Below are 263,647 nucleotides of genomic sequence, written 5' to 3'. Positions count from 1 at the left end.
ATGCATGGATACATGCTGCACAGCTGTCCAGAAATCCTGATTCCTCACCCTACCCTATTCCAGTTATTGACTGAGAATGCACAAACACACCATGCCTAGCTCCTAATAGCATTTAACAATTTCCATTGTCCATATAAATTAGGAGAAGCATTTGCTTTCTCATTTTATGACAGATAAACCATTATGTACATGCATTAAGGTTTTGGCATTGTTGGTTTTTTTTTATTTTCCAGTATAAACACTGGTGTTGTGAGATTAAAACCAGATGTTTTTTTCCTGGAGTTTTTGTGTCATTTTTGTACAAAAGTTTAAAAAGGACAGTGGAAACACAAAAAAACCTCTTGGCATACAAAGCCTTAGTTTTAGTGTTGTACATTTTATTCTCAAATAAAAATTTTTAAAAAGCATGTGCAGTAATTATGAAGAAATAGCACCAGGATATCTGTCCTAAGTTTTTCCTTGTTTCTGCAACTGTCAAGCACATCCCAAACAAAGCTGGCAAACATTCTAATCTTTGTATTGGCCATAGTTTCAAGGAACACACCAGAATTGCAGAGATTCTGTAAGATGGGCATCACATAGGTGGGTGCACTGCCTTCCAGGGAAAAGCTCAAGGAACTGCAGAGAAGGCAAGAACAACACCAGGTGTTGTGGTTTAACCCCAGCCAGCAGCCAGCCCCATGCCACCGCTCACTCATTTCCTTCCTGTCAGAATAAACAACAAAGTTGGAAAAGTAAAAGCCAGAAAACTCATGGGCTGAGATAAAGACAGTTTAACAGGGAAAGCAAAAGCTGTGCATGCAAGCAAAGCAAAGCAAGGAATGAATTCACTGCTTCCTGTGGGCAGCAGGTGTTCAGCCATCTCCAGGAGAGCAGGACTCAGTCATGCGTAACTGTGACTTGGGAAGACAAACACCATCACTCCAAATGTCCCTCCCTGCCTTCCTCTTCCTCCAGCTTTAATATGCTCAGCATGGCACCATATGGTATGGAACGTCCCTTGGATAAGTTGGAGTCAGCTGTCCTGGCTACATCCCCTCCAACTTCCTGAGCACCTCTTGCTGGTGGGTGGGGGGAGGAATAGAAAAGGCCTTGGCTCTGTGTAAGCCTTGCTCAGCAGTGGCAAAAACTTTCATCACCCTGTTTCAGCACAAATTCAAACCATAGTCCCATACCAGCTGCTGTGAAGAGCTGGTATGAAGAGCTGTGTGAAGCAAATTAAAAATCCCAGTCAAGACCAGCACAACTGGCCAAAACCAAGTCAAGAAAGAGGAAGGTCTTGAAAGGCTGTACTATTTTAAACTTTCTGACACCATCATAGTATGAAAGTCCCAGGAAAAGCATTCCCCAAGCAGATTTTGTTGGAAGTTATCTGCAACCAGTGCAAAACATTTCACTTTTGAAGGTGAAATGACAATTCATAGGGACAAATGTGAAGGCTTATACTTTTGAAATGGAGCAATATCCAAGCAAGATTACCATGGACATAATTCTACACACAGAGTGGCCATTGAGGATATCTGGGATTAAAGCAACAACAGCTATAATATTTACATGTTACCTTCAAAAGACTCTCAGTATGAAAATCAATACAAGCATCTCACACCCTAATATCCAACCACCCAGTTCAGACAAGTGAATTTATTCTGCATCTTCTTTCCTTAACTTAAAAGCACATGGTCCTCACATGCCTTTCAGTGGGAGACACTTTAGATATCTTCTGCTGCTGTGACTACCACAAAAAAGTGACAGTCACATTCCCATGTTCTAGAAAAACACTTCTAACAATTTACCTCAGTTTTAAAAGAAAGAGGTTTCAGCTGATAATTTAGGCAGCAGTGGAGTAAGAAACAAGAAAAGGGCTGGTGCTTGATTTTCTGGATCACTCTCCTATCTCAGTAACAGGAATTTGCCCAGCTGTCACCAATTCAAGTAGCCTATATGGTACTGAGTCTTTGCTTCACTCAGAAAATCAAGTAGCTTGTCTCAAGAAAGCTAAGCTCATCTCATTCATTATCTGCAAATTGTCAAAATAGTTAGATACTAGTAAAAAATAATTCACAGCTGCAGGTTTGCTAGATAATGCCACATGCAAAATCAGTTTTACTCCTTTCAAGATGATCATAAAAATCATATCATCATTCCCAGACCAACCACTGATCTTCTGTGTATTGTATAAAATTCTCTTCCCAGGGTCTCTTCATTTCTCCTATCATACATTGTCAGTGGCGACAATAATGACAGGAAACAGCAATTTCTGGTTTCAAAACCACAAAGAAATGCCACAGATCTGATCCTTTCATTTAGAGTAACTGGATTATGAAAAGAAAATTTTATCTACGTACCTTTTTACTGGAATTTCCAAGTCTTTGGAAATCTCTCAAGGAATCAAGTTAATAATGTTTAAGAGTTGAAAGACTCATGTCAATAAGAACTTGGAACCACAAAAGTTGTGCAGGAGGAAAAGCAGTACCTTCCTCTTTCAAATTGTTTTAAATTTTAAGATTTAATATGGATCCTTACATTTGTGCCTTGAGGTGTGCTTTAAGTCTGTGCATTTATTTCCAAGAGATTAACACTTGAATTTGTTCTCTCTTCATAGATCTTCTGGAACCCACTGATTTTTTTTCTGTGGTAAATCCAAAGGTCTTATACATGACCAAAAAATGGAAAGGTAGAAAAAAAAATATTGAAGGTCTTTATCTTCAGTGACACTGAATTTTACAAATTATGCATTGCAATCGTAAATGGCTAGTATGTATTTAACCATAGAATAAAATACCAACAGAATTAATATGACATGCAATAAATTCTTCCACCAACTCAGGCTTCTGAGAAATATTTCCTCCGTTTTCAAATTTTATTATCCTAGATGCTGTGTTATCAACCTCACATACTCAAAGCTCTCTGATAGGGTCCCTAAAAGAGCTACAACTTCAGACAACTATTTGAATTCATTCTCTTTTTCAAATGCCTTTGATCTATTACATTGATTTCTCTCAAAATGCAAAGTGGTGCAAGAGTTAACACTGTCATAAATGACAGCTGTAGGAACAGCTGCATAAACTTGCAGTTTTGCCTGTTGCCAAACATTTTCTTTGTAACTCTTGTGATGCCTCAGGGTCCTTTGTGCAGAAGAACCCTAGGGTCTTAGAAAACAATGGTGGAAGTTTTAAGTAAATCAAATAACAATAGAAGACTTCTCAGGGAAATATGAAAATATATTGGGGATTTTTTTTTTAATTAAAATCTCATAGGCCTTCACATTTAACATCCACAAATTCTAAGGATTTTTAGGACAATCAATGCAAATTTCCAAATGTCTAAGTGCACTTTATCTGCACTTAAATGTCACATTTCATATGTAGTGGGAAATATTATATGTATGTATTCACCCTGTCCTGGCCTACATAGTAACTATTCTGATTCTTTATTTTTAGTGTAGTCTACCTCTGACTTCTTCATGGAATTAAATAGACTATGTGGAATTAATTAGACTATGTTCTTCTTCTGCTTACGCTAATACAACACAAAATAACTGTAGTGGCTAAAAATCCACAGATTTGGAGGGGTTTTGCCTTCACGAGGCATGTTAAAGAGTTTGCTTCCTGTTCAAAATAACCAAAGCTTCCTTCAGGAAGAAGGAGATTTTAAAAAGCCCACGCAGTGTTAACCTCCCTGTGTACAAACAATCAAATCCCACATGCCAGCTCCTTCTTGAGTCTGCAGTCAGACACAGGACAAAAACAGCAGCACCCTGAGCCAAACTGGAAGCACAAGCCTCAACAGGCAGTAATATTACAAGATAATTATACCTTTTTAAAGGCCAGCATTGTCAATCATTTACTTCCTGACTTTCCTTACATGATTTTTTTAACTTAACACATATATCTAGTGCTGCTGGATTTCATTTCCCCACCCCTACACAGCACTGATCCACCGAAATACAGCTGGTATTCTTACCAGAAAAATGCCAACATTATTTCAGAAACCATGCAAATAGCTTCTAAGTAGAATTTTAAATACTGTAGTATGCAAATGAATGAAGGGATTTCTTGCATTATACTTGTTTCTAGGAAAGGAATACATTAACCTCTTAACAGAAAATATTTTTCATCTCACCCACAGTAGTCTGAAATTTTCCAAAAGTAAATAGCAAAAGTCTTTTCTGTGCCTTTGCTTGCAATGAAATTGTGGGAGGCAAGGACATGACACAGGATGGACAGGAACAATGCCAGCAATACACACATTCTCTGAATGCTACACTATCTCATAACAACATTTTTAAATGTTACTGAGTCATGACTGTCAAGCAGCTTAAATGTGTTCAAAGACATGCAATCACCTGCTTATTTTTTCCCATACAGAATTACCAGTTTGTGTTACAGATTGTGCTAGAGAATCTCTGATGAATGTATATATAGAGCGTAAAAATAGTTACTGGCACTTGTACCACAATAACAGAGCCGGCAAAAATTCCTTAAAAATTCCTTATTACCAATCTCTCCAACAACATGAAGAGCTTTTTTTTAAAAAATAAAATTGCTGCTTGGTCTTTTGTAAAACATTATACATGTATTAGGTTTGCATGGCCAAGTTTTGGTAGCAAGGGGTGGCTTCTGTGAGAAGCTGCCAGAAACTTTCTCCTTGTCCAGCTGAGCCAATGCCAGCCAGCTCCAGGATGGACCTGCCACAACCAGAAAAGGTGGGAATACCTCTGTGATAACAGATCAAAAAAGAAGGAATAAAAAAATTCTGGCATAGAGGGAATTGTGGTCAAAGAAAAGCAGGGTAAGGATACGTGAGAGGAACAACTCTGCAGACACCAAGGTCAGTGGAGGTGCTCCAGGCACCATAGCTGAGGTTCCACTGAAGCCTGTGGTGAAGACCATGGTGAAGAAACTGTACCCCTGCAGCCCATGGAGGTCAACAGGGATGCAGAGATCCACCTGCAGCTATGGTGGAGACCCACACTGGAATAGGCTCCCGGCAGGAACCTGCAGACCCAAGGACAGAGGAGCCCACAATGGAGGAGGTTTCCTGGTAGGACTTGTGACCCTGTAGGGAACTCAGGCTGTACCCAGCTGTGCCTGAGGAACTGTACCCCATGGAAAAATGACCCACATTATAGCAGTTCATAGAGAATTGTTGCTTGTGAGATGGACTCACTTTGGAGAAGTTCAAGGAGAGCTGTCTCCCATAAGGGAGTGCATGATGGAGCAAGGGAAAGATTCCTTTCCCTGAGCAGCAGCAGGAACAATATGTGGTGAACTGACCATAACCCTCCTTCCCTGTACTGCTGAGGGGGAGGAGGTAGAGCTGGGAAGATGTTTTAAGGTCTGTTTTTACTTCTCGTTACACTGCTTTGATTTTCATTGTAAGAAATTCAAATAATATCCCAAAATTGAGTCTCTTTTGCCCCGACAGTATTTGCTGAGTGATCTCAGACCTTATCTCAATCCATGAGCCCTTCATTATGTTTTCTTTCTCCTGTCCAGATGCAGAGGGGAGAGACAGAGAAGCTTTAGAGGATGTTTGGTATAGAGGGTCACCTCACTAGACTTTTTGGGGCTGAAACCCAGGAACATAAGATTTTGAGAAAAGGATGGTAATTGGGAGAGGCAAAAAGGAGCTCTGCCTCAGCCAGACCCAATGCAATCCTTAATATTCTCCTTCAGGACCAAATTCTCACCAGTAACAAGTATAGGGCATCCAAGATGATAAGCTGCCTATTCCTGATGCATACTAATATGTAAATGTTGTGTTCTTTCAAATGTTGGTAAGAACAGAGTCTTCGAACAACCAGTTGTTATGAAAAGCTGATGTCTATATAGCTACTTACTAGCAGAAAAATGAAACAGAAGGATTGTAAAAACTCTCAGGGACATTTGACAATATCCTTACCAGAGGCATAGCACAGCTCAGAGTCTTTTGAAGCATTGGTCACCCTTTGCTTCAATAAGAAAATTGTATTTGAAAATAAATGGCATCATATGGAGCTTAGTTTAGCAATTATTCACATTGCTGGAAACTGGAACACTTAAAAGAGTTCAGGGGTCTGTTGTATTCACTACAGTATATGGAGATAATACAAAGTTCAGGGAGCTTTCAAACTAACAAAAAAAAAAAAAAAAGGAGTTGCACAAAGAGACAAAGGAGCATTAAAAATTTATCCAAGGTCCCACAATGGCTTGCAGGGAGGCAGGAGCAGAACAGCTGGCTGCCTGAGCATGGGTCCCTCTGCCCAGCCTGGAGGCAGCAGGCAGGGGTGGGCTCCCTGCCTGCCCTCCTGCCCAGCAGTGGAGGAGCACCAGGAAACAGAGCCCTAGGAGAGCAGACTATGTTTCCAAGCATAAATGCTAAAGGATTCTCAGGACTATGCTCTGCAAAAAGTAGAATAGCTACAAACAAGACATATGGGAGGGTTGTCTGTGGTGAGGGCTGTATAGCAACAGCAGTTTCTGTAACCGAACTTATTAAGTTTCTGAGAGCAGGTGCTTGAATTATGCCAGCCAGTTTGATAATTAATTAGCTTTCTGTGTGCAAGGTAGAATAAAAGGAAATCTCTGAAGGCCTTGTGTAAGGTTTAGATTGCACCTGCAATCCCAGGTTAGCAAGAGCAGCACAGCAGCCCCTTTCCTTAACCTGCCATCAGACATAAAAATCACATCTGAAAAATACCAACCCATGAGGATAAAGTTTGCCTCAGTCAAGTATTTTCAGGGGCAAGAAGGCAGACAGTATGTTCCAACAATATGCAGCACATCTGCTGACTCTGCAAGCACAGCTGTGTGGGCCATACTGCTGCTACAGTCAACCTTGCAACCACAGGCAGCCGAGTCCTTGAGAGGCATTTTATATCCTGTGCTTTCACCTCTTCTACACCTTTTCCCCCAGTCATTGTGCAAGCAGTAGTCAGAAGACTCCAGGCCCTATCTGATACCACAAATAAATTATCACTTGGGAAACACTGTAATAAAAAATTTAACAAACTGGGGAAAAATGAAAAAATTATGCTCAGTATTGCCTCTCAGCATAGTCTTTGTATGACTTAATAACCACTGAGACACTCAACAAGGTAAGGAAAAATTGACAGCTTTGGGAGTGGGAACAGGCTCTCCCCACATCAGCAACAATTAGGTCCTTTTACAGTTATTTACAGCCAAACTTCAAATTTAAAATTTGAACAAATTCCATATTGTTAACACAGTTGGATAATTCAATGTTTAACTAATTTGCCAGGTGATGCTGAATAGGCTGATGTAGAGAAAAATTCTTGTGTGGATGAAGATGTTAAAACTGGAACCTGCCACTTAAAAGACGTGTTTTTTCCTAGGAATAGGGAGTTTAGATATTTTGTTGTATCTTTGATTTGAAGAAAAGCAAAGCCTCCTCAGCATTCATATACTTAAGCAATTAGGTTAAACTAACTTCAGATTGTCATATGCATATCATTTCAGACTTTTATTTTACATTTAATTTAAACTCTCTACATGTGGTCAATTGGTCCAAGGTTACCTTCTGCAATGCCCTGGTTAGAAGTCCAAAATAGACCTAGGTACAGGACCTTCCTCTTGTTTTTTTTTTTTTTTTCAGTGACCATTTGGTGATTAAATATGCAAGCTGTCGTCTCTCCAACATGTCTTTTGCCTACCACTGTTAGTGGCATTTGTTCTCCAAACTATATTTGAGAAGTGAAAGTTTCCAACAGTGAAACAGTTCCCAGTTCTCTTTCTCTCTCACAAATAACAGCACTGAACTTTCCAGACACACCCAGTCTAGCCTAGAGACTTTATGACTTTATGACCCTAATGTTTCTAGGGTCCATTGCCAGCTCTAAGCTGAGTTCTTCAGGGTGGAAGAACATTTCAGGGGTTTTTTCAGTCCTAAATGCCAGTGGTAGAAATTAATATTTTTTTTTTCTTTAACTACATCTTTATTGTATTTCTTCAGCCAGGGTATGACTCTCTTACAGCCTGAGCTTTCCTGAGTGAACTCTTAATTCTTAATATTGATGAGAATCCATTCTCACTTCCTACTTTCCCACTATTGTTTTGTTTAAACCAGAATGTGGTGACTTAGAAATAACCTTTTTCCTCTCCACAGGGAGAGCTCCTGCGTTTGTTTTATGTTGTGTAAACTGTCATGTGAGCAACATTGGTATAAAATAAATGGCTTAATTGCAAGATAAAAGTAATTAATTGTCTTATTCAGATTCAGCCAAATATTAAAACTGCTGATCTACACAGAGTCTAAATCTATTCTTTTTAAATCAGTGCCAAATGAACGCTGGTTTTAATATTCATTGTATGTGGGTTCAGTGGCTGTTACAGCCTTTATTTACAACAGAGGTGCAAGGTGGCCTGGAACAATGTACTTTACAAATAATGACTATGAAAAGGACACACATTTCAGTTTGCTATTGTTCTTATTAATAAATAAAGAAACCCTCAGAGCAGTGGAAAGCAGATAAAGTAGCACAAAATGATTCATTGCCAGCTGGAAAACATTTAACAAGAAAAATCTGTAAAACAACCAAAGACAGACTAACTGCAAGGGAGGGGAAAGAATCACCAACACACAGGAAGAGGATTGCAAAAGCCTATAAATGCGAGGTTCATCAGAAATCTGTGGCATAATCCTGAAGCTGGGATGGATACAAGAGGCATCTGAAATAAATGAGGAACCTCAGTACTTAAGATTTTAGTGCTGAAGCCTTCTCTTGTTAGTGTCAATAATAAGAATCAGACAAAAATTCTGACGCCCTTGTTTTCAGCTAATGACCCAAGGAAAGCAATAACAGAAACCCAGGACCTGCCTTAAGTCTGGTTGTTTAGGGTACATCGGACCGCAACTGCTCAGAAAGACTTTTTCCCACTAGACACTGTTTTCTTAATCTTGGGTCCTTGTTTTAATTTCCCACACAGGTTCTTAATCTACATTCCAGTTTGTTAGCTTATGTTTTCATAAAAGCATTTCTGGAGGTTTTCTATTTTTTCTCTATATGTTTGGTTATTCCATTTTTGTACCTTCAGGGCATATTTCCCTTTCATGCTGGTTGTTGCCCATAAGAAAAAAAAATTATTGCATATTCTCCAGCTAATCAAAGATGGAACATCCCTATCCATCGTATTAAAGCTAACATAGCCTCTGCTTCACATAATATGAAAAATTGATATCTTTCTTCTGCTTTCTACTTTTTCTTTTTAGGGTGCAATGCATTGGCATTTATGTGACTCAACAGCAATCATATGAAACTCTCAAAACCACCAGAATTAGGTGTCCACTCAAATTAGTGGGCCAAAAGCTGTAGACTAATAACTTAAATACACATACAGCAATGTATTTTATGTGCTCATAAATCATGAAGGTCTGTCAAACACACTTGCTACACTGCGAATTTTCAGGTGAAACAAATTTAACTGAAAAATTTAGACTCACTGAGCCTGAAATTATTTCCATTGATGTTTGATAAAACCAAGACAGGTCCCAGAAAATAAGCCTGATAGTCTTTGGGCTTTCCAAGTCTGCTTTTCCAGGGTAGCCCCTGCTATAGACAATACCAGAGGATTTCACCTATGTGATACCAAACTGTGGGTGCACTGGAAATTTAGATCATGTATATTAAAGAACCCTAAACCCTAATTTCTAATCTCAAGGACTTTGAGAACTCAGCTTTGAAGTTTCAGAAACTATGTCACATGCACACTAGTAAATAATTCAATTTCCAATAACTACATAAGAAAAGATTTTGAAAAGCTTTAAAAAACCCTCCTGTTTGCTTCAGATATAGCTAAAACACCAACTGCTGGTATTTCACATTGAAAAGAAGTTCCAGCTTTGGACCACCACATCCCAGGTATCTTGCTAAGGTCTACTTTATTGATGCTGCCTCACCAAATAAGTATCCTTCTTTGTCATGCTCATTCTATCCGAACATTTCAGAAAATTATTTTTAGCTGTTATTTTTCCATTAGTAACTACTATAGAATACTGAAAAGCCCCTATCCCTTCCTTTCTTGAGCTATTGTGAAGAGACCATTTTCTTTCTGCCAGTGCTTTCAGCTAGCTGGGTGTGTGAAGGTCAAGGACGGGTGCGTTCTCTCTGCAAGCAGAGCCAGTCTGCAAACCACAGATACCACTTTCCTATTGTCTTCTGGTCCAAGCAGGAGCATGCATTTCTCATCTATTACAAGAGTCAGAAGCAGCTCACTCTCTAAGCAACAACTTTTTGAGGACACCTGAAAAATTATATTAATCCATTGTCCAGGGAGGAACATTTTTTACAGACCTTAGATCCAAAGATAATACTTCACTCAGATGGCTGCCAAATGAGGCTTTATAATATATAATCAATCTCTCTCTCTCCTTTACATATACAATCAGCATGATACCAGAAAAAGCTTTTTCACATGATTCTCTAAAATTGTTTTTAGATAAATTTCTAATACGTCATGTGTTATTAACAATTTCCTTTCCTTTGATAATTCCTTGCCTTTCACTTAACAAGTGATGTGCTGTAGGGATGGAACACAAATTTCCATCCTGCAGGTAGTTTTCTGTTTGTCTATTTATACAATACTTTTGTCATCAGGTGCAGTTCCCTGAGAAGCCTGAACAGTCACAGCAGAATATTCAGCTAAGGAAAGCATCAGACCCCACCCTGGCCAGACCCATACAACAACAATAAAAAACTTCTCCTCTCTCACCTCTGCCCCTGAACTTTCTAAGGAATCACTAAGCATCATATGAAGAAAATAGTTACTTGAATAGCTAGTAAATGTCATTATAACTGAAAGCTAAAATTGTCTGAGGTAGGCTCCACTTCAGGAAAAATCACTAAGTAACAGTTTCCAGCAAGAGAAACAGGACTTCTAAGATTCCAGTGCTGTATCAAGCATATAGCTGTGCTGTTAAGACAAGTTTCGTGGTGTTTCAACCATTTCTTTCCATTCATTTTAAAACCAATGTAGAAAGCCTGAAAGCAGAACATTGCACATCTACTTAAATGTCAAATATTTTCAAACTTCCAGTTCAGCAAAAATTTCAAAACTAATTTTTTTTTGTTCAAAGTGAGATAGTCCCCAGCCCAGCATTTACATTTTCAGTGAACTAAAAGCATGTTCCTTATTTTTTGTCTTCTATGCACTTCTGCAGCTGATGATAACTAAAATACATTTAAATTACAAATAATTCAGGATTAGACTAAAATCTGTGTCTGGAAAGTCAAGCTAACCTAGGAAAAAAAAGAAGACAAAATTCAAAGCAAAATCAAAACAGGCAGCCCAGGCAGAGCTGAAATTTCTTCCTACTTTCTTATTTTTCCTACCTATCTTCCCTCAACTTCATTTCACTCCACACTCCATTTCACAAGAAGGAAACAAACAGCCTCCAAATTAAGCTTTCTTAAGGAAGACCATTAACAACTGGATCAGCTTCCATCAAGTTAACTCAGACTCAATGGCTCCTTTGCCCACAGAGCAAGTCTTGTCATTCTCACCTGAGTACTCCAATGTCCAGGATATAAAGGACTTTGAGCATTCTTTGGCTGCCATTTTAATTTGATTCCTACCCAAAAAGATTTTTAGTGAATTGTGAATTGTGATAATCCTTCAAAAGCAAAGTCACAGCAGTAGGTAAGAAGCACCAGCAACGAACCTCCAGGGAGGGAGGAACTTCTACTGCAAAGAGGAGAGGAACAAAGAAAGCCCCATGAGAAGCAAAAAATAAAAAACTGAGAGGACCGTGTGTGTGTATGTCTTTATGAGTGAGTTAAAAAATAACGGCAGTGGAGCTGGTAATTGCAGGGAATGGAAAGAAGCAGGCAAAAATCCCAAAACAGGAATGGACAGAATGGCCACAGCAAAACATTCTGCCAGAGAAATTACAAAAGGTTTTGACAGCTGAAAATTCTCTGGAATTTTTGACAGCTCACAGCAGTGCCTTGTGACAGCAAGACACAAATGCGTAGTGCATACTCTGTGACAATGCATAATCCATGACTGGACAGTCTGTGACAATCTATACCACCAAAAACTTCCTTTTTAGTAAAGAAGATACATAAACTGCCAAAGTAGCAACAGCACAGACAGGAAAAGCAACTTGCCAGTGAGAGATACCCAGCAGTCTGGCAAGGAAAGAAGAAGCAGGCATGAACTCTCTGGATTCACAGGACAGACCCCCTCCAAACAGCCCATACCATCTCCTAAACATTGCTAAGCACTTCACATGCCAGCTTACATTCAACCCACCTTGGTACCAGTGCACATCCTGCATTTGTTTAGCAACAGTCTGGCCACCAACACCAGCAAGAGAGTCCCCTGACAGCTTGCACAAGCCATTCAAATGCCCAAGAATTAAATGACCCATATGAAAATTGTACCAGTCCCCATCCCCGTGTTCCTGGTGACACTCAAGGTGAAAACTGTGGCCTCGTTATCTTACTCAATTACAGTAAGAAATGGATGCAAGCTCTCTCTACTGCTCTCCAGGCAATTTGCACATTTCCTGAATGTAATTTTGAATGCTAGTAACACCCAATCCCTGCCACAAAGAAAGCAGCAGGTAAAATTAAAGAAGGCAAAAACAGTCAAAATACACGTGCCTAGAAGGACAAAAAATATGATGAGTGTCTCTATCAATATATGGATAACAGGAAGAAATGTTAGAGTGATAAGAAACCCTGAACTAAAATAAGGGTATTTAACAGGGTCATATATATCTAGATACTCAGATTTTTTTTTTAATACCACATAATTCATAATATGAAAGGACCCTGTTTCACAAGGTATCTATCTGGTTCTGATATACATAGATCAAAAGCATATGCAGAAACTTACATGAGTATATGCAGTGTGAAAACGGGTGATAGCACGTTTATAGTGTAACTTCAAACCTTTTGGGGGTTTGTAAGCAAAGATCAAGTTAATTAAAGTTAAAGCCATCACGGACAATTCTTTTTCAGCCTGACATGAACACTGTGTTAAATCCAGGTAGCACTTTACAGCCTCTCTTTAACACTGCAAAAGAAAACTTGCACACCTATCATAGCTTAGAATGAGCATTTACTCTTCCTAACATAAGCTTCCAGTCTCTGCTCCTCTCCTGGCTGATGCTGTGAGCATTGTGCCCTCTTCACAGCCACTCTCTGAAGGCCATGATGCACTGCATTACTGGAGTCATTTGCAATCTGAACATCCACATGACTTTTATTTACACAACTGAACTTTCATTTTCACAAGAAACTCTTGCTTCTTTTGTACTAGAGGGATAATGCTGAGGTTCAAAGAAGTTGCACGTTTCTGTCATGTCCCTTGAGAGGCACAAAAACTTCAACAAATGAACAAAAATAATGACCATCTTCTCTATGACTTTTCTTCTCTTTAGTACCCTCCCTCTTGCCACACCCTTACTACAGTTTTATTATGCAGTTATAGTATTCAAATATTAGTATAGTATACATAGTATTTATAAATATAAATAATAATATAAATATATATATATAGTATTTCTTTCACATATTTGCATTTTTCTTCCTCCACATTTTTTATGGCCAAATGCTGTCTAATATTTATTTGAATAGCAGATGTTACCAAGAGGAATAAGTCATGTCCAAAGACACTTTTAACTCACTCATGCATCACTAGCAAATGACTTGTAATAGTGGTTTGTAATAATACTGTGTACTGAAGCATTTTTGAGTAGTTTTCAAAAGGAACATGTCTATTTATCATCTCTCACTTTCACAGAAAATCCTGGATAAGAAAATTCTCATTTGAGTGTTTGCCACTTCTCTTAAGCTCTCGGAAGAACAAAGCAATTACTGCATATTGCCTCTGACAATTTTACTTTGTCTTTAATCTGCTGCTGAAAATCTATTCCAGTTATCAAGGGAAACACCACATAAAATCACTACATGAACCATAAAGGCACAGTAGAAGAAGTGCCAAGGCTTTTTCTTCACAGGAAAAGCAACTGGGCTTTGGAATGGGCTGCCCAAGGATGTGGTAGAATCTCTGTGCTTGAAAGTGTTTAGGGAAAGACTTTATGTGGCACTTACTGCCGTATTATAATTGACAGAGTGGTGTTTGGTCATAAGTTGGACTTTTTGACCTCAAAGGTCTTTTCCAACCTAGTTGATTCTGTGATAACAAGGAACATCCAGAAAACATATCCAGCCTAGCATATGAATAATAAAAAAAAAAAGAGCCTAGAAACTGAATTGTGATGTCCTCTTACCCTTTTGCTGCCTTATGAAATTATTCAGAGAAATTCAGATACAGAGAAACAAGAAGCAGGTAAACAACCTGGGCCTGCATACGTTAAGAGATTTTTTATGGTTACACCCAAGACATAGAAATTGGCTGAACACAGTATTTAGATACAGCAAACAAGAAAATGCTTCCAAGAACCAGAGACAGGCTTGGTTGCAGGCCATTAAGCTGTTTGCATTGTTTGATATCTTTTGAAAAGACTGAGGCTTTCATTTGTTTGAAAAGTAAATGCATTTGGCCTTCATATTAAGGTGAGCTCTGCTCTAGTGGAGCTTAGTGCAGCAGGCTGGAATGCAGAATCAGATCAAGGGAGCACCAAACCAGACTGCTGGGCCACCTTGAACACAAGACATCTAAATGTCTGCCCAAAAATCTTCTTCCCCATTCTGAGAAAAATCATTATGACCACACTCATTCATAAATGTGCCGTGTGCAATGCTGCATTCAAAATAAAGGTAGTCATGAAAGTGAATCAAAGCATTTGTTGCCTTTTGAATTCTGTGCCAAATTGGTTTCTGCTTTCCCTGACAACTCTCCCATTTTTAATAAGGAGTAAAGATATGAAAAATTCTTGAAGTCAATTTCCTTACAAACTTTACAGTCATTTTTCCTTCCATGGGAAATAAAGACTTGTATCCGTTCTCTTTTTTAGAACTTCCCACATTTCCCTCCGTATATGTTTTCTTTCCCTTTTACATCTTTCTCCTAGAAACCCATCCACCCTTGTGCAGTCCACATGCCAGATTATTTCTGTAATCACATTACACAAACGACTGTTACAAGAGATAAGAAAAAAGCCAGCAAACCATGATGACACCCATCTCCTCCTAGCACCCTTATCTCCATCATACTCTGTTTCCATATTGCAGAGACATGATTTCACACTTCCCCTGTCACAAGACCCAGTGCGCAATGTCATGTACGACAGCACACATGCAGGTCATGTAGGTCATCTCTGTCATGAAGAAAATTACAAGCAGACAAAAGAGGACAAGACAGGAAAGGTGAAAAGCGCCGCCTAGGAGAGCAGTAGAGGTCCATCCCCTACCACCTCTCTGCTGTTTCCATTCAACCAATTCTTCGTGTGCCAAGCCAAGTCTTGGATCATTACACTTTTTTAATAAATTTGTGCTGCATCTAGATATTTTGAAATAATTGTTAAAGGGCCACTTACTGATGAATTGTTTTTATAGCTGCAAGACATGCCAAACATTCAAAGGAAGCATATGCTTCAGCAGACGCAAAGACAACTATAACTTAGAGAAAACTCTGACTTTTGCATGACAGTTTTTTACTGGATGTAATTGTGGTTTGAAAACACCTGCCTTCATGCCACATAACTACCTTTTTCTTAATAATCTTTATAGTATAAATATATCTCTTTGAGCTGTGTTAGTGCAATCAGCTGAGTTACAGTACTTGAGCACATTATACTTTCTTAAAGCTTCTAATGATTGATTGTCAGAGTAGTTAGATAAGATTCTTCTGCGAACTTGCAGACTACACATAGCAGATACTCAGATCTGAATAATTCATGGGCAAAAAAAGCAGAATTACTTGCATTAACATTTTACGCGCTGCATTTAAGCCTGATCTAAGAAAGTTATCTTGAAAGGGATTGAATACTCTGAGTGGAATGCCTTGTCTCCTTCTGTGCTTGACATCATTTGCAGTAAAGCGATAACTGACTGTCTTAAAACAGATGTGTTTGTTTATTTACTTTCTGTATTCAAGACTGTCTAGTGACATACTTTAGAAAACATGTTTTTAAAAAGTATAGCTTGTCTCCTTTTGATGAATGTAATCAGATTAAACACAATGGAAAATTTGCTAATAGGATAGATTGAAAAAAAACCACATTATTGAAATCCACAGTATTCTTATGGTGTTCAGGTGTTATTTTTAACTACAGAAGTCAGGAGGTGCCATATGGCATTTGTATGTAATACATCACCCCACTACGTTGTGACCTTCTGATAGGAGACAAAAAAAATCTGCCAACTTTGGCACTCCCCACAGTGATGGCCTGTCTTCCTCATCTGTGACCAGCACCAGTGCTGCCCAGGAGGTCGCACAAGGGTTCTTAGCTCTCATCTCCCTTCAAGTAACTCTTCTTTTCCAATAGGTGAGCAATAACGCTAAGAATATCCTCGTTCCTCCCTTCCTTATAATACCATGACCTTCAATATTTACCCGCTGATCAGGACTTAGTAAAAAAATTGTCCCAGGACCAGGTGGAGTGTTTTACTTTGTTTGGAGAAGCTGAAGCCTTCAGTCAGAGTTCTTGGTGAGGCAAAAGACTAATCTCCCAACACCCTTCAGTTGCTGTTAAAGACAGATAAAAAGTCAGCCTCACACAATAATATTTCTACTTTTTGTGCACCCATTAAAGCAGAAGTAAATGAGCATGTTTTGTTCTGGCCTGGCCTCATGGCCCTGTCCTCCTCACTCAGACTAGCAGTAAACTCCAACTGCAGAGAACACATCAAGTTCAGAATCCACCCTAAGGAAGAGAAAACCAACACACAGGGGCTACTACCATATGAAAGACCACATTCCACAGATTTTAGGAATATTTGAAGGCCAAATGCGGAGAACAATTGAAAATAATAAGGAATTTAACTAGAAGACAAGCCAAATATACCTGCACAATGTCAGTTGCACACAATGAGCTGCTGAATCAGTCTTCTACCAATGACTCCATATCATTACTTCGATCTATGCATCATAATCCAAACTTTTAATTTACAAGCAGATCATTTTACAAAGAATGTAAGTCATGCCTTTATTTAAATTTATTATAGACTGTTAGCAATTATTTTATCCAAAACTGAATTTCACACCTTTTTAGCTACATGTATTTTATCTGTATAAAGCATACTTCTAACACCAGTTCATATTTGTAACAGTAATATAAAAATATCTTTTTTGAAAATAAAAATACACTGAGAACTGTCTTCAAGAAATTTAAGAGGATTTGTAGTATGTCATTCAGCTGGTTTGAGGAAAACCAGCTAAAAAATATAACCTAAATTACATGACTGCTCTTTCATTCACCTGAAGACAAATATTAGATTGCAGATTTAGATTTTTTTAATTGACAAAGGCATGCTGTCATAAGAAAGGACATTGCATGAGCCTACTGCAGTTCCAAACAAAAAGGCATAACCTTGTTACTTAGTTCCACCATGTCTGGATACAAGACACACAAACCAGAAAACTGAAAACACTCTTCCTGCACTACTCGTATTGTTCTAAGAGCTGTTAATACTCATTAATTAGGTGGATGCAGTCCTTTGAGGGCATGGATGGTGCTTTTGTCGACTTTGCATATGCATTACACTTCCCTACGCAGCCCTTGGTTTTACCTCCTTGATGTTTCTCAGTACTGCTGACATTAGTATCAGCTTCTTTGCATCTTCCTGCTTCCCTTCAGTCCTTCTGTCAGGCTGATCAGCAACAGCCTCTCTTTGGCACCCACAGCCCTTCATTGTCAAGCACAACAGCTGTTTATTTTTTTCAGTCTCACAAGCTTAGTTTGTTTTCCACAAGCAATTTCTTTTACATTTTAAATGCTTGAGCCAATTTAATAATCATGAGTGATAACCTGACAAACTTTTTCCTACTGAAAGGAGTACATTTAGAGAGTACAAGTTAGACTTGCCAAAATAGAGCAATGTTTCTTCATCTTCAATACCTATTTGTTTTACTCCTCAGATGATGAAAGCAGCTCCAGTCAATAAGTGATGGACCGTGAAGAAAACCCACAAGAATGTGAAAGGCCCATATATTATTCAAGTTGCTCTGAGACAGACTTGTGGTGAACAGACCTTGGTCTCATTTAACACAAACCACAAGATAATGAACAGTTAGTAACCACCCAGCAGGTGATCTATAAGTATAGAACCCTTAAAGTGGTAAAAAATTTCAATAGAAAGTTACTCTCCTATCAGCCATCCCTTTTGTTAGCATGTGGGTTTTTTAAAGAGGTAAGTACTTTACAAATGCTATTTCTTTTTAAAACCCTATCAGAAGAAATTTCTACAGATGTTATATGATATACAAATCAGAAATTTCCTTCTTGCACGGAGAAGTGATGTATGGCTGTGCAAGATGAGCTGAAACAGCATGTGCTTGGCTCTACAGTTTTGATTTATTACATTAAGCTGTGAGAAAACAAAGGTTACCTCAAAATACTGTAGCACATATGTTCATAGAGTTATTTTTAGACTTGCATAGATTTCACCTAAGAAAACAGGTTGGCTTATGCTGTGCTGTGTGTAAACAGTACCCTGTGGGCCTGAACGTACCTGAAGAGTCTATAAGCGGTGTGATTTCATTAAAGAATTAAATTATACAACAGGGAAAGATTCATACTTATTGCTGTATTGCCAGCATCTGCCAGCAACTCTTCAATATTCTGACAAGCATCAAGATGATATTGATGCTGTTACTTTTAATTAAAATTAAATTGATGTGTGCCATGTTTGGGGAAGATGATTTTTACTTTTTAGCAACAACTGTTTGTGCTTTTGAAATAAAAATATTCCAATTTAATTTTTTTTCTTTCATTATGGACTGCAAATATCTAGTAAACATCCATTTCTCGTCTACTAAAGAATTTTATTGTGGAAGGGAATGACAGATAAAATAGCTTTTCTACTAGCAAATTTACTCAAAGGTTGAAATAGTGAGGATATCATTACTGAAAACATTCCATTCAATCATTTGGTAATAGGATCCAACCCCATTTTCCTTCATTGATCTAATAAAAATTTGCATCAGTGCCAAAATTTTCAAAGCCTTGTTTGTGTTTCAAATAAAATGTATTTGTTAACTTCAGATAATATCATGAAACAAGTTCTGTGATTGTCCAGAACAAGACTGGGAAGCCATGTTTCTATGGCTTTCTCAGATTGGAAAGTTTTTTTATCACACCTGAGCAAAACTTTTGTTATTTAAAGCAGAGGCAACGCACATAATAGTTAAACAAATAGGTATAACCATAAGCATTCCAGGAAAATAACTTCACGTATGATCTACAGAGGCTGTTGTGTATGTGTTCTCAGTAAGTTCTTTTTATACTGGACTTGTTCTAGTGCAGACTTTTAGTTTCCCCTGCATTTGTTCTGTGAAAGAAATTAAACCCAGAAAAACTCACTATCTGCTGCTTGCTCAATGGTTCAAGCTCAAAAGCCACTACAGAATATACTGGGAGTAATAGAGACTGAGAGAACCTATGGAGAGCAAATATTGTGCCATGATGCATACTCACGAGAGTTCATATGCAACCTAAATCTTGTCCTTTTCCAATTTTCACTGCTTAATTTTCAACCTAAATTGCATACCATTATATTATTGCAAAGTTAAGTTTTTTTTTCTAAAATATGATCATAAAAAGATCTTTTTACCTACACATGTACTTTTCAAGATTTGCCAGCTGTCTTTATCCTTTCACATTTTTTTTTTCAGCAGTGGCTGCTATAGTTCTAGCAAAGTTAATCGAGAAACTAAGTTTAAATCCCTAGTTTTGTAAATTCAGTTGCCTGAGAACACAGCTGTGTAGCCCTGTGAATCGCCCCATTCACAGACGTGAACCTGATGTTTAGCCAACATCTAGCCACGTTCAGCTAGTTAGCCTTGGAAAAGACAAAGCAACTTCGCTGCAGGCTCCACAGGGAAGTGCAGGAGCTCTCGGCTGTGAGTTTCTTGCAGGGGATCTCAGCCTGCCCCCAGGCAGAGTGGGCAGTCATCCATGGAACACTGCAAAATGCTGCTAATGATTCCAGCTGCAGTCTCAGCTCCACCAGCTGCTGCCAGGCTAAGCAACAAACTGGATGAGACCAGTGGAGTGACTGTACCACTGTTCTGAGTTTTTTTAACATCAGCTTGGGGATATCTACTTATCATTTACAGGACATTTTGATGCTATGGAACTTATTGAGGATAACATCTAATTACATTAAAGTTTGAATATCTGATTTAAATGTACCTCAAATGTAAACAAAAATGTCTTGAATAGAACACTTGAACATTTAAGATAGCAACTATTATCTTTCTTCATTTCAAAGTTTCACTTTTCTGCCATTTAATGAAATATATATAAATATATATATATATATATATATATATAACATCTTTCTTGCTCACAGAATTTCTAAACAGTATTTTCAGAAGACTTTCTTCACTCTGATTATGACTACATGATTACTATCATTTGTGAGATGGAACATTTTAAATCATAGTAGTGTCATTGATAAGGAAATGTAGTGTTACTTGTAAGGAAACCAGCCAGCTTCCCATTATTTCTCCAGTGAGAACATTTGACTAATGAAACTGGTGATAGACCAATTGTAAAGGCTCCTCTGGGACACATTTCGCAGCAATACAGTGTACTTCCTTTCAGCCCATTACTCTCCTCTCTAGAATTCATGATGAAAATAAACTTGAAAGGAGTTCCAAGTCTGAATCTCATTTAAAAGTTTTTTGGATCTCCAAAAGACTAGCAGATGTGCTTGTCTGTTAACTTCTCTCATCCTCCTACCTCTGATAAAGAATTTCATCAGGTTATTAACTGCAATGAAATATCAATCATTGAATAAATATTAAAGCATTTTACAAGGCTTTAAAAATCTGTACATTCTGTTCTCCTCTGCCAAACAGTAACAGATGTTGAGCCAGCTTTCAAACAGATCAGTGACATGGAATCAATGTTTGTTTATACATATCAGTTCCCGAACACAAACGGTGTCAGACTGGTTTGGTCATGATCTTTTTGACAAAATATTTTAGGTCTTGGTTCCTTTTATTTTTGGTACAGACAAGGGCAAAGTGTTAGAAAATATTAATTTGTCAAAACCAAAACTGTTGAAAAGACATTAGAAACTACTAATATCAACCACCTAAAATAATTTAACACACTTGTTTAAAATTCTTTTAGGTCACACATGCAAGTAAAATATTTGAATTAGACTGATAGGGCTTAGACACTACAATAAAAATTGTAGTGCAATTATAAATAGCTGCTGTATATCAGCCACATCAAATCAGTTATCCACAAGCCTGCTCTTCCCCAGTTTTTCATCAGAGCAAAGAGAAAAAACTGTGACTTTAGACCACCTCGCATTTGCCAAAAGAGTTGTCCTGTATTCATAATTTTTTGTTGAACCACCAATACGTAATTTGCTCAGGTATCACAGTCTTTAGATTTCACTTGAGTTTTATTTACCACTTAAAAACTCAATTAGATCATTTAACTTCCTTTTGTATCAGCCACAAAAACTGTCCATCATAGGTCAGAAGGGTTGAGAGCTGCATGATGCAGGGGTACTTCCATTCCCCATAAGATTTTTCACTTCAGTCAAATCTACTTCCTATCTTCATCCTTTCAACTACATAGTGTCTCTCCCTCAATTATCAATCTGGCTGTCTCCCAAATCACAGTGCAATGAAAATCCTGAAAATTACTTATTTTCAAATTATACATATTAAGGTACAAATATTTTTTTTTAATCTGAATGTTTCCAGCAATAATCTGTCAATTTAGGTTTCCACATGTTCTTTTGGTTTACCCGAAGACACAGTCAGTCTGCTCCTTTTTGAGAGAGTAACACCTAGTGGCAATACCTGAGCACTTCACAGCACTTCTAGTACACTCAATGGGAGGGCATGGAACAATTTGTCGTATCTCAGCATCCTCACTTACTTTCATTGAACCAGAAAAAAATTCTATCTGCAGCTGGGTCAATGCTGCTGATTTTACTCTCAGCAAAATTTGCATCAGGACCTAAACCGAAAGCTTACTTAGTAAAGCATAGGATAAAAATTATTCCCTCAAAACCAGGAATTTGTTCAGGGTACTTGTGGCACACAGTTGGTCTCCTTCAACAGATCCTCTGTTGAAATATCAATAGTTTTTATTGCTGCTTAATACTCCAAGCACTCTTCCCTCTGTGATTCCCAGCATACACGAGTTCATCCTTATGGTACAGCTAGACAGGAGTTCTGGTGGAACACATGCCTGTGGTCAGTCTCATGGAAGTGGCCTATGAGCTTGCTGGCTTGGCTCAGAGTTACTATCCTTCCCAGCACTACTGGCAGTGGAGTTTCATGTCCAAAATCAGTTGCTGGGGATGATAATGCAGCAGCAGTGGAAGCTGTTGTGACAGCAAAACTTAGATGCAGCTAGATGATGATTTTAGGTGAAAAGGACATATTGTGATCAAGGTATCTGTTAGATCCTAGCCTATAACTTGGTAGCCAGAATGTGGAATACTGAATGAAATATTATTATTGTTATTGTTATTATAAATTGCTGTAAATAAAATTTTCTGTTCTGTATGGAAAAACAAAGCACTCTATAGTTGATTACTGTAAAAAGAAAAGTGCTACTTTTACATGTACTATCTTAGGAAAGCTTTCACAGGCCAACTACTACAGGACATGCTATAAAACAGACTGATTCATTTACACTCTGCTAATGGAAAATGCTCTGTTTCTTGTTAGTTGTCTGAGACCGAGTTAGGTGCTATAGGGTGCCCCTGAAATAATCAATCTCTTCAGATCTCTGCCGTGGAGGTCAAGAAGATTGCTGAAAGGCAAGGTCTCTGTTCCAGAGATTCACTACACAGATTTTTCTTTCTAGTCTCCTCTCAGAAACTGTGATGTAAGTATTCCACCATTTTCACTCTTATGGAAAAGCATCTTTTACACTATGCAGTAATTTTAAATTGTTCCTACTTGCACCATTCTAAAAATAATTTCCTCCAAAGCAATTTTAAGTTATACGATTTTCTTATATTGCCCTTTATGTTCATATATAGCTTTTGAGATTTGCATTACAGATTAAAGAATTTCTCTCCTACAGAAGCCAAACTTGTGCTATGTTTATGGCACTCTTCATCTTAGATTTATATTGTACGTGAATGTATCTCAGGCAACTTAGCATGGAAATTTTATTTTGACCGGGTATGGGAACAGAGCTTTCAGAAGCTGTCATAAACATGAGTCTCGCTCATGCTATTAAGTCCTTCTTTTTCACGTCTTTTCTCTTTATAGTACTCTGCCAATATGACTGCTCATCTGGATAAAACAGGATATTAAAATTGCAGCTAGGTTCAATGTAAATCTTTAAAACTTTCTCATATCACATTTTATTCTTCTTGTAGTCCTTTTCTGGGGTATTGCACTAAAAAAATCTTCTTCCTCCTTCCTTAGATAACCCAGACCTGGGTCTCTTCCCCCATTCTCCTTTGGGCCATGTAAGAAATGCTTTGTAAGCATGTGCATGGTTTTGCACTACTGTAGGCATATTTAGAGGTAATTTAAGAAACATAGGAGTCAGCAGTGATAAAAATTATTACCATGCAAGGAAGTGTTTAAACATCCCTCTCAAAGATTCTGAAGTCACACTGCTAGATACTATAAATTTCCATTCTTTTATTTATTCACTCTTCTAAAGAAAGAGAACTTAACTTCAGTTATATTTGGTTTTGAGTCTTTCCATCACTGACAAAAGATAGCAAAGACAAGTTAGGTAAGTGAACTTTAGTTAGGCAAGTCACTCAATGAAACTTATTTCTCTCCAATATGATAATTTTGAAGAACATATTTTGTGAATCTCTAGTTTCAGAAAGCATTGTAAGATCAGATGGAAAGGATCCTTGCAGTTCTATGACAATGCAGACAACAGGAAATGCCTAATTGCTATTTCACAATATCTGGAACAGTCTGACCTTCAGCAATGAAGGATAATCTTTCACCAAAGAGGCAGTGCTGAGGAAAGTACCTGACAGAACTTAGGCAGGGAATGCCAGTTAAGCATGTCCCCACAGGTAACATGTTGAACTGTTCACTCTTGCCTGAAATGTCAGGTGGGAAATTTTGGGTGAAAGGTATCTACATTTGAGGTTAACACAGACAAGGAGATGGAAGACATATGTGACAGACCATTTGAAAATGGAAAAATCGAGTAGTAGAGATAAGGTTTGCCCCTCAGAAGCATTATAGCCTGTGCCAACCTCCCTCACCTCCATTTGCAAGAGGCCTGTATTGTATAGTCCTTTCCTTGCACAGCCTTACCCTGATGCCTCTTGTTTTATTTCATTCAACTGTATTCAATTAAAACCACCCCACTGCAGATTTTACAGTTTCTGTGTAGAAAATCACTACTGAAATTAATGGATGATAAAGAAAATTACCTTTGGATACAGCAAAGCAAAATAAGAATTTCTGTAGCAGAAACTCTCAGAGTAACAGAGTTTTTCTGAAGAGCTCTGGAAATCGGAAATACAGTCATCCAAACAGATGCTGTCACCCATGACAACACTATTCACCATGCCAAGAAATCTGTACTGAAATAGAAGTCACTTTTTAATGTATCCCAGGGATAAGACATAATATAGCTATAGCCTGAACTGTGAACTTATTTTACACCCCTGAAGGACCTCATTGCCTCTAGAATGACACTAAAGGATTACAACTACTGTTTACTGTTGCAGAGTTTTCATCTTTATGCATTTCCACTGACAGTCTCAGTAGAATAATCTCTGGCAAGATGGAGCCAAAGAAGAGAGATTCCATTTGACCAGCAATTTTTTGCAGGAGAAAAAAATAAAAGGGTTAAAATTAAATTCATATGATAAATGCAGTTAAAAAAAAAAGTCATACAGAATACTTAAGTGTGGGAAATTGCTCAACAGCAGCCTGTGAAGCCCATAAAGGAGAAAACAAGAAGGGTGTCAAAAGCAGCTGTCAAGTACATGCAAAAAAGACAGAAACACCAGTCTGTCAATTGAACAAGCCTTCAGAGAAAAAAATAATTTGTTTATATGGTAAAGAATGTAAATTTTTTTAAACAGCTGTGTATAATTAAACTTGAATAATTTTTCACAGCAATTGTACACAAATTCCATATATACTGGCAACTGAGAAAGGCATACATTAGCAAAACTTCTTTAAAATGTGGCTTCTGCTACAGTAACAGAATCACAACGAATCACAGAATTTGCTAAGCTGGAAGGAACCCATGAGGATCATTCAATCTAACTCCTCTCCCTGCAGAGGACCATTCCCAAGAATCACACCATGTGCCAGAGAGTGCTGTCCAAATGCTTCTTGAACTCTTTCAGGCTGGTGCTGTGACCACTTCCCTGGGGAACCCATTCGAGCGCTCTAGTTTTCACAGAAAGAGTAAAAGCTTAATTTTCCTGGTTAGCTTTACTTCTCTAAAGCACATCTGCAATTGACCATATTTGCAAAAGCCATTTGCGAAAAAGAGAAAACAAGTCCACATAAACAGGTGCATATGAAGACTTACAGCCAAAGGAGTCAAATAATTGGCAAAGCAAATCAAACATAGCAGGTTTATTAGACAGGGATGAGGTAAAGAAAATTATATGAATGAACACTAGCTGATTCCAAAAAAAAAAAAAAAAAAAAAAACTTAGCAAAGATCAAGAGGGCAAGAAACAAAAATAGCAATTAGCAATGCAGGAGGGAGAAAGAAGTTGCTGCTGCATGCTAGGTCAGCACAGGCATCCAATCAAGCAGCAAGAGCCATGCTGGGGTTCACTGATAAAAAGCATAAAGTTACTCACAAAAATTATAGTATCGTGAACACAATCTACTTTGCAGCAGCAGAAAGATAGAAATATGGAAGTGAAAGGAATTAATCTGGAGGATTGGCAGGGCAGGAAGGGCAATAGGAGCTCACTCACAGGAACACTGTAGCAAAGGAGGACTTAGAATAAACACCAAGATTCACAGATTAGAAGTCTGGAACAGACTGGGACAACAGCTTGTACCAGCAGGAGTGGGGATGCTGAGTGTAGTAGGTGGAATAACACAGGACAGAGAAAACAAAGATGAATGATATAACTACAGATGGAAGAATAGTTGTCTTCATAAAACTTTCCTCATCACCAAGAGTAAAGGAAAAATTTAACAAGTACTGCTATAATTCGCAAATCCTAGAAGGCAGACACCATTGTAAAAGTTACAGACTGAACTTATACTTGGTCCACAAAGCACTGTGACAGCTTTAACAGCAACACAGCATGTAATTTAACCAAATGGGATCCCAGGTGCTGAAAACTGGTTTAAACACACAGAGACACAATTCTTCAAAGACTCAAATGAAGGGGAGTGCATGTGGAAAGGAAACACACGAAATTGTGCTCAAGTTCTATAACAACTCAGATTTGTAACATAAAGTACCTACAAGTAAAATATTTTGCCTTTGCCTATTGACCTTCTCTCTTAATTTGCTAAGGAAGAGAAAGACACAGAGGCAAGGAGCTAATTTTTGATGCAGATACATCCGACACCTTGAAAAACCCATCTTACAATTCATACTTCAAGCCCTGACACAATGTAAACACAATGACAGCATGGATTACATTAATGTGAAGGAGATAATGCCCTTCCTTCATAATGACCTTCCAGCAATGAGAGCTGAAAGAACTAGCAAAGTCAAACATGTTTTCAGAGAGTATGACAACAGATGTCTCTCCCCAGTGGTTGCTGCTGCCTCAAAGGAAAGCAAGATTTTAGCTCACGCGGCACTGCTAACATAAAATTGCCTCTGCCTGGCTCCTGGACAGCTGAGTGCAGCTTCCTGCATCTTTGACAGCTGGGGAGACAGGTTATGCTGCTCTGCATGCCTAGCAACTGAGGCCATTGATGGGCATTCATGTAAGATCAGCATGAGCAAGGCTGCCCAAGCTCCCTTCTTCAGGGGGTGGGATGAGAACTCAAGACTGTTCTTCACTTTTCTCCAGCTCCACTCTCAGAAGTATCAAAAGGTGCTGAGAGATTTAACACATTCCAAATTGCAAAGCAGCTTTAATTTATCTACATCAAGCAAGAATTTCATGCAGTGCCACCTAGACTTAAGGTGCCAAGCCAAAGCTTGGGCATAGAATCTCTGGTGAAAAACACTGAGTACATCTTGCTTCCTGAGTTTAATTGAGTACATCTTGATTCCTGAGTTTAATTTCTTCCAGTCCCTTGCTATCTCTTTTCCTTATTCTGTTTTACCAGCACTTTTTTCTCTGCCTCAACTGTTCTATTTTGCTAGTTGCTGCTTTCCCAGAATGCAGGTACAGCACACCCACGGTGTTTCCTCTGCAATTAAACTGTAAACTGTGGTACTGCACAGCCCGGCTAGCTTGGTGTTTACTAAACAAGAAAGCAAGATGCTCAACAAAATTTTTTTTAATCATTCATATCTTTCTGAGCAGCAGTGAACTCCCAGCACATCCTCTCCTGTGGACTTGCCACCCACTGCAGGTTCAAGTGCTGCTGGCACTCATTAAGAAAGAAGAATTTCATTGTTCTTTGGCAACAAATTAAAGTCATAGTTCCTGGTGAAAGTGATTCCCTGATCCAGCTGGTAGACTGCCCAATCCTCCAGTTTCACATCAGAAGCAGCTCTGAGGGTAAGCCAGGTTATTGGAATGATAAGGCACAAGCACAGAGCACTGGGAAATTTAACTTCATTTATTCTCCTCATCATGTGACAGACAGATCCATCCGCTGGGCTTCTGCTGACCCAAACACTGAACTCCCCAGTGGCTGTTACCACAAATAACTTTTATTATTTTCCACTGTTTTGGGTTATTTTGCCATATCCCGATTTCACCTGTGTGCTAAATTCCTGATGTTTAAAGTCAGAGTTTTTAAGGCAAGTCACAATTTTTTGATGACAGTTAAAAGTGTGGGTGTTTTCATGGCAAGCAGTAGCCCTAAGGGAAGGAGGAACAGCAGGTAAAGGGAAAACTAAGTCCTTCAGTGCTCGTTACTTAACAGGTATTGGATCTAAAATCATTAGGATACTTTAAAACCTGCCCATAGTGAACAGAGATAAATGTTGTGGAGTCACTTACACCCTCTATCCTGGACATTCAGTTCAGTAAAACAGAAGAATCCAGAATTCTGGGGCTGCTGAAGTCTAAGTGGATATTAGATAGTGAACACTTTTGATTGTACTATTTTGAATTATTGTTCTATTTATTTTGAATTACTGTGTTTTTTAGCCTAACTGTACTATTTTGTAGGCTGCTGTGATTTCAAGTAATTCTTATTACTTTACAGGTTTGAAGAGTGAGTGAAAACTGTCAGTTCTAGCCACCGGTGACCTCAGTTTTGTAAAAAAGAAGGATAAGAAATCAGTGCATTCCTAGGATTCCTGCTCTGGACTATCCCTATATTACATTGTGCTGAGTGAAAGTCAGTATAGTAGTTCTTGTTATCATCATACACCAAGTATCATCATGTGCAACTGCCACATGATTGTCACATGCTGGGCACGTGATTGCTGTGGGCCTCGATTCTCTTCTAAACCAAAACTTGCCACCACATTCCAACTATGTTTCTACCAATGTTCAGAATCTCTCATTTTTTCCAACTCTTCCATTTAATTTACCTTTTCTCTTCTGATAGTCTGTGACACTGTCAGCTTCTGTTCAGGTTCTGATCCACACTACCTCCCAGATTTTTTAGTGAACTGCTACTTGTGCAAGTTGTTCTTCGGGTTAAAATCGAGGGAGCATCCTCAATTTTGTCATCATAGCAATGGATAAAAACATTGAATTGTATTTCTGACAGGATGGATCCTTTAATCATTCTACTCTGTTTACTCATCCAGTCTGTCTTTTTGTCCAATGACTACTGAAATTCTTTTTTACTAGTTACAATTAAATGTATTAATCTAGTTTGCTTGTGGAAATATAGTACATATCAACAAGAAAGCTTTACTAAAGATATTCAGCATCTGTTTCTTTTTTCTATGCAAAGGTCAGTTACCTCATCATGGGAAGAAACTAGATTGGTTTGACATGACTGTTTTCAACAAATACACACTGAGTATTACAAGCCAAAAGTTTCCCACACATGTCACACTGGCTAATAAGATGCCTGTGAAAAAATGACATCAAGACCTTTAGCTTTTACATAAAAGGTAATTAAAGACATTTCCTTGGTATTATGGAGGTAGCACCTTACTCGCGTTGCATTTTAAATAGCTTTTCAAATGTTCCCAAACAAGCACATGAAAGAAAAGCCTGTAGGAAGACAGAGATTAAGAGAACTAAGCTGAAGTATTCTCAGAATTTTAAATAGTATCCATAAACAACAGAGATCTTAACAAAAATGTCCAGATTTTAGGGCATGCAACTCTTTCTTGAGCAGAGGAAAAAATATATATGTTCTTCTCAAACAAAAGGAAGCTATTTGAAATCTGAATGCTACCACTTCACCACAGTGGACCCTAGCTTTTATTCTGACAAGCAACAACTCTGCTACTCAAAGTCACTAAACTTATCCAAATTTTAAATCCACAATGGGTTCCATTGATATCAATGATCTCATGGGATTTGTAACTTGATTTTATGATGGACTTGATTGTCCTCTGGATTACTTAGCACTGATTTTTATATTAACTGCATCAGAAAGTTCTACTCAAGCCATTTTTGGCTGATATTAATATTAAAGAGTGAAAGAAGACATTTATGTTTCTTTCTGAGATAGTAATTTCTTCCTTTGTTTTTCACAGAATTTCGGACTAACGGTGGGGAGGTTGAGGTAAATACTATGTGCTCTCCTAAAACACACATATATCAATCAATAAAGCAATTAAAGACTTAATTCTTCTGATGTAACTGAAATATTTGAATTTTCAAGAAAATTTACAGGGCCAGATTTCCATTTCTAGAACCAAACAGGCTTTTTTTCCAATCATACCACCAAAAAGTCCTACTAACAAATCCCTCTTGATTCAAAGATCAACAGTGGTCTCGATAGAGGTTAAAAAGTGGGAGGTGAGGGTCTAAACAAAAATTAAGCACTTTCTTGAGTGCAAAGCACTCCTGATTATCCCCCTGGAAACACATCCGAGCATTGCAGAGGAGCCTGCTGTCAGAGGTGTGCATTAGCACCTTTTTCTCCAGATACAACCACAGAGGTAAATCCAAACACTTTTCTGTGTGAGAGCACTAAACCGGCTGACAGTCCAGGTGACAACTAAAAACCCAGACAGCTTTGATTGTAAGGATCATGCTGTTGAGATAAGAGAATTGGCTCTCACTCCACCTTGCAGCTTATACACCAGTAGTGAAATGGCTTCCAAAGCTGTTTAATTCTAGTCCCCACTGCTCTCTCCATAGGGTTTACTGCTGAAACCAACACATATAGCATTTTGCCTGTTCTCCATGACATTTCTCTTTCTCTTGGTTTTTAAATTACCACATGGTTTCTCATATATTTTTTTCAGGTCTGGGAATTATTTTGGTTGAATAAAATATTCATCAGCGTAGGTAGTGGGACAGAAGGGGATTTATTCATGTCTTTGAAAGTAAATATAAAGGAAGATTGTCTTTCCCTCCCCATCTCTTCTCTCAGTCAATACAGGAAGATAAGTATCCCAGGAGAGCAATTCAGAGCACCTCCTTCTCTGCAGGGATTATGTAGGTGTGTAAATTAAAACCAAGGCTCAGTTAGATACAGCAAATCTCACAGTACAAACAACTCTCCTCTTCAGAGACAAAAGAGCATTTAGAGCTGGATGAACAAGAGGAAGAATTACAGCCATCTTAGGAGAAGGCTGTCACACCTGTGGTGTAGATCTGTGTAGGTGTACAGGTCTGTTATACCTGTGCTATGCTCCTGAATGCATCTGACTCTGCATTCCTTGCACTGAAAAGCAGAATTATGTAAAAGCCACGTAATCTATTTAGACACCTCTGTACTATTAGACTATGTATTCCTCTGCAAGATCACATTATAATTCCCGCTGCTGAAGAACTGAGATTAATTCATCTAAATTCACTAGACTGGTTTAGAATCATACTCATGGGATGTTATAGGGCTGAGGGAGAGCATTCTGCTTTCAGACTGTTAATACAGAAAGGGACATCCAACCCATCTTTTTAAGTTTCCCTCTATGAGCATATTTTTTCCACTCCTCAGCTGTTGCCAGATGAAAAATCATTTGCACTGGTGGGTTAATACAATGCTTATTCTTCAAAAACCACTGGCCTATGGAGCCATACAATACAATACTCATTCTGTAGGAAGAACTGGAAAGCAACCAGCCCAGTTATGCCAGCTTTTACAACTTCACCAGGCAATCAGGTATGACTCTGGGGTCACCAACCACCAGGTCATGGGGGTCATGGGGTCACCAGGGACCACCAAAGAGACCCCCAGGACAGAAGAACACATGCACAGAGGGCAGGGAATATATGTTAATGCATTCAGAAAAACCTATGATTATGCATGTAAAATATACAAACAGGACCTTTTTCTGTACTAGCAGGCATGACACTCCCTTGTGCATCCAGCAAAATAAAGAATATTGGAAAAGGGAGTGTCTCCAGGCTGGGGGAAAGTTAGACAGGAAACCTAAACCCAGCTCTTCAAGAAATCAAACCCATGACCTTTAATGAAGATGAAACATCACCCTGAACAGGTCTGGGGGAATCTTCCTCAGCTGACCACCTGGTTACATTACTGCTGGGGAATGGAAAGGTATTTTTTTTAATTTATACAGAAACAACTTATTCAGTATTGAGCACTTGCAAATGAGAACGTAAATCGGAATATACTAAAACCCACTAAGAATCAATAGGAATGGTGGACAGCCAACAGGTTATAGTTCCATCTACTGTAATGAGGAAAATAATGGAAAAAGAACACAACAAAACCCGCTGGGGCATTGAGTCCATGATCTCTAGGCTCCAAAATTTAGTACTTTGTGTGTGAATGACTGAAATAGCAAAAATCAATAACAGTGAAATGTCCCATTTAAAAAAAAAATCCTATAAATCAGAAAAGGTCACCTCCTGCAACAGTAAACAGGAAAATTCACCTGGAGATTACTGGCAAATAGGTTTCTCTGAAATACCTAGACAAAAAGGGTACAGGTATCTTCTGGTATTGGTAGGTACATTTTCTGGATGGACAGAGGCCTTTCCCTGTCATGCATCTTTGAATTCTTGAAGGAAAAATGGAAAGGACCTTTCCAAGTCCTCCTGGTAACCAACACTGTACTCAAGGTAGAAGGACTTGAACCCTGGGTTCATCACATACAGGTCAAACCAGCAACCACAGATGAAATACAGCAAAAACAAGACTGACACTGTGGAGAGGTATTTTTCTTTTAGTTTTTGTGGGGTATTTGCATTGCTGTGTTTCTGTTTAGAGACATAAATCCTATTTATTGTTTTAGGTGTAGAATATATTTTTCTTGCTATTTGCTAGCTCATGTTCCTCCCAGGGAAGGCACCATTAGGTAAAGAGATTTTTAGCAAAACTCCAAGAATTCCAGACAGTGGCCTTGACTCATGCTGTTTACAAAGCGGAGCTCAAATATGAGTGATATTCTTAGAAGGAACAAAAGTGAAGAGAAATCTGCATTGGATAATGCTTATTGCAGAATGCCAAAGCTTCAGCAAGTGTACCTTTTCTAGGGGCTTGAATGTAATTATGAGTGACATAAAATTTCAGTTTCTGCAGTGAGCCAAAGCAGTTTTTCCACTTACATTCTTCTCTCTCTGACTTTTCTCCATATCAGGAGAAAGGATACATCCTCCTTTACTTCCATGACTATGCATGGAAAAGATAAAGTTTCTTTATCAGATTATATTGCAGCAGATAATAAAAGAAAAATGAAATGCAAGAGTATTTTCCATCTGCTATGTATGGCAAATAATTTTGAACTACAGGTTCAGCAAGACATGCCTGGAGGCTGACAATAAATTTATGCAAACCCAGAAACTTAGATTTTTGTTTTAATAAAGGAGAATGCCAAAGGAAATCCCTTCCTGAGATGGGCTATTGAAAACAGGAATGTATGAGAATGAGCAAAGAGGGAATGCCAGTGAAAAAGGGATGCATCAAGAAAGGATGGAGCCAAATATTTAATACTCAACACTTTCACTTAAATCAGGTGTGTACTCTCTGCTTTTAAATTCCATGCACAAGTGTGTTTGCTTTTCTGGAAAACGATAGCCCAGTTTGTGAAGGTTTTCTCTCCTTTCCCATCTCCTCACTTCCCTGTAAAAGCTACCACCTTTCTCTTGTTCAAGGTTTCTTTTCCTTCACCAAAACAATAACTGTGACCTTAATCTGCAGTTTTTACACTGCCTACATGAAAAGGCAACCATGGTAAAGCTTCACAAACTGTTCAGGTGTGTAAAAACTTTCCACAGACAGCAACAAACCAGGTAGCCAAATGCAGAAGTTGACTGACAGATTTAATAAAATTTTTCAATTTTCATTCATCCTAACTGTTATTTTTCCATTTTAATAGCTGTGATAGAAAAATGTGTGTGAAAATGGCCATGAAGATGCCAGAGAACTGGTTTTGCTGCCACGGCACTCTTATACGCATTGAATTACAATATCGAAGTTGAAACTGCTGTGCTTCATGGTCACGTTTGGAAATGTATTCTGAGAAACCTTTCCATCTTAAAATACCACCTGCAAGACTCAGAACATAACTGCACATTACAAAGAGTCTTATGCACTGTAGCTATTATATAAAATTGGGTTTTATCCGTTTGTTTTTTTTATAATGAAACAAAACAAAACCAAAATCCCTTGAAGTATCAAACATTAAATTTCAATTTTAGCTCTGGAAAATTGCAGGATCTAAGTTTTCAGACTAATGTATTTGCAAATACACCTGTGCATAGGTACAGCATGCAGGAACCAACAAGTCACCACATGATGCAAGCCAATGAATCTATTTTTTCAAAGTATTGATACAAATGGTTAAAGACACAACAGTAAGCTTAAAGGAACATACTTGTACTTAGCATGAAAGGCTGAAGGTAGTGATACACTGTAAATTAAAAATTTCAGCACAAACAGCAAAGGCTTCTCACGCAAATAAAGAACAAATTTAAGCAGGAATGTTTTGTTTTGAATTCTAACTTGGAGAGATGTCCACCTTGTATTGCTGCTCACTGTCCACTCCCCAAATAAAACAGAAACAATTTTGTCAGTGGAGTAATATATTGCCTCTCTTCCCTTCACAGCATGAAAATAATACTTTTAAATAGTTTCTAAATTTGAGTCAGTTCAGTTTACATATGCCCCCCTGCACCCCCTCCTGCTATTCTTGTATAGCTTCAGAGAAAGGGTGGGAAAGGCAACACTTAGGCCTTTTCTACAACCAAACCCAGAACCTCAGGTGTGAACAGAAACAGACTGAAAGAACATTAAGGCTAAAAACCTTTTAGAAGCATCAGTAATTTTTCAGTATTTCCCACACGCACCTCGCTTGCAGGCTTTATCGGAAACGTACACCTCTCCCCAAGGGCACAAAAACACCAGACATACCTTTCTCGTAAGTAAAAGCAACTCAAAATGTGGGAACAGGGCTAAAACAAAAGGTTCTAGGTGATGCAGTCTGGGGGATTTGGTATGCTAAACACACCTGCCGAGCAGAAATGTCTATTGCTTCCCTTCCTATTCAGCAGGTACACTGCCAATTTGTCCCTCATCCGCTTCCTTTCCCCCAGTCAGTTCCCCTTCATTACCAGCTTCCTGTGGCATCCACAGCAGCCGTTACTCTGCAGTGTGCCTAAAGCAGCAGCACTAGCCCTCAGGTAGCCCCCAGGGGCCAATGTTAGTCACAAATACAAACAGGAGAAATACACATGAAGTACACCTTAATGAGCAATATCCACTTTAGCCTCTCAGACATTAATTGCTTCATTCTTCTCAAAGCTTTAGGAACAGAAGTTCCCACAGGATGGAGGGTTAGCACGGTGTTTTCTCCACAGTAACTTCTTGTTTCTATTTTGTCCTCAGTGCAGTACAGCTGATGGGTAATAGCTTGCTCCTAGGTCAAAGCTGAGATATTAAAATGACTATCAATAGCCATTTACAATGCTGCTGTGTCTTTACCGTCCTTCCTTGCTTCATTTCATAAGAGAAAAACATACAAGTGTTCCAGGGGGACACTCTCTGGCAGGAAGTGAGGGGCAGTAAGACTGTTCTCTCTTTCCAGCTCACAAGATATTCTGGCAAAGGCAGCTGTTGGAATTAAGCTGGAAAAGCAAAGCAAATGTGTCCATACAGTACCGAGTAACTTCTAGAAGGTCAGATAGGATGAGAGGCCAATGCCTGTCTGTATGGCCTGATCTGCTCCCAGATCTCCTGTTCTGCTGTTCCAGCTCAGCAACAAGCAATAGATTTCAATGCATATTTGCATTGCCATCAAGGTAAACATTAGAGTTTGAATAGATGCATACCGCCCCTCCGAAGGTAATATTCACACACAGGGCAAAGTTTTGTGAATTGGTTTGTTTGGTAGAGTGTTTTTCTATTCCTTATCTCATCCATATCCCATCCTGCTCAAAAGGGGGCGGGGGGAAAAGTCCTCATTTGGGTTTGAAATCAGTATTTGAACAGAGGTTACTGGACTGCTGGGGGACAATATGTGAGAGAAATTGTTGGAAATTATCTGAGGGCACATGTGATGGATAGTTATGGGAGCATTGTTAAGCCATCCCACTGCTCTGGGGTTATAGTCTTTCTGTTATGCCTGTGACTCTCCATAAACCCTGCTTCCTTAAGATGCATTTGATGTCACACTGGAGCCCTGACATCTCAAAGTTACAGTAGCAAGTTAATTCACAAAGAGACTCTAAGAGCAGAGTTAATCTTGTCTCTACGTTGCTGACTAAATCAGTTAATATCACTGTGATGATTTCATTTTTAAGAAATCCATAAGGGAACAACCCATTTTGTCATAGAGGAATGAATGCAATTACATAATAACAGTAACAAGAACCCCTTCTTCCTTCCACACACACTAGAAACACTAGAATAGAATCAGAAGCTGGAAAAATTAATTTCAAATTTTGTGAAGGAAACAGACTCCTGATTTATCAAGATAAATAAAGGAGTCCTGAAAAGACAATGAAGCTACTGTTCTTACAGTTAGGGAAAAAAAAACCCAGCATATAACACCTCTTTTGAATTACACGCTTTCTTCTGAACAATTTGCATATTTTTCTATTGAATTTCAAAAGAGTTAAAAGCAAAATTAATGTGATTCACTGTGAATGCCAGGAATACAATTACAGCCCATCAAACTTGCACAAAAGAAGGACAGAATTGATGTGCACAGTAATGCAGACTTTTTTTAAGGCTTTCTTTACATTTAGCTAAGCACAAAACTAGAGGTTAAGTCTTTTTTATTCATGGTCTAACCCAGCTGTCCAGCTGTCCTTGTATTATCTTACAATGTGTTTGCTAGACTAACTTTCAGAGATCTTACATTAAAAGGCAATAATCTCTTCTTTAGCCCATCCAGAGTGAAACAATTATTTTCTCTGCTTGACATTCCTTTAAAAAACATTAGTCTAAATATCCTTCCTTCTGTGGATTTTTAGGATTGCAACGCTTTGAGTAGCATGATATAAACTTGCTCAAGACGCCATGCAACTGGTTCAGGAAAGGGAGCAACAGAGGTTTGACAGTATGTTCTGTCTGTGAAGGTATCTCATTTACTTTACTGAGGAAGGAACACCATCAGGTGTTCAAGCTCACGTTAGACACCCATTCTGTCCATTCACAGGATCCTTTGCACCACTGTCTGTGTGTGGTTTACAGCACATATGCACTAATAATATGCACCCTACATATAAGCATTTTTTCACATGTGTAACAGTCAGTAATCCACCCCAGAGGTAATAAAGACATTTTCCACACTTCTTTTTAACAGAGCCACCCAATCTAGTGCATATTTTATGGCAAGGGAGATGTTCAAGCTGAGATTCTAGAAGCGTGGGCAAAGGAGAAACACCAGGTTTCTTGTTCCTGTAGCCAAAGTTTTCAGTAATAGAAACAGCAACTTCATCCTAAAAGTTCATACAGACAGCATTAATAGACGGGTTCCTATTACCTTGATGCTTTCTTTTATGCTCAACATGTGAATCACTGGTTTTGACCTTATCTATAACATTAGTGATTTGATAGATACTTCCCTGCTTGCTTGAATCCTCTATGGAATGCACAAAAGTATGTCTCAAATGTCTCATTTGAGGAAAAGGTGATATTCTGTTTGAAAAAAGAAAACTTTTACACAAAACTGAAAGAGTTCATCATCAACCAGCCCTCCTTTTACTTAAAACATGGATCTCTTCTTAAATACTGAATCAAGTTTCCACTCTCAGCCAGGGAAACTCATCAATTCAGCATATGAAAATTCTGCTGTTGTAATCTTTACAACTCTTGTTCCAACAGGATCCAGTTAGTTTTACCAGAATGCTGCTCTGACTGACCAATATCCCACATGACAGCTGACAGCCTTTATACAGAGGAAGCTCAATTATTCCCATAGGGGAGTATCACAGTTGGGATAATATTTGTCTCCCATTTACAAAGCACCTGACCTTTTTTACTTATCCTAGTGCTAATAAAGGTATAAAGCAAGTCAAATACTTGCAAAAAAATCTCTCCTTAGCTCCTGGTCTGAAGTTCTCTGGTGTTTTTCCTTGTTCCAATGTTGAAAAGGGAGACATGATACAATATGCGTAGATCATGTCCAGGTCTTTAAAGTGTAGCAAGTATTAAACTGAATTATCTTCTGTCATTCAAGAGCATTAGTTAGATTTTTTTTTTCCCCTTTAGCAAACTAGTGCCATGTAATTTCCAATTTTTGCAGAAGTTCCAAAAGAAACTTTCACTGCTGGAAGATTTGTCTGTGTTGATCTTTAACCCAGTAGCAGAGAGTGGAATGCCTTGCCTGAAAGCAATGTATTCCTCCATTCACTTTCAGTTCCAAAAAGAATTGGGATTTTTCATTGGTTATTTTTGTTAGCCTAAGTGAATAGTGAATCTAACACCACTTTTTACTTACAGCATTCTTAAATGAGACAACTAAAAAAGCTGAAGGAAATTTGAAAAGAAAAATCGATTAAATGTCATCTTTCCATTAAATGTAAACTTTCCATTGCTTACTACTAGTTAAAAATCTAAATTAGGTCCCCAAAGTTCAGGTTTTATTTAGACTAAGCATTTGAAAATTAGTTTTCTGCTCTCAGAAGAAATTCTTGTCCTGATTTGGCTCTAAGATATTCTGTGGTGTATCTCCTTCAACAACATGTTTTTAATTTGATCCTTTCTATGCAATTATTAAATACTTAGAGACCTGTATTCACCATGTCCCTCATGGCCACAGGCATCTTATTTCCGTGGCTATTCATAGAACCATAGAGAGTTAGAACTTCAGACAAAAGTACATGATTTCAGTGAAGATCTTCTGTAATGTGCTTGCTGAAGGCAAAAACAGTTTGGCTGTATTCTGTTACTTCTTAAGTTACAAACAAAGAAGATATTACATAAACCAGAAAATGTAGAAAACACTGTAATCAAATTTTCCCTGGGAAAATTCTAGGGTCAGACTGCAACCTGTAATTCAAATAGCTAAGTAGTTTGAAGAGGACATTCAATATGTAGCTATTAAAAGAAAAAGGGCATATGGTCCCCAGTCATAAAAGGATTTGGTGATTTTCACAGCCCTTCTAGGTTTTATCCCATTAAATAGGAAAGATTTCAGCCATCACAGCAAGATAAGATATTCATCATTGCAATAACAAGTAAATTCTTGTCATGTATTACATCAAAATGTAATAGAGGATGGAAACTCTTCAAAATGGGGGAAAAACACATATTCCTTTGCTCTCATTAGGTGTTTAGCTGTGTTAGACAGACAGCTAAGGACCACTGCTACACACTACAATAGCCATTGTCCCAGTTTTCCAAGCTGCTAAAGGCTCACTATTATCCTGATTTCTGATTGCTGCAGCATTAAATATCTGATTAAAGAAAAGCCTTTCCAAAGCACTAACAATTGCTTTGTTAAAATGCTGGACAGCTTCACAATCCTTGCAATGAAAACTTCTATTCTTAATTCTTTATCCTCTGAAGCATTCAAAGAAATGCATTAAAAATAAAATAAAAACCCCTGAAGATTCAAAGGGTTTGAGGGGGGTGTTTTTTGTATTTTGAGAGTATGACGATAATATTTTATGCTTCTTAAGGAAAAAAATGCAAAAGGAACATTTTAAAAACAAGGCTGAAATATTAATAATAAGCATACGATGTCTACCCTAGAAGCAGCTTCAAAATATAAATTCCGTTGAGCCATTTGCATTAGTTTTATGCAAACACTTTAGCAATAAAATTGCAAAGACTTTAAAGACATTGTACTCTTTCACAAAACACAAATACATTAACTCCCTCCCAAAAATATACAGAACTAGATTTTTAGTGGCAAAAGCCTTATATAGTACAGATCAGAACAGATTATTTACTCTGTGTTGAAGTCTGATATGCATATTGAAATATAAGATTTACCCCAAAAATATTTTTTTACATTCAGCATAACAATTCACAAAATAAGAGGCTAAAGGTTTATGCTCTTAAGAAATACAAAACTATTTTTCTGAATATAAAATTCTGACAGCAGTTTTTTATTTCAGGAAAGGAAAAAAGAAACAAAAAATACACATACACACTCACACACACAGAATCTGTCATGTCGTAAGTCAAAAATCAACAAACTTTTCTAAGAGTAGTTTAATAATTCACATAAACAGGATGAAAAAAATAACGTTGTGTGTTTCAGATGGAAGAGCCCATAAAATAAAAAGCAAGATCTTTATCTAGCTCCATCTGTGCCACTCCCACACAGCACATATAGAGTTGAACAGACCACACAGAATATTGTGACATTCCAAAACTGCATATATTTAGGTAATTGTTCATCACCATCTCAGGGCTTTGGAGGAATACTTAGCTAATACCTGCTGAAATACTGAAGTACACAGACATGTGGCTCTAAAACCAAACCATTTGCCTGGATGCTATTTAATCCCCTTCTATCCAAGGAAGATCAGAAGCATTTGAGCCATATTCAGACTCAAGTATGGCTCTAAGAAGAAAGAAAAGCAAAGCAGCCTTACTCTGGAGATCTAAGATCTGGCGTGTCAGCAGCAGACCCAGGCATGCTATGTGATAACACTGAAGACAGTTTTCCTGCCTGTGCCTATCCCATCCATCTCATTTTTCCCCACTCACTGCAAATTCTATGAGAGTCACAGAAAGGGAGATCTAGTACTGTCTGACTGGTGGGCTGGTAACACCCACAGGCCACCAGAGGAAACTTTACAATTCTCTGCTGGAATCCAGCTCTTATTCTAGGAGCATCCAATCTCTGTCTAACAGCAACCACCCCATAAAGGCAATATATGTGTGGCCCACCATGGGGGAAGCTGTGATCTCAACTCCATTCAGAATTCAGTACTTTTTAGCTGGTTACTTTAAAAGAGGACATAAAACCAAAAAATACCAACAAATCTTATCTATTTTTTGTCACCGTCCACATCAAACAGAGAATGACACCCACAGTAGTTGTAGTTTCTGAGGTACCAGAAAAGAGAATTGAGCACACTTTTAAATAACCAAAATTAAACCCCAAACTAATAAACTATTTAAGACATTCTTTACCTTGTTATCTCTACATGCTATTTAATATGACTCAAACAGAAAATCTACTGAAATTGACAACTAACTAGAAATTTTTCTAACTCACAGCTAGGAAAAATCCCATTTGATTTTGCCAGTCAAAATGACCATGTTTCCTGTCTGCCTGCCTGTATAATAGAAAGTCATTATAAATTAAAGAGAAATGTGCAACACATTAACCTGGATCAGCAAATTCACAGTGGTTTGAGTGTACACACCTTACATCAAGACGAATTTGACTCATCTATATGTATACATCCACAGTTCCTTGTGAACTGCCCACAAAAATGAATCCTCACTGGCCTGAACACCTGAGATTTCATCATTCAACACCTAAAGCAGATTTCTCTGCAGTTTCTCATCTGAAACTAGCAATGTGCTGGAAGAGAAAAGCTGTTTAAGAGCAAAGGAGCAGATAGCTGCTCCTTTGTAGATGTCTTGTACCATATCCTACAGTTCAGATTCCCAGGGAGTTTATCATGCTTTACATGACACAGATAAATGTTTTAGTGTAATCAATGTGTCTTATTCAGATGAAGATGGAGGTCTGAGATAGATGTGCAATTGTCTGTGCTTTTCTAATGCCAGCTTCAAAAGTTGACAAATACCTATTACATTCTCTTCAAGGGAAAGGAAATAAAGAGTACCTGAAATTAAATTTCAAAAAATGTTAAGAACAAAACAAAAGGGATGGCAATAAAATGAGTTTTTTCATATTGTGATAAAACACTCTGAAACTGTAATCTGATTTTTTTCACCTATGAGCTGAACTGCTTTAATATGTATAAACTATAGTGCTTGTATGACAACAAGTGGACAGTATCAGGCCTGGAAGCTTGAATTAATTTTGATTTCCTCTGTATGGAAGTTTAAAAGTCAGGTTTGCTACAAAAACAAAAGAGAGAAACAATCCAGCACCCACAGAAACTAGAGAAGGCAAGGAATTTTATAGAAGTAAAATACCCTAGGTAAATCAAAATATATTTTCCAGTCACTAAACACTTCAGTTTTTTATGGGAGTATAGGTTTAGTGTTTATGTCTATCTTTTATATTGGTTATTCAAGTAACTTTGCTCAAGAAAAGTTATTAGTTCAGCTAATAAAAAAGAAAATAACTTCAACATTATTTCATTTCAACTTCTTTATTTTTAATGCAGCTTTCTGAGCTGCACATGTATTTCTTTCTCTCACTTCTGCTTCATTGGCCTGAAAGGAAGAACAAAGGATAGGACAGACAACAGCCAAAAACACATAAAAGGAAACATTTGTTACCAGCAGGGCACAAGGCTCCTACCCACCACTTGTTCCCTATCCTGCCAATGCAGCATTTCCTCTGAATTCACCAGTCAGAAAGAGGCCAGTTTATGAGATAGATGCATTGCTAATACAAATGATAAACAAGGAAACTTAACATGAGCAAGAAATTATTTATTCCAAGAGTCTCAGTTCATCAAGACAGCTGTCCAAGACCAATACTTAAATCTTCTGCCTCGTGGATACCAAAAACCCTTTTGTAATACCATTTAACTTTTAAGATAACTGAGGGTTGGAAGAAGGTGAAAATGTAAGTTTTTCCTTTTGTGACTTCAAATGCCCTCTTTGACATCTGACCTAATATTGTGGGTGGAAGGACAAGAGAGGAGAGAGAGGATGGAATTTGTTATCCAAAAGTCTTCATTGCCTGAGGCACACTGCTCTCTGCAGCACCTGGATCCCAATCCTTCCATGAAATACATAGCTCCTGTCTTCCCACTCTCTCCCCGACTCAGATCCCTCGAGCAGAGCATTTTTCTGCTTTGTCACTTTGCTGGGGTGGCAGGGAGCGGGATTCTGATTGGATACAAGAAGATGGAGTGGGAAAAAAGAGCAAGAAGAGAGTGAACAGAGCTCACCTCCAGCTCTCTTCCCTCTTCTTCTCCCTATGGCCAGAGCAGTTGGTTTGTGTATTGCAAAAGTGCATTGCCCTGGGTACTGATGCTTAACAATTTTTACGGTTTTTGACTTCACAATTCAAACATGAGCAATGGTACTCAAATAATATAATTTCATATTGCTATAAGCTATACCATATTATGTCTTTGTGAAGGATTCTGCAGTGGTGTTTCTCTGCTGTTTGGTCAGTGTAAAAAGTACCCGATCATTAAATTGACCTGTTTTCCCCTTCATACCTTTTTTTGTTTTGCTTTTGTGTTACCTCTGATCGTGCCAGACAAACTTTGTGCCTGCTTATTTAGTAGTGATCCCTTTACCTGTACTCTCTGACTATCTAATAAACTTAACCTAAAGCTTGCTCCTCCTATACTTCTCTCCTTTGGTTCATCTTTATCAGCTTCTCAAAAACTCCTTTACATGCTCATTTGTCTCCTATTTCCAGGCAGTATGGGTTTTATTCTCATTCTTAGAAAATTATCCTCTTTCTGTTCAGGCTCCATTTATCAGGTTTTACTACCTGGTTAACTCACGTGATTATGAGCTGCAAATTCCCTTCAAAACATATTTCCACAACACCTGCACAATTCACTCAACTGTGCAAAACCAAGGAATCCTGGGAAACTGTGTATCCCTTATGACAACAGAAGTGTTGCCTTTATCCTCATATAATGACCTCCCTCTGAAAGCAGAAGACTGAACAATGTCAATTCCAGAAAAATTAATTGAATTGCTTATGTTTGGAAGCAGTCTGAAGCTGAGAGGGAACTGGGGAAAAAACAGAAGGAAAGGAATCCTGAATTCCAGTGTCTAGCAAAAACACATTGTTCTCTTTTCTTCCTACAGTCTCCACACATTATTTTGTGCAACAGATGGACACATATTCATTGCAATATTTTATTCTCTTGTTGTTTGGTTAATGTGAGGGCCTAGATTTCCTTTACTTCATATATTCAACTTCAGTCCCAGGCCAGACTTACAGTTCCATTTCTACCAGATTTCTAGTTTATGTTACAAATTTTATAACTACAGCATTCATAGAATATACATATTACATGATCCAACTTTAAGATACCCATCTCTACTGTCCTCTCAAATTCTAGATATTTGTGGTTTATAGAAGAGGAACCAAGGAGACCAAGCCTTCCTTGCACTTGTGGAAAGTCAGTTTAAGTGGCTTGTTCTGGGCTCCACTGCCAGCACCCCAAGTCACCTAGACTCTTAACAGTCCTGAGATCTTGACTTAAAGCTCTTCAGCTACATTTTCTCCCCTTCAAACAGTATCTCAAAAGACTTGGGCACCAATACACTTGAAATTGTGATTTGCTCAGCGACTCTCAATTATTTCTCTGGCTTTTACAGGCTGTTCTTTCTTGAACTGCTGTCTTAATGCTATTGCTTACTAATCTTTCCTGATTGTCTGAATTGTCCTGATTGTCTTGATTCCTGCTTGTGAAGGAACAACTTTCCACAATGTAAATTTAAACACTCCAAATGAACTTGCTACAAAGATCCAGCCTTTTGATTCCTTCAATTGCTGATGAATAGCCTGAACACAAAATTTAAGAACATATTGGGTTAATACTACATTTGGACTAATCAAGAGACAGAGAAAATATCCCCTACTTTGCCACACTCGAAAAGACCAGTTTCACTAATAATTTGAACAAAGGTGGTTGTTTGAATCAAGAACTTCCCACACAGCGTGTCAGTTCAGACACTGAAACTTCATCTTTGAAGGGAAGGATGCGTAAAGTAGAAAAGGAGCATCTGGATCCAGGTGTTATCAGATGCTTTCACGGATAATTCTCATAATTCTCTGTCAATTGCAGTTGTAAAACAACTCTACTACCATCTTCTAGAGCACAGATGCACTACTGATGCTGAAACCCACTCACTGCAAAATTTACTGCAGTGCAGAACACTGACCTACAATGCTCTGTACTAGTTTATCACAGTAGGCGTAGTAAAAAATATAATGTTAAGACTAATTCATGCATCTCTAGTAATTAGAAGCATACACAGCAAAAAGACAAACATGAGCATTAACCTGGCTGAAAGAGAGGAAAAATATGGATTGCATTTTGTAACCAAACAAATATGCAAAGATGTAGTTCATGTAAGAGGAGAGAACGGTGAAATAAAAATGCTCAGTGGCTTCTTTTAAATGCAAAAGTTTTGTTTTTTTTTCATTGAAGCCAAACTCAATTGTTTTCATAGTACAATGTTTCAGAAATAATCCAGTTCCTAGCAGGTGACAGCCATCAGTTTAGGGACTGAAGAAGTACGGCAAACCAGCAGAAATGTTCAGACCATATGCTACTCCAAGACCTCAATTTGATCACTCCTAGTCATTTTGTCAAGGCACCAAAATATTTTGAGACCTAGTCTTTTGCAGCAGCATTTCAGGATGGGATACCTCCAAGTTACTTCACAGACAGGACAGAGTGACTCTGTCCTCTGTCTCTTTCCTTTATTAGGACCTTTGAAGGAAGAAGGGAGACGCTCATTATCAAATTTAGATTTTTTTTTTAGCTTTCTCCTACCTCCAAAAGCAAGAATACACCTGGTAAACCAAAATTCACAATTCCTCTGAAGCCTTTTTGCTTGTTTAGATTCTTTCTTCACAGCACTGTCATCATTAAAAACTTCAGATTTAAAGCTCTCTTCAGTCACCAATATAAATGTTCTACAATGTTCCTCCTCCAAAGCCATGGGCACTAGCCAAGAAAGTAGAAGGGCATTGGGTCAAAGACATTCTCCATGGGCACCCGGAAATGCTAGAATTGTAAAATGATTGTGTAAAATTCAGAAGGTTTAATCTGTCATATTGCACTTTTAAAAAAGGATTAACAAGTACTAACAGAGAAAGCTTGAACATGACATTTCTTCACACTTTCCTCTGTTTGCAGGTAGCCAAAGGAATTTTATTTCTAATTATGTTATTATACAACTTTCTCAAAAGTCACAAAACCTCTGTAGAGCACAGAAGACTGCAATATATATAACTGCCACTGTGCACATTGCTAACTCAATGATTTCTTCTTCTATTCAGTGCATTGTGCTCCTGACATATACTTTCTATAAATAGACTTTACTCTGATAGTATCCCTTTACAGTTATTTTGATATCACCACTGAACGTGCATTTCCCAGAGCTTTGACTTGGCATTTCCTATTTTTTTCTCTTTTCTTTTTTTTTTTTTTTAATATAATGTGCCAAGTAGCTTTGCCTCACAGGAGTCTATCTATGATGTATGAAGAGTTTTATAACACAGTTTTAATCATTATTAAATCAGGGAAGACAAGAGAATATGCAAAATGGAGATAACAGTAAACTTGAGTTTTAATCATTATTAAACCAGGGAAGACAAGAGAATATGCAAGATGGAGATAATAGTAAACTTGCTTAGGTGACTCTGACCACATAAAGGGATGTTGGCTTATGCTCGAGGGATTTTGTGCCACTACGTAAGACTGAAACTGTTTTACAAGCTTGTCCTGGTTGCAGAGAACGGGTAGAGTGTGTGTTTCTTACTCCATTGCTGTTTTGCTTTCAGTAAATTATTATTCAACCCGTAGTCTCTACCTTTGTCCCGCTCTTACCAGAAGGAGCAGGGGAAAGTGACGTGGCTTATTTGGAATTTAATTTCTGGCCTGTGTTAAACTACCACAGATATGTTCATTTTCAGAGAGTAGGGCATTCTCTTTTCTCCAGTGGCATATTTTTGGAAATAATATGTAACAAGGAAGTATTAATATCTGATTATGTGTGATTCTACAGTGGGATTATATTTCAGTAAATCTTAGAACTTATTAAAGAGTAGTAGTTTTCTGCAATACAAAATTAGTATCCTAAAAGGGATCCAACTGTGGTTGCAAGTGTTTTTGACAGCTCAAAAAATGAGAAAAGTTGATTAGTTTGAAAAAAAAGCACAAACTTCACAAAAGCTTAAAAAATTATAATAGCATCAACTTCATCGATCACAATGTCATAGTCACGTCAGTACGAAAAATCATTTTCAACTGTGATAAAACATCATACAATTGTTAGTACTTAACACAGAACTGTTTAGATTGTAAATTAGGATGCCTAGGAATAGACATCCTGTTTCAGAAAACAGTTTATCCATCAAAAACTACAAATGGCTAATTCAGAGTTTTTGCAAGAATAATTGTCAGGTCCAGTTCAGGAATAATTTGGTTGAATAGAAATGCAGTGCTGTGGAGATGCCTTCTGATATCCTTTCATGTAACATTTACAAAACTCACAGAATTAAACACATAAATAACTAACTTCTCTCTAGCTCAGCACATATTCCTGTCATGAAACACATGGTATTCCTGTGTTGAACCCCCTCTAGTTAATTTTGAATTAAATATTTGTCAAATTCAGGAAGAGAGCATGGGGTTTTAGTCCCCATTTATCTGAGTAAACTTTCATTTTGGTCTGTATTCTGACTTAGACAACAAAAATCTGTGAACCAAGCTGATCTGCTCTTAATCTTGAGTGTCCTCCAATGCTGGCTACGAGGGAGGGTTCAACACCACTGCTGCCACTGCTGTAAGAGTGTATTCACTGCATTTTATTTAAAACTCACAGAACCAATTCTGTTTCATGAGAAAATTGAGCGATTTGACTTTCCAAGAAGAAGGAATTCCTCAACCTATAACATATGCACACAGCTGCTGAGTGCAACCCTGAGGACAATCATGACTCAGAGACTTTATTCTATTAAAGGGTAGCTGAGCAATTCAGCTGAGAATAACCTGAATTTTGCAAGAGTTTTTCTTTATGAGTTGTTACTTTTAAGGAAATAAGGCAAGCTCTAAGAATCAATCTCCAGCTACCCTTACTCCGGATTTAATCCAGACAATGTTTATGTGATTAAAAAGCTTACAAGTTTACTGGCACATGTAGCATCCAGCAGAAAACTAAGCTATCAATAATCATGCAGTAGATGTTTCTAGGATTCTGATGCTGCAGTCCATCCACAATTTTACTTGTTTTAGTGTCAAATTTTATTTTTCTCCTCCTCAAAAAGGTACGAGTTTGCTTCCACTGAAAACTAGCTTTCCTGTGGAGTTACTAAAATTTGAACATTTGTTTAAAAAGACTTAAGTAGCCCCTTTTCGTTGTGCAGTGCCAGAGCCTCATTAGCTAAACATTTGCTCAGGAAGGCTCTAGATAATGAGGTAAGACAAGACAGTCTTAAAAGAGAATAGCAGGTGGCTTAGCAGGAGAAAGGGAATAAAAGGTGTCCCTGAGACCTCCTCAAATAAGTGGATGTTAAAAGGCAACATTAAAAGAACTTACACAACAAGGGCTATTAAGGGTTAGGTAGACAGGAGAGAAGGTGGCCTTGCTAAACATTAGGATTTGTGATGCTCTGGAATGAAATGTTAACTTCTTATTTGGAATCAAATTTCAAGAGATGTCAGAAGATGCATCTCTTGGAAGAGGAGTCACAGAAAAGGAAAAGGAAAAAAGAAACTGTCTAAAACCATTCAAAATAGATTTTTAGACAAACCATACAGCCTGCAAGCTTCAGATTGGAGTGTTTTGCTCAAACATGTACAATATTGATTCTTAACCTTAAGAATATTTGACTCTTCTAAATTAAGAAACTGAGCAGGATACAGAACATATTTGTCCGTCTCCAAAACAATAGGCTGCCATGCATAAAGTCCTTTGTTCCACAAAATTCTGTAAGCAAGTTGTCTGAAGATAATATCCTGTTTTATCTAGATTTTAAGCTGTGAAGCTCATGGTGATACAAGAGAGATCATAAAAAAATTTCAGAAAGATAAACTAAGCATACAGGAAGGAGAGGTTTCCCAAACATCACAGAATTGTTGTATGGCAAGGAACCAAACTTTTCTGCATTGCAGCCAAGTGCCCTACTTTGAGACCATACTGCTTGACAAGAACAGGATCTGCTTTGTTTAAACAGTTCCAGCCTTTCATTAGGTCACTTACACCCCTTACAAGGCTCCCACGGCTTTACAGATTAGAATAAAAGTTGTGAATGTAAATCAAAATTTTGCTGAGTATATTAATGCTATGTAGGGAGCCATTATTTGTTTCAAAGGTTAAGCACAAAGGAGTTTTGCCATGGATTCAGAGTCTTAGGAGACCACTTCCTCTACCGTGCACTCCTTGGTACAGAATGACTGCTCCAGGGTTATGTGCAGTCCCTTCACAGCTGCTGTAAGGTTTTCCTTGCCTATAAAATGCTTCCAGAAAAGAACTCGCTTGTTTACATGTGTATTCAGAAAACGAATGCAAAATGGAAGCTAAGAATTCTGTAAAGTGTCACAAGGACAGATGTACTTTTCTCTCCATTATGCTGTCTAAACTCATGTCTTTAACTCTTGAGTATCCTTGCCCCAAACAGCCTCAAGTAAATATATGGAAAACATGCCAAATCCATTCTTGGTATAGTTCCACGGTCCATTGGAAGCTCCCCCTTGCCTTTAGTGGAGTGCTTAACCATGTTTATCTTGATAAAATTCCAATTAATTTCTAATGAATGTTGTTAGAAAGTGTGTTTGGTTGTGGGCGCTGTTTCTTTTGTTCTTTTTGTAATAAAACCACTCTAAATATTCATTACCACCCACACTGCCACTCCATTCTCATAGAAAGAAGGAAAAAACTGCTCAGATATTTCCTGTAGGCAACTATCCACGAGGCTGAAATATCATTTAATGTAAATTAAATTTGTACAGCTACCAATGCTGTTTTGAGCAAGACATACTGTGAAAAACAGCAAGCACATAGCAGTGGATTTAACTGGCATGCAGTTAAATTGAATTAAGTTATTGATGGCCAATATCAATAAAATTACTGATGCTTACTCTGGCAGCTAGAGTCAGTGAAACCTGCCCTATGAGAGACAGCACCACTGATTTGCTTTGCCATACCAATGTCTTGTCTCCCTACTAGGAATCTCAACAGTTTAGTCCTACAGCTTATTAGGAGTTGTAAAAATCACAGGTAAAATAAGGATTGGAAAGCTGAAATGATGATTCATCTACTCCTTTATTTTCCAGACTGAGGAAACAGCTGGAGGTGGGGAAGGTGGAATTTATAAACAAAACCAAGGAAAAAACCCACAAAACAAACAAAAAACCTAACATGAAACCAAACAAATCAACATTACCCCTCTGAAGCACACCAGAAAGCAACACCTTTAGTCTTAGGGAATCATCATTCTCAAAAGGAGGGGTGGGGAAAGGAAATCCTACCACACATTTGCAAAGATCAGCTGCCTTTGTTGCAGAAAGCCTTTGACTACAAATAGGCTCCCCAGGTCCCTGATCTTAGGACCAAGAGTCTTTTCAGGGCTCAACTCCTACTGAGACAGCTGAGGCTTGTGTTGCAGTGCCTGAAAACAGATTGAAAAGCAATTTGTTCTGAGACGTGCAGCAGGATTCAGATAACCAGTAACAGGATGCAGGAACAGTCCTGTACCGTTTGTGCCCACCATTTCCTTCAGTTTCTCGCATTGTCATTGCAGAGAAACTGTTTAGCTTGAAAAATTTTCTGAACAGAGTAAAAATCTTTCAAATGGCAAGTACAGTGTTCTTCACACTGTCCTCACACAGTGTGGGGACAGCCAAATCCTATTTAAAACTGTTGTCTGGAAATGCTAAAAAAAAAAAAAAAAAAAAAAATCAAGAACAACAAACACTCCCAAAGCCATATGGAAAAACAAGACATGCAGTAGGGCCAACTCAGCCCTCAAATACCTCTCAAATACCTGAGGGGTATAAAATGCCAGCACAGAGAGACAGATTTTTTTTTTTCCATCTTCCTCTGCATAAAATCAATCTGCTGATTTGAGTGGATTCCCTACCAAGCCAGTTGACAGGTAATAAAGATCCCTCTCATGTCCCTCCAAGCCTTGTAGCATATCATGGAGACTGCTTGTTTTCTGGCTGGCCTGGATCTCAGCAGAGGTTCAGTAATCTGAACCACAGCACAATACAAGAGAAGCAGCATTCTTTAGTAGAATTGGGTATCTCCAGTGGTGATTTCTTAATATCTATACGGAGCAGTAGTCTGAGAACCTTAACCCCACACTACTACCTTCAAATTACAAAGAGCAAAAGGCAGACAAAAATCACGCTGGTTATAAATATCATAAAAGCAATGACAATGACAAATAATTAATGATCCTTTCAATGCCTAACTACCATTTTTTAAACACAGAATGTGTCACCTCAGGTGAGGTAGATGCAACCTCTAATATGGTAGAAATTAGCCACATTCCCGATGGAAAGAAAAATTGGAAGAGTTTATTATACTGCTAATTTTGTAGCTATACATCCACACCCCACTTCAATGAGTTATTAAAATCAGCTAGACCATTTTAAGCCACTGGAAAAGCATGGTTTAAGCTAGGAACATATATAACTCCAATGCAGAAGGAATTAAGTTAGAGCATATGGAGTTTCAACAACAACCTTTTCGTTTACAAATTCCAGAGCCTTTGCCCCCATGAGGACATTGCTGAGTTAATATTGTACAAAAGTGATGGATTTAAAGGTTACCTCTCTTTTTACAGACATGTGAAGCACACACATAATGTCACACCAAATCCTGAGCAAATGGATGCTTAAAGCCATTCTAATGAAAGAAAATAAGAATAAATGTCAGCCAACAGAAAATATCTATTTTGCCTTTTAGGTGCACTTGATGCTGTGCTTCATCCTCTGCAGAAATTCTGAACAAGCCATCAAAAGAAAAGGATTATTTTCTTTAATCACCAGATCTTGCCTGTTGGCAGCAGTTCCAGTCCACAGGATTTCAGAGAATTTCTTTTATGCAGACATGGATTTACTGAGGAATATAGATCTGGCCCTTTCCCTCACCCCTACTCATTGGTCCTGCTTGATGCTGTGTACGAACACTTCCGTGCCATGGTCAAACCACAATTGTCCCCTCACTCGCTTCATTTCATCAAAAACCAAAAGTCATTCACTTTTCCCAGAATGACTAACGCTCCCCAGTGTGGGATAACAGGGGCTAACAGAGCCTTACCTTCATACACTTAGCAGTTAAATCCATCCTGGACACTACAAGTGATAACCATGTTATAACCAAGCGATTGCCATGGAGCTCTCACATTTATCCTTCTAACAAGTTTGACATCTGCTATTAGTGTAAAACCTGAGCTGCAAGAACTCCTGTAGGTATTTAATCTGCCTCGGTGTCATTTAGATATGAATCACTTCCTCAAAATCTCCCACTCTTTATGCCACTTTTTAAAATATTGATTTTAAAAAAAGGCAGAATAAAATCACAAAAGAAAACAAAACATTCATACTAAATGTTGAGGGTTTTTAGAGACTGCTTTTGGAAATGCAGTTGAATGCAGTTGATATTCTGGGAATTTTTCTCAATTAAACATCTAATACTTAGTTGTCTACAGGAAGTCATATGGTCCTGTTCACCAGTTTGTATGAAAAATTCTATTCAGAGTAATACCACATTTCTGAAGTAAAACATCATTTAGGTTTGCAGATAAGTTCAGGAAAAAGGAGAACAGAGGCTTAAAGTTGGGCACTTTCTACAAAGAAGAGTAGAAGAAAATATAATCAGTCTTGTTGCAGTAGTTGATAAAGGCAGAAGTTTTCTTTTAAAGGGGGGAAAGTGGACATAAGTCCATTTTCTAGGAAGTTTCCTATTAGGCCAGCCCTGTCTCCTGCTGCACCCCACCTGCCAATTGTCTCTCCTGCCTCAGAGAACCACTGCTCACAAGTAGCAGCTCCCATTTGTCCCACTGCTTGTGACTGTCAGCTGTCATTTTGTCACAGCAGTAGCTGGCACTGGGATGGGTTGTGTTCTCTCTTACTGCAGCTCTAGGCCAGAAGGGGTGTGGAAAGAGACAGTGACTGATGCTGCAGCTGCTCTTGCTACCACCTGAAGGCCACAGTTCCTTTATAGGTGACAGACCCAGCAAAGCACAGCCTTTCCCAAGGCAATGAAGGGCCCTGGGATCATTTTCTTCAACCACAACTTTTCAGGCTGTAGTAACCTTTACAAGTGTTCAAGGAGTTTCACATTGCTCTGAAGACTGGTGTCTGAAATTTACTGTTATGAACCATATCAGGTGCAAATACTTCTGGAGATGCTCATAATAAGAGTAATCATAAATAACCAAAGATGCATTCAACCAACCACAATTAATACCAGCATTTTCCACATCAGCTTTACTGGGAAAAAAATGTTTTCTGTAAAATCCAGTTTTTAACCTTTAAAGTTTGTCATCTTCCTAAAGCTATAACAAAGCAAGGATTTTCAAGCTAGGTTAAATCATGCCTTGTGATGTTCACTTTTTTTTGCAAGCTGGCTATATTTTAAGCTGACTCTTGTGGCTCACTTTTATAGCATGGCTTCACATCTCAGAAATATATAATTAAACTTCCTGATCCCTATGAAAGCTTAAAATGTCAATGCTTCGTTGAAGATTTTTATGGACATTATATAATAAGTAAATTCAAATATGTAACACAATCTCATTCACCCTTTCTCCACATTTTTTGTAAAAGCTCAGGCATATCAATTTAAGAGCCACACAGAAGTTTATTTCTATTGTTTTCAGAAAATAATTCCTACCTCCCTCAAAGCACTCTCAAGAAGACGATGCTTATGTAGCCATTTCCTACATTCACTGCATTCATTAAAAAAAAAAAAAAAAAAGTACCATAGTCCAAATTCTTCCACATTCAGGAAAAAGAGGCATACTATAATTTAGTTTTCCTTATTACAAGGACCTTTCCAGACAGCACTTATCCCAATGACATTCTGAATTTTTTCCCCCAAGGGCCATTACTACAGCTCTTGTTTTGACCATACATTTTGTTTTCTGCAGCTTCTCTGTGCTATCATCTGTCTCTCTCTCTCTCCCTTTCTCTCTCTCTCTCTCTCTCTCATATATATATATATTTATATATATATATATTTACAGGTCTCTTTCTGGCCAGGGTTTCAGTGCCCTGTGTTTGACAATATATTTAGAACAAAGTAACTCAAACTGCTAAAAAAGGGTTTAATCTCTTCATGAACAGTCATGACACCACCCTTGGGGAGGGTTTACTCAGTCCACAGAGAACTGAGGAAGATGCTCCTACTTGAAGCAGCTACAGAAGAATTTGAAGATATTTGTTTCAGGCAGTCTCATTTAGGATGCTACCAACCTTTTCCACATGGCTTTTGATGGATTATCACGATTTGCAGTCTACAACTAGTAACCACTCAAAACCCAATTTTGAGACAAGACTGAGAATCTGAAGCAAAATTTAAACATTAAAAAAATCCCCAAACCAACAAACCACAGAGTGGAAGGACTAACAGGTAACTCATAACAGAGATGTTTTCCCTTAAAGAATGAGTCAACAGTTTCAGTAAGCACACAGCTTTTCTTTCTCCAAAGTTATTTTTGCTCAATCTCTGAAATGGAAAAATGTTTCTACTATGGCTTCAATATATCTGAAAGCTTTTGTACTTCCTTGCACAAATGTAACTATATAAATTAGATCTCCAATTTGTCAGCAGCATACATTATTTTCTGTTGTTGTTTAGTAAAAATCACAAGAAAGCGGTTGGCACTTTTTTTGTCTGAAAAGTATCGGCTAATATTTGGGCAGCAGAGGTGTTTGTTTTTGAGTCTTTCTAAATACAATAAAAACTGTCTTGAAAAACAGTGCTATGTTTTCAGAAAGAGATAAAACACATGGTGCAGCTGAAGGCTCTGAAAAACAAGTAGCTCACGTTTCCATGACTTCTGCAGGAAGATAGTGTGAGACCATCTCCCAAAGACTGATAAGCTCCAGAGACTGATGGCCCCATTGAATCGACAAGGACTGGAGAAATCAAACCACAAGGCTCAGCCCAACCTGTACAAGGCCACTAGCACACACCAGCATCAGCAAGGAGCTGGGCAAAGCAGACCAGGTGGAGATAAAGCCACAGATATTTGTGTGCCTGCTGGAAACAAGGTCTCTACAGTCTGGCAGCCTCTGGGCATCCAGCTGGGGTTAGCCCACAAAGGATACTAGAGAGAAGGTGTGAGTGAGTTAAGAGTTACCTACTAATTATTGTCTGATGAAAAAAGGCATTCTTAATAATGCTGGTGTTCTGTGACTTGCATGCCCATACAAATGGGAAAATGAAAATCACATTGCATGCAGTAATATCGTATTGATGTCTTTATAAGGAGAAACTGATCAAATATTTGCCACTGGTGCTTTTATAAACGCGTTTATAGATGTACCTGGAGACTTCTATTTCAGCGTATTCACATGTATTTAGTCTCCAAAAATACTCTCTTAAGTAATTATTATTGCTAATACACTGCATCGCAAAACCTCACTGCTTTCAAGTCCATTTCATCGTCCATTTCAGAAGCACACAGGGCCAGCTTTTGTCATTTTCTCCCTGCCCCCTTTAAGCTAGCAATGACTTTATGCTTTCACAACAAAATACCCATTAAAATTAAAGGAACAAGTCCTACTTGAATACTCTAATTTGAAAAATATCCACATTACTGGATGCTTCCACATCTTATTTTTATATCTATTGACATAATTCTAATTTGTTTCGTATCTGCTGTCAGTACATACGTTGCTTCAATAAATTCACATTGCATACAAGCTCCATTTCACACGTCAATGTAAGCAAAGACTGTCTCACTTAGCACCTCCAATCCAACTCAATAGAAAATACAACAGGCAACCTGCTTTCCATACACCATGCTGATTGGCATTAGCTGTGCTAACATTACTGTCTGATTGCATCCCATATCAGTCTCAATCATCTCGTCTAGTGGCGGTGTCCAGGCAACCAGCCCAGTTGCCGAGGTTATTTTGTCTATTTTGTTTAAGTGCTGATGAGATCTTCCCATTTCCTGGAACTTCTCCAGACTTGCAAGACTTTATATATAAAAGAAAATCACAACCAATATTAATTTTTTCAGCAATTCTTAGTAGAATTTCTCTGTAAACATTCAGAAAAGTTTTAATAATAGTAAATGAAAATTCCTCACAGCCCTGTGAATATCTCAGTTTGATATACATTAACATGCATCTACCCTTACTCCTCAGTAGTATAAATATGAATATTACAGATGCAACAAGCTGGTAAAAATGGTTGTGGTAGCTTGTTGTGTTACTCTCTGCAGGTCTTCATTCTGTATTTTGCTCCTTGCAGTTGCAGTCCTCATAGCAGGAGTTAAAACATACCTCAAAAAACCAGAAGTAGTTCCCAGAGCCCAGCTGTCACAGTTCATAGCATATTGTCTTAGGCAGTTAATATCCATTTACACTGAGTGCAACACTGGAGTCACAACTACACAAGTTTCTCCTCTTACACAGTAAGAGGAGAATTGTTGGGAATTGCTGGAGGAACACAACTACTACAAATGCTTACTTTGTGAGACCTTTGCAAGAGGCCTAATAGAGAAATAGTGTTCTGAAACCACTAGCTGCTACATGTGGCCAAATAGCTTTTTGGTCCCCATTTGCCCCCTGAAAGTTGTTCTGTAAGTTGCCACCTGTTTAGATTTGGATATTTTGTTCATTTTGGTTTTTCCTATTGCAAATGCTGTCAGTGAAACACTTTTTTTTCCTTTTATAAAATTTAAAGTCTGTATTTTGACATTAGTGGAGCATCAAAGTATTATTACAAAAGAGTCAGGGAATTCTAGTTTTTTTTCTGTATCCCATATTGGCCTGAGGAAGTAAAACAGGCAAGTTAAAATGCCAAACTCTTAAAGGAAGCTAAATAATTTGATTGATACTACAGGTGAATTGTGTATTCAAAAAACCAAACACCATTCCTCTGCCTTTAAAAAGAGCATCACTAAGCAAATGCAAATTGCTTGCACATGCTCTAGTTACAGCTGCTTTTTTTTTTTTTCTTTTGTTCAAAATTTGTGGCAGGCTGCTGAAAACCCTGGCAAAAATTACATTTGTTTCTGTTTGTACAAGTTATTTCTCAGTGACAGATAACAGTACATGAAAGAAAGAGAAAAAATTAATATAAACTAGAGACTGACAATCCCCGTCTCACTCTAATATTTTGTGATTTCTAGCATCTTTATTCTCTTGGATGAGCAGTTAGTCTTCCAGTTAGATTTGCTGATCATAAAGGCCTTTTCCAACTGTATTGGGCTGACCCTGGCTGATGCCAGACCCACCAAAGCCTCTCTATCACTCTCCTCCATAGCAGAATGGGGGAGAAAATAAAAGATTCACGACTTAAGGACCAGGAAAGATCACCCACCAAATACCATCACAGGCAACACAGACTCGACTTTGGGATATTAACTGAATTTAGTACTGACAACATCAGAGTAGAATAATGAGAAGTAAAATAAACCCTTAAAAACACCTTCTCCCCCACCCCCTGCTCCTTCCCAGTTCTACCTCCTCCCCTCCAGCAAAGCAGGGAATGGGGGTTGTGGTCAATCCATTCTGTGTTGGTTTTCCCCCTGCTCAGGGAGAAGAGTCTTTCCCCTGCTTTAGCATGGGGTTCCTTCCACAGCAGACAGTTCTCTGTGAACTTCTCCAACATGAGCTCATCTCATCAGCAACAGTTCCCCACAAACTGCTCCAACATGGATCACTTTTCCACGGGGTACAGACTTTTAGGCTGCTTCTGCATGGGCTCCCCATAGGATCACCAGTTCTTCCAGGGAACCTGATGCAGCATGGGCTCATCTCTCCACAGGTCTGCAGATCCCTGCCAGGACCCTGGTCCAGCATGGGCTTTCTTCCCATGGAGTCACAACCTCCTCTCAGCATCCACCTGCTCTAGCATGGTCTCCTCCATGGGCTGCAAGTGGAACTCTGCACTCCCACTGACCTCCATGCATTGCAGGGGCACAGCTGCACCACAGCCTGCAGAGGAATCTCAGGTCCAGTGCCTGGAGCACCTCCTGTGCCTCCTGCTCCACTGACTTTTGTCTGCAGAGTTCTAACATGAAGGAAACTTCTGTCAGCTTTCCACAGAAGCCATCCCTGTAGCCCCTCCAGCTACAAAAGCTTGGCCACAAAAACCCAATACATCAACCATTTCCACCTTTGAAATAACAGGTAGTTTTTCTTTTTTGAGTAGGAATTTTAAAACACTGACCTTTATTTTTAGGACTGTTTTAATACTTGTATTCTCAGTATTCCCCTCCTACTACAGAAAGATTAATAGTTCAGCAAGCTGTACTCTGAGCTGTAGTTCAGAAGCTCCCAGAATGAAATCCCCAAGTTATCACCCATTATTCAGTGAGACCCCTCACAAGCCACTACGGGAATAAAGGTCTAGAGAGATGTAGACAATAGATACCTGTACCACTGACCCCAGGCTATAAGACAGGTTAAATTCCTCAAGAAATGTTGAAAGTTCAGTAAATATCAGTTCAGAAATAACCAAAACATATCTAATGGAAAAAATATAAAAAATAAGGAGTGCAGCTCCCATCCATACAATCTCCTCTATTTTAGAAGAGCAATGCCTTTTGTTATCTTTTTATTGAGTAAACTTTGGTTAGTTTTCTCAGAGTTAATTTTCTAAGAGACTTAAGTATATGTAAGTGCTAGGGAAAAATTAAGTAGTCATGGTGTCCACGCCACATTATTGTTCATGCAGGAAATATTTTTGAAACATAAGGGTAAGGCCCTAGGCATTGAATTGTGTACAAAGACAATCAGGAGGTTTAGGAGCCATTGTGACATTGTAACATCAGTAGAACCTGCAAGGAGGACACAGAGATAATTCCTGGATGGGCAAGGTGCAGCAGATTGCTTTGCACGAAGCAATGGCTGCCTGCCTTTCCTGTCCACCTATGTGCAATGAAATGGGAACAAGCACTTTCATTCTGTTCTCTTCTGACTCATGGGGCACAAAGGAAGAACTGTCAAATCACACATTTTATCAGGGCAGTGTGACATCACTTTCCCTCTGAAGCATCAAAAAACCCATAGAAACAGCAAACACCTTCAGAACAGACCTGAACAAAATTACATAAAAGGACTCCTAATCTTTTTCTTCTGAGTGAGAAAAACTATATACAAAAGCTATAGCTACAATAGTTCATTTCAGGAAGCTTGTTGTAAGAACAGGTGCAGCATTTCAGAGTATTTGGAATCAATGTCATTCTTTCCACCCCCCTCCTTTAGGGGAAGGAGGCACAAAAAATAATGCCTCTGTAGTTTTCTTATCTAGAGAAGGCTAATATTCATATTTTTTTTCCCTTTAGATAGAAAGATGGGAAAATATTACATAAATGTGGATTTAAAACCTAAGGCCATTAGTGACATTAACTAAAACATTTACCCTTGGTGAGAAATATCTGGTGTTACAGGAAAAAATTAAAATAATTAAGAAACATTTCAGGAACATGTCAGCTGGATTTCTGCAACCTCATCTACAGGATGCTCTGCAATCACTTTATTCATGTGTTTACTGATTTCTCATCATTACTAGCTAAAAAGGTCTGAGCACCTTCTGTTCATTTTACATTTATTCATAACAGATTCACTGTTTTCCTGATATGAATGTTTTCAGCAGTTTATAAAAAGCCAGGACAGCCATTCAGTTAAAGAATTATAGTCCCTTCTCTTAAACTGAATAACCAGTGCTCAAATCTCCTAAACATATGGGGACCAGACACTGAGTTCAGAGGCACTAAATAATGAGTTGTCATGCATCCTCTGTCTCCTAGGATCACTCTGAAAATCAAAAACTGTTATCATTCTGTACAGCTGAACTCCTCATTCAGGACACCACTGAGGACAGCAGCACTGTCTGGTTTTGCACCAATCAAGATATACATTTGCATCACTTTTATCATGCTTTTGGTTTTAGCCAGATTTAAAGATCAGCCCTGCTCTCATATTTTTGACAACTTCCTTAAATTGTTTAGTTTCCTGTAATTTACAACCAGTTTATAACCATTGCTAGAGGCAGAACCAAATTCTTGACCTGGACAGCACTGAAGTGCAGAGGATTTGTAACTCAGCAGCTATGAAGGCCCTTTGAAATCCAGATGGCAGCATTTTGTAGTGCCACTTATGGTGTGAGGTTGCAGAGAATAGGCAGCTGAGAGTTTCAGAAACACTGACAGTAAACAAACAAAACTGCTTAGGCGAATGAACCAAAATAAATCTTGATGAAGTCTGTTTTGACATTTGTTAAGGCAACTTCTTGGGTCCCAGTGGGAAAGCAGAAACAAGGAAATACATATCCTTGAACCTGAAGTTCCAGGCCTTTGCCTCAGCTCTATATCCCAGTTTTGAGGGTTGTTTGCCTGACTTTGAGACCCTTCCAACTCAGAATATTCTGTGATCCTATGTGTGAATTTGATACATTTCATAGCATATTTTATAAAACATCATTAATTAGTCTTAGGAAAATAGCTCTGCAACACAGTATCCATATAGCATATTGAAGTAATCCTTTCAATTTTTTCTTTAAGGCTATAAGAATTTGAAATGTTATTATTTAAAGGAAAAAAAAGTCAGAAGTAAAATTTCCATTTCCCTCTAGGACTGCTGTTCGAACAAAAGCAAATTAACCCCATAGCTATCACAAGAATTCACTAAAAGACCATCACATACCTCTTTTCATTCCATCTAACATGAAAGCATAGCAGCACTGGCTGGAATCCCACCACAAAAAGGCAAAATCATCAGACCAAGGGAAAGCAGAAGCCTAGTTCTCCCATGCCACAGAGATGGGGAATTCTCCACCCTTTTCCCCCCATGAACAAGACCAGGAGATAAAAGCAACATCAGCTGAATAAGATTTCAACCACCTAATTGAGGAGAAACAAGGGGCTGTGGGGGGAGAAAGCCTTTTTCTTGTTGTCATCTTCTCATCTCAGTGTTATTTCCATTTAATACTGTGACTCTTCCCATGTGAAAGACCTTACCATATTCCCTTTCAGGCTGAGGGTAGGCTATTCAAAATAAAACCCCATCCCAGAGGAATTAAAGCACACATACCTGGCACAAAGAATAAAACAGATTGCAGGGGAATATGAGGGCTTAGTGAAGACTCAGTAAGATTGGCGTAAAACATCAGAAGTATGCCATAATTTCTATTAACCAGGCTGAAAATTAATGATTTCTCTATGTTGTTCATTTTTGTTCTAAAATTCCATATTTATGAAATTTGAGTAACCAGAACATGAACCCACAATACCTTTGTATATTTGAAGTAGTAAAACTTCTCTATTTAGTTTAAAGATTTTTTCACCTCTGAGGCACACATCAAGCCTAGCCATGTAGTTCAATAAACCTATTTTTCTTCAGTCTTTAAAGCAATGACGTAAGTACTGAAAATACAGCTTTGTTTCTCATTTAAAATTACAAAGTTATATAAGGATCACATTTTTATTTTCTTTAAGAGTACAGAAATCATACTAACACAGACTTCCTGACGATTTCAACTTATCTAAGGATTTAGTGAATTAATAAAAACATGTCATATTTGAATAAAATCATGTTGTTCTGAAGAACAGTAAAAGTAGATAAGTTGAATATAATAAAAAAAGAGGTGGCTGGACACAGCATTAAGTATTGCAGCCAGCCCATAAGTTTATTTACTATGGATTTCTAAAAGAAAATTGGAAAAAGTTGATTGGAAAATAACAAATAAAAAAGCAATGTAGCAGCCACATGTAAAACACAATGAGTATTAAAGAAATTAAAATAGAAATAGCTCGTTATTACTCTCAACATTTACAATATTTACATGTGTGAATTAATACTAATCTCAGTTCACTGCATCTGTTGATGCTGCTTGATGTGCTGGGGTAGTTAAAACCTAAAGGAAGTGACATGCAGAGATCTCAATAGCAAATGTTGCTTAAAAGCATTTCAATGCAGATGAAACAAACAAGCATAGAAATCCAGCTGAGAAATTTTACTGAGTTTCTGAGGTGTCTTTATATTTTAGGCATTTTTTTCTTTGGCGAAACTAACCACGAATTATTTTTAAAAATAATAATTTTCTCCCTCATTTTCTTGGGCACAGATGTCTGACATTCACTTTTTATTGTCTGTCATAACACATACAAAATATACATTCAAGTATTAGACAAAGCAGACACATTTTTCACCAAGGAAGATCAGTGAGAGTCTCATATGTCCTACAGTTCACTCTCAAGACAGAGAAGCATTGGTCACTCCAGCAATCTCTACAAAAGCATGAGCTCAACTACTTAATTACTTCATTATAAGTAACCAGTTTAAGCCCAAAATTTCAACATATTTTATTCATCTTCATCATGTTTTGTCCAAAAGCCACAGTAAGCAAGGAAGAGAGGCTTTAGAATGCTTTCCAAGGACCATATAAAGGACTCTGATGCAAGGCAGGCTCAAGGAAGGAAGAAGAAAAGTCCTTAGTAAGTTGTTAAATTTGTGCTCCCAGGAGATAAAGCAAAGTGAAACTACAAGAGTAGTTTGAGAGGGAAGACATGTAAAGACAAGTCTTCATCCTGAGACCATAGCTTTGGGATAGATGTCAGGAATCAAGGGTTTACAGAAAAAGGGAAGAACTAAAATTAAGCATCAGTTTGGGAGTCTAAGATTACTGTTAAAGATGACAGCCTCGGCAGCAAATACTTAACAGCAAAAATTAGTGAAAGGCATCATTTTGCTCGTGTCAAGAGAATAGTTTCCATTTAACCTAATTAGTTATACTTAGGAAGGCATCTGCATTTTCAGTAACCCTAAGAAAACAGTGGGCAGGTACATAACCCTTAATCAAATCACTTCAGTTCCATGTACAAGCTCACACATCGAACAAAGGATGAAACGTGGCTGGAGTGACTGGTACAGTGGTGTGACCATGAACCATTTGTCCACAGACTAATACACAGTGTCAGCCTGTCAGCAGCTTGTGTGTCACTATCATCACTTTCTGCAGCACTGCCGGCGGCAAGAGCTCCTGCTAACACGGAGACTTCTCTGCAAGGGCCACAATGTTTTGCTGGCAATGTTTTGCTTTGCTGGATGGCACTGGAGAGGATATGCTTTTGCAAGCAAAGCATGACTGTCATTCAACCCTAAGGGTAGATTCAAACTTAGTCCAAATACACTTATAGCTGTGTTTGCTCTTTCAGCTGAAATTTTAGAATTTTCACCAACTTTTAAGGAAAAAAATTAAAATTTCAGGCCACCTGACAACATCAGGACTAGAACTTGATTTTTTCCCTACATTAATCAGGAAATGTAATACACAAGTAGAGAATTGCAATGTTGTTTCAATTCCTCTGTCATAAGACAAAAGTGTCATAATTTTATTATTGCTTTATATTCATTTCTTTAAAAGCAGAATTTAAATTCAGGATCCCTTTAACAAAGTTAGAGTATGAATCACTGGAAGATCATAGATGAAGTATTATTAAGACATATTGCTTTGCTTGTAACGTCTCCTGCCTATGAGTGACAGCATGTCTTGTTACTTTGTGAGGAATTTTAATGGCCTTTAGTTTTATAAAACACTGGTAGCCTATAATTTCAAATACCAGACTTCTTAAAAAGTAATTAATTAACTTTTTAATTCTTAAAAGGTAATTAAAAAATAATTCAAGTAGTCCCAGAAAAAAAATAAAAGAATTAAAAAAAAAAAAAATTGAAAGCAGGTTAAATCTCCAGTACTTAAAAAAACCCTTTGTAAAAGAACTCCTGTTAAACTCAGATGGGTTTTCTTTCTCCATCTCTCTGTAACCTTACAGAAAGACATCTTTTGGCTTAGAGTCTGGGTGTTTGCTGGAAAAAGGAGTGTGAGATGAGGATTTAAGAGAAAAAAAAATTGTACACTTTCAAGATTTGTTTAATACAGGAACAATTTCATTGATTTTCAGCTCAATTTGTTTTGGTTTCATTTTGCTTTCTACAGAGAAAGACTGATAGGTTTTAATATAGTTCAATTTCAAGAGCTAGAGATGTGGCATTTCCCAGTTCTGATGCCATGCTCTGCAACAGTTCCTGGGGCCAGGTGTTTGGAGTGAAACTATTACTGTTCAAATTGGAGCATATTTTACCATGAAGTAAGCTTAGCATTGAGAAAATATAAAATATAAAAAAATATAATTTTTATTAAATATAAAAAATATAAATTACAAATGTTTGTTCAAGCAAGAGAGTGAATGATTCACTACTGAAAACATCATGTTTAGCATTACACAGCCAAATGGTTAGTCCAAAATATGTTTGTTACCGGTCACATCACTAATAAAACAGAAATAATGATTTTTTAAGGTACTTTTCCCATCATTTTAGTCCAAGAGTATTTTACATCATCAATGCTTAACAAATAACAACCAAAAAACAAACAAAAAAACCACCCCACAATTTATTTTTTCTTTTGATTGATCAAACCCTGTACATTAACACTGAAGACATAAGTATTCCCCTAATACATATACTTACTAATGAATCTTTTTCCATATTTATTTGGCTATTGTAAATTGTTATTGCAATACTGCCATAAAACCTGCAGTTGCTTTTGAGGAATCTTTTCGGGAGTTTTCCTTTTTCCCACTTTAATTTCCATTCACTGTGGCTGCTATATTTGTCAAATAAAAATCTTACCATTAAAGGAATAATAACTTTTCACATAACTTATGTATTTCATAGATATTAAAGAATGCATCTACAGATTTTTATATAGCTTTCATTGTTGCTTGCATCAGTGACAAAATGTGATTTTTCCTGAGGATCTCTGAGCAATGAACAAAGTCTGCTGCAGAGAGTAGCTAAGCTAACCTAACAGACAAAAATATTCTGGAAATCTGTGTGTTAGTTTAATATTTGTTGAACTTGCCTGAAAATCTTCTACCTGTATAAACCTGTTATGTTGAAATCCAGTCATATATATACTGCAAAAACCACCATAATTACTTACACTGATGTATGGCAGGGTAGGAAGTACAATAAGATATTTATTTACACATCACAACTCTCCAGGATTAGTGAATTGCATTTCTCCCAGGGAAGGTTACACAGACCCGAGTGAACACGCAACATTAAACATGCCCAAATTACTCTCCCCGCCTTAGAATTCAATGCGGAGGAAGGGGCGACATTTACTCTGGGCTTCGACAGAATGAGGAAAACACCGTCTGACGGTGTTGGCTTTGGAAAACACAGCGTTAGGCGATTCCTCTCGTCGGGCAGCAGCCCCACATCCCCGCGGGTCCGGCGCTCCCCGGCCGCGGCTCTGGAAATCCTGGAGCGCCGCCTGCCGCTGGCACAGCCGCTACCGCCGCAACCGAGCTGAACTGCTGAATGGCATCAAGGACAAGGATTTCCCCCCGCTCTTTTCACTGCCATCGAGAATAAGTAAATAGATTTAAATCGCATCAGTCACTAAGAGCACATGCGGAGGCAGCATCGTACTACAAGACAAGATGTTTTTTTTTTTTTAATAAAGTCGTGGATCAAACTCACAAATAATTTTAAGGAAAAATACTCTCTTCCACATGATAATAAAATGTACATGGAAATGGAAGGCACAAATGAAGACTAAGGACTGAGGAAGGTAAATCAAGTGCTGAGTCCAGAAACATCATAGAAACATGGTTTGGCTTGGAAGAGACCTTAAAGACCATCCAGTTCCAATCCCCCTGCCATAGGCCGGGACACCATCCACTAGACCAACCTGGCCTCAAACATTCCCAGCGATAGGGAATCCACAGCTTTGCTGGGCAACTTGTTCCAGTGCCTCAACATCCTCACAGTAAAGAATTTCCTCCCAATATCTGATCCAAACCTGTCCTCTTTCCGTTTATAGCCACCACCCCTTGTCCTTTTATTCCATGCTCTTGTAAAAAGTCCCTCTCCAGTTGTTGTAGGCCCCCGTCAAGTACTGGGAGGCTGCTCTAAGGTCTTCCTGGAGCCTTCTCTTCTGAGAAGAGAAGCCAAACAGCCCCAAACATCCACCAAGCTCATGTGCTTAATTTAGAGATTCTAAATCTCCTCTTACTCTTTGAATAGTGAGAAAAATATTTGAGAAATTAAACTGCCATGAAACTGCGCATCTTTCCTTCTGTTTCATGAGAAGGAACCTTTAGGAAAGTTGGTGCTTCAATAGATTGTCTGCAGTTAAGCAGAAAGACAGAGGGATCTTGTGCTTAACATCACCAATAATCCTATCTCACAAATACATATCTCAATTACCATAATATTTATGTTTAAAATGAAATATATTCTTAATTGCTGGGTAAAAACATTTTGTATGACTCACCATTCCAGAATATCATTACTAACTTGGAATCCTGGAATTAAAGATGTGAATGTCATCTAGAAATTCAAACAAATGGGTTGCTTGTCAGAAATGCAGTGGTTGCAGCTCTCAATTCTGACAGGAAAATGGATTTGAAGAAATACAACATATCCTCCCACTTGTATGAAAGACTACAAAATATTTAGGCAAGTATATTTTCTACATCACCCCAACAGCAGTCACTCAATAAAGTGATAATTATCAATAATCCTACTGTTTCCAAGGAAATTAAAGAGAATAATAAAGTACCGTACTTCTATTGCATGACTAACAACTTAGGGAAGAATGGTGATTTATTTTTATATTTATAGAGTCATTCAAAATAAAGAATGGGGAACACACTGTACTGGCACACTGCTGTCATACAATCCAATACACGACATTCCTTTCGATGTTTCAAAACATCCTTTAATACTGCAGAACAACTTCCACTCTACAGACAGCTACAATATGGTTTTTTCTCAAACCCCTTGCTATATTTCAAGGCTCAATGTCCTTTCAGGGCTTTCCCTTTAGGGAATCACATCTTTCTTCCACGTAGGCTCTTTGGCAGAAAAGGATGGAGTTGACTGAAAAGTCTTTTCATACTTTTGTTCTTCTTATTAAAAAAAAAAAACCCAAGCAAACTCCTTTTGATGCACACCTTTCTTAAAAAGAAAAATGTGCCTTTTCATACGTTACTCATTTCCAATTTCCCAATATTCTCCTATTTTTTTTTCTTATTGTGGTTTTTTTCTACTTGCTCAGTGGAACAAAATTAAAAAGGAGACACTCTTTTCCCCTACATTCTTTTTTGAGTGTTGATTTGGTTTTGCATTTAAGAAGGAAATAACCCACAAAAACTGTGTAACAGCATACAAAACATTCATTTCTTTTCCTTTCATTCCAAACAGAGTCAGTTTTCCCTACCAATTCTGTTAACTGTTAACCGGAGGGAGAATTGGACATGACACTTGACATCTTTCAAGCCCCAGGGCCAGAAAATCTTCAATTCATGCAAAGCTCTTTCCAGGATAGCAATCTGCTTCCCTAATTCTCCAGTGAAGCAGCAGTGGAAAGGGAAGCACTCATCACTCATCTGAACCATGCCTAGTTTTACGAACAAATGTTTGTTATGCAGAATTTTATTGAGTAATCTCTCAGTTCTTTTTGTTCTCAAATAATAAGACCAGTAATCATGACACTGGAACATTGTTAGCACATCTCTGACCACCTGCAAACACTATTAGGCTGTGTGTTCCAGCTATGTCAATCTCACAAGCCCGAAGTAAATTGTCTGAACAGAAAAGCTGACAAACACAATAAATGGTGGGAAATGAAGCAAAAAATGAGTCAGTAACAAAGTACCAGCACTTTCTGTGACAACATAGGCTACTGACATTGTTTCCAGCAATACAAAATAACAAACAACAACAAACACAACCCAAACAAACACAATTTTAAGAACAACAGCTATTATTCAAAAGATAAATATTTGGCAGGATATCTAAGCTTTTGGTCTCAATCTTATCTCTGCTATTGGCATTAGGTTTCTCATCAAAGCAACTTGAGAGGTGAACTGTGGGCTCTCTTAAGCAAGGATGTATTAATCATTGATGATGGTGGTTTAATAAGGGCTTACAGTGGTTTAACAAGGCTTGACTTAGCCACCTATGTGATTAAATTAGAAAAGAAAAACAGGTCTGTGACAGACAATTATATGCCTGCATGTACACAGAGACAATTGCCTACTGTCTGTAGTAGATGGCTGCACAGCTACAAATGCATTTACGACTTCTCAGAAAAATGGTAATACAAGTCTCTGTTTCCCCACCTGTAGAATAAGGACAAAAAAAGACTTTAAAAAAACAATACCAAAACAAACCAGCAAAAAACCTCCAATCCTACATCCCTATTCATCATGTTACTATTTTAATTGCAATTTAAGCCCAGTTCAAATGAGGTAATTAATCACCAGCTTGTTTTTTCTCTCAGAAATTTGTTGTAATGCTATCCATTCTAAAGTTGGTGCAAATAAGGTAAAAGGCGTTCTTATTGAAACATCAGAAGTCTGGAATCCATTTACATTTGGCTTTCAGCTGGACCGTCCTTTGAGTGAAACACTGTATGTGTGATATTTTGTTATTGATATAAATCTACTGGAATAAGACCAAGAAATGCAGATATAGCACTAGTATACATTCCCACTGCAACTGGACAACAACAGAGTATTTATTAAAGCAAAGCCATTTAATTTTAGGTTTCATCTTCCAACCTACACCTCCAAAGCATTTTATGAAAGAAAACACATAGAGTGTCCAGGTGTAAAAAGGGAACCAAATTCTATTCTCCAAGAAGCACGCAACCTGGAATCAAATCTACTTGACTCAGTACATAAGAGCAAAGCAGGTCATGGCGATCTTTGCAGTAAGCATACAATATATTACATGGTTGTTGCCCTCAGCAATGACTCCTGACTCAGTGCAAAATCATTGCACTCTTTTGAAACTGCCCCTGCTTCCATGCTTGAAATACAGTAGTTATTCCTAATACTTTTACTGGGGGAAATCAACTGAGAGTGCAGAGAAAGCTCTTTAAATAAATGTTCGCGGTACCTCAGAAAATGTGCTGCAGAATCAGAAACATCTCAGAAAAATATAACCTGTCAAAAGAAGACTTAGGAATAATATCTATGCAGGCAACAGGTAAGCAAGCAGTCCCCAGTCTGGACTTAGGAAGGATGTGACAAAGGTTTATAAATGTATCACTGTCAGTATTTGGAAATCGATTTGTTTGTTGTTTCTTCTAATAGCATGATCTTCTTACATCATATTAAGACCTTAGAAATGAGGTTTAAAATAAGCAAAGGAGATAGGTTTTCTGTTCAATGTATTTCTAAAGCTACGGAAATCCATGACAAAAGATGTTGCAGAAGCGAGAGCATCCCAGAGTTTCAAGGGTGCACTGGGGAAGTTCATTAAGAGAAACGTGTTTAAGATCTTTGAATGTTAAGAATGCTTCTCAGAAAAGTTCTTCCTTCCTTTCAACCACTTCAGGCTCAAGTAGTTGGAGCATTGTGAGACTGCTTGGAACAAACATTGAAACATTTGCCCTGGCGGGCTACTTCTCCATAAACATGTTTGTGACCACTGTCAGTTGGCACACTGGGCTAGATAGAACCCCTGGGCTGCCCTGTGCAGATATGCATTACATTTTCATATTATATTCATTGCTCACCAGCAAAAAGCTCTACATTTTCTCATGCACTGGGGAACACACTTGTAGTAAAGCAGTCATTTGGGATTCTGTATGTCTGTCTTTAAAATCTGTTGTAAACTACTTAACAATAATTAAAAAAAAAAAACCAAACCAAACAAAAAACCAAACCAAAACAAAAACCCCAAACAAACAAACAGACAACAACAACAACAACAAAAAAACAACCACCCTGTGATTAACTGGTACTACTTGAAAACCCTTCACTCTTATTTCAGTCCTTTGTTCCACCACAGATTTCACCCCAGGTCTGCTAGAACTAGCAGAATTCTAGAAAATTCTGCAGTTTCTAGAATGTGCAGAAAATGTCAGGCTTTTAGGAAAGCTGTTTCTAGAAGTACATGTTCTTAAGCTCCTCTGTCTACTTTTGATCTGATTGTGTGGTAGAACCTTATCTAGTGAATATACATCATACACAGTATTTTTTTTTTTTTTTGAATATAGAACATATGACTCTTATTACTAGAGGAAGAGAGCCTTCACAAAAGCAATGACTAAAACCTGTCAGTGGTGCCCAGGTCCTCTTTTCTTTCACATTAAGTCTTAGTTTTGCCATTTTCATCTACATCTAGGCCCTGGAATGAGAAGCTAGCTTTGAAAACACGCAGAATACAGTGTGTTTTGAAAACATGCAGAATACAGAATAGTTTTATCACAGAATTTAACATCTCATCTCTGTATACTCTCAGAATACAGCTGTGCATACCTGTGTCTCCAGGAATATAAATTTCCCCATTTGGAACTAAGAATGTGGACCCAGTTCTCTACATTCCTCCAGGCCTCAGAGAAGCCACACACATCTGGCGGAAATCAGCAAGCACCTGTCTTAGAAAATCAGAGCACAGTGGCAACTGTTTTAATCACCTTTCCCCTTGCAAATTAGTCCTGACCAAAGATTCCAAAATCTTTCCTACAGGTTTGCGTAATCTATGATGACATCTTCAAAATTAGTAGGATATTAAAGAGTAGTAAAGAAATTAAGACCGTATTGGAACTACTTAACCATGATAGCATTTAGTGTTTCTCTGGCACACCTAAACCTGTACCTAGCTGCTAGAAAAGCACTCTGGCCATCCACCAAGGTGAAGCCATGCAGGCAGATGGTGCTCTGTGACAGACTGTCAAATGCAAATAACTACTGTCCAAAGAAATGCATCCTAATGGCAAACAGCAACTAATTAGGCTGTGTAAGTCATTCCAAAAACATCATACCTGCTCCCATCTGTTGGCAACACAAAGATTTTAATCATCTTTCTAGGCACTTTTCCCCAGTACCTTTTCTGCTTAGGCATCCATTTGAAGTACTTTTCTTAGTATAAAAGATTATTAGCATTCTATTTAGCACACAAATAATTATACACAGCTGTTTAGAAACCAAATCAAATAAACAAACAAAACTGGCCATTCACTTCAAGGAATGAGTTCAAGGACCAGGACATTCACTTGATCCGATAAATCACTGAAAACCAGTAGTATTTGATCTAGTAATAATATCAAGGAAAGGCCTACATTTATTTGTACATACATTTCTATGGAAGACAGCATCTCAAACCAAAGTCATTGCACAGATGTTTTTTTTTTCATTAGAGAACTGAAATAATAACAGTAATAATAACAGAATAATCAAGTCCAACATCTGCTTTACTTAGCACAAGTCACCGCCAAGTAAGTCATACTAGCTGTGTATATTCATATTCACATTCTTATAAATTCTAATATTCACATTCTAAAGAAAAAGAGCCAGAAATACAGAATGAATGAAAAGTAATTTTGCACATTCAAATCTTCAACCTTATCTTTTACAGGTGTCTTTAGATATTGAAAGTCAGTTTCCCTGTCATGGCTTTTGGGGAGTAGCAAACACTGGTCTCTACCTCTGTATATAGGAAGAGCTCCCTGCTCTGATCCTGAAAACCAATACATCTGCTGTAAAATGAACTTTGTTCATTTGATAGAAACAATTAAAAATACATCCTTGTTAAATATGTTATTCTTCGGAATATTAATTACAGTGAAACAGAGATTAATGGAGAAATAATGCACAAGTATCTGAATGTGCTGTGTCTTTTATCCAGTGTCTATTTTTATGAAAATTCTATTAAGAAAATTTGACACAAAATCTACAACTCACCAATTTTTGACAAAATATTTAGCTTTGCTACAATTTACTGTTTATTAGTTTTTTTCACCATCTCAGTCAACATGTGATTTTTTTTTAAATATAACTGTTAACAGAACAAATTGCCTGAAGCACTAAATTTATACATTTACTCTTAGAACACATGGCTTTTGAGCTGTTTTCATATCTCTTCCCAAAAACTTTACCATACAGCCCCTGGGTTAGTGCAAGGTAGTGTGCTATCCTGGTTACACCAGCTCCATACCTAGAATCACACTAAAATATAGAAGAAAGCAAACCTTGTATTTTCCATCTTTTGGAATATATTGAGAGACCCACAAAAATTACAGAATACAACTTGCAGCTTTAAAGCCTAAAAATATGTCACTGAATTCACACATTGGGAAGTTAAACAGACATGAAACAGAAAAACCTGCACCAAAGCTCTGTGTACACAAAGTGTTTAACAAAAGGAAGCAAAAGAATTGGGGAACTCCTGAGAAGTCGCTGTGTCATAGTCATTAAATCTTTCAGGGACTTCCTAATCAGCATCGTGATGAAAAACAAGCACCTACAAGGAGACTTTACAGGTCTTTTCAGTAATTTATCTTTTAAAGCTTCAGAGGGGTAATTTCAAACCCAAACCTGAAAGAAAATCTTTAGTCTGTGGTTACAAATATACTCACAAAAAACTAAACCATGATTTATCAGTCTTCTTTACTCAGAACTTATTTAGCAGACTGACCAATAGCAACATTAATTCCATTTCATTGACAAAGGAAAAGATTCTACTGAAAGAGGAGTGCAAGTGAATATCTTTATGGTAAATTAAAAATAAATAGGGTTCACAGAATTTCAAGCTGCTGAACAAACACAACAGATCTCATGTATATACACATACTTATACATAAATACACACACACACAGCTCCAGTAAGTTTTTTTTTTTCATTTTCCCCTGGCACAAGCTTAAATATTTCATCTAAAATCTTCTATTGAAGAGAAAAAATATTTTGTTTTTTCTAAAGTAATTCTCTCCAGAGCTTTTGAAAGTTCGCTGCCACAAAGGTAAAGGATTCTTCCTTCCCACATAATATGAGCAGAAAATAAGCTTTAGATTATTTCACTGAAGGTGTGAAAACTCTAACATTATAAATTCAACTGTAATCAGCTGTACATTTATCTTTATGTCATGATTCCACTTGGGAGAGTCAGTCTGCTTCCTGCACGCTTCTGAGTGCATGCAGAGAGTTCCAGAAGGATGGGGAGGCAAGGCAGCAACAGTGCAGAACATTCATTCACAGCAGGAAAGAAGTTGCCTTCATCAAGCAGCATTTCCACCACCTGCTCCTTGGAGATACCAGAAAGCAAATTCTTTCTACTTGATGTAAGACAGCTACTGTTAATGCTACAAAAATAATGTACAAAAGGGTCTGGCTTGCAGATTTCATATAACAAGCTAGTTATATGTAAATGACTAGCTCCTAGAACATAGGCAAAAGAGTAATCTTAACAAACGTGAGAGAAGAAGGAACTAAAATGTTAAGCTGGCATTACATGTGCATTTCTAGTATTTAACAAAACAAACCTTTGCTTTCATTGTAAAACTCGGTAACGCTTTTGGCTGGCAACATCCTCCAAATCTTATTAAGGTATTTAAAACACTAATAGGTGACAAAATAATATCCTTCTTGAAATCCTGCATATTAAGATTGCATTGGGCAAGAATCTTTCATTTGAATTTGAAAGTCTAGAAGTAATACTTCTCACTGTTAATAGTGAACAATTTCCATCTGTTTTACAACAAAGTTCAGTTCTGTAGTAGAAGAGTGAACATCCCAACTCAGTTGTAGGTTTTCATATTCTTTCCATTGTTTATTCTTATTGGACTTTATATCTATTCACTGAGATTTGCATAATAATCTTTAAGTGTTTTCTATTAATGATTCTCCCTTTTCCCAAAAAACCACACTGGTCACAAATGAACAGCTGGCTCTCTGAAAGCCCTCACAAACTTTTCTGACTATTCAGTAATGTAACCTTATTACATAAACACCTCTCAATATCCATTCTTTTTTCTTCATTGTGAAAGCTGAATACTATTAAGTAATAGTCATAAGCTTGCATAAAGAATAGGAGCCCTCTGCCATAAACTGGACATTCATTTCTGGCACTTCTTAACCCATAGGTTTTTATGGAGTCTATTTCATGACAACAGTATAGATCCCACATCTATTGCTATGTACCTTCCTTTCTATTTTACTGTAAAGCACTTTCTCACATGAACGATCAAACATTTCAAATACTTTGCCACAACCAGATCTCTGTTGACAAGAATTATGGGAAGAAAAGGAAAATGCCATGATATGATAATAATCTTTGAGAGGCCCTAAATAGCTGAAACATTTATCTTTAGCATTTTCAAAAGTGTCTTTCCATTTATAACAGAAAAAAAAAATTTAAAAAGAGCAAAATTGAATATAACATATTTGTAAATATTTGTATTACATTTACAAGCATGGATACCATTTGCTAAAAAAAGCATTGATTCATATATATGTGCAGAAAGACAGTACACATATAAATATTTATTGTTTATTATTTATTCAGCACCAGAATTACAACTGATGTTAAAAAAAAACAGTGCCCAGAGACTAGAATCGGAGACTAGAATTTTATGCCTGATTCATGTATCTTATTCAGTATATTCCACATACTTTCTTCACAATCACAAAGCTCTTTTATCTCATGTTTTGTACACACTTGCTTCCATATTTCTTCAAACCTTTCATCTGCAGCATTCAGGCCCATATTGTGGAGAACCTGTTTAATCTACAAAAATAATACAAAATAATGCAATTCATGTAATTCTAGTCAGCATTTTGTTAAGCTCTACAGTGTCTGGCTTTGACACATTTAGCAATCTCTATTTTCCAAAGAATATTTTCCCACTCTTAAATTAAAACTGCAGACCACATCCTGCATCCTTAACAAAAGAAGTTCTTATTTAAGTAAATCTGAATCTTATTTCAATGAAAGCTGTACAAAATTGTCTGTAATTAATACAGTAATGTTGATGCACTACTTCAACACTGGGAAAAAAATCAAATACAGAAGACTCAGGGAAAACTAAATGTTTTTCAAAAGCCATAAGTAAAGTTCTGCTTATCCACTCTATTTTTGCGGTCTGCAGTTACCAACACAAAACAGATTATATTATTATCTGCATTTCACAGCAAGAGTACTATATAAAGGTCATCAGCTGATATAGGTAAGTGGGTGAAGTGACTAAAATGAAATGGTTTACATCAACTTTGAGCCTTGCTATAATTTTACACCAAAATAATTCAGCAGAAGGGATTTTTTTCCATATTTTCTCACTTGGGTGCTTCCTGTTCTATGCCTCATTACACTGACCTGTTGACTCACTCACTTCTATAACTTTAGAAGAATATTGATGCACCCTGTGATTGTGTTAGTATTAGCAAACATTTGGCTTCTTCAATTGTATCATATGTGTGTACGTTTGTTATATTTATGCTAAGGAGACTTTATGCATGCTTTGATAAAGTAAGACCTTTCACACAGTTAAATCAACCTTGTTATACTGTCTTGTATAAATATAGGCCTGATCCCCAGTACAGCAAATCTTCAGCTTCATCTTAGCCAATAAATCTATGAGAGTTTGTGCAAGCTGAAATTGCAGGAGGAAAAAAGGGACTGGATTTTGTTTCTTTAAGCATAGGTGTTCTTTCAGTTAATCAATCACACTACCCATGAATAAAACAAACCAGATCTGATCCAGTGTCTTCAACAAGCTAGTGAAATATGGAAATTAAACTAAAAGCAATATTCCTTCACAGGACACCACTGCAGGGAGAATAAAGGACTACATGATCTCATAATTTGGCTTCACCATGTTAAGAGAAAGCTCTATCCTGACTCATCAACTGCTGTAAAATCATCACTGACCAGACCATGCACTATTGTGTGCAGACAGGATAAAACTCACTCTCACCTATGATCAACATGCTGCATACAAATTACACACTATTACTCAACTACATAACTTCTATTCTCTTCAACAGACTAGAGAGAATTTCAGTGAAGAAAACAGCAAGCCCAAGAACTATTTTGTTCTTTTGCAAGAAGACAAGTCACCTCATGAAATTATTTCATAGTCAGAATTTGCATTCATTTCTACCACACTGCACAAAAACAGTATTAAATTACTCTGAGCTCTCATCTAATAATGATATAATGTAATCATAGAATAATTTCATTAATTTTTTTTTTTTGAAATATTAATTATACATATCAAAACAATAATCAAAAATGCGTAAATAGCCCATTTCATGAATTTAGGGTGTTTCAAGAGACTCAGAGATGGTTCTGCAATGAATTCTATATAGCTGGTATAGTCTACAGTAGAATATGACATCTCAGGACATGTTATAACTTCAAAGAACAGCTCTATCTAGTGCCTGACAGATGTAATTGGCAGATGTAATTGGCTTCTCAATGAAGCATGAATTCCATTTACTGTTAGCTATTTGCTGCATGCACACATTTCCTGCTTCTTTACATGATCTAGATTATAAAGTGGTAAATGCTCATGTACACAACATTCTGACAAGGTGTTTGATGAGCATGACACCACACCTTCTGCCCCCAGTCACCAACCAGCAACACTATTTTCTGTAAAATATACATTCAAGTTCTAGATCCACTTCCAAACGTGACTCCTGAATATTTAATATAACGAGTAGCAGAGAGGAAGAGGTTGCCATGGCTTCTTTTCTCATTTTAGACTGGAATTTCACATTTCATTACAATTGTCTAATAAATTGTATTTCACGTAATTAAGTTCTCTCTTCATATTTTTCCCTATAAATTGTATACAAATGTAAAAACAAAGTGGTAAACAATACTGAAGAAAAAGTAAAGTTGTTTTAGTATTTATGTGAGAGAAACTCTGGTCTGTGAGAAAACAGAGTGGTAGAAGGCTGAGGATATATCAGAAAAACCATGGAGTCCCCAAGTAAATCCCTAGAGTCTCATGTCCCATCTTTATCTCCAGAATTATGAGACGCCACAGCATTGCTATGTGACTCCCAATGTCTTCCGTCACTGTACAGATCCTTTGCAGATCTGAGCCTACAACTGTGACTCAGCAGAGCACTTGAAAAGTACTTTCAAGTGCTTTGCTGAATTTGTCATTAGCAAAACCTGTCAAGGTTGTCTGAGGAGAGACACTTTTGGTAAAATCTTCCACTAAACACCCCTATGTGATAGAAATTATTTTTATACACCTGTAAAAATCTTCTGTTGGGGCTTTTTAAGACATTTCATGGAATCATAGAATAACTTAGGTTGGAAGAGATCTCTGGAGATCATTCATCCAATGACATAATCAAAGCAGGGCTAATTTTACCATTAAACCATGTGGCTTGAGACCTTGCTTAGAAATTTCAATAGGTTGGATCTCAATAAATTAATATCTACCACCTTGATGAGTAATTCAGAATGTGAAGAGTACATATTTTTCAGATAGCTGAATGGATGTAAAGCAAGATGCAATGTTGCACTATGAATTTTACAACCTGTTTACTTGATGACTTCCCACTCCCATATGGTTAGTAGAATCATTATCTTGGAAGAATATTCTGAAGAAATTCACTATACCTCTGCCTTTGGTCGCTTTTTTAAAAGATCTTTTTCATACACTCCCTTTTGACTGAAGACAGAAGGGAACAATACTGAAAAACTATTGCCCTGGTCACCATAATTCGTTGTGTCACTGAGGCGGCAAACTTGAGGAGCAGGAATATCTGAACGAATACTTGGAACACCACACAATGGATAACCTGTGAAAATCAATCAACAGGCAGCATGGATAAATAGTGCCAGGGAGGATAAAACATATTGCATGAAATAAGAAGAAATGAGATGCTTGACATAGGTTCAATAACAAATTATATCATTTTCTTCCTTGTATCTTTTTTCACATTTTTAGAAATCCTGGTTTCAGCTACATCATGAAGTGTGAAAACAAGGACTCTTGCATAAATATACTAGTACTTACTTATTTAGTATTCCCAGATGAAATTATTTTAGGTGATTGCAAGGAGATATGGCTCTCCCAAAATTACTAGCATAATTTCTCAAAGACATCTAGATTAATTTCAGTGTCTTGAATAGACCATCCCTTCCAACTTCCAAGTCCTAATCTAAAAAAAAAACTTAGCTTAGATAAATTAATTTGCTATTTTACATTAGTAGAACCTGTAGCAATACTTTTTAACTTTGCTTCTGATTTTGTCTTAAATAATTCTCAGAAGTGACCAGCACATTCCACTGTACTTACAGGATGTTGGGATACCACCTACTACAGCATTATACTGAGAAGATGATGTTTGATAGTTTGTATATACACGGTCTGTTGATCTTGTAAGTGGTTTTGACATCTTTTCTGAGTTTTCTGGTTCTTTTAACTCAAGATCTTCCTGTTCCGGCAGTGGTTTGTCCTCTTTCTTTATGTCTTTGGGAAGATAGGCATCTAATTTTTTCCCTATGTACAAAAGTTACGGGACAGCCAAGATATATTATCAACTCATTATAGACTAAGAGGCAAAAAACTTTGCTGGAATAACTGTAAAGGAGGTAACATAATTAATCTACATTTCTGACAATGCTTCTAGGAGAAGTTTTACTTTCTGTTGATCTGTATTATTAAGGAAACTTCCCAGTGTTAATCTCAGCATGCAACACAGAACTCCAGGATTCTGAAACACATCCATACCTGAGACTCTGCTGGTAGTTAAATCACTCTCTAAATCCTACCCTTCTAAAGGAGCACCTGGCTTGTAACAGCAATCTGTTAGCTTTCAACAGCTATCCTAAGAAGAAGATCATCCCCATATTTTCCCAGTATTAAGGCATCTACCTTTTGTAATTATTTTTTCTTCAAACTCTTTAACACCCATTTCATCTTTCCAGTTCAGAAAGTTCGCAAAGTCCCGGTAATTAATCAGACCATTCTTATCCAAATCACAGCAGTCAAATAAGGATTCCAGGAGTTCATCATCTAAATTCACGTTCAGCTGAAAAAAGATCTTTCGTAGGCTGTCCTTGTGTATGGTTCCATCACCATTCTATTACAAAGAAAACAAAACAGTTGCTATATTCTATGATTCCCTAACAGCCATCATAAAGTAACTTCACCAAAAGAAACACATACACGTGTTTATACATACATATATATATGTATATAAATAGCACCAGACACACTATTTCAAGAAAAGCAATATTGTTGAATACAAAAATAAACCCTAAGTATTTTAGAAATTAGAAATCTGAAATGTGTCAAAAAGTAAATTTCAACTTAAATAATAAAGTGATTTGAGAGTAAAGGTGTGACAGGCTATTGTGTCAAGATAGCAATCTAATCATAAATGTTAAGAAAAAGCCAAGATATCTTAAAAAGTAAGGAATCAATCATTCTGTATACATTAAAATTAATGTTACATATGAAATGTCAATTACAATTTTTTTTTTCAGAGAGAAAATAAAAGAAAATACCTGAAATTCTGAGGCTTGGCAACTCAGTCAAGAAGTACAGTTCAGAAGAAAATAGGAGCATAACCCCTTTCACTTTTTTCTCTTTACAAAGGAATGCCAGATTTTGAAGTCCAAAAATTGTTAAGATTACTCCTGCTTGTGTGTCCCTTGCTCTCTCTAACCTGGATATTCCAAATAATATTACTAAAAGCTCCAAATACTATTGTGTCTAATTCCGTAGCATATGGCAGGAGATGAGACATTCAATAATTATGAAGTTATCTTCACAGTTATAGTCTTTGTCCATATTTACCTTGCTATGCCTGTGTTTCTTCATGTCTGTATCTCTATAGCACAGGAGCGCTAATGTCACACATTCCTTTACATTTATACCTTTTCAGAGCACTAACCTTATCAAAATGTCTCAATGCTTCCAGTAACACATCAAAATTCCTATAGTCAGCTTTCTTCAGACTTTCCCGAACTGCAATCAAGATAACTCTTTCTCTGTCCTTCCCACAGAGGAACTCACATGGAACCCGGTCATGAAGAAGATCATGAACATCTATAAAAATGAACAATTCTTCAATTAGTTGTGCATATACAGTAATCAAACATTTACAAAAAAAAAAAAAAAAAAAAAAGCTTGCATTCATTAGGAAAAGGAGAATTTCAGTTTCAAGATGCTGATTTTCAGCACTGCTGAATAGCTGATACAGCCATTTCACTGCAAGATCAAATGGTCCATATAATATTTCCTCTACTCACACAGAGTTAATGTCAAAAGTTTTGGAACATCATAATGTAGCTTCACAAATCTATCCACTGCTTCCAAAAGCTTCAAAAAGCAGTAGTTTTTACTCAATGTCCAGATAATTGAGCAAAAAAGAACATATATTATCAATCTACCACTTCCAGTCTGTCACATTCCATATACTTATGAGAGCAAATTTAGTATTTTGGATAATTATACATCACTGGTTTCTAGAAAGACAATGCACTATTTTTATGTTACTGTTCCCATTTTCCATGTTTCCTAACTTTATCAGTATTTTTAAACACTTTAGCACACTGAGCTACATTCATCATCCAAATTCCCAAGGTGTCAACGTCACTTTCTGGAGTGCAAGTTCATTCAGAGTACAGTAGCATGAATAGCTCACCTAATCCCCCTCTAACAGCAGTATACAAGCATTATTTCCTACTTGTTAATTATGAACTCTTTTGTTCAGTTCCTTTTGCTCTTCCTTATAGCATGAACTTTATTACACTACATAGTAAAACATGTAAAAGATTATGTACACTTTGAACAGATTTTCTCTGGCCCAGATTAACCGTATGACATTGATCCACTTATCCCAATTATTGGCTGCATTCCCTAATTATTAAAAAAATGTTAAAACATCATCAATACCGTTAAGTATTTGAGTTGACTAGCTTTCAAAATTTTGTCATAATGAAAATTAAGAGGTTTTTTTTTTTACTCTGCTTTCTATCTCCTTGCAACCTTCAAAAACTTATTATTCCTATTTATTGCTTGTGATTTTTATTCTTTTTAGAGAAGTGCTTGAGAAATCATTGAGGGAATATGCATAATTGATTTAAATAGCCGTTTTAGTTTGTCACTTTGATGTGATGGTTTTCTGCCATTTCTCATTTTGTTACATTCAGATACAAAGGCTTTAAAAAAGAAAAAAGAACCAGCATGATAATCCCAAACCTAAAGCTTCTTTATTTTTGACATTTACTTTTTTCTCACTAGCAACTTCAAATCCACTCGAATTTACATTTCAAAAATTTACTGTCAACAAATTTTTGTACTTTGTCTCTTAAAATTTTAGGAAAATTGTATATACAACCAACAGTTATTACTTCAGCAGAGTTTCATCAGCAAGGTAAGATTTTATTCTGCTCTTGAACTTACCATATTCATCTGGAGGGATCACCAATCCAAATGTATGGTCTGGGGGAACATTCATAGTTTCTGCTATACTGTCAATAAGGACATTTTCTTGTTAATGAAATATAATAAAATCTCAGCTACTATTAAAAAAAAGTGATTAATAAAAGAGATGATACTCATCGTTTACCTGAAGTTTGTTTATCAGGACTTTGTTTCAACGTTACCATTCCAGAAAAGCAAACCTTTACAAAGCTGATTAGAACATTCACTGTTTGTAACATAACACAGCCAAATGTAAACATTAGCTTTTTGAACATTTATGCTCATTAAAAAGAAAAACATTCTATACCATTTTTCCAAAGAAAATTATAGAAATGTTTAAGAAAAGTCCTTGTAGTCAAATAATAGGAATATTTAGACAAAATCTCCAAGTGAAATTTCTGAAATAAACTACTTTTGGCTAAAGTGGAAAAATTGAATCACATCTCTGCTTTTCCACACATAATTTTGTGTCTACCACAACCAGCAACAAAGCCCATATCCACAAGGAAAACTTTTCTCAGTTCTATTTTCCAAAAATTGAAGATTCTGCTTTTGACATTAAAGAACTGTTTCCTTTTTTAATTTTAAAAAGATACAATGCTCATTTTATTTTGAATAATTAAACCACTTATCTCAATCAAAAATCCCCATCAGAATTTAAAATATAATCAGTGCTTTGTTCTAAAGCACAAAACAATCAAAAACACACACACAGAAATGGAAATACCACAATCTAAAAGCTACTACTATGTATATTTTTCTTTTATCATTTTCACATCACACATAGGATGTGGATGGCATAAAATTCACTAAATAAGATTAAGTTAGTCTGTATCTGTCTTGTAATATTAGTGCTGGGTTTCAGCCTGCACTGCAACCCATCCCTGACTGATCACACTGCTTCGTGTTGCTCATGCTCGAGGTCTGTCTCACAGTAAGCTGGGACACAGTGACAGGGAGAGAAAGAACTGACTCATATTTGTGCTCACATGCACTTATGAGAACACTTCCCTAGATCAACTTAAGCCTGGGATCTTGAGTTTAAAATTATCCTTTGCTACCAAAGTCAATGTTAGTGAGCCTTCAGATATATTTTTGCAGAAATCTAGAGCATCTGCAGACAGCCTCTGGATACATTCAGGAGCCCTAGATCTGCAGCACACCTGGATCCTAACCCCACCGTACCTTATGACTTCTGTGGTGCTTCTTAAGCACTGTTCTGTAAAATTACAAAACTGTCCCAGATTGTTTCATAAATGTCAGTCATTCTAATGATTCAACAGAGACTGGTAAATGATGCTAGGTAACAAAAGTTAGTTCCATGTCCTTTTCCAAGGAATCAATATGGTGAGATTACAGATGATGCAACGAAGACCAAAACCAGTGTGAGAATAAGCAAAATGGTTGAATCCCAAAATATAAGGTGAGATGTGTCAGTCCTTTCAAACCTTCCTAATTGCAAAATACAGGGGGAAAATGTCTTAAAGACTGCTTGACCACTTAAACAGTATGATCTAACTTCACTGCATGGACACAGTACGGCCCTTACTAGTAACTTGCGCACTTAGCAGCCTAATTAGGGCAGGTAGAACGTCCTTTTCTATTAAATGAGTGCTGCACTGGAAGCATTAAGCTCACAGTTATATCTTTTATCCAAGACATAAAAAGATATTGGAGAAATGGCAAAAGTGAGTGAATTTTGTGCTTGATCTATTTGTAACAGAAGGTATCTTTGCTTACTTACGGATCAAGAGCTTTTCCAACCAGAGGCTGGTATTTTTCCTTGAAATCATCACTTTGTTTTGACACAAGGTGTGGTGCTCTCTTCCTAAAAATTATAAAAATAACTCCTGCACATATTTGTTTAAAAATATTCAATATTTTTTCCATAATATTTTAAAATATTATTATATATTAAAAGAAAACAGCAACTCCTCTCAGCTTAGTAAATAAAATATCTTGCTACTTAAAATCAAAGGGCTTTACAGAATGCTTAAGACATGCCAAGCGCTGTTATTTGGATAAACTGCTCTGAAAATCACATCTTGCATTTTCCATTCAGTTCAATACAGCTAAGGATAGGATTGTGAGAGATACAATTTTCTTCAAATACAAAGACCCACTCTTCCTGATGATTCATCCCATTAATTAACTACTTAACTCATTGAAACTTACGAATCCAGGTCCAAGACCCAATTTAAGGTCTTGGCTGTATTTCGCCCATCTTCATAGTGAGGGGTTTCCATTCCATAAACAGAAGACTTGTCAAAGTGTGAGTTATATTTCCTATTGACTGATTCCCCTGCAGAAAAAGCAGGCATTTCAACCTGTGTAAAACAACTAAGGAAGAAAAATTTATCCAAAATTCTTAAGACAAAACAATGAAAAAACAAAGGCAAATAACAAACCTGTTCAATTAAAGACAAATAATTTTCATTCTCCCTGTTTATTGAGTAGTTAGGAACAATCTCATTGTCAAAACTGAAGATAAAAGGCAAAATAAAAAGCAAAAACTGCTTCAGTTGGATGTTCTTTTATGTCTGATTAAAGATAAACCCAAGAGAATAAAAGAAACCATGTAGCCTAAGTGGAGAGGGTCATGCAAACATTGCTTTATAATATCTACACTTGAGCAGAAACGTGTACCATTTGATTTATTGTTTTCAAAAAAATGCAAAAAATGTTTTTGACGTGCTGCATTTTCAGATATATTCTTGCTATGTCTTTTTGTCACAGAAAAAACAGTCATTCTTTTTATTCAAGGTCTTTTCAATCACCTTTTAAAAAGAATGTTAATTAGAAGTTTCAAAAATATTATTCACTGCATGTTTTCTAATAAGGGCTCCATATGGCTGTATGGCAGCATGGAAATTTTTACACTATTGCTGGGGCACATAGTTGACTTTTTTTTCTGTCAGTCTGCTTCTGACTTAGCCTCTCCATGGTGGATGGATGTTACAAGAGAGACAGAAACAGATAATGAATAATTCCACTAAAACACCCAAGAAAGGCAGGGAAGAGAGGAAATAAAGTTACAGGTTTGGCCAATTTATACCAATACTATTTATAGAATAATTTCTCAGTGAGACAACAAAGTACTATAATTTCACATCTATGTAATAGCCTCCACATAAAATTTCCATTTTCAGCCAATGTGAAAATCATGGAACTGGGAAAATAGAAGTCTGCAAAAAAAAAAAAAAAGGCATTGTATTTTAGAGTACTATTTGTCACTCTGCTCCTGTGCAGACCTGTAAAATAAAGGGTAACCATCCCTGAGCACACCACATCACACAGGTACAGCCCCAGGGGCTAAAACAATGCAAGCACAGCCCACAGACCCACGGGGAGGATTCTGTAGGCTGAGGAACCTGCATTCCAGAGAGCCACCCAGCAGCCTGAAATTCTTCACAACCAGATCTTAATGATAAGCTCCTCATCAGAAAGTCCATCTGCTCTGAAATTCTGTTTGGATCCTGATGAAAGAGAGGAAATAGAAGAAAAAGTACTGGAAGGTGTTGGGCTCACAGTCTCTGACTTCAAATCTGAGTTTGCTTTCAGTGGCATAGAAAATGCCAAACTCAGTAAGCAACCAGGGCATCTGTGAGTTTCTAGTTTCCTGGAAATATTTTGCTTTTCAAACAGCACCCAATAGAATCAGGCCTCCACCTCCTTCATGAAGTCCTTATACTGTTTTAAATGCCCATCCTGAAGTGATTGACGGTTCTAGAAACGGAGATCATGCTCTCTCGGTTGCCTTTTTTTCACATATTTTTTAAAAATAATTTATATTGTATTAATACAGTGGTTAAAATTAATAGTTTACATCTCAAAAAATAGCATACAGTAGGCACTGAACACACATAGGGGAACTTTTTGCGTGGTTTCTTATCAGCCTTTTAACTTACCCACGTAATAATCCTCATGTGACAGAACATACAAATCATGTCCTTCTCTTGCTTCTTGATCCACTTCCTCAAAGGTTTTTGGTGGATTTACAAGCTCTCCAGCTGTTAAATCTGGAAACAAATAAAGAATGTATGCTTGGGGGAGCTAAGGGGGGTGGATATCTTGTTTCATTCATTCTTAATTGTAAACAATACCTTGTCAGAGAAGTTGCTAATACTGTGGAAGGACAATACTTCTTAGCACATTGCTAGCCAATCTATATTCATCTAATAACATAATGACATGGGACTAAGGCAGAGAATCACAGAAACCCAGCTGAACGGAACTTTTGCAAGAAAGCTGCATGGGCAACACAAATGTGATTTCCTCCAGTCTATGGAGGAAAGCTACACATGTCAAGGAAGTTTCTTCCAAGAGACCTATTAGAGTTGTTGGGAAAAGGAAGGTAAGTTGACAGCTACCCTACAGTTCTCCCAGGAAATCTATAAAGACAGATCAGGAAGAGAGCCAAAAGCCCTGGTAGTTACCATATATCCTCAGCTGCTTATTTCTTCATCATAACTGAAAAATATTTAGGCCTTTCAGTAGCTGTTATATAATAACTCTTCTCTTAAAATGAAGTTGTTGGAATCATAGAGCATGTGCTAGATGCTAAATTGCAGATTATCTTGTATTTACAGGAAATATGTTTTAATGTCAGATTTTCCTACCTTTGAAGACTTTCATTCCAAATGTAGTATTAATTATATCCAAGCCCTCAGGTAACTTCAAAGATTGATCATGTGATTCACCCAAAGGTGCTTCACGATTACTGGAGTAAATTGCTTCTTTCATATTTTGCATCTTTTCTTGAAATTCACTTTTAGCAACTGGACTTATCAAAGAAGCTACCTGAAGACATCACAAACAACACCAGAGGCAGGAAAACCAACAAACTTTGATCATTCACACATCACTATGACTACCCACACAAACAAAAGTTTGCTTGTAGGTGTTCTAATGATATCTTCCACTGACATAATTTTATCCACTGAGTTGCAAACCAAACCTGTATCTTGAGAGAAGACCACAACCCTAATAACCAATGCTACGCTAAATTTCCAGCTAAATAAAATACTTTTTGTGAGATATTTTTATGCTAAGTTTTCCACTTTTTAATATATACATTTTCTGAACTGCAGTCTTTTTTTTCTTAGTACATATTAGAAATTATAGTCAAATTATACTGTGACCAAAACTGAAGTGATTTGATTTTTCAGGCTATCTGTCAAAGTAATGGGGATTCTAGAGAAGATTTGTTATTAGACTCTCATTAAATATTATATAAATTAATACTGAAAAAAGTAGTAGCAAATACAATTGATCCAAACCCATGCTTAGCAAACTGAATAGGCTTCTAACCCTTCCTACAGATAATATTTAATTAATAATGCAAAATCTTCAACAGACAGTACAGGCTAATCCAGTACAGATCAATCCATTAAACAAAAAACTTCTAAGAAAGGACACCAAAACCTGGCTGTCTTTCATTTTAGATATGCCTAATAAATGTCCTACTCAACATCCTGGAATACTAGGACTTACTTTCTTCATAAAAATACACTTTACTAACACAACTGCTATTTTTAGAGATAGGAACATTAACTGTATGATAAAACTACGGATGATCTCATCACTTGCTTGACTGCAGATTACAAAGATAATTTCCTAAGAAAACACACAACATAGTCTGACATATCCAAACCATCATTTCTAGCTAAAAAGATCAGTTTCAAGCCAAAGGTAAGAAAGTATACAGAATAATTACACCAAACTGTAAACATATTCACAGAAAACAGCTCTTTTGCTAAGAGCTCAACTGGTTTTATCTCTGCAACCCACAAAAAAAAAAAGCAAGCAGCAAAATTTGTGGGCAGAAGACTGTTCATTAACTTAAATCTTGAAATGAAATTAATAATTCAGCAGTCACTATGAAAGTTACATCACTGACAACAGTCACTGAACTTCAAATATTTTCCAGTTTCAATAATGCTAAATTAGTCCTATGATTTGACCTCAGAATCCAGGTAATTCACAGCAACTGTGAAATGCTGCAGTATAAATCACTCACCTTTATCCCTGACTATGAGGAAATCAATTGCTTTTATTAAGAATGCTCTTAAGAGGTTCATTCTTAAACAAGAGTAAATGAGTCACATTCTTACAGTGAACTTGGAGGTTGACTTTATGCCATGTGTCAAGTGAGTTGCAACGTCAGGATCACCTGCACTGCCGTAGAATATTATTTTAGCACCAGGAGCTGGATCTGTTGTATTTCGAAACTTTCGTACAGCGGTGGGAGTAACAGGCTATACATAAAGCAAAGCAAAAACAAGTTTGCACCAGACAAGCATTAATGAAAAGAAAATGTACTGCAGACATTTGTGTCATTCCAGATATAAGAACAAAATATGAGGATGGTTTAGGGCTGTAGTACACACCTATGCTCCTGCAGATGCTGATACTGTGAATATAAGGTCAACATAATCCAGTCTAAATTTTATCAAACCAGCATTGCTAAGTTTCAACACTTCCCATAATTTACTTTTTTTTAATTTGGGTAACAGCTACTTCACATGTTCTAGATGAAAACTAGATGTTACAGCTATAAATTTCAGAAACCTTTAACTTGATTCACAGCAATTCCACCATCAATGAACAATTTTGGAAATTATTTAAACCACAGTGTTGGGGTTTCTTTAATTATTGTTTAAAGGGAGACCTGCTATTTACAGGATCCATTTGTGTCTCAGTAGCCTCTGACTCTTCAGGTCCACAGGGAAGGGCCAGTGGGAATCACAATTTTGGCAGGCATCCTTGTAAAGAAGAACCTCCATCAGAAGTAATAATAATCCCCAATAATTACTTTAATTGCATTACCAGAGGGAAATACGACCTAAAACAATTATATTTAGTCCCAACTAAGCAAGCATGGTGACTCGTGTAAAACATATAGAATGAAAATGAACTGCCAGAAGTGTTTTCCAATCTTGCCAGCTAGTCTCTGTAATTCCATGTGATAAAAAAAAAATAAAAAATAAAAAATAAATTGAAATAAACAGTAGTTTCAAAAGGGAAGTGATGTAGGAAAAAAAAAAAAAAAAAAAACAAAACAGGAGCCTCTACAAAACCAGCTCACCCTGGGTGTCTCTTTGAGACAACTCGCAACCGTGTTGTCCGCGGGACTCAACTTTCCAGCCTAAACAATGCAATCAAAAAAAAAAGAAAAAAAAAAAGAAATAAGGTATAACGAACCTCGTAATAATACACACAACTAGTCAAATTGGGATCTGACACTACGCACGGACATTGTCCAATTGTCCCCGTTTTGATGGCGGTGGGAAGGAGCCACCCGCATTTCTGGGAGCGAAGGGGCTGGCCGGGAGATGCGCCTTCCCCTCCCACAAGCTGCCCCTCCTCCAGCCCCCTCCCTCGGCGACACTCCGCCCCAGAAAGGCACAGATGGAGGGGCGGCTCTGGGCATCAGTGCAAGTTCTTTGGCGAAGGCACTCACGTTCGGCAGCTCCGGAGCCCCGTCGGGGAGCGTCTCTTCGGGCCACGTCTGTGGCTGCTCCGCCATGGCCACCGCTTACTCTGCTCGCTCGGTAACGGCGGCGGCGGCGCTGGCAGCGCTCGCGCGAGTCTCTCACAGCGCCCCGCCATCCCCTCGCACCCAGCTCCTCCCGTCCTGCCCCTCACAGCGCCCCGCCATCCCCTCGCACCCAGCGCCCCCCGTCCTGCCCCTCACAGCGCCCCGCCATCCCGCTCACACCAGCGCCCACCTCTTCTCCCCTCACAACCCTCCCACCACGGCCCGCAGCACCCGCCACCCCCCTTACATCTCACACCCCTCGCGAAAAGTCAGGAAATAAATTGCCTTCGGCTGTTTTGTAAATGTCATGATCTAGAAAAATAATTAAGGCCCAGCCGCAGAGGTCGCACATTCCTTAGACCTATTGTTAAATCTTTGAAAATCTACCAGCTTTCAGACAGGCGGGTTGAATCTTGAAGTTGAAATGAGGTCTTACATGGTCAAAAGTTTGATCAAGCTTTCAATCTTTATTACTGTAATAAAAAATACTGCCCCTTTCACAAGTGTTGTCACATGCTATTAAAATATTGGGGCTGTTCCTCTAGAGAAAACTGCAGCTCCCACCTACACATAGCTTGGAGGTGTGTGAGAGAAGCCTGTCAGCACTACCCTATGTATCAGACACGTGAGTGCTCTCACTGTTTGTCTTAAATGAGTCAACACCTCATATATCTAACCCACTGTATTTGCCTTTTAGAAACAGATGTGGATTATTTCAGAAAAGCAGTGTGGGTAAGACTGAGCAAGTTTCATCGCTGTTTAACAGACCCTCAGTTCTTACAAAGATTTTTATTCTCAGATGACATTTAGCAAACTATCCCGTTCTTCCCAGCAAAATATCTCAATTTCATCACATCCTGCTCCATTCTCCATAGTCCTTCGATGGCAAAACCAATTTTAGATAAATATACAGACCTTAATCGTAATTGATCAAACATTACCATGTGTCACCATTTTATTCTCTGCTCTAACATTTGTTTGGTAAGGACTTCATTAAAACTAAATTCCTTTTCTACAAATGGAAGGTGAGAGGCTCAGACAGCCACTGCTGTCTAATGATGTGCTCCGGCTGTCCAAGTCACCAACAGTACTTGTCAGTGCCATGATCCATGAACTTCCAGCATATACAAATGTATCTTGGTCTTCTCCAGACAAGAAGCATCATGTATAGCATCAACTGTGATCTAGCTGTGGCAATGCGGGTGCCCTTTTTCAAAAGAAGTTATGTGCTTTTCTACTGTAGACATGGCTGCATCACACCCCTAGTATGGAACATCTATGTCCACTTGGGAACTAAAGAAGCTCTCATAAAGTCTTAGTGTGTTCAGTTTTTTCATATTTCAATCATATTTGTTGTTGCCTGAAGTTTAGCTTATTTCTGCAAAATAAAGCAATAATTTTTGGTAGTTTAATAAATAAAACTATTGGTTATGTCTTGCCTTTTGATCCATTAATCTGTAAGGTTAAACTTCTATCTAGTAAAGTTGTCAGAAGGGAGATCTATTTATAGAGAGGGAGAGCAAAGTACAGAAATGTAAAAATTAGATGGTAATTTAGGGTATAGGAAACTGGGACTTTTTTATCCCAGGATAAAATTCAGGAAATGGAATTTTTGTCTTTGTGTTTGTTGTATTTCTAGATGGCTCTCTACCTGTGCTCAAGGTAGTATCATTTTTATACATTCTCTGCATTGCTGATTTATTTTTATCTTGTTTTTTCCCCAGTAGATGGCCACACTTGCTAATTGAAACCATCCACTCAGCCCCAATGGAGTGGGTTGTGTCAAAGGCATAAAAATAGGACTTGGATACGTAAAAAGAGTGCCTGTTGCAGAAACAAGTAGAGCAGAAGTCCTCAGGCTTTTTTTTTTTTTTTTTTGCCTCTGTGCTTCTTTCCTTTTTTGCAGAAATGTGGGTCCCTATAAATCAATTTGAAACCTACTGACAATATACATTCTTTCCTATAATTCCTCTCATTCTGGTATCAGTGTCATATCCATTCTTTCTTATACTGAAAGTTATTTTGGCCACAGAAAGAAGATTTGTGGAGTGGGAAGGACCTGTAATTTTAAAGATAAGATGATGCATTAACAAAAACCAATTGAACTCAATTTTAGGGAAAAAAAGATTAAAACTTTCTTTACTTAAGCATGAATTTGTCATCTCCTATGTCAAAAGTAGGATCTCTAGAGAAAGCTGTTTGGAAAAAGTTGAACAAAATTTTCCATTCCACAGCAGCACTTTTTTTCCTCAACAGTACTTGACATTTCGCTAGTTTCTGACATCCAATTCCCACAGGCTAATGCCTTTTCCTGTGTTGTTTAGGCTAAAACAGAGGAATGGAAACTGTCTAAAACCCTGTGTTTTACTTTCTTTATGAAGCACAAGCACCCCATGTTCTGCAACACAGCTCTCACTCTGACTATGGTGCTGGCATAGACCGGAGTCAAAGCACTAAGTTTGTAGGTTCCTGAAGGTCTCTGAAGGCCAGAGGATTCTGTGTAAAACACTTCAAATGTTGCGAAACGTCTGAATTACATCAGCCATGCCGATGCACTTTGCTGTTACTGCCTGGTTGCTTTCATGGTTTTCTACTCAATTCATTTACAGGTAGGAAATTACTGTTTTCTATGTGCTGCACACTTTCTGTATGTTATACCCAAACCAACGTAGGTACAGAGAAAATGTACACAAGTAGAGATAGGAGACAGAATAAAAAATGTCATAGAAAAAAAGATGGGGAAGTTCAAACACAATAAAGAGATTCTGCACATTCTCTAAAGTCAACTTCCACTTTAATTTAAACACAAAAAGGCTGAGCAGAACATAATATTAAAGCTCTGCAGAGAAATGCTGAAATTGATGGAAAGCCACCTGGTGAAACCATGACCCACTAACACAAATTTGTTAATATCACCCAGCAATTTCACTTTTGGTATATGATATATGAACCACGATAAAATAAAATATGAAAACATGACCACAGGTAGGGGCTATCTGTGTGATTTCAGAGCTTTCCTTCAACATCTTTTTGTGCAGACTACAAGAGAAGAAACTTGTCTTCACCACTGGAACTCACAGAGACCTGTCAAGCCTGAAATACAGTAACTGGAACTTGGTCATTTGATCGCTGCCACATTCTCTCATGCCTCTATTTCACACATTCACAGTGAACCTTTGGTGTTTGTTGTCCTACTCAGTCAGCATCAACCAGCTGTGAACAATTTGGGCATTTTGCAAAGCGAGAAAGATGTGCTACAGCTCTGCCCTGCAGTCAGAGAATTAAGTTAGCCAGCAGGAACCTCCTGCATGCAAAACAGGCTTCTTAACAGCAACTATATCATTTGAATAGAATTCCTGCATCAAAAATTCCATTTATCCTTGAACTTCAGATACATCTGATAATCTGAAAGGTTTTTTCAATTTTATGAATTGAATTTATATTAGACACACAGATAATGATCCTTACACGTGAAATAGTATGGTCCTTTATTTGATAAGATTAAGTGAAACACGAAATGTCATGTATAACGTGTTTAATCTCTAAATTGAATTTAGTTCAAGTAATTCCAAAGATTCAGTGTGATATTTTTTCCAAAAAAACTGTTCATGTATGTACTGTGTCTGGCTGAGGTGGAGTTAATTTTTTTCATAGCAGCCTGAACGTTGCTGTGTTGTGGATTTGTGACTAAACTACTGTTGATAACACAGCAATACTTCAGCTACTGCTGAACAGTGCTTGCACAGGGTGAGGACTTCCTCTTTTACCCCACTTTGTCATCAGCCCCACCCAGGAAGAAATGCTGCTGATGGTCCAGAAATGTGGGAGTGAAATATAGCCAGGACAGCCGACCCAAATTGATCAAAGGGATATTCCATCTCACACAGCATTACGCTCAGCAATAGAAAATGGAGGTAGGCAAAGGAGCTGTCTTCCAAGGTGGCTGCTGCTTGGAGACTGGCTGACACTGGCCTGTTTATGGGAGGTAGCCAGCAATTTCCTTTGTATTGCCTTTTCACTTCCACTTTCCTTCATCTATTACCCTGTCTTTATCCTAACCCACAAGTTTTCCTGCTTTTGTTCTTCCTGTTGTGTTCTCGGTCTTACTGCAGGGAGGTGAATGAGTGAGTGAGTGAGTGAGCAGCTGCCAGGTTGACTGGATGCTGTCTGGTGCTCCAATGCATGCATGTCAGGTGTGTAGTAAAACACATTTGTTTATCAGGAATCTGCTGTTTGCTCAGCAAATCCTGCAATCCAGTTGAATATATTGAGACCAGTCAGAGGGTTATGGCAAATAAGCAGTGTATTAGGGCAGGATTACATGATTTAAAGGACAACTCTTACAAACATTTAGCCAGCTCACAGCTCAAAAAAGTTTGTATACTTTACTTAAACAAACATGTTTCTCTGGAGCTAGTCTGGCATTCTACATCACTGGTGAATGCAAAGACTATTTTTTTTTTTTGAAGTTACATATTTGCCTTTCACAAAGCACTTATGTCAGTGATTAACTTCAACTTAGTAAAGTAGAAAGGGGAAACTGTTATGCTGAGTCCAAACTGGTACCAATGGAAAAGTGTATGGAAAAGAAGAACTGATGACAACTAAAAAACCAATCTTTTTTCACTCCTTTCACTCCATACTTCATACTTGAAGTATGTTCAAGTATTTATATGTGATACTAAGGAAGGGGAAAGTAGCATAACACTGACCACAGGCTTTACATAATTTGATTTTTGCTTCATTTAAATATATGTGGTTGAAATAAAAAATATATTTTGAGAATGCAACAACATCAACTTGATTATTTCCTGTGATGGAGTATCTAAACAATCTTCGTTAAATTGTACCAATTACCAAATACCATTATTGATACACTTACTAAATGTCTTACCAGTTTGTTTGTTTGTTTCTTTTAAATGCCAACTCTTAGACCTTGTTAAAGCTGCTATACTGAAGAAACACTTATCGTGATTGTTCTGTTTCCGCTACAACCCACTTACAGCCTGTGGCCAACTGGCCTTTATGCTGCTCTCCCACAAGGTCATGCTTTGTGCTATGAAGCAATCAACACTTGTTCTGGGCTTTATCAGCGACTGTTCAAAAAAAGGCAAATTCCGATGGCAATTCAGGTTTTCCTATGTAGTTCCCCCTTTCAACTCATTTGACTAATAGCTTTGGAAACTGGTTCTTTTAAAGGATTAAACCAGGACTTGTCTGTGTGTGTGACGCCCAGCTCCCAGCCCGGGCTCCTCAGGCTGCAATGCAGTCCCTCAAGGATTGGCAGAGAATCCCGGAATAGTTTGGGGTGGGAGGGACCTTAAAGATCATCCAGTCCCAACTCCCCTGCCTTGAGGGGGACTCCTCCTACTCCAGCAGGTTGCTCAGAGCCCCACCCAGCCAGGCCTTGAAAACTGTCAGGGATGGGGCATCCTGAACTTCTCTGAGCAACCCATTCCAGTGCCTCACCCCCCCCCACCGTAAAAAGAAGATGGAAAACGCGCGGAGCGCTCCCAGGGACTCTTCCCCCGGGCGCTGGGGAGAAGCGGGAGATAGGGAACACCCTACAGCCGAGTGCGGCTCGGCCGCCGTGGGAGCGGCCGGCCGGGAGGGAGGGAGGGAGCGGGAACAAAAGGGGGACGGGAAACGTGGGAAAGAAAGGGAGCCACGTGACCACTGGCGCGGGCGAACCGGAAGGGCACGGCGCGTGCGGGCGTGACGTGGCAGCGGCGGAAGTGCGTGTTGTGTGTGTGTGAGTGTGTTTTGGTCGGGGCAGAGGCGGCGGCGGAAGTCGGCGGCGGGGCTGGGTGAGGCACGGCTGCGCCCCCGCCCCTCGCCCCCACCGAGGAGCCGCCTCCCTTCTTACCCCTCCTCCGCCCACCCTGCCCCGGCGCGCCTGCCAGCCCCGACCGACGCGCCCCACGGACGGACATCGCTGCGCCGCCGCCCCGGCTCCCCCACCCCGGCCAGGTGAGGAGGCGGTGGCGGCGGCGCGGGGGGGCTCCGGCGGCGGCGAGACGCGCCTTGTCCGGGCTGCTGCCGGCAGCCGCTCCCCCGGCGCTGCGGGAGCGTCGTGTGGCGGTACGGGTGGCCGAGGTGGGCAGCCCGGCGTGCGGAGAGGGGACGCTGCTCTTTCCCTTCCCGGCTCAAAATGGCGCCCCCGGTTTTCCCACTTCCCCTTATTCCTGTGCCTGGAAGGGAGCCGGGGGGAGGGGAGGTGGCGGCGGGGGTTGGAGGGGCTGGGCCCGGGAGAGCGGGGATCCTCCCCTGCGTGCGGGCGCTCCTGCAGAGAGGTATCGCTGTCTGGGGCCGGCCGTGAGGGCTGTGCCCCTCGAGTTGCTTGTGAGATATGGAAGGGGAGGTTGGGTGATGGGTCGCTCGCTTTCCCTTTCGCTTGCGTATGGAAGAAGGACGGTGAACTAGGTGGGAAGTAAAATGCTCCCGACAATGCGTCGCCATCGGGGGGATCGCAACAGGCCTGGTATGCTGGGTATCTTCTGCATCGCACGGAATTGGAACTAGACACAAAGCTGGGGTAGGGTGGAGGAACAAACTTAAGCTTTTTATGTTTTAAAGGATAGCTGAATTGCATAAGAACTATCAAAATGTTCCAAACAGGGCCATGTTTGGCCCTCGGCATTTTTAATGATTTTTTTTTCTACCTTATACCTCTTTAAGAGTTTGAGGATGGTAATGAGAGGCTAAACAGCTAATTAAGCAGCTGAAATGAATCAGTTTTTTTCATGTAACGTTCTGGCAAAGTAAAAATCGTGGCATTTTTTATTTTTTCCAGTTTTATAGTGTCTTTTCAGAGTTACAGTCATGCTTACCTACAGATTGCATGTAGGTATTGTTCTTCCATAATGAGAAATGTCAGGAAGACGTAGATGTTGGCTGAAGTGAGGTAGCTAGAGACAATGGTATTGTAGTCATCACTTACATTTCCTGTATGATAAACCAGTTTATCTGAAAGCAATTGGTACCGTTCATCATTCAGATGAGCTTTTGAGATGGCTATTACCTTTAATTGTAGGGCTATGATTTTTTTGCAGCAACTATGTTGATGCACTTGTTTAACTTACAGTCTCATTATATTTCAATATAAACTGGCTTACTTATGATAAGCATTTTGCTGGTTGTCACTGTCTTGAACACTGTAGTAAGGTATCACACTAATTCTGCTGAACCTGGAAGGAAAATTCAGTTAGGAGTGGCTAATATATAAGGCTTTTTAGTTACTGACTTTTAAAACATTCAAGAAAGTCCAGTATGAAGAAATTTAAAGTAGATAATAGTTGCAGCCTCAGCATTGTATGCTTTATGTACATTAATGCAGCATACAGAAGTTTATTAGTAAGAAACAGTGTTGTTTGCTGTGAGATACAAAAGTGGTGGAATGTTCCAGTTTTAAATTTATCGTGATTTTTTTCGTGTGGCCTTTCTATTTGATAATACACTTAATCATGTTAGTTGTAGGAACAGTGCTCACTGTCTTAATCTCTTCAGTAGCCTGGCTTTTGTCACCAGTGTTACTTTGATACTTCTGTATTAGCTGTCTTGTAGTTGAAAATAGTCCAGTGCTTATGCTTGCATGACTGAATTATGCCATTAAATTAAGAGTTCGTAGGTATTGGCTTGGACTATTCATATTTTGTACAGCAACTCAAGCATAATAAGATTTGTGTTTGATCTGTTAAAATACTTAATACTCTTTCATAAAAAAAACTCAGACTGTCCAACAGCGTACAAATTTCTCTTCTGGAGTGAGGAGAATACCCAGCATACAGTAAATTAGTTGGTGGAGTTACCAGGAGTACTTATATACTCTTGTATATTACCTTGTATACTCCTGTACTTATTACCAGGAGTACAATATACTCCAGGCTTTGTGTTCTGGCATTTCAGCATGGACCTACTCTGTCATGGGGGGGATATTCAGAAGAATGAAAGTTCCTGCTTAGCAGAGTGACCTATGTATTTGTACTGCCCAAGACTGCAAAATGGAGTTCTTATGTTAAACTCTACAAAAGTAAGAAAATCTCCCTCATTTCCGTCTATATGAAGCTATCTCTCTCAAAAAAATTTATGTTTGTCAGACAGTACCCTTTTCCTGACCCAGAGATGGGGCAACTGAGGCATTTTAAAAACTTTTATTCCATTTTCAGTCTCATGAGAAGGGTGAGACAATACAGATATTATAATTCACGCCATCACAATCAGAAACCGACTATTTCCTAATTATTATACACCGTAAGTGTTTCTTGGCCTATCAGCTTTTTGCCATGCCATACTGTAGATGCCTTAAAGCCAGTCATCTAAAACTACCCATCGTGGGGTCCCCATCTTTCGTAGTTCTGTTTCTCCAAAGAAAACCCTTCTGTCAAACCCTAAGAACTCTACAAATCCATTTCCCACATAAAGTATTTTCTTTAGCAGATTTTTATATTAGTAGATCACTTCCATAACTCCCATATGTATCAGTTTAAGAGTTTGTTTCAGGTCAAACAGTTGTGCACTTGCCTTTGTGTAAGTGAATGAAAATATCTTACCCAGATTTTCTTCCTTTACATAGTCCAAACATATTGATTAAATTGCATACAAAATTGGAAGGGGAGAAGAAGGGGAGCGATATCAGTGGATTTTTTTCCCAGAAAGTTTTCACCAGAGCTGAGTTTGCAGTGTATGTGTAGGGTACTGAATGTACTATTGCTCCCAGGTTCTCCAGGTTTGTATTTTACTGATGAATTAAGAAGTAGTAGAACAAATGTGACCTGAGACTTGGAGTGTGCATGGGGGACTGTAGCATTGAAATCTTCTTCTGAATCTTTGTGAGGCACTGTTTGCTCAGCTCACAGATGTGAAAAGAACAGCCCAAAACCATTCTGCAGTAGCAGTGTCAAATTGCAGTACTGCTTCTCTTCAGATTAAGCAGGTACTTCCCTTGCTTTTTGTGTACGCTGCCATGTTGTGAAATTCAACTACAGAGTTTTGGCATCATCTAAAACTTCAAAAGATGATGATTTCCATATATGCTTATAGAAGGTGTTAGTGACTTTTATTAATATGTCACAATCATCTGGATGTGCTCTATCAGGTTTTTAGTCTTGCATTTTCTTTTATCCTGAGCTGTTGAAAAGTGGGTGGTATGACTAGTAGGTTTCATTATTAATTTATTAGATGTATTGAAGTGACTGTTGAATGAATGAGGTTTGCAGTATGTTTCTTAGATGGCCTTCCTATCAGGTACTGTGGTCTGCTATCAGCTTGAGAGCTGGTTATTTTTGTACATGATATCTGACTGTCTAGAATGATTTCAGAGGAGGATGCTGTAAGAATGTAAACTTTAAAGTTCACTGATAACTACAGCTTCTGTAGCTTGGGCATCTATAAAAATTGAACTAGATATTTTTATTCACAACCTATGTCAGCTTTGTGTTCTGAAGTAGTTTTGCAAGGGGTAGTAATTACTGTTTTGTAGTGATAAAAATCTGAAATAACAACCAGTCATAAATGCTCATGTGAAATTGATAAATATTATGCAAGTTAAATATTTTTTTCTCATACCTCCTTTTGCTTTCAGTATGAGAAACAGCAAGCAAAAAAGCAGTCATAGGGAGTAATCTGTGCAGTGGCTTGATTTCCTCACCGTGTGTCAACTAGAAGTCACTTGCTCCCAGGAGTACTAAGTCACACAGTCATTGGATGTTGTCCTTATGTTTCTTTGAATGCTGCAGAGTCTGGAAAAACATGGGGCATATTAAGATTAAAGGGTTTTATATTATTTCATGGTTGTCCAAACACACTGGAATGCTACAGCAAACAGGTGGGATTTTTTCCATTTTAAAGTCTTCATTACTTTTCCAAAGGAAAAGATAAACAAATGGCTAACAGTATTCTGAACCACCTATATTTTGGTTATGCCTTGCTGCATTCTCTATTGTAGTACAATTAGGGAGAGATTATCTGTTGTCACTGATCCACTTTTATCCAGATCACTCCACAACTTCTGAAGCATATTTCCACAGCATGGAGGGGAGAAGAGTCTTGCCTGAGAACCAACACACTAGTGCAAAATCGTTGTTTTATGGTGTAAGGATGAAAGGTCTGGTGTTTTTAAAATAACTAGATCCATTCCTGTATTCTGAAATACTTCACCAAAATTAGTTCAATGAATAAGAACTGTAGTACAGAATTAATGTGGTAGTTAATAACAACTATGGTAGGATTTGCAGGGGCTTTTTTGCTTCATCCTTTCATTGTGAAATGCTTTCACATGTTTCTAAGAATATATAGCTAAAAGGTAATACTTGATAGATTATGTTGCACAACTGAAATTTTAAAAATACATATTTTTAAGTGTGATGTAATAGTCAAATGGAACACAAACTCAGAACAGAATGCAAAATCGTTATATCCTACCTCAGAGAAGGTAAATTATTTTGACAGATATGAGAAAAGGAGGAACATGAGCAAATAAGTGTCTCTAAGATGCTGGAAATATTTTTCAAGACCTATATTCTGTTTACAATGAGAAATGAAGTATCTGTTTTTCAGCTGTTACGTTTTTCCGTAAATAATGCTAAGATTGTTGTTCTCATTTACTCCATGAATATTAGTTTGTAAGGCAGTATCTTACTGAAGGGTAGGGTTCTGCTAGACTGCTGAAGCACTTTCCAGGAAAGAAGGTTCTTCAGAACTTGGGTTGAGGGAAGGGGAGAGTTAGGAAGGAGAAGGTGGGCTTAGCATCTGAGCTAGGCCTGTAGCAAACTTGGAATGCTCAAGTGCCTAATCTATGTGCTGAAGGGTTTGGAATAGAAAGATGGCTAAAGACTACTGCTTGGTTTAAAATGTAGTTGCTTTATCGCAAAGAATAAAGAACAGGAAGTAGTTTGAAACTATTATGTTTGCTTACTTTTTTGTAATATATTAATTAAAGCCGTTTTTTGTACCAGGAGCATGTACTCTAACCTAACTCGCATCCTAGATGTTAGAAAAGCTGTATCCCTGCAAAGTCTGCTTAATTCAAATAAATGATCAGCTGGAGTAGGACAAAATTATGAACTAATTTTGAGAGGTCTTTTGTTTTGTATCTACTGATAAGTGTGTAAAAGCATAAATATTAGGGTCAGAAGTGGTACCAGCAGAGTCTAAAGGCTTCCTTTTCTATATAAGTACTGTGGGTGGGGTTTTTTTAAGCAGCTGGAAAGAAGAGTAAGCAGACTAAGAAATACGCTGTTCATACTTGTTCTTGCCAAAATCTGTTAATATTGATATAGGACATGTGTAAGTATTGGAAATAGAAATTTATCATCGTATGGTGGTTCTCTGGTGGTTTGTGCAAAGTGGTCTGGAATTCTTACTGGTCAATTAGTTTTCATATGGAAGGCTTCACTTTTGCTTCTCAGTACAGTTGTTAATTAGAGAGGGTCTTAATGGTTTGTGTGTGAAGATCTGTACTTTTATGTAAGGAAATTGTGTTTGTAGATGGGATAGAAGTGAATTGACGAACTACACTTGCAAAGAAGGTTCTGTGGTATTTGAGTTTTCGCAAATTGCTCAGTTTTTTAACATCCTTGAGCAGTGCTCAAGACTTTGGGATATTGGTTAGAAATAGCATAATTATGAAAAGTTATTCCTGCTTGTAATTTGTTATTTTACTGACAATTTGAAAGTCTGAATCTATTGTGTTATACATCAATCTTGATTTGTTAAGAAATAACCAGAGACTGAGGTCTTGCAAGAAGCAGCATAATTGGATTTTAATGTGCTAATTTGAAGCTTTGGTGTGAAGACTAGGTGTTGAAGAAGATGACTTGTTCATGTATCATAAATTCTAGCTATATTTGACAACTTACCAATGATGGTACCTGTAGTCTGGACTGTTGACTTTGGTAAATACTAGATGAAGTTATATATAATATATTGCATTAGTGAATGAGACTTTTCTTACTTGGTTTGTAAATCTAATGCACCCACTGTCTTTTCACAAAATAGGTTGTTACTGGCAGAAGAACCAGGATTCAGATCTCAGTGGAACTTGCTTTCAAAAGCTGTTGAAACAAAGGACTGCTTTCTAATTTGGACATGGCTAATCGAGGAGCAACAAGGCCCAATGGGCCAAATGCTGGAAATAAAATTTGCCAATTCAAACTAGTACTTTTAGGAGAATCTGCAGTTGGCAAATCAAGTTTGGTGCTTCGTTTTGTAAAAGGACAGTTTCATGAATTTCAAGAAAGTACGATTGGAGGTGAGAAAATTACCCTGTTAGTTTGTTACCTGTTATGTGTTTATATTGTCCTTGCCCTTGAAAATCTTTAATGTAACAGCATTTCTAGAGTGGGTCATTGACAGCAAGGATCAAATCTGAGTCCTGTGTCAGTAATTGAGAGCTATAACTTTCTGAGTTCAACACAAACATAATTTCTGAGTTAAGCAAGTGGAGGTAGTAAATGTGTTCTTGAACTGCATAGTTTTGAAACCTGGGCTAAATGTTACATTTTCTTTGTAAGGGGTGTGTGGCTCTTTTAATGGTGCTGCATGCTTAATGCATGAAATGACTGCTTAGTAAGAATTATAAGCTTCTATGAAAGTAGAAGCTAGTTTCTGTGAAAAAAAACCCTAGCATTGCATCTTCCATAAAGCTTGTGTTTGTCTCTTATGCATTCTGACTTTGATTTTGGAGAACTTGCTACATTTCTGGAAATATTTCAGTAATCACAGAACTTATTGTGCTGCTTTTCCATTTTGTGATTTCAAACAAAACAGGTACTGGCAACTAGAATTTTAAAAAATCTGTAACTTTTAAACAGATTTTATCACACTCTTCCCCTTGGCAGATTTCTTAAATTATATTGTATTTTGGAATTGTTTATGCTGTGAGCTGTATTCCTCCTTGGATAAATTTAAAGGTATCCTAAAACTACCTAACAGCATACAGACTTTACAAAGTATGGATTTTGTGAATTGATAGATACTCTTCAGTAGTTGCTGTTGCAGCTTGCATGAGTCAGCCTGTTCCATTGTAATATTTATGTGAAGGCCTTTCAGTGGTCTGTATGTCTTCACACACCAACAGTTGTTGAAATGTAAAAATGCTGGAAAGCTTACAAAAATAAATACAAGCTGAATATCATTACATTCTTATTTGCCCTATTTCTAGCTGTTAAATGTATTTACTTTTTCTATCTGTCAGCATAAATAGACAACCACATATTTTCTACTTTAGCAATCTTACTAATGCACACTCTTGGCTTTGTGCATTTTATCATGGCTTGAGGATAGTTGTTGGTATGAAAGTTTCTGTATGCTCTGATAAACAGCTGTGTGGTAATACAGGAAGCATTCTCAAATATGTGTTGTGAATTAACTTTTCAATGTCAGCAAGGTTTTAGTTTTAAAAAAACAGTTAAAATTAAGTCAAATTCATTGTTCATTTCAAGGATCTCAAATTAATTTAACCTCTGTTTAGTTTTTTCTTGTTTTAGTGTTTGCAATAACCGAAACTCTGTTACACTGTTCAAAATCTAAACAAAGGTTAAACAAGAGCCTAAGTTCATGTTCAGATATGTAAGGTTTAGTGTAATCTGTATTAACTTTTGCCTCTTCTCTATCAAATGGAAACAAGGAAATTCTGTATAATACAGCTGAGATCTATTACATGCAGCAATGTTGGGATTCAGAAAAGTTTTCTATAGAGAAAGCTATCTAACTCTGTGGCTTGTAGTTGCCTAAGGCATAATTTTCTTTGTATACAGAAGGGCCTTTTAACAAAGAGAGGCTTATGTGCATTGTGAATCTGGATAGAAACATCTGAAAGGGAGTGCAGTTAAAGGCAGACACGTTGGATGGTCGTGGTGTGGTTTTGCCACTTCAGACTGTAGCCAGGCCTGTTAGTTGCTTAAGACAAAAGTATGGCTGTCAAAGATTATAGACTTTCAGATAATTAACAGATGATTAATTGTCAATTTACTATGGCCTTGGCAAGGTCAAAGAATGTTATCTTTTTTGCAGAAATTAACTGGCATTTTTAAGTGGTTGAAATGTTATTTTTGACAAAAGAGGATTGAAAAGAATAAAGTTCTTGTTTAATTCTCTTTCCAAGTAATACCTTCATTTATGCAGTGTAGGTACTTTTTCTGTTAAGAAAATAATGTCTATGAGAACTTGAAAATCACCTTCTTTAATATCTTGTCTCTGCCTTGGAGAAATATAATATTCAGCTGGTTCTGAGGAGGAAGCCCTTAATTTAGTGCTGGATGTATGGTGTTTTTCCATTCTGTTTTGTTTCTGGGCTGCTTAGGGAGCTGCCAAGTGGAGCCTGTTCTACCAGTGTTCGGATATGTAGCATTTAGAGAGATTTATGTTGATTTAACATTGGAACATCAAAGCTTTTACCTTCTCCAGCCTGCCTGCTCATCTGTGATGGATGTTAATACCCCTGAAGCCGGAGCACCTGACCACTTAAGGAGTCAGCTTCTGGTCACAGTTTAACCCCAGCCAGCAGCTAAGTACCATGCAGCTGCTGCTTACAGCTGAGACAGGGACACTTCTGTATGCTAGTTACAATGTCCTTTACAGAGCAAGATTGGCTTCATTTTGGTTTCTGTAATGAGCTGAGTTGAAGGTTAGAGCAGTTTTGGAATGATTCATACACTATGATGTCACAGAGTATGTAGGACAGGATGAAATCCCAGGTATGCAAGTGTTATGGGTCAGTGTCTCTTCAGACATTTAAATTGGCCACAGTCTGTCAGTGTGCCTAGTGATAACAGTTCCTGCTTCAGCTAAGTAGTGAGCTTTCTTTAGTATAGTTTTTAATACTGGTTTCTGTGCTGTGTGGGCACTCACCTCCGTGCGTCTGATTGTACCTTAATCTGAATGGAAAACTTTTACTAGTAGTAACTGTTGGAGGACTTGGAATGAGTTAGTATTTTCTGTTACTGGAAGACCATTATTATAGCTGCTTTGAGAACATGAACTTACAAGAAGTGCTTCTTTCTTCCAGATCTTTTAGCTAAGGTGAAGTTGTTAGGAGCTGAAAATCAAAGTTTGAAGATGCTATTCAAATAATATAGATGTGTAGGATTAAAATATCTGAACTGTTGTATTACAGCATGATGGGGTGCTGTTACTGGTACTCTAGTATACATCCTGCTTCAACAGACTGTATCTAGAAGCTGGAAGAGAAGGCTTATGGTTACTCAGATTGCACTATAATGAAAACGGGAATTCTTTCCAAATTTTGCTTTCATATGCCTAACTTGAGGAAAATCCAGTTGTTTAAATAACTCCTCTGTGTTCATCAGAGTCACAGACTGTCAGCTAATGCTTGCATCAAACTTGTTGTATTTAAATAGTAGGCTTGAAATGTTTTGCATCTCTGTGAGCATAGCTATATATGAATATAGAGATACAAGCAAACTTCTGGTTTCAGCACCTCTGTCTTTTTTATAGCTGCTTTTCTAACCCAGACTGTATGTCTGGATGATACAACGGTAAAATTTGAAATTTGGGATACAGCTGGGCAAGAGCGGTACCACAGTTTAGCACCCATGTACTACAGAGGAGCACAAGCAGCTATAGTGGTATACGACATTACAAATGAGGTAAGTACTGGATTAGGGATGCACAAGGGGGAATTTGGAAGTTACCAGTCTTGCACTGATCTTTACTTATTTTTTTTTCACTGACTTGTGTAAATCGATTCATCATTTTGTAGAATCATAGAATGGTTTGGATGGGAAGAAGCCTTTAAAGGTTGTCTAGTCCAATACTCCTGCCATGGGCAGGGATGCCTTCTGCTGGACCAGATTGCTCATTTCATACTGCACTGTGTAACATCAATTTGTGTCTCTAAACTTTTCTGGCTAAAAGACAGTTTTTAGAATTGGGTTTCTGTTTGTTGTTGTTTTTTGGGTTTTTTGTTGTTGTCTTGTCTTTTTTTTGTTTGTTTGTTTTTTGTTTGTTTTGGAGTGGGTTTGTTTTGTATTAAAAAGAGGGAAAGGAAGAGGAAAAATCCTCTTGTAAAAGTGTTTCTAACCCATCCTTAAATCAGTTTGTGGAGTTTGAGCTGTTACTCTCATCGCATTGCTGGTGGCACCTTTATTTTTGATAATGAAGACATTATTTTAATATTGTATTTTTGCAAATTTTGATTAAGGATTGGAAGGGTAGCACAATCTATTGAGACCAAAACCTAATGTTATTAGATTTCTTTTTATTTGAACTCGGATGAGATAAGCTTCACGAGTTTCTGATAAAATTAGCCTTAAAACCCAAAACTCTCAGAAATCACAGAAATCATGTACCATAATGAACAGTCCTCAGTAATTAAAAAGTAATTTTGAGGCCTTTTCAATGTAGCTGTTCATACACTTGAATCTTCCAGAGAAACTGAAATTGCTGTTTTTACTCTTAACCACTTCTTTCCTTACTCTGTCTACCAAAGATCTTCCTACCTATTTACTTCAGCATTATCCCAGCTAAGCACAGTTGAGAACTAAGGTAGGAATGTTTCATTTTAAAAGCTCAGTTGGCAATTTGGAGTGTGCCTTTGGACTAAGGTAGCAGCCTTGCATTGGCATTTTGTGCTTGAAGTGTAGATAACAGAGATGAGGATAGTAGGTGAGTACAAAAGGATGATAAAACTCAGTTGCATCATTTATAATCATTAACAGGAGTCCTTTGCCAGAGCGAAAAATTGGGTCAAAGAACTTCAGCGACAAGCAAGTCCTAACATTGTAATAGCTTTAGCAGGAAACAAAGCTGATCTAGCTAACAAAAGAGCTGTGGATTTCCAGGTACGTGCATAATTTCTGTTCATAGAAATGCATTTAGTTTGAATAGATAGTAAATAAAGCTACAGAGAGTTTATACACATAGCCTAGCTAGTTATTATGGAGGTCATGTTGTTAAATATAAATGTCAACTGAGACTAATTAAATTATACATGCTACCGAAAAACCTATTTCTGTACAAGTAATATGGAGGAATAGGCTTTTTGGAATAATTAATTTGACTTTGAGGAATAATTAATTTATTTGCGTATCTTTAAGGCTAATTGAGTATCTGTTCTTTGATGTGACCTCTTTCTGTCTTCTACCCAAAATTACTGGTAACTAGAGTTTCAGTGGATGAGATAGCAGTAACTCAGTGCAAACTGTTCTGTCTGGCTTGTCAGACAGAGAATTTTGATTATCATATGATACAAAGCTGACTGATATGCCTCACTTGCTTAGGCTGTACTGTTGAAGCAATGTTGAAATTTTAATTGAGCTTTTCATGGCATTTCTTTTGGTTTAGTGATTACATCTGTGCTCTCACTGGTGTATTTTATCTTCTAGAAAGTTTAATCAAGTCATCAGAAAATAGCCTTTAAGCTGAATTAAACTAACTGCAGGTAGTTTTGGTCCATTCATGATTGAGTGAATTTGAATTAAGGTAGTATTTATTAGACAGTAATTTACGGTTTTTAATCTGTTTGGGGTCACTGAGATACAGCTGCATATAGTAATGAATCCTTTTGTAACTAAGGAGAGTTGAATTATAAGGTTAGCAGTGGTTTAGGTGTTTTTCTGCCAGTTTTTTAATTTTATACTTCCATGACAATTGACATGAGGCTTTGGTGTTTTATGAAAAATTGTTACATTTAACAAAAAGTTCATGCATAAGTGCAGTCAATAACGTAATCACATTTAACTACCAAAGTACACCTACCTGTACTATTTTTTGAACAATTACAATCTCGCTGTTTTTCAAATGTTAAGGAGTTTGCTGCTGTGGATTTATGGACTCCTTGTGGGCTTGACAGGCCTTTCTCTTTACAAATCACATATTAGATTTCTAAGTATTTGTTAATGTGTTGTTTCAGGTATAAATTACATAGATCTTAGATGTCTCTTAATTATAGAGCACATAGATTATTCTCATCATCATAGGTGTTCTGTAGTTCAGTTTTTTCACACATTTCTTATTGAATGCAAAGGCAGTTACATAATCATAAGCTGGAGATTCTCAGCTGAATTGACTAATAAGAAGTGGCAAAAATAGTAAGGTTCTTAAGAGCAGTGTATCAGATTAAAATTCATACTGAAAAGGGAGGTAACATGGTAAAATACTGAATGCCACTTATTTGCTGTAACTGTGAATTTGTATCAGGATAATAAAACTTTTCTGATCCATCTCCCTCAGTGGCTGAAAAAGTCAAGATAGTTCATAGACTGCCTTTTTCCAGGGTAATAATGGACTTGCTGGCATTTGATGGCACTTTCTGAAGCTTATTTGTTCTTACTGTTAGAGCTAATGTTCTGCATTAGGGCTGTCTCTTTCATAAATATTTTCATTTATTATTTAGTTTTGCCTGAGATTTTTCCACCTGGATATTTTTAAGATTAGTAGGGATCTTCAAGATTCCACTTCTAGTCGTTGAGCTGATTGGTGAAATTGTAACTTCTCCATAGCTGGTATATAACATTGTCAGATGAGTGTTTCTACAAACTTTCTTTCATAATGCTGTAGAGATTGTTCCTTTGTGGCAATTAAAAGTACAGCGTGTAATGATTGTATGAGTTTTCTTTTTTTTTTTCTTATGAAGTAATGAATTCTTATTTTAACTTTCAGGAAGCACAGGCTTATGCCGATGACAACAGCCTATTGTTCATGGAGACGTCTGCCAAAACATCTATGAATGTAAATGAGATATTCATGGCAATTGGTGAGTTCATGAACAAAATGAGAAATTTAAAGGGAATAGTTTTCATGAGATTCAGACCATGGCAGTCCTCCTAACCTAAGATCTCTGTTTTTCGTGTAAGTTATTTTTGGTATTGAAGTGTTCTTATTCCCTTTCATTTGTTTATTTTCATTTAAGCAACTCTCTGAAATCCAAAAGCTGTGCCAAAGATGGCAATGTATGCTTAAATTCAGTGTCCAAGTTATAAGTAAAGGACCCTGCATGTGAAACGTAAATCTACTCATATATTTTTAACTTAACATAATCTTGGGGATTTCTGTAAAGATGCTAATATGTAGTACTAAGTATAAACCATGTACTTCTGTGTTCCATTGGTATGCAGAATTGTATTTAATTGTTAATAAACTTCTGAAAGCTGAGGAAAAAGAATTCATTTTTACGCTGGCCACTAATCTATTCAGTAGTAAACTTAATTATAGTAGATGCTTTGCTAGTAGGTAGTAGTAATGCATAGCATCAAATAACCTCACTCAATCTGTTTTGTCTGTTGCACCTCTCTAATCCGCTTTTTGTGAAAAAACATCATTGATGTTAAAATTAAATGTTTTTAAAGAGGTCTTAATCTTCTGCTTTCCAAGCCAGGAGAGCAGGAGGTACTTTGTGGTGTCTTTCAAACTTCCAGCAGATGCAAATTAAATTATCAATATAGCAACACTTTATAACAAGTACTTGCTTCAAATTAACTGTAAATACTTGAAAAAGGCGGATAGACACAGACACTGTCTGTGTCTGACAGGAAAGTATATTTTTCTCATAAATGTTCAAGATAGGCCTGCATTTAATGATACAGAAATGCTAAATTGTACTATTCTGGTGAAATTTCAAAATTATGTTTAATGGTGCAGGTTGCTTCCTGTTAAAAAAAAAAATCCCCAGAATCTGATGTTTTTTAAAATCGGCTAGATCAACAATAATTCTTACCTCCATATTTTAATGAAGCAAATTTACAACGTAAATTTGAGGGGGAAAAATGCCCAATTAATAACTGTGTGTTTTGTCTGCAGTGTTTTTGGCCATGTCAGAATTTTACATCAGTGGGGTGAAATTCTGCTTTGTCAGTACATCAGACCTAGATCTGTGCAGCAATAGACTGAATGGAAATGCTGATGAGGTTATAAGTATTGCATGTAATTTGGAATGGCCTGCAAAATATGGATGCAATCCTCAGGACCATGTATAAATATGATCTTAAAGCTGACAGAAAATTAAAAACGAGAATGTTGAAAGAATTGTTGGATACAAGCTGCAGCTGCTTGTAAATTGACTGCTTCAGCACTCATTCAGAACTTCCAGTTAAAAAAGCCCAATGCTAATTCAGTTCTAGATACAGTTCTAGAATCCAGAACATTACTCTGAAGACATTTTTCTTCTGGTGCATTGAACCTTTGTACTGGCTCAGCAGCTTAGTACCGTGTGGATTCTTGGGTTTTACCACAGAACTGTAGAATGGCCCAAGTTGGAGAGGACCTCAGAGTGGCTCACCCTTTTGCCCAGCACCCTGAGGTTATCTGGTACCCACACCATGTTGATATCTGCTCTGTGGGTTTTTTTTTTGGCTGTGTTTCATTCATTTTAGAAAAAGTTATTTTAAAAATTGACATAATTACTTTGGAGTGAACCATTCAGCCAAACTATAAAACAAGGGTGGTTGTTGGGCCCTGGTAAGATAGGCCTATGGAAGACCTTTTGTGTAGAACTTAGCAATTTTCTGATGGAGAAAAATCTAGGAGAAGCTACTGCTCAGAAGGGTGACAGCTTTCACCCTTATTTTTTGTGTTAAGACTGAGGAGGAACCTTGTAGCTACAAGGGCAACAAAGAAATTACCAGTCAAGTGACTCATAAGAATTGGAGAGAAGAGACAGCTTGAAAAAAAAAAAAAAAAAACAAAAACAGGAGTGGCTTGATCTGGTGTTGAGGGCCATTTTATATGTTGTTTGCAAACCGTTATTCTGGCTGGATATCTGGGAACTGTTTGACCCATTTCTGTCTGTGTTTTGTGCCTTTTCAATGTTTCTGTATCTTTTTGCACTAACATCCTGATCTTAAAGCCTGTTCTATGTGGGTGGATTCCCACAAGAACTGTCATTTACTGGCATAGCACACCTGTGCAGATACATTTTACTGCTAGAGTTACCAGTGCATTTCACTCCTGGAAATCATAAAGTAGCTAATCATTAAGAAGTGTCTTCGCTTCTTTCATTACCAATGCACCAAATCAAATCAGATTATACAAAGGGTATACTGATGTGCCTATAATGTGTTGTTCTGTTTACTCATGTGATTTAATCTTCATAAAATCTCAGGTTTAACTCTTACTTCCTGTTCACCTTACAGCAAAAAAATTGCCCAAGAATGAACCACAGAATGCAGGAGCCAGCTCTGCCAGAGGAAGAGGAGTAGACCTTACTGAACCCACACAACCACCCAAGAGTCAATGTTGTAGTAACTAAAAGATCAATTGCTTTAAACTGTTCTGAATATTCTTCTGCTTCCTAACTGTTAATAACCATGGAATTGGAGTGCTTAACCTGGTCCAGTACAGCTTCCAAACAGCGAAGAGACTTACGATAATAGTCAAGTTCATGATACAGAGTTTTCTTTTCACCTAAAATTTTAACATGCATGTATCCACCACTGGCTGTAATGTTTCAGCAGTAGAGGAGAGATGGAGGCGGAATAAACTTCCTTCACTTGAAAGGTTTTAAAAATCAGTTGTTATTATTAGGGGTGTAGAAGAACTACTTTCTGTGGACCTAATTGGCCAGTTCCTGTAGCCTCAATACTGATCACTGTTATAATAAATAGAATTGGGTCTTTTCGTAATTCTCAATTGTGCTTTAAAACCTCCTTAGAAACAGGGTCTAAAAATTACTTAAACTTATTTGCAGTATTGATGCAACCAGTTGTTTCTGCAGGTATCCACTGTTCAGTTATACATTCCATAGGTTAATAATTTTATTACAAATAATACTTGCATTAACAATTTTAAGAAATCCTATGCTTGCCAGAAAGTGGAGTTTTAGTTGGTACACTGTATGTAAATTATATCAACCCAGTTAGTTATCTTAATGAATTAGTGATGAATCAAGTCTAACTTCATTTCTGATCTGTTCAGAGAGTACAGACCAGTAAATTCAACTCTACAACTTAGGATATGGGTTTTTTTTGTCCTCTACAAACTGTAAGAGCTCTTCAAGTAAAACCACAACAAACTCGGTGTCTGTGACTTCTTTCTTGTTTCTGATCATTGCTGGCCATTACAGTTTGTTTTTCCCCTAAGGAAAAAAAATAGTGCACTAACGATAATGTACATCCAACTTGATTTTAAATTTGGTTATTAATGTACTGTAAATAGGTACTCTGCATTGTAGTCTACATTTGTTTAATACTTTCTGTAATATTTAAGATTTGCTTAAAGGTATACAGAATGTACAGTTACTTAAAGCTAACCTTTTTCCTCTCTAATCAAAGGGGGTTCTGAGTTCTTCCTTTATGGCTAGAACAGTAATAAATGATGCTCCTGTATCTGTAACATAAGTACTGCTGTCTGTCAGTAATGAACTTTGCAACTTTGTTTTCCAAAGTACATTTTATTTTGATCAGTCCAGTATATTGCACTAATTCTTTTAGTTATTTTCATTATATGAAATCTACAAAGCGTGTCAGAAGAGATGAATTAGTCTATTTAAATGTTGAACTGATAGAAACTTACTTGTGCAGATTTTAAATTTGCAGTAATCTGGGTTTAGCAAGAAAAATGACAGTTCACCAGTGTTTAGTTTTATATTGAGGTGCTCAGGTTTGAATAAAGTGGTTTAAAAATTTTTTGATTACTGGTTCTTATTGAGAGTTTCAGGAGGTTTTATCACATTTGTACAGTTCCAGATAAGATGTCTGATTCACTGTATGGGTCAGCATATAAGATGCTTACAATAAATTCATGGCACAGCTAAATATAAGCTTGTCCTATATATATTGTGGCACTCCAGTTATTCTATGATAAATCTTTAAATGTTGAGGTAATTTGGTATCTTATCACATCCATTTAGAAGTATGATCAAAATAGTAATATTGTCTCTTGAACCTGCAGCTAATGCAGTCTTTGCCAGTTGTTCACAAGGTGACTTGTTGCATTGCAGTGTCTCTGAGCTGACTGTGTCTCTTCTGCAGCTTGTGATTTGCAATTGATAGGGTACATTTTTGTGTCTTTTCAAACTCCAGTGGTGTCTGGTGGTCTTTTTCAAACCCAGTGGTGATACAGTCTTTAGCAGTTCTTCATCAACATCACCTGCAGTTTGTCATTAAATGAATTTGAGTCCATTTTTTCTGCCAGATGTGTATTTGAGTCAGATTAGATAGCATGGGTTTGTCTATTTTGGAGGCATTTTCATGGCTTTAGACCTTGATGCCAGCACATTCTCTTGCAGCTATTTATAGCTGTGACTTGGACCTGTTGCACAGAAAGTGTTGGTTTCTTCTTGCTCTGAAGTCTCACTGTGGATGAAAACTTAGATAAAATTTTCTGTCTTCAAACTGAGTTCTTCAGAGTCACCTTTGTGTGCTAGAATTGGAGTAGTGTGTCTGTATTCTTTGAATTTACTTCATTTTTACTGCAAAGACACAGTTCTGGATTAGGTTGATTTTTGTGGTCATTGGTTTCCTTATTAGGAATTCCATTTTTACTATGCCTGTAATTCTTCCTAGAACATTTTCACTGATTTTGTTTCAGGTTGCCTTTTGAGTCACTCTGAAAAATACCTTTATTGGAATGAAATAGCTGTATTCTATCTTGCAGATAATTAATAGTGTTTGAGTCAGTTGTCTCCAGTGAGGGATACTAGATACTGACACACGAAGTCCTGTTTTGTTGAACAGCATTCGTGCATTCTGAAATAATGAGTGAATGTTAGGAGTTGGTGCAAGTACTTCAGGTAATCCAAAACCCCTCAAAGCCCATTAGAAGCCAAAATAAGAAACTGGCAAGTAACATTGATAGGGACAGATGCAGTATGAGGTACAGGTGTAACATGTTGTTTTTACTGGTGCTCTGTGATGTCCAAGAGCCCTTGTAGTTCTCAGGTATCCCTCTACAAATGTGGTTTGTTAGTGCTGATGTTTCCACCATTCTGAAGTGTTTTCTCTCACATTAGAAGAGCTGTGCTCTTGAGAGACATGACTCCATTTTTATGTAAGACTGCACATGCATCATCTGAAGTTGAAATAGTGTTTATAGCATATTGGGTTTCTAAAACATACTGCTGTTACAGTATCAGCCTTTTGTTAAGGACTGGGAAGAAACCTGAGATCATAGTCAATAATCTAGTTCGCAGGCAACAATATGTACATCATTGAATCTGTTTCTGATTTTACAGAAAAGTTTTCTCTGCTTTTCCCCCCCATTCTTAGAAGACTGTTCTGGAATCTTAATCTCTTGACTGCAAATAAAGTGTTATGAAGAGTCTTAGGTGGCATTCAATTCAGTTTCAAGTGCAGTCTAATATGAAAAATATGCACTCTTGTTTAAAAGCCAGTCAAGGTGCAACTTCTCTGTTTTTCTCAAATTCTTTTTCTCCTATGAGAACATGTGCTTTCAAGTGTCTGAATGGACTCGGCAAGAAGTTTCAGCTCAGACTGTTTCTGGCAGCCTACAAATTCTAGTACTTGAAAATAATTTGGACATGATTAGGATTTACTGTTTACTTACAGGATACCTTAAATCTCTTACTTGGTTAAGGCACCCAAGGGAGCAAGAATTCTTAGTCATTGTCAGAAGTTGAGGACTAATTTCTTGGCTTTAGTAGGAAGAGGTATTTTCCCTGTCCCTCAAAATTTCTGAAATCTGAGAATTAAAAGTGTTAGAAATTCCAACACTGCAGGGGGCTGGTCATGTCAGATTTGAATGCAGAGCATAAAGGAAAGAGCTCTGAACCAAACTGCTGTATTGTTAGAGATCCTGTGTGGCTGCCCTGGGAAGCCATTTCTTGTGTTAGGGGAGATGTTTGGTCCCCTCCGATGTATTGGCATAAGGGCAAAAGCAATTCCAGGCAGAAGGAACTTGTTTGGGATGTGGTGGCTTTCTAGACATAAAGCTGGCTGCAGTGTGTTCATTTATATTGTATTTTTAATATCATCTGGCTAGACTGGGGAATAGACCTCTGAAAAGGGGTGTATGAGTTGGCATTGTTTACACAGTAGTTGTGTTTCTTGGGCCGCATTGGCATCGAGTGTAGGAGACAGCTAAGTGTAGTCTGTGAAGGCAGATTTCTTCTGTCTTAAAACAGAAAGTGATTCAAAATGCCAAACTGAAGGATGCACCTTTTTAATTAATTATAAATTTTAGATGCCTTAAGTTGTGCTCTGTATGTTTCCTTGTGCTTGTTTCGCCCTCCTTCCTCTGATTTCCATGGAGAGCTAGAAGAATGTGTAAAATATCCTTTGAAGCCTTGGCGCAGGACCACCAACTGTAAGCTTAACCAAGGCCATAATACAACCCATGTGGAACAATCTGCAAGAAAGAGTAAAATCTTGTCCCTTTTGGATGCAAGACTTTCTTGTCCGCAAACCAGAGAGGGCAAAAGAATCAACAAAACTTAGCTGACCTATCCATATGGGACTAAATTAAGAAGATGGCCCATGTCACCACCTCCTGCTCCTTGTATCTGACCATCCTCTTTAGTTGCTTATCTGGAGCTGAAGAAACATGTCTATACTTCTGTAAGAGCACACTCCTTGGGGAAAAATCAAGGCTCATGTTGCGTCAATTTTTTTCTTTGATGTGGTACATTTGGTGGAAAATTAATTGTATTAGATTAAATAAATGTGTATTTAGCAGTGGTTCAGAAATGTGGATTTTAATCATAGAAAGTTTAAAGTACCTCTGATGAACTTCAAACCTTAACTTGTTAGCAGAGCTTGAATTTATGGTATCCTTAATTGCAGCCAGCATGAAACCCTCTCTGTAAGGAATGGATGGAGGCAGGTAACAAGGCCCAGAAGTAATTTGGTAAAGAATTCACCCAGCCTCAGTTCTTGCCTTCATCAATCTTTTTGGAATGAAATGTGTTTCTATCCCACTAAGGTGGAAACAAATGCCTCTGAGAACATTGCAGCCTTTTTGTGAGTTAATGCTGTATTCCAGTAAAGGTGTGACTGCATTTCCTGAAAGAATAGATGGGCTACTGCTGAACTACCAGTTTTGATACCCCTACCAGTAAAGGTCACATAGCTGCAGAAAGTTTATTTGAGGTAAAAGTACAGCAGTAACAGCTAGCATTGAAGAATGGAGGTGGTGGGATATACCACAGTTACCTAGATCAGTGTCAGTGCATGATAAAGTTGGTTTACAGTGTTTCTCACGCTGGCAGATGAGTGCAAGTTGTTGTTAAGGAAAAGTATTTTTTTAATATCTGGAATTGGTTTTTTCAAATGTAGAACATGATTTTTTTTTTGTCTTGACCACAATGAAGTCTCGCAAATGGTTGTCCCTTTTTCTAATATCTTTGAGTCTCTTCATTAATTTTAGTCAAATTTCATATGGAATAATAAGAAGATGTGAATGCACACATCACAGGAAGAAAGAGTGCCTCTGATGTCAGCTGCGGTGTCAGCCCACTCCTTACTAATGCCAGGGAGAGTGATAGAGAAGTGGTGTAGTGCTGGGCATGTGCTTCAAGCAGAGGCTAGAAGAGAATGTAACTGCAGCCACAAATCCATTTGGAACTCTTCACCCACCAGCTTTTTTTAATGTAACTCTGCTTGTGTACCCCTTTGTGGGAAAGCAAGTATCTTGTTTGTAATCTCACAGCTGTTTTATGTACACGAGAGGGCTTAACTGTAACAAAAATCACCAAGTGGGAAGATACAATGACTAGAGTTGCTATTCTGCAAGAGCTTTTTCTAGTGTCCCTTGTAGCAGGGGTGGGTGAAGAAGCATTAGGAATGTATCATTGTTTCTGATGGTAATAAATAACCATTTCTATGCTAAAGAAAAGCAAGGTTCTACTTCATAAGGAAACAGGTCTGAATAGTTCTTTCATAAGAGTAAAATACAACAGATTCATATTTCAGAAAGTAGTAATTCAGCTTATTCAAATAATGTTTTCAATTTACTGGCAGCAAAATGTGGTGGCACTTAGTCCAATGAAACAAATGAATTAAAAGAATATCTTAAGCATGGTTCATTGACACAAGGACTTTATCAGATAAAAAATCAGTAGCCTGTGGTAAAGTGATGGCACTTTAAACCTCTTGATTAAAAAAAAAAATCACACTATCCTTACAGAGGTCACATGTGTATTATGGAATGCTTCCTAGCTCTATTACATTAGTAAATTGAATTAAATGCTTTAATTCAAATATTGTGCTCAGGCTACTTATCTAATAAGCTGAATACTATTGTCTGATAGCAGTATCAGTTGTGAGGGAGTTTATCATGTCTCCTTCACATTGTCAGGCTAAAGGAATTGCTGCTTTTTATCTCTAGATACCAGCTGCCAACAAATCTCTAGATTAATTTATGCTTGCTTTTTTTTTTTTTACTTAATTGGATGAAGGGAAAAAAAATCCTGGTGTGGAATATACTTACCTATAATAGCAACGTGCATTAGCCCTGCAACACCTTTGGCTGTCCTGGCTAATGTGTGTTGTTTTCACGATGTTTTCTTTCTTCTTCCTCAGTGCCATCCATCTCTTCACCAGGAATTCTTTTACCCCCTGAACAGCCACTCCAGGGAACTTTAGAAACCTCATTCCTTCCCAGCTGTAAAAATCTGCATTCTCCAAAAGGACTTAGCATACACTTTCATAATAGACTGGTCTTGTTGATCTCCTCATTGCCTGTTTCTTCTCTTTTTCCCTGTAATCTGCCTTGATTAGTCTGGCAAAAAAATTCTAGAATTTGCTCTTTGTCATTTTTATTTTTGTGGGAGGAATCTATGTGAGAAAGCTGTTCAAGAAATAAAAGTGGAAGCTTTGCTACAATTGTTTCTGTAGCTGTGACACCGTGACAGCCATCAAGCATCTCCAGAAAGCATGTATCTGACCTACTTTCATGGTTGTCCAGCACAATAAACCTGTCTTCCATGTGAAATTTTTATCTTAGCAAATCAGTAATGCTTTTATTAAAGAATTATTTACTTTCTTAGAAGTACCAGGATTGTTGGTATTGGCAAGATCACAAAATGGTGTGGGAGTGGAATTATCCACAAGGAATTCAAGTGAGTAATGAATCTTCTGCCTATGTGTCTCAGAGAATTTAGCAGTGTGGAATTTAGGTACTGCAAGGACCTGACTGTAGTCAGCACCAGCCTCTGCCTGTCCTTCAGCCAGAGCTTTTATCTTCCCCCTGTCCCCATGTACCTCCAATTTTTCCACTCCAGCTCCTTGCTCCAGTCTCCCCCATCAGCTCAGTCTCTCTCACCTCACTCTGCATCCCCAGTGCTGTCCCCGGGCCTGGCACCTGGTGCTGCAAAGCCAAGAGTCAGAGCTGTAGAGCCTCCAAGCAAGGCGCTTCCTGACAGAGCCCCGGTGGCTCATTGGGACCTGTCTGAATTCACTACCTGCACATTGGCATGTCTCTTATGTGGCATGGGCAAACTGATGCTGCTTTCTAAATATTGTAACTTGCTCTGATTTGGGCAAATTGACAACAATGACAAAAGCAGCACTGCTGATGCCATTTCAGCCAAATTGCCAAGTGGTAGTTTAAAACCTGACTGTCTTGGAGCTTTTCTAGAAAAAAAAATACTTTTGGCTTAACACATTCAAAACAACATATTTTCCAAATCCTAATTCTCAGAAACAGCTAAGCCATTTTACCTAGAATTTTTTCTCAAGTGATTCTGCTTCAGGCTTGGAAAATTTCAGTATGAACTGCTGCTTGCATAACATCCTCTCCCCCTAAACTGGCACGTGACATACATGCACAGACACATAACACAAAATCCTGACACCAATGTGTGCAGCTAAGCTTGCCAGCCTATACTTCATGTATCTACTAAGTATGAAAACACAGTGTTTATATTCAAGTTGATTATGTTTATTTTTTTAGTATCTAGCATTTATGGATGAGAAAAGTCAGACAAAAATGCATATGGTGTTTTGTATTCTCTGTTATGAGATTTCTGTTTCAATTAGTCTTTGTAAACCTACTGCTGTAAGTTTAGCAGCAGTAATACCCCACAGCCACATTACAAGACCAGCCTTTGGGAATTTCATCCTACTTTAACCTCATTCCTTTACTGGAGCTCTCTCTTTGCATCCCATACAGCCACACCTGAATAAACTATTTTGCATCTGTTTTCTCTTCCAGGATTTCAGCTAGGAAGTACATTTTTTTTGGTCTCACTACTTCTCTCCACCACCTGTGTATTATAAGGATTTCTTCAGTTTTTGTCTCAATGTATGCCTCTTTTCTGTCATGGCTGTTAGATAAAATATCATTAAAGTCAAAGCCCTAACCTCCTCCAGCTCAAATTAATCCTAATACATCTTAATGAATCAAGTGCCTCTGATCAGCTGAGGTAGATCAATTACAACATATCTTCTGCCAAGGGTGGTATTAAGCAGCACCACTTAAAAACCCCTTATGACAGTTTAGTACAGCTTATCCTTTCAGAGGTGGCTTGCAGCTGGCTACAACTCTCAGTGTGCTGTAGGACCAGTTTATAGGAAAGTCTGTCTCTACAAGAGGTGAACCTCAGACTCCTCTGAAAATGCTGTACCACTTCCGCAGGGAAAGGTAAGGAGATACATGAATAAAACCACTTGTGCAAATCCCTTTTCCTTTATTCTGCATAATTTGAATTTGAGACTGAGAGATGGCACAAGACTTTTCAATGCTTTCATTACAATGATGCATTCAGGCCTGAGAAAAATCAGGACTAATGTATACAAAACACCTGGTAAGCTATTTTTGTCAGTCTTTTAAATATTAACCCATTTTATATTTATTGTATATAAAAGCCCCTTGGATTAGAGACAGGAAATTGAAAAGTTTCAGCAAAATTTTATTTTGATCTCAGCAAACTGAATTCTTAACACTCACATACATTTTACATGGGTTTGTATCTCCATAAGTGGCTATAAGTGCTAACAAATCACATTTTCAAAGCACGAAAACAGTCCCAGTTAATTACAGTATGTAAATAACCAGGATAATACACATAATAATTCATGTAACAAAATAGGCTGTAACTCTTTAGTTGCAATAACTTTGCTTATAATTATTTAAAAGGCAGCCCTGATGTTAATTTTTATGCTATGTATGAATTGCTTATGTTAATAGCTAAAAACCTTGTAAAAATAAAAATTAAAAAAAAACATTTGCTTTGCCGATCTCTTATGAAGTAAAAAGATTAGTCTGTATGTCCTTCTCTCCTTGCATTTCTCTCATCAGGAACAAATACAGACTGGGAGGTTTTTTGCTGTCAGGTTAAAGGATAACAGTGAGATACTGACAGCACAGCACACCAAGCTAAAGCACTGCCAGCCTCACAGTGAAAGATAAAATTCAGTTTTCTAGCTCACTCCAGTTTCCCTGTGTCTATTTAGGGAGCCAAAACCCAACACAGTTTAATGTTCTGAGATGAAAATAGAAGCAGATAAAAAGAAATTAGATGTACAAGAATGGGGAGTGAACCACAGTTTGAGATTATACGTGTTTTCATGGGCAAAAAAATTGTATTTACTGTGTGTGTCATAACAAAGAACCTCCTGGTCAGTGCTTAGTCTGCCATACACTGGCCTGTCTAAAAGGGCCAGAATGAGGCAGAGCATGAGGCTTATATGGCAGATGATACCATTGTTTCAGTAAATCTCATCTTTCTGGAAAACCTTTCTTGCTATGACACTCGGAGCTACTTGCTGTTAATAAGGTAAGGCAAGATTATTTTCTGTTTCTGCAGTTTGGCACTACAATCATAATTTTTTAATTACCAAAGATGGAAGATGTTCCTGAGCTTTGAGGATGGAGGATCTGGTTTGTATCCAAACAGACAAGTCCCAGATGCAGTTATCTCCCTTTGACACATGTCCTTCCTATCTCCACCCAGAGAGTGCTTCTTCCTCATTTCTCTTTGACACAGTCAGAACTTAGCTTGCATAATCTCCAAGCCTGAACTTCTTCCTCTGTTAGATTTGAGGGGTTTATTATTTGCTACATACTTGTGGTCATAGAAAATGGTGACTGTTATTGATGCTGAAACCAGCTCTGGAAACATGCCCGCCTGCCTGTGGGTGATGGGAAGAGGCAGAGAAGGGCTGTGTGATGTAAAATGGAGGTCATGGTCTCCCTGAATTTCTCATCAAAATATTATGAACTAGTACATATAAAGAGGCTTCACTGCTGCAAATTCTTGCTGAATGAGCACCAGCTTCCTTGCCTGTCTTTTCCTGCTTCCCTGATTTACTTATTGCTCGTGTCTCAGTCAGTGCTTCCCTCTCAGTCCTCTCTTTCCCATGTGCCTGTGACACCAGGACATGGTTTCATTGCCTCCACACATTCACCACAGTTCCAGCAGCAGCACCTCCCCTGGAAAACTGAATGCATCACACCCACATACAGCAACCATGACAGAGACTCAGCATGGCCAGGACTGTCTGTGCCTGAGCTGCAGGGTGCCTGATGCCACTGGCATCTGTCAGGGAGCCACCCTGCATGGCCAGTGAGGCGTTAGCATTTGCCTGGTGCAGTGTGACTGTGCTGTGCAGCTCATGTCCCACAGCACAGTCAGAGCCAGCCTCTGCTGGGTGGGTGTTGCTTTAGCAGGTCCCAGGTTCATGTGGTCATCTTTGGCCAAAGTAGTAAAGAGCAAATATATTATGTGAAGACCCTTACAAAGCCTTCCTTTAACTCATATAAGACCTCTGAAAAAGTCTTTACCTGAAAAAACAAACTCGTTTGCTAACCCAGAAGCCATGCCCTATACCTTCCATAATTTTTTTATCAGAGCTGGCCCTCTCATTCTCTAAAACCATCCAGAGAGAATAGTACAGAAGGAGCAAGACATCTTCTCCCAAGTGAGTCAACTTAGGTGTGCATATACAGCCTACTTACTGCATCCCCAGAAGCAGTGATGCAGCTTCAAGAAAGTCTGGTTATGAAAGGTGTGGGAAGAGATAAAGACAAACTTGGTGAGTCACAGGAGAATGCCAGGGGCAGAGCCTGCATTCAGAACTCGGAATCCTGTACTCCCACCTGTAAACCTGATAATAGGTAAGCAAGAAGGAAGTGATTGATAATTAAAATAATTATGGAATAAATTAAAATAATTAGTCTTATTTATCTTCTAAAGTGTTGTCCAAAACTGGAATCTCGGGATTCCAGGCCCTCTGGTTTTGTGCCACCTTATAAAATAAGAGTCCCCATCATTAGGTTTTGGGAGAGAGTTATAATTTGTGACACTGTCCACTTGTGCAGGGGTGCAGCTCCTCAGCTGGGAGAAAGCATCAAAATGGGAAATGGGAGTAGTGAAACAGTAACAAACCAGCTCTTTCTACACTCCAGATATTTTGCAGCTCTTCCTTGGGTCAGTCTCAGGTCAGTCTCAGTGAGGCAGAAGTAGCAGTTTGCTATCCCCCAAGGGCCTGCGTGGGGCAGAGAGGCTGCGAAACATTGAGTGGGGACGGCGGGCGAGCCTGCCGGCCTTGGCAGGAGGTGAGGGATGTGAGAGTTTGGGCATCCACAAAGAAAGCTGTGGCAGAAGGTAGAAGATGGATGGTGATAATGTAACTGCAGCTTCTGCATTCCTGGTGACATCCTGCCTCCCTCACCCCACAAAGCCTCATCTGGGGTTGGTGCTGTACTCCTGGGGTTCCTCTGCTTTCTTCAGCTGTACACAGCACTATTACAGCTGGTCCAAATGGAAGGTTTTAGCCTGTTTAGTTTCTGCTGCTTGGCTGAGTGGTTTAGCAGTGGTGCCTGCGGTTGTGTCTCTAGTTCCTGGAAAATCTAGGATTTCCAGGTGGTCCCCCACACAGATATGTGGAAGGCCCATGACTGGGTTTGCACAATCAGATGTGCTTAGGCCACTGTAACTTCATCTTACAGAAACAATATCTATGTCAGTATTGTATCAAGGGTGCTGGCTGGCACCTGCAGCTTGTGTGCAGGATGGAGAAAGGAGGCCCTTTCTTTCCCATCCCTGCCAGCAGTGCCTGTGCCAGTCTCCTAGGGGTATTTCAGGCTTCCAGGACCAAATGACCTGCCCTACATAGCACAAGCAGTTAAAATACACCAAGTGGAGTCCCAGATGTTTGCAGGGATCTCTGCCACAAATTAAGGAATAGAAAGAACAGAAAAATACATTAGAGAAAGGAATAAACAAAAGAATTGTGGGGAGTCAAAAAGAAGGCAAGGGAAATATAGATAGTACATCCCATGTTTGCAAGAAGAAATCCAGAGCTCTCACTACCACAAAATAATACAGTGTAAGCCTATGCAGTTACTGCTGATGGTTAAATAACTGCAACAAACTTCTTCTGGACTTCACATACACAGCTCGAATTGTGCAAAGGCAGAAGTGACTCCAGACTTTGGTTTTCTCACTTGGTTTAGGTTAAATCAAAAGTCTGACTGCAGTCAAGAAGAGCATCCTCTGGGTAAGAAGCATATAAAAACTGCTAAATGGTCCATCACTAACAAGAAATTTGTGTGACTGGATCAGCCATGGGTGATGCAATGACATTTTCTCCATTTATTTTTCAGCATTTTTGCCTTTAGAAACTGGGTAATTGGGGTGTGAAGTTTCCTACCAGAGCAAAAACCTGATGGGAAGGTCTGTGTTGTTAGAGTCACATGTAAGCACCATGTGAAGCTGACGAGATGCTAGAGACAGCCTAATGAGCAAAACTTTTGTATTGTTAATACTTCCAGTGATTCATAAATTATTGATAGCACTCCTGAATGCATGGTGGCCAGGAGGGAGGCCACTTCACCCACAAGGAATGCACTAATGAAAGGACACAATAGGATTTCATAGTCAGAGAAGTTCCCTGGAAGAGCAAGAGCTACGCTTTTCCTATTGGAATTGAATGGCAAGAATAAAAACAGGTGGGAGCGCTGAAAGAAATTCTCACTTGAACAAAAGGAGGGAGACAAGGCTGGGTTGGGCATGCTGGATCTGACTAGGCTATGAAACAGGGATGAGGGTTAGGGGTAGACTCCCAGAGCTCAGCTGCAGGCTGGGTGGTCCCTGTCAGAGCAGAAGTATTCAGCATTAGGCTGCTATTAACTGAGTCATTCTTTAATTTATGGGAGCAAGATAGGCCCCAAAAGCCCTAAGTGACAACTCAGTAATAACCAGGAGTCCGGCACACCCTAAACTGTATTTTGATTTCCTCTTTTGTGACTCAAGAATGCAGCTGCCTCCTTTGTCTCCTTGGAATAATAGTAACACATAGGCTCTTGCATTTAAGCCCGTCAGGTGTTCACAGTGAATTCATGCAGGAGCAACAAATGTGAAATGCATGTCTGATCTGCTGGGAGCATGGGCTCTGAACAGGCATCTCCTCGGGGCTATCAGCAGCCCGAGTGAGACCTGAAACCCGCTGAGTCTCCCCTAGCTCCTGGCTTCCCTAATTTGATGCAGATGAGTAGCATTCCTGAAGTCACCTGGTTACTCACCTGAGCTTGTGAGCTGAGCAGCACAGGCGGGATCATCTGATCCCACCTGTGCTTCCTCAACTCATGTTTCAGAGTCAGCTCAACTTGTGCAAACCCACTGACATGCCCCAAAGGACAGAAACTGAAAAATGTGGTGAGAGTTTTTCAGACAATAGTGTGACTTTGAATCTAATTTAATATATTCATGTTTAATGATGAAAACCAAGCAGCAGAGGGGTTACGTGGTGCTCAGATTTATGCATGCATTATAATTAGAAAATCAGTATGTACTGTACGTGTGAATTCAGCCAACAGAAGAAAACAGCTTGGATATGTGCAACAATGACATGTATCCACTCGTATGTCAAAGCATAGGGGGTTTGTTTTTTGTTTCTTTTTGCTCCTTAGTCTTGACAAAATTTTGAATGTAATATTTTATTTTCAGTAGAGCAGTTTAAGATAAAGTAAAGCTTTTTTCTTTTTGTTTTTAACAACATATTTGCACAAAGTTAGAAAGTGAGCAATGATCAGGCTTAATGTTTAAAAAAAGAGAAAGACTTAGGGTGGATTCTTTCTAAGCAGCTTCTAGCAGGTAGCAGTTCTGCAAGTGTAGTGAAATTAGTGTTTATAAATGTTACTATAGTAACTGTATCTGTAGCCACAAGCTGGTAGACTCAAATTTCTGGTAATCTGGTGAGCCTCAAGGTATAATGGAAAAAGAGAGACATGGTATTGTAAGGCAGCCATGCTCTTGAGGATTCAAGAAGGAACTGCAGTAAAATTATTTGCTTCCTGACAACTTTCATCTTTGATTTTACTTTAATGGAAGTAATAAGTTTTCAGGCTTTTAAGGTTCCTAAAGAATAAGGTTGTTCACCTAGGCTGTGATCCTGTGAGCATTCACCTGTGCAGCTTCAGACATAAATGCCCACTCAGTGGCCTCGATGCACATCAGTGGAGTTATTCACCTGTGTGAAAGCAGGAAATGTATTTTCAGTATAAAAACTGTAATTCATTACATGCAAGTGTGCAAACTTAATGCTGGGTTAAATATCATTATCTACTTGGTTAAAGGAGAGCCTGGTGATTTGGAAAAAAAAAAAGGAAAAACATACAGGGGGATGTAAAGGTACGTCAGCTCCCAGGAAAACAAGGAGTCTATGTTCAGGCGGGGATATTAAGTAGTCCATTGCAGCTAGCGTGTTGTTCCAGATGGGCTCTTTGCTTTTAACATTTGCTCTGCCGAGGAGGAGTCGTGGGAAAGCTGAAAGCGAAACTAAGCAAGAACAGTTTCATTTTCAAGTCCGAAAGCAGAAATGTAAACGGCATCAAGAAAATGCAAGCAAAGAGCTTCTTAGGGGCTGCTAACATACAGCTGCTATTTGCTATTTTAAAACGGGATTCGGACACGTACAACAACAATTTAAAAATAAAAGACGAATATAATTATCTCCTAAATTCCAGATAAATTGGATTTTTGCATCACGTTTAATTTCCTATTAATCTTGAAGCTGCTACCGCCAAGGGCAGCGGCTCCTCCACCTTAATCAGTCCGTCTTAAAGCGCCGGGGATGGCAGCAGCCATCTTACGGGTCGCTGTCACAGCTGCTGGGAAGCCCGAAGCCAGCCCCGGCCTCCGCCGCGGACTCCCCGGGGTACCCCGGCTCCGGCGAGTCCGCGGCGGAGTCCGGGAAACAGGTCTGACCCCCACCCCCATCAACACCGTGTCGATTTTAAAACCTCAGCAAAATCAAAATAGAAATGAGTAAATAGGGAAAAACAACAGATCCCCTTGTTTCATTAAATACCTCATTTTATTCCATTCTGGTTTCCTATCATTTCATGAATATGCCAACTCGCTGTATAGCGCCATGCTTGAAAATATCCCCAGGAGCTGCGGAGGGAAGAAGGACACCGCAGTGTGTGTTTGGGGGGAAGGGTGTCACCCACCCTTCCCCCCACATTTTACCTCGCATAAAACTAGTTATTTTTGTTTTCCCCATGCAAGGTGCCAAGGCCCTGTGCCTGCAAGAGGTCTCTCTGCGCTGGGACTTCCCTCCAAACTCATACCGCTTCTTTGATAGTTTAGCTTCACACATCAAAGAACCGTAAATCCCACGCAAACGCCCAGCCTCAATACCAACCCTTTAAACCGTGGTGCCGTAGTACGGAATTGCCATTTGTGGTTTCTCACGGCTCAACCGCGGTTTTACATACGTGCAACGGGGCAGAACCGCCTCACACCCGCTGCACTTGCTGCTGTGCATGGAGTGCGCTCTCTGGAGCAGGGCCATTTCCTTAATTTAACTTTCAATTAAAGTGTAATCCCTCTAAGGTATAAACTGACCCGCTCTCAACACTTGTTTCTGGACACAACAAAAACCCAAGCCCCCGAACCATGACACGAGAAACTGAGCAGAGTTTTTGAATTAGCCGGTATTTCCAACAGACCCGTACTTTTACATTCAATTAGAAATCATCTGGGGAAAAAGACTGGACGCTTCAAATGTGGCCGCAGAGTACACGGTGTGGGAAGGCAGTGGTTAAGCCAAACAAAGTAGCGGCACTCCGAGAGGCTGCTGCGGCAGCGCCGCGACCTCACCGGGGTTCGGGACCGTTTGACACTGCCAGCGATGCCGCCTCTTTTTAGGGCAACTTTCCGCGCAGCCTCCCGGAGGGCCGGGCAGGCTCCATAGCTAGTGCCGCCGCCGCCGCCCTTCCCGCGGGGGCGCCGCCCGCCCCGCGCAGCCCCCGCGCAGGGAGGCGGGCGGCGGGCGCGCCCTTGCGGTGCGCAGCGGCGGGAGGCGGGTGCCGGCCCCCCCACCCCCGCCGGCGGGGCAGGAGCCGCCCGCGGAGCGGCGGGTCCCTCCTCCCGCCCCCCCGGGGAGCAGCCGGCGGCGGCGGAGCGGTGAAGGGGAGGGTCTAAGGCCGGGCGCACCGCGCCGCGCCGGCTGGCCGGACGGAGGGGCGGCTGCCGCCGCGCCGCGGGCATGGCGGAGCCTGGCGGCGGCGGGGCCGGGGCGGCGGGCGGCGGCGGGCCGCAGCAGGGCTCCCCGGCCGCCGCGGGGGTGGCCGCCGGGGGGCCGGTCCGCAGCGCCGCTGAGAATCCCGGGGGGTCCGGCTCGGCGCGCACCGCCGGGAAGAAGGCGCAGCTGCGCGCCGCGCCGCGGGCCAAGAAGCTGGAGAAGCTGGGCATCTACTCCGCCTGCAAGGTACCCGGCCGGGCGGCCGCGGGAGCCCCCCGCCCACGGAGGGTGGGGATTGATGGGAGGGGAGGGAGGAGGGGAGGGAGGCGGTGGGGAAGGGCTGTGCCCTGCCGGACGCGGGGGCGGCCCGACTGCCGCCCGGCGCTGCCCGAGGAAGTGGTGGCTATCGCGGTGCCGGTGGATCCTGCTCCCCCCGGAGCTTTCTGGCCGGTGGCCGCAAAAATTAAACCCGCGCGCACCGAGTAGGGGAGCGCGCGGGTAGCGCCGCCTCCCTCCCGCCCGGGGAGGTGTCTGTCCCGGCGCCGCCGCTCCCGCTGCCCGCCGCTCCGTCAGTCCGTCCGCGGGAGGCGGTGGCGGACGGGGCGGCTCCCGGTGCCGGCGGTGAGCGCTGAGTTAGCAGCGCTGCTGCAGCGCTCCCCGCGTAAACATCCCGGGCGGGGAACGGGGCACCCCTCTGCTCCGCCCGGAGGTCGCGGCTCGGCCCCGGGCGGCGGCTGCTCCCGCCCGGCCCTGGCGGCGGTCTCGCAGCCCGGAGCTGTTGACACCGCTGAAGCCGCTGCTCCGAGCCGGAGCTGCCACTGTCGCCAGCAGCTCTGGCAGAGGAGCGAAGGGACGCGGCCTCCGCGTTTGTGAAAGTTGTGTCCCCGGCGGTCACGTAGCGCCAGGCCGGTGTCATGTGTGTGGTGCCCGAGCGGACGGCAGGGTCTCCTGTCCACCTGTACCCTGCCCCAGCGGGGCTCTGCTCCGTGTCTGCCCAGCGCTCGCATTCAGAAGTGCTGCTCCTGGTTTCCCATCACAAGCACTTTCTGTCCACCTGCGATTTTCTTCTTGATGGGAGAAGCAGGACTCGCTTGTTTATTGTAGACGGAGGGAGCTCGGTCAGAGCTGTCGCTCCCGCCTTTAGAGCTCTGACCGCGGGCATTGTCGCCTGTGCTCAGAGCACGGGCCGCTGGCTGCGCTGCTGCTGTCAAGGCAATTTCTGAATGCACAGCGGGGCTGACATATTTAGATTGGCAGTGCTGATGTCAGATCCTCTAGAAATGCTTTCATCTTTGAGAGTAGCTGTTTGTGAAAAAAGTGCATCTTATTTTCTCTATTCTCCAACTTTGGCAGATGTTAAGTGAAAGGCCAAGCTAACAAACGAGACAAAGCCCCATTGCACCATAGTTCTGTAGTTCTGGCTGGTGGTGCAAGGAGATGTAGCTGTATGTTGAGGGCATGGCGCAATGCTGCCATGGGAGGGCAAATTACAGAAGCCACACATTGCAATGTCTTAGCTGTTTCTACATGTGCAGGCACCTACACTTCAGCTTTGGTGCATGCATGGGACAGTGCGAGGTTACACTGGTGCCAATAAGGTTAAAGAGCAGCTGCTGTACTTGAACTTTGCCACACTAACTAAGCTTTCCCAGTGATAATTCCCCTTTGCACCCCCATATTTTAATGTTACCAAGACTTGCTAATAAATGAAGCTGTTTGTGAAGTGGGTAAATTTTTCGTGGGTTGTTAGGGAAGTGTGTGTGTGTTTGAATTGCTTTTTTCTTCCCTGATTGGTGTTTTATTTTTCCCTCTGATGCACCTCCAGATGATGTTTTTGAGGGCGAAAGCCTTCTGTAGTGCTCTACCCCACAGAGGTTGCTGTGCTGTAAAGAAGCCTTGTCTCCTCTGAAACCCTTTGCTTTTTGGGGGGCTCACCAGCCTCTCTCTTGCAGGTGCTTTGTGGTAAGGGGGATGAGCACCGTTTGGGAGGGGAGGAGTGCACACTGTGGCCTGCTGTCAGCTCCTCTTTGTCTCTTCCAGGACTCTGGTCATGGGGTACAGAGCAGGAACAGCTCCTGTTGTCAGTGCTCTGCTGGATGTCCTTGCTGGCCCTCGTCTGTGACAAATCTTAGATGTATGTCCCATTGGTACTGCAATGATGAATGGAGCAGGACCCATGGTCAGGGAGTCTTTGTCCTGCCAGGATGTAGGCACAGTTCCAGCACTAAATACTGCGCTGTGTTCAGATTAAAATTGCTGTTCGACTTCTCTACAGTAGTTCAGTGGCAGGCAGCTTGCTTTCAGATCTCATAACAAAAGCAAGTAAGAAGACTGGAAGCTTCTCACAAGCTTCTCCTGTGGGATAAGGTGGGAAGGATGGTGCAGGGTGGAAGAATGTTTTATTTTTCTTCCTGAACACCTGGCAGATGCTCCAGAAGGACACTTCTTGGCTTGTAACATTAGTAGTTTGCTGGAAACTGTAGCCTGGAGAAGCTGGTTTGCCAACTGTAGCAGTGCAGTATGTAACTTTAAACTTTTTCTTACTTTGGCTTGCAACTTCTCTTCCATTGATTTGGCATTTGTGGATGTGAGTGCAAAAGAGTGAGAGAAGGCAAACACTCGCACTGTTTCTGCAGGGAATTTCTTTTCTCATTCAAGTAGTGATTATAGGTGGATCTTATGAAAATCTACAAAGAGCTGTGCAAGTTGGAGTGCTAAAATATGTAACGGCATCTTTAATGTCAATCATCTTCTCCCACATGAGTTACATTGCAAAATTCAGCATGCAGAATTTATTAGGAGCTTAACCTCAGAGATGTTTGGAGTAACAGCCAGGGAGCACCTGTCTGCTAGGGATGAAGTCAGAACACACGAAGGTGGAGAGGTCAGTGACCGTGCAGAGGCTGAATCTCACTGGTGACAGCAGAAATGCTGAGCAGGGGAGACTAAAAGGCACTGCTCTGGAGCAGGGTGCTTGGTCCCCAGGAAGGACCTCCTGGTCCTTCTTTACAACCCATCCCTTTTCATCATGGGAAACGTGGACAAAGGCTGCTGGCAAATACATATTTGGTGTGCACGTGTCCTGAGCAGAGTGAGCCTGAAGTTTAGGGAGCTGAGACTAGACAAATGTGGAGTTTGGGTTTTTTTTCCTGATAGAAGAGCTGGACAGGAGAGTTGTAGCTGTTGAGCTGCTCCACTTGACTTGTACTTCTGTGAGAAAAGTCTGTGTGGAAGGCATAGAACAAGCTCTTCTTAGTAAAAAACCTTCTTAAAAGTCCAAGTCTGGAGGAGGAGGGTGGCATTCTGAACAAGATATATAAGAGGAGTTGGTACAGTTTTCAGGACTTTTGGATGTACACAGTAGTGCTGTGTGCTGTGAGGGATTTTGTATTTGGCACTTGCTGTATCAGTGTGTATGAATGGCTGCATACATCATTTTGGTTTTGTCCACTGTGAAATTGAGCATTAGGCATGTGAGCTTGCAGCATTTTATATAAAAGAAGCACTGTGTGACTTACACACATAAATATATTTAATGAAGATGTAGGAGGAAGCCTCCTCTGCATTTTTTTCCCTATTGGTTTACAGTATGTGAAAATACAGCTTTCTCTCCCGTCTCACTGGGAGCTTTTTTGTTAAATAAGGGGAAATATGTACTATTTTAGTATACTAGGATTTCTGTAAACTTGTTTATTTTTCATTATGCATATCTTACAGTAATGCCTGGGTGGTTACAGATATAATTAGAGCCCAGTAGCCTAAAGCACTTGCACAAAGAATAATACCTCCTTGAAGAAAAGCTTTTTGCTTTAGATAAACAACGTAGGTAGAGTGAGAAGGGTTGTGATGAGATGACTTGGCCAAGGCCCTGCAGCAGGTGAGCAGTGGGCAGATGTGGAAGTAAAATGCCAGCTCCGGGCTCCAGACCAGCTGCTGATTCTTTCTGGAAGCACTTCTTCCCACTTCTCATTCTAGAGTGACCTCTAGTTTTCCCACACATAAAAAAAAATAAAGACTTCATGAGGTAAACTTGTACCACCTTTTCCATAATAAAATATTTTATTTCCTGATTTTTATAAGGTAGATTGAGAAGAGGCCAATTTGGCCCTGTTACTGCTGGGCTCTAGCTGAGAGTACAGCTCTTTGAAGCTCAACCAGAAATGTATTAAGATTGTTTTCTGCAAAAGTGTATAGGAGACAAAGAAGTCATCTAAAGCTTTCTCATCACTTTCATTGTGGAGTGAATCTGTTTTATAATGTCTTACAGGCCCAAATAAAGCATCTTTCTTTAAATAGGAAATCTACCATTAACTTAACAAGGTAGGAACTGGGTGCTTATTATTAATAAAAGCTTTATATGGTAGCCTACTTCTCTTCTGTAAGTGAAACTGGAAAGTACAGGGAATAAAATAATTGGATCAATCAATTAATGAACATGCCCTTTAAGCTACCCATTAAACTGCTTATTTTGTATTGTTAAAGTTAAATGGGTCAGCTAATTTCTGATACATATGAGTGGCTCTTTGAGTAGTGTCCAGCTGTCTGGTTCTTGGGTACTGGACATATGAGTAGGAAAAATATATGATTTAAATTCATCAATGTATTTATTATCATTTATGTGATACTCTTTGATAAAGTCATCATTTTGATCTTGCTGCCAGCAGGAAAAAGCTTATAGGGTATTTTACACAGCTTTTGTGTCGGGAGGAAGATATTTTCTATTCTAGAGTAATTCTACTTGCTGGAAATAGAGAAGATCTGTAATGTTCTGTGTATAATCTGTTGAGCCTGTTTTGCATCTCAATTACTGAATAGGGTAACCTGTATGATTTTTAGCTGGAAAGAAAAATCCCACACAGCAGCTATTTGAAACTCAGAAGTGTTGTGGTCTTTTACCTTATAATTAAGTTAGCTTGAAGTTTGCACATCTGAGGTTTATTTCACTATCCAAAAGGGGGAGGGATATTTTAGTCCATAGGTTATTGTAATAGTCTTCATTTATTCTTTATTTATTATTATTTATTATTATCACCTAAAAGGGGCTGAGATATGTGCAATATTGTAATTTTCAGGTGCTTCCTTTTTAAATACAATACTGAATTTTTTTTGTTAAAACATGCTGTATTTTTTCACTGTCCATATTTGACCTATCAGTGTATTCAGTATTCTAAAGGAAACGATAACTTTAGTTTTCCTAGAGTTATAGATTTCACTGCCCAGAGCTACTGGACAGTTTGATTTCTACCATTGTAACACTCCACCAGTCATGGAAGGAGTTAAAAAGAAAATTGAAATTGTGTCATGCAGTGCAAAATGTACATAATTTCTGCAATGTTTTTTTTTTTTTTGCTTGTTTTGTGGTTGGCTTTTTTTTGTTTGTTTGTTTGAGAGGAGGGGGCAGGCAACAGCATGTACTTGTGTTTTATTTTATTGCACTCCTCCAATTTTATTAAAACCCACCAATGAAGGTGTGGTGTTCATGATCCCTGGGTCTGCAAAAATGTCGGTCATTATTTTTCAGGCCTCGTTAGGGTAGAAGTTCCCATCCTTCTGCAGTGGATTTATCAAAGCTCTGCAGATGTCCCAGAAAACAAGGCTTCAAGGACTGGATGTGCTAGTTCAAATACTTTTCCTTCCTTCCCTCAAAACTGTTTTGATCTTACATTAAGTTTTTGCAGAGGTGAAGTCATACTTTATTTTCTAATGAAAAGCAGATGAGTGACATTAAAAAAGGAAGAAAGGAAAAAGCTGAAGATAGTCAAAGAAAGGATTGAATGAGCGAAATACCATGGAACACTTACAACAACTCAGCAATTTAAGCCACTGAGGAATGCACATTACATATTCACTGCAAAATACTTGCACTGTTAACATCTACAATGCAAGCTGTTTTAAAGAGGACCTTTTTAGGTTCTGTTTCGCCTTGGTTAACAGATTATTTATGCTGATTCTGGTGTTTTATTGAGATTAACCAAAAAAACCCCACCTTAGTGGTTGGTTGGTTAAGGTCTCTAGAATAATTCGAACAATGCCAATTAACAGCTGTTGCAAAAAGATCTGGCAAGGAAATACCAACAAGAGCAGTGCGGGTTTTATTCTTCTGTGGGTGGGTTGATATTTATTTTTGTCAGTTTAACTGAGCTGTTATCACGATTCGTACATCTATTTGCATCTTTGCTGTTAATTATGGTGTGACACTAAAGTTTGCATAGTTACTCACTGTTTATAGTTTTTTGACTTGATAGTAAACATTGTTTGGTGAGCTTCTGTGACATACTGCTTTCACTCAGAGAAGAAAAAACTCAAAAAGCTTGTGCCTATTTTTAGGAGGAAGTTCTGGATATGCTTCGTTGTGGCATGATTTAAGGCAATAAATAATAAACATGGTGATATGTCAATAATTTACAGTGTAGAACATTTGTCCAGACAGCTGCATGGGAAGGGTCAAATCTTACTTCCCTAAAAGATTCAATCTTTTTTTGTTTGACACCTCCTTCACAATTATCTCTTGCATTTTGTTTGTCAGTAATCTCATTTTCAGACCTTTTCTTTTTTTGTTGACAGTTTCTTTAGCCTCATATTAAGTGCAAAAAATTTCATGGCAACATTGCCTTTCTCACAAAACAAATGTGTATAGTTTATTTGGCACTAGTTTTGCATTGGGAAGCTAATTGAAAAGAAGGGGTTTTGTGTCATCTCCCAGATGTCCAGATTCCTTGCACCGAGGCAGTCTGTGCTTCGCAGGTATCCCTCAATCTCTGATCCCTCAAGTCCATTTAGCTTGGAGGGCCTGTAGGGCTGGATGAAAAACACAACTGGCTCAACGCCTGTGAAACTGTAAGAGACGGCTGCTGCCATAAAATTACACTTCAGTTCTCTGCCAATCATATTACAAAAAACACGATAGGAAAAGAACTTCACCATAAATCTTTTCAGCTTGTGTTTTATGAGACTTAGAAAAAAAAAATTTGTTTTAATCTTCCCCTCATTTCGTCCTGAAGCCTCACTAATTTCACGTTATAAATGCATGGGTTGGCAGGCGGTCTGCACCCACTCAGTGAGTTTGGAGAGCCCGGAGGTTCAGGCCATGCAGGTTGTCCCTTTTTCAAGGGAAATATGCGGAGATGGTTTTGCTGGGCACTTGCAGGTGGATTTCTGAGTCGCCCCCGTGCCTACAGAAAATGCCACTCACAGCCCTTGGTGCCTGCCAGACCGCCCTGGGCCAGGCAGAGGCCGTGGCACCCAGGGCCAGGAGCCCAGCTGGATAAATGCTTAAGCCTCAGAGATGGTAAAAACATCATGTGGTGCTCAGCAAACTGCAGGCAGCAGTTTTCTTGGTTCTCAGGTTACTGAATATTGAAATGAGTTTAAAAGAACAATTTACCAGCCATTTACAAAGCTGTCAGTGTTAGAAGCTGTCAAGCTGTGATCCTTTCTGCTTCTCCTGGGTTGTTCTTCCTTAGGTAGGATGGGATTTGGAAACTTAAAAGGAAAATAAAATAGGTTCCTGAAATAGATCACACTAAATGCATGCAGAATCAGTTTTGAAAAATGATACATTAGTGCTGCATATATTACCATCACAATTTTTCCTACTAAGATTGTTTCAGCCATAAATATTATGCAGCAATTGGCATATTTTTCTCACTGAGGTCTCAGCAGTGCAATTTCATGAGTATCTTTTTACAACCCGGTGCACAGATATCTCTGAAGAGTAGAAAAGCAGACTTTCTTTCCAATTAGACCTTCAAATAGGAGTATGAATGATGTTAGAATAACCAAGATCTTTTGGACATGCAGAAGAAAATCCCCTCCTGTGAAGCTGCTCTTTGGATAACTGGAATTGGTACTTTGATCTTCTGAATGATTTGAGACACGATTACCAAAGTCACAACCTCTCCCTTCACGGTCTTCCCTTTTAGCTGCATTCTCGTGGTGCTTGTTTCACAATCAGTGAGCATAAGTAAACTTCCTAGGGAAAGCAGCAGGTTGCAGTGGAAGTGTCACTGTCTTTGGCATCTGTTACTTTTGTGGCCAAGGGTTCCTTGCCTTAAACAGCCTTCTCCAACAGTGCATTTATTGTTTGGTTATTTCAGCCTTAGTTAACCCTGCCTGGGTTGTCATGGGCTTCGTTTCAGCTGTGTGATTCCTTGGTGCCAGTGTAGCTGATGAGGCGGAGACAAACGTGTTGCCTGTTAGATAACCTGCTTATTATAAATAATTAAATCTGTCTCGGTGGCAGGATCTGTAAATGTTGATTTACTAGTAAATATTTGAATACTTTTTTCAGTAGAGTGAGGGCTGTCTGTAAAGGAGGTAGGCAGGGTTTGTTATGTATTCTGCTTACCAAACCCTATTCATCTCTCTGTTTGGGATACTATTCTGTTTCTGATAATTTCCAGAAAATAAGGGTTAGTAATGTGGTAGATAAACATGCAAACGAAACAACAGCAAAACTCCCCAACTCCTTCCTCTCATCACCACCCCCCGCCCAAAAAAAAAGAAGAAAGCAACCTGTAATTCTTTTTATTGCTTTTGAAATAAGGCATTTCCAGCAAGTTCCTGTGTTCTATGGCGTTGATCGATATCCCTTTGCTTCGATTTCAGGCCGAGGAATCCTGTAAATGCAATGGCTGGAAGAACCCGAACCCACCTCCCACGCCGCCGCGGGCCGAGCTGCAGCAGGTGGCGGTCAGCCTGGCCGAGCCCTGCCGCAGCTGCAGCCATGCGCTGGGTGAGCTTCTTCTTCCTCCCCCTCCTCCTCCTCCTCCTCCTCCTCCTGCGCTCCGGGCACCCTCGCCCCAACATTTCACGTCAAGGCCTGGAAACGGGAGTTACGGTTAGGTGTAAATGTCAATAGCTTCGATTGGAATATGTTTAATATTTTAAATATACGTTTAATGTGGAAATATCCTAAAGTTAGTTTTAAAGAAATCCAGTTAAGGTGCAACTTCTAACAACAGCTACATTAAAAGTTGTTAAAGTGCAGAAGCACCATTAAGCTACCCGTAACAATTTTAGTACTTTGTGTTACTATGCCTTAACCTCACATAGCTTTATCTGCCAGCTGCCTTCGTTACAAGGCAAATAACTCTCTCCTTTAGGCTGTATTATGTTTCCTTACTTTAGAACAAAGTATAAAATATCCTTGAACATCTCTAAAACAGGTACACCTACCTGCAAAAAGAACTGTGTCTTTTCTGAGTCACAGAAAAAAAACCCAAAAACTAGGGTTGTACATCTTAGCATGGTCTGAGTTATTGTGCAGACAACTTGCATTTCTTGGAAGCAACTGCTCAAAATCCACTGTTAAATACTGTTATGGCTCTTGGTTTTGTTTTTCAGACTTAGAATAAATAACAATTGCTTACCCACATAGCCTGAGAAACAGTGCTGAATCACTGTATTATTATTTTAAGAATTTATACTTATCCAAAATAAAAGCTGATGGCTGTTTCTGTATATATCAGAATTGCAGAACAGTTTGAGTTGGAAGAGACCTTTTAAAGATCATCTAGTTCAGCCCCCCCTAGAGTCAGCAGGGGTGCTTTCTGTTAGATCACATTGCTCTGAGCCCCAGCCAACTCTAACTTGGATGTTTCCAGAGATGGGGCATCCATCACCTCTCTGGGCAACTTGTTCCAGTATTCTACCACCCTCATCGTAAAAAAACCTTTTTCCGATCTCTAATCTAAACCAATCTAAAGCCACCACCCCTTGTGTTGTCACTACATGTCCTTGAAAAAGTCCCTTTGGCTTTCTTGGGGGCCACCTTTGGGTCCTGGAAGGCTGCTTTATGATCTCCCTGGAGCCTTCTCTAGTCTGAACAACCTCACACTCTCAGCCTGACTTCATAGGAGAGGTGCTCCAGCCCTCAGATCACCTTCACTGCCCTCTTCTCAACTTCCTCTGTCATAGATCCACATCCTTCTTAGCAAATACTGAATAAAAATTCAGCTAAAATAAAATTCAGAACTAATTTAAAAGAAGAACTCACTATTTAATTTTTGTTGCTGCCTAAAACTTAGAACAATAAAATGAAAAAAAAAAAAAAAAGAAAAAAAGAGAAATTTCAAACCTTCACAATAGATAATTTATTATTTTACTTTTGAAAAAAATATTGTACTTTGAATGAAATACTTTTTTCTTTTTTTTTTTTTTTGCATGGCATTTATTTCTATTTCTATTTCTGCTTTTTTATTTTTGTCATTACATGTGATTTATTTCTGGGCTTTTCAGCCAGATTTTCCCCTGATATTCCAAATCTCTGGGTTTGCTTGCAGGAGAAGATTAACAAATGCACAGTATCACAGAAAATTCAGTCACTTTAGCCAAGTTAGTTTCAACTTTTCATCACACAGCTTCTCTGTGCTGCTTCTGTTTGTGCAATTAGGGTGGCTTGTGTTACCCTTCCCTTTCAATCCTGGCCTTTGAAGAAATAGCTTTTTCTTTCCTTTTTTTTTCTTTTTTAAACTTGCAAGATGTGCCTGTCAGTTCTCTGTTCTTCAGCAGAATTTGTGGATGCTTTGTATTTTGTAGAAAATCTCAGCTCTTCTAAAAGCTGGGCCTAGTTTTGGTCTACCAAAAATATTAAATCATTCTTTAGCTAGGGAACCAGAGAAAACCAGAACTAAGCAGCAAAACAGTAAAACCAGCAAAAGTATTCTATGAAGAAACTGTATTTTTATTTATTGTTTTTTTTAGAAAAGACTTCTGACTACAGCTAATAAGGAAAATGTTTCATTTAAAATAACTCAAATGAGTTGCTGTATGCTTCCTCATACTGCTGGAAAAAATATGTCTTTCAGCTGTGTTTTCCAAAATAATTTTCCTATTCATCTCTTCTAAATTAGTGTGTTTCTGCTGGATACCTTTAAAACCAGATTTACCACAAGGTGTGTGGGCTTCACATTAGATGTGCTGCTTTTTCTTCTCAGAAAGCCATTGAAGTAGCAATATAGAAATGTGCTACTTAAAGCTGCACGCGATGTAAAAATGTAGGATTTCTTTTGTTTTCTCTCTTTTTTTTTCTTTTCTGAATTTATTTATTTCATCCAGAGGTAATCCTACATACTATCTTGCTTGAGATGTCTCTTTTTGGAGGTGTTGTTTTATCTTCAAGCCAGTGCAGCTTTTGGTGCATATATCTATTTGATTGTGTGTATTATTGTCTACTTCTCTACAACTTATCTTTGGTGCTCAGCTCCCACAGTTTGGCTCAATGTGGTTGTTTTAATGAATATTTCATTTATTTGGGTGATATATTATCTAACACTGTGACTGGATTAGATGCTGGGACAATTGACTGTCCACCAGCCACAAGACCAGGTGTTGCATGGTCAGAGACTCTTTTCTATTTGATTGTTTCTCCTGTGTTGCAGGGTGCATTTTTTAATTGGTAAACACTGTCAGTCTTGAATTACTTTTAAAACTAGTTAATTAATGTGCTAATACACCGTATACATATTCAGTCTCTTTTTTGCCCCCACCACTGTCTTTGATTCCTGCTATGCATCTTCATATAGCATATTTGGGTATTTCTTGGTTTTAGTGTTTTGAGATAGGCTGGACACATTCCTCGTTATTCTGTTTTTTCTCTGTTCCTAATTTGTGCACTCCAGTGTGCTTCCTTGCTGAAGTTGCAGGTCTTCCTGTCACTGAGCCTTGTTCTTTCTGCTTTGCTTGCTTTTTCATGCATGCTCTAGCAACCTATACATGTGATATTTCATTTTTTTTTTCAGGCATAACAGCATCTGAGGAAGGGTGTACCAGTTGGGCGGTGCATTGATTGGGACTGTGTAACTCTAGTCAAGAGTGAATGCAGTATTTGATGTCAGTGTACCAAAGCTTTAATTTTAATAAAATGCTTACTAACAGCCACAGAGTTTGGGAATGGGCTGTGAACGTCTGAAGAAAGATAGATAGTTGGCCTGGTGTATAAACACTGGTGTCTCTTTGGCAAATACATGCTGGTAATACACTTAACTTTTAGACTCATAGTATGGATAATAATTCTCTAGTTTAATAAAATGTTTAAACACACTAAGTAGTCAAGGTTCAGTATTGTTATGGAAACTGCATAGAAATGGCTTCTTATGCTGATGTTTTATTCATTTGTTGAGGGCAAGGTTTCTTTGGTAGTTATCAGTTTCTAATGCAAAGCTCGTCTAGAAGGATATTTATTACTTGCAAATGATCAAGACAGACTGCTGGGAATATTAACCCTTTATATCTGTCTTAAGGACAGAAGTTAAATTATTTCATTCTGCACAGAATATATCCTCAAAGGAGGCTTATGATGGCCATGTGCCTAAGACACTATATTATAAATTTTTATTTAGGTGGAAACAGTTGCTGACATATTTTTAAAGTTCTGCATTACAGTGTACTTTTTACTTGAAGCCCAATAAAGGTATTGAATTTAAATGTTTTGGTATCATACTAAACTTCCCAAAACAAACCATATTTGCTGCCTGGCCAATAAATGTGATCGTTTTCAAGTAAAGTGTTATTTTTTCTCACTAGCTCCCCAGCTAAGGAGTCAGATTTGCACTGAAAAAATATATTAATCTTAAGAAGTAAATATAGATAGAATTTGTTAAAATATAAAAAGCTAATATGCCCAAACTTTAAAGTATTTTTCTCTTTCTTTGAAAGGATATTTTCTTGTACTTTCAGAAGAAAGGATATGCATGCGATCTACACTGGCCTGGAGTCAGCTAAGATCATTGCTTTTTGTAATGCAAATATCTTCTTTCTGGGAGTTGACTTTTTGTGTTACACTACCTTCCTTCTTCCCGGGGCCAGTTGTTCAAACCGGCTTGAAATGAATGTCCTGTTTTACAGGGAGAACCCTCAAGCTTTTGAAAATTACGGATGTGGAACTGTATTTACCTTTGGAGATGATAAAAGGGAGTTTGTCACTTGGAAATGAACAAATGAGCATGTTCAGTCTGCAAAATCTCTGTTAATATAGTGTGCACAAAGCACATTTTGATCTTACATGATATGAAAGCAAGGGGCTTAGGCAATAATGCCCAGTTTAAAACAAAAAGGCAATTTTGGAACTGAGTTTTTTTCACTCTTCCCAAAATAAGGTGCTGCTTATATCTGGATTACATAATTTATGGAAATTCTGGATTTATTTTCTCAAGTCAAGAAACCTTGTCTCGAATACATAGCTCTAGGACAAAAATGTATGTAGTTAGTTATATACTGCAATGTATTAATGCAAGCAGGACTCGCGTAGTCAGCCTTAATTGTTAACAGATGATGTGATTCCAACCGGCTGCCATTCCTCTGCTGTGGAAGTTGCCACCCCTGGTCAACCTTTACAAACTGCTCTGATGCTCAGAGGTTACAGTTACCTCTGATAAGATGTGTTCTGTTTAAGCAGGTTATTACAGGATCAGTGCCTTTACAGTTAAGGCTTAGTTGGAGTTTTCCTGGGCTCTAGTTGTGCTATGGGTTCTCTCAGTAGCCTTTTACAAGTTTGGGTTTTTATTTTGTTTAGCTGCTCATGTTTCTCACCTGGAGAATGTGTCTGAAGAAGAAATGAACAGGCTCTTAGGGATTGTATTGGATGTGGAATATCTGTTCACCTGTGTCCACAAAGAAGAAGATGCAGACACCAAGCAAGTTTATTTCTACCTGTTCAAAGTAAGCTGAACTTGTGGAGTATCTTCTCAGATTTTTCACTTTCTCACACATAAGCCAGTTTCATTGCCACTCGGGCGTGCATTGACTTTATCTGCTGAGACAGTTTTTCTCTAGGATGGTGCTCTACTGAGTAACTGTGGGCTGGATGTTCTGGTACTTGCAATGTACTGATTCTTATTCCAAAAGTCATCCAGATGATTGAGGAACTGACCCTGAGTCCCATGTATAAACTGCAGCCTCCTTCACTGACATACCAGGAAGAGTCAGTTGACATGAATGGTAACTTAGCTGCTTGCATTTCCTCAGAGGAGCCTCTTGTACCCGTTTCAGAGAAGGTGATTTCACAGTGAAGTTTAGTAATTACAAATTCAGATGATTAAACAAGCAGATATATAACCAGGAGAATTCCAACACTGCTCACAGTGTGCTGTGCCTTTGTGACTTTCATTGACTCTCTGTATGAAAATATACCAACTTTTAAAAATTTGTGTATTTTTAACAGCTTTTGAGGAAGTGCATTTTACAGATGGGAAAACCTGTAGTAGAAGGATCTTTGGAAAGTCCCCCATTTGAGAAGCCTAGCATTGAGCAGGTAAAGATTCAAAATGTGGGTTTCATTGGTGTGTGGTGGGTTTTTTGGTTGTTTTTATTTACGTGTTTTTAAATTTTATTTTGGTGGGGGTTTGGAGGCTTTGTTTTGGGTTTTTTGTGGTTTGTTTTTCTTTTGTAAATGTAACCACTGGTTTTGAAAACGTGGCATGTTTTTAGGCACTTTGCAGATGTTTTTGTGTTCTGCTCAGGACAAAATAGGGGGCTATAGGAGATTGCTCTTGGTTCTCCTTTTAGTGTTTGTACAATAGCTACATTATTTGTATTCTATTTCTCATCATTGGTCTTATGCTTTAATGAAACTGACTTTTTTGTGGGTTTAGTGAATTAACTTGTAACGCTACTTTTATGTGGGCAGTTCTAGTCTTTCTTTGTTTCAAGTGATAAAAAATGCTGTTGAAGTTTTGAAATCCAATATTAAAATGAAGCTTGCCTTCTGTATATCAAGAAAAATGTTACAGTCCAATTCAGTGAGATCATAGCCTTCTCTTTCAAAGGGTACACAAGAAAAAAACAAAGCTGAAACCGAAGAATAATTGAGGCTTTTGTGACTCTCAGTAGATAAAGAACATATGACAAATTCAGTTTTTGGTTAAGCAAGCTCTTAAGAATGCACTCCTGGCAGACAAGTGGGCCCATGAACTCCAATGAGACTATGCAGAGGCTCACATACCTCGCTGAAACAGGAGCTCGATGTTTTCCCATCTGTGGATGAATGGATGTTCTATTGTTAAGCAGGATAATTTAAATGTGAAGACTGTTACTTGTAGTAATTATTTCTTTACAACTCTCACTTCTTATAATGTAGGAAGATCAAACCACTTCATTGCTGAATTTCTGAGAAGTCTTCACTTTAAGTTCTGCTTTAGTTTAACTATAAACAAAAAATGTGTATGTAATCCCCCTAGGCTCCTAATCCTTAAAATACACTATTAAAAAGGTTTTGTACAATGCAGTTTTTTGTCAATTTCTTCATAATGTTCAAGTTGCTTAAGAAAATAAAGCATAGAGATTAAAGGGTAATTCTTCTTACATCTTATTTTGGAATAATTTTCCCTTAAAAAAAGACCAATATTTTCAATTCTGTTTTTGGCAGCTCAGCCACTCAATCAAACAAAATTATTTGCTAAGCACTGGTGTTATAATGGGTTTATAAAATATATGTGTTGCAGGACTTTTAGTCACCTATTTTAATCATGTTCAGTAGATTTTTCTTCAAACTGGACAGTGTCCAAAGTGCAATGAGGAGACATGGTTGTGAAGTATTAAGACTTCTTGAAGAAATAATGTGGTTTGTGGACATAAACTTAAGTAGAAGTCTATAAGCCCTAATCTATTATTGAAAAGGAGCTGGTGAGTTTTGAGGGTGACAGTTGATTTATGTATAGATGAAAGCCTACCAGAGCTTTCTCTGTTCACTGACTTTGAGAAGGAAGGAAAAAAGGAATTTCTTCTTCTTTCCCTTTCCATCAGCTGCTGAGAGCAGGTTAAAAGTACCTGGATGTACCTCCTGCTGTGTACACAGGTACCAGCCTGTGGCATCTGCATGAGTAGCTGAGCAAGGAGTTCATGGTTTCTGATATTTCTTTTCTTTCCCATGCAATGCAAGTTCATGATAAACATAAAGTGTGGAATGTTTGAGGATGCTCCTGTAAAATTTATGGCTAAATTATTAAACAGAATTTTCTTACTTTTTAAGGGTGTGAATAATTTTGTGCAGTACAAATTTAGCCACTTACCCTCGAAGGAAAGGCAAACAATAGTGGAACTGGCTAAAATGTTTCTGAACCGCATTAACTATTGGCACCTGGAGACACCTTCTCAGAGAAGATTAAGATCACCCAATGATGATATTGCAGGGTATAAAGTGAATTATACCAGGTAATGCTGCTTTTGCTTGTTGGGAGTCTTCCTTACAAATAGGGCATGTACAAAAAAAGTACACCAGTATCTTTATGCCATAGATGGGCCTTGTAAATTCTTGCAGCTGTGGATTTAACAGGAAGACCTAAAGGTTTTAGTGATACTGTATCAGTTTCACATGCATCCTTGGGTCTTGAGAGATATGCTTTATCAGCCAAGAACGGGGAGTAGGGGCTGGAACACTTGTATCTAACAATGCTTCTGCAAGGCCTGTGTTTGTGAAGTGCTCTCAGTCTTAATATTTGAGCCTCGTGTAAGTTCCCTATTTATTATTCAACTTAAAAAAGAAAAAGAGAGAAGATAACGTTTAGCATTGTAAAGCATCACTAATTGAAACCAAATCACAGAGGAGTTGAAAAATCTAACTAATTTTGCAAGTATTTGAATGCTAAATGGGGAACAGATATTACTAGGTTCCTTAAAATTATAGTTCTTTTTATGACCATTTAATGCACTGTTAGAATTCAAAGGAATAACTGAGTCGCTGGAGGATGAAGAGCTAGGATGAAAAGACATGTCTCTATTTATTTTCTTTTTCTCACAGGAGTAGTGCAGTGCCTTTTTCAGTGAGCAGTTCAGTGAGAGCAGTTCAGGGTCCTGCCGGTCAGGCAGCAGGTAGTTAACCTCTGTCAGCATGCTGTTCTCAGGAACTCCCCGAACATCTCTGATGGCCCAGGGTGAGCACCACCTTCTGTCTGCTTTCCTGGTGGTCTTTCCTCTCACACACCTCCTCTCCATGAAGGTGAACTGCAGGACACTTAGAATCCATGGTGCTCCTAAGACCATGTTTTGTGGGTGTTTGACCTCCATTTTTTTGTGTTAACTGGTGTCAGCCAGGGGTGGTAGGAGTTAAATCTTATTAGGAATCAATAGCTAATTGGTTCTGGTTGGTGGCTTTTTGTTGTTAATTATTTTGTCACTTGTTTTTTCTCAAATTATTCTGCCCACAGTCCCTAAGGTCCCCCCACGACCCAAAGTGCTCTTCCCACAAAATCTCACTTGTCATTGTGAGCTTCTCTCCTCTGTGTTGTCTGAGGCATTGCTCAGGGTCCTGCTGGGCACCATGGGCACACCTGAATTTTTGCAGTCATCAATTTCATTTGAGAACCTGAGGATTTGAATGAAACTGTATCAGAGTTTCACATGCCTTCTTGTGTTTTGAGAGCTGTGCTTTATCAGCCAAGAACAGGGAGGAGAAGTCTGTGAACAACTCTAGCTCACAAATCTTTTGCAACACATGTTTGCAAAGATTAAGGAGCAAGAGTTTGGGAGAACATTTTGAGACAGGCTGTACTTTGGGTCTGGATGAGGAAATGTGTGCAGGATCCAACACAGTATGTTTGCATGCAATTCCTAATATTTTCTTTTCATTGCTGGAGCTTTCATAGTGGTTGTGGTCTGATTCTGCTAAAGCTCCAGATTCCAATGACTGTTCTCTTACACACAGATATCAAAATCTTGTTTATAGGATTAACAGATATTGTGATCTACATAGGCAGTGTATTCCGGAGTTATCTCTTCGGTACCATAATCTCTTTTCCTAGAAAAGAAACACGACATGCTGTAATTTTCCTTAGTGCAAAGTTTATTATGGATGGAGATACTGGTAATGAAAGAATAACAAGGCAGGGTATGGTGGGAAGAAGCCAACAGGTGGAAGACCAGGGCAGAATCTAGTTGGATTGGGATAGAACTAGTTAAAAGTGTCATCCATTTGGCCTCTATGGGGGGAAAGGTAGAAGTTTAGAGGGTAAAACAGGCCATGCTAAGGGACTTCGGAGTCAGTGGCAGGAGATGTGTGAGGCTGAATGGATGAGCTGTGGAGAGAATCCCTGACATACCCGTGAATTGTCTGTAATCTATGATTATTGTCTGGAACAAGAACACTTTGTGTAAACTAGACTGCAGAGAAAAATAATATATGGAAACTTTAAAGTGCTTGGTTGTCATTTCTGTAAAAAACTGGGCAATATAAATGCTGCTTAACTGTCCAGCCTTGTAGTGGAACTGATTTATAGTCATATAGCTCTCAGCTGCATTATAAATGATGTGGGTACTGGTTTTATTGCATTAAGTAATATGTTAGATGGTGATAATTATCTGGCTTTTTCCCTCTTTACAGGTGGCTTTGTTACTGCAATGTCCCTCAGTTTTGTGACAGTCTACCTCGGTATGAAACCACCCAGGTTTTTGGTAGGACCTTGCTTCGCTCTGTTTTTACTGTAATGAGACGACAACTGCTGGAGCAGGCCAGGCAAGAAAAAGACAAGCTTCCTCAAGAAAAACGAACACTAATCCTCACTCATTTTCCAAAGTAAGGGGTCGCAGTGTGCCTGCATTCAGAGTTAACCCGCAACTTCCTTGTAGAAAGAGAGAAATTACCTGCAGCTTAAAATAATTAATCTTTTTATTCAGTAGCAACTAGATACTGCAGCTTTCTTTACTGCCATAACTTAGATTAGTGTATTTTATGTACACAACTGCTTGCTTTGTTTTGTCCTAGGGTTTACTTTATGAAAAGGATTGTTCATATTGCTGGGGGATTGTGCTTTTTGCCTATTAGCAGGTATTGTAGGTCAATCACTTTCTTTTTCTGTAGTCCTTGGAAACAGTGTAGGTCCAGACTTCCAAAAACATGCTCACATGTGCTTTGGTGATGGAGCATTAAAAAAAGGGCAGTGTTGTACAAAGTTTATAAGAATTTCAATTTAATTCAACATTGTAATAGTGAACAAAGTAGTCACCCCACCTCTAGAAGAGATGGGCTTGTTAAAGAGGAGTCAGTATAAAACTGCATAATTGAATCCTAAACTCATAAATTTCATATTGAATATCTTTTCCAGTTCTGGAATGTTGATGACAATCTCTCACAATAAAACATCAATAATTACCTACAGGGGTATTGAAACATGCTCAACTTTGACAGTCATTAATTTCAAACAATTTACTGGTGGTAAAGAGGGGTAGCGATGATGACAGGATCATTCATTGTAATGAATTCCTTTTAAAATAGTGTATCACTTTAAAAATATCCTTATTTTGCAAGGGTAGGTTGGTTCTCCAAGTCATACTTTAAAACCCTGTCTGTCCTAACAACAAATGACCTGAACCTACAGAAGACCTGGTGGCACTGATGCTATCTAGACAAGCTACTGTGTTGGGCCAGAAGATGGGTTAGAGCTCAGGGGAATGAAAAACAACATGAACTTTCCTAAGCTGAGTCAGGATTTGTTGCTCCTCCTGTAATTAATAATTTATTTTACCACTTTGAAAAATGTGCACTGTCTTTGGGGTAGACAGTTATGGATACAGGCCCTGGAACAGATATAAAAAAGGACTTGATGCCCCATTGATGCAAGGAGCAGTTGTGCATATGCCCCTGTTTCCACTGCCTTTTAAAGCCTTTTGCAGTAATTTAAAAAGCATTATTATTCACTGCAATTCCTTTTGATGTTCTGCTGGGGGAAAAAAGACAAGTACTGTTTGCAGATGATCTGTGGGAAGCATGAATAATATTTTAAGTCTTTCATGGGCTGTATTTATCTGAAGCATTTGTCTTTCCTCTGGCATTGTTCTGAGTGAGCCCTGCAGAGGACCAGTGTCTCAGAGCATGGAGCCTGGCATTGGCACAGGGCCCCGCTCTGCCCTGGGCTCTCCTTTTGGGCAAAGGGAGCACCCAGGGGTTGTGTCTGTGCATACCTAGGAAGGAGTCGCTAACAGGGCTGAAGGCAGAGCCTCTGTGCTGCCTGGAAATGAAACTTTTGCTAAAGTTGAATTTGTCCTTCTGCTCTGCCACAGATGATGAGGTCATTGTTACAAACTTTTTAGCCATTATCAGCAGTACTTGGTCCTGAAAATCCCCATCCTGTTCAAGGAAGTTTTACTCAACAGTCCTGTTGGTTTCAGCTGAACAGTTTCTATATGTATAGATGACTCCAGAGAGTAGAAATGTGCCATGTCAACTACTGGTCTGAAAACCCCTTGTGTGCAATGTAGGATAAGCAGCTGTCTTGCTGCTGGGAGGGAATTGGTTTATTAACCCTGAGAGACTGAGTGTGCTGGAGAGTGATCTGTGGAATACAATAATGCTAAGAGAGGTTTAACATTGTGCTGTTTCTGTAGCTGTACCAAAGTAAGGTCAAAAATACTTTTATGCAACCACAAACATGCAATTAAAAGTTACAGTAGGACACTTAAAGGAATGAAAATATCTTCCTAAGAACATTGTTAATAGCACTGGGATTTTATCACAGGCAGAAAGCAAATGCATCTGCAAAATACAGATTTATCAAAACAGACATATTTTGCCATCATTGTATAACATCAATCAAGTCATAGCTTTCTCATTAGTGGAGTTTTGTTCTGTAAAAGTAGTTTGTAACTGTCTTTTTCTGCACTTGCAAATTAGATAACTTGTTTGTCATCAGAGGTAAGGTTTAGTAAGTGAAAACACTCTACTGAATTATGATACTTTGTGTCTACTCTGGCTTGTGATTTTAGCATGTGTGGTTTTTTTAAATAGCATTGACCAAGAGCATTTTCCTACTGACTTAGTAAAGTAAATGTTTTTAATTTAAAAACATTGCAAATGTTATTTGCTTATTTTGAAAAAGAACCTGTTTAGAATGATCCCATTAGTTGATATTTTGCCTGGTTTTGTGCCTAGGTTTCTGTCTATGCTGGAAGAAGAAGTATACAGCCAGAATTCTCCCATTTGGGATCAGGATTTCATGGTGTCCAGTTCCCGAACTGGCCAGCTGGGAATCCAGACAGGTAATTTGCATTTCGTGATGGGTAACACACATGAAAACTGCATGATTTAGAACTAATGTGGGGCTTTTATATATATATTAGAGAGAGGGAGATGTTAGTCTGTGACCTTTTAAAATAATAGTTTCATTCTCTTAATTGGTGAAACAACTTCGCCCTTTGTTGAGTTTGATTTGTCCAACCAGTCTTAGAGCACTGTAAATTGGACAGATGGAGCTGAATGATGGGATTTTGCTTTTAAATAGAGCCCTACAAAAAACCTTTTCATTAAGCTAAATGCCAGCAGGCTTGGCAGGTATGTGAAAGAAGTTTGTTTTCTTAGCTTCTGCTCAGCCCTGCGAACTAATGAATCCTGATGTTTGCATTCCCTGTTATCCAGCAGTCCCCCCTTAGGCAGAATTTAGTTTAGAAATATACACTGTGGTAATGTCTCTACTTGTGACCTGGTGGCATTGCTCTGTTGCGCAGTGTTCACTGTTACTTTTTGGGTGGTGGGTGTCCATCTTTGTGGCAGTCTTTCCATCAGCACCAGAATGGGTTCCATGACCTGTTTTTTTGGTGTTTGTTTTTTATGTCATTGCAGTTATCAGTCCACCTCCTGTTGCAAGATCTGTTGCATACAGTGCAAGTCCTTCATCTCTGGAGCAATCCAACAGTGGGAATATGAGTCCAGCTTGTAAAGTTTCTTCTGCCCTTGACCCAAACTTAGGTAATGGAGAAGGAGCTTTGCCTTCTGACTTCTGTTGATATTGTCAGTAGTTGCAGTATATGGTAACCTTTGCCTTCACTCTACATTAGCAAACTTGAGGTGTTTTTGCTGAAAGATTTGCACACACATACCTTTTTCTCCACTATGGTAATGTTTAACTAACAGAAATCACAACTGTATTTGCAAAAAACCCAATTGGTTTGTTGAAATTAAATTAAAATGGGGATAGGTCTGGTGGTGTCAGAGGTTTTTGAAAAATACTTTTCTTGGAGTACATCTATTATAAGCCATGAGGAGTGGTTTCATTTTAATAATGGCAGAGTAGAAGGGGCCATCACATTTGGGTTTTTTAATCTTTCAAGGCACTGAAAATGAGTACATTTGAGCATTGGAAAAAGCCACAGACATACCAACTAGGTTAAATTTAAAACCTGAATGAGGTTAGGTCAAAAGAAAAAAACCTTGTCAGTAAAAAAGTTGATGGATGCATAAATTCTCCTAATAAATTGTTTTTCAAACACCTCAGGATTAATGAACTTGTCAAGAGAGGTTGCTAGGTCAGAGAGATGATCCCAAGCTTATGTAAAGTGAGTCCTCAACAAAGGAGAAAAACCAAAACCAAAGTGAATTTTTAATCTCAGTATTCACTATGGAGAAACTTAGGGCAGCTTCTAAACTGCAGTTTTCCTTAAGGTTATTTCTCAACTTGTCCCCCAGAAGTGGGAATGAGTAGGATGATGAGTGGGATAATCCTGTGCTAGCAGCTAGCAGCTGGATCTCTGTTACTGTACCTCTGCTAGTCCTTGGTGGACTGTTCTTCTATGAATTTAACTAGTTTCTTTTGCTATATAATACATGTGGCTCTGCAGTCAGTAGGGCAGTTAATAATTAACTTGGTATATTTTGATTTGGAAATTTTATATGGCTTTTTAAATATGTATGACACATTAGACTGTATGTGCTGCTTGGTTTACAGAAGAGATGAAAGAATTATATGATGGATACTTAGTTCCAGTGAATCCTAAAAGGGGGATTTCATGTTATCAGTAGGCACTGCAATTTGTGTATTGAGCACTGACCTTCCAAGACAACTGTGCAGAGGTTCCATGCAGAGGATTTTGAAGCAAAAAGAAAAAGCAAATAGTTTAACTGTGAATTCACAGAGCTGGAGTGGAAGGAGAGGTATAATTTTCCTGCTTTGTGCTAATACCCCAGTGCAAAGTGAAAATTGAGAAGTGATAAATATTTTTCAGATTTAATTTCTTTCTCTTTGTCTATGGGGATAAAAAAACCAAAAAACAAAACAAAACAAAAAAAAAACCAACCTCAAACTTGTCATATAAACTACAGGATATGACAGAAGTGCTAGACTTCACAGTGCTAGTCTGTGACAGTTTGGTTATTTCTAATTTACCCGAGCTTTTTTTTATAGGGGAAAAGAGAAAAAATAATGAACCATATTCTCTGGAGGATTCGAAGAGACCAAGGGTTGTAGGAGATATCCCTATTGAGTTAATCAACGAAGTAATGTCAACAATTACAGATCCTGCAGCAATGCTTGGGCCAGAGGTGAGATATAGACTTGGTGTTGCAAATGGTCTGTTTGTGAATGATCTGTTTTTAGTAAATGTTCCACACGGACAGAATGTGATACGCTAAGAGTCCTGTCAAGAAAAATAGACTGTGAAAGGGTATGATTAGGTGAACAAAAAATACTGGTGAAATACATCATTAACATGAAAAATAGTTGTACAGTTTTTTTAATGTCTTGTGTACAGTTAGCAAAGAGACTTGTAAACTATTGATAGTAAAAACGTAGCTCTCAGGTTATCCTGCAAGGTGCTTTTGTTACAGAATGGTTCCAGAGTATGCTTTTTTATTGCTAATCATAGATACAGCTCATAAGATAAGGTTAAATAGGGTTCAAGAATTGCAGCAGAATGAAAGATCCAAAGTTAAAACCTCTTTCTGGTGCAGAAACTGATCTAAACAGTTATTTGCTCTGTCTTCCCCAGTTGCTCTTTTTTTCGGCTGGAAGAGAAAAACAAACATAATTGCGGAATTGTGCCATGTACAGAATTGCACTTTTTTTTCCTTGGCTGGCTTTTCCTCCTTCTGTTCTCTCTGCCAGGCTATGTTTTGCCAGTAGCTCATTTGCCAAGATTTAGCTAGAAACTGCTGAAGATTTGGAACCACCTACACTTCTTATTCAAACTATGTACTGTGACTGATGGCTCTGCATATTACAAATGCTGTGCCAGCCTGGCTGTTGGGGCTGGCAGTGACTAGAAACCCAGCAGCCAAACTTTGCTCAAAAAAGTAAACAGTATGTGCATACAGAGATGTTTTGGCATTGTAAAATGATCTTGAAAAAAATAAGTTAAATAAATTTTCTGTATTAATTTAATCTGCATTTAGATATATAGATGCAATTGCTAGATATGTAACAGCAAATTCTGTAGGAATTAAAATCTATTTTTATGGCTCTTACAGTAGTGGCAGAGATAGTGGAAAGCACTAATAAAATGAAAAAAAAAAGACTTTTCCTGCACTGCCATTAAAATGTGTGATTTGCAGTTTGTGTAGGTGAATCTACAAGTCATGCCCAAGCTAGCTAAGAGTAAAGGAAATATGAAGACTTAGTGGCATAGGCTTCAACTGGATGAGTGCTATCCCTCTAGGGGTTTTGGAACTTTTTGATTCATAACCATTGTTGTTGTTGTTATCTAATCTGTATCAATATAAATTCAGATTGGCCTTTGTAGACTGTAGCGTAGACTTACATCTGGCTTATTTGATGGTGTCTCTTCTGCAAAGGTACATAACAAAGGCACTCATTGGCAGTTCTGTTGGAAACAGAGAGTGGGTTTTATTGGTTGGTTCATTCACAGGCTGTTCTGTCAGGGGATGTGAAATCTCAAAACTGTGATTTTGTTCCTCGTTTGTGTGGTACAGACCAACTTCCTCTCGGCACACTCGGCCCGGGACGAGGCAGCGAGGCTGGAGGAGCGCAGAGGGGTAATTGAATTCCATGTGGTTGGCAACTCCTTGAACCAGAAGCCCAACAAGAAGATCATGATGTGGCTGGTTGGTTTGCAGAATGTGTTCTCCCATCAGCTGCCTCGAATGCCGAAAGAATACATCACCCGCTTGGTCTTTGATCCGTGGGTATCCTTGGAGAGGGGGCTGGCGCGTGAGGCAGAGGGAGTCTGGTGCTGTTTGCAGCAGAGGTGGGGTGGTGAGCAGCTCTGCCTGTGCTACACTTTTGTCATCTTTTCAAGCCCTCATGGCTCCTGGTCAATCTAATTGGGTTGTACCCAAATGCCATCTTGGTGGCTGTATAATAAGTGGCTTCTTGTTGAGGGACTGTGCTGGGTTGTCATCCGCTGGATGCCAGATTCCCACAAAACCTGCTCCATTGCTCCACTCCTCAGCTGGACAGGGGAGAGAAAGTACAAAGTTCTTGGATAGAAGGACAGGGAGTGATCACTCACTGATAATTATCACAGGCAAAATAGACTCAGCTTGGGGAAACTAGTTTAATTTTTTACAGGTCAGATCAGAGTAGGATAATGAGAAAATATAAACTACATCTTAAAATACCTTTGCCCCATGTCTCCCTTCTTCCCAAGCTTAGCTTCATTCATGATTCTCTACCTTCTCCCCCAAACAGTGCTGGGGGATGGGGAATGGAGGCTGCAGTCAGTTCCCATGAGGTGTATGCTGCTTCTTCTTCCACAGGGAAGAACTTCACACTCTCTCTCCCTGCTCCAGTATGGGGTCCCTCCCATGACAGACAGTTCTCCATGAACTTCTCCAACATGGGTCCTTCCCACAGGCTGCAGTTCTTCATGAACTGCTCCAGCAGTGTAACCTTCCATGGTGAACACCCTGGGGAGGCTCTTGTCTCTTTGCAGCCTGTGAAGGAGCCCCATGCTGGAGCAGGTGAATGCCTGAAGGAAGGCTGTGGCCCTGTGGGAAGCCCACCCTGGAGCAGCCTCCTGGCAGATCCTGTGGCCTGTGAAGAGAGTTGCCCACACTACCTGCTAGAGCAGCTTTGCTGGCAGGACTTGTGTCCCTATGGAAAGGAACCTGTGCTACTGCAGTTCCTGAAGGACTGTAGCCCATGGAAGGGACCCCACACTGGAGCAGGAGGAGAACTCCTCTGCTTGAGGAGGAAACTGTGACATAGACAATGTGTGGTGAACTGACCCTAACCCCATTCCCCATCCCCCTGCGCTGCTTGGGAAAGGAGGCAGAGAATCAGGAAGGAGGAGGGGAAAGGTAGTTTTAGGATTTATTTTACTTTCTGTCATCCTGCTCTGATTTTGATTGGTAATAAATTCAGCTAATTTCCTCAAGTGAAATCTGTTTGGCCTGTGGTGGTAGTTGTTATTTCTCCCTGCTCTTACCTCAACTCATGAGTCTTTCATTACATTTTGTCTCCCCTGTCCAGCTGAGGAGAGGAGTGATAGAGCAGCTTTGATGGTCACCTGGCATCCAGCCAGGGCAAAACCATCACAAAAGCTCAAGCTACTGCATTGCTGCTCTCATTCCACAAGTTAAAAAAAAAGCACTAAAATATGTGCAAGAAAAAAAGAATACATAATATGTATAAAATCTTCTTCAGTGGTGGCACATACAACATAACTACTCTTTGGGCTTTTTGGCAGGGGGTCACTTTTGGCACCAACTTTTTTCCCCAGAATACATCATCTGTATATTGACTGTATCATTTTTATGATTTACATGATACTGTGTATTGAATAATCTAAAGGATGGTGTACTGTTTTCACACCTTGAGGATTTTACTGAAATTCCTTATCCTTGACATAAGAGTTGAGATTGCACCTTGTTACATCTTTCCTGGCAGTTACTATAAGTGCAACAGAAATGGATATTTATTCTGGTCTTGATTCCCAGAGGAGTGGGTGATTAGAAATAAGAAATGTCCTCTCTTACTTCATCAGCTGCATTTGAGACTGATAGGTTAACTATGCAGAGTGCATGGAAGGAAACAGGAATCCCTTAGAAAGGACTTGCTCTCCTGTAACTCCGTTAATGTCTATTTTCCTCAGGATAAAATCATCCTGAGAACTGTGCAATGGTGTAACTATCAGCAGTAGATTAAATTAAAGCAGTACAACTTTTATTTATTGGGCATTACCCGAGCATCTCAGAGTTCTTGGCAAGGCCAGGAGCTTGTTCTGTGATGATGGCCTTTATGGTATATTGAAAGCATGATATTAAAGTACCAGCTCCTCTGTAGATACAAGTGGCTAACTTAGGGGCATACACAATTGCATTGTCATCATGGAAAGAATTGAATCAAGTTTCTGAAAAAGGGAAGGTTAATGGCACTTTATGTACTATGTACTTGAATTAAAGTGATTGTTATTTTTGTCTGCTCAGGAAACATAAAACCCTTGCATTAATAAAAGATGGTCGTGTTATTGGTGGTATCTGCTTCCGGATGTTCCCCTCCCAAGGATTTACAGAGATTGTTTTCTGTGCTGTGACTTCCAATGAGCAAGTCAAGGTAAAAAGAATTCTGTATTACAAGAGCTTATTATATGGATTTGAGTCCCATTCACCTACTGCATGTGCTCCTAATATTTTTACTCCCATTGAATATACTGCTGAGTTGCCAGACAGAAATAGATTTTGAAAGATACAGCAATTCTGAATATAATACACAAAACCCAAACTAAATACGCAGATTTAGCATCATCATCATAATAGTAGGATTATCTGTAATTAATTAATTAAATAAATTTTTTCTCAGCAGAGCAGTAGTGGCCAGTAGTCTGTCATTCTTGGAATTTTCATGCCTCTGTCCCCAGTAGTTGTGTCTCTGTGTAGCGTAACATCTTGTGGTTGACTGAAATATGTATTGCTTGTGTGGGGCAGTAATTTGTGTTCAAACACTTTGTGACATTACATAACTTCAATCTAAATGAGATATAATAAAAAATTAGGTGTAGTTTTATATCTGAAAATAAACACAGGGTCTATTCTGCACACTCTTTTTTGAGTTAGTGCCACAACATTTTCTCAGAATTTTGAGAATTAGCATCTGTGTTGAGAGAATAGAGAGCACTATGAATACATGAGACTCCTCCAGATTTTCCAGCTACTCACCGGTTGGTTCATGTTTTGCCTTTAGATGGTGCTGTAGCTTCATGATTTTCATTTCAAGAAGCAAGAGCTGAGATGTGGATTAATTCAGAGTGTATAGCAGTTAACATGCAAAAATTGTACACCCTGGTGCAAAAGACTAACACAGTGGGATTGAAAGTCTGTAACAACTGTTAGTACTCGGGTTATATTTGATTTTATTCGACTCTGGTGTTAGAGAGGAGCATTTCCCTGCATTAAGCAGAGACCTGTCAGCATTTAGAGTGTTTTATCAAATGCAAACCCTAACAGAATATGCCTAAGTTGTGCTTAACTGCACGACACAAGTGAGGCTGCCAAAGGTGTGTTGTGATTTTCTAGGAATAATCTTTCAAAACAATAGAGCAGATAATTCTGACCCATCAGATTGCCCCCAGGGCTGCATAACACAGTATTTATTCTTTCATCCTCTGGGTGCTTTGCTGTATGAGTTGAGTGTTTCTGAAAATTTGCCTTCCCACTTCTTGCTCTGAGTGAGCTGACCCTGTCAACATGTAACTGAGAAAAAAAAAAATGTTCACACATGGGTGACTTGCCAGCTCTTAGGAAAAATAAATTTCTATTTTAGTTGAGTTTGAGGCTGGATAAAAAAATACAGGAATTGTTTTCCCATACAAATTGAATTGGTTTTTAGGTAGTTTAGTCCCCTGTTAAAAATAATTTTAAGTTTTACTGTATGTGGCTGAGTTTCCTGTCTGGCAATTGCCATATTTGGGGCTATGAAATTGTAAAATAAATCAAAATTTTGTATTTTCTAATTTATTTTTCTGGCTTTTTTGCATAAGTAAAAATTTTCCCAGTTTTCAAGAGCAGAGTACCCAGAAGAAATCCATGTATGTTTCTCTAAGTGTCCTATTAGTCTGCATGATGAGAAAATTGAAACATATGCAAGAACAAAACATTATTATGGGCTTACTTATCTGCTTTACATTTCTTCATATCACAGCAGAAGGGTATGACTGTAGATTACTTGGCAATGTGAATAAATGCAACCTTTTGTTTACTTTGGGGCTAAATTTAAATGGAAATCATGCCTGTGTGCAGTCAGAAGGCATAGCTGTTTATTTCATTGTGGACTCTATAATTTTCTGCTTCTTATTATGGTAATTGTTCACTGTTCATTTTTATGCTTTATGATAAGCTTAGTTAATAAGTCCTTTGAGGCAGAGACCTGTTTGGCTACAGGTGCACAGAACACTGGAATAATTTCAGTATTGCTGCTGCTTTGTAGTTTTGAAGTTATATGGCTCAGAAACGATGCTTTCTTGTTACAGTATGTGCAGTTTTGTTATGGTTGAAGTATGTGATTTTAAAGGTTGATATCTAATTTAAAAGTGGAACAAAAAAAAAAGTGGGCGCCTTGAATTACAACTTCCATGCTGGGTCACAAAGGTACCTCTACAAGGCTCAAAGGAGTGTGCTCTTGAGTGTGCAAAAACAAGTTAATTAAGAGAAAATCTTAAAAACAGGATCTAGAGGAAAGACTGCATTTTGAAAAACAATGTGTAATACCTCTGGGTCCACAGGTTCTAATATGTGCTGTCCCCAAAGGCTTTGTCATGGCTTTTTCTTCTTATGTTTCACACAGGGTTATGGGACTCACCTAATGAACCATCTGAAGGAGTACCACATCAAACACAACATTCTCAATTTTCTCACGTATGCAGATGAATATGCCATTGGCTACTTCAAAAAACAAGTAAGTTCAGTGCAAGAAATTATTTTGTGCAAGAAGTTTTATATCTAGCAGGATTGAACTAAGTAACTAGGCATGACAAAGTAATTGGATAAAATGTATAGTGCAATTTTACATGCGTATTTTTTATCTATAAAATCTGCTCTCTGTTCATCTCAGGTAATGTTTTTTGTCTTCTAATACATTTTACTTTGATAGAATCATCTGAACATAAGTATATAGTATAGTCTATAATTTGTCTAGTCTAACAACTAGTAAAATGTCAGTTCATTCCCTGATTCTATAAGAAGTATAAAGAAGGACTAGGCATACCTGTGACAGATGAAAACTTACCTGACCTGCACTTACAGCTCCTCCTGATTTGAAGTGTGAGGTTCAAATTCAGGAAAGATGGCAATGTCAGTTCTGTCAAATAGATTTGTTAAACAGGTGTCAACTATGTGATCAGCAAAATGGAGTCAGATTTTTCTCAGAGGTATACAGCATTAGGCAGTGAAGATGACTTGGATATTAGGAAATTACAACTAGGTAGAAGGATTTTTTTTCCTTTCCTGTCCTGAGGGTGGTGAAATACTGAAAAATGTTGCTGAGGGAGGTGGTGGAACCTCTGTCCTTTAACAATATTCAGGACTGAGCATGGCCTTGATCAGCCAGATATGATGAGACCTGTTCTGAGCTGAGATGGGACTAGATGACCTCAAGTTCCTTCTAGCCAGTTCTAGTGGTTCTGTATATAAAACTGGCACAATCTACTCTTCATACATTCAAAATGAATACAATCTCCCCTATTGCCCTTCTTAGCAATTAACTATTCTTTTATCAAGTGCCTCCCATGAGAAGGTTTATGCAACACTGAACCACTGTCTGTAACTCACTGTTGTAATTTTTTGTATTTTAACATTATGATGAATTTGGTTATAAATCCTCATTCATTTCTGTTAAAACAAATGTAAAAGGAAAATGGCATAATGACAATATAAGTTCTTTTTTTTCATTTGTCAGGGTTTCTCCAAAGATATTAAAGTACCAAAAGCCAAATATGTGGGCTACATCAAGGATTATGAGGGTGCCACATTAATGGGATGTGAATTAAATCCAAGGATCCCCTACACAGAATTTTCTGTCATCATCAAAAAGCAAAAAGAGGTAAAGATTGAAATGAAATGTTTAATGTTATTCTCTATTCAGATGTTTAGAAACAGTTCAGTGGGTGCCAGGTTAGCTTTCTTTGCTTTGGTGCTTAAATTTAAATGCATACTTTTATTAGTTAGAATAATCCCTTCATTCAAGTCCCAGTGCCAAAATTTTGTAGTTGAAGCATCAAATTCTAACTTTCTGATTTAACAAGAACAAGACTGTTAAAGTCCTGGTATTTTGAGGAGTAACTCACAGTTCAATTTAGTAGTGGAAGTTAACTAAGCAAAATCTTGTGAGATTGATTTTTTTAATGGCTTTATCAGTTCTTTTCTTCCCTCAGTAGTGTTCATTAGAGTAGCATTTAAAAGGAGTATTTGTATTGCATGGCCTGTTTTACTTGAAAAAAGAGGATTCTTTTTTTCTGCCATTTTTTAAATATATAAATCAAGGGTAGACTGTCTTAATTTCCAGTCTGTCCCTCTTTGGATTTTATGTGGGATGTTCTTTATTTAGTTCTTAATAATATTCTATATAATAAGGAAGTTTATTAGCAAAATAATTATGATGTTTCCACTTGTGTTTAAATACTTTCCTTGGTTTTTAAAGAAATACAAGATATAATTTGTTCTTTCAAGATTGTTCAAACCTGAATTTTTATTTTGTTAAAAAGCTTCTTTATGGAACAATCATTTTTATTCCAATAGAATGATTTGGCCTGTGCTTGGAGAAGGAAAGACACTCCCTGATGTGATTATGGTTTTACATTTAATTTACAAGGCTTTTAAACCTTACTTATTGGGAAAGTTTTCAGATGTCCATACAACAGGGACCATAAGTATTTCCCCTTTCATTTCTGCTTGGCTGCATGATCCTTCAGATTCCAGGCTGCTGCTGGACATGCCAGCTGTCCCTTAGGGATGGGATGTTGTTAGTGTGGATAGTGGATGTGTCTCTGCTAGCCTGTTACATCGTAGGCATGCCTAATTGCAGTGGTTCAGTTCTGGGCCCAAACCATCAACGTAACATGCCACTTCAGAAAACTTGTTAGTTTTCAAAATTTTGCCTCTGGGACTGCTTTATTAGCTTTCTTCACTCTCTTATTTGTTGGGACGTCCACATTATTCTAAAGAACTTGGAGACACTCCTCTTGTAGATAAAATGCCTTGGTCCTCCAGACATCTCATGTCTAAAATTATTAGGAGGAAAGCTGCTGTTATGCACTGATCTGTGCGGTTGATCTTTTCTGAGAATAATTACCTATAACTTTGGAACTGCATTTTAGGATTGCTTGCCTATCATTAAAAACACCAATCAGGCCTTTTGCTCTCCTTGTTGCAAGGAAATTTAGAAATAGGCCTCACAGTCTGCAGTGTCATGGAGAGTGTTTGCTTGTCTGTGCATATTAAAGGCAGTGAAAATGCTACCTGGACATAAAAAGAATTTTGAATGTTAACAGTTGGTAATATGTACCCATTTTCTTGAGTGCTGCTATTGGCCAGTACTAGACATCAGGCATTCAGGATCTATCCTTCTAGAAGTGAAATTTTTCATGGGATCTAAGCTTTTATTTAAAGAACTGGAGTATATTGCAGCCTATGGCTGCTACGACCATATCACCTGACACTGTACCAGTACTGTTTACTGTCATTCTGGCAAATATGACAATTCCCTCTATGCAAAGCTTTGTGACCTCCTGACTGGTGAGTAATCACTGGTACTGATTGAACAGCTTGCTTTAATCAGGAAGAGCCACTAGTTCCTAAATTATAAGAAGGGCTTAAGTTGGATTTAATAATTAATTTGAAATTATTTTCATATTATGCTGGAATCTGCTCGTGGTGCTGTTGTATGTTGTATTCCTCTTAACATTTCTAAGCTCTTTTGAAAGTCTTGTTTTATCTTTTTCTCTTCTATGAGAGTAAATACTATGTATGAGGGAGTGAAGGTCCTTAAAAATAAAAATATGTCCATTTTTATTATTTCCAAAGAAAATATTCTATCAGACTGGCGGTCTGCATGGCTGTGCATTTGTTTACTCCAAGTTATGAAGTTTTGAAAGTCACATATCCAGGACACACAAAGCTTAGATAAGTGTCTAAGTGGATATAAAATGCACCAAAGCAAATTGCTTAGAATTTGAGGTTGCATAGTTAAACAGAGTGTATCCAGGAGTGGGAAAAGCCTTTCCCTAGCAAATGCAAGAGAGAGTAGAATTTTGGTTCTGAAAAGTGTGGCATCATTCTGCATCCTCCAGAGAAAATATTTCATGAGAGTATCTTTGATTGATACATAAGCAACTCCTACAGATAGATATATGGAGACTTTGAAGTGAATGGGTTTCTAATTTCTAAAATTTTGGAATATGAACATATATGAATATATATGAACATCAAAATACATGCATTCAATATGTGCCTTGAAATTTTTGATCAGCTGTGCTGAAGCATTTTAAAAGTTCCAGCTGATAAAATTTTATAGCCAGTTCTCAAACCTTCTTCCAGAAAATTTCCTTTTCTGCCTCTGTTCCTGTCTTCCCAAGAGCTGTGCAGCTTGTGATCGGTAGAGCCAGTAATGACTCCTTTTTTTCTAGATTTGGGCCAAAATAGCTGAGAGACTTAGTAGCTTCCTTTGCAGAATCAGTGTTTGGTCAGGTGGCCCAGCCCCATTACCAGCTTCATGGAAAAGGACTGCAAGGTTAGGAAGTGAGAATGTTTCTGTTCATTACAGTTTTGCATGGACTTTAGACCAAATAAATTATATTTTATTTTCTCTGCTACTTTATTACAGATCATTAAAAAGCTCATAGAAAGGAAGCAAGCTCAAATACGAAAAGTTTATCCTGGCCTTTCTTGCTTCAAAGATGGAGTCCGGCAGATTCCTATAGAAAGCATTCCTGGAATTAGTATGTATCAATCTCTTTTAATGTAGAACAGAAGCAGAATAGCCCAAGAAAGGTCCGAGACTAGAAATCCTAACGTAGTCGCATCGTTCTTTTTGATTAGAATGTAATTGTTTTGGTCTGCTGATTTGATTTCTGTGAAGATTATTGTGTTTCCATTACAACTGCTGTCTTTGAGATTTCCCCAAGGCATCCCAGCCTAATCCTCTTTTATGGACGTGTGTATAATTTTACTTACATGTGACCCCTCTTTGATTTGTATCACAGTGTAGGCAGCAGTTTCCCTCTGGCACCATTTTAATGCACTGTACTCCTGAACAACAATGATTTCTATGCTAGGCATGAACTTATAGAACAAAACATAATTTAAAAAAAAATTAAGCATCATATTTTGGGGGACTTTTTTTCAGCTATGCTTTTCTGCAATTTATTCTTTGTCCCTTGGGAATCAGATTGGATAACTTTGTCATGATTATTCTTTACAGGGGTGGGTTACAGTAAAATATGTATTGAATTATTGAAAAGAAATCTGTTTCATATAGAAATATTTTAGAATCTTTTCAGCAGTCTGGTGGAAGAGTCATGTAGGAAATTGAATGGGCTAGCTGTGGGCTAGATGGTTATGTTATTTATTAGGAGTAGCTTTTATTAAAACAAACCCATTTTACTGCAGTAGTGCTAAAATGGCTTTTCTTTGAGTTGCAATAACTCAGTTAATGTTTTGACCTACTGTAATTCCCATGTAATATCTCATATTGTTGGTGTACAGGAGAGACTGGCTGGAAACCAAGTGGAAAAGAAAGAGGGTAAGTGCTACACAAAGTAAAATGTTGAAGCAGTTGGGATATTCCTTTGAGAAGAGTCTTTAAACAATGTCACTTGATATTTACTTCCATCCACTGGTAATCAAATGATGATACGAGAGATGAGTTCTTAAGTGTCTTTTTGGTGGTATTTTTTATTTTATTTTTTATTGTGGGCAATATTGTGGTTTGGGTAGTGGGGTTCTTTTTTGAGGATTTTTGTTTGGGTTTGTTTGCTTGTTTTAAATTTTATTTCTTCCATTAAATGCTTGAAACTTTGGAGTTGCTTTTAGGTAAGATGTAATTTGTAGTAATGAAGATAAGGGACTCAAACTAATCTTTTTGTATTGATATTTTCCTTCAAGTAAGGAGCCCAAGGATCCAGATCAACTTTACAGCACATTGAAAACCATCCTGCAGCAAGTGAAGGTGAGTGCTAGCTCTAGTTTACTTTCTGATTTTAAAATAATTTAAAATTATTTCCAATATCTAGTTTCCATATTAGATACCTTACTTTTTTCTTTACCAAAGAGCCATCAAAGCGCTTGGCCCTTCATGGAACCCGTGAAGAGAACAGAAGCTCCTGGATATTATGAAGTTATAAGGTTTCCCATGGGTAATACCATTAACATTTCTTAAGTAGAGTTTAAAAATCATTATAGATGCAGACATAGCAGATAAATTTTAATCTGATTGTTTTATGGTATAAGATATGTGTTACTTGCAGCTGAATACCTTGCAGCTCTGAAGTGTCAAGAGTGTGATGCTGTCATTTGAAATTGATGAGTGCTTTGTGACCTTTGTGAAACATGTGTGGTGTACATATCTGAAATGTTAGTGTGCCCTAGAGAACTCTAACAAGCTCTTAAATCGTGCAGTCAGCTAGAAGCTTTCAGGAGTAGCTGGAGTAGGTGAATTGTAGGTACATAGTCTTCTGTGTGGTAACTGGTCATTGCAGATCCTACTCATATGTTGAAAGACCTGAAGGCAAACTTTCAGGAGCACCTGAGCATTTGAGTTGCTTTGAAATACAGATTTAAGATTTATAAATCATATAGAAAAACATTTTCAAAGGTCACAGGGTTTTCCAACTAAGTCTTAACACTTAGCTCCAATCTAAGTTTAGGAAAATGCTTCATGCAACTAATTTTTAAGCTAACTTTTATCTTTGTCTTTTAGATCTGCCACAGTTGTCTGAGGTGTTAAATTTATTTGTTTATTTATTTTTACTTCTAAGTAACACAGCTATTGTTTATGTAGGATTGCTTGCAAAGGGAAGTACACATATGCTAATAATGCTTTTCTTTTGACTGCTTCTCTTATGACTCAGCTTTTGACTTCTGGGACATATAATTTCAATGATAATTCAGTGATACTCTTAAACAAATGCTTGATTTGTACTGCACCAGATTTTAAACTGAATTCTGGCATTCCTCACTCATTTATGCAATACTCACCTCTATCATTCTGATTACAGTTTCTGAACCCTTAAATATTGTTAGAGAATGAAATACAGGTTCATGGCAGGCTACTAGCCATCAGTTTCTCAGAGAATAAAAGCATTTGTTCATGTTGCTTTGCATGGGCTTCAAGCCCATGTCTATCAATTTAGTTCAATTATTTTTTTTTTATATTCAAATTACCATTCCCAAAAAGCAGATGTACATATACTTTATAAACCAATCACTGGCTTCCTGTATCCCCCAAAAAAATTTATTTTCTAACAATGAAGAAAAAGAATGTGAGTGCCCTTCTGTGGCAGAGTTTTCTCTATCTGCTTTTCTGGCCAGATCTAGCTCAGAAATCTGCTTAATCTGAACAGTGGTTACAAATAATTTACCTGAGTTGGCAAACTCAAAGTAGAACTGTTGTCTGTCCTTTCCTTGTTCAGATGCGTTACACTTGAGGTAGGGGCAGCAGTTTACTTTAAGGATTAAGCTGAGGTCTTTGGTTTAGTTTTGCTTTGTTTTTTTCAGCTAAGGAACCCAGCATGACTAAACTGCCTTGATTCATGATAAACTTCAGATTTCTTTCTACTCTCCCTGCCAGCATACTGATACTGTAAAAAGTTGCTCAGACAAGATATAACAGTTGCTTTTATGTTTGTGTACAGACTAAATTGTACAGTTTTTGAGAGGTATGGCTGTAAATTTTTTTTACTACCTCCTAAGGTCAGTTCTCATGTATAAATGCTTTTTTGTCCCTGTTTTAAGAGCTCTTCAGGTGCTGTATCAAGCAGTATTCTTCGGGGTTTTTTTCCCTTTTCATCTGCCATTCAAAAGCTGTATGGCTGAGTGACAGATGGAACCAAACTTTCACTGTGCTTAGAGGAGAACAGCCTAATTGTCTAGCCAGGCAACATTTGCTGTAGGGCAGGCTGAACAGCCTTCTCAGCTGGGTGCTATAATTAGTCTATGGATATCTAGTTTAGGTATAGGCACCTGAATTTCAGACTTAATGGGAGCTGAATGAGCCTTTACTTTTGCAAAATATTGTGCAAAACTAGGGAGTGGCAAGTTCTGTACCATTGGAAAAAGTATTTGAGCGCATCTATCAAACTTTCCTTGAATAATCCCATCTTGACAATTTGACAGGGTTTCCTCTCTTTTAATAAATTCAAATCTCCCTTAAAAAAAAACAAACCCACCCCCCAAAACCCTCCAAACCATTACCAAAACAAAAAATGAAGCCATATTTTTAAATCTGAAGTTTAAAAGTTTAATTCCTTTGCATTGGAGGTCTTTGGTCACTGGTGTCCTTGCAATACTCCTTGACATTAAGTGAATTCAGCTTCTTCTGTTACAGTTTCACAAAGGTGCTGCTGAGGCCTGGCTCAAGCATTGCTAAAAAAATAGTTGTTAGAGCATCTGAGGTGAGAAAAGCCAAGGCATCCAGCACACCTCCCACTACTTCTATTCCTGTACTCACTCCTAGAACACTTTTAATGTAGACAGACTTTTTAAATGCCTGATGAGAATTACTGGGAAAGTGACTATATGGAGAACACTGAGAAGATTTACATATTTTATAGATGACTGATTTTAGTATAAAGGAGAACACTTCTTAAAGAATGTTCTGTAAATAAATGCTTCGCATGATGCTCTGAAAGCAGGGGAGATCTGTTCTCACATGATTCTTAAAAAGGATATACAACTATAAACTCTGAAGAGGTAATAAAAATATATGTAGAGCATAGAACAAATTTTATCTCTTTCTTTTTTCAAGGCTGCAAATCCTGGTTGTAGTGTAGATCAATATATCTTCTCTGCTGTGTTTGCACAGCAGTAAGGATTTTAGGTTAACATACATGTTTTATGATGTTTGAATTCTTTGCCCATATACCCCTAAGGCACTCTCCAGCAGAGCTGAGAACAGGTTGTCTCAGGACAGTCAGAAGAGTATTAGGGACATCTACTAACCAAGAAAACTCAGAGTTCTAAGTATGAAAACAGAACAAAAAAAGCTTTAATGTTTTAAAGAATTAAAAATAAACACTACATAAATTCATCCTTACAGTGAGATATTGCTTAGTTCCAGCAGCTCAGTTGCTTTTGAAGCTAAAATACAGATCCTGCCTTAGGTGAAGGCAATTTCCATTCCAAATCCTAGCTTTGCCAGTTCATGTTAAATGGCAAATCAGTCTTAAGGGACACTGCACACAAAACATATTTGAATCCAACGCTGTTAATCTATTTTTCTTCTGTGCAGATCTCAAAACAATGAGTGAGCGACTCAAGAACAGGTACTACGTGTCTAAGAAATTATTCATGGCAGACTTGCAGCGAGTCTTTACAAACTGCAGAGAGTACAACCCCCCCGAGAGTGAATACTACAAATGTGCCAATATACTGGAGAAATTCTTCTACACAAAAATTAAAGAAGCTGGATTAATTGACAAGTGACACTGGCTTTTTTACAACCAAATAGTGTGCCTATGTTATGGACAGGGAAAGCCGTTCTATATCTGAGTTGTGGGACTTTCAAGAAACTTCTGTTTAATACTTAGCACTTTTAAAAACCCTTTTAGTTTTGCAAACATGTATTATACTGAAGTTACAAAAATTATTTTATTAAAATGCTTTATAATGTATTTAATTACGGAATATTTCTTTTGTGTGCCGATTACCTTATGTTCCTAATAAGTTTATCAGCTACAGCCTCAGAAACCCCACAAACATGGGGGAAGTTGCACATGTTTGGGAAGATGAAGAAAATTCCCAGACAACAGATGTTATAGCTTACCTAATGCAGTACCTATTTGATAAAGTTTTATTATTTTTTCCAGTAAAAAATAAAATTGTAAGGGAAAACAACAGGTGTGGGGGGGGTTCTGAAACACTTGTTTCTTTGTAGAATCTTTTTATAAGATATTATTTTTTAAAAGAAACACTCAGCTGGTTGAGAAGCTGTGAGAGAAGAGCACTCAGTTCTGAAAAAGGACTGCCTGTGATCTTTGATAGATGCAAGTTTTTCTATTCATTTTCAGTTTTGATAACTATTTTACCTGCAAATTGTAATCTCATAACCACTCTTAAAAAAAAAAAAGAAAAAAAATCTGGCTAGGTGCATAATGTCATAGTGACTTGGCTTATGCAGGACATAAGTACCCAAAATAACTTTAGAGACTACTTTGCATCTACTAGACAATTTTAATTGGCTTAGTAGAGTTAAGGTTTTATGCACTTCATGATCCACCCTACTTACTTCTCCTCACTGCTAAATTCTTTAGATTGTTCAGCAGAAATAAGACTATTGTACACAAAGGAAGACAACATAGGACAGCTTTGAGCTTAGATACTTGGCTCTGTGGTAAACTGGATTTTCTACCAAGCTTTATTGTAAATGCATATTAATTGTGATTATTTAGATGCAGGAACATATTAACATTATACAACTCTTAGTATATCTTCAAAAAGAACACACACTCATATATACATATATATACAATTTGCTGCTTACACTACATTTAAGAGGTACACCTAAATCCTTAATGGAGATGAGTACAGTCCAAAAAGCTGTCCAAAAAACATTTCTAATTAGTTTGTAAATTATAACTGCTTTTGTGAAAAAAAAAATTAAACTTTCATTCTTGGTGTTTTATATTTACAGTTGTTACACTGGTAAAATTCAAGTTATGAGACTGAGAAAACCAGTCCTGTGCTGTGTCAAAGAATCTATTCCTGCAAAATGCCTGTGCAATGTTAGATCACAGATCAATTCAGCAGAGATATCAGGAACTGTCTAGAAGTAGTAAATGTGGTACCCAAGGTATTCAAAATGTTAATGCTGGACTTGCCATTGTGTTTTGTATGAATTTAGTCTGACCTACATTGGGATCTATAACAAAGGTACAGTGAGTACTTTTTCTTTAATAGCCAGAACAGGATACTATAAACCTGTTTTGTAGATTGGGCCTTCAGATGCACCTGTTAAGCTTGGTAACCTGTGAATTTTTGTTATTTTCAGAGTAGATTTTCTTATTGTCTTTCAATCAGATTGTCTCTTCTATATTGAAATGTGTTTTCTAATTTAAGAATTAATATTTTCATAGATACTGTGCAATAAAGTAATGGTAGGATATGTGGTTTTGCAAATGCTTAAACAGCTGATGAACTTTACATTTGTCAAATTAATATATTGTATTGGTACAGAATAGTTTTAAATTATATATGTACAAAACCCTACTTATTTTGGTCTCTTTTTTTCATTACTTGGTACTTCATCACTTCAATTTTTCAAGCCTGCTCAATCCAGTAAGAAAAAAACTACCCAGACCCACCACACCTACCTTGAGTTACTCTACAGTCACCCCGTTGTTCTTCTCTCCCTGCTAAAACAGGTTTTGCGATTTGTTTCATGAAAGAGCGCCTGGGGTTCACAGAATACCCTCAAGGATCATTAAGTGCACCTCTAACACGAATGGCTGATACAGGGATAGAACCCACAATCTTGGCATTATTAGGACCAGGCTCTAACCAATATAGTTAGTACAACCACTCTGCTTAAGTTCCTCTAGTCCTAGAATTCCAGACTGAGATGGTGAGGCTTTGTGGCTAGAATTACAAAGGTAAAACTAAGTTTCCACTCAAACATCCAAAGGCTGTGTTGTGAACAACTCAGTGGCTACAACTAGTATCATTATTGAGAGCCATGGAAGATGTTACAAATAAAATAGTAATTAATAGTTTTATTACTGAGAGATCTTGTACCTATTGAAGTGGGACAGGCAGTCTTACAAAACAAAGGAAGCACTTGTAGTTTTTGTGCTTTTTCATTAGGTGTTTAGAATATAGCTTTCATTTGGGTAATCACAAACCTATGAATACTTAAGCGTGTCTCAAGCAAAGTAGAAGTAGTTTGAATGGTGGACAGTTGATAACACTGTTGTTCTCATATGCAGCCTAGTGTGGCACCAAATAGCACAAGCTCAAATGTGGTACCTCTTGCTCTGGGAAAGGCACTGGGCAAAGCAGGGAAAAAATTATTGTAAACTGTTATGAATGTCCCACAACAGCTGGGATCCAAGTGGAGCCTTCTTCACCAACCTTTACAAGAAATTTGCTTTGTTTCTGTCTGGTTGATGCTAACTTGCACTCAGTGCAGGACCAACTAAGCCTAAATTGCTGCTTTTGAGAGTTGCAGCTACAGAATCAAATTGCAGCTGCTGAGTTGCTCCTAAACAGTGCTTATGCCAGCACATAAGATGGGGACAGAGTACACAGGTCTGTAATGCCCACTTGCTGACATTGGTGCCCTTGGAGCAACTATGGAATCTACCAAAAGAACACCAATTCACTCTGAGCTGTTTCCAGATACTAAGATGTTTATTGTAAGATTCAACATGAAACTACAGCCATCACATAAACAGGATCTGTACAAGCACAGTTATTAAAAATACTTGCTCCTCAAAACATTTTAAGTGCCTAAAGTTCACCCATACAATGACATTCACCATCTTACCCATCAGAGATTTCTCATATACTCTCAGATCCATTCTAAAGGAGCTTGAATAGAATCACTTAAGTTATAAAAGTATCAATCCGTATCATTAAAAATAAGTCACTAGAATAAATCCAAGCCCCCTTAATCTGATATCCTTAGAACTAGACACACAACTATTTACATATTTATATAACATATTGTGCAAAATATATCATCCAGGAAATTACTTTCTTCATGGCAGAAGCACGGTTTTGCTGAGAATCTCAAAGACAACTAACCAGTTCCTCATTGGATATTTTCAGAGAATCTTTCTTACGAGAACGTCGTTTAGCGTCTTTTTTCAGCTTGAAAATTGGAGAACACAGGAACTTTGTATCTGTAAATGGATCTCCTCTCCTGAGTTTCCTGTTTGAAAAAAAAAAAAAAAAGGCAAAACTAAGTTCTGTTCCCTACATCACTTTAAAAAATAACTTTTAGCTAGTAAGCTCCATTTCACACGAACTAGGCTGTATTATTAACTCTGGAATTTGAGTTCTTTGAGCTCTTTTTTTAAGGTCTTGTTTTCAAGATCTAAGTAAGCCTTTCAAATCCTCTATTGGATGGAATGTAATGAACTTCATGTCAAACTGAAAAGTAAAGACACCTACCCTGCAATACTTGGTTCTTTGTAGTTCACAGTAACAGTACAACTTCGCCGCTTGCGTTTTGGAGACTGAGGTCCTTCACCTTCAGGGACAATTTCTGCATCCCCAGTGCTGGAGAGCACTGCAGCTGTATTGGTAACATCACAGAGATGCCCACGAGATGGCTCAGGAGGCTGCTCTGTGAAGAAATTAGGCACAGTTCAGGTAAGCAAGCTTTAAAGAAAATCTAACCATTCTTAAAACATTACTCTTTTAGTTGCTATAAAAAAAAAACCTGAAATAAAAAAGCCTAAATCTCCTAAATAATGTTATCTTCCAAGAAAACAAAACCAATTACAGAACACTTTCTGTACTTACTAATAGACTTATCACTTGATTTGTTTTCAGTCTCTTCTTCATGACAGAACTTCTGCTCACGCTGTGCCAAACATCTTTTAGACCTTGGCCTTGGATGGATTGGTGACATAGGGCTCTGATCCACTGAACTTTGCCTTTTCTTTGATTTACTCTTGTAAGGCTCATAGAGGCTGTCATCTGAGTCACCTGCAGTACTGCTTGACTCAATGGTATTGGTTTCAGCTGAGTCTTCTTCATCCTCCACTTCAATATCGCTGTCATTCCCCTTGTTTTGTCGAAAAGGTGTAAGATGGACACTCTCTTCCAAATGAAAGTCATAAGCATCACTGATGCCACCCAAGAAATTCTGCTTTTCTTTAGAAGCCTCTTTACCCAGTTTTCCTGGTCTTTGTTGGGAAGTAAGTGGCCATTCCAGTTTTCCTTTCTGGTGCTTTTCTTTCCTTCGTTGAGGCTTTTCTCTGCTTTTACACTCAGGTTGTTTAAGATCGGAATTACGTTTTAATTTGAACTGTGCAGTTTCAGAAGTTTTCTGCCTCAATGGCAGCTCTGAATTGATCTTGCTTTCATTCAAGTGAGGAACAGCTGCATTCATATTTCCTGTAGCACACTTCTCTAGACTTTCCTCAAGCCTAATTTCATTCTGTTCAGAAAGTTCTTTTACTGAATCAGGTCCTTCTAAACAGTCCAAGGCACCAGTACAAACAACATTAGGGTTCCTCATCGTCGAAAAGTGACGTCTGGTGGATACACTTTTTGGTAACACACTACCAAATTGAAACTTTACACTTGAAGAAACATTTTCCAGCTCTGGCTCTGTGTTGTTCAGATGAAAATCAGATGGCTGTCCTTGTAATTGAAGGGAAAATGTCATATTAAAGGCAAACAGAAAAACCATGTTAAGATTTTGTGCAAAAATTCTGAACCTGTCAAAAATTCAGACTATTCTTTGGCTTTTCTCCAGAGATTTTTATAAACTAGGATTTGGCAATTGAGATAAGCTCTGTTTAATATAGCTTCCATGCAGAAAGCAGTTAGGTAATATAACACTAGTATTTTCCTCTCAACTGTTGCTTTTGGAAAGGTTATTTACAGATATTGATTTTCCTGAGTGTTTTGCTTTGTTAACAAGTTTTTATTAATTTCATAAATGCTAATGACTGTATAAAGGCAATTTTACTTAGTTGAACTGTTTGATAGATAATGAAACTGGGTTGCAGCTATAGAGAAGATAAAGCAGTTTCAAATTCCTCCCTATTTTGCTGGACATCTTCATTCAAACATTTTACCAGTGGACAGCATTAGTATTTCCCCTTTATGACAAGAAGCAGAAAGTTACTTATCAGTTCCTTCACAAGCAGCAATTTTTTTAGCTTGTACTCACACATTGTTTTCCTAATTCAAAAACAGCAATGTCTGATATTTTGATTTAGTTACCTTCGCTTGGAATTATTTTGGTAGAGGAAATGTCACTGTCAGATTCCACATAGATCTTTGACAAAGAATTTCTGTCACCACAAGTTTCCATCCCACTTGGAAGTACAGGACCATCTTCAAGAACACACTCTAGAGGTCCTCTAGAGAAAATACCAAAGGTAGTATTTACTGAACAGCAATAGAGTTTAACACAAGGAACAGCTTTCATTACATTGGGTTGCTTCCCTTTTTCCAGTCAGAAAATTAAACTTCCTGTAACAGAGTTTCCAGACATAGAAAGGCATTAATCAATGATACTTACATTGAATGTGTCGGTCCTGTGACACTGCAACTGTTTCCAGGACCTGAAGAAAGCACTCTTTGATTCTGTCAACAAAATAAATCTCACTGTGATTAAATGGATGACACAAGCTTGTACCATCTACAAATTTTAGACAACAGCCAAATTACTCCAGGAAGCACCAAAGAGGCCCTTAACTCCCTTTCTGTCTAGCTAACACCAAGTGCTGTGGGTGTTAGTCAGCCACTTTCTCAGCCTCTGCACATCAGCACATTCACCCCTAGCTCAATCCTACAACAAGACAGGGGAAGGAACTGTGCATAAAGCCCCAGAAAATCAGGGTGCTCCAACCACTGCCTAGCAGAGCCTCAGTCCCACTTATAACTTACTGACACACCCCCACAGTGTGCACCCCTGGGATACCGGGAACTGTGGGACTAGTCCTACCTCTGAACTAGGGCTCAGATCTAAAAATCTACATGCTTCTATGGTGGAAGAAGTGAAGGCCTGCTCCTCAAGAGGAAAAGGCACTTACTAGGTCTATGGAACACAAATTCTTTGCTAGGCCAAGGAGTGTGACTGAGTCCAGTAAATTCTCAGACACTTTGGAAATTATCTCATTCAAGGCTAACAGTCAGTTCTAATGGACAAAGGAAGGACAGTAACACTGTTACTATCATACTCTAGTATCAATTACAAACTTATCAGCATTATGAGATAATTAAAATCTGAAGAAACCTCTGTCAGGTGCCTTCACATGTGATAAGCTCCCTACAAAATTCACAGAAAATGGACTTTAATTTTTGTTAATTAAGACTTTATGTTTACTTTTCTTATTTTAAATAAATGAGAAAGAAGTGAAAAAAAAAATTTCATTACCACATGTCAATGTATCCAAAGCAGCATACCAAGTTAGGTGAAAAAAACCTCATTGAACATGCTGAATTAATGTTTTATGAGACATTTAAGAGCATAAAGATATCTATAAATGGATTGGTACAGATTCTGATGTTCAGCTTCACCAGCTCATACAGTTATTATTAAAAATACCTCCACGTGTCCTTGTTCTTGCTGGAACCTATGATTTCTTTGCAAGTCAAACATCTGAGCCTTCAAAATGTGATAATCTTTCCTTAGCTGAAGAATGGTAGCTTCAGCTTCCCTCAGTTTGAGCTTGTGTTCTTGCAAGGACAGAGCCAGATCTCTGTTGTTTGCTTGAATGATCTTAATTTTGTTGGAGTTGTTGGCTGCAACACAACACAATTAGTGTTTCAGATGGGATTGAAAAGAAAACAAATAAAATATAAATCCTAAGATACTTAGGCATCTTACTTGCTCTTTTGGCCTTTACGGTGGAGAACTGTGTAGTTTTACCCAGCCTTGACCATTTCTGAGTCCTTTTCTCTCTCATACGTTGTTTTATGTCACTCAGACTGTCTTTGAAGGACTTCCTCGAGTATTCTGCCATCTTCTACCTTTAAAAGTAGAAAACGTGAGGAACCCACGAAGCTGGGGTTGCACCACGCGCCCCCAACGCCAAAAGAAAAGGCACAGAGATAGAGGAGTAAAGCTCAGGGCAGTTTTAAGCGGAGGTACACCGAGAGCAAAGACCCACAACCAGGAAAAGACACGCAGCTCTGGCCATTCTCACCGCAGCTGCTGCGGCGAGGCCGCTGTCCCGACCGCGCGTGGCGGAACTGCAAAACGCGCGGAGCCCGCGGCAGGGCCGGGCAGGGCTTTAAACACCGGGGCCGCAGCCAAGACCTCGGCTCGGCTCTCCCGAGCTGCCGGCAGCCGGGCCCCCGCTCCTCTAACTGCAGGCACAGCGTCCCAGCACCCCGCACCGGCCGGCCGTACCTCCTCGGAAGGGCGAGCGCAGGGCACCTCCCCCGACCGGCTGCGGCCGCCCGAGCCCCCGGCGGAAGCGGGAGGGCCCGCACGAATACGAGCGCAGCAGCGGCCCGGAGTTTCCCTCGTCCCGCAGCTCGGCGCCCCTCCTCTGCGCACGTCCAGCTCCTCGTCTCTCCGCGGCCCGGCTGTGCTCGGCTGGGCCCGGCTGGGCCCGGCTGTGCTCCGCTCCGCGCTCGGCTCCCGCTCCGGCCGCGCCCGGGAAGCGCACGAGCGGCCGCTCGGCCCCGCGGGGCGGCACCACCGCGTCTGCCACCGCCGCCACGCGCCGTTCAAACGCCGCCGCCGCCGCCTCCCATTGGTGCGCCCGAGCCGCGCGTCACGCCGCGAGCGCCGCGCGCACCCGCGCCTGGCCCCGCCCGCCGCCGGCGCCGCCTCAGCAACCGCGGGGCAGCGGCGGGCGAGCAGCCGCCGGTCGACCGGCAGGGCCGGGAGCTGGAACTCCTTAATCTGGGGTGCTTTACTGCCTGTGGCCGCTGCTTGCAGCAGTCGCAGGATGAGCCTCTCGCACTTTGCAGCTGCGCTGTGAGAGTTACCCACGGCCAGGCCGCGAAGTGTAGGACGAGCGCGAGAGGAAAGCGAATGCCTTTACTAACGATTAGATGGGTGAAGGTGTGGGTATTAAAGCCTCTGAAATGGGTCTTGGTGTCTCTAACTTCGGGCAGCAGGTTTGTTGCATAGCCCAGGCAGCTTGGCTTGTGAAACAGACGAGGCGCTGCGCAGCCTGCGTTCTGAACTTTGGGGTAAGGCACTGGGTTCAGTGGGGGAATGTGTGCTGGGCAGTTGGGGAAGGCTGTGCCTTCCTGGTTCCTCAGCCGTGGCGAAGGGAAGAGGGCAACGTGCGGCTGGGAGCTCAGGATAAAAGGAGGCTGCGTCCTGCGAAAACTCAAGAGAGAAAACCCTGCACCTGTGTGTCCCAGTGGACTCTATTCAAATAAAGTTACAGAATTCCTCTGTCTCCTTTTTGGACATAAGCCTCTCTGGTGTTAGTGGATTTTCCTGATAAACGTGAGGGAACCTACATCTTCTGTGTGCTTTTACACATCTTTACGGTGTGCTGAACCTGGATTAACTACTGGGAGAAATGAAAGAAAAAAAAATGAGCTAAACGATGTCTTATTAACAGAATAAATGGTATTCTTGATTCTGTTACCTCAGCATTTTGTAGTTGCTGCACTTTTTTTTTGTCTTACAGCTATCTGATTTCCTGGTTTTATTAATTACAACTTGAATGTGTTGTTTCAAACTTGAAAAATTCTCATGGATCATGACAGAAACCATGATGTATGTGCTTTTGTCCTTTCCTGCTCCTTGCAAGGTGATGTAATTTTTGTTTTTCCAGTTCAGCCTTGAAGACCTCATCTATGTAGATTTTACAGTAGTATAAATGAATATTTAACTTACTCTCCTACTTCATCAATAGATGCTGTTAAAGTTGGTGTTGCATTCCTATTAGCAAAGAAGTTGTCCTGTGAACCCAGCCCTGGATGCTGTGTGACAATCCCCTTTGGAGACATGAGATCATGTAAAAACCCCCATATTTTCTTTAGGATTCAGCATGAAAAATTATGATCAATTTACACACAATATAGACCCATTTATTAGTAACACACAAAACCACAGCAACCCACAATCTTAGTTTCTCATTACATGTTTTTTTCTTTTTTCTTGTCTGCTTGATTAACCTAAGTAACATCTACCAACCCATCCTTCCAGCCTCAAAAAACTCTCCCAGAACAAAACCTCACAGGCCTGGGGGAAAAAGAAAATAAATGTTTTTAAAAACCTAACCAAGCAACCAAAAAAACAGCCCAAAATCACCTCAATTTTCCTTCCTCTCTCTCCCCTGCGAAAGCAGAAGAAAAATAGAGACATACTGGACATTAAAAATCACATAGTTTGTAGAAATGCTGGTTTTCTGCTATTGTATGATTAGCTTCACATCCCCTTCCCTCAGGCCCCTCGCTGTTTTAAAGGCCATAATTGGGTGCGCGCCTCCAGTCAGCCTCAGCGAACAGTGTCACTTGGAGCCTTGCAAATCTCTCTGTCTCTAACATAGATACATAGATGAAACTATCTAGTTTAATTCAGCTTCTGGGGGCTTGGAGGGTTGTTTTTGAGCCTTTTTTTTTTTTTCCCAGCTAGGCACAGCTATACTAACCCAAAGCAATACCTTTCCCTACAAACTTTGTCTTGCTTAAAGGCAGCAGGTGTTTTGCATTTGGCCAAGTAGCAATGCTGGTAAGGTGTTTTATCCATTAGTCATTTATTAGCTTGGCACAAATACACTGATTGTGATTAAATGAACCCTGTTTTGATAAAAAAATAATGCTTTCTCCATTACTATCTAAGTGCTACTCTTAATTAATTTTTTTGTCCTGAGTATACTTATATCAAGATTAAAAATCGTCTCTTCACATTTTTTATTCTATTGTTCCCATCAGTTTTGTTACAGCTCATTCAGAAACATTTTGGAATATTTCTGCAGATTATCTTTTATTTCTTGTATTTGAATTTCTATATCCTGATAATCACATTTTCACTGTGACTGAGGTGTGCTCCTTTGTGCATTAGTCTCATCCCTAGACAGTTTTGTTTCTATTAGACTATTTGCAGGTTACACCCCCTGTATCATTTTACTTATTCATAGTGGAGGATTCCAAGTAGTGAATTTTTCTAGCTCAACTGAATCTTTGCTGTAAGCAGTTTCACATTTTCCTCTATAAAGATTGATGCTGTCGTTGGTGCCAGAGTTGCTATGGATTATTAGTTTATTTCTAGCGGGTGTACTCATGTGGCAAAACAGCTGCTGCTGCGACTGGAATTGCAGTATGGAAAGATTTGCTCTCATCTTAGATTTATTGTCTTGCATTACAAGGCAAGAGTTGCTTCATATAACGACAGCAAATTACAAGAATCTGAACTGAGATTCTGGGAGCATTCTGGATACTTATCAGAATTGTCTGAGTGTGATGTTACATGGTGATATCCAATACATTCTGTTAGGGCTCAAAGGAAGTTGTTTTTCCCAACTAAGCAAACAATCAGGTATTAAATATCCTGTGCAAATTTAAATAAGTTACTTTTATTGCTACCAAAACCAATGTCTTCAAATAAATGGAATTTTAACTTTTTGAGTGAATGCTTATGAGAGGCATTGATAATCCAGTATTTGATGGAAAATATTTTTAAAACTTCTACTGGTTTCAATAACAGGATGAAGTGTATTGCTCTATAAGAACAGACGTTTAGACTTGCTGTATCTACTTTTTCACTCATTTTTGGTGATCACCAGTAGGGCACAGGAGAGCAGCCATGATGTGGTGACCAATGTCAGGCTTTTGTTGATGCCGGCAGCTGGGTAACCTCCAGATACCCAATTTAAATACCCCACCCATCCTTTAAGCTGCTCCATGTCCAAGCCTACATCAGACAACCACAGTGGTGATATTGGTACTGTCTGGTGTTAACCATCAGAGTAGCTGAATTAGGATGGTATATATGATTCATATTTTACTACCTTTACCACAAAGAGGTACAGAGCTGGAAATCACAATGTATGGAATGCAGTGCATACTGTGTGGACAAAAGGAAAAGTGTATACAATAGACTGTTCTGTGTAGTACCAAATTAATGAATCCTGCAAGTGGCCTGTTCGAGGACATCCTTAGAAGTGGCTTTTACGCACCAGTAGTATTTCCTTCCTTTAGCAGAGAGAGAGATTGATTAGTGGCACACAGGACTGTCTTGCTTTCCATTACCTTTTGGGTTTGGGAAGATCATTTATGTCTTGCTGAGTCAGGTCTGTTCTTATTTGCTGTGCCATGTACACTGCTGCTGCCTTGCAGTACTTTCCTTCTTGGCCATTGGATGGCTCATTTGTGGGCTGCCTTCAAACTGTTCAGCTCTGATCAGCTTGGATAATGTTTGATGTTGATGTTTGTAGCTATCATCTTCTTGGAAGTATCATGACAGGAGTCTAAGAATATTTGATGTGTGGGAACTGCAAGATGCTGATGCACACTCTTCTTCCCGAAAACAGAAAAGCAGCAAACATTTTTTTGAAGAAGCTGATGCAGACGTATTTGAGTAAATAAGGTGTACTAGCTTGAGCAAGTTTGGCTGAAAATCCTGTAGAAATAATGACCTGAAAAGATTTTGACAACTGGATAATTGATATTTGTCCTTCGGCAAGGTTAAAAAGAACTGTGAGCATTTTTTGGGTGTCATTATTTTTATGTATGTCCCTATATGCTATTTCCTTCGCATTTCAGAAAGATATATCAAATTAGAGCCATAAGTTGCTAAAGTTAAGACCATTTCTATTTTGGAATATGTTATTCCTATTACAGACTCTAAGTTATCCATAACCACTTTCTAATTATAAGGCTAATTTTTTTCTTTCTCAAAAATAACTTTGTTCTACTTGCATGCAAAACTACAAATATAAGAAGAGAAGTCTGAGTTAATTGAAACGTGAGGCAACATGGGTTTCATTAAGCTAAAATTAATTAGCTCTAAATCAGCATTCCTACATTAGTTGTATCAGTGTCTTTTTGATGTAAATATGTATTCTATATTGTTCTAAATTCATATAAATCTTTATGTTTTAACTTATTCTAAAATGTTTTTAATTTTTAATCAGTTTAATGTAAGCAAGGATGTGAAAGATTAATAAGTATCTTGATCTGTTCATGAGAAATTTTCCAGACACAAAAATATATGCAGTGGTAATATTATGCATCAGATACAGCTGTGTCTTCCACTTTAGACACTCTGGATTATACATGTATGAGTTGCACCAAATCTTTCCTTTCAGTGCCAGGGAAAATCCAGAATCCCAAAATAATATCATAATCCATAGCAGTATGCAACAATATAAGTGCCAGTCAGAAATCTTGAAACTAAATGGTCCAGTGAGCAAAGAGGAATAATGTGTCAAAAGTGTAAATTAAATGTTCAACATTTTCTCAACATTTCTGTTGAGTACATACCTTAATTGATCATTGTACCACCTGTCGGTAGACCAGAACCCTGACTTTCTCCTGTACACAGCAGTTCCAGAGCATGCAGTCAGAAGCAGCCTCCTCCCCCTCAAATTTTCTATCCTCAAGTCTTCTACTTACCTCTGTCTCGCATTTTTGAAGTGAAGCATAGCACTGGTTGAAGGTTACCAGGCAGTAAACTTATTTTCTTTTTAAGCTTTGAAGGTTTTTTTGTTTGTTTGTTTGTTTGTTTTGTTTTGAGGTTTTTTTAGCCATTGAATGGAATATTTACTGACAAAAGTGTTTCTTTTCCTTCTTCTGTTTGTACAAATATGTGGCTTTCCACCAGTTATTGCCCAGTTTGTCCTGATGAATAAATAGCTCAGTAGTAGAATATGCCACTGGTAGAATTGTAGCATAAAGAGACAAAGGCAAAAATGACCTGCTTAGTGGATCTTGATGATAATTATGATGATTATGATGATGATTCTGTCAGGCATAATGGAATGAAACGCATTCATGGCTACAAGAATATATTTTAGTGTAGCTTTTCTTAATACTAATACACCTACCATAATCTGAGAGGCAAATATTAATCATATGATAATAAGTGCAGAAATCCTGGATCCGGATGGAACAGAGTGCCAGCAGCTTCCCACTCTTGCATACCTTCTCCCTCTAGGTGCTGTAGTGTCAGTGGAGAGGGTCTTGGTTTACATGGGTAAACTTGAGGTTAAAGCTGGGCTTTCTCTTTAAACACAACTACTCTTATATGTACACATTACATACAAGTATTTATTTGAGGCCTTGTAGTAGTGTGTACAATCCTTACTTGCTCCTAAAGCCACTGGTAAAACATGAAGAAAGACAGAGGGCTGAAGAAATTAACAGCGGCATTTGGCACGCACATTGGCTGGGGCATACTAATACTGGGTAGGGAAAAAATGTCTTGACAGCCAGCATTTCCTCTAGATCAGAATATTCAGTTAAGGAGGATTTTTATGAAGTGTAGAAAAGCAATTCCTGCTGGGGTTGTATTGCTGCAGTCAGCTCTCAGAGGTTTGGGTCATGGGTGAATGACTTTCAAAGAGCTAATCATTGTTCATAGGTAGGAGACAGAGATATAGATTGACGATTTGTTCTCTCACAAGAGGTCCTGCACAAACATTTTTTACTGACTTTAGTCCACCACAGAGAACAAGACAGGGGAAGATAGGTTATAATAAGATATATAACTGTAATAGCCAAGGATAGACAAAGAAGCAGACACCATTACCCCACAGTACTCCATTTGGTTCTGCTCTAGGTATGTTGCCCATATTAAAATAAGCAGGATTGCTTTATTACTTAAATGCTTTGTGGGAAATGCTGTGGGTAAGACTAGACAGAAAATAAAGGCAAAAAAAGAGTGGTCAGTTCCGAAATAAAGCAATACCCTGCAACCATCATTTGGTGCTTCTGTTGATAACAGATCTACTCACACTGAAGCTGCAGTTTCTTTTGAAGAAATGAGAATTTTGAATGACACACACTCATGAGGATCAACTGAAATCATAACTGTATGGACAAAATTACACTATAACATTTGACATTAAAATGGCTTCTAAGGTTTGAGGATGTTTTGTTTCTGTAGCTTAGCTTGCCACTAGCATCCTGATGTTTACTTGAACAGTTTAAATAGATCTGTCACCAGCAAAAGCTGTAAGTGGCATGACAGTGGTAAAGAGATATGGAAAGACAGCTGAACTGCTGCAGATGTGAACTTCAAACATTACAAGATTTTTGACTGACAGAAAAGTGGAACAGAGGCAGAATTCTCCAAGGTCTGTTATCTTTGCACTTGTGTTCCTCTGTATCTTGGTACCTTTTATCATTCTGTTATCATGCTTTGCAACTGTACTGTGTCCAGTGTTACAGCTTTTCATTCCCACAATTTCATCTGGTTTTCTGTCCTTTCAGAATATTTTCTCTCAGCTTTATTGGAGAAATTAGAATAAAACATGCAATATTGTTATTTTATATTTATAGGCAGATACAATAGGTATGGTAAGAACTAGAGATTGTATTAAGAAAGAGGAAGCAAAAAACCAGTATGTTGAAAAAGATTGTGTTTTAATGGATGTTCCATGATTCTTTTAGTTCATTTTGTGTAATTCAAATATTTAAAAATTTAAGAACATTTGAAAAATTAGATTCTGTGACAGAATTTCCTTCAATCTGAACTATTTAAATCAATAGAAATAGAGCACAGCATTTGTCATGATAAAATAATTGTAAAATTCTGGAATATTACTGAAAAAGAAATAATTAAACTATTATGTCACAAATTTTGATGTAATCAGTATGTTCCCAGAAAGTTTTTTCACTGTAGTTAAGTCAACAATTTCTAAAATAAAAGGTTGGGAGGAGACCTAATAAAAAACTCACAAAATGCTTTAGTACAAAGCAGTTTTATAGAAATTTCATGAGATAAATTAGATTGAAGTAATTGTTTACCAAGAAATAAGCACAAATCTGAGCAGAGTTGCTCAAATTACAGTTTTCTGTGCAGATGTTGTAGAGAAAATGAAATTGCAGACATGGAGCCCACTCAACATGCAGTCACATTCCTACGCATCTCTCCTATCATTTTTGTGCTGGAAACTAGATGTAGACTGTTGCAGAAGGGTCTTTGAGTTCCTGTTGTACACATTTAGATAAAGCTACTTATTTCTGGCTTTCCTAGTTTAATTCCTACAGGTACCACTGCACCTGCATCAGATACCCTGACTGCTGCCCCAGTCAGCAAAGGAAATAAACACACACACACATACAGATACTCCTGGTCACCTTAGGCCAGCTAAGAAATGATGGCTAACTCTAGGCCTCTCTTTTTTATCTTTTTTTAAAGAGGTCTAGAAACACAGAAGTTCTAGAAATAGGAGGAAAATACTGCTATGCATAAAATAGGAGCTCAATGTGCACACCATATTTTATCTGATTGCCTGCAGATTGAACAACCACAAATTACCCAGCTGGAAACCCATTTTAATTCTATTATTTTTATATGATTTGTTGGACTGTGCATTATTTGATAGTAAAGAGGCTTAGGTCTTAGTGCATGGTCTTCTGTAGTCAACTGGAGTACTTACTAGTGAGCAAGGAGTAAGGGAGTCTGCAGTTGCCATAATTCTTTTGCTAAAAATGTTTTCATATGTCTGCCTTAGTACTGGCTTATTGTAACTTATATGTTGCCTCATGAAAACTCACTTGGGCTTTTTTTAAATCCTGAAATCTTACACCAAAGTTCAATTTAAAATCAGAATTACCAGATATTTCAACTAAGTGTTTATTTTTTTCAGTGCAGCCTTCAGCACAGATTTTACTAAGATTTACACTTTCTTCTTTTAATTTGTATTGTCTTCTACCAGCTTATTGCTGTCTACTTCCTGACTAAGCTGCTGTTTGCTGGACAGTCAGTTTACAGTTTGGGATAACTGTGATTTTTAACCCTGGAGTGGGTGTTTTCTTATGGCACAGTGGAATTTGGTGTTGCTAGATTTTGTTAGAGACAATAATACCAACACTAATTGTTCAGGATTGCAAGGATTGCATTTCTCATTAATTGATGCTGGAGTCCATATATCATAAAAAGTCTGCAATTTCAAAAGAATAAAGTCCTCGAATGCTGTGGACAGGATCTTGGTGAAAATCTGGGAAAAAATCCCAAGATCTTTATTTGCCCCCGATCTTCACCATGGAGAATATGTGTAATTCTGCCCCCTCTCCCCAACCCCCCCCTCCCCCCACAGGTGCAGTGTCAGACTTATAAGGAATCTAAGCAAAAATCTGGCTTTTAGAAGCATCTCAATGTGTCCTTCAAAAGGAGTCAGTTCTGATCCAGAGGTGGTTTTCCTTGCTATTTTATTCACAACCCCTGCCCTTTCTCAGAATAACACCAGGATCTAGGACACGAGTAGCTTCTATTGGTCTGCAAGGTTGTCTGTTCCCCCCTGTGACAAGGTGCAGAGTGGAATACAGCTTTGATGTGACATGCCTCAGGCTTTCATCTTATAATGAGCTCTCCCAAAAGATCCAAACAATTCTAGGCTAAAAAAAAAAGCTAAACTTTATTTAAATAAATAGTTGCATTTCTACTTTTTTATATAAAGAAAACTTAAGGCAACTTGAGGTGACACACACAGAAAAAAGATTTATGCATTGTTCTCTTCTTTTCCACTATCACTGCAGACAGACCCTAGGTTTGAGCTGCTGGGTGCCCAAAATTTCTGTATAGCCCTGTTGCAATTTCTTCCCTGTCTTTCTAAAGCCAGGCTGTTCTTTCCTGTGAATGTCCTGTCTATTCCTTCTTGTGGTACCCTCTGTTTTTTCTCTCTCTTGGGCATGCTGAGTTATCTCCTGTTACCTGGAGCAGGCTTCCTCCTCAACCAGTCTTTTCAAAGGAACAGAACATGTAACTGGGAACACACAAATTAAACAAAGACTGCATTATTGTATAGATATGGACAATGGCAGAGAGAATGATAATCCAAAGATATTAATATATATTACATTAATTTCTAATAGTTTGTATGCCCCATGTGTGTTTACACATGTACGTATCCATGGGTGTTGGTTTATGATTCTTTCCAATAGCTGCTGACCCCTTGCATTGGTTTCTCTGTTAGGAATTAATCAAAGTAAAACTATAAGGTAACAAAAGACAGTTTGCTCAGCCTTTCCGTAGTCTTCCTCATCAAAAATAACAACTGCATGTAACAATGATGGAAAAGGAAATCCTGCTGTTTATGGTAAAATTTACAATTGATTAACAGTGATATTTAAAACCTATCAACTGCATCATGGTAGTTTCAAATTTCAGCAGGGCTACTTTTTCGTGCCCCTGTGAGCTTGCAAAATCTAAGCCCAGGGTCTTTGGGTGGGTTGAGAAAGTCAATGTAAGCAGCAACTAAAGCAATTCCAATTTCACTGTCAGGCTTTTCAAGTCTCTCCCTGGCCACCTGAAGTGCTTTAAAAACTTCCCTTTCAGAATGTGCCGTCATTCAAAATTAGTTTCGCAGAACACATTTTATAAAATCTTCTTTACACCTGTGATTTTCATCCACTTTGTTTTTAGCTGTCCAGAGCATGTTCTCTTAGACCTTACATGTCCTTGCTACCTTAAGGACAGTGTAGCAAGTTAATTCATACACATTCTTGATATTCCAGCAGGCTTTCTCTCATTATCTATCTGCACCTGAAAAGTGTGGAATGAATTTCAGGAAAATAATTTACACTCCTGCCTCCCTCCTACCTTCCTACAATTCTCACAGGGTAAGAATAACAGGTGTTATTGGTGGAGTTACTAATAGTAATCCAATGGGTACTTTTGTAAGACAAAATTTCATCATCATCCAGTGGGACAAGTAAGTTCTTTGCATTGCTTCAGTGTTTTCACTTACCATCTACACTTCAAGATAATATATTTAAAATGTATGATATAGTGAAGTTCAAAGCTATCCAGCAAATCCCATGTTACCAAATTAGGTTAATATTTAATACCCTTTTGTGTTAGGTCCAGGTGTCGACTAGCAATCACAGCAATCGTCACTTGGTGGAGCCAGATTACTCTGCAAGTGAATGTGTTTTACAAATAATTTGCAGAAAAGCTATCAAGACAGAATTTATAAATAGTACTTTGGAGGAAGTTAATAAAAAAATTGTGGGACTTCAATAATTCCTTTTAGAAATTAGAAGTTTTTCGACTTTGCTTTTAATTACTCCAGCACAGAAGAAGTATCAGACTTGCTGGCCAAAGCAAAGGCCATCTCCTTTTGCTGGAGTAAAATGGAAATACAGTATATTGGTATATTTGATGACATACATGCAAACCTGCAAGGATGAATCCATAGCTGTCAATCTTAGCACAATTTTTTTTTTTAATTCAGCATGTTAATTTGTATGTATATGTTTTTACATTATTTTCCTATGAATATTTAAAATTTATTCCATACTTGTGTCTCTCTTCTAAATGTTCTTCATAAAATCTGGAAAGACACCTAATTTATTTCTTGTGTAGTGAACAGATTATACTTGGAGGAAAAAATGAGGGGATACCACACTGTAAACACCTTCTCTATACTCTGCTAAGTATGAAGAACTCTCAGTAACTTTTCCTCACTACTTCTTTCTTTTCTACCCATATGAATGGGACACTATTTAAAGAAGTGTCAACAGCAGAAGCACCTACTCATTCTTATTCTGCACTGTACTGTGCACACTGAAACAAAGAACTTGGGGAATTTATGGTTCTCTCTGGCATTGGGATACTCAGTGATCAGAGGTTACTCCTGAGAGTGTGTGTATTTTCTTGTCGTTTTGTGTGGGTTTTTTCCCCTTTTATTCTCATTTTTTAGGGTTTGCTTGCATTGAATTCATCTGAGATGGATAAGGATAGGTATTTTTGAGGAGTTGTTCTGACTACCATGTGAATAAAATCTTACATTTTCAATATATTCTTTAGACTTGTCAGATCTCATTTGCCAGGAATAGACTCTGTCATTTGAGCTCAAGCTTCATATTTTATTGCATATTACATTGAGCACATGGTTCTTTCCTGGTTGGTGACCCCCTGTGCCAAAAAGAGCCAGTTCTTCCAATCAGCCATCTGATATATCTGACAGATATATCCGGCAACCGGCTTATGGAACAGGAGAGAAGCCACAATACTGGGGAGAGGAGCTTAAGATTGGCCAGCTAGAGGGGTTTATACTCTGAAATGCAAAGACAAAATTCTCAGTGACATAATGGCATCACAGTCCCACACATTGAATGACTTTGCTCCCAGCTCCCGTGTGTGTTTTTAGAAGTACATCTGCTTCCATGACCTGTCGAGTCAGATGACAGTTGAGATTTTCAAGCCTTCGAGATTCTGGCAAACCTGGCACAGTGTGTTCTTATGACTTTTCCCATCCTAGTATAAAAAAGTGAGAAGCTTCTTGAAAATCTGATGTTGCAGCTTCTTAGACTGTACATGCAAAACCATACTAGAGACATTATTCAGAACTACTTCGATTTTCTAAATAATTAGAATTCCTCAATTATTTTTGCATAGAACACATTCTTTCTCAGTGAATAAAAATATGCATCATGAAAACTAACCATATTTCTAGAGCATTGCCACTTATAAATGTGGGCAGCAACAAGATATATGTTAAGGAGAACTAAAAATCACTGTATTTCTGCCCAGCAAGAGAGGAGGAAAAAAAAAGGTATATTAAGAACAGATCACATTTTATGGAAAGACAGCAATGGCATTACTGGTAAAAAAGAGAAAAGGTCAAACAGAAGAAAAACTTGAAATGCAGAAGTGACTTTCCCACCTACAGAAGGGCAGGATATGCTCTGTTAATGTTGGAAGATGGAATAGGGGCAGAATAGATGTGGGGGTGTTGGTTTTGCACATCCAGAATATCCGGAAAGAGCCCTTGTGGTGGCCTCTTTCTGAATCACTGTCCAGAACTTCTATTCAGGCAAAATGATGGCAATTGTTAAATTTTGCAGTGTTTTTCCAGATGATGAAGACTGTGGAGGTTTGGGGGATTTTTTTTTTTGTTTGTTTCTAACTGGATAGCTTTATTTCTCTTGTATATTTTTGGTTATACCCTGACAATTTGCATTTGGTTTCTCTGCCTTTTCTTAGGATAAGCATACTTATTACAAGTCACACAGGATGTTTGACATCCTTGAGCAGGGAAGAAAATTTTTGGAATTTCTTTCTTTTTCTGATTTTCTGCTTTTCTTCTGTGATACCATTTGAACAGCTGTTTCTAGCTCTGCCAACAAGGGAGAGAGGTTCTCAGCTGAAGGGTTTTAAAAGTTCATTAATTTAATTTATTCTGCCTCTCCAAAACAGATTTGCATTGTCATTGGTATAGTAGCTCTTATCTGTTTTTTTCCTCTTCCTTCCTTCCCAGTTGAATTAGAGATTTACAAACAAAATCCCTGATTTAATGAATTTCCTAACTGCTATGTCTAGTTTCACTCCTTTTATATAAACTACTTGATTTTATGTGCTCTTATTTTAATTCAGTTTATTGCTCTTTTTTTTTCTATTCTCCCTGTGGTTTTGTATCATCAGGAAATTTCACTTCTTCATGAATGCATCTTCATCCAGGTTAAAAGGGAGACACAGTCAATCAGTCAGTAAATCCCTACTCCCTGGAAACACAGTCAGCACCAGCTGTAGCTCAATTAAACTCAACACTTGAATAGTTCACAAGAGAACCCATGCTTGTATACACACATTAATCAAATAAATCCATTTTAACTTGTAGTCATATTCCAAACTTTCAGTTAATATTTTGGACAGTAAAGTGTGGGCTGAAGATACATGATACAAGTAGGAGATAATGAAACCTTCTCAGCATAATGTTTAAGCTTATGATGTCCTGACATACTCACTAAACAAGGTATGCTAAAGGAACCTAAAATATATGGAGCTTACATGCCCAAATGTTGATGGCCACTTCTCCTGAGTAATACAAGCAACTCAGCTGTTCAGAACCACTTGACATCTTTCTAGTTTGAAAATAGAGAAAAATATTTTAGTTTTTACTCTTTTTTTCCCTAGGATTGTGGATGCAACAGTTTGTAGAAGACTGTTTCTGTACATCTTCTTAAGTCAACTTAAAAACATTGTAAATAAAGTTATGCTTATGTTATTGAGATAGAATGTCTGTCTGCATTTCTTAATTCTGCAGATACTAAGAATAATTCCCAAGGATCAATGATTTCATAATCCATATTTAGAACAATTTGTATGTAACAATATGTGCTTAAATCCTGCTGACTCCATGTTAATGACCTATACTTGACCATGGGACTATACTTTACAGGCAACAGACCCCTACTAAAGGGCACTCTAGCTAAAAAGCACCCCAGTCTGTGGAGAATACAGGCCATGTCAGACTCTATTCTAGCTTTCTAGTCTCATTAATTAAATGTCTTCTGAACAGATTTCAGACAAGGTCAGGCTGGCCATGCTGATTGCTATTTAGAATGTGTTCCAAAAGAGCATAACTGCCACTGGTTGAGAATATTTTACTGAAATTACTTTTGTCATTAAGTGACTGGTTGTCAAACTGAAGTACATTTAGCTTAGTTTGGGACAGCTATCTTGACCCCGTGCTGAAGAGACATAAAGATGGACAAGTAGTTGTCCCAAACCACAACAATCAAGTTCACAAACACTACTGGGATCAAGTCCTGGCTGCAGTAAAATGTTTGAGTGTTTATAGATAACATATGTATGCAACAGTTCCACCCCAAAAAACCTGGTGCTCATGCTATGTTAGAAAAAGGCTTAAACTCACATCCCTTGTTTAGTCCAGGCTGTACACCATGGTGAACCTGACCTGGAAGTGTCAGGAAAAGCATACTTTCTCTTGGTGAAAACCTTCAAGAAGCTTTAGTTGCATTCTCATATGAAGTGAAAAATATTTGAAATGTGGAATGACATGAGAAAATACTTTTTTTTTTTTAACAGCTGTATTTAAAATCCCCTTTTCTCTAAAGTGGTGGGGGAGACATTTTTTGGTGATAGACTAGTAGACATAGCTGTGAAAATATTTTGCTTGTCACAGGCCATCGGCACGGATCCTCTCTTGGGCTGATAGCAGTGATAGAGACAGATCACTTTCCACACCCTCTGCAGTAATTGAGTTGGATTGCTTGAAATTAAATCATGTGTTCTTTTTCTGGCTGTTTCACCTTGCACCCAAACATTCCCAGTTCCAAGCAGCAAAAGCCCTAACCTGGAAACCAGGGAAGTTATTAGAGATACCCTGTGAAAATAATACCACTGTTCCTTCTTTTGCCTCTTGGCCTGTGTTCTGACACTGAGAGACACTGAGGTTAGATCCAGAGCTTACTTAAATCAGTGAGATCCTTTGGATTGGCTTTGGTGTCTATGGATCAAGTCCCAGCAGAATTCTGAAAATAAAACTCTAGCACTTTACAAAATATTATTAATTTAGTGGTGAAAAGATTTGCTATATAATTAATAAATAATAGGAAAATTTCTAACCCTATCTTAAAATCTTTACCTCACTGACACTTCCTAGCTCCAAAATAGTTTTTATAGAGGATTATAGTAGTGCTCTGGGTTCTGAAATCACTGGTGTATTCTTTCAGACACTCCTAGGTATCTGCTTGCATTTGAAAGGCACAGACAGTTCTGAACTCTGATTAAGGCAATATTTATGGTATGAAAAACTTGAACATCTTTTGATAAAAGAAAAAAAAAAACTGGCTTCAAAAGCTGCTCCAATTCTGAAACTTTAATAGATATTTTACCCATTTTTATTCAGCATAATTTTAAATAGAAGCACTGAAAACAGTGCTATAGGCTATATAGTGGCACAGCTTTAAGATGGCAAGTGAAGTAACTTGTGGATATTTAGAAGTGCTCAACAAAGCATAAATTACAAGGATCGGAAGACAGGAAAAACTCAGATGCCTACAAATGACTGAATGTTTCCCTAGGGCATAAACATTAATGACTTTAATTAGATTATAATTGCTCGTGGAAGCATAGTCTTGCACAAGATAAAAATACCTGACATTGCATTTGCAACTAGGCAACTGCATGAGAAGTACAGGGAGGTTTAATGTTAAACAGAAGTTATTTACTAAATATAAGGTGGTGCACAGTATATGCTGTATTCTCAGGATATACTCATATGTTTTTCAGATGACAGCACTGCTTCATCTATTTGGCACTGAGTTGTAGCTGTTGGAGTTAGAGATTGTAATAACTGAAAGGATAACAGATGGCAACAGTGTTTGTTTAACTGAGGGTCTTTGGGGCCCTGTGTATTTTATTTTCATCAGTACACTTGCAGAAAGATGCCTCAGTGACAATGCTTGGAATACCCTCTCCTTGTGTTGAGTGAAGATCCAGATATTCACCCAATATTTACAGCTCCACAAATTAAACTCCTGATTTAGGTCTATGAACTGCATTTCAGCTAAAATAGTCCTGTCACATTTCAGGTTTGTTACACCAGGTTATCAGACGTGTGCAAAATGGCCATGTGATGACTAAGTCCTTTTGCCCATTCTAGAAGTCTGCTGGTTGCCAACCTGTAAAAGTCACAATAGAGAAGTACAGTTGATTTTAAAAAGTGAATTTATTTTCAATATGGGAACTGAGGAGCTTTAACCCTCAGCTACAGTCTTGCTGAAACATTACCTCTCATGGAATCTTTGTTCTCTTGGCTATATGGTGGCATAACCACACCAAGAAGAGTGCAGAGCATCTCCTGCCCTCATTACTTAGAATAAGTGATTAAGTTTCCTGTCAAAACACATTTTAAACCACTGAGGTAAAAGAAAAATGAGTTCTACTCTCTTCCACACTGTTTAAACATACTGGCCACCAAGCAATTATGGATAGAAGAAAAGGGCCACAACAAAAACACACTGAAAAGATGCAGCTGCTGCAGATTGGTTCAAAATCCTGTGCAAATCAGAGAATCCCTGCTGTCTTAGCATGGGGCAGATACGTATCAGGTGTCCTACTGCTAGTTTCTCATATGGATGGATCATCTGTCCAGTAATGTCTGCTCTGTTAGAGGTAGAAGGATTCACTGTTACTGGCATCTGTTCACACTATTAACAAGATGAAAGATTTTTTTTTTTTTTTTGTTATTGGTTTTCACAGGAAGTGGTTACATGAGGACTTCACAATTATGAAATGTTGCGAGAGAATCAAAATGGTTAAAATATATGAATCTCTCAATTATATATTTATATTGCTGTTAAAAACTTTCAAGAAAAGTTTAAAAAAGTAATACAAATATATAATACAGATAAAACCTAACACTGGATCTGACTTTAATCTGAAACATAGCCTGAGGCAGCGGGCATTTTCTCACTGAGAGCATTTGATCATTGACTAGCATCAAGGTATTAGCTCTGTCACAGACTCAATTCACGACTGAGATCAACTATTACATGTACTGTTTCCAAAGCATTTAGACACTGTCTGGAGGAGAGAGCCTGTGCTCTGATCAGATCCAGCAGACCTGTGAACAAACCTGTGTGGACACTGCCTGCAGTGTAAACTGGGAACAGTGTACACTTGTATATATGGCACAGTATATTTGAACACATGCAACCCCACTAAAATGAAATATAAAGGAATAAATGTAGATGAAAAAGCACCATGGAAGGTACTGATCAAATTATGTTGATTTTACAGCTGAATCATTATTTAAAAGATATTAGCTATGCTAAAATATTGTAGGGTGGTGGGAATTGGTTTTTTTTTTTTAATACCTTATCTTTAAAACCAGCAAGATTATTTAACTGACAAAGTCATTACTTTCATATCATTGCTTCCCAGGTTAGGTTAGTGTCATTGACCATTGGGTTTCAGGAATAGCTGCAGGTGTTCTCAACTAGCACAAACACTGCTACAATTAATTTACTTCTGCAAGACTTTGACCTTGCTCCTATAGCAAATAGAGTGTTTCAAATAATTTTAAGAATATTAGTTACTCCTAATGAGAACACTATTGACTAAGATTACAGAGATGCTTTACCCTTCTAACATAAAGCTGTAGCTTGTTAGTGATGATGTGAAAATAGGTCGGGTGAAAATACTAGAGGCTTAACTCTGAGATCCTTATTTCATTTTTATGCACTTTTTTCTCCTTTTTATTCTAGATGGATCAAACTTTCAACAGAGAGATCAGTTAGGAAATTGGGAGACAAAAATAGTCTTCAGCTCAATACTTCTCACTAATTTACATTTTAGGTAAAGGTATTTCCTTAAAGGATTGTAGGTCTTTTAATCTTCTCATATGTTCTGCACTATAGCTCTTTTCATTTGCTTCATCGCAGTATTTTTACACTACTTTCTTATTTTATTCCTCTTTGACTGTTTTAACCCTATATCTGCTATAATTCTGGACTTTACATCCATGGCTGTCAAATAAAATAAATTGAAGATGACAGTTACTGTCATACCTGTAATGATCTGCTGACATAATATCTCACTTTCCCTTGCCCTCAATTATCATCAAAGCTGAAAGCTCTTAAAGTAGGATTTGTCTCCCTCCATTTGACTCTATGGAGTCCCAAGGAGATTTTGGCTCCTGCACTGTATGGGCAAATGCCATTTTAGTGGGGCGGGGTCCGAAATCACAAAGCTTCTTCCCCTTTTCTCTGTAAGTGGTGACTCACAAGCTTGGTGTACCCTGACTTGTAGGTAATATGGTTGTGTTGACTGCACAGCCCATTCTTCCTCCCTCTCTCCCTCCCTCCTGGCTGGAGCTGTCCTTATCCCAACCTGTGACACATGACCACTAGCATAATATTGTTGTTTTAGCCACTGTATTCTTTCTGTATATTGTACGCAAGACAACAGTTTAAATAACAGAACAAAATAGGTCATCAGGATTCACACAGTGAAGAACAGTCAGTGTAAGTACTGAGTGTTTTGAATATGGTAGAGTTGATAATGGAGGAATCACATATTTCTGGGAATACCTTAGAATCCTAGATCTTGAATCATGAATGTCATGTCAGTGTTATTTATTGTATGTTTTAAAAGAAAAAGTACTTAAAAATGTGATACAGCCACACTTATTGTATACTAAAACAGACTTAAAGCAAGGTACATTATTGATAATTGATTAGCTTTAGAGTTGAGCAGCATTAACTTATCCCTTATTTCAGGGAAAATTGAAACAAATGTGTGACTTTAAATGCTCATAAGTTTGCAATTTCTGAACCATTTTTCATTAGCCATGAATAATTTTTCCTTCCTCTGTGAGGATTTATAAAACAACCTGGAATGACGTGTGGAGAATTAGCCATTTTTAAGATTTCCATGCTTGAAAATTTCAATCAGCACATATGGCGAAAGCGCAGCTTATTTTTCATGCTGGCTTAACTCAAGTGACTGAATTGATTTTACTCATGCTTTCCAAAATAATTCATCACTGGACTGAGAACAGGCACAGACATTTTTGGCTTGACAGAATTTGCATGAGAAATTTAGGAGCCACTGATGCAACGGAGGGCTGAGCAGTGGATGGAGTTCCTCTTTAATGACAGGGGTCACTACCAGTTGGATCCTGAAGAAGCTTGATCTGCACACTCAAGTGAGCAATAATGGAGGATTCCAGCAGAAAATTAATAGACTGACAAATACTTTTTGTGCTTGATGAACTGTAATTGCATAGGAAGGCCAAATGCTAATGGTAAAACATGGCCTAACAAAAAAGATTTATGCCATGGATATGGGGATTGTTATTTGACTGTCTTCTCAAAGCAGCACTTCTAATCAGGGAAAAAAAACCTCTGTCAATCCCTTAAAAAAAATAACCATTATGAAAAATGAACCACTGCTCATGTTCTCTTTTGCCTTTTGTCCCAACATCTAGTAAACTACTAACAGAAAATTATAACTAATAAAGTTAAAGCAAGTAAAACCCTAGGAATTTCATTTCTGGACAGAACTCAGTGGTGTAACCCTCCCTTGAAACTGTGTACATTTCAATCGTCAGTACCTCAAATGGTAAAAGGCATCTTGGCTTATCTGTGCTTCATATCTGCTTCCGATCTGTCCTTTATGCAGTTTCACAGAGATGTGTTGCTTTTCCTGATCGATTGATTGGCCAAATGAGACTTTTGGCAAGCTCTATGGAAATTACATCATATAAAAGAAAAGTAGGTGTTTGTTGGCAGATCCCAGAAACATCCAGAACGAAATGGTCCATCATCAAGAATGGCCCTGTCCCCAAAAGCAGTGTCCAATTGTATTAGCCTGTCTGGGGCAGCATGGGTGTGTTAACTGAATCCCTGGGCTAAGAGGTGTTGTTTCTCAGCAGGGCTCTTTGCTTCAGCTGTAAAACCACCTTGATGCACTTGCATTGTTTGTGGGCAGCTCTTGCCAAGGGAATGCTTTTGGAGAACCTGGTGTTCTTGTTCAGTAAAACAAACAGGAGGTGGAGACAAAGCTTCTGAGTCCACATACACCACATGTGAGAGGGAAAAAAAAAAAAAAGAAAGGTAAGTGCTGGCCTTGGTATAAAGGGAAATAAGTAAAATATGACCATAAGGAAAAATAGCCTTAGACTTTGCAAAGGCTTCTAGCTATTTTTACAAGCAAGTTTTAGAATAGAGTGCTTATTATAGTAGGGCAAAAAACCTACAGGTGCCTTGAAGTGGATGTGCCACTTCAAAAAACCTACAGGTACCTTAGATGTAAAAAAAAAAGTTTCTAATGCTGTTAGTGAGTTTAAGTGTCTAGACTTTAAGGATACAGTCCTGAAAACCTCCCTAAAGTTTTGTAGTATTTCTCTAGGAGTAGGTAAGGCAACCCATTGTAATTCAGACAATTTTGTTGCTTGCTATTCCTTACAGCTTTTCCCTAGCTGATAACTATTCAGAGCCTTGCTTAGTTCTTTCCTTTCTTCCTGAAGAGCAGTTAATTCAGTTTCATACCCTCTGCTTGTTTGTACAGGAAATAAAGCAAAAGTCTTGCTGGTTTGCACTGCAAAAAATTCTCCCTGAATTTAAATTAATGAACAGGTTCATTGAAAACTCTTCACTAGCCAGTGAAACGTAATTATCCCTGGAATAGTCAGGGCCAGTTGACCTTGCCCCTTAAAAGAGTAGTGTCTCTCTTCTGAAGCCTTCTGAATTCAGCCCTTAGCTATATCATTGTTACAAGACAGATAAATTAGAGGAGGAATCAGCAATATAGGTGAAGTTTATTGTCATTTTTGGGTTATGGATTGTTCTTCTTTTTCCTGTCTTTTTCTTTCCTAATCTACCATAACTGTGCCAAAGTATATGAAATGGTGTTTTTTCCTGGTCTGAGAACAGTGAAGCTTGCTGGAATTAATAGGTGAATCAAGGGTAAATGAACTCCGAAAGCGAATAATGAGAAAAATCTCAGGATAACAAACCTTTTTATATGCCCATCAAGAAAACCTGAAATTTTAAATTAGTTGCCTTTAAATGCATACAATGTATCAAAGAAATTTTAATACCTACTTCATGCCTTAAAATATTTTAGTGCCTCATTAATACACTTGATCAGCCAGGTTGTTAAATGTCCATCACCAAACAGTGATACAGTGCAAGAAATTGCCTTCTGTACCAATAAAGTGTCCCCTGAATCTAGTTTGGAACTGGTGTTTTAACGTTAGCAAGATGGAAATTGCCAAAGAAATTTTGCTTTTATTAAATGTCGTTAATTTTTATTCTTTCTGAGCTCTCAAAATTGTTCAAGTGTGTAATATGACTCAGATGTCCAAAACTTAAAAATTTCTTTCTGTCTTCTGAAAGAAAACCAGGCATTTTTAGGAGTATTCTGAAAACTTTAATTTGCTCATATTTTCCCTACAGATATAGAACATGCAAATTGTATTTGGCTTCCAAGTACCATGACCAGTGTTTTGATCTTGTCTGTGCAAACAGGACCAAAACAAGTTATACTGCCACATGGACAGCCATGTCAACAACAGTTCCTTCTGAGCTGATAAAAAAACCTGTTGGTTGGGCTTGCAAACTTTGTCTGAGCTGCTCAAAGAATGGTTTGTGCCAACTCAAAGCAAGAGTGCACTTGAATTTGTGCAAAGACGTGTTTTAGTCCCAGGGCTGCTAACCAACAGTGTTTGGGCTTCATATTAGTAACTGGACCTTAAATTTGAAATACTACGTGCATTGCATGCTGCAAAATATAGGCAGACCTTAGTGTTGGTAGAATTTACCACCTTATAGAAAGAATGTGTTTTGTGATGACTTGTAGCTTGAAATAATTTCTGTACTATGTTAATTATTGTGAAACAAGATATTTCAGTATTAGAATTGAATGCTGGCAATTTCCCTGTGGTTGAAAGGTCACCCTGGTGATTGCCAAACATCATTCTGTTTTGACTGGTCTCTCCTTTGCTAAGTTTACTTTGTATTTATTGAGTATGATATTCATGGTATAAGGGCACTTCAGTCAAGGAATGGCTGTTTCAGTTCCACTGCCAACAGCTTGACAAGTCAAAATTTCTATGTAGCTTTCATTCTGAGATTTGTTAATAATTTTTTACTTCTGTATCCATCTACTTATATAGAGCTACTTGAATAGCTGTTCAATTTCAAGGATCTTACATTTACCACAATTGAAAAAATGTATGTTTTAGATGTTTGACTGACAGCTGGATAGTTGACTTTTTAATGTGAGCTTTCTTTGATCAGTTTTTACTCACATTAATTGTCCATTGCTCTGCAAAGTGATTCTGGGATCACTCTCCTTACTGCTGTTAAGAAACAAGACATAAATTAGAGGCATTGGGATGATGTACATGGTTGATGCTTGAGGGATTGTGGGTAGACCATGGTCTGAGACTGTTGCAAATGGGTTATTTCATATTCATATAGATGGGTGCTACCTGTCTTGCTGTAAAGTTGAATATGAGTTGGAACATGTGTAAGGAGACCAGGAAAGGAAAAGACTTGTCTAATCTGTAGTCTCTGATGCTTGGTTACTCTGCTTACAGAATCAGCTTCTAAAAAATATTTTATAAGCCTTTTCTGTTAAATTGCTTTTGTTTTTGTTTTCCATGAAGAATTGCATTGCTACCCATTTTAATAGACTTGATTAAATATTTAATATTGATTGCATTGAACTGGAAGGCTTCTGATATTTCTGCTGTGTTCTCATTCTGTTTGCTGTTAACAGACTAGGAAAACCCCTTAAAGAAGCAGCCTAAGCCCCTATAGTAACAGCCTCCAGACTCAGCTCTTTGGTGAAGAAGATGAAACTATCTTTAATGTCTCCTTTATTTTGTGTCTTCTGCTTTCCTGATATAGCATAGAGAGCAAAAGTGACTTTCAGAGGCCACTTGCTTCTCCTAGTCACCTCCATGCTCTGCATAAAAACTATCTTTAGCCTGAGCTAAAGGTATTCCTTCGCATGGCAGAGGAAACTGTTTGTTTGTTTGTGTGTTTTTCCTATTATGCCAGGACTATATTCATGTTTATAGATGGTTGTTACATCAATCCATGGAATACAAAATCAACACAATAGGTCTGGAACAAAGACAAGTAAATTAACCATACAGTGGAATTCTGGAGACTGCAGATTGAGCAGGAAGAGTTTAATTAATCTAATTATGCATTATGAAAAGCCTGCTGAAAGACAACTTTTCTCCTCAGACAGATACTGAACAAGTATCATCAGCATAGTGGTTATTGTTGGCCATGTATGAAGATGGGTATGTAGTATGTATTACTAATAGAAAAAAAATCAGTCTTTCTTGGATCTTCCCACTGTTTTCAAAATCCAGGATAGGGATCTAGGGACTGATTGGCCTATTACACACAATTCTCTTAGGAAGACTCTCTTGCTAATTGATGCACTCAGGATTTATATAATAATATATCTTAATTATAGTGTGGTGAACTTGCTCTCTTAAAAAGAGAGCAGCTTCCATTCCCCAATGTTTGCCTAGTTTAAAGCCAAGTTTGAACTTCTAGAGTACCTTCTATGGAGGTTACCTTCCTAAGGACTGGGTACCTTAGCAGAACAAGGTGCTGATCACTCATGTGACAATTTGAGGACTAATTAAAGCTGAAGCCAGAGAGGGAGGTTACATGGCACTTTCCCAGTGCCTGATCCAAGCAGGGAGAGTGCAATCCAGCAGGAGTCTGGTAGCAGTATAATGCACCATGTTCTTGGTCTGCTAACCCCTGTCATGAGTCTGCCCCAAATGCTGCCTTGATGGAGTGTGAGATGCTATTCAAATGGGTAAGGATAGAAATAGATTGAAACTGATACATTCTTCTCCAGAAGAGCTTCTTCACTGGCTTCTTTCCCTATTTAGACCAGATGGTATAACCTCATTGGGCCACATGGCCCTCCATCTAACCAAGGATTTTTTAGAATAAATGAATGAGTCAAATTGAAAAGAAGTATGAAAGCACCATGTAAATTTGTGACAGGATAGGGGAGGGAAGTTGGAAGAAAGCAGCAGTCAAAACCTATTTTGATACTTCGAAAAGTCGTCTTCTGGCATGACAATTTCTGTCTAGACCTAACAGAGCATCCTTTACATTGGAGTAATACAGCCACTGCGGTCACAGGACAAAAAACAAAAAAATAAGGGTCTGTGTATGCTAACTTATGGTGTGATGTCTCAGTCACATAGGGATTGTAGAGGGATACAAACAAAGCAAGAGCACCTGCATTTCCAGCAAGATGGGGATGCAAGTAGGGGAAACTGCACCCCCAGAAGAGAATGGTGAGGGCTCATTGCTCTCGAGCCCAGTGAGAGAGTGGTGTGTGTGTAACTGTGAATGTGGGGGATGCTGTAACTCTTGGGATTAGTTACAGTGTGCTTAGAAATTTATAGGTATTAATTAACATTTTGTTCTAATATTGTGGTTTATATGTTGTGATACTGATCCTGCATGTATAGTTTACTGACTTCCAGCTAATCACATCAATATTAAATCACTGGTTTCGTTGTTCATAGTTTGATTTAAAGCATGTGAATTGAGCAGTTTTTTTTCTGGTAATGTACCCTAAGAAGACATCCTTTGTGCAGCAGCAAGGTGATTGCTTGTCAGTCACTGCCTTCAGGTGGCTATCTTCAGCTTTGAGTAGGGAGTGGGCTGTCTTAAAATGCCTTTTCTGAGGGAAAAGACAAGCCTTCTTGCTGTCTCCCCATGGTAGTTTTCTATTTATGCTGAATGGCATACCTTTAAGTGAACACAAGATATGTCTTACAAATGGTTACTTGGGCTGATGCAATCATCTGTTTTGGATTTTAGTCTTCGAGACTAAAAATGGAGAGACTTAATCTCCCTCAAGCAAAGACTAGCATATACTAGCAAAGAAAACAGTTTTTGAAAGTAACAGTCAAGTGGATTTAAAAACCCAAACCAATGAAAAAAAGGCCCCTGGTAAACTTCCCTGTGTAAAATGGTTTCCTCTAAACTATATGGGCCAGAAAAATAATTAATTAACCATTATATGAATTATTATTTTATTTTGAGCTTTGTTATTGCTTTTACAGTTTCTTGAAGGTAATTAAAATTTTATGGGTTTTAAAATTATTTTTTAACCTCCTACAAAATCCTTTTCCACAATGAACAAGTGCAGGAAGTTAGTATTGCAGGAGAAGTGTGCTGCAGGTTTGAGTACAGATGAAGATAGCCACTGAATAGATACAAAATATGATGCATAGAAGAATTATGAATAATTGTCCAAGTTGGTTTTGTGCATTTCCAGTGGCATGCTCTCCAGGCTAGTTCCTAGGTTTCTGGATGGTCTGTGGCAGAGCAATCAAAGATGTGGATCATAACTGTAACAGCAGGTGGAGGACATCTAATTAAAATAAGCCGGGCAGGCCGTGTGATACTTGTCTCTATTGCCAGGCCTAATATTAGCATAAGATGAATCGCCTCATATAATTGCATACTTCCTAATGTTCTTCCAAAATAGTGTTTCATCCCACACAACATTGTAATTGCAAGTACCTCCTCTTTAAAAGAGGTAAATGCAAATAATCTTTATAAAAATTATCTTTGGAGGAATTACTTCTTTTGTCTCAATGACAGCTTGGTTGTCAGCTGCTGAATTCATCCAAATCTGTGTTCCTAACATGGTAAAAGGTCTCACCAGCAGCCAGGCAGGAGGTGTGTGAATGAAACTCTGATTTCTAATGGTAGCAGCACCCCATATGATAGAAAGGTAAAGCTTGTAAATATTTACAAGGGAACACCTGTATTGTGGTGCAGGTTTTTGTTCTTAGTTTCAAGCAACCTACTGATTAATCAACACATACTTAATGTTTACACCTCATTAAGTGTAGCAGTAGTCAGTGCTTTTGTTTCATGTAGACCCTGACATATCATTTGGTGGAAGTCTAATGTAACTCACTTCATGGCTCTTTTATTTTCCTTTTTAAATTTCCAATGAAATTTCTAGTGAATAAATTAGTAAATTTATCATTTTCTCTATAATAGTGTCACATGGACAGTTTGATGAAATAGCTCATTACAGTCAATGAAGTGAAATATGAGTTCCATCAGCACATTTTCATCAAACAGAGTTACAGAAATTAGCTTTCTGTTATCAAGGACTGTGGAATACAAAAATAAAATTAAGCAAGCTATTAGAAGATAGATTTAGGGAGGGTCCCAATTGAGTTGGAACGCAACTGCCACTGTGGAAAACAGAAGACTGCTGTATGCTTAAATGAATTGTGAAGCATCACTATTAATTGTAAATTATGTACTTTAGGGACAAAATTAAATTCGGAACCACCTGAGTGTACATGAATATCACACACTGTGCAGCCACTCATCCAGGAATGAATGAAAAGTGAGTGCTTGCTGTTCTGCAATCACTGTCAAAGTTTGTAACTGAGCTAACCTGTCTTCACCAGTGTTATTTCTATGACACCGTAACAGGCCAAATAGATGGAAATTCTCTACTGTTAATGTTATCCTTTCCCCAGGTATTTTCCAAAGTTAGAATGGAGAAAGAATCTGACTCTGAAGAATCTGCTGTACTCAACTTGGGAGAATTAAGTACTGAAATAAACTCTTCCATAGTGGGGTACAGCTCTCTCCTGCCAAACAGAAAAGCTGTTGACAGAGAATGAGTTGATTCTTTAAACTCTGATTTTTAAGTCAGCAACAGTCAATAATCTGTGATCAAGTGTAATGTACTCAAGCCTTCTCATTCTTGGAATACTACTCCCAATATTTAACTTTAACCTTGGATCTTCAGCTGACATTTAAGATTTTGTTTTAATAAATTATTATTAGACTTTATTTGCTGTGTGCAGGGGGAATTATTTCAGCTGTTTCCACTTATTCATGTTATTTTTGTATGTGGTCCCTTTCTAATTTTACTCCTTAACTAGACTGGGAATGAATTCTTAGTGTCTTGATAATGATGTTACACAGACTAAACACTCCAGGCAGCCAAATGCCAGTTTCATGTGACATTTTTTGCAGGTGTCATGTGTGGTAAAGTTCTTATATAGGAAAGAAGAGGAGGCAGCCTAAATCCTGCCAGGCAGGAACTTGAAGGGATTAGCGCACTTAAGGAAGCTTGGAGGCTGCCTGACTTCTTGTTGAAATGAGAACTGGCTCACTGTCATACTTATTTTCTCTTGAAGGTTATTGTCCTAAGTAAATTCAGTTTCACAATTATGACTCAGTCTCTAATGAATTCTAATAGACTAAACTGCCCGCTCCATTTAGAAGCATGCATGTGTAACATTCTCTCCTCCACTGAGTCATAGGACTTGCCTAATTTTGGAGACTAAAATTAAGTTTAATTTTGGGATGGCATTTCCCAAAAGGGACATGAAGCTATAAATATAGTGGAAAGCCATAACCAGTAAAAACTGTTTGCATTTTGATTGCCCTGTCATTTCTATTATGCAATAGTTTCAAACTGTAGAAACTCAGGCATTTTTGTAGTTGGGGAATAGTGCATGGATCACCAAATTTAGTAAAATACCCGATTTATGTAGCATCACTTGCTTACAAAAGTAGGATGGTATTTTGTCATTTTCACAGATCTACTTCAGCTATCCACATAAACCAGTCCCACAGCCATTTCTCACATGTTTCTTTGCACCTTACTGGTGGACTAGAAAAGCAAAGAGAGGATTTGGGGGATGTGACACCAGTTTTGCTCTTGCCCTGCCACCCTGCTCCCACATTAAAGAAAATGTTACTATCCCTTTCAAAGGGGTCTGACTTCATCCAGGAAGAAGTCAAGATAGAAGAGGATATACAGTCATTAGACTAAAGTGTAATACTGTAAGAGATCCATATACTTCCAATCAGAAATTTTTTTCCATCCAATTTAGTGCCAAATTTTTAGAGTCAACTGAAGGTAAGACTTAGAATTTGAGAACAACATATTAGAAGTCTGTTGCAGATATACAGGCCTAGAAAATAGACATTTCTGATAGGCCATAGGATTGGGAAAAAAGTGAAGATGGGCTCAGGCAGAGGAGAAATCAGTGGAAAAGTGTGACTGGTCGGTATAGATGATTGAGACTGAGATGCTGTCATGGTCACTGACTCTTGAGAACCCTGTAATGGGAGACAGCAGAGGAGACTGACACCCCAGCTGCTGCCCTCATGCCTGAAAAAACATTTATATATATTTATATTTGTCACTTTCTCCCACTGACATGTGGCATGAGACAAAGTTAATCACTTTCTGTGTAAGGGGATATAAAGAGTGTATACTTGTATGTAGGAAAAGTGAAATTTAGTGTTGAAAAATTTTGAGAACATCTGTCACCATAGAATCCTAGAGTGGTTTGGGTTGGAGGTACTTTAAAGATCATTCAGTTCCAACCCTCCTGCCATGGGCAGGGACACGTTCCACTAGAAAACATTGCTCAAAGCCCCATCCAACCTGGCCTTAAACATTTCCAGGTATTGTGCATCCACAACTTCTCTGGGCAACTTGTTCCAGTGCCTCACCACCCTCACAGTAAAGAATTTCTTCCTAATATCTAATCTAAACCTACCCACTTTCAGCTTGAAGCCATCATCCCTTGTCCTGTCAATGCATGTCCTTGTAAAAGTCCCTCCCCAGCTCTCTTGTAAGCCCCCTTTAGGCACTGGAAGGTGCTCTAAGGTCTCCCTGAAGCCGTCTCTTCTGCAGGCTGAATCCCAATACTTTCCATCTCTCTTCATAGGAGAGTTGCTGCAGCCCCCTGCTCAGCCTTATGGTGCTCTTCTGGACAAATTCACATTTTTGTTCCTATTAAAGCTGCTGATGTCATGGATCTGCATTATAGTTCCCTGAAGGTTATTGTAATGAACAAATCTAGATTCAATTATTCAAAAGTGCTGGAATTCTGCCTGTACAATTTTCACTTCACTAATAGCTGGGCAGATTCTGATTCTTCTCAAACAGTTCACAAATGAAGCTTAACATCATGTTGTTAACTGCTTTTATTACATTTCCCATAACATGAAGCAAAACATAAATTTTAAATGCAGGAAAATGAAAAAGTCGAATGAATGCAAGTCTGAGGTTTTGTTCAAAATATTCTGGTGTCATTATTGGCTTTTTTCATTTCAGTTCACATCAGCTTAACACATTTGCATTCTGTCTGTTTATATGACTGACAGCTTAGGAGAATGCAGGGTAGGAGTTAACCTGACTGACTTCCATTTACCTTCAGATAGCCAAGCTCTGGAAAGTGAGTTGTATGTGATCATTCAGAATTTCTGGTTCTCACCTAATTTGTATCTCACATTGCTACCTCTATCAAAGCATAGTAGGCACAAAGACACTATTATATCAGTATTATTTTTTGCTTCCACTTCATGGGTATCGGTATATTTGCAGTTTGGCCCCAAGTGGCACGTTCTGTGTGTCACATCCTTCTACACTCTGCTCCATCATTCTTTTTGTTCCAGCTCAAACTCTCCAACAAATCAGGGGAACTTTAAATAAGGATGCCCGAACTTCTCTTCAGTTTGCATGACCTCAATTTACAATTTCATTCTCACATGTTTCAAGCCAAATGTTCCAGTCTTGTCCTCTGTGACAGAGGATCTTTCACAACCTGGAAATCACAGCTGAAATTGTAGCATACCTTCAAACTTGAGCCTGCAAATGCTGCAGCCTGAGACTTGAATTCCATAAGATCTCTTTTGGATAAATCCACTTGCCCACTGTGGTAATGTGTCAGGACCAGAGGCAAGCTGTAGAAGTAGGCTGATCTATCAAGTGAGTAAGCCGCTAGTAAAAGTGAAAGAAACCTTTTTAAGACCTGTGGTAAATTGTTTAAATTTCACTAGCTTAATCCCTCAAGTATTAAGCAAACAGTCATGAATTGGGACTTGAGGAGGAATCTGAACAAGATGAGGGTTAGGGTAAATGTTCGTAAAATTAGAGTGGTAAAATTAGAATAATAAAACAAATCCAAACTGTTAAGTGGGCTGATTAAACAGTAAGAGCTCATTTTTCCCTTCTGCTATTCTAGTAATGTTATGTTCATTTTAATGACATTCCTATATCTTTCAGGGCTGTAAAAAGTTCTGTACATCTTTCTGACAGCAATAAGAAGCATAGGACATGCAGCAGAGGCCTAAATGACCATATGATAAATTGAAGCAAATCTGGGTCTGCTAGACTGGTGAGGCATGTCTTGGGACTGGGACAGGAAGCCAATGCCACTGCTGGAGAATCACATCCAGGACAGATACCTCACAGCTCTTCCTTGGTGCTCTCTGCACCTGGAAAAAAGGGTGATCACAGCATTGTACAAAAGAGAAATTCAAATTGTGAGTTCATTTTGAATGTTATGGGTTTCTCCCCTTGTAGGAGCTTTTCTGTCTCCATTGACTCATAGAAAGCCTATGATATTCATTGATTAAAAGTGGTGCTGGGACTGATTAATGCACATGCTTTTGTTGAGTGGCATAGAACCATAATTCCAGCAGAGAATTTAAAGGTTTGGAGAGCTCAGGTGCTATTCTGGTTTACCTTTATCTGAATAAAATTTAAAGGTCATTACAGTAACCAAGCACATACAATAATCTCTGTGGAGGGACCCGTAGTGTGTTTGTATTGTGCAAGTTTAAAGCAAGCCATGGTATTTAGTATTTCTGTCATGAGAAATCTGTAATACTGCCACAGGAATCTGGTTTACAACATTCCTGGATTTCCGTGGGTTTGAGGCAGTGTCCTTGAACAGGACTGTCCTTAAACACTTCCAGGCATCATGCATCCACAACTTCTCTGGGCAACCTGTTCCATTGCCTCACCACCCTCACAGTAAAGAATTTCTTTCTAATATAAAATCGAAACCTACCCACTTTCAGTTTGAAACCATTCCCTATTTACCTGTCACTACAGGTCCTTGTAAAAAGGTTCCTCTCCATATTTCTTGTGGGCTTCCTTTAGGTATTGGAAGGCTGCAATCAGGCCACCCTGGGGCCTTCTCTTCTCCAGGCTGAACAATCCCAATTCTCTCAGAGTTCCGTCGTAGAAGAGGTGCTCCAGCCCTCTAACCGTTTTTGATGGCCCTCCTCTGGACTTGCTCCAACAGGCTCCTGTCCTTCCTGTGCTGGGGATACCAAAGTTGAATGCAGCACTGCAGGTGAGGTGTCACCAGAACAGAGCAGTGGGCCAGAATCACTTCCTTGCCCTGCTGCTGCACTCCTTTTGATGCAGCCAAGGACAAGTTTGGCTTTCTGGGCTGTGAGTGCTCGGTCATGCCCAGCCTCTCACCCACCAGCACCCCCAAGTCCTTCTCTCCAGGGCTGCTTTTGATCTGTTCATCCCCCAGCCTGTGTTGATACCATGAGTTGTTCTGACCCAGGTGCAGCACTTGCATTTGGTCTTGTTAAACTGCATGAGATTCCCATGGGTCCACTTTGTGATCTTGTCCAGGTCCCTCTGGATGGCTTCCCAGCCTTCAGGTGTTCCAACTGCACCACTCAGCTTGCTGTCATCTGGAAATTTGCTGAGGGTGCACTTCATCCCTTCATCATAATCAAAACTATTGAAGAAATTTCCTGTGGTGTCCTTAAATCTCAGCTGTTCTTTAAATTATTTTATGTGTCTGTTCATTTTTTAGAAAGGATAATGCGATCCTGGTATGGAAATATCTGTTTTTTTCTCCTGTAACTTCAGGAACTAATTGAAATTTCCTTTCCTTTAAATCCTCCTTGAACACTTGAATTGCTCTATTTATACCCTTTTGTAACAATATGTTTAATAAATGTAACGTGTTAATTAATTCAACAGCATGGTTATTCAGCCTGTTAATTTTATAGTGCAATTGTTCAAAGAAAGACTTATGGTCAGGGAAAGAGCCAATGACTAATCCAACATCCTGAATGGGATTTTTATTTATTTCCTGAGAGTTATGGCTGAATCACCTCACCCCCCTCAAGAAACCCTACCAATTCCCCCCTAACTTTAAGTGGTGTAGTAATGTTTGTTTACAGAAATCTTGTTATTTTTTTCAGAGAGTTGTCTTTAACATAACCACAAAAATATATGATTAAAAAAATTAAAAAGTGATAAAATCATTCAGACATGAGACTCTATTGAATAGAGATGGGTAAGAGTGAACAAGAGGAACCTAAAAGAATATAAAAGGAATGTAAGATACATACATCCTACCTAAAAAACTATAACAAGCAAAAGGGGTATATACTTTCTTTCCTAAAAGTTAAATAAGTATTTGAGAAGAATTATGAAAAAAATCACCCGGAGAACCTACAGAAAACCTGCTAGATTTCATTAGCAGGTTTGGATCCTATGATCATAACTTCTTCAATATCTTTAAAACGAAACATATTGTAAGAAATTGTTTGAACCAAGTTTGTTGAAGTCAACCAATTTTGCCTTTTAGGAACTACTGGATACTCCAAGAAAACTCCTTCTTTATACCTGAGATTATTCTGTCTTGTGGGTCTGGTGCAGACATGCATGCCATTCCAGCAAGGGATGCCCTTGACTTTTCCAAATTTTGACTTCTGTTTTAGCAAAACAGAAGAATTTTCCTAAAACCTGAAACCAAATAGATATGGTTGTCTGATCTGGTGTTTCCTTAAGAAAGGTCCTTGAACTTCTAAACAGCCAGATGGGACTTTGACCCAGAGGGAACACAATCAAGTATTTATCCATAGTCTGCTTGTGGTCTTTCTTACAAGTTAGGAGCTAGCAAATACCAGGTTTCCACCAGCAACAAAGTTAAAACCAAAGCAGATCATTTGATGTAAATTTGGTCAACACAAAAATATTCAGATCTTGAACCGGTCTGTTTAGGAATAAAAATATCTTATGGCCTCTTTTCTGAGTCTTCTGCTCTGCTCTGCATTTAGATGATCTTACTTTTGAAACACATGCAGAAATAAATGAGATAGTCACAAAAGAGAGAAAGAACTGGTCATGTGTGTCACTTGGGACTGATTTTTAAACTTCTTTGGGACATAAATAATTGAGTACTAGCAGCATGGGTAGTATAATCTTTCTGTGGAGACAGGGTATTGCTGTCCCATTTGCATATGATATTAAGAAATACTAAGTGTAACACAAAAGGAGAGAATGGATATCCTGGGATAGACTGTTCTAATGGTCTGGTAATTAGGGCATTCCAGTGGTAAATATGAGTGTCTTGATTAAAATACCTGATATGATATAGGTAGCTGGAAAAAGAGAATTTCATTTAATCTAGCAAGAAATAGTTTTTCAGGAAACTGAATTACAGGATCTCCCAGAAAGTACAAGGGCAAGAGGAAGGGGATAGAAATGGATAAATGTATTTTTTATTTAATTTTTTTTAAACTTAACTGGAAGCATCTGCTATCATTTTATAAGCATTTCTATCAATAATGTCAACTAAATAAGCACTTTGGGGAAACATATTAGTTAGTAAAAAAATCCAGTTACTCTGGTATACAAAACAGTTCAAATTTGCTGACAGTCCTGTCAGTAACCTGGTCCCATTCTATATAAAAAAATTTCTTTCCAGAAAATCTTAAGCAGTTTTATTGATGCAATCTCATCTGATGTCCCTGGTATCTATTAATTAATTAATTATTTTTAATGACAAATATTTTTAAGCTTCTCATTATCTAGGTCTACAACTGAATACCGAGTGTTTTGGCTTTTAGCTAAGTGTCAGCAAGCAGATCAGAAAACATCAGGAAAGGCTGGATTAATTAAACACAAGCTTTGATCTCTTTCTCTTTTCTCTGCTATGTTTTTAAGTAGTCCTTTGGGTTTTGGTTCATTACTAGGTTTTGTTTGTAGATAAGGTTAAGGGCTAATGTGCAAGGTATTTGTGCAATAAATAGTTGTGCTCTTGCCAAGTGCATTAACCGATTTGGAGGATTTACAAAATGTTTAGTTACAGTACCCATAGCTGCACACATTTGAACAGCAATGTGCAAGTGCCATACAGACAATTAGTGAATGATAGTTTTTGCCTCAGCTAACAACAAAATGTGACTTTTGAGCTTCATCTTTATTTTTAAAGGTGTATGAGACATGCTAGTATACATTGCTGTGTTGTATTTCAAAAAATAACACATAAAGATAGTAGCATACAGTGATTTTTTTGTTTGTTTGCTTTTAAACAATATTTCCCCCCAGAAATAATTGTTTATAATCTTGGAGTGATGGAAAACATTTAGGCTGGAAAGGCTCTCTAGAGATCATCTGGTACAAGCTCCAGCTGAAAGCAGGGCATTGGACTACGATATACAGGGCCCTGTCCAACCAAGTCTTTAATACTTCCAGCAAAGGAGATCCCACCACTTCTCTGGAAACCTCTTCAACGTTTAACTGCTCTCACAGAAAATAACTTTATGTAATATCCCGGGTTCTGCATGTTGTTTTTGCTCTGTCACTTTCCTTCCCTTGGGAGAGAGTGCTTACATCCTCTATGTGACTGCCTCTTTTAGGTACTAAAAGGATAATTTATACCGCTCCAGTCCCATTTCAGCTGTTGGCTTTTTAACATTTAGTTTTAACGTCTGCCATATTTTAATCTTAATCAAGTACATTATTAATGATTACGATGCTCACTAAAACCAAAACTATTAAACAGAGGAAGAGCCAGTATCCCCTTTGCCATTTATAGGAATAATTAATTTCCTATGCCAGGGAATAAAACTGCAGGGGATCAGAAAGATATTCTCCACTATATCATCTGTTTTCTGGAAAGAAAAGGAAAAGTTCATTGTCAGGCACCCTTACTTCACCTTTGAAATTAAGCTAATTCTAGCTCATAGAAATTCTTCTTGCAGACACAACAGTGTGACAGGTGACTCTGAATTAGTGCTGCCCATGTCACTTTGCATTAGAAAATACAATGTGACAGAAAGTGATATAAAATGTCAAGTAAGACACTTGTCAAAAATGAAATTTGGACCTTTTCTGTTTAAATGTAGCAAAAGAAACTGTGTCTTAAAACCAAGTTAGGCAGCCTGGGTTTTGTTTGGTTCTCCTTTTCCCCCCACTAAAGGTGACCTAAGAATATTAACTTCTAAATAGTTACAAAGGTTTTTATAAATTTTTACTGACAAGCTCTCTCAGTGATGATCAGGAGCAGTCTTCATCTGTAGGCAAGTAAGGGGACTTTCAGTCACATTTCTTGCTCTGTGTACACCTGAAATTACACTTTCCTGCTCTGAAGGTAACAATTCCTGCATTCCTAATGCTGTCCTATAGATTTTCTCCAGCTCATTCCCATGTGAAGAGTCGTAGGAAAGCAACAGAACTGTGCAGCTGCCTTAATTTCCCACTTTTCTCATCCCCACTGTTCCTATCAGCAGGAAAGCCTCCGACACTTGGATAAGATGCATAACAGTGTTTCTGTGCCCTACAGTGTGATTCTCTGTATAAACCCTTGGACCAGTTTCATCTCTAAGGAGATAAGGATGCTCAGCAAGTGACAGCACTTGATCTTACACAGTGTTATAGTCATAGTTTGCAATATTAGATCGTGGTCCTGTCAGGTGCACTTTTAGCCCTGTGGGAGAAAAATTGTGTCCTAGACTATAGGGTATATAACAAGCAGATTATATAAAGATAATGTAAAGTTATGGCTATGAAATACAAGTAAAAGAAAATATTTGAAGGGATTCACAAGTAAGATTTTTATTATCTGAAAAATATTTATTGGCTGAACAACTCTTAGAGTGTTTTATTGTTGACTTTGGGAAGCTGGACTATGGCAAGGGGGCATGTCTACAAGGAATTTTCCCTTTCGATATTCTGGACAAGAGCTTTTCCATGGCTGCTCTTGCTGTGCAGCATAGCTTCATTCTTCAGTGCATGCTGCAGTTCTGCCCTAATTTGCTCTGAGAGGTCTAGCCCAGACACAGAACTTCCTCCATAAACTCTGGTTTTGACAGATTCATGGACAGACTTGTTGACTTCCAAATAAGCAATAGAAATTGTTACTGTGTATTAGACCACATACACTTGCACTCCTCTTTATGTGAAAACATTCTTCATCATTTTCATTTATGAATAATTTTAATACTATATAAAATGAATTTTTGAAATATATATTTTGTTTGTTAGCTGAGTGCAAATAAAAACAGTGATTTAAAACAAAGCCACCTGCTTCTCCTGGTGTTTATGAACAAGAATGCAATTAAATTAATTTCTAGGATGCTTTCTAGATAGTAATGCCTTTGTATCATGATATAGCTACATAGATTTAGATGTCAAATTTAGTGTGACGGAAGGTGTTCTGTGACAATAAGGCTGTTATGTGGCACTTAAACTATTTTGGTTAATTCTGCAGCAAATATAAAGTGATGACAAGAAATACAAATGGATCTCAACTCCTCCTCTGGTTATTTCTTCTGCCTGCTAAGGACTCGTCTCAAAAAAGAATAGGAAGCCAGATTTGCTGAAATCAGTAAAATAAGACATTGTATGAAGTATGCTGCTATCCCAAAGCTTATTACTAGTATGGCATAGGCTGGCTCATCAGGTTTAAAGATAAAATGGACAAGTACAAATTAGGGGGTGATGTAGCCAAGAGTGGTCTGGGTTAGGAGGCAGAACTCTTTCAGCTATGAAATACAAACTGTGTACTATGAAAGGACCTTTGACTTCTGGCTCAAAAAACCCAACCAATAATCTTGGGGGAAGGAGAAGATTTTGAAAATACAAACACTGCTACCTCCTTCATTTGGGTTGGAACTGTTGACTGACATCAACATCCTGACCCATTTCATATACTAGATATTGAAGCTTGATTCTTCACTGCAGCTCCTTTCTTTCTTGTGTTCCTTATCTCTTGAATGTTATAATTTTCAGCAAGCATTCACATAGCTCTTTTTGCTCGTCCCTACTTCCTCTGTGCAAGGATTCTTTTATAGGTCAAACATAATGTATTGTGGTGCTTCAGTAATGCCAGCTGTGGCTCCATGTGTTCCATACCCTAAATAAAACATGTAAGGCAAGTCCTTAAGTCACACAGTTGAATATCTGCGATCAATCTGCTGGGATGTATCAGTCATATACAGTGTTACAGACCATGGTAACAACCAGCATCTTTCAGCTTGGATTATGCAGCAAGAATAATAAAATATACAAATACATAATTTTTACACTTCTTGCCACAAACACATAAATCTTTCAAGGACACTAATGTATTTCCACAACCCGATGTATGGAGTAACTTGTAAAGTTTGATATCTAGAGAGGAAAAAACCCATTATTTTTGTCTTAACACATGAATGGATGCTGTTGCTAGCAATTTTAAAGAGATGACAAATCTTCTCAGATCTGAAGCAAAAAGACCCAGTGCTCTGGGCTGCAAAATCTTCATTCTCTTTAAATGCATTTTGTTAGAAGAGATTGTGGGATGGTAAAGGGGATGGCACTGAAAAGGTTATTTAGAGAAAGGGGAGTAAAATATAAATAATTTTTTGTCATAAAATAGGCTTTTACAAACAGTTAGCTACAATGGTTCAAGAAATTACATAGTGCTCATGCAATCAGTTTCATCAACTCCCAAAAACTGTTCACCAGCTGTGAGTAAAAAAGGGAAAGATACTCAGTTGAAGGAAAATGCCAACACGTTTCTCAGTTGTTTCAGATGTTAAGTAACCACGTGTTTTTGCAGCATATGTTCCCATGACCTTTATAGCATGGATTGAAGGATATTTTCATAGGATGTCAGAATGCTTCTCATAAAGGAAGAGATGACATATTTTCAACCTGTCCACCTTCTGAATTGTGAAGCAGGATGTAATTGGAGGGCGAGCAGCACAGGCTGTACTGTGTATAACAGAAGTACAAATCCTATTTGTCATGAGCCTCTCCACTATGGAAAATAGGTCATCCTTAAGCATTAGGATTAGGGCTCTGATGACCTGTTTTTATCCTTGATTCTGCACCTGACTTAGCCCTTAATTTTTCACCAAGTCATTTTCACTCCTCTGTGTTCAGAAGTCTAAAGCCATGGTGTTTGGTCAGCACTTAATGTAGTTCAAACCCGAGGCCATCTTCTGCTGTTTGGAGAGGATCTGGCACAGTGTGCCCCTGATTCTGTTTGGGTCACGTACAGTAACCATTGTCATGCAGTATTGTTTCTGGATCTGTCTTTGCTGAAAGGACAGGCATTGGCTTAAGGCACACTTGGTAAGCTTCATATATATAAAAAAGGGAAGAAGTTCTTTTGTGTGTGTGAAAATAATTAAGCATTTATGTGTGAAAGATGAGGAAGATACAGGAGAGTGAATAAACAAGGCAGGAGCTTGAAGGCACAGGCATTCTCACCCTATATCCAAGCACCAGCTGAGTTTCAGTAGCTGATCATATGTATGCCTGGAGAAGTAAATCCTTCTTTTGGCTGTTGGGATTCTCTCTAACAATACAACAAAGTTACATTTGATCCCGAACCACCAAATCAATTAAAAAAAAAAAAGCAGCAATATTTAGATTAATAAAAGTTAATGCAAAAAGGAGGTATAGAAATACCCTCCTTTTTCTTAGGCTTTAGAATTCAGAACTGGCGACTCTTAAACTGAAACTGTGTTTTAAATTAACAACCATTGGGAAAGTTTTGCTAAACTCTATATTTTGGTGTATGCAGTCAGCATATGGAAGCATTGGTTATATATTTATACATTGAGTAATTTACACATTTATCTTCTGTATCATGCCAGTAAAGGAAATGAAGAACACATATTCTGTGAAATAATACAAGAAGCAGTTTTGTCTTAGACCAGATGAAAACATTTTTTTCTAATATAAATCTAAGGAAAAATAATACTTTTGTGGAAGTAGGAGGGGAAACAGGAGGTATTTGATAGTTTACTTCTGACAATAGCTTCTGCACATCCCATTCAAGGCAATATAAACTGTGCTTATTTCTTCAGAATTGTGATGGCAATAAGCTGTGATTAATACACCTTTAATGTCCCATGCAGGAAGACTACTTCTTCACTTGGAAATCTAAGGACCTACAGATGGGCTGACAGTCTGAAATGCAAATTTCCTCAAAATTCTCTGTTTTGCTTAACCTTATCTCTAACTTTTTAACTTTTCTGATTAAAACCCTTTTTTCCCATTTAATTATATGAGATTTTCATTTAATTTGTAATCATATAAAGGTGGATGTGGTTTTTCCAGATAAGTTCTGGATCCCAACTGCTTTCCATTTTAGGCAGAGTGGTTGGTTATCTCTAGGGTTGGAGACCAGAATAAGTATATTTTCTATGTTACTTTGCAAAAAAAAAAAGGTTGCTGATTAGAATAATGTGCATGTTCCCATAGTATTTTTCTTGATGCCTCTGAGTTTCCAATGAAAATAATTTTACCACACAGGGTCCCATAACTGTAGATAATTCTTAGATTTAGTCAGAGAGTACTCACCATTGTACGTGAGGTAGCACTTACAGAATGCCCAAAGAGGTGAATGGTTTTTTTTTTTTGGAGGGGGAGAGAAACAAGAAAACAAGAAAAATCCAAAATCCCCCAAACAACCCCCAGCCTAATTTTAAACTGGATGTTCCACTAGACTGCAATACGTTTGGTGTCCTTGCAATTTTTGTGCAAGTCTGGGACACTGAGAGACAGTTTGTGGCAATATCAAGAGTAGATCTGTGAATGAGAGGGATTAATGCTTAGTATGGAGTGACATGTTTCTAGAGTCTTCCCAAGATTAATTTCACACCTCATAATTTCTTATGGAAGAGTTGTCCAGAAAAAGCTGAATCAATACAGTGAGATAGGTTTTTTAGTTGACTAGGAACTCGGTTCTCACTCTGGACCAAAATGAACCAATGTCTACTTTGATGTAGTCTTGCTGACTTTACATTGGTGTGTGTAACTCCCCATGAAATTAGGTTGTGCTGAAGCTGGCCCTTAGAAAATCTGGAAGGTTTGCACCTTCCCATATTTAAAAAAATGGGTGGAAGCCCATTTTCTTAACTCCTGGCATTAACTGCTCAGTCATCATCATATTTTAAAATGAAATGTCAATTAAGAAAATGGTAGTATCTTCTGCATTAATACAGGAAAATGTACTTTCAATAGTAAAACTGCATGAAAGACATCTCTGCTCCTTTTCTTACCAACTGTGACTGCATTTTGCCGTGGTTTTCACAGCTATCACATCTGGCTAAAGATGTGACTTCTGTTAGAAGATCTAACTAAGCAATTACTCTGGTGTCTCTTGACAACCATATTCAACTTCCTCCGAAAGCAGATGGATCAACAGGCTACTCCTTGTGTGTCTGGGTAATAGAGTAGGAGAGCAGTAAGTATCTAGTGGAGGGGGCATTTTAAAGGCTGTCAACTTTTAGGACAGATGGAAGACCAATTCAAGATCATTAGTGAAATAAGATGTTGAACTTCTTCCTCAGTTTCTTTGTTCTATATGATTTCTTTTCCTTAGTGAGCACTGAGAATAACTCTTCAAAGCCCAGTGCAGTCATGCTGTGATTCCCAGTCTGGTTCTGTACAATCTAGCTTACACCTGAGGCACTGTAACTATATTAATACAATGCTCTGCCCCAGCTAATTAACTCTGAGCTTGCTCACACTTCTCAAAACAGTGCTGTAAAGCATCTAAATATTTACTTGTGAGGAAGAAGCTGGTGTACTGGAGGGCCATGGCCCTGCTTTCCACTTTTCCCATTAATACCATCCAATTACTTACATTTGCCTGAGTACCTGACAGGGTTGCATCTACTTAGCTGGCTTTGTTCACTTGGAAATTGTGAGGAGGAGGTTTTGGGTAAGCACTATACAAACAGTGAGCTTAGAGATAATTTGCAATGTAGATAGACATGTACCATATGGATAGACAAAACAGATGGTGGGTGAGGGAGGAGGAGAGTTAGGAACAGAAGCACAGAACAGGGAACAGATTTCCTCCCAGTTATCCTAGAGTCTAGTACAGGGTCAAAATTAGAGCCCAAATTCCTTGGCCTGAAGGCTGGTTTCTTAATCAGTATTGCTTAAGTCAAGGGAGCATTCTTTTTTTATTCCCTTAACTCATTTGCTCACTTTGAGTATTGCTGTTACCTCCCAGAGAATTTAAACTGGAGTTTGTCTTTATGTCTGAAAAGTTTAGAGATTTTCTATTCACAGTGGTTCTCATCAGGAAAGGTCAGAATAAATGACATTTTTCATAGTCAGTCTAGTTTAAAACCTGGCCATGGTTCATGCATAACAACGGCAACAATTTGCATTTATATAGCACCTTTCCTCCCTTAGGACCTCACAGTGCTTTATAAACCATATGTGGGAATAACTTCACTGAAATAACAGTTGAAAATCCTCCTTGAAGTCTTGCATCCTGGGGGATAGCTGAGGAGCAGCATACAGTCCCACATTGCTGCACAGCCCATAGAGGAAAGCACTGGAGAGGTGCTGTTTCTCACTACACAATGCTTCTAGATGAAGGAAAAACAGAGTTAAATTGCATGGGAGAAAATTTGGCTTGAATGCACTTTGAGAGGACATCATCCTCACAGAAAGAATTGTGATAAAATTTCATGATCACCGGTCATCAGGGCTTTGTTTTTCTGCTGCGGCTGTAGGATGATACCTTTGACAGTACAAGACATTATTGTACTGGCTCAGGGTGAACATATCCATATATTTCACTGTTCACACTGTCCTCAGTCAGTACTTGGGTTAGAAGCTTCCTAGAAAACAATGTTTGATAATATATATAGTCCCAATATCAGCTGAACCTCTCTCTGCTTCAGTCTGGAAATATGAGCATGGAGGTTTTTTTGTTACACAGTGCCTTCGCCTCCAAAAAAACCCTCCATAACCAAACTCGTATAGTCATACAAATTCTGCTTACTTAGAGAGCAATGATGAAGATACTGAGATGAAAGTATTATCTACCAGAAGATTTACAATAAATGGAAAAAAAAATCTGTTAGGTGGGTTTGACTTAATCAGATAAAAATGTGCATGGTTCACATTACTAAATTAATCACTTCAGCTACTGAAAAATAAGTTACATACATCCCCACACCATCCTTTGGAAGTGATAAAGCAGTGAGGGAGCAAAGAATACAATGACAGACAGGCTTTCTGTGATGTCAACTTGTCCCAGTGCTTTTCAAGGTGGGTAGCATGAGGGTATTTTTTTTTTTTTTGGTGTTATTTTCACTGAGTCATAGGAAAAATGAGTTTAGAGATGAATATAACCTATCAAATATGCCATTATGTTTGTCATTGTCCTAATCACTGGACATACCATTCCTTTTAGGGAGCAGACAGAGTTTAGTGCATGGCTCGGATCAGAGGGATGCTCGTACCCTACAGCATTCAGTGAGTCCAGCAGTGGTACACTCTTCTTTAACATCTCAGTCATCTCTGAGGACACTCCTCACGCTCTCCTCAAGGACACCTGTGACAGTGCCTGACTGGCTTCAGCAGGAGTTGGTGGTACTCACCCTCTACTCTGAGTGAGCCCCCAGCAAGGCTGATTCAGCACTGCCGCCTTTGTCATGGCACTCATAGAGGTGAGGACCAACGTTTCTGCAGGGAACTATGGACTTATTAAAACCCATAGTGATGGTATAAAAATAATATTCCCCTGAGGATATCATTTGTTTTACATGAGAGAAGGGCTGACAAATGCCTCTGAGAAAGACTATTATTGTTACTGTTAGAGTGAAAAATGTTGTAATAACAGTCTGAGAGGACACTGGCTGCTTAAATGACAGGTTACCAAACCTTCCCCCAGTCATAAAGTGCCTTCTTTTTTCCCTAGTATTTTATATTTTACTACTATGACCAGGGTAACTCTTTGTAATAACATGTTTAGTTCTTGTGACTAATTTGCTCAAAGAAAAACAAATACCTGTAACCTATTGTTATTCAGCACTATTTTACTTAAACCATACTTCACTTAAGAAACACCTGAAAAACATTTTTCCTCCCAGCCCTGCTTTTAAATAAATATTTTTTAGTACAGGTGTGTGTTTAAGTCGCTAAGTTGTGTGGTATTGTTTCAATTACTTGGCTGGATGATTGGAAATGAGTAAAGTATAAAAGGAGAAGACTTCAGTATAGAAAGGGAGATAGAGAAGATAAATGTCTATAAAATTGTAAGTGGCACAGAGAAAAATAGAGAACAAAGTAATGGAATTCTTTTCCACAGGGTGTTGCATAAAATGAAAATTCCTATGAGTGCCTAAAGTAAATGTGCAAGCACATGGGAGTAAGAAAACAACAAAATAAGTATCCTCATACAAGGTTGTGTTTCCTTCATTTCATGAGGTCCTTGAGCTACAAAACACTGGGTGTGAGGGTGCAGTCTGAACAGTTGTCACTTCAAACTTTTACTGTTCTTGTCCTCTTTCCTTGACTTTGCCACTGGTCAGCTGGAGACAGGTTACTGGACCAGCTTGATCTTTGGTGTTGCCAAATGTCTTATTCTTTATTTACTGAATTTCAAGGTGTCCAGACAAATCATTCCTGCCTGTCAAATTTGCAGGTGCATGTTGTATGAAGCATTGCACAACTTATGCTTTCTAAAAATGTTAAAAGTAAATGGAAAAAAAATTGTTTGTATGCTTTGCAGGGGGAGACTGAAAGGTGGGGGATTCTTGATATACTGGTCTAACTTCATCATGGTTCCTTGTGCTGCCTTTAATGCAGGTGAACTGAATCTGATGTGAATTAAGGATGGCACAAGAGTCCTCCCACACTGAGCTGACTTTGAGCAAAAGTCACAGTCAGAATGGGAGGAGTGGGTATCCCCAGGCTGGAAGCTGACCCGGAAAACACCTCTACTGCTATTTCTGACAATGGAATAGAGGCAGAGCCCCAAGATAAACCAGTGCTTCAGAATATGATTAAGAAGAAAGTTCCCTTCTTCTTCCTTTGTACCTACCCAAGGCTTCTAAATGCTTTGACTAGCTTAAGGGATACCTTGGGGCAAAGCATTGTTTGTGATTCTTGTACTTGGTGGGACAGACTTCTAGATTTCTCTGGGTTTAGAGGTGTTTTGGGTTGCTGTGTATAATGGAATTCTCCCTGTCAGCTTCTTTCTTTCTCCCTTTTCTCCCTTGCCTCTCCCTGCTTAACAGACTGAGCCAATGGGGACCCTGGAGCTCTCTGTGGCTCTTTTATTCATAGATTTAGCCCCTTTCTCAGTGCAGCAGCTTCATAAAATATTTCTCAAGGACAACTTTTCTCCCTGAAGGTTTGCTCAGCAGCAATGACTGTCTCATCTAGGTAATCTATTCTGATTAATTTGACTTTAGCTTTCTTGCTGCTCCAGTAGAGTCCAAATTTGTCAAGGACTTAAATATATATACACACATACACACCAGGGAAGTTTCACAAAAAAAAAAAAAAAAAAAAAAAACGGAACACAATGAACTGCCTTCTAATTTTATTAAGAGGCCATGCAGCAAGCAATTCGCAGTTGAAGCTGCGAACTCGGGGCAGTTTGCGGCGCGGCCCGGGCCCGCCCGCAGTTCCGGCGGCTTCAGCCTCGGGGGCGGGGCAGTGCGGCCGCGTGGCCGGCAGGGGGCGCTGCCCGCGGGCCGTGAGGGGCGCCGCAGGGGCTCGGGAGAGCCCCCGGCATGGACACGGGCTGGGGGTAAAGGGATCGAGAGCGGGACTGAGAGCGGCACTGCCGAGAAGGGCCGGGAAGGTGTTTGGTGCATGGAAAGCTGCCCGTGAGCCAGCAGTGTGCGCTCCCAGCCCAGAAAGCCAATCGCACCCCGGGCTGCAGCCACAGCAGCGCGTCCAGCAGGGTCAGGGAGGGGATGCTGGCCCTCTGCTCCCATCTGCTGAGACCCCACCTGGAGCAGCCGGCTCTGGGGTCCCAGCAGAGGAAGGACATGGACCTGCTGGAGCGAGTCCAGAGGAGAGCCGTGAAGCTGGTCACACGGCTCGAGCACCTCTCCTAGAAGCAAAGGCTGAGTGTTTAGCCGGGAGAAGAGGTGGCTCCGGGCCTTATTTCAGCTAGAGAAAAAGGCTTATGAGAAAGATGGAGGAAACGTGTTAGCTGTTGTGATAGGACAAGGGGCAATGGTTTAAACCTTTGAAAGAGGGTTTGCTTTGGATTAGATATGAAGAAGAATTTTTTTACAATGGGGCTGATAAAGCAGGTTTCCAAGAGAAGTGGACACACCATCCTTGAGAACATTCAAGGTCAGTTTGGACAGGGTTCTGCACAACCTGACCTAGTTGAAGATGTCCCTGCACCTCAAAGTGGGATTCAGACTAGGTGATCTTTAAAGGTCCCTTCCAACCCACAATATTCTGTTATTCCATGATTCTATGATCTTAATGTTATCCTACACGCTTTTCCCTCTCTGTATTTGCTTGTTTAGCTAGAAACTTGTCTATTTCTTGTAATCTATTCTGGTAGAGGAACCTAGTTTTTATAAACCCTCTTGCATAGGGTCTTACCTGTACTCCTTGCTCATAAAACACACTTGTCCTTAAACAACATTTGGCCACTTTGCTGTCTTAGTTTAGCTTATTTAAGTAGGAATTGATAATGGAATTCCCAAAGAAAGGAGTTAAATCTTTACTTCTGTCATAAACCAATACAAGCATCACTTTCTTGCAGAACTAAAAGAAAAACTGAGGTAAAATGCAAGAAGAGAGAAGACAGAGCACCCTTAAAGATGCTGATAGGGTCTTGGATGATACCAGAAACTGAAGGATAATGTGACTGGTAAACACCTTTACTGATGGGCTGTGATGAATTTCCAGGTCCTCAAGAAAATAAGTCAGTCTTCTATTCAGCTGTGGCTTCTCTGCCTCTCCTCCTGTAGTGAATGCAAGTTTGAGTAAGGAAAGGAAACGTGATGGGGGAAGTGAAGGTAAGCCTGGTTTTCTTCATACCCCATAGGGTATTAATATCGGAATGGCTGTGAGTTAGCTAGAGCACTTGCAGGTATCTTTGTGAGGCTTTTAAGCTGGCAGTGAAAAAAAAAATTCTCTACCCCATGCCTTCAGAGGAAGTGGTTGTGGAGCTCATTGTACAACTTCAGAGAAAGTGGCTATAAATTGGTTTTTGTTCCCTTTCCCCCCATGTTGTCTGTCCCTACAGACGTGTGTGTGCCTGACCCCACAGTGTATGTGCCTCAGCTGGCCCTGTTATTCAGGTCTCATCTGTGGCATGCTTTCACCTGGCCAGCTGCCTTTGCCACAAAAGCTGTTGTGCTGTTGGTCAGCAGGAGAATACCTAACCCTGGCCCTATTGGTTAAGTGCTTGATGCCCTGAGCTACCATTTAATTCAGGTGGGACTGAAAGCATCCTTTTACACAACCCCTGAGGATGTCCAGGCTTAAAAATGTGAGCTGTGATGGGTGACTCTCAAGAAGAATCTCAAAGCTGGGATTAGAACATCTCACTGAAATAGGGCTGATTCCCCAGAGCTCAGGAGGGCTGAGCTCTTGTGGGCTTTTTTTGTCTTGGTTAGCAAAGAAAGGCAGACGAATTTCCCAGCACCCTGACCTACAGAACTTTCCTGATTTACCATTTGGGTTGCTTTCTTCCTCTTTGTTCTAGGGTTGTCTGTAGCTTTGGAGGTTCTCCTCTCCAGGACTCTGTCTCATTCCCAAGGGCATACCAGAGGTGAGACTACCATGCCTTTTATATCATTTGGTGCTTTTGGTATTGGCACTTCACTGCAAACAAGAAGATCATGAGAATTGATTCCAGCTAGAATGGGATAAGCAAACAGGGGCTGTTCAGAAAGGCAGACTCCAGATGCTTGCCTGTGTGGTGCATTACCTTTCCTTACTTGTTCAAGGGCACCACTAAAAGGTGAATGCATTTGGAAGCATTAGCATTCCTTCACACCTTCTGAATAATTTTTCTATTTTATAGCAGTTAATTTTGTTTGAATTTCTTCCTGTTGTTTTCTTTCCCAATCCCCACCACTTAGGAGGTCAACAGAAAACTCCAGTTTGCCTCATATTTATTCAGTGACTTATTCAGATCAGCATCTGTCTCTTCAGACTTCTCACATTTAACCCCTTACTTTGAGTAGACCTTTGCTTCTAGGTTTGGAGATAATTCACTAAATGTCCTCTGCAGTCTGATTATGACATTGAATTTAGAGGAAGATTTCTGCTTCACAGGGTTGAAAATTATTCAAGGGAATGTTGTGTACTTGTTTTCTTTTCTGTTAGACATTTTGCACTTCCCACAGAAGTATAACTTTAAAAGCAGTATGTTCTGTGTTATCATATCTAAGTAAAGTTATTAAAAATATCTATAACATAGTGTTGATAGATTAAACCCAGGTTGTTCCCACAGGAATTAAATACTCCAATCAATACTTCTCTCTTTATTATTTTTAAGCAGCTTTTTATTGTTTAAAGAATGTGTATCTGACAGGAGTTACCAGCCAGAGTTGTGTCTTAGGTAATAAACTAGTGTTCAACAGCAAGTTGCCCAACAATTTTACATCCTAATTTTTTTGGGAGGGGCAGAGGAGTGGGAAGGTTTGATTTTACTTCCTATTTGAACATAGTCTTTTAGTAAGACTTTCCTGCTGTTTGCCATGCACTTTTGCCTTGCAAGTGTTTGGGAGTCTTATTCTGAGGTGCACTTAGCTCTGAATAGCTGCTCTCTGTGTTTGGGCTGTGAGTAAAACCCATTCCCTGTCCCTGTTCTTGGCTTTCCATGGTACAAAATGAAAGGGAAAGTGGTACAAGACATGAAGTTGAGGTGCCAGCTCTCATGGGACCTGTGGGGTTCATGCACTGTGGTACCAGGTCTGGTGGCTTCAGGATGAGCAGGAGGCAGCAGGCAGTCCCCACTGCAAGCACAGGATCTGAAAGAAAACATGCAATAGGAATTCTCTGTAACATCTTCCCCTTGGTCCCCTGTGTCTGAACAGACATGATAAATCCACTTTTTGCACAGTGTATAGATTTTTACCTTTCTGTTGTGTGCTCAGATACACAGAGAGGACATATATGGTAGACATAGAATTGCAGATGCAGGTAATATTTTAGCCCAAAATATTTTTCTCCCTGAAGAAAAAGTCTGCATTTATCAAATATTTCAGTGAAGGAGTTTCTGGTTTGTCTTCTACAAAAAAGTATTATGTGAATATTTAACTAACATTTGTTCTATGATTTTTTTTTTTTAAACAATGCCTATGTTGGGAATTTGCTGAATATTTTAAACACAGTAATCTATAAATATTGGAATTACATCAAATACTTCTGTTACTCCCAAAAAAGGTTACTCTCCTTTCTAACAATTTAAAAAGGACTTAGGAACGAAAACTTCCCATACCTAAATTTCTCTAATTTTAAGAACTGTCCTTCAGTGACTCTTTTAATAGAAAACAAACTTGTAAGTTGAGGAGTCAGCTTTTATTTCTTTCTAGTGCTTCTGTGGAGTGATTGTCTACAGCTGAGACCAAAATTCAAATATTATTTGTAAAATTATGAATTTGAAAATTTAATTAGGAATTTGAAATTGATACTTACTTGAAAATTTGTTTCCATTTGATTTAAGCCTACCTTATTTTATGAGAGCAAATGCATCAGCAGACTGTAGAGGGATCCCAATTTTTGATTAAAGAAAATTTTTATTTGTTTTAAGGCACAGGAAGAATCTATTGGTGAACAATATTTATTAGTACTGTCATTTGCAATTAGGACCAATGTATAAGTGTATCATCTAGGTAACTAGGTGAGTACTAGATTAAGTGTGCTGGAGAATTAAGGTCTTGATTTTCAGAGCAGTCTATTGATTGAACAACTTTGTTTATTGTGCTTGTAAACTCAGCCTTTGTTTAAGAAGAGTAAATATTTTTACAGATGTAAACACACGGCCCATTGTGTGGTGATAGAATTCAGATGAATACCTTCCCTGGACTATGCTCGAGTGTCTGTATTATTTTTCATGATCATTTCCTTCCAAGGATGACACTTGGAAACCATGCTGCATTAGCCAGGGAAACAGCAACTTCCTTTCACTGTTTCCAACTTCATTTGTAAAGAGGTGCATACTTTAATTTAGGAATTATTGCAACTAAATGATGGGGAGGCAAAAATTAATGACATCGTCACCATGTCTGGAATTGTCCGGAGAAAAAAATACACTGTGCTATGGTGTTCTCTTCTTTATTATGTCTAGTGGAGACCCAGGGAATCTGTGCTGGCTCAGGACAAGAGCTGGGAGGGGCACAGCCAAGGTCTCTGCACAGAAGGAGCACAGAGGAGGTGATCTGCAGATGCTTTCCCACATTTCCAGAAGGATCATGCACTGCAGAAAGCAAAACTAATGGAGGGGTCTCTTAATAATTCTCTACCTAAAAGTAGAGAGTATCTGGGACTATCTTTGTACATGATTTGTGAAATTTCTCAGCATGAATGGTCTTCTGTGAGGGTTTAAAGTTGTTTCTTCATGAAGCTGCCTGCATCTGTAGAATTGGTTGAGATTTTGTATGGCCCTGTGTTTTTGGTGTCAGGGTTGTTTTGGTTGGGCCCCCAAGGCTCCCCCTGCCCAAGTGTTCTTTAAACCCTAATAACCTTGATGGCTTTTGCAAAGAGAATTTCCTACCACTCAAAGACAGATCAAGATTTTTTTCCTGAGAAAGTGACATTTGACATGAAGTCAAGACCACATTCTTCTGAGGATAATACAGTCTCAGGACTGTATTCCTGGTGCGTGACTGGATGTTTTCACCAAAAAAATAATGGCTCATTTAACTTTGAGAAAAAGAGTTAAAGCAGCATTTTCTTGCGTGGGTATGGTGACTAATATTGCTTTTATGGCAGCATGCAGCCACAAAGGAGTATAACTGCTGGATAATTAGTAGATGTGAGATGGATATATGACCTTACATCCTAAAGACAAATTCTTGCCCGTTATCACTTGATCATATGAACTGTCTGGAGAGAAGCATTTGGGGCTCTGAGATTGCTGAAAACCTCCATTGTGTCATTCTTGTGTTTGATGCTTTGCAGAGCACCTTCTCCCACTCTGTGTCTTAAGCTTACCATGCATGACACACAGAGAAAAAAATCCTCTTTTTTGCTACACCTGTCCTCCACTTATGAGGGGGAAAAAACTCCTTCATTCCCCTTGTCAGGGCAAGATTTATCCTGTAGAATGCAAGCTTTATGGATCTTTTTTCTTTGCCTGCTTTTTAAAATTGAAAGCTAGGAGTGATTTCTCTAAGAATGCAGAGAGCAACCAGCCTGGAATACCAAAATATGGCACCTTCTTAATTAACCAAGCAATCATCAACTTGATCGAATCTCTTTGAAGTTTTCCAGCAACTACGTGCACGCCATATGCAAAGACATCAGTAATGTGGAATGGCAGTGCTGGCACTAAGGTCAGCTTCTTGATCAATAATAACTCAGCCTGAGCAGACATTTAATCTGAAAGAAAGAGGTCATCTCCAATCAGGTCCTTTAAAAGATCAACCAACAAAATCTAATCACTGATTACCGAATATCTAGTCATGCAGTGACCTTGGTTACTATTGTTTAATCATATGTTATTAGCTAATTCCTTTTAATTCCAGCTTATGAATTAGATTTTGTCCTAATTATTATTACAACTGTTAAAGAAGGAAGACATTACAGCTTATATGACACTGACTTCATAGACCAGAGACAGCAAAATCAAATCCAAAATGTTTCTGTGAGGTTGAGTCTTTCTGTCTCCATATAATTCCTAACAAATCTTTCTTCAGCCTTTTCTTAAGGACCTCTAGTGCTGGACAATCCCCAGCTTCTTAACATAGCAGAATATTATAACATATCTTTATCTCCTATACAGGGAGAAAGTAAGGAATATATGCTTTCATGGGTACACTGAAACAGAGCATCTCGCTATCAAACGTCATCAGTGTTAGCAATGAACCAAATGCTAGAAGTTGCTTAAAATCAAAGAATTTGTGTGTTCACATAGTGTTGATATCACTGGTAACTTGGTTAATTTTAAGAGTAAGGGGACCAGTTGATGGTGGGTAGCAGTAAAAGAGCCAGTAGCCTAAATAAAAGTGAGAGAGAATGGTGTTCATTTCCAGATTGAGGTGACTTATTTCCCTCAGTTCTGACTGATCAGGGGTGAATAGGAGACAAGAAATCACTTTGAATTTCCCAAACACTATATCCAGAAGAGACTATTGAGAATGCCCAGAGTTAATGAAGATGCAGGTAATTCAAATTGCTTCTGTATTTGAAAAAAAACCAAACAAAATAAAATAAACCCACACCTCACTTGGGATAACAATAATCTGCTGGCTCACAAGGAGACAGTATTTTAAGGCCAACATTAAATCCAGGATTGTGAAAATAGGATTTTAATGTGATTGTTGAATCCCAGCTCTAGTGTCCAGAATGTGTTAGGTGATAACCTGCAATAAAACTACTCTTTTTTTTTTTAATTTAGGCTAGAATTGTGCTTTGTAGTTTATTTTGTTGTATCCCATGTGTCTCAAACTGCATAAAAGCATGATATGAAGATAAAGCATCTCATGCTTCCTTTTGAAGCCTATGAGAAAGTGAAAATACAGATCCCCACAGATCAGCCCTCTTGTTTGGTGTCTTTTGGCCGAGCCAGCTGCATTCAACAAGTGGCCTGTTCTCTATCAAGCACCAAAAAGATACAAAGATGCTTTTACTCTCTGACAATTTTTGGAAGGAGTTGCCTCAGCAGAATCAAATCAGTGCTTCCCATGGCTGAGCAAGGACAATTGAGAACAAGCATCAAAATGTGGTGGCATCTCAGCAGGGGGAATTCCAGCAGCTCCTGACTGTGCTTGTTCTTTCAGAAGAGCCCCTTGGTGAGCTATAGCTGCCCTGGTGGTCTTTCCAAACCCCTGGGTGTGAAACACAGACATGACAGCTCTGTGCCAGGTGTGTCCAGAGGCTCTTGTGCCAGGACCAGTGTCAGTGCTGGACTGCAGCAGGACACTCTGTGTGCTTTTCATGTTCCTGTGGGAGAATCTGTGTGTCTGCCAGCTTCACCTGCACTTGCTTATTTCTTACACACTCTACTAACCCTTGCTTGTGGGATTCTGAGCCCAAAAATGTGTCTGCAATTTTTTTCCAAGCATATCAACTGTTCTCACCTGAGCTGCCACCTAACTCAGTGTGCTTTGCCTCTGTCTCCTTTGACCGTAATTCAGTTTCACAGACCTCTTTGACTATTATTTCAGTAACAATAGAGCTCTACTGACATTGGCTTCCTCTTAAGGGCAGTACTGACCCATGTCATGTCTTAAAATTCAGCAGTAATCCATGACAGGCTGCACCAGGCATAAATTAGAATTTTTGTGTCTTTTAAAGGAAAAAATGAGAGAGATATTAACTAGATCTTGTTCAATTAAAGTTGGCAATTGGTAAATATTTTTGTTTGTTTTGAAATTTTGGTATCAGACTGCTTATGTATTACAGTGTTTTTTTATGAGGGGAAATTTAAGTATTTTTCATTTGTTGCTGTCAGAATTTTGGGTTTTAGATTGTTATTTTCACAAAAATTTTAGAAGTGACTCTGATGCCTGCTGTATCAGAGTCACAGAGTTCATGATGGAGCTAAGGAAAGTGATTTCAGGTTCTTCTTGGTAATCTTGAGAGATATCACTCTACTACTTTATGGCTCAGCCATCCAACTGGGAAAGCTATGTATAAATCAAGATCACAAGCAAAGTTAAATGATGCCTCAGTGGGTATATTCTCTGCAAAAACTTGTTTTCTGTATTTTATCGTTCCTTCAGATGGCTGTCCTAGTAGATAGTCACACTGGGATTTCATTTTACATTAAAAGAGAAAATAACTTTTACTGAAGGACTCATTGTGACTTAGCCTTGCAAATCTGCAAATATTAGACCTCAAATGTACTGAAATCTGGAAGATTGATCTTGCAGAAGCCAGTGTTATAACCTCAAACAAATTGATATGCTGTTTGCTGTGTTCTCTGGCCAGGGACTAAAATGAGTCACATGCTTGTTTTAGTGGATCTTTTAAATGTTTTAAATGTTTTATGCATGGTTATTGAACCATGCAGATGATGTTTTGATAAGCAAAGATTTTAGGAATTAAAGCTTTAAATACTGATTTCATAGCTGATAACTAATTTTAGTGATTTTAGTCAGAATTGGTTAAATTTATCCAGGTTTAGGAGGAAAGGGAGGAGTCGACCCACAGAAAGCTCTGCGAAGTTAGTTTTGGTTTATTGTCAGATAAAATACCATAAACCTCATATAGTGTCTGATTCCACAAAAAAAAAAAAAAATTCTATGGGAGAGGGTTTTCTTTCCTGTCATTTCATTTTGTATGTTTTCTTTTTGTTGGGGTAATATGTTTATTCCCTTATTGAGAGTGGAACTGAATTCTCTGTTCTCAGTATGGTTAAGGGTTGTTGTGGTTGCTCAAAAGGATGGATGATTTTGACATGCAGGACCTATCAACCCCTGGGTACCTTTTCTCCTCTGAGTCAGCACAGCTAAGTGTTAACAATGTCTCCTGGGTAAGGGAAAAAGTAGCCTTTCTGTTTAGCTGGTGCTGTTGGAGCATCTGTTTTCCTTTTATATTTATTGTATATTGTGACACCACAACATAGATATATAAACAGAGTGGATATTACTAGGAACTGTGTATGTGTGTTTGCATGTCCTTGTGTATGCATTGAATAGGAATTTTTCCCAGAAATACATATATTTTTGTTACACTGAAATATTGGCAGGGAAAAAAACCAGCAGCACCTTTAACCCTCTAGGGTGCTGTCTGTCTACATATGCAATCTCCCTCTGAAGTGCCCTCAGCTAGGCAAAGCACATCATAGCAGGGGAGGCTAGAAAAGGCAGCAGATCTTGTTCCTGTGCACCAACCTGACATTTTATATCCCAGATGGTAGTTTTATGGGCCATTATGGTGCTTCTAACTGACTCAATAGGTGAAATGAAAGAAGGAAAATAGTCCTATTGCCAAAAAAAGAAAAAGAAAAAAAGAAAAAGAAAGAAGAAAGGCTGTTTTGGGAGCTCAAGGACTGGCCCTCAATAGGGCTGAGTAAGTCACAGACCAACTGCTGTGATTTATGTGATGGTACAGTGTGATGAACTTTCCCCTGGATCATTGGAGAGTCTCTGTGGGTGGTGATGTGCCAGTTACTGTTCTCAGCTGGAAGGAGGATCAGCAATAAACAGCCAGATGGGGGGAAAAGAGGAGAAGGAAATTCTTAATCAGAAGAATTTTTAGATTAAATCTGCACAGATTTTAGGTCAAGTAAAAAAGTGCTTACTTTCTTAACCTCAGGAGCTTCAGTCGTCTTTCTCTGTAACAGCAGGACACAGGAGATCTGTCACCCAGCTTTAAGTCCTTGTGTGCAGTTTGCAGAGGTCTTGAGCGAGCTGTAGAAGTGCCAAGTACAGTTATACCCAGTCCACTTCCAGACACACTGTGAGCATGTTTGCAGCAGAGGGTTGGGTATGTGTGTGTCCCAACTGTTCTGTGGGGTGGTGGAGAAAGTACCCAGGATGTGTGGGTAGGTCGGTACTTCACTGCTTGGCCTTTTCAGTGATGAAAGTTTAAAATGAAATTGGATTAATTTCACTGTGACAGGACTGCAACTTTTATTTGACACTAACTCATGGCATCTGCTACTGGTTTACTGCTCAACTGGGCTTAGAAAGAAAAGCTTCCACAGTCACTATGGGTGTCCTTGAGCTGTACCTGGTTTTGTATTGAATATCTCCAAATGCAAAGACTTAAAAACTTCCCTGGGAAACTTGTGCTGGTGCTCAGTCATCCTCACAGAGAAGAAGTGTTTCATGATCAGATTATGTTTCAGCATTTCAGTTTGTGCTGAAACACAGACTGTTTCAGTTTGTGACTGTTGCTTTTTGTCTTGTCACTGGTTACTACTGAGAAGAACCAGGTCCATCTTTATACTCTTTAGGTGTAGAAGGTACTCTTTGCACTCTCCTTTCAGGTACTTATACACTTTGATCCCCCTGAGCCTTCTCTTCTCCAGGCTGAAATCCCCATCCTTCTCAGCCTTTCCATATAGGAGAGTTGCCACAGTCCCTTCACAGCTTTGTGGCCCTTTGATGGATTCTATCCAGTATGTCCATGTCGCTCTTGTAGTGGGAAGCTCAGAACTGAACACTATTCCAGGGGTGTCCTCACCAGTGCTGAGCAGAGGGAAGGGATGCTTGCCCTCCACTTGCCCAGGCAGCCCACACTTGCCTTCTCTCTGGTAAGGGCACATTGCAAGCTAAGTTGTGCTTTTTAGTTAATGTTGGTTTTGAAGTTCGCAGTCACGTAGCAGTAATCTGTGCTCCAGAGGCCTGGGGTGTGCTGAGCTGGCTGAAAGCACATCCTGCAGCTTTTGAACACTTTTCATTGCTTCAATCTGCTCTCCTACCCCTCAGTTTGCCCTCTGCTATTATGTCTTTTGCAAAGCCTGCCTGTATATTGTCTACCACTGACAGAAAGGCTGTGGCACAGTGTAGCAGGTTTTTACATTCAGACAATCAGGATGAGTTTTGGGAGAATCAATGCAGGGGCAGTAAACTGTGAAATCACTAATAAAAAGGACTAATTCTGTAAAAGAATACAGCAATTCATGTTAGAACATTTCCTCTTGAGAAGGCTCTGCCACCTCAGTTTTGAAAGTGGGGTGATTTTTCAAGTCACATTGTAACATTTTACACTGAGGATGTAAACCTTCAGCCTATATGCAGTAGTGGATGATAAACAGTCATGTTTAGCTGAGTCCTTTTTCCTAAAATCCTGTAATTACTTAACATTATGTTTTATATTTTAATGTTTCTAAGTGCAGAGATAATGATTGAAAAATCATTGTTATAACAGTATATGGCATAATAGCCACTCATATATGTCTTTATGGTATCTATGCCATCCAATTAAACTTATAAACCTCTTTACTAATTGATCTCCTTCAGACATAAATTTCTCTCAAGAAGACATCATTGTAATAAATCACGGTTAAAACACCAAACCACAAAAAATGTTTCTTGTGCTTGTCTCAGTGTAGAATTTCAGTTTTACAGGGTTTGTTCTATAGCACCATTCATAGAGATGTCTGCAAGTCCAGTTTTCCCTCCCAAGGGCCCAGAACTGAAGATACTTGCATCTGGATCAGTGACAGGTCTGAGGTTTGCTGCCTTGTGCACCACTGGAGATAGACACTGCAGCTTGCTGTCATTCAAAATTGTGACTCAATATTTCCCAACAAGATAAGGTTTTGGTTTCAAAGTCCCTATATTCAGGAAATGTGAGTCTTAGTATACCTGAATTATTGCCTATGGAATATAAAAGCTTTAAAACTTGCTATTTGTCATTTCCCTCCATCTGATGCTTTTATGGTTATCTTTTATTATAGTAATAGTGCTTTAATTTGTACATTGAGAATTTAAGGAGCATAAAGTCCCTAGCCTTTCTGTAAGGCATATAGCTCTTCTGAATGCCGTTTTGTCCCTAGGTTGTGTTTTTCTCTCTGCCACAGATAATCATATAAATTTTCCATTTCTGGTTAATTTTATATTTTCTTATATTTCACATCTTTGTTTTCTTCTGAATTTGATATGCTTCTCAAGTTGTGAGATTGATAAAACTTTAATATTTAGGGTTTTAAGCAACTCAAAAGTCACAAAGTCAAGTGTAGGAAATGGAAGAACTGCATGAATATTCTTAGTAGTTTAAAGGGAAAAGCCCATTCATTAAAAAGTTGTTTAAATTAGGAGACAAAGCTCAAGGTGAGACTGGGGACACTGAATAGTCACTTCTATTCCAATCAGTATTCAATGACACACATAAAGTAGAACCAAGAAAGGAGGACCAAGGATTACTACCCTTCCTTGCTTCCTCTTTCCTACCCTGTGCTAACTCACATTTGCTTCAGAGGAACTTTTACTCAAGTCTCCTCAGACAGGAGAAAAAAAAAAATGAACCACATCCTTCTTCAGTGTGGGTGGAAAAAATAAAAAAGCATTTTCTTGCTCTTCCTTTTTAAATATTGCTGTGTACTTCCTTTGCCTTTTACATAGTTCGTCCAAATGAGAACATTAGTTTTGGACCTCTTGGACTGTTCCATCAGTTAATATACTGTTTTGTTTTTTTTTCTAGACTTCAAATTTTAAAAAAGAAAACAAAAACATGATCAAACCAAATCTGACAATATACACCAAAGTGTGTTGCTTGGTTGTGTCTCTTTTGCAGTTGGACAGTCTTCTGGAAAATTGGTAATTTGCACAGCCTTTACAGTGGCTGACAAATCCTCACTACTAAAACAGACCTTGCTGAAGAGTCCTGCATCACTCTGAACTGAAAATTGTCTCTGTTGTCTGAGCAACATTATAATTCAAATTTCTCACCTAAGTCAAGTAAAGTCTTACTTGAATAATGGATCTTATCAGTATTGTTTGTCTTGTGCAATGCAAATGGGTACATGGCATGAGAGAGAATTATGATTATGTTTATAGATTACTATAAGCCTTTTAGACAACATATGCTTAGGACCTGATCCTGACCTATCGGTAATTTTGCAGAGGGTCCTTACCTGGAAAAGAAATGCAGATGATGAGTTTTAAGTGGAGCTACTTAATCCATTCCCCACTTACAGCTGAGTTATACAGAATGCTGCTGTTGGTTCCCATTAGCCCTAACAATTTGCTTAGATCTGCTTCTTAGCAGACCTTGTAACACTATCCAGACAGTTTTCAACTCCAAGTCTCATCTTCTGTATTTTAAAAATCATTGTTCTATCTTTATTGTGATGGAGGTCTAGCAGGGAATGGGGACATTGTATCACTTTGTGCAGTAATGGAGGAAAGGAAGAGGAATCATCTATAATTTGTTTCTCCATCCAGGCAAGTCAAACTAAGTTATGATGAGAGCGGTGCAGCAGTCATGATCACCTACTGTTTTATAGCTGATGTGATTGTTTTTATGAAGCCTATAACATTTTTAACAGTGCTGTTGTGCTGATCATTGTTCTTGTCTCAGAACAATATTACTACAGTCAAGTTAATTCAGCTTGCAGGCAGGGCATGCTGCTGACAGAGTGTGAGAAGAAATCTCACAGAGAACTCTTTTCCCTTATTCAGATGTGGTCAGGGGACAAAAAAGTGCAGGGACACCGTTCAGTTGGTCAAACCCTTCAATGAATTATTCAAAGATTTTTTCTTATCCTTTTGGCAAGGTGACAAACAGTTCTGCCACATTTCAGACAGACAGCAACCTGCCATTTAGCTTGACTCCTCAGCTTTTGTTATTCACACAGTGTTTGGGTGAAGGGCACAAGTGTGGATAAAAATAAAGACTGGAAGAAAAGGTTTGGGGTTTTTATCCCCATTGATCATTCTGAATTCTTCAAAGTGCTGCTTTGCAGAAGGTTGCAGAGGAGTCAGCATAGTGCTGGCTACAGCAGCCCCCCAGCAGAAGAAAAAGGCAGGGGTGCGGCAAAGAGGGGGCAGACAGTACATCCCCCATTCTTCCAGCTCCTTAGCACATGGTTTTTCTGCTTGAGTCCTACTGGCCCTCATTTGACTGCTCTCTTGATTACTCCTATTTCTCATCTGAATTGCAGCGGAACATGACTTGTAAACAAATGAGTAACATCTTCCCAGCATGTGGTGAGGTCAGGTGCTGTGCTTGCCCCTCTGCTGTGTTGGTGGTCCTGCTGAAAAAACTTTCCTATCTTCTACAACTCCCCAGACAGCCCAGTGATCTTTATCACTATGTTAAGAGGAAAGATAAAATCAGCCTACTTCTCTGGTCCTCGGATATTGCTCATGTCATCTGAAGGAAGGAATCTGCCTATTCCTTCCTGTTGGGAGGAAAGAGGTAAAAGTAAATTTGGCAAGAAGAGAATAGTTTTTGGTCAAAGTGACCTTGCAGTTTAGAATGCTAAAAATGTTGGTGTGGGAAAACTCCATTTATTATGCCTAGTGTTGTTCATCCTCTGCCTGTTTTGAGAAGTAGAATTCCTGTGTAGGGATAACACACTCTCACAGACATGCTTGAGGTCATAAAAGCACAGCCTTGAGATGTGTGTGAAGCCCTTTGATGTATTGGAAAAGGCATCGGACCCTGGCCCCCACTGTCCGCTAGGGTGAGCTGAGCCTAACGGAGCCTGTGTCCTGCCGTGGCTCTGTCTGCTGGGATAGGCTGAGCCTAACGGAGCCTGTGTCCCCGTGTGGCTCCGCCACCTGGCATTGCTAGTGAGGTAATGACACAAATGTACTCTTTGCATTTCAGCTCTGTCTTGGTGGTCACCCTGGTGACCTGTACCTGTTGATTTATACAACTCTCATTTACTTTGATGATACCTTAGACCTTTTGGTTCAAAGTCAGTGAAGTTAGACTGGTTAAAAAAGTTTCTTATTTCCCTTATTACTTTTTCTGCAGTGTGACCTCCACCATTTTTGCTTACCACCATCTGTCTGCTCTGACTTAAATAGAAGTCCAGTATATGCTTTGACAGTTGTCCTGGTGTTTTGGTCCCAGGAGACATTTTAAAATCCCTTTTTTTTCCTGTTATTTTTTTAAATCAGTGTTACTTAGTCTAATAAAGGATATTAATTTTAAATAAGGGGAAAAGATAGACAAGCCTTATGAACCTTGACGTAGATGGAATTTGATGTTCTGGAGGAAGGTGAAGAGGAAGCTACTGTGTTTTTCCTCTTGCCCTTCATCTTCTGGGAATTATTATTGGGAAAACTGGCCACTTTCTGAAATTCATCTGGGTTTAGTTTTTTGCTGCTTCTGCTCTCTTTTCTGTAACAGTTGTTTGGAGATGGGTATTTAAACAAACTGAGAACTCTGGCCTACAAATAAAAGCACTAGGTTTTTAGCAGATATAGAAAACTACTTAGCGAAACAGCCAGAATCCAGAACTGGTAATGCCTGTGGATTTTATTGGGCTTTGTTAAATAATTCCTGAAGGCAAAATTGTTGATGTAAGTATTTCTTAGTCTAGGCTTACACAGAAGGCAGAAGAAATCTAAGAGTCACCAATCTAAAAAACCACCCAAAGTTTGGTGATTTTTGAATTGAAATGGGATTTCCAGTAACTGCACATGCAGAGAGTAAAAAGTTTTAATGGGGATAGACAGAGTCTTGTAATCTTTTTCCCTGTATGAGGATTATGCTGTTGACAAGGACAGAAAATTGTCTGGCCCTTTAGTGGAAATTGAGGTGTGAAAATGTTTGCACTGATTTGCTTTTTTCGCCATTTGCATGTGCATAAATGCCCATGAACATTTCAGACACATGCTTTAATGGAGTTTTCAAACCAGCAATGAGTAACTGGAAACATAAAATACCAGGCTGAAGTCTTGCTTACCCCGAGTGAGATCTAAATAGCTAATGGATACTATGGAAAGAATGAGGAGGAAACTTCTGGATTTGGCTGGTACTTTCTTCCTTTTACCAAAATCAGATCCAGCATCTAGGCCTGAGTTTTGAACTAGCAAGTGCTTCATGACTGCACTACCAGTTTCCTAGTAATTTATTTTAAAGTGCCTGAGGATACTTGGAGTATGAAAGGTGTCACAGAAAAGCAGATTTTGTTTCATTCTGTTTGACACTTTGTATTTGAGCTTACTATGCTATAATGGTACATAGAGATTTTAAAGTTTACTGAAGGTCTTGCATGTGTTTATGCAAAAAACCACCCTGTGTTATAGATGGGAAAACTGAAAATAAATGAAATATGAATCTCCAAGCAACAGGTCCTTTCTACTAATTCTTAAGACTCAAAATTTCCTAATTATCATCCCATTAGCTCCCATTAAAGCATAACAACCTGTTTAAAGTTGAAGACTGTATGTGCATTTACGTAATGTGTTCCTCTATAAGGTTACTGCTTAATGATTTAATGAACAGAGGCCATATTGGAGGGTAAAATTGCTGCATCCATTATATGAGAACTTACTTTTTCCATTTATACAGATGTATTCTGGAATATACTTTAAATATGCCTACATAAAATACTTGTAGATATGTGTTGCACATGTATGGACGTAGCTGTTGGACACACAATAAGTATTTATATTTATCACATTTTTATTTTGCCAGGTCATGGGGAGCCTGAAGCTATGGATTTAACATTCAGGCTCATGGTTCTAGGAAACTGTTCAGCCCTCTTACCTCTGGTTGGTTTTGCTGGCAATCCATATCAGGAACATCTGGCCCCTAATTGGCTTTGATGTGGTTTTTCCCGAGCTTTCAACATACGGCTTCGGAAAGGCCATTGTTCTCTTTATTAAAAGAACCTGGTTGAAGCAAAGACTCATGTCTGTCACAGACTGAGAATGAAGAGAGAGAGAAAGAAAAGTTGTATCCAGCCTGTGAGCCAGATGAGTAAGTGTTTTAGCATGTCAAGGTTTGCAGAGTCCTGAAGAAGTCAGAGGTGAGCAGGGATTCTGGCTTCTAGCCCAGTGGAGCAATGGGGGCCTCTGTGACCACAGGCAGCTAGTTAAATCTCCCTGTGCCTTGCCTGGTCCAACAGGAAAACTGGATGAAAGACAAGACCTGGTTAGATACCAGATGCTGTTTCTGAATGGAATTTTCCAAGGAGATGTAAATGCAAACAACTGTGCTTTTACGAAAGGCCTCATGCACTCTTATCAGACCATTCAGAAATGATGTGTGAGGCTGACAGCTATATCTCTTGATTCATTAGTGGGCTGCCATTTGAAAATCTTCTATGATCTTGGAAGTGTGATGCTAGACAGGGTTTTTCATAGTGCTGTGTTTCTCCTGTGAGTGTTTCCAGAGTTCAGTATAGGGGAAGGGGCAGAATTTACTTTTGAGTCTCATAAAACAGATTTTGTATCTATTTCCTTCTTCGTTTCTAAAGTGGAAGATGTGCTTGACATCTGTAGAGGAAGCGATATAGGTGATGTAAATATTGCTTTGTCTAAGGGTCTGTTTCTGATGACTGTGTGACAGAAAGGGACAGCAGGAATGGGAAGATTCAGTGACATAATTAAGGTGGTAAGCACAACTGCTCTCCCAAGTGGAGGAGGGGAAGTTTCTTTTTATGAGGCAATGTGACACATTGCCAGCAATTCCACTATTGAGGAGTAACATTTGTACACCACCTGAGTACCTCAAATGTACATGGCTACAAAAATGAGCTATTTGTGGGTCTTTGTCCAAAGCACGTGGACCTAGTTTGGGTGGCCTAATTGTTTTCATCATGTCCAGGATTTTTATTGTTTACAGGATTTTTTTATAATATGTGGAAATTATATTAAAGACAAGTACGAGGTGGATGGTAATTACTGATTAGAAGGAGGTTGGAAATGGAAAATATTACATAAAACATGTACCAAGGGATGGGAAAGCAGGGATGGGAAAGGAGGGCTGCTTTTGTGCAGAAGGGGGTTCGATAGTTACATGTGAAGTCATGATTTCACTGTCGGAGTGAATTTTATTTGAAACTCTTATGGACTTAATTTTCTCCTCCTCTTTTAGAAGGACTCCTAACATGATAAAGCTTGACATGGCACAAAGTGAATTGTTGCAAAATCAAGGCTGTGCAGTAGAGAATGGTCATTCCTAAAAGAAAGGATAAAAAAATTAGTAAAATAATCTCTTTCCATGCTGAAGCTGACATCCCTCAAGAATTTGTGTAGATGAGGAGAGTTCTCCACTCTGAAAATATGAGGAAAATATTCTGAGGTTTTGTAGCAATAGTTTGGAGAAAACATCAGGAATCCACTCCTGACAAAAAGCTATTCCTGAGGCAGATCTTTCACAACATGGTTGAAACAGTGTGGAGTTTGGTAGTTTTGTTTGTTTGTTTGTGGGTTTTAACATTTTTTTCTTTTTTCTCTCCCAATTTATCCTGGCTTACAAGGTGTTTTGTTTTGGTGGTTTTTTTTTTTTTTTTTTTTTTTTGTTTTGTTTTGTTTTTGACAATATTCACTTTAGGGAAATGCAATTTAGAAACAGAAATTCACAATGTTTTCCATCCTTCTTATCTTTCTTTACTTGCCTCCCAGGACTTTGCTCAGGTCTCTCAGCTGGCTGTCTTAACTGAGTGATGAAACAGGAACCAAATGATGCCACACCCTTGAAGAAGTTTCTTAAATGTGTCTATTACGCGCCGCGCCGCGTAGCGCCGCGTAGTTTCCTTGCTACGCGCCGCGCCGCGTAGTTTCGTTGTTTCGCGCCGCGCCGCGTGGTTTCGTTGCTACGCGACGCGCCGCGCCGCGTAGTTTCCTTGCTACGCGCCGCGCCGCGTAGTTTCGTTACTACGCGCCGCGCCGCGTAGTTTCGTTACTACGCGCCGCGCCGCGTAGTTTCCTTGCTACGCGCCGCGCCGCGTAGTTTCCTTGCTACGCGCCGCGCCGCGTAGTTTCGTTACTACGCGCCGCGCCGCGTAGTTTCGTTACTACGCGCCGCGCCGCGTAGTTTCGTTACTACGCGCCGCGCCGCGTAGTTTCGTTACTACGCGCCGCGCCGCGTAGTTTCGTTACTACGCGCCGCGTAGTTTCGTTACTACGCGCCGCGCCGCGTAGTTTCGTTACTACGCGCCGCGCCGCGTAGTTTCGTTACTACGCGCCGCGCCGCGTAGTTTCCTTGCTACGCGCCGCGCCGCGTAGTTTCGTTACTACGCGCCGCGCCGCGTAGTTTCGTTACTACGCGCCGCGCCGCGTAGTTTCGTTACTACGCGCCGCGTAGTTTCGTTACTACGCGCCGCGCCGCGTAGTTTCGTTACTACGCGCCGCGCCGCGTAGTTTCCTTGCTACGCGCCGCGCCGCGTAGTTTCCTTGCTACGCGCCGCGCCGCGTAGTTTCGTTACTACGCGCCGCGCCGCGTAGTTTCGTTACTACGCGCCGCGCCGCGTAGTTTCGTTACTACGCGCTTACTACGCGCCGCGCCGCGTAGTTTCGTTACTACGCGCCGCGTAGTTTCGTTACTACGCGCCGCGCCGCGTAGTTTCGTTACTACGCGCCGCGCCGCGTAGTTTCCTTGCTACGCGCCGCGCCGCGTAGTTTCGTTACTACGCGCCGCGCCGCGTAGTTTCGTTACTACGCGCCGCGTAGTTTCGTTGCTACGCGCCGCGCCGCGTAGTTTCGTTACTACGCGCCGCGCCGCGTAGTTTCCTTGCTACGCGCCGCGCCGCGTAGTTTCGTTACTACGCGCCGCGCCGCGTAGTTTCGTTACTACGCGCCGCGTAGTTTCGTTGCTACGCGCCGCGCCGCGTAGTTTCGTTACTACGCGCCGCGCCGCGTAGTTTCGTTACTACGCGCCGCGTAGTTTCGTTGCTACGCGCCGCGCCGCGTAGTTTCGTTGCTACGCGCCGCGCCGCGTAGTTTCCTTGCTACGCGCCGCGCCGCGTAGTTTCCTTGCTACGCGCCGCGTAGTTTCGTTACTACGCGCCGCGCCGCGTGATTTCCTTGCTACGCGCCGCGCCGCGTGGTTTCCTTGCTACGCGCCGCGTAGTTTCGTTGCTTCGCGCCGCGCCGCGTGGTTTCGTTGCTTCGCGCCGCGCCGCGTGGTTTCGTTGCGTAGTTTCCCCGCGTAGTTTCGTTGCTACGCGCCGCGCGCGCGGCGTAGTTTCCTTGCTACGCGCCGCGGCGCGTAGTTTCGTTGTTTCGGCGCGTGGTTTCGTTGCTTCGCGACGCGGCGCGTGGTTACGCGTAGTTTCGCGCCGCGCCGCGTTCCGGCCCGCCCCGCCCCGCCCCGCCCCGGGGATTAACCCTCACGCCTGAAATGTCATATTGTTTGAAAAGTGGCCATTCACTTAGATTATATTTGGTTTTTTTTTTTTTTCATCCAGTGTGATGGACGTTGCTTTGCTCTTGGCTCATTGCAACACTTCTTTCATATGCTTATGGCAGTTTGTACAAGCAGAACATGTTGTGTGCCAGAGTTGTTAGCCTGTATTGATGTCCTTTGGCTCTGGTTCATCCAGGCCTCTACGCCCCAAATACATGTGCAATCAATGATCAATTTCCATGTATTGTCACAACTGTGTCTGCCATTCAAGTGACTTCTCAGACACTGCTTGTAAGCACAATACACTAAATCAAGTTCTCAAGTTCACTGACCTGAAATTATTACAGAAATAAATTTTGACCTCTTTGTAGTTAGGCTACAGAAATATTTGCCTGGCTCTAAATCATCAAATCTGTGCTCTAAGCCAGGACTCTGAATTGATGACTGATTATAGAAGCACCGCTCACTTCTTCTAGAATTACTACATATGTAGGATATATAATAATGCTCTTAAAAGTCAGGCCTGTCTTGAGCAGAAGGCATTGTGAGAATGCAAATAAAAGAAAGAGAAAAAGAAAATTAATGTATGCTCTGTTATTTTTAACCTTAAACCGTTTTAGGCTACTAAAGTGGTAACAATATAAATTCCTTAGAAACTTCCTGTTGTTGTGACTTTGGAATAATGACAGATTTCTTGATTATACCAACTAACTTGGAAATCTGAACTCAAATAAAGGGTCCTTCCAGAACCTGTGTAATTTGAGTTTTATTAGCTTTCTATTTCTTGGAGTAATTAATATTCTGACCTTTGGGTGCTTTCATGAAACGGGAGCTTTTTATTTTAAAAGCTTTTTCATCTAACATGAATTCGATCTAAATTAATACATCTCTTAAAGTAAGAGAATGATAATCCTTTTTTGCTTTGACAGTATTATGCTTTTGGGATTTGACTTAAAAATTACAATGCAGAGCAAGACATACAGGGTAGTAAATTCTCTTGAGACTTTGAGTTGCATATATTTTGTCTGTACTACAGCATTTATATGTGACAATAGAGCATTTAATGTATTGGATGTATCTTCTGAATGAGGCAGAAGTGTGGGTCCTGCCTCTAAAAATTTTAGTTGAGAAGTCATGTTCTTCTGTAGCTTGTAAAGTATGTTAAAACCCGACAAAATTGTTCTTAGTTGCTCTGATATGTTTTTCAAATGAATGTGTCTAGTCTCGTGAGTGTATACGGATGGGCTGTTGTGGGGGTGGGGGAATGTAAAGGGATGAGGAAGAATAAGAGAACTGTCATGAAGAGATAAAGCATGTTTCTCTTGAAGCTGTTTAACACAGCTAAATACATGCATTGTATGCATGTATCAAAGGATAATTTTAATTCTGTAATTTAACAGGGAGCAGTCATTGACTACTAAAACTAAGTCCTAAGGTTATTTGCAATATTGATGCACCCCTCTTCTGAAAAATGTACCTTTGTGTAGATTGTTTTTTTTTTTCCTGTGAAAATGAGCTACTAAAACACCTGTCAGTAGTCTGCCATAGACCTCTTTTTGCTATAAAATCTGGGGTGTATTCCTGATAGCAAGGTTCTTGCTTTTCTTTCATGATCTTTGAGGAAATGGTAGAATGGTACGCTGGAGATAATACTTTGCAGATAGAAACCTATCAGGAATGCTAATGCTGCTGCATTGGTAGGGTTAGAGTGATGGGCTATGCCACAGCACTTATTTAAAATAAAGGTTCTGGAGTCAAAATGAAACCTTTCCATTGCAGTTGCATTTGATCATGTCTGATATTATGCTATATTGTAGATCTTCCCTGGTAGCCCAGTGTGGTGACACAACCGGAGAAGTCAATGGGAGCCCTGGGCAGAGTTCTCTTTTTTTTGTGAAGGGCTGGATGCCCTGGAATGGGTTTGGTCTGAAGGAGGGGCCTGTGCTTTACCAGATAAGGCTGTCCTGGCATAGGAATAATATTCCCCAATTTAATGTTTCCATGGAAATGTTCCAAACCACAACTACTTGCTCAGTCTCCCTTTCCCTCTCTGCCTCCCATGAGTAGGGATGGAGAGAAGAGTTAGGGGCACAAAAAGTAAAGATTACAGGTTGAGATAAGAACAATTTACTGGAAACAGAAATGGAATAAGAAAGCAAACAGTAACAGCTACACTATCAATAACAAAGTGTACAAAATAGGCAAACGATTCAAACATTATTGCTCACCATGCAGAACTGGCTACCCTGAGTGCTTCTCCTGGTAATGATGAGGTGGTATAGAATAACATCTGGATCCTGGCTATGCCTTTCCTAGCTACTGCAAAAATTAACCCTGTTCTGCCCTGAACCTGACATAAATCACTTCTGAAGCACCTGTGACTTTTGCGGCCCAGTTCTCAGTTTGTGGAGCCCCTCACATTTTATGGAGGCAGAAGGACTATTGAGTTGAAATGAAGTCCCAAGAGCTTCTACAAAATTTCTTCCTTATGTAGCTTGTGTAGTATCTTCTAAAGTTAGTGTCTGGCTTGCAGGTAGACATCTCTGCTTTCCAAATTGAATGAGGTGTGGGTACTTAGAGAAGGGTTGGAAATAGACAGTCTCCTAAAAGCTCATTCTTAGCCAGTAGAATTGGGAAGTTTTGGTCAAAAGTCTTGCATTCTTTGTGTTGCTGCTAAAAAGTAGATGAAGAGTCTCTCAAACTCCTGCCCTGCTTTGTGAACTGTGTCTTTTTCCTTCTGGTAGGTCACTGCTAAACTCTTGCCAGATGAATGTTTCTGGATTTGTACTACCTGAAACTATGTGTTGTAATGGTAGAAGGTGTTAAAATTGTGTCTTTTACTGTCAGTGCTCAGAGATGAAGTTCAGCCCCTGCTCAGTTCTCCACATGCTTTTTAGTCATTCTCAAGCTATTGTGCAGCACCTGCCTGTGCATGCTCTACACTGAGAACCTTTCAGCAGCTGAATTACCCAACACCTTTCTTTTCATATGACTGAACGTTTTTAACAAACTCTAACGTGAAATGACTTGCAGTTTTAATTTAGAAAACAAAACTTGGTTTTTAAAATTAGCTTGCAGCAAATTGACTTCACAAATAGGTTAAGTGAATAACTGCCTGTGAAGGTAATAAAGGTTGTAGCATTGAAGGAACTACATGCCACAGCATTGCTACCAAAATAACGCTCCAATGAGAAGACCACTAGTTAGTTCGAGACTTACATGCAATACTAAAATTAAAGCTGCAGCACAATTATGCTTTTGGGTTTTGAGAAAGCTTCCTGACTTGGTAGGGAACTTGGTAGTGTACTTTGGGCTTAGGGAACTAAAGTGTAAAAGAACAGTAAGTTTGTGTGGGGTTCTGTAGAGAATGTTTCTTGTAAGTGCTGAACTTGTGCAGCACCGCTTTCGCTTACAGAAGTGATAAAAGCACTGTGTCTTGTACTGTGAAATGAATTGCCAGTTCACTGGTGTTCTTGACACAAGTTATGGAAGTCTTGATACATAGAAAACAGACAAGATTTCTAAAGCTTTCTAGTTCATTTATTTGGTTAAACTTGTGGTTGTACTCATTTTAATGTGATTTAATTTAAATTCTATTTCTGTATGATGCATATAGTTATTATCTTGATTTTTCTTTGTATGTGTTGGAACAGTTAACTATATTAATCCAGAAAACATAAGGAAAATTAAAACAAGATTTTTCAATTATGTGTTTATTTATATATATATATATATATATGTATGAACATATAAAATATGTTCAATTATTCTAAGATTATGCTGTTTATATATATGTTCTTTCTTAAAGAGTCAATAAGATGTAAACAGTAATGTTTGCATGAAATAAAAGTGAAAGGAAATATATTTTAGCTGCTAAAAAACTGCTTTGAAAGTAATAAATCTTACTTTATTTGCCTATAATGAAACTATTGATGAATTACAGATGATAAAAAAGCTAACATTTGAGGATATATTCCAGATGATAGAAAAGCTAACATTTGAGGATATACTGCAGATGAAGTAGGTTGAAAGAGTGTAACTGGACTAAGTTGACTTACAGGTGGTCAGTTTTGGCTAACTATGGTTTTCAACATGGCAGATGTACTTAGAGTGTGCATTTGGGCTGCAGGCAACAGGGAAGAAATAGTAAAGGAGGATTAAAAAAGGTAACAAGGGAGAAGGTAGTAGAGGACAATGAAAAAATAAAATTCAAGCTGTGGAAGTTATTTTGTCTTGCTTCATTTTGGCACTGTACTGTTAGGGCTGCTTTTGTCCTGCTTAAACAATATAGATCTGATTTACTATGGCTTGTATAAATTCAGGTGAATATATCACTGGTTGTAGTGTCCTGTCTCTAGCCTGGTGACTTGTTTGACTGGCATGTGTAATTTGGCTGTCTTGGGAGACAATTCCCCTTGGTGGTAAAGGGTGAATGCAAGGTTAGTTGAGTACAAACATGGTTTGTAATTGATTGCTAATCTGAAATTGTGCAAATAAATTCGCCAGGCGTCAAAGATCAGGATTACAATCTTCAAAAGCCTGTGCTATTAGGAGACTTACCTTCTGCTTGAGACTTTGTAGAAAGCTTTAATCATTAATGTTTTGGGTCATGTGTGCCTATGTGACTGTTTACCAGCAATGTAAATGGCCTTGTGGTTTCATGACCTCAACCACAGGTTTGTTGGTTTGTTTTGTTTGTTGGTTTTTTTTTTCTTTTTTTTTTTTTTTTTTTTTTTTTCCTCTTGACAGAATTGAAAGGTTGTTGAAGACTGAGTTACAGTTTGACACATCAAGTATTTGATGCTTTACAGCCCGGAAACCTCCAAACAGTACTGTGGTACTGGATACTTTGCACAAGAAACAACTGCATTTAAGACAGTTATTTATAGTTTCTGTATGGTCTAGCTGATGCATGGTTGCTTTCTGTAGACTATTTTTTCCTTAATTGCTGGCACCAAAACTGAATTGAGGTCTGTCATCTGTGGCTGAATACTAATACATCTATTGTTTTTTAAAAAATTGTAATGGATATCATTCAGGAGGACTTTTCCATTTGGTGGGCAAATATCTATCACTTTGTCATATTCCAAGTATGAAATTGTTTGAGAAGCATATGTGCGCAGGATTGGGAAGTCTTCTTTAAACCTGTATCATGGAAGAGTCCACTGACTCCTGACTCTTTAAGGCTGATGTTCCACATTGTGATATAAAGTGTAAGCTCTAGATAAGAGCTTCTATTTACGGTTGCTTCTGTCACTGACAGAGGGGAGGAGAAAATGGGAAGCAAAACTGAATAATGCCTTTGGCAAGATGAAATTAAAATTGACTGCAGTTCCACTTCCTAAGGTTCAGTAATCTTTACTGGAAACAAATACTCATAACAGTTATTTTTGTGTGTTCACGACTTTGTTGTGCAGGAGACTGCAGAATGACCATAGTGAACCAGATGAGAATTTCTGAAACGGTATTGTCTAGCAGTGGCTGTTAATAAAGGCCAAGAAAGGAACAGAGAAAACTGGAAGAGTGTGCTGGGGGAGCAACCTTTGACTCCAGCTTTCTGAACTAGAAGTGTTTATATATTTAGTGGCTCTGGGTAGATTTTTCCATGCATATGTCCCAGTGGGGCTATTTTCTGTGCATTTATGTAAAGTTCATGTACCTGGACCTCAATGCATACTTCCTTCCTACATTGTTTTTGGTAATTCCTATTTGAGCCTGTCACCTCTAGTGTCACCTAAAACTTGTTATTTCCCATGTTAGAAGATGCTGAATAACTGTCTCTCATTTTAGGAATTTGCCTGAGCCTCAGTCAGTGATGCTTGGTGCACCATAGCTGTCCTGTTTTAAGCTGAAGATGGCAATTATCAGAGAATGTTTGATATCAAGTGTTTGAGCACCGTTTGCAGTTGTATATTTGAATAGAACATGTGACTGTTTCAGGCTTAGCACAATGGGGTGTTTGTTTCTTTGTGAAAGTTTGAAAAAAATCAAGAAGTCAGACCTGACCTTTGTGGTTTCTGAAACCTGTCAGAGTGGCTTTTGGAGTCCACAGTAGCATCTGTTTCTTGTCTCAAGAGACTTCAAGTGTTTTGCTGCCCATTATTGCACCTACAAAGTATCTGAACAGAATAGCTTGACTATATTCAAAATTGTATAGAAGATGAACAGATCACTGTATCACTGAAATGAGTTGTGCATTAACATCAGGAAAATATATTCTCTTCTTTGGCAATTGAATCAAGAATACACTTGCCTGAGTGTTCTTTCCTGTTCTGTGGCTTACCAAGGATTGTGTCTTTGTCTCTGAAGTGAGGGAGAAGAAAGGGTTCAGCAATGTGAATTTTATGTCTAGACTGTAGTCCTTTAAATGAGCTTGATGAATCAAGTAAGAGCTGACTAAAAGGTTTTTAATATTTCTTGTACCACTTCAAAAGGGAAGAAAAGTTGAGTCCTAATTGGCCCATCCCTACTTCTGTGTGTAAAGTACTATAGCACGGAATTTACTAGGGGCTTGATCTCTTAGGGATCTGATGCATAGTAATGAAATGCTCACAAGTTTACTTTGTTCCTGTTCTGGGATGAGTTGACAGATTTGGCTGATGGTTCACAAATATCTTAACTTTCTGCTCCATATTTCCCTTTAAGCTGTTTTTTTTTTCTTAGCAAATAATACAGGCTTCCAGGCAGATACGTTACAGATGAGGTAAAGATGAAGTATATGCTTACTCTTCTCTTCCAGCAATTCCCAGAGGATGAGACTTGAGCAGTTTTTGGCTCCTGTTTTTGTTTTTTCCATCTCTGTGACTTTCCCTAGCAAATGTCTAATACTGTGGTTTCAGAAGGTCAGTTCTGCAGAACTCAAGCATTCGTTCTTTATCCAAATCCAGCCTCCTTGTGCTTAATCCAGATTGCATTTACACACGTGCATTCTGTGGATGAATTCCACAAATGCTGGGTAGCTGTAAAGAGCAAGGAAGCCATCTATTGTGAGAATTTATTTTTAAAGAAAAACATGTGCCTGTATTGTCTATGATTTCATTTAAAGACATAATTTGATATTGTTATATTAAAGTCTTCTGAGACAGGTATGAAAATGCAAAGCCATTTAAGTAGATGGATGCACTAGTAAGTTTGCCAGAGAATGTCTTAATTTGTCTTGGCTGGCCCTCCACCAACTCAGTGCCTGTAACTTTTTCTCCCTCCTCTATTAAAAACAGGAAATTCAGTAAGTTCCTGATGTATTTGTGCTGTAAAGGGTGAGGAAGGGAAAATTACCTATTTAGGACTTTGTAGAAGTCTCTTCTAAATCAGACTTGCGTTTGTCCAATTAATTTCTTTGGTATCTTATCCAAGTTTCACTACTTACCTTGAAACAAAAGAAAAATTGGTATCTCCAAAGGAAGGAGACTTACATTATTGTATTAGAACAGAGCAAGACCAATTATCAGCTGTCTGGGGATACTTCGGACTTGGGAACTTGTTAATTATTATTTATTATAAATCCTGTCTTTGGCTGCTAATCCAAGTTGAGATTCTTGTGGAAAACACTCCAAAGTGCTTTTAACTCCCAAGGCACGAGAATACAGGTTATATTAGCCATATAAATATAGACAATTAGCCATGTGTTAGCTAGACTGCATAAACTGTGCCTGCTTTTGTGGCAAATATGAAGACCTGCAATGCAAGAGTATTCCCTAAAGTAGTGTTACTTCATGTGTGAGATAAACTAAGAATATATATTGTCTAATAAAAATTCAGAAGTCCTGAACCACCTGTTACTGAGCTTCATCACAAGTAGTATCGTGTTATTTAAATAATTGAGACTTCTCTTTCCTGTAACAATCTTCATCAGGACATCCAAATGAACAAGGAGCATGGGGACATTTGAACTGCTCTTCAGATTTAATCAAAGTATTGTTTGATTTGTGACAAAAGTTGTTTTTAAAGAAAATCTCAGAGTCCACTCATATGAAATCTTTAGAGGGACTTAGTAGGAAGAGATCCATAAAAAATAGTCATTTAAAGATAATTACGTGCTGATGTACCTTAAAACAAGACTTTTTTGGGAAAATGCTATGTAGTGTTTGCTGTGTTATTTGAATTTCCAGTATAGTTTTGGTATTTATAAAGTACATTCTTAATGCAATTTTACAGCTTTTTTTTTCTCTCTCTTTTTTTTTTTTTTTTTAACCCAAGTAGCAGGTATTTACTTTATCCACTTTATGTTGCTTTAATTCTGTAGTGGCTGGGATGTCTCATGTTTACAGTGGCCTATATCTTGCAGTAATATCCGCTGAAACAAAGCTGTAATTAAGGCATGCTTTTTTAATCCTCTGGGTATTTTTTTTTTTCATAAAAGGGTAACAGATGCTATAAATTAAGCCTTATTTTGGTGCACTTAGTGTTAAAAATCCCATTCTAGAGTTACTTTTTAAAAATTTCTTGTGGGCTTCAGCAAAAAATTGTGTTGTTAACTGAAACTTGTTAATCCTTCTTTTGGAACAGTCTTGGGTTTTCCAACTCTGTCCAAATATTGTGCCAGTCCAACTTGATCTGTTATGTAACTAGAACAAAATGAGGCAATCCTCAGTAAAGCAGTAGGTTGTCTGCTTGTTTAAATAGATCCCACACAGCTGCTATGTGGAGTTAAAAGCTTTTTTTTTACCTTCTGGGGGACATCAATTGAACACATAATCCATGTCTTCATGGAAAATAATTGTAAAGTTAAGAGTTCTTATTTGCAATACTCAAATGTGTATTGCTGTGGTTTAAGCAGATATATATGGATTTTTTAAAGTATGAATGTGAGATAAGGACAGTCTATCCCCTGTACGTTTCTACTGCCTTAACTCTCAGTTGAATGCCTCTGCTACTTTAAAAATAAATATAAAAAATTTGATCAGCAAAAACTTTGTCCTATTTCTTTTCTACAAATGTCGTTTCAAAAGTTCAAGCTGTTATAGAAAAAAAATCATGTTTAAATACTTAGTCATAAAATTAGTCATAAAAACTCAAAGTATTGTTCCATTGGATAATGCCAGCCAAGGATGCTCTTACTGTTTTTACTGGTCAAATGAAACCTCTGTTCTCTGGAAACCTTTAATCTGAAAATAATGCTTGATGGATCACCAGAGAAGGATGAGAAAAAAAAAATCTCTTGGATATGTGGTGTCAGCTATGGACTTGGTGTATCCAGGACTCCTCTTAGCTCTTTTAAATAATGGGATTTTTACTTTGAGCAATCAATATTAGGGCAGGCATTTGTGCTATTAATGGGGCTCAGTAGGGAATAGTTACTATTGTCAGCTGTGCTGAAGCATGGGATGCTGCAAAAGCCTTTGTCCACCTTCGTAGGAATGAAAGTAGGGCTAGTAGGTTGTGGGATTCTGTAGGAACTGGCAAGGTGGTTGCTTCAATAATTGTAGTAGTAGGACTAGTCTTTGTGAGCACATGGTATTATCCTTAAAATAATCGATAAACAATAAATAATCCTCACTTCACAGAAGGGTCACACACACAACCTTTGCTGAGCCTTCAGAGGCTGCTCCTCTGTATTTTGATTGTGACACCTTCAGGGACTGACAGTGCTGATCAGAAAGACTTGGTATTTAGCTAAATTAGTATACATGGCAGTCCTTCCCGTTTCTTTGGTGATACAGGGTGACAGAATGGATGAGATTTAAATGGATCTTTGGTGATCATGAAGTCCAGCCTCCTTTGCTCAAAGAAGTGAAAATTGGAGCAGGTATTTGGCTGCTCAAGATCTTACCAAACTGGGTTTTCAGCGTCTCCGACTGGCGACTCCTCAGCCACTCTGACACTTGAGGCAACTTTCTGTGCTCTGACATCCAGGGTTCCTGGGCGCTGATCTTGCTGGTAACAACAGAAGTAAAGGTGACAGTGAATACCTTGGCCTTTACTGTATCTTCTCTCAGCAGATCCCCTGCTGATATGGTCATGGAGCCTTAGTTTTCCTGTTGCTACTGCTGCTATTTTTGCAAAAGCCCATGAACCATTCTAGAACATTCTTGATCTTCCTTCTTGCATTGATCCTTCTTACTGGGATCCTGTGATCTACTTTGTCTTGGACATTGCATCTGTGTATGCCCTGACCTTGACATCCCTAGCCAGTTTTTCCATGTTTGTAGTTTACCATGTTTAGCAGAGGGCCTGCCTTTGGCAGTAATCAGTGCACTGGTTCCCTCTTCTGCTTCCCCTCCAAGAGATAAGAGGGTAGTTCATGTTTCATGTGAGGACCAGGTGCCTGTAATGTGAGGTTTCTTCTGCTGTATAAGAGGAGGGATTCCTGTGTTTTGTCTTGCTCAGGTGATGAGTAGCAAACACCTGCAATAATGTCACCCATGTTGTTCTGCCCTCTCATCTGTGACCCATAAACTCCCAGCTGTCTCATTGTCCACAGCAGGGCTGAGCTCCATGTTTCCCTGCTGCTCTCCCAAATTAAGGGCAGCTTTCCTCCCCTACAATCCTTGAAGAGCCCATATCCAGCCATGGCAGTGGTCTGGTCTCCAAAAATTAAATGCTTATGCTTCCTTGGCCCGTCCCTGTTGTACTTTCATCCTCCAAAGGCAGTGTTTTCCAAGCTTTGTGCAGACCTGCGTGTCTTTCTAGGGTTGTGAGGACATTGCCACAGCTGGTTCCCTGGGATTTCACCTGTCCCAGTCCATTATTTAATAACCATGCAAGTGAGGAGAGGGGGCACAGAAGTCTCTGGTTGCCTTATGTTATTATTGTGTATTTAAAATGATTCTGAAAATGAGATTGCTGGACAGCCTGTTCAATTTTATTCCTTCTGCCATTCATGTCTGAATAGTAATTTCCTTGCAACCCTGTCTGTGCATTGATATATCCTGGTCACTACTTAAAGCCTTATTTAAGTTTGGGCTTTCCCCACTCCCCTTGCTTTGGAGGGCTATAGTGATATCATACTTGGTTCTTCTCCCTTCAGGCTTCTTAAAATATACTGTATATAGTCTGTATATGCTCTACTACAGTCTGAATTTTGGAATAAAATACTTGTATTTGTGTTATAAAAGGGAATTCTTACCTCCCATCTTTTTCCTTGTCTTTTCCTGAACAAACCCATACTTGGATATCAGTACTTCAAAACTATTTTAAACTGGCAAAGTAAAACTTGATGGGATATCTCCCATGACTGAACATTTCACCAAGACGGTGTTAATTTTTCCTTCAGATGAGTATTTAATTTTGTCACTGGTTGAAATCCATGGGCACAATTTGGTAAGCTAACATCATGCTCTTTTAACTTCTAGTAGTTTTATATCTTAATGATATATTGGTCTTTTTTGTCAGAATAAGCTGCTTCAAGCGACAGTTTTTATTAAGTGGTTTCTCAAAATTGAAGAGAAATCAGAAATTAATTTCAGTAGCCATTCTGCATCTCCTGTGTTAAAGTCCTATTGCTGATGACCTCTCTGTCTGAGACTGGGCAGAATGTTGGGCTGGGGAGTCTCTTAGGCTCCATGGCAGCAGGCTCATTGTCTTGCAGTTGCCATGGTGGGGGAGGACTGAAAGGTTTTCCATCCGCCTTTATTTCAGTGACCTTTTCCAAGCTGGGAATAGCAGTTGACTTGGAAAAACCTATACAGTCGTTTCTCTTCAGTGAGTCCATACAGTTTCCTCTCGAGTCTTGTAAGCTGAAAAATAAATTGAAATTGAGGAGGTAATATTTTCTGTTTTCAGAATGCCATTTCTGAAAATCTTTGATTTACTTCCCACGCAATACATAGTTGGAATTTATTAAACTGCTGTATGTGAAGACTCCTGTGCTTAATGCTTCCAGCAGCATGCATAAGTGAGGTACAATAAAAGTTCAAAGTAGTGTCAGCATGTAAAATGTTAACAAGTAAAAGCTTGATAAGATTCTTTAAATATTCACAGAGGCTTAATTTTCATCATTGACTTAATGCAGTGACTGGAGTATTCACAAACTCTGTTTGCTTATTCTTTCAGGCTGAAGGTTTTGAAGCAGATGTTAGAAGATGTTAGCTGTGGATACTGGGGTTGTGGAGGAGTGGTTATCAGAGTTCAAGGTAATACACTCTCTGATATTTAGCCAGAAGTGTTTGAATCGCTGCTGGTGAAGTATGCAGGAGTGCTTGCATCCTGTAGAAAATGAAAGATAGTAACCTTGGGTTTTGCTGAGATCATGTGATAAATACAAATGTCTACTTGAAAGGAATTTTTTCCTTGCCTCTTTGGGGCTACGTACTTCCTGACAGAGAGCAATGAAAATGTATATCATAGATGAATTATTTTATTGGTTGGAGTACCAGACATAACTGTAGGTTTTGCTCCTGGTCTGCTTAGATACACTGGAAATATGTTTTCCTGTCTGTAGAGTGGAGTCCTTTGAAGGATTGGAGATAAGAATTACTGTAAGACTTAGGAACATTCAAATGTACATTTTCTAAAAGAATTGTTAAAAACATTAGATTTTTACCTTCTTAAGTAGTGGCAGAAAATATGTTTAGTGTTAGAGAAGAGCTGGAATTTGCATTAACTGGAATTTGTGTTTTTCCATAGTAATACTGTATCTGGTAATAATGTTCACTACCTGTGTACAGTTGGTCTTGAGAACTCCTTGAAGTTTGGATCTGAACCAAACTGTAAAAGTTTCACGGGACTGACATCTCACAGTGAAATTTCAGTGGCGGTTGCATTTTTGTAACTTCTTCAAAATCAATTTCCTATCCGCTGTTGTTACATTCCATATGAAATTGCAGAGTGATAGAGTGCAGTGTGTCTTCTGGCAACGGTCTGAAAATGTGAGGATTTCTTTGTGAAACAAGGTTTAGTTTATATAGTACACTCTGATAAATAGTGACTTGTAATGGAAAATTGTTTGTTGAAATAGCTGTTACAGTTTAATGATAGAAATTGCTTATAATATTTTTTATTTCAGACACTGCCAGAAGCATCCATATCCAAATATGCTACCAACTTGAAAGACAAGACAGCTTTGATTTCATCTCTTTACAAAGTAATTCAGGAGCCACAGAGTGAAGTGAGTATTTTGGATCCCTCACCCAAAATGTCTGATGTAACACTGGCAGAATGAAGACCTTGCATGCTAGGTAATTGATGAAAAGTCTCCTTCAGAAAGTTTGTTCTTAGCAATGACATACTATCATGGAAAAAGTATTGCAGGTTTTGTAACCTACTGATCGTAGTTAAGCTTGTAGGTCACATTCATAGGCTTCAGGGCTTGGATATAGAATTGTGAAATGCATTAAGGAATTGAAAAGATGTTTGTGTTTGACAGAATTCTTTCTGTAATTATCACTTGAATGTGAATCTCTTGGTGTCAGAAGCTTGTCTATTACAATGCAAGAGAACAAAGTTAGGTTAGCCATCCTTTTTAAATTGTTGCTTAGGTTTTAGGTCTTTTGTTGTTTGAAATACATATGATAAAAAGATATGTATTTATACAGTGGATGTACCCCTACTGAAATGAGGGCAAAATATGAAAAAAATTGTGGGGAAGAGGAGCAGGTTTCCTCAGTACTTGTACTAAGAAGGTTCTGTATCCCGTGACTGCCCTTGTTTTAAAATGTCCAGGTATGTTCAGAACATCCTGATCTGGGTTTAATTGTGTGTTGTTAACTGCCTTGTACCATCCAGAAATCCTTTTGTGCATTATTTTAATATTGCACCAAATCCTTAATTCTTCTGAAAAGACCCAGAAATAAGGCATCTTCCCAAAGTTTGAGATTATGCCAGTACTAAAGGTCAGAAGATAAAATGCTTGCAGTGTATATGCTTTTGGAGAGAATGCTGATAGTGAAACTCCCAGGTTGTCCAGCAAAGAACAAATGTAATTTTAATTTGCTGCTCAGAAAGGCATTCTGAGTCATTGCAGCTACTGAGTCAAGCCTGTCTGGTCTTCAGAATTCGTATCAAAATGTAAATTAATCTGATGAGTCTCCCTGTTGATTGCCTAATTAATACTTTCATAAGTTCTTTGATTTCTTACTACCTCTGACTATCACTAGGTTTCTCAGGGGCCTTAGTAGCAGGGTGCTGCTGCAACTTCTGGTTGAAAAGGTTGTTGGGATAATTCCAGGGGCAAGGTATTGAAGATTTCTCTGTTAGTGGGACTTAGAATTGAAATGAAGAGCTAGTGTTGACACTGAGTGTTGTTTGATGAAAAAGTCCTAAAATCTTTTTTGGACTGTTCTCCAAGTAGCTGTTGCTTTGTGGGAGAGGCTACTTGGAGCTTTCCACATTGTAAAAATAATTACAAACCAGCAGTTAAATAGAAAAATAATATCTTTTAGCTGCTGTTTGAGATCTGTTAGCTGCATTGTGCAATGTCAGCTTGCTGTACTGTGGAGGGTATGTGCTGTCTGCTCTTATCTCACGGGTGTAATGCAGAGGGGAAGCATTTGCATGATTTGCACTCTGCTACAAATACTGCAGAGTTTAAAAATGGACAAACAACCCCATCTGTACACCTTTGAATATATGTGCTTATAATAATAATCAGTAATGTAAAATTGTGATAAATCTTGTTTTGCAGGATGAATGTGGGGTTTTTTTAAGGATTTGAAAAGTAATCATGGGTATTGCCATCTGTAACTGCATTTTTCTGCTGATTCATGTTTGCTTTTTATATGGGTTGTTTTTGTTTACTTTTCAAAAAATTAATTAGCCATTTGTAAGATAAATGGACTACTTGTTTAACATCCACTTCATAGTAGCTGTATAAGTAAAGACTTTGTTAGTTATGTTTGAGGTTCCTGGGCCACTTGCTAGGTCAAAAATGTAGTTCATTGAAAGGAGAGTCCAGAAGATGTGTAGATTTAAAGGACTTAAAATTCACTAAAGACTTCCAGCAGTCAAAAATAATTGAATAAATATGTGATGCATTTTTTTTAAAGGTTGAAGTTATTTTGCTTTTTACTTAAAACACTCTTGCTGTCTTTCTAGATAGGAGCCAAACAGGCACATGCATTAGGAAATAGCAAGTGTTTGGAGTGTCTGACACACTTTGGGTGCAGCTTAAAAGGAAGAGGGATGAAATTGCTTGGACATTCTTCTGTTCCAGCATGAAAAAATGTCTTAGTCTAGTTCTTTGTTTAGTTCAAAACATACCTTGATTTAGTTCAAATGATATCTTGAAACAGCCACAGTCATTAGTGCTTTTTGGTATTAGGTTGTAGCATGTGGTGGCATTTTGAGGAAGAAAATCTGGATTTGTACTGATGATGCATTTCAATGTGCTGATACAAAGCTGTCTCAAGTGAGATAACAGTGTAAACATGGATACCTGTCACAGCTATTTATGGGCCTTTTAAAGTTCAAGCGCATCATTCAGAACTGATACTTCTTACTGGAAGGATGCGAATTGTGTGAAAATATAAGCTGAATACGGAACACAGTTCTGCTGGTAAGGTTTTCTAGAAGGATCTTTGCTGTACTGCTCTTAAAACTGATTACTAGTTTAGCTTGGTGTGGCTTTTTTGCCTTTACTGTAGATTTTTCAGGGATGATTTTTCCAAAGTGAAGCTAATATCTCTCAGAAGCTGAAAGTTCCTCTTTTTTAGAATGAATCAGATTGTGCCAGATTACTTCTTAAAAAAGAACTCAAATCTGCTAAGATCTTTCCGTTTCAGAAGTAACTTTGGGAGGTAAGAAATGTTGACTTTTTTTTCATGTTCAGGAGGAAAAGGTTAGGAAAGCAAGCAGGTATATTTCTAGCGTGGTCTCCCTGGTGATTTTGCCTCCATGCTTCAATAAAGGGATGAATATAGAATTGGTATTCTTATTTTTCTGAAAACTTAGTCTACTAAAACTAAAGTTGTGATCTAGACAAATAGCAGAGCTGAATTTAATAGTTCAGCTGGCTTTGAAAGTGCCTGCTCTTTTTGACAATATTTTCTAATTGAAGAAAATTAGGAAATCTCCTAATTTCCATACATTGACAGCTGGTGGTTAACACAGTATTTCATCCTTATATCAGAGGTAGGTGGTAGCACAAGAAGGCACATTAAATCCAGGAACACAGGCAGGCTGATAGCTTCATTGTTTTAAAATCTTTTTTAACTTGATCTAGCTTAATGTATTACTTCCAGTTCAATGATTTACATCCATTTGTATCAGCTTAACAAATTTGATTCTAAAATTACTCTTGAGGCTTCCCATTTCTGTCTCAAGTATGCAAATACATTGAAGCTTCTAGAAGATTGTAATGAGAGTGGGAAAACAAACTAATTCTATTGTGTATTAAGTTTTTGTAAAACTTTAAGTGTTATACAGCTCTTCTCACTAGGTGGGTAAAGCTTCTAGCTTCATTTTGTGTATGCTGTTGGAGTTGTAGAATAACAAGACCTTTTGTTCAGATATTATTGTTCAGTATATTAGAGATATTGAGAGGTATGAGGTATGTGATAACTATCCTCTATATTTTGCCTTTGAGGCTGGAGGAAGTGAGCCAAAAACAAGGCAAAGCAGCTGTTGGATTTTTTTTTTTATTCACTTAGGATGAATGGTTCTACTTTTATCATCCAGAAGTATGTTACAGGCATGGAAGTGTGTAAGGTGACTTGAGCAGTTACTGTGTCAGTCATCCCTGATAACTAAAATGTCATTTTTATCAGTTTACAGTTTCGGCTACAGGGTTGATCCAGACAAAGTTGCAGATTTTTGTAATGTTTTATTCATTCATGATTGTAACTTGTATTTCAGCTTCTGGAGCCAGTTTGCCACCAGCTCTTTGAGTTCTACCGCAGTGGTGAGGAACAATTACTACGGTTTACGCTGCAGTTTCTGCCAGAATTGATGTGGTGCTATCTTGCTGTCTCAGCCAGCAGAGATTTGCAGAGCAGTGGATGCATAGAAGCTCTTCTCCTAGGAGTTTATAACTTGGTTTGTATTTCAACGTTTTATTTTGGAATTAAAATGAAGTGATTATTTCACTTGCAACTCTTCAAATCCGTGTCTGTCAGAAATCTACAACATGAACTTTCATTCTTTGGTCAATATTTTCTCTGCTCTTTGTATGGTTCTTGAATATTTTGTTACTTATTTCTTGGTATTAAACTCACATTTCTAGGTGATCACCATTTCTTGGTGATTAAATCACATTCAATCACATTAAATCTTGGTGATTTATCACAATTTCTTGGTGATTAAACTCATATTCTGCTTGAGAAGTTTTCGAGGCACTGCATTAGAAATTGTTGCCTGTATTTTGTCTATCTGGACTAAAACCACAAAAAATTTACTTTCGACTAGTACTTGACTGCTGAATCGCTTGCTTAGCTTTGACAAATTAAAGGTGTCCATTTTGAAATAACCGTGACATTTTAAAAATACTTTATATGAAAATATCATGTTGGTTGCTGTATCTCTGCTTTGAATTACAGAATTAATAAGGAACCCTTAAAAGCACCATATTTTAGTCTTTTTATGGCTATTTTTAAATACTTAGTGTTTTATTATGTCTCTTGGGAGTCTTGTCTGTGTAGTTTGTTCTGGTTGTTTTAGGAAGGCTTTTTGTGAAGCAAAATATTGATGAACTTCAACTCTCTTCATCTGAAAATCTGGAGAAGACGGCTGCTATCCATCTCCTAGAAATAATCATAAGTGTCTTCAGCAAGCAGGTGGAAATGTCTTTTTCACCCAGGAGTCTAATTTAAAAGACCTGAGCCCTTACATTCCACTCCTCTTGAGGCAGAGTACAAGCTTTCTTCCTTTTCTGTATGCTTAGTTGTATCTGACAAGAAGAGCATTCCTGAAAAGCATTTGGTCTTATCTTACACCTTAAGGCAATTCACACCTTTATATCCATGGTGAAGTAATTTAAGGTGGTTCATGGATGTGGCTGTAATCACTTGTTTTTCTCCCAGAAGAGATTACATTTACAGTTAAGTTTGAAACCAGTCTGGTAGCATCCTGTCTTAGCTGAGAACTGTTTCTTTCTCAATTAGTAACTTGGCTTTCCATCTCCAGCTGCCTGGGGTCATAAGAATTTCACAGCAAGCTTCTCTAGGAAGCTGTAGGTCAGCATGACTTTTGGGAACTTTTTCCCTGTTTTGCTTTAAGACATAAGGAATGCTTATGTTAAAACAGTGCCACGGTACTCACTGGCTTCTTCCCTGCTGTTGGTGTTGCATTAATCAAGATGGTATTGTTCTGTAGTATATATTTTGAAAAGGTAATAGGTGACCTGCTTAGATACTTATTTTCTCTTTAACTAACTACTTTGTTTTCAAAACCAAGAGGAAATACAAAGCCTAATATAAAAGTAATTCCTATGTAAATATGTACAATGGACTCTTGCAAACTTAATATGTTCAGTAGGAGTCCTGCAGTTTCTTACTGAAGGAAAATGAAAAATGAAAAATATTGCTCAGAATAATTCTAAATTGGCTACATTGTGAGACGTGGAATTATTGTGGCTGAACCTTGAGATCATGAACTGGATTGTTCTACCTTCAGTTTAGGGATGTACAGTGGTAGTGCATGCAGTTGAAATTTTTTGCTTTCCTAGCTGTAGTTATCAGGGTTTTTTTAAATACACTTTAATACACATCATACACTACAAATACATCCTCAAATGTACTCCTGAAACTTAATTACAAATCTGATTATAATGAAGAATACAAATAATAATATTTTTAGAATTTAGAAGTTTGGGTGTAGCCATTTTCTTTCCCTTTCTCCTATATATTGAGGAACATGTTTTCCACATTAATCCAGAAGCAATATTAAAAATTAAAGTGTCAGTGTTTTATGTGGAGAGTGGAGGAGCTGTGCAGCTTTTCAGAAGGAGCAGCTTTGTGTGCCCTTTTAATTTTTTCAGTCTTCCTTTACTGCTTCGTATTTTATTTTAAGACAGGAGTTGTAATAATTACTGTGTGAAGTTAGACCTTCAGCCTTCTAACACATGGGTGTTAAGAGACACTGAAATTTCTCTCATGATTATTACTTCTGGATATGTGAAATCAGCTGCTGAAATTTAGAAAAGAGAAAAGTAAAATCTAGTGTGTGGTGTTTGTTTTGATCAAGTCTGCTTTGGTTCTTTAAAAATTTTTTATTTGAAATACTTCAGTGCTCTTCTGTGGTACAAAACCACATCTTGTTTTGCCTTATCCATTAGTCTTCTGTTAACTTAGAGGAGCAAGAAGTCTGCCAGCTACTGCTGTGGTGGTATCTTTCAGGAAAGCAGCTTCTCTAAAGCTTTGCATCCATGCTTCTTTTAATTCCATGGAGTGAGTTATCAGACTTGGGCTTTTGATAATGTTGTGATCTGCTGCTGTCAAATCATGTGAGACTGCAGTCATTCCAGAACTGTAATATTTCCAAAACAAATTACTTGTTGAGTGCTTACTTGATGGTTAATAGTTTTCAGAACAGCATTATTGATTGTTCACAATTAGCAAATTGTGTATAATTAAAAAAAGATGATGCTGTTTTAAACATGATGTTTCCTCTTAGTGTTTTTAATGTGGGTTATATATGCAAATGAATGTGACCATGGCCAAGTTATTTGAAGAGTTTTCATAAACAAAATGTGTGGCGATAAAAAGCAAGAGAGATAATTTCTAGCTTGCAGCTTGGATTGTTATAGTATCCCTATCAGTCCCTATAATAAGTAGTATTTAACACCTTAGGATGTCTGTTTTCTGTAGTACAGTGTAACCATTTATATCTTCTGTCTTTTTCAGGAGATAGTTGACAAAGAGGGACATAACAAAGTGCTGAGTTTCACAATTCCATCTTTGTCCAAGCCTTCGGTCTATCATGAAGTAAGTGACACCTACGAAGTGAAATTCCTGATTGAGAAGGGCAGTGTTACCATGATTGTCAGGGGTCTTTGCCAATCAAGTATCTCCCCAGGCTGCAGGCATCTCACTGGCCAGAACCTGAAGGGCCGTGGAGTTCAAACCAATGAGAGCATCAGACAGGGTCTTTGAAATGCCCTATATGCTGTGGGGATGTGTTTGTTAAGAGCAAAAGTGAAAAGTAGTTTTAACACGTTGTATGATGACATAGGAACATCTGAGATTTCTGAATACTGGTAACTGGTCTCTGAGGCCTTTTCAAGGTGGAATAGTCATAATTGCATAATACCCATGCAGCAACTATGTATTTTTTTTCTTTTCTGAAGCCATATGCCTTATTTGGTGTAAAATTAACAGATAACATCTGAACGGTCAGATAACATTAAGCCTGTTGAAAATTCATATATAAATGTGGTGATGCTTATTGTTGGCTATTTTCACTTGCATTATAGCAAGATTTGAGGTGGACAGGCTCTGAATGACCCTTTTTTTCTTCAGCCTTCCAGTATTGGCTCCATGGCTCTCACTGAAGGAGCTTTGTCGCAGCACGGTTTGTCCAGGGTTGTGTACAGTGGACCTCATCCTCAGAGGGAGATGCTGACAGCCCAGAACAGGTGAAATTGTATCATGGGGTTTTGCTTGAGAGTCTCTAATGGATCTGAGCTTCTAATTTTTGGTATAGTTGCAGACTGAAGGAGGATAGGTGTATGTTGTGTTTTGTCATGTGGTTTTTTTTTGGTTGGTTTTTTTTTTTTTTTTTTTAATTATTATTTTCCTAAACATGTGTAAACATAGATGCAGAAAGATCAGCAGGCCATATTACTACATGTAGGGGAAAAGCTTACTCAGTTGTTGATGAAATTGAAATACAATGCCAGATCTGTTCAAATAATTCTTTAAAACTTCCCTGTAAATTTGTTTCCTTTTAAAAAATAAAGTTGGTAATGGAATTCCAATGTTTCTTTCAAATCCCAGGTTTGAAGTGCTGACTTTCCTTCTGCTCTGTTACAATGCTGCCTTAAGCTACATGCCTGCAATGTCTCTTCAGTCATTGTGTCAAATTTCTTCAAGGTAATTTCTGTAGGTTGTTTACTCTTGAAATGGCATTACCTAATAGAAGTGCAGTCAGTTTGGAATTTTTTTATAAAAACAAGCTTTGAGTTCCCAAAGGCCACTTTTAAACTTGACTTCTCCTCATAGGTGTTTACAGCTGCAGCTGCATTATTTGCTTTTAAAGTGTCTCTTATATAACTTTGGGTTGAGATCTCAAAATGGGGAACAATAGCCTGGCTTATATGCAGGTTAAGCTTCTCCTTTAAGAGGAGAAGTCAAAGAGAACTGTTTGTTTTTAATAGCAGTAGTTGTAGTTGTGTTAACTAAAGAAAAGCGAAGTGTCTTTTAGAAGTGTGGTATATTTTGCATTGCAGAAATAAATAAATTCGGATGCTGTGCATGTTTAAACTTTCTTGTAATTATAGTAGGTGTTGAAACTAGACATACATCCATTTTTATGGATACATTGAGCATTTCCAAAATCAGCTGTTGCTTCAAAAAACCAAAATAACAATGGCAACATGCCCCTCCTGACCTCAAAACAAAGCCTACCTCAGCTTTAATTACAATGTCTATTTTTTGATTAATATCTTTTTTCAAAGAAGAGAAATGGGTAGTAAGCATGTTTGTCTCTGGATTTTCAAAAATGGACTGTATGTTAAGGGAAAAATTAGAATGCTCTCCTTAACCCAGGAAACCCAAGAGACCAAGAAGTCACCTGCAGCAACTTTTCTCCAGGATAGTTCCTAGGCTTCTCTCACAACTAAAGCATGATAATGGATGCCTGTAAGATTGCCTTCTCTTCAAAGGAGGCAAGAGACTTTGGAGTTTGAAGCACTTGGCAATATTTACAAGAGTAATTACAAGATCTTTGTTAGATAAACTGCTTCAATATATGAGGTAAAAATACTTAGAAGCTAAGGATTGTGGAAAGGAGACTGATGTTGGTTATTCTGCTTGATTAGGTTTTTATTGTATTTGGAATAAATAATTTTTAAAATGTCCAAAAGAACCCCAAGCAAGTTACCAGTAGATGCAAGCAAGTCTTTCTACTTCAAAATGTTGAATGATTACTGAATTATTTAATGCTATACAATTTAAATTCTTTCATTGTTCTTTATTCCTGACTGGTTTTGTCATTCATGTTTCTCTGCTTACTGAAAATCTTACCCTGACAGTAATTTAGAATAGACAGCGTGCTAGAATACAGGGACTATGTGTCAGAAGCCCTGAATATCTTTCAGTGTCCTGTTTGGATGTGGTGAAATCTCTATTCTGCTATTTGGATATTTAGAATAACTCCTTTAATTGGTTTGAGCAATGGGAAATTTAGGGGGTTTTCTTTAAATCTACAATGAATGTGTTTTCTTCCAGTAAATCTAATTCAATTTTTATCACTTTCTTAAATTACAAATATAGATTGTAAATGTGAAAATTACGGCACAAAATAAGTTGTGCTGGTCTCAAGTTGTAAATCCAGTTTTTTTGCATTTGAGCAGCTACTAAGTCTCTCTTCATCAGAATGTTAACTTACTTGGATGTCATTCTTGCATTTTTAGAAGAAGTAACTCAGGGCTTCTAGAAACTGGTCACTACTGGTGAAGTATTGAAAGTCTATAAACTACAAAGGTGGTTCCACATTATTTACTAATGACAAATGTATGATTTCTTTAGAATTTGTGTCTGTGGATATCCTCGCCAACAAGTGAGAAAGTACAAGGGAGTCAACAGTAGGATTCCAGTTTCATCTGAATTCATGGTGCAAATGCTAACAGGGATCTATTATGCCTTGTAAGTTGATTTTTTTTTCTAATAGGCAGACAAAATAGAGAAATGCCAGCCTAATTTGTGTACTTGTTCAGACATGCTGCCTTGGAGGCATTTCATTTTCTATGGGCAGATGTGTGTACCAATAAGGGGTCCTTGGGAAGAGACAGTTCTCCAGCGGTAATAAGACAGCTGGCTGTCTTATTACATTGTTTGTTTGATTATGGGAAGAGCAAGCATCCATACCTGAAGTATGAGATGTAGTCATTATACAAGCACATCTCCACACTGCCTTTGTAATATAAATGATATATAATATTGTCTTATTTAAATGACAGTGACAAGGTATTCTGAGTGAGTCTCCCAGTGTAAAACAGTCTGCATTTCTACTGAAATACAGTTTCTTTAACTTTTTTCATCACTGCAGCTTTTGTTAGGTTGCTTCCTAATGCTTCCAGTTTCACAGTCTCTCCCACCATGCTGCAAGCAAGCATTACAATTTCTTCTGCAGCCACTTTTAAATTCTGGGCAACAGATCTGCCATCTGCAGTCCATCTGCTGAGTCTAATACCTGAGAACCAGACTTCAACCATGAACAGCTAACCCCCAGAAATTGTCAGTAATGAAGAGTCCGTCATAATCACTTAACATGTCAAACACCTGCGTGAGCAAGACAATGAGGGAATGACTTTTGCAGGAGAATGGATATAGGATTAGATGGAGCGTTACTTGGGGCCTGGATGGGAATATTTGTTTACAATGAAAAGGGCAGTCATTGAGGCACATTTCCTTGCAGCAAATAATCAACCCTGCAAGTCATAGAGAAGTACACATCCCATTTGGCAGTGGTTTTCCTACAGAACTGAGGGTGCTACTTGAAACCTGGAGGTTTTTTTATGGGCTTGTCCATGACCACACCATAAATATATGCAGAATCACACAGAGGTCCTACTTGGATGAATGTCCCCAGTTATTTACAACCTGAACTGGAGGGATGGTGCATCACAGCTGTTGTTGCACCATCTATCCCTGATAACCATGACACACTTAAAGCATTGTGGGATTTTTTTAAGTAACCTGCTATGTGTGCTGTTCATATTTTCCTTTGCTTGAGCTGCTTGAGAGGGCACACGGTCACAACACTTCATTGCTCTGCCAGAGAGGGCTCCATTATTTTCAGGATGCTGCAAAGAGAGGGAACGAGCTGAGATCACAGGGTGCAGTGTCTTTGCTATAAATCCTGAGAACCAGTGTTAAAAGTTGCTGCACCTCCTATTTCTGTCACAAAACTGGAATCCTGTGATAATAAATCTAGAAGCACGTTTGTTTAAGACCCTGTCATGTGCCATAGAGTGTGTTTCCACAGAATACTACTTCTAGTCAGCCATGGCAAAGTGTGTCCAGAGCCTGTGGTAGTTCCTGCAACAGCTCCAGGTAAAATGTTACTACAGATACATTGCTGGAAACTTTAATGAAAAATACATTAAGGATGGTACAGAAAGAAGAAGGAATTAATTGGCATAAAAAATTTATGAAGATAACCAGGCAAAATTGTACAGAAGAACTGTTTATTTTGTGGAAGGAAAGTAAGTTATACAGAAAGTGGGAATGAGACTGGGTGTTAGCAGACTGGAGCTTGTGCCCTGGGGGTGAGGTTTGTGAGCCTGATGCAGAAAGTGATGGAAGTCATAAAAGGATGATAACAAGAATGACCTACAGTAAACTTTTGGCTTAGAAAGTGAGACAAAAAAGCTTCTTGAAGTAGTAGAAGGTGCTATGCCCTTGGGAAAAGATAAAAATGTTTAGCAGTTGAAACAGTAATATTCACAGTTGACATCAAGAAAAGAAACACTTTACCTCCTCTTTCCCTGTTATGGCTTTTCCTTTTACTTGTTGCAGATTTTGTTTGTTCGGGGTTTTTATATTTAAATTGAAAAAGATGCACACACACACATCATTTACAACTTATAATACAATTTATTGTATTAAAAGATCTGTATAATATAGCATGTATTATACACACACAAACCTAAATTTTCTCACAGACTAGAAGATATCTGGATTTGCTGAGAAAAAATTATATCCTGATCACTTTCAAAGTGAAGAGTGGTAGTGAAATTGCACATAATGCCAAAGGCAATGAGGAGATGCTAAAGCCATCCAGGTCTCTAATTCTGAACAAACCTGATGGAAATACAGTTGCTTGTACCAGGATGGCAGAAGCCATTGTTCCATGCAAGAGTTCACCAAGTATGGTTCCTTCAGAAATATTTGGATTCATCAGCACTTTGCTAAAACCAAGATGTTTTGGATGGATTTTTTAAAATTATTAACTAATAACTAAATTATTTAGGTAATAATAATAATTTCCAAACAGGTTTGGAAACTTAATGAAATTCTCAGTGAAAAGAGATCTATTAGTCTGGAAAAACTGGAAATTTAAAAAATGCTTTAATTTTTCTTCTCCATCTCTGCAAGTTTATTGTTGAAAACAAGTTGATTTCAATTGGATGTCAGTTTTGAAAAGAGTCACCAGCTGTGTAGCATTTCAGCAGCAGTGGAGATGAGACACCAGTCAAGATTATATATCTATATAAACCTATATTAATATAATTCTAACACATTTCTTGTCAGTCTGTTTTCACCTGCAGACCTTTAAGCATTTTTTTGAAACAGTTTTTGTGTCAGCCCTTACAAAGAGAGTCCTGGTGACAGTGATTTTCCTTTTCTTGGTTGTCTTTCACTGTAAGAGTGGACAGAGGTCCTCAGATTTTGTGGTTCATACACTAAGAATGACTGATCTAACATAAAATGAATCAGATTTGTGTAGCGTGTCCCAAGAAATTCTTTTATCATCCTTTTCTAAGGATCACAGATCAGCCTTCAGCCTTGTAACAGCAGTAAGATTTTTGAAATTTTACATGAAACTGGTAAATTGGATGACATGAATTGCTGGGGTTTGCCCTGCATGTATTTCGGGTAGCCAAAGGTGATGAAAGTAGAATAAAAAAAGTTCTACTCTTAATTGCTACCTTCAACTCAGGATATTTGTGTGTACTTAGCAAAGCAGTTGACTTACCTAATGGTATTTGGATGGGTTAGTCAACATAGTTGTTGTCCTATAGCCAGTAATATCATTGCAGTTATGAGCTTGTCACTGCTTTAGTTGTTAGCCTCCCATCTAAAGCTTTTAAATGTGAATAAAAGATGTAGATTAGACTGGAAATTGGCAGAAAAAGGATGGATGTCCCCTTTTTAAGGGCCTGATTAGATTTCTGTGCCACCCTGCTCACGTGTGACCTTGACTTTTTCTTTTTTATTCAGATTGTTAGTCTGTGCTAGTTCTGAGTACATATGTTGTGGTCTTGTCACCTGTTGACAACGGCAAGTTGTCTGCCAATTCAAATTGTCTGGTCTCTTGAAGTTACAAAACTATGGTCTTCTTTTTATTTTTGTTGAACACCTGTGAATGACGCCAACATCATATATAGGAAGATTTATTTTTCTCTCTATCTCTGTTGTTCTGTTTTACCTCTGCAGGACCTCCAAATCAAGACAAAGTTGTCAAATTTTGCATGGGATTGAATGAAAACAATATATCCATCACTACTACTTAAGCAAGTTGACTGAATTTCAGGTTCATTAAATAAGGTGCAGTGATGCCTGTCCAGGTACTCCACTGGCAGGTCTTCACCAAACTGAGCTGAATTAAAACCAATAATGTAGCAATTTAGAGAGGACGTGTTCATATAAAAACCAGGAACATTCATTCTCCTTAAACTTGTTTTTAAGGTAGAGATTAAAAACAAAGCCTTTAGAAATCACAAAATTGTGTCTTTAGCTTCAATAAGCATTTAATCAGAAATTGTTGTATTGGTATCTTTTGTTGTTGTTGTTGTTAGTGGCTCTATTTTATACATGACTTTTGGTTCAGAGTGGAGCTTTTTACTCTTTTGGCTTTTGTCACACTTTTTAAAGCTAATTCAAGAGTTACCACTCCCTCCCTCCCTCCCTCCCTCCCTCCCTTCCTTTTCTGCTTTCAAACATTCTCTAAAGAAAGTGTTACCCTGTAACATGACTACAGTATGAACTTGCAGCCCAGATTCATTAAGCCTCTGAAAGAATGTGCCAGAGTATAGGGACAAAGGTCTGAGTCTTTGCAGCTGGAATGTATGGATTGATTTTTTTTATTTTTCTTTCTTTTTTTTTCCCTTTCTTTTTTTGCTTTGGGAATAAGTGGAGGAAAGTACAGGAAATTTTAAAGAGTAAAGTCTATATAAATGGTTGGGACTGAAGAATAATGAAGCACACTTAAACTTGGTCTCTTTATGGCTGAAGCTTCTTTTTGGGCAAAGTAATTCACAGTATTTATGTTATCAGATTTTGATCAAGTTTTCTCTAAAGAACAACACTACTCATGGAAAATTTTCAAGTGTAAAAGATCCACACAAAGTAGTCCCTGCTTTCTAGAATGGGTAGATGGTCAAACAGAGTCTTCTGTATTACCTTTCTTTTCCTGAAGGCACTAGTAGGATGCTATAGAATTTTTTTTTGTCCCCTACTTATCTC

At 38.6% G+C, this 263,647-nt stretch overlaps 6 protein-coding genes, 1 long non-coding RNA gene and 1 pseudogene across 14 annotated transcripts; 4 read left to right on the top strand and 4 right to left on the bottom strand.

The window, feature by feature from the left end:
* Nucleotides 1-71,998: 71,998 nt before the first annotated feature.
* EFHB (EF-hand domain family member B) lies at nt 71,999-88,519 on the bottom strand. Of its 3 annotated transcripts, none has more exons than XM_068207375.1 (13): nt 88,382-88,519; nt 88,007-88,066; nt 87,033-87,176; nt 85,539-85,719; nt 84,828-84,938; nt 83,095-83,221; nt 82,664-82,747; nt 80,899-80,966; nt 79,385-79,539; nt 78,361-78,568; nt 77,782-77,985; nt 77,100-77,281; nt 71,999-72,764 (listed from the first exon to the last, which is right to left on the bottom strand). In XM_068207375.1, the coding sequence occupies exons 1-13, from the start codon at nt 88,445-88,447 to the stop codon at nt 72,600-72,602; spliced, it is 1,755 nt and encodes a 584-aa protein (XP_068063476.1). In that variant the 5' UTR covers nt 88,448-88,519; the 3' UTR covers nt 71,999-72,599. The 3 variants fall into 3 exon arrangements, with proteins under 3 accessions (XP_068063476.1, XP_068063470.1, XP_068063484.1); XM_068207369.1 differs by lacking the exon at nt 71,999-72,764 and adding an exon at nt 72,900-74,246 and having other exon boundaries at nt 88,382-88,518; XM_068207383.1 differs by lacking the exons at nt 71,999-72,764; nt 88,007-88,066; nt 88,382-88,519 and adding an exon at nt 72,900-74,246 and having other exon boundaries at nt 86,939-87,069.
* A 5,712-nt stretch (nt 88,520-94,231) lies between these two features.
* Nucleotides 94,232-111,033, top strand: RAB5A (RAB5A, member RAS oncogene family). Of its 3 annotated transcripts, none has more exons than XM_068207410.1 (6): nt 94,232-94,429; nt 100,454-100,706; nt 103,913-104,064; nt 105,136-105,258; nt 107,078-107,171; nt 109,546-111,033. In XM_068207410.1, exons 2-6 carry the CDS (start codon nt 100,544-100,546, stop codon nt 109,659-109,661), a joined length of 648 nt encoding a protein of 215 aa, XP_068063511.1. In that variant the 5' UTR covers nt 94,232-94,429; nt 100,454-100,543; the 3' UTR covers nt 109,662-111,033. The 3 variants fall into 3 exon arrangements, with proteins under 3 accessions (XP_068063511.1, XP_068063525.1, XP_068063520.1); XM_068207424.1 differs by having other exon boundaries at nt 94,246-94,555; XM_068207419.1 differs by lacking the exon at nt 94,232-94,429 and adding an exon at nt 94,835-94,994.
* On the bottom strand, nt 110,493-112,975 carry LOC137472312 (uncharacterized; annotated as a pseudogene). The gene is made up of 2 exons (XR_010998118.1): nt 112,923-112,975; nt 110,493-112,387 (listed from the first exon to the last, which is right to left on the bottom strand). The product of XR_010998118.1 is annotated as an uncharacterized protein (transcript).
* A 2,748-nt stretch (nt 112,976-115,723) lies between these two features.
* LOC137472256 (protein phosphatase 2C-like domain-containing protein 1) lies at nt 115,724-119,429 on the bottom strand. Its single transcript, XM_068187239.1, is given in 7 exon segments — nt 115,724-115,852; nt 115,855-115,982; nt 115,984-116,025; nt 116,027-116,097; nt 116,099-116,298; nt 116,301-116,554; nt 119,374-119,429. Coding segments are annotated over 7 exon segments (858 nt in total). The 3' UTR covers nt 115,724-115,745.
* Nucleotides 119,430-125,644: 6,215 nt separating this feature from the next.
* Nucleotides 125,645-165,844, top strand: KAT2B (lysine acetyltransferase 2B). 3 transcript variants are annotated; one of them, XM_068207347.1, is made up of 18 exons: nt 125,645-126,024; nt 134,386-134,512; nt 139,292-139,437; nt 139,940-140,029; nt 141,746-141,927; nt 144,092-144,283; nt 146,636-146,742; nt 147,323-147,448; nt 148,881-149,017; nt 150,404-150,612; nt 152,861-152,987; nt 155,214-155,324; nt 156,324-156,467; nt 159,246-159,360; nt 160,127-160,163; nt 160,526-160,589; nt 160,692-160,776; nt 160,888-161,223. In XM_068207347.1, exons 1-18 carry the CDS (start codon nt 125,803-125,805, stop codon nt 160,935-160,937), a joined length of 2,271 nt encoding a protein of 756 aa, XP_068063448.1. In that variant the 5' UTR covers nt 125,645-125,802; the 3' UTR covers nt 160,938-161,223. The 3 variants fall into 3 exon arrangements, with proteins under 3 accessions (XP_068063448.1, XP_068063457.1, XP_068063437.1); XM_068207336.1 differs by lacking the exon at nt 160,888-161,223 and adding an exon at nt 163,869-165,844 and having other exon boundaries at nt 125,649-126,024; XM_068207356.1 differs by lacking the exons at nt 160,692-160,776; nt 160,888-161,223 and adding an exon at nt 163,869-165,844 and having other exon boundaries at nt 125,648-126,024.
* Nucleotides 165,845-166,963: 1,119 nt separating this feature from the next.
* Nucleotides 166,964-171,370, bottom strand: SGO1 (shugoshin 1). The gene is made up of 7 exons (XM_068207396.1): nt 171,150-171,370; nt 170,868-171,064; nt 169,839-169,903; nt 169,538-169,677; nt 168,104-168,949; nt 167,750-167,924; nt 166,964-167,507 (listed from the first exon to the last, which is right to left on the bottom strand). The coding sequence occupies exons 1-7, from the start codon at nt 171,283-171,285 to the stop codon at nt 167,366-167,368; spliced, it is 1,701 nt and encodes a 566-aa protein (XP_068063497.1). The 5' UTR covers nt 171,286-171,370; the 3' UTR covers nt 166,964-167,365.
* A 6,572-nt stretch (nt 171,371-177,942) lies between these two features.
* On the top strand, nt 177,943-262,602 carry LOC137483942 (uncharacterized). Its single transcript, XR_011004684.1, has 3 exons — nt 177,943-178,016; nt 178,383-178,533; nt 262,403-262,602. It is a non-coding gene; the product is annotated as an uncharacterized lncRNA (long non-coding RNA).
* LOC137483869 (hyccin-like) lies at nt 248,343-259,106 on the top strand. The gene is made up of 7 exons (XM_068207300.1): nt 248,343-248,500; nt 249,373-249,474; nt 253,158-253,337; nt 256,142-256,222; nt 256,757-256,872; nt 257,234-257,329; nt 258,986-259,106. The coding sequence occupies exons 1-7, from the start codon at nt 248,450-248,452 to the stop codon at nt 259,104-259,106; spliced, it is 747 nt and encodes a 248-aa protein (XP_068063401.1). The 5' UTR covers nt 248,343-248,449.
* Nucleotides 262,603-263,647: the final 1,045 nt, after the last annotated feature.

Source organism: Anomalospiza imberbis, chromosome 1, assembly GCF_031753505.1.
Source record: "Anomalospiza imberbis isolate Cuckoo-Finch-1a 21T00152 chromosome 1, ASM3175350v1, whole genome shotgun sequence".
Lineage (NCBI taxonomy): Eukaryota > Metazoa > Chordata > Aves > Passeriformes > Viduidae > Anomalospiza > Anomalospiza imberbis.
The sequence above is the reverse complement of the archived record's forward strand: the minus strand, read 5'-3'. Positions and strand labels throughout refer to the sequence as shown.

Bases quoted from the DNA above. Each gene is read 5' to 3' on its own strand.
- SGO1 (XM_068207396.1), bottom strand. From the start codon at position 171,285: ATGGCAGAATACTCGAGGAAGTCCTTCAAAGACAGTCTGAGTGACATA. The intron at 169,904-170,867 runs GTATTTTTAATA...TTTTGTTGACAG, and splicing joins AAGAACAAGGACACGTGGAG to AATCAAAGAGTGCTTTCTTC. The intron at 169,678-169,838 runs GTAAGTATCATT...TATTTTCTCTAG, and splicing joins ACAGGACCGACACATTCAAT to AGGACCTCTAGAGTGTGTTC.
- KAT2B (XM_068207336.1), top strand. From the start codon at position 125,803: ATGGCGGAGCCTGGCGGCGGCGGGGCCGGGGCGGCGGGCGGCGGCGGG. The intron at 139,438-139,939 runs GTAAGCTGAACT...TATTTTTAACAG, and splicing joins TTTATTTCTACCTGTTCAAA to CTTTTGAGGAAGTGCATTTT. The intron at 146,743-147,322 runs GTAATTTGCATT...ATGTCATTGCAG, and splicing joins CCAGCTGGGAATCCAGACAG to TTATCAGTCCACCTCCTGTT.
- EFHB (XM_068207375.1), bottom strand. From the start codon at position 88,447: ATGGCGGAGCAGCCACAGACGTGGCCCGAAGAGACGCTCCCCGACGGG. The intron at 87,177-88,006 runs GTGAGCTGGTTT...CTTTATGTATAG, and splicing joins GTCTCAAAGAGACACCCAGG to CCTGTTACTCCCACCGCTGT. The intron at 78,569-79,384 runs GTTAGTGCTCTG...TCTTTGTAATAG, and splicing joins CATTGAGACATTTTGATAAG to AATGGTGATGGAACCATACA.
- RAB5A (XM_068207410.1), top strand. From the start codon at position 100,544: ATGGCTAATCGAGGAGCAACAAGGCCCAATGGGCCAAATGCTGGAAAT. The intron at 104,065-105,135 runs GTAAGTACTGGA...AATCATTAACAG, and splicing joins TATACGACATTACAAATGAG to GAGTCCTTTGCCAGAGCGAA. The intron at 105,259-107,077 runs GTACGTGCATAA...TTTAACTTTCAG, and splicing joins AAAGAGCTGTGGATTTCCAG to GAAGCACAGGCTTATGCCGA.
- LOC137483869 (XM_068207300.1), top strand. From the start codon at position 248,450: ATGTTAGCTGTGGATACTGGGGTTGTGGAGGAGTGGTTATCAGAGTTC. The intron at 248,501-249,372 runs GTAATACACTCT...TTTTTATTTCAG, and splicing joins AGTGGTTATCAGAGTTCAAG to ACACTGCCAGAAGCATCCAT. The intron at 249,475-253,157 runs GTGAGTATTTTG...CTTGTATTTCAG, and splicing joins TTCAGGAGCCACAGAGTGAA to CTTCTGGAGCCAGTTTGCCA.